The sequence below is a fragment of the Culex quinquefasciatus genome, chromosome 1 (assembly GCF_015732765.1).
Source record: "Culex quinquefasciatus strain JHB chromosome 1, VPISU_Cqui_1.0_pri_paternal, whole genome shotgun sequence".
Classification (NCBI taxonomy): Eukaryota; Metazoa; Arthropoda; class Insecta; order Diptera; family Culicidae; genus Culex; species Culex quinquefasciatus.
In genome coordinates, this window is record NC_051861.1 from 15126612 (window position 1) to 15414969 (window position 288358).

Sequence of the window (288358 nt, forward strand, 5' to 3'; positions counted from 1 at the left end):
CAACGAGAACATTGAAGCGAAATGCTTCAATTGCGGCGGCGACCATTCTACCAAGAATCGAAGCTGCCCAAAACGAGCTGAGTTTGTGAAAATTCGGCAGCAAGCGACGACGAGGCACCAACCAAATCGTCGCAGAGCACCACCAACTTTCACGGACGTGGATTTTCCTGCTTTGGCGTCACCTGGAGCGGGATCTGTTCGAGTGGTTCCAAATCTGCAGCCATTGCCGTTGAATCAGCGGCAAAAAGTTGCAGAGAATACAACACCTCCAGGCTTCAGTCAGCACCCGAGGGAAAACCAACCAGCATCAACGGATGAAGGCAGTAGTGAGCTGTTTTCACCACAAGAACTTTTGAACATTTTCATCGAGATGACAACAACACTGCGTGGTTGCAAAACTCGTGCGGAACAAGTAAGAACGCTTGGAGGATTTATCTTGAAATACAGTTCGTAGTTTACTCGTTCTATTGATTTTGAATATTTCAATGAATTTGCTTTTTAGTTTTAAGTTAGGATTAGTTGTTAAAGTGATTTTTTTTTCTTTTTTACCCAAATGTATTCGATTCAATGCAAAAATGTAAAACAATTTGAAGTAAATAAATGAATGTGAACAGTTAATAATAAAACAAAAAATATAACAAAGATGAAGAGCATTTGGCCATACCACTTAGAATGTAAATGAAATGTAATTATTATAAGAAAGTTCAATAAAGACATATTTAATTTCAAATTTAGATAGGCCAATAAAATAACTTGTTCACTTTTCTCCGGCTAAATCCGATCCTGTTGCAAAACTGGACCCAGAAGAAACACCACCGTTAGAAATGAAAACAGAAATTTTTTGACAAGGACTTTTCCGGGTTTCCCCCAGCAACCCCTAGTTTGCTGTGATTTGTTTGGGGGGTTTTAAAAATAATGTATGTCAAACGGCGGGGTTTAAAAGTCATTGTTTATGTTTTTAACATTAGTTTACATGAAGAATTTTGAAAAAAAAAATAGCTCGCGGTCCTTCTTGACAGAAAAGTTCCTACTTAACAGTTCTTTTCAAGGGGACCATAGTTGATCCATCGAAAAAATGTTGTCTTGTCAATATTTTTTTTTGCATTAAAATGAAAAAAAGTGATCAGAAATGGCTTTTAATCGTGTTTTTAACCGTTGTATTTAAAAATTGACATATGTCTTTTAGTACCCGATTCAACTGCCGCTCGAAGCTAGTCCGTCCCATATGTAATTTCGTCAATTTTGAGGTAATAATGCAGTTTGGTTCAAAATCATGTAAACTATCAGAAAAACCAATAAAATGTAGTAGTTCTAGAAATCCGGAGAAAATCTACTTTTTCGTGAAATTCTAACACGTAGCCTTATGGGCGGGACAACTTTGACACGCGTTTTTCTCGACTTGCTGTTTTTACATATGGGACGGACACGATTAGAGCGGCAGTCAATTCAATTATTGAGGTTGACCGGACTTTCCCAGATTCCAATGAAATTTTGTAGACATGTTATCCTAAGCTTATGTAAGCCATTTTTGAGTATATGGATCCAGAGGAAATTTGATGAACTTTCCGGTAAAAATATTTACGAGAATGAAAAATCAAGTCTGTCACATAGAAATTGTCAAAAGCCATAAAAAAACATTTTTTCTAACATTTTTATTTTTTCAAGGTCGTTGTAACTTCACAAGGATTAAATTTGGGAGACTTTTATGTAAAATTTTCTGGAAATGTTTGGAAGTATTCGGTTTTTGGAAATTTTGAGGTTTAGAGAACTTAAAAAAACAGTTTCGGTAAATGATTTTTGTATTACTTTTGGTAAATTGTCACATCCTGCATTTTTCGTGAGGCCATTTTCACAAAAAAATTGAACGAAAAAAATCGTGGGCTCACCTTCAAATTTGACTTAAAAACTTAAAAATAAAAAATATCATAAAAGTGGCGTGTATTTTTCGTTTAGCGTATTTTTTTCGGAAAGCCTGTCAAATTTCTTAAATGCTTTTCTTTGACAACTTTTTTGTACAGTGCTTTGAGATACAGCGATATTTAAATTGCGAATTACAAAAATATTGAAAACACTTGAAAGTTAAAAAATCTTCGATTTTAACTTAATTTTCAATAAATGTTTATTGAAAATTAAGTTCGTTTCCAAGGATACTTGATGACACCAAAAAAAGCAGCTATTTTTTTAACTTTCATTTTTAAAGGGTCAAAATGGATGAAAATAAACATATTGTGAAATTGTCTCAGAAACAAGAATATGATAAAATTAACCAAAATTTTACAAAAAATTACAACCATAAAATTCACCAAAAGTAAAAGTGTCTATTTAATATGTTCAATTTCCTTACCCAAAGCGTTCTCAGTTTCAAATGGTAGTCCCAGATATCCCCTACAAGCTGCAGGTCGAACCGATTTGATTTCTAGATGGAACACTTTTTTATTTGAGTTTGAAAATTATGCTATTTTTTTACTAAAATGCCTATAACTCCCTTTAGATTAGATATTTCTCCTTGCATTTTGTTGCATTTTTCAAGCCATCTCAAATGCATTTTGAATTTTGAAATTAAATTGAATTTGTCGAAGTTATAGCCTTTTTAAGATTTTTGACGTTTTTGAACCTTCAAACATTGTGTCCCGATTTGCCTCACTTCCCGTTGACCTAGAGTGCACATATTTTGGCCAGATGCTAGTTTTATATGTACAAACAACCCCTGAAAATGTCAGGCAGATTGGTGAGGTCCGAACGACGTCCCATACAAAGGGGTATGCCCTATTCGTGGACTCGTTCTTAAGTGATGACCCTCCCTAACTCTCCATTCTATAGAATAATCATCCGGTATTCGGGATTTTGTTTTCTAGGGTTGATAATTTTAATATTTTTTTCAGCACTGTTACTTTGGATGATGGAGCTAATTTCATGCATAGTTACGAAAGTAGGATTTTTTTTCAGCTTTGGGCGTAAATTTATTTCACCAGGTTTATCAAGTGCTGATAAGTTACAATTTTGGGTTAAATAATATAATCGTTAGAATAAGTAATTTGCCATGACCTTATCCCACCACGATTTAGATCATCTAATCAATTCCATCCTGCTATCTCGCTAGCTCACACCCAAATGATATCAGCGTGCATTTCGCGACATTTAACACGCCTCGAAACCAATTAATCTCTCCCCCGGGGAAAGGTTATAAAACTGGCGACACAGCAAATATAGACACTTTTACGGCGATGTGATGACTGGTGTAGCATCGCGATTTGTGACACGGTTCCGTGATTACACCTATAATGATGATGTCACACACTTTGCAAACATACACACACACACCCATTCGCGCTCCGGAATCGGCGTGTCCATCGAAGGATATCGACAAGGACGAGTGTTGGATCTATAGGATGCCGTTAGTTTGCTCGGTCACATTCCCTGCAGGCTCGACTGAACAAGGAGAGTTAAATTAGATTGTTTCAGTTTTTATATGGGTCTCTTTAATTTTACAAAACCAAATAATTCGTTCATGCTTCTTCGTTGTTTATAACTTCAATGTAAGCTTCTATGTTTTGATAACTTGTTGATGATTATTTCAGTCAAATTATTCTGTCTTTACTCTAGAAAAGCTCGAGCCTGTGCTTAGAAAGACCATGTAGCTTACGTCTATCCTTTTTTATTGGCAAAACGAGCAGAAAAAGGCAAAAAAGCCATCCTTTGGCAAAAACAGCAGCTAGAGAAAAAACACAGCCCCTATACTACAGATTCACACTTTAGCCACCGCGCGATGACTTCATTGCCGATGCGACGATGACATTTGAATCTGGGTGATGTCGGATGTCTTCTTCGGAACAGCCACGCGGCGACCAGTCTAGTGGCGGACGACCAACGGTCCGGATCTGGAACAGTGTCGCGTGAAGTGGCCACAAGGCAAAAATCAATCGCAGACAAATCGAGTCGGAACTCGGAACTTTTACGAAAAAAAAAAACCGCCCAGAGTCGTTAGTGCTTCGTGGTAGACGGGAAAAGCAAGTGGCGGTAAATTAATTTCTTCCACGTGTTTGCCCCAGTGTGCTCATTTTTCAAGTTCTGGGTCTGGTTCTGGAGTGGTAGTGCAGTGGTCAGACTTTACGCGGTGGATGCGTTTGAGATATCGACTCTTCTGGTTTGTGGAATGTTGCGAAAGATGCCCCCGGCCAAAGGGGAAAGTGATTCATGCGCGTGTTTTTTTTTTTCTCTCTCTAATTGGACATCGGTGCAGTTATGCTCACTTCAATAGACCACTTGTGCTTTTTTTGAAGGGATGTTTTGATGAAACAAGGAGGCGTATTTTTGGATAAATTCTGTTAACTTGTTTTACAATTTTCCCTTTCAATGTTAGTTGCTAGTGTAGAGTTGGCGTCAGTTCTTAAGTTGCCTTTTAGAAAAATAATGATAAAGTTGTACAACAAATATCAAGAGTGATCTTCATTGAGAACTCAAGAATTATTGGTATTTTTTCGTTTAGCTCATTTCCATCAGTTTCGGTACGGTTAACTGAGCTAATCTAAACTGAGGCATAAAAAAGTTCCTGTTTTTACAGAGATTTTTGTAACGCTTTTCCACTAATTTGCAGAAATTATACATTGGGATATTTAACAAAAGTGTAAATAAATTTAAACAAAATGTTACTTAAACGTGAGTAATTCTCCACCAACTCACGCAGGAGTTGCCCCGACCCCTCTTCGATTTGCGTGAAACTTTGCCCTAAATCCGAGGTCCATTTTTTGATATCTCGTGACGGAGGGGCAGTACAACCCCTTTCATTTTTGAACATGCGAAAAAAGAGGTGTTTTCAATAATTTGCAGCCTGAAACGGTGATGAGATAGAATTTCGGTGTTAAATGTACTTTTATGTAAAATTAGACGCTCAATTTAATAGCGTACTCAGAATTCTGAAAAAACGTATTTTTCATCGAAAAAAACACCAAAAAAGTTTTAAAAATTCTCCCATTTTTCGTTACTTGACTGTAAAATTTTTGGAACATGTCATTTTGAGGGAAATTTAATGTACTTTTCAAATCCACATTGACCCAGAAGGGTCATTTTTTAATTTAGAACAAAATTTTTCATTTTAAAATTTTGTGTTTTTCTAACTTTGCAGGGTTATTTTTAAGAGTGTAACAATGTTCTACGAAGTTGTAGAGCAGACAATTACAAAAATTTTGATATATAATCATAGGAGGTTTACTGATAAACATCACGAGTTATCTCGATTTTTCAAAACAAAAGTTTTGAAAAAATACTTTTTGCAATTCTGTCGTGAAACTACTCACTTTTCCTGTCATTCTTGAACGACGAAATAGCCTACTTTTCTGTACCAAAAATAACAGAATCGAATAGCAACACTTTTCAAAATAAATGCTGAAAAGTTCTAATTTTCAGCACTCAAATGGGTGCTGAAAAGTTGAACTTTTCAGCACTTGTTTCGAAAAGTAACACTTTTCAACATTTTTTTGATTTAAATGATTTATTGACAAAATACATGAAAATTTGACTTAAAATGTGATTTAAAACTTTTAAATCCAAGATGGCGGCCAATATGACGGAACTAAAATATTGAAAAAAATGCATTTTTTTGTTTAATAGGAATTCAACTATTCAAATTTGACTAAAATGAGGTTGCAGAACTCAAATTTAATGTTTAAAACAAGAAAAAGAAAAGAAAAAAATTGTTCGTGATTCGATTATCCGAAGTCCCATACAAACCTTCGGATAATCAAACTTCGGATAATCGAGGCTTCAGATAATCGAGTCTGGACTGTAATATAGTTGTCTAAAATCTTCAAAAATTAATTGAAATTAAAAATAAATTCGAAAAGAAATCAAAGTAATGTACTTTACCACGTTGTATTTTTCCGAGAACATTAAGATAAAAAATTCGGCAAGTCTGATATTTGGCACCATGATAGAAGGGCTCTTTTCCGTCATTTTGCGGGGTCCGACGAAATATTTCGTCGGGGGGTCTGGAGCAACTTTTTTTTGAAGATTTTTTCGATTTTATAGGATTTTTCTTCAGGCAGAACACTGCCTTCTATGATATTTTTATGGATTAAAACATTGTGCTGAAACATTAAACTATTTTAAATTTTTGATGAAATTTATTGAAATTAATTTATTAGAATCATAAAAAACTCAGTAGGCGGTGGTCATCGTTTGAATGGGAATTAAATCCTAATTTTTGGAGAAAGTCACTTTTTATTTTACGAAATTGGGTATATCTCTGCTTATATTGAGCCAAAATTGATACTTTTTTATGAAAATTGTTCAGAAAACTGTTCTCTACAATGTGATTGATTTGAAAATGATTTAAAATATTTAAGTGTTGTATGGCAGAGGATTGAAAAAATAATGTTGGGAACCTCAAGGCTTGTTTTTTTTTGGTATCTCAGCAATAGAAAACAAACAATCGAATATTTCAGCAACAAAAATTAATCTTCATCAACAAACTACTGTGTTTCGAGATCTGTATAAAATGCAATAAATGAAGCCTCAAATTTGATAACGTTCTCAAAATTCAGAAAATAAATATTTTCCATCGAAAACAGTTAAGAATATGTCATTTCCTGTACCTTAGATATCGGAAAAGAGACGCCATGTTCGTGATCAGGGACAAAAATTAGCCCTCGAACCAAAGTTTAACGAAAATCGAAGAGGGGTCGAGATAACTTAGAAAATGTATTTTTAAACCTATAAGAATTTTCAATGCCTCATAAAATCAAATATTTCAATCCTGGTAAGATCTTTCTGCCACCAGTCATCGCACTACTGCCCTAAATGCCTTTCCTTACAGCAGACCACCAGCCCTTTTCAAAGTGAAAAGTAGAACAGCCAGCCCAAATGGTCCCACATGTGCTGGGTTCAGTTCGGTTCGATTTTCTGCACAGCAAACTTCTTAATACATCTGGGCTGGCCACACCAGCCAGCTGCTGATTCTGCCGGCATCAACGCCAATTCTCAGCTGGAAGTCTCGCGCTCTCTGACAAATTCCTTCCACAATCCACATGGGTGCAGCAACACTTTCGCTTCTTCGCCCTTCGTTTCATGCTGGATGGATGGACGGACCGGACCGTATCCTCACTTGTTCTGGATTCTTCCCGGAGGCCCCTTCGATCGAAATCGCCGCCTCGACGTGGATATTATTTTTATCGATATTACTTTCGGCGGATTGTTTATAATAACACCCATCATCGGGAAGCAAAACTGAACCAGGTTTACGTTTTAGCTCGGTGAATTATGATCTGGCTCAGAAAGAGGATTTTTTTTCAGTTTAAGTTTATTTGTGGAAGAGAATTTGTTTGTGAGAGTTTTGGTCATAAAAAAAATCTTCATTGCACGATCGCCAGACAGGTTTTCAGGTTTAACTTTTCAACACTTGCAAGACTTTTTTTTCCTTCCACCACAATTAAAAATTAAGAAAACAGCAGCAAAAGCTTCTTACGCGGTTGATAAATTGCGGATGCCTCGGTGGAACATTAAACCTCTGCACAATAATCTACATAAAACCGCAACACCTTGTCAAAAAAAAAAATAAGCAGAAGAGCGAGCGAAGACATCAACCACAAAATCCTGCCGAAAGCAACTTGGTCTGGTCCGGTCAAACTCTGTAGCGCTCTGATTAAGAAGAGTGTGTCTTCTTCATGGAGGCACCTACCGAGCGGATTCCCTACAGGTACCACCGGGAGCAATTAGCATGTCTCCCTGGTTTGGCGAAGGGCCTTGCGAATTTGCGGTTTTGTACTAAGACACTTGCAAGGGAGTCTAATCCACTTGGCATGGTGGCGAGTAGCATTGACACGTTCAAATTATTAGTATTTTATTTGTAGAATGTAGCTCATCATCAAGGCAATAGTTGTCCAAACTGTTTTCCACCACCACTAATATCAATGAAACCCTATCGGTAAGAGAATGTTTTGATGGAAAGGATTGCAATTTGCAACGTTTAAACTAATTCATATCTGCGTGGTGTAGGGGAAATATAACCATTTTAAGCCTAATAAGCGGTCGTGTTTGAATGATGCTGGATAATCTAAAGTGTTCCTTGAAATTTACTAAAACCAAGTACACCAACAAGTAGAGCAACTTTTTGTAACTTTTTAATTGATTTTACAAACGTTTTAAAAAAAATATTTCCTAAATGTATTCTAATCAGACGAGAATGCACGCCCTTTTTTCTATTTTCAGCTTAGTTCTTTTTTCTTCCAGCGCTCTTTTGGGTCTGCTTAGTACTGCCAAAATTGATGAAATTTTCACGAAAAGTAGCATTTATAGAGAAAATTTCCTGGCATCACTGGCTAACTCTAACAGGCGCTGCTGGTGGCCACCCTTTGTTCTTTATTTGCCTTAGCTTCTCGCTCGGTTTTCTTCAGTCGTCGATTGGAATGGGTCGTCAAAAATCAAACGTCAAAAGACTTGGCGCATTTGTTTTTTTGATGGGCCTTTGCTAATTTTTTACATGTTTCTGGATTATTTTTCAAGTGAGTGACTAACTAATGTTCAAAAGAACATGTTGCCGGTAGTTGGAAACTATTTCATACTCTAAGCGCTTTGAAAACGTTAGCGCAAGTGAAAAGATGTTGATGGCGACTTTCGTTAAGCAGTTAAGCTCTCATCTTGTGTTTGGATGTGTGTGCCAACTAAATGATGAGAAATGGTCTCGCAAAATAGAGATTATGATCAAAACTGCATGTAATTTCGTCTTTTTGGCCAGTAAGTGACATACATTTGCGTGCTTACTGGAGGCGGTGCTATTGCTGATATGTTTAGAGCCTAAATAGTACTTTTGGAGCTTTAATCGAGCATCAAACTCTTCATATGACGAAGACCCCTACTTTTCGGATGCAATAAATAGCTCTTGATATTCAAAGGAATGCACAGCAAAAAAAAAACAATTAAGCTGTCTGTAAAAGAGGCGAGCTAAGACGCTGTCGTACCTGTGTGTGCCCAGTTTTTAATTCTCACAGGTTTAAAATAGTTGTTCTTATGCTGGGAAACTGTACATTCAGCGTGTAACATCAAATGCATTTTCTCACCAAGGTTATATGCTTGCGGTTTTTCCATCAGATTTTTTGCTGTGTGCTATCAAATTATTGCGTTTGACCTTAATTGGATTAAAATCTTTGATGGATTGTTTGTTATTGTGTATTGTCAAAATCAACATATCACTAAAATAAATCCTTCGAGAGTTGTTTAATATGTCAAAATTAAATGATGTGTAAACCTCGTTTCAAGTTGTCACCCTTTCACCCCAACGATTCAAACCAAGACGATACCTCACTTCTTCCTTGACCATGCCATACAACTCCCGCAGGACCTCCCCTTTTGTGCAAAGCCACCACGAATCTCTCTAGTCGTCTGGCACGGCCACGTCCAAACAAATTTCTTCCTGGTCCATTCGCGCGTCTGGCCGTTCGTTCATGCACACTAGGGTGCCCAGAATATGGGACTTTTTCTCAAAACTTTGCTCCACAAGCTGAATAAGGTTCCTTGAGATATTTTAGGACTCTGGGCCAAATACGAGCAACATCATTTACCCATTGATACTCGAAGTTGAAGTTTGTATGGGAAAAATCGAAAAAATGTATAGAAAACTCAATTTTCTTACGGTTTGGTCTGCACGGTGCACTAATTCCATCCAAATATTCCCAAAAGTTAGATTCTTAATGGAAATTCACTGCTTTCTCTCTCTCTTAACCAACTTCGCTCCAAATTTGCACAGATGCTTAAAATAATCATTTTTCATTTTTTTCGGGGCACCCTAATGCACACACATTCCCCCGCGGGGTTCGTGAAAGCCGGTTTAGCGCGACAAGACTTTGGCAACACGATTCGAGTTTGGCTTAGAACCTTTCTGGTCGGAGAGTGTTCGATCTGAGAAAATTACTCTTCCTGTTGAGAGCGTTACAAAGAGAGGCCTAAGCCGGGAACGCCTGGAGATCTTGGCCCACGGGAAACCTCCTGCGATTCTGGTCGATTCTCGTCGAGAATTTCTCGAAGCTGGTTAGAGAAAATCGAGCAGCGAAAAAAGAGGAATATATTTAGAGAGAGAGAGAGAGAGAGAGAGAGAGAGAGAGAGAGAGAGAGAGAGAGAGAGAGAGAGAGAGAGAGAGAAAAGTAGTCAAATTGAGTGGGTCAATTGTTTTGGAGAAAAGCCGCTGGCACAGGAAAAAAACGAGGAAAATCAAGCCGAACTCTCAGTTTGTGTGCGAGTTGATGAGCGAAGCTTAGCATAAAATTAGTGTGTGTGCGAGAGGCCGTTTGTCGGGTTGATCGGGTTTAGTCGCGGTTCCAACATATGGTTTGCAAGTCTGTAAGGAACAGAGACCGTGAAATAATTAAACACACTGGAAAAAAGATCATATTTAAGTTTGACACTAAATTTTAAATGTTATGCTCAATTCAATAAAAAATCAGCCAATTGTAGAGCAAACCTCTACATTTACGTAAATTTTTCTTTCTTTTTTTTGCTACTGGAAAAACGAAAATAAACGTGAACGTGTTTTCTAAGGCTTCATCAATGTTGGTTATAATCAAACAGTTTGCTGAGCTGCAGGGTTGTTAAAATATCAAAATATCAGCTCTCAGCAACTACAAGTATCCCGCCTGAATATTCATGCCTCAAATACAACTGCTCTTCTCTCCTTATTGAAACTCTCAGCGCCGAACATAGCCGAACACGTTTTTGTGTTGGTATTTATGCGTGAAAATGTAATTTTGAATATAAGTTATGGTTGTTTTTAGTGTTTTGCACAGTCTAGAACCATTCAATTGTTTAAAAATAGTCAAAATAGTGTTTAGAGAGGATTTTACGAGTCAGTCATACGACACGAATTGAGTGAGTGTAGCTCATTTGTTCACGTCTCTCATTCTCCAGCAGCCGACCGGCACGAGTCAGGCGGCAGTGGTTGAACGGACACAGTAGGCTTACAGTCAAATGCTAGCAGTGAACTGACATTTTGGTTTGCTTCATGTGTACGCTGGGTTGGAAACATTTTGCAGGCCTGCAAACTATAGTGACGGCCGCTATACTCTTGGATGTTTTTGGTGCAGAAATAATCAATTGATAGCTTTTCTATCACTCATTTGCAACACTGCTGAGCTGCTATCAAATTACCAATAACAATTAATTAAAAATCACCTACTGTACAGAAATCGTACAAACGCGAAACAAAAATATGTATACTCTTATTGCGTTCAATTACATCAACCAATAAAAGTACGGCTTGATTGATGTGCAGGCGATATATTATGTTCCAAACACTCAACAATGAACGTTTATGTTTTCCACTAACAGCCCACACACGCTTCTCGTTGAACTTATTTTTGGTTGGGATTTGCAGTCGTATCAATTTCATTATTTATTTTTTTGTTAAAATATTTACAAAGTTCTTCGTATCATAGGAAAATGGAACTTTATTCTCAGGGTAATTCAGTTTTTTTTTATAAACACTAAACCCTTGTAAAAGTGTGTTAAAACATTGAATTTATTTTGGAAACATTTTCGAGCTTCTTTGAAATTGAAATTATTTTTACATTTTACTTTTCTTTTAAAATTATGACAATCTAGAGTTTTAAAAAAATGCCTTTGAAATATTTTCAGCACGTTTTCCCCTTTTATATGCAACTTCGTGCATTTAAATTTGCCTACGCTTTTTCAAAATGCTAGAGAAAACTGCTTTATATTTTCACCAATAAGAGCAACATTATTTTTTCAAGAAAATAATGTTTTTCAGAGCACACAAAGTGATCTGAACATCACTTTTTCAGGTTTAGCTTAACCGATGTTTTTTACTTCTTTAATCGTCTAAAAAGCTATGGTAATGAGAAACTATTCAAACTTTTTTTCAGTTCATAACAAAAAAAAATATTTTTTCAAGGTTTGAAAACATTGATATAGCTTTGCTCAAAAAATAATTTTCTGAAACATAAAATTTAATATCACGAATTAAAAACATATTTAAAATATAAAGTTATGATAAATATTCTCAAGCATCGAATGAAAAAAAAATATAAAAATTACTTAACTTGATATTTTTTCCCAGATATTCAAAGAAGTTTCATCATGAATTGCGCTGGATTTTGAAAGATCTTGATTCTGACGAAATTTGGTTCTGCCGCTGCATGTTGAAAAATTATACTTCGATGCCGGTTTGCTCTTTTGTACTAAGCTGGCTAGGATTCCTATCTAGATAAAACAAAAGAGGACACGGGCATCGACTATTTTTTTATTTTAAGGTTTTTTTTGCTTTTTTCCAATTGCACCAAAATGAATCCAAAGCCAAATCAACTAATTATTTTACGAATCCGGTAAAGTTCTTTGCTTAAACAATAAAATTAATAATAAATTTATACAGGCTTAGACAAAAATATCAAATTTGCCAACAAATTAGAGGAACATTTATCGTTCAGTTCGGTACATTTATCTGAAAAATAAATTAATAAAAAACAAAACCCTGTTTTTATTATCGTGTTATGAAATCTGAGAAAGATTTAGTCAACGCAATTCCTACAAGAAATTATCAATTCAACCTATTTAATATTATTTAAAAATTAAACATAAAAATTTAAAAAAATAACTGTGTTTCTGAATCTACCATATTAAGGTCTCCAATTGCAATTATAAAATCAAAACTCATTGAAGCAATCATTGAAAATTAACATCAATTTCAAATTTCTTTGAAATTTGGGAGGGGCGCCAAATTGATGCTTCGCCAAGGGCGCAATGGAGCCAAGGTACGGCTCTGGTTAAAACATTGAGTTTTGTTTCCATCATTGCCACATAATTTTCAAGAGCATTGTCATTTTGAAGAGATACTGTTATTGTAAATTGTCATCCCTGATCCTTAATCTCTTGCTACAAGTGAATCACTCAGAAAAGAGTATGTGCTAATCCTTTCTGTAATCACTCTGATACAACCCATCGTCCCAACTCAACCGACGGTCTCTGTTGGTGCTGATAAAATTTTCTAACCAGAGATTCTTTCAATTTTCCCTTTCGCTTCACTCTTTCTCTTTTTCTCTCGCTCGGTTGCTCAGCATATCGCGTTCTTTGAGGTTTCCTCGAAGACTACCGATTTGGTCAAAAATCTCTGCCAACCAGAGACCTTCTTGGTTGACTTCGTCGCCGTCGTCGTCGCTGGCCTGGCGCACTTGGCTTTGGGTCGCTTCTTCTCTTCCCCCGGGGTGAGACTGTCGGTGCGAGGCGGCGGTTTGGCCAGGGCAGCCACAGCCACAGCATAGAGCAGCATCACTCCAAGTCTCGCCGCGCAGACCGTTCAAGTCGTTTGAGCAGCTCGCACTCGCCGATCGCATCTTCACTCGCCGGGCTGAACCCTGGCCTGGAGCACATGTGCGTGTGAGTCCCGGGTATTAATAACATAATATACACACATTCATTATTTAGCTGGACCATTTAGTTAATGGTCAGTCAGTCGTTGGTCGTCTGCCGAAAGGATCGCAACCCCCTTGGGATCTGCCTCTGGGAAACCTTTTTTCCGGAAACTTCTGGAGCGGGTATTCGCACGCGCAAGTGTTGGAAAATATTTGGGGAAATTTTGGTGTGAAGAAAAGTTGGTGAAAGATTTTCGGTAAAATCAACCAAGTGCCATCCAAGGATTAAGGATCTTCAAGTGCCTGAAAAAAAAAACGAAACAAATTGTAAAAAAAAAACACAAGAAGTTCTTTGAGAAGGAAAGAATCTTATTGTAACGACAAAGGATAACGACAAGAATTCGATTAAAGTGCCTAAACGAAGTTTCATCAAAGTGAATAAAAATATAATCAAAGTAGTGATCAACTCAAGAAGAGCAGGAAAAACATAATCGATGTTGGGATTCGTCGTAAATTGAAAATTACTATCATCTCGGGAGGCAACTGATTTCCCGCCGCAGGAAGGAAGAATTATTGCCGACACACAGTGTGTGTTCGTGTGTGATCGAGTGAATCAAACGAAGAATAAAATAAGCAAACACAAGAAAAAACCGATGATTTGGGTGTAATTTGCAAAGAATAACGTGTATTTGTGAGATTTGGCGAGGAAGGATATTTTACTCCGCGTGGATTAATTCTAATCCTGACTGGAACTTGCTTGCTGGAAGCGTTTTGCAGCGAATTTGGCTCTGGAGATCGAGAACGGTGGATGATTTATCAGGCAGATTAATTAGGTAAGAGAGAACAATTATTCTTCTCGGTTATTTATTTTCTTTAATAGAACTCTGAATACTCTAGCAATCAAACTTATTTTTTAATTTCATTTGTAATGATGTGGCAGTGCGTGGCCGAATGGTTACGCTGTCCGCTGTGTAAGCGGATGTTTCTGGGTTCGATTCCCATCTGCTGCAACCTTCCATCGGATGAGGAAGTAAAATGTCGGTCCCGGCCTTGGTTGTTAGGCCGTTAAGTCAATCCACGTGTAGGAGTCGTATCCATGCCAGAAGTACAAACAACACACCAAACCAAGCCTACTCCGGTGGAATCGCTGGCGGCGGTTGGACTCGCAATCAAAGGTCGTCAGTTCAAACACTGGGGTGGAAGGTTCCTTGGAGTAAAAGAGGTTTGGGTGCTCTCCCCATTCAAGCCTTCGGACTCCTAGGTTCGAGCAGAAACTTGCAATAGAGACCACAAAGACCCGGGGTCGTTAATGTGGATGGTTTGTTTGTTGTTTGTAATGATCTTGAGTTCTGTTTTCATTTAAATACAAATCATGAAATTTATTTTTTATATGCCTTGGAAGTTATTCTTAAGGAATCCGCATCTTGATTTGCCTTTTTAGCACGATTTTTAATTGTGGTTTTTAAGATAAAACATTTTCAATAAATATATTTTCAATTATAAGAATAGCCATTTATCTTCATAATTTATTTTTCATGCAAAGATCCGTATAATATACAGAACGCCCTTGTTAAACCGGCTCGTTGTTATGTGAAAATTTTTAAAAATGATCAAATGAAACCAGAACAAAGTTTTTTGGTGCCTTTTGAGCCTGAAAACAACCCCCTAAAATTTGATATCAAGATATTTTTTTTCTCAAGAGATAATTTCTTTCCGTTGAAAACCCCAGTTTTAATTTTCAAAAAATCGTACTCGGTACACTGAAAACATAACTTCTCAATTTTTAGATATTTTATGTAAAATTTTCTGAGGAATTAAATCATAATATTCACACAGGCAATGTCTGTTTGCATTTTTATGTCCTAAACTCCGCACGTTTTGGGCAGCTCCGATTTTTGGTCTAATGCTCGCCACCGCAATTGAAGCATTTAGCTTCGATGTTCTCGTTGACTGTTTCGCTAGCTTGAGTTTTATGCTCACCTCCGCAGGTTGCACAACGACTCTTCATGAAACAGCCCCTTTTACTATGCTCAAGCTGCAAGCAGTTCGAACATTGCGTCACGTTCACGTTCAACTTAAGAGTTTTAAGCTCTTCTTCCAGCACACTCACATCCATGTTGTACAAGCTACGGAGGACTTGCTTCATGTGTCGTTTACCTGGATCGTCATGGCTGTAGTACAGTCATCCCACATATTCGGAACACCCACAAATTCGGAACACTTTTGTGGTAATTTGTCAATAACATGCCAAATGCAGCTTTTCTGTCGACCCTACTATTTTTAGGACCTTCATTTGGACATTCTCTTGCAATTTCACGGGTAAAAGTAGTACTTTTGAATAAAAACCTCTTTTCAAGACTATTTTATCCAGAGCAGCAAAACACTGCCTCCAAATTGCCTGTTTCATAATTGTGGAATGTTATTGTGCCTCCCACAATTGTGGAACACCTGATTTTCACTGATATTTTTACAAAAAAAGTTATCAGACCATTCATAAAACATAACTAAGCATGAGTTTCGTTGGTGTTAGTGCCTGAAGTCATTATTTTGTAAAAAATATGTACTCAAGGAGAGAAAAAAAAGTTTGTTTACATCCGTAAGAAAAAAGTGTTCCGAATTTGTGGATTTCAAGGGTCAAAGTTTTTCTTCAAAAACTTGATATAAAAGTTAAGGACTATAAATCGGAGCGTTTGGTACGGTATGTCCACGCATCCTTCCACCCCTGTAGATTCTGTGAGATGTGATCCGTTCTCAGAATCCTCTCTGCGGTAAACACAACGCAGTAGGGCTGGCCGCTTTAATTTTTGTAATACATTTTCGGGTGTTCTCGAATGTACTGCAATTATTAATAATGACAAGAAAAGTGCTTGGGGCGTTATCTAATCACAAGACTTTCCAGCATGCTTTCATCGGACTGGCTGCGTTTGTGTTAGATTAGATTAGATTAGAAAAACTGGATATAAAAGTTAAAATTTGCAGTTGTTCGATACAGCATTTGAAAGATCGCAAGAAAAGCTTTCAAATGAAGGTAAAAGCGAATCATTAAGTTCAATCATTGATTTACTATGATTTTTAGAACATTGGCCGATCTGTAAACTGTTCCGAATATGAGGGATGGCTGTATTCAATCTTTTTGTTGTTCAATAAATCCCGAACGTGTTTGTAATACTTTCTGCTAGAATTTTGAGTCCATCAGCACACCTTTTTCCGTCATTCCACTTCGTCTTTCTCGCTCACCTCCACAGGGAGGGTAGGGAACTGGTTTCTAGGCGAATTTTGAGCGTCCTCAAACCCAAACTGCCTGACTTTGCAGGTAGCGCATCGGCATTCTCTAACTTCTTGAAATCTACTGATCCTGCTTGCGAGGAACGCCTCTTTTTCTTGCCGTTTGGCATTTTTGCACTTTTCAGCTCCTATTTGGTGTTTGAGGGACTGGGTTCGATTCCCATCTGCTGCAACCTTCCATTGGATGAGGAAGTAAAATGTCGGTCCCGGCCTTGGTTGTTAGGCCGTTAAGTCATTCCAGGTGTAGGAGTCGTATCCATGCCATAACTACAAACAACACACACAGAAAAAAAAAAATCATGGTAATATTACATCTGGGAAGGGGTACATCTTTTATGGCCGAAAAAAGGTGTAATTTTACCTCTGGAAATGTGTAATTTTACCACTTTTCTGGTGTAATGTTACTTTTTCAGTCTAAATTGAGGTAAAATTACATCATAAGAGAGGTAATATTCAACCTTCCAAAATTAAAGCTTCCAAATTTACATTATTTTTTTCTGTGCACCAAACCAAGCCTACTCCGGTGGAATCGCTGGCGGCGGTTGGACTCGCAATCCAAAGGTCGTCAGTTCAAACACTGGGGTGGAAGGTTCCTTGGAGTAAAAGAGGTTTGGGTGCTCTCCCCATTCAAGCCTTCGGACTCCTAGGTTCGAGCAGAAACTTGCAATAGAGACCACAAAAGACCCGGGGGTCGTTAATGTGGATGGTTTGTTTGTTGTTTGTAATGATCTTGAGTTCTGTTTTCATTTAAATACAAATCATGAAATTTATTTTTTATATGCCTTGGAAGTTATTCTTAAGGAATCCGCATCTTGATTTGCCTTTTTAGCACGATTTTTAATTGTGGTTTTTAAGATAAAACATTTTCAATAAATATATTTTCAATTATAAGAATAGCCATTTATCTTCATAATTTATTTTTCATGCAAAGATCCGTATAATATACAGAACGCCCTTGTTAAACCGGCTCGTTGTTATGTGAAAATTTTTAAAAATGATCAAATGAAACCAGAACAAAGTTTTTTGGTGCCTTTTGAGCCTGAAAACAACCCCCTAAAATTTGATATCAAGATATTTTTTTTCTCAAGAGATAATTTCTTTCCGTTGAAAACCCCAGTTTTAATTTTCAAAAAATCGTACTCGGTACACTGAAAACATAACTTCTCAATTTTTAGATATTTTATGTAAAATTTTCTGAGGAATTAAATCATAATATTCACACAGGCAATGTCTGTTTGCATTTTTATGTCCTAAACTCCGCACGTTTTGGGCAGCTCCGATTTTTGGTCTAATGCTCGCCACCGCAATTGAAGCATTTAGCTTCGATGTTCTCGTTGACTGTTTCGCTAGCTTGAGTTTTATGCTCACCTCCGCAGGTTGCACAACGACTCTTCATGAAACAGCCCCTTTTACTATGCTCAAGCTGCAAGCAGTTCGAACATTGCGTCACGTTCACGTTCAACTTAAGAGTTTTAAGCTCTTCTTCCAGCACACTCACATCCATGTTGTACAAGCTACGGAGGACTTGCTTCATGTGTCGTTTACCTGGATCGTCATGGCTGTAGTACAGTCATCCCACATATTCGGAACACCCACAAATTCGGAACACTTTTGTGGTAATTTGTCAATAACATGCCAAATGCAGCTTTTCTGTCGACCCTACTATTTTTAGGACCTTCATTTGGACATTCTCTTGCAATTTCACGGGTAAAAGTAGTACTTTTTGAATAAAAAACCTCTTTTCAAGACTATTTTATCCAGAGCAGCAAAACACTGCCTCCAAATTGCCTGTTTCATAATTGTGGAATGTTATTGTGCCTCCCACAATTGTGGAACACCTGATTTTCACTGATATTTTTACAAAAAAAGTTATCAGACCATTCATAAAACATAACTAAGCATGAGTTTCGTTGGTGTTAGTGCCTGAAGTCATTATTTTGTAAAAAATATGTACTCAAGGAGAGAAAAAAAAGTTTGTTTACATCCGTAAGAAAAAAGTGTTCCGAATTTGTGGATTTCAAGGGTCAAAGTTTTTCTTCAAAAAACTTGATATAAAAGTTAAGGACTATAAATCGGAGCGTTTGGTACGGTATGTCCACGCATCCTTCCACCCCTGTAGATTCTGTGAGATGTGATCCGTTCTCAGAATCCTCTCTGCGGTAAACACAACGCAGTAGGGCTGGCCGCTTTAATTTTTGTAATACATTTTCGGGTGTTCTCGAATGTACTGCAATTATTAATAATGACAAGAAAAGTGCTTGGGGCGTTATCTAATCACAAGACTTTCCAGCATGCTTTCATCGGACTGGCTGCGTTTGTGTTAGATTAGATTAGATTAGAAAAACTGGATATAAAAGTTAAAATTTGCAGTTGTTCGATACAGCATTTGAAAGATCGCAAGAAAAGCTTTCAAATGAAGGTAAAAGCGAATCATTAAGTTCAATCATTGATTTACTATGATTTTTAGAACATTGGCCGATCTGTAAACTGTTCCGAATATGAGGGATGGCTGTATTCAATCTTTTTGTTGTTCAATAAATCCCGAACGTGTTTGTAATACTTTCTGCTAGAATTTTGAGTCCATCAGCACACCTTTTTCCGTCATTCCACTTCGTCTTTCTCGCTCACCTCCACAGGGAGGGTAGGGAACTGGTTTCTAGGCGAATTTTGAGCGTCCTCAAACCCAAACTGCCTGACTTTGCAGGTAGCGCATCGGCATTCTCTAACTTCTTGAAATCTACTGATCCTGCTTGCGAGGAACGCCTCTTTTTCTTGCCGTTTGGCATTTTTTTGCACTTTTCAGCTCCTATTTGGTGTTTGAGGGACTGGGTTCGATTCCCATCTGCTGCAACCTTCCATTGGATGAGGAAGTAAAATGTCGGTCCCGGCCTTGGTTGTTAGGCCGTTAAGTCATTCCAGGTGTAGGAGTCGTATCCATGCCATAACTACAAACAACACACACAGAAAAAAAAAAATCATGGTAATATTACATCTGGGAAGGGGTACATCTTTTATGGCCGAAAAAAGGTGTAATTTTACCTCTGGAAATGTGTAATTTTACCACTTTTCTGGTGTAATGTTACTTTTTCAGTCTAAATTGAGGTAAAATTACATCATAAGAGAGGTAATATTCAACCTTCCAAAATTAAAGCTTCCAAATTTACATTATTTTTTTCTGTGCACCAAACCAAGCCTACTCCGGTGGAATCGCTGGCGGCGATTGGACTCGCAATCCAAAGGTCGTCAGTTCAAACACTGGGGTGGAAGGTTCCTTGGAGTAGAAAGAGGTTTGGGTGCTCTCCCCATTCAAGCCTTCGGACTCCTAGGTTCGAGCAGAAACTTGCAATACAGACCACAAAAGACCCGGGGGTCGTTAATGTGGACGGTTTGATTTTTTTGGACGCACGTTTGACTCGCTGCTCTGCACAGAAAAAAATAATGTAAATTTGGAAGCTGTAATTTTGGAAGGTTGAATATTACTTCTTTTATGATGTAATTTTACCTCAATTTAGACTGAAAAAGTGACATTACACCAGAAAAGTGGTAAAATTACACATTTCCAGAGGTAAAATTACACCTTTTTTCTGACATAAAAGATGTACCCCTTCCCAGATGTAATATTACCATGATTTTTTTTCTGTGTGCAAAATACAGGCTCGTCACTTTTAGAATTTTTTGAATATTCTGATGATTTTGGACTAACAAACAACCATGTTTCAGAAGTTATGCCTAAAATTACAAAATTTGATGAAATCTTTTTAAACTGAGATTTGAAAAATTGACAAGTGCAAATTGAAATGAAATGGATATTTTGTTTAGTTTGGTTGGATTGGTTGGACTTGCATTTTTATACAGACCGATCTCCTTATTTTTGGTAAAATTACCCATTCAATTTTCTTCTCAGTAAGGACACAACCTCGTCAATCAGTCATTTAAAAACCCTCAATAAATTATGTTCCATTCTAATGCCCACCGCGATTAATCAAACCACAGTCGCAACAATCGCAGAGACCAGTCGTCAAAGCAATTAAACAACTTAGCCACTTTTTAACGACCATTTAAGACACTTTGCCGTTATTACGCGCCGCGCCCTGTTCTTTGCGCGCGGTTCGACATTCAGAACATAAAACTGATTGATGAACAACACTTTGGTTGGGTGGAGACTTTCTTCGATAAGGATCATCATCTCCGACGGACAGCCAGCGTGGTTGCGTGAGCCTAACTGTTTTTAATGGGAAGAAAATGAGTTTCTAAAGAATTTTGGCCTGGCCCCGACTGTTGTCAAATTAAATTTTATGGTGGTTCTTTTGATGGGTGGCGATTCGATCGATTCCTGAATGGGGCTGGAGAAAGATGCAAATGAAGCTGAGAACATTTGGGAATACTGCATTGGAAAAGCAATTAAAGCTGAAATTTTCAGCAATTTCCAGCCGAATCACACGTGCCAAATTATCGCTTTAATCGGCTGTAAGAACATTGACTTAGCTCATTATCATACTCTTTTTTGGAGTCCTCTTGTGCGACGTACAGGCAAAAATCCTGGAATTATATCTTCATTCTTGTCAGCTGAATTTGGAGCCTAAAGAGCTAAACATTGTCTTGATGATATACTGCATGTTGCTTGAAGTTGAGATAATTTCAAGTTTTTGTACAAAATGATAAATTACTAAAAAAAATAACCTCTGAAGTTTTGAACATTTAGAAAACTGCTGTTTTTGCCAAGTACTGGCTTTTTCACAAATTTGTACAAACACTGACGAATTACCCTCCCAGCTTTAAGAATGCAAACCAGTTCATTCGACTGCAAAGTGGTTGCAGACAGCAAAGGACTGGCAAATCGGGAACGACCAAGATACGACTTTCGATACGAAATTAGCCTGTGCCAGCATGGTCCAATGGGTTTAGAACGAAACATATAACCCAAACCAAGCCAACACAGGATGGAAATCGAAACGGCTCTCTCGATGGTGAGGAGAAAATAACGCATAAAAAATGTGGCGCGACGTAATGCTTTAATAAACAGTGCCGTTCCAACTGGCCAACTCGCTAGTGGCTGCGTTTAGCGCGAATTTTCGCGAATGCACGCGGAATAATTCGCGGCCACATTTCTACAGAACGCACGAAATGCTTATGCACGCGAAAACCTAATGGGCCGGAAAGTGAAACCACTTTTGCCGACTTGGCCCGACCTATCCCTCTACGGCTAAAGAACTTCAGAACATATGGCTGGTTGGGGAAACCTCGTAGAAACTAATTTGGCCCGCGGAATTTGAGGAATGGCAAGTTTTGGGGTTTGCGTTAATGGCAGTGAATTTGAAATGATCTCATCGTGCATTTAAATTCCGCCAAGATTTATGCTTTTTGTGGTCTTTTTGGTGTCAAAACGCCACCACATTCCGCGTTCAAGTTCTACTGCGAAACATATTCAGAAGGCAGGGAGCAGCATTGGCATTGAACGAGACATTCCCAGGGGGAAACCTTCCACCGTACAATAGAGTCATTCAGATATAGCTGTGAATTATTAAAAATAAAGCTAAGGTTATGATATCTTCTATACTTATTCATCAAATGTACAAAGACCCTTCATAGATAATTTATTTATCCATAAAAATGTTAGAAAAATACGAAGAGCGAAATGCAAAATAATATAAATAAGATTTTTTTTTAAATCCTATGAATGACAAAACACCCAGATTGACACAAAAGCCAACAAGCAAGTTTTAACATCACCCTCTGACATCAGTACACGAGAACCCCTCCGCTTTGCGGTTTAACTGACGATCGACCCCACCAACCAAACTATCTGGTGTTGCTCATCCCCACATCCAGGAAGCATCCCCGGGAGCATCTCGATTACTTGCCGATGGGGAAAAAAAACTCAAAACCGCCTTTCGACGAACCTTTCGGCTTCCTCGACGGACCGGGCTGTTTGCTGTTTATAAATGAAGTTATTCATGTTTCAGAGTTTACGACGCTCCCTGGTCAATGGTTCTTTGGCCCTTTTTGCGCAATGCCGCCTCTTCCGTGTGTACTTTCTTCTCGATTTCTCAAAGTGCTGCTGAAACATAAAAGTGCGCTCGGTAAACATTTCACAACAGCCAGTGCTACATACCGCACTTCGATACTACTTTCTTCAACTACGCGTAGGCAAATCGGGCTGGTCGACCTGAATTTCCCACATCGATCTATGCAGTCACGGTTGAACGATTTCCAAACTACCCACCGGTGTTTTCGAGAGTTCGAGAGAAATGGACCTTTCCCGAACTAGTTCACTGGAACTTGTCAATTAGCACCTACCTGCTGTTGCTAGCAGGTCCGTAACTCATCCGGACTTCAGCAGAGTGGTACTTGCGCCCCGGTAAACAAATTTTCAATTGAAGTCTCCAAATTCAAGGAAGCCAACCACGGTGATGGACAAGTGCTGCTAATCACCTTGTGATTGCCATTTTAGCGCATTTAAAACACGATCTCTCAACTATTTGGCAAATATTGTTCTTCTGCTAGAGCACGCTTTGAGCGATTTTCAATGATCTCGAACCCCACCCGGTGGACCATGACCACACACGTGCTCGCGATGATCTCTTCTAAAGTCAGGGGTAGATAAATAGTACCAAAATACATGCGAATCAATTAGTAGAAAAATAAGTGCTTTCAAATGATGTTTGGCGAGAATGTTTGCGGAAACTCTCTGCTTGAAGTTCAAGTTTGCCAAGTTCACGAGATTGCATAATAAATGTTTGCCTCTTCGGGGACATCTTAATTTCCTAGTTTTTATCTTCATCTACTTGATTTTGAGATGTGCAGGGTGTCTAATAACCTGTTAATGCCCAATTTTTTTTGGATTTTTATTATTAACTTAACTTCTTATGTTTTATGTTTTTCTTCTTTAATTTACAGTATTCCCCTTTCATTTTTGAACATGCGAAAAAAGGAGTGTTTTTCAATAATTTGCAGCCTGAAACGGTGATGAGATAAAAAATTGGTGTCAAAGGGACTTTTATGTAAAATTAGACGCCCGATTTAATGGCGTACTAAGAATTCCGAAAATACGGTTTTTTCATCGAAAAAAATATTTAATAAGTTTTAAAACTTCTCCCATTTTCCGTTACTCGACTGTAAAAAAATTTGGAACATGTCAAAAAAAAATCAAATTATTCGCTCTACAGCATTGCCTTGGCGTTCTCGATTGCGAGATTCCTACTCGAAACTAGGTGTCCGAAGGCTTGATTGTTGAGGAAATTGCAAACCTCTTTTTACACCTAAGCTTCCATCCACCGCGGGATTCGAACTGACGACCTTTGGATTGTGAGTCCAACTGCCTACCAGCGACTCCACCAAGGCAGGACCCAGGGAGACGACTCCTACACCTGGACTGAGCTAACGACCTAACCTCTTCGTCACCTGCTACAGACACGAACGACGAAACAAAGAGAAACGCAAAAAGTATTTATTTCAAAACTTTTTTTCGTAGAATCGCGATTACTCGTGATGTTTATATGCAAACCCCTTATATCAAATTGTATATCAAATTTTATGTAACTGTCTGCTTTACAACTTTGTAGAGCATTAAAAAACATGAAATTTTAAAATGAAAATTTTTGTTCTAAATAAAAAAATGACCCTTCTGGGCCAATGTAGATTCAAAAAGTACATAAAATTTCCCATAAAATTACATGTTCCAAATTTTTTTTACAGTTGAGCAATTCTCTGAGATTTCGGTCATTCGATTTTTTTTTGTATTTTTTAATCCAGCTGAAACATTGTTGGTGCCTTCGGTACAACCCACCATTTTCTAATGTCGATATCTCAGCAACTATAGGTCCGATTTACAATGTTAAAGCATGAAACATTCGTAAAATTTTCCGATCTTTTCGAAAAAAATATTTTCAATAATTTAAAATCAAGACTAACATTTCATTCAATCGTTCAATATTACGCCCATTTGAAATGTTAGTCTAGATTTAAATTTTTTGAAAATATTTTTTTCGAAAAGACCGGAAAATTTCCCGAATGTTTCATGTTTTAACATTGTAAATCGGACCTATAGTTGCTGAGATATCGACATTAGAAAATGGTGGGTTGTTTGGGTGAGACTAAGAAACATCAATTTTTCTGTTTTTTAACCTTTGCATGGCTATATCTCAGCAACTAAGGGTCGAATCAACAAAGTCCAAAAATGTAAAATATAGAGAATTTTCTCAGCTGTTCAAAAATGTTTTTTTTTTTCAAAAGTGGGCAAACATGTGCACTAATTTAAAAAAATGAAAAACTGCGACTAATTTCAAAAAAGTCACGTAAAAATGGATTTGACTTGAAAACGGTGCACTTTATCAAAATTTCACTCAAGTACTTTTTGATTGAAAATTCGATTTTACATCTAAAAATGAAGTTGAAAAATTTTTGCGACCAATATTTCGATTTTTTGAAAAAAATCTGGTTGGCCTTTGATGGCCTCTAAAACATATAAAAAAAATAGTGTTTTTTTGCAAATCAAGTTTTAGTGACAAAAAGTTAAATTAAAAATCACCAATTTTTTTTTGCCGTGTATCATTTTTTTTCTGTGTAGTCCATATCCATACCTACAACTTTGCCAAAGACACCAAATCGATCAAAAAATTCCTTCAAAAGATACAGATTTTTGAATTTTCACATATCATTTTTGTATGGACAGCTGCCAAATTTGTATGGAAAATTATATGGACAAACTAATGATGCAAAATGGCTTCTTTAGGTATACCGAAGGCACCAAAAAAGTTTCAGCCGGATTAAAAAATACAAAAATTAAAATTAAAGAAAAAAGACCGATTCCGTAGAGAACTGCTCTATTTTCAAAATAAATGTCATTGATTTATTATCATTTTAATAAATTATTTCAATCATCAATTATGATATTGTCGAACTTAAAACACTAATTTTGGCGAAAATAACAACCGAATGTCACACAAAAATGTTTTTAATGATGTTGAACATGCCAAATAAAAATTTGTTGGCATAACCTTGCCTGAAATTGTGTAATTAGTGAATTTTTCATCAAAAAACCCTCAGAGGGTCCACTATAGGAAAGACGTTCACTAATGAATAACGTACGTAGAATTGTCAAAAACTATTTTAGAACAGATAGATTGCAAATTAGATTAGAAGACACTTGAAAAAAAAAAGAACATTTTCCCTGTCACAAATTTGCAGGGATTTCATTCCAAAAATAATATATTTTTTAAAAAATTTAAAAACAGATTGTTTTCAATTGTTTACCTTTTTTTTTGATTTATTACAAGGTAATAAATACTAATATACAAAATTTACTCTTATTTCAATCCATTACTAAAAACAGCAACTAGGTACCGATTATCCAACGTCGATTTTAAACCAAAATAAACATCTTTCAAAGCAAAACGCGCCATCAAAAATTTGCTAATTTGAACAACTCATCGTCTTTCTTTGTTGACTACCTTCGACATTTCCTCATAATTTATGAATGAACAAAATCGCCTTTTTTGGAAAGGTAAATAAAAACACTTGAATTCAAACACACGAGCTGTGAGTTGAGACCGCTAGCAGTTGACGAATCGATTGAAGTTGATAGCGTTGGCTAGCTCTCTTGTACCAGTTTTGAAGACATTTTTCAGAAGGCGTGCGACGCACGGACTCATGTGTCTGCAAACAAACAAACAAACAAACTTCAAACTCCACTGCACCTCGGTGTGTGCCTTATCGTGCGAGAGGATAAACAAAGCACCAGAATAAGGTGTATAAATGCCAAAGTGAGTGAGTGAGAACCACCTAAAGCAAAACAAAGCAACAACGAAAAAAAAAAACGCGTCGTTATCCAATATGAAACGGAACGAACGGGTTGGAAATTTAGAGGAAAACAATCGAACGGCAGAAAACACAACACAAAGCCCAGCAAGCTATGAAGAAATCAATGCCGAATGACACACGTATAAGCTCGACTGTTTGACAAATAGGAATCGACTCGGGAAACAGGGTCCTTAACCCTTTGCTTGCCAGCGTAAATTTACATGGTTTTATGTGTAATATTACTTACTCAACATAAATTAAGCAAAGAATATTTGATTGATTTGATTCTCAAGTTTTGAACTAGACGTTCAATGCAGTTGCATCAAAATTGATGGGTTTCCTCTAAGATGAATAAAAATGTGAACGCTGGGTTATTATGTCATTTAGCTTCATCATTCATACAAATTACCATTAAATTACTAAATGTTATTAATTGCATATTTTGAGGTTTTCCTGTGTTTCTGTTCTAGTTTGGAATATCCTGCAGCCAAATGCATATTTTTGTTCAATGACTGTTCCGGATCGAGCCCTTCAAAAATAGTGGACTGTATTGGGGGTTGAGGGAATCTTCAGCTCGACCAGAGCACACACACTTTCGGGAGGTCAACGGCCTCTTCCTCAAAACACGACCGAAAAAGAACACGGTTTGTTGTGCGCGCTAAACTTTATTTCGCGACGATCGGGCGGTACAAAATACGCGGGGGGGTTCTGCGAACCAAGCCAGTTGGGTGTTGGCTGAATACTTAAAGTTTATTTACATTTTATCATACTCCAGACCTATCTTCCACCGTCGGGCTCTCCCGTACGGATCTCTTCTCTTTACTTTCCTCTCACGGTTCATCTTGCTATAAAATATCTTATTAGGGTAAAGGGCGCAATTCAAAACTTAACTCCATTTCCAAACATGCCGCCCGCCTTGAAACCAGTGGTTTCAACCATTTGAAAAACTTAACTTCCTAATCCTTATCACTAACACTAATTTCAAATCGAATTATCTTAGGGCTAACTTCGCTCCACATCATTTCAATAGCATCAATCATTCTACTTCTACTGGTGTAAACAAACTGCTGTTGCTGCCATCGTGGGGTGCATCGTGGACGACGACGACGACGGTGCATTTTCTGCTTGCTGAACTGCATTCTGCTCCCTGGAACGGTCATCTGCTGCTTCGTTGCTGCCTTGTGCAGCCTGCTCGTGGGTGTCGCCGCCAAGTAGCGGTCGTGGTGGTGTGTTTGCTGCTGTTGCAGCCTCGACTTCGATCGTCGTCAGCGTTCGTCAGACCGGTGGCCGTGTGCCACGATCGCGAACCGTGCTTCTGGTGCAGCCTCGCGCTGCGCTTCTTCGGTGTGGGTGGGGGGTGATGCTCCAGCGGAACATGCTCTGCTTCGGGTGGGACACACGTCGACCACAGAGTGCACACGGTTGAGTGCAGTTGCATCGGTTGATGCCTTCCTTCTTCTTCTTCGGGTGTGCCATCTTGTTGATGTTATTTTTGTTGCAGGTTTCCTCGGGAGAGATGCGTTGTAGTATACAGTGGAGAATTTTGAAAAACCGGAACAACTTACCCAGCCAGGTAACTTTGATGCTGGGCCCGCAGGCCATAAAGGTGTTACGCTGGGGGTGTGTCTTTCGCCGGTGTGCTGCTCGTCGGTGTGCTAATCGCCGATGCGCTGTTCGCCGGTGTTGATGCGGTTCGTGAGGGTGGGTTTTCGGACGTCGGTGTAGGTGGTTGAGTTGGTGGTGTGCCTCGAACAAAACTTGGATGTAGTGGGTGTATGTAGCGTGCGTAAACTGGAACAACTTACCCCACCAGGTGAATTCTGGCGCTCGATCCGCAGATCATGGGTGAATTCCTGGGGGCGTTGTTCTTCTTCGCTGGTTAGGGATGGACTTCGACTTCGTACTGCGTGGTGACTTCAAACTTCGTGGTCGGGATGTCGATCGGCGCGTGAGCTGGCCAAGCCCACTGTCGAACGAGCAGCCGAGACTGACTGGCAGGAACCTAGGCTTCCTCCAGTGAGATGTGGTAGCGTGGGTGGGTGTGCTACCGATGATAGGAGTGTGATTAGCGACATAACTGACATGCAATCCCATAACCAGGTGCGCGCCTTGTGCGCTGAGCTCGGACAGACAGGTGTCAACCGAAACGCGAAACTGGACAGCGTCCAGCGAGCTTTCTTCTACAACAAACATGCACACATACAGACTACAAACACCAAATTCAACTTCATGAATGGGGTACGCATAAGCGTCGAGGCGCACTCAGCGAGTGCTTAAATCGAGGTTTTAACAAATTCTTGACTATTCCGGATGGAAAGCGAACAGATCTTCGAGCTCACACGATCGAAGCGTCCGTTTGCAGTGCGAGGTGTTCGACAGACGAACACAGACTCGCATGACGCCGTCCACCAGTTGTGTGTTGGGGCGCGTAACCTTCTCCGACGCCTTGACCATCTGCCAGGTGACATCTCCAACCGTGGAATGTTGACCTTCTTCTTCTTGCGCTTTAGGTTCTCGAGCGGAGCCACCTTGGCCTCGACCATGAGCTGTCGAAACGTGACGGAACCGTCAAGCGCAGTGCAGCGGAGGTAGAAACTCGCACCGTACGCTCGCTCTGACCCGTAGATCTTGTTCTCGACGCAATCGTTGCTGAACCAAATCCAGCGCGGCACATTTCTCGTTGCGACCGCCGTCAAACTCATCCTAACTCTCCACAGCTGCTGCAACGATTCGTCCGACGGTTGATCCCAGTCGCTCTTTACTCTCCACAGTCTCCACAGCTGTTGACAAAAGACACAGGCGTGCACGGCACTGTGCAGCGTGTTGAGCGTGTTGCGCTCGTCCTTCAGGTGCTTCGGGAGCTGCTTGAGCAGCTCTGGGCAGTGGGAGATCCACTTCTTCGCCGTGACATCAGCTGAATCGGTGAACTCCCGGACTTTCCTCGCGTGCCGGACGTTCAGCGTGTCTGCTTCTTTAATTCTGTCTGATCTTCCTTCCGTCTTCTTGAGCAGCTCTTCGCGGGTGGACTTCGCCACAGCGTGGGTACTGTTGGCGTCACTCGACTCCAGTTCGCAGATTTGCTTCAGGTCAACAGCTGAGCTGAAGTAAGTTGCCGTGCATGGGACGCTGGATGACGAAACTGGAACTTTCCCCGAGACTATCCATCCAAGCACAGTCTCCTGCAGCGTCGGACCGTCCTCGACGATCTTACGCCGACCAGTCGCCAGCAAATCGAAGAAAAACTCAGCGCCGATGATCATGTCAATGGGACCAGGTTTCCCAAAGTGCGGATCAGCGAGAGTGATGTCACAGGGGAGCATCATCTGGCTGACGTCAACCGGTGTGACGGGCAGATCGTTGGCGATCTTTTCCAGCACGTGGAACTGCATTTCCTTCGAAAACCTTGAGATCGTAGCCAGCCGTGGCTGGATCCTTGCGCGTACGGCCTCGAGCGACAACGCTGAACCGTTTCCGATGCCCTGTACTCTCAGTACGTCGGCTGTTGTCCGGAACTTCAGCTTCTTCGCAAAAGTGCAAGACATGTAGCAGAACTCGGAACACGAATCCAATAGTGTCCGAGCGAACGAGAAGTTCCCGAACTGATCTTCGACGCGAACTACAGCCGTGGACATGAGGACTCGGCGGACAAGTGTGGGTGCATTTTGTGCGGGGAGGGATGCCGCATTGAGGGTGGTGGTATTACGAAAGTCTGTGGGTGGTGGTGGGTGAGTGTTTCGAGAAGTGGATTGGATCACGGAGTAGAAACTTGTGGTTGGTTGGGTGGACATGTTCTGTGTCTGGTCTTGCTGTCTCGTGGGTTGTTGTTGTTGTCCAGCTTCGTGGGATTGACCTTGCGTATTAGGAACGGAGGATCTTTCTTGTCGAGCGCCAGCAGCCGGCGTGTCGTAGTGCAGGAGCGTGTGATGTCTTCCGCCGCAGCGGGAACAGGAACCACGAGAACATCCGTCAGCGTAATGACCAGCATGCAAACAATTTCGGCACAGTCGCCGTCGATTCACTTCCTCCACTCGTTGGGACACAGACATGTTCCTCAGCTTGCTGCAACTGAACGGCATGTGAAATGCCTCTTCACAAAACAGGCAGCGTCGTTGTGACTGCGAGGACGTGTGAGTGGTCGAGACTCTCGAGCGGTTTTGTCGTCCGTCTCCTTCGCTGGGCCGGTTGGCCTTGATCGATTGCAGTACCGTACACTGGCTACGCAGAAACTCGATCAACACGTTGTACTTCGGTACAGCTTTCGAGTTGTGGTGTGACTCCCACAGTCGCAGCGTGGTATGGTCCAAACGCGTACATAGCATGTGGACCAGGATCGTCGACCAGGCTTCCGTTCCTTCACCGAGCTTCTTTAACATCTGCAGGTTCGTCTCGAACTCACTGATCAGGTGAGACAGACCGTCACAGCTCTCCTTCCGCAGCGGCTCGATGTCGAAGAGCGCGTCCAGGTACGCCTTCACGATGAGCTTGTGGTTGTCATACTTCTTCTCCAGTGCCTTCCAAGCAACGTCGTAGCCTTCTGCAGAGAAATCTACCGACAGAATCTCCAGCTGTGCTTCTCCTTGCAGAGCGGACCTCAAGTAGGTGAACTTGTCGATGTCCGGCAGTTGCAAGTTGGAGTGGATGAGGCTCCTGTACGTGTCACGAAACGGGATCCAATCCTTCAGCTCGCCGCTGAAGTTAGGCAGCTTGATGTCCGGCAACTTAATGCGCGAAATCGACCGATCGAAGCAGGTTTCGTTCAGGTCAGCACCAGGAGTGGGCTCAACCTTGATCGGACGCAGCGCAACCAGCTTCGCCTTCACCACGAAGTACCTCTCCTCGACGTCACGAAGAGCCTTGTTGTACTCCTTCTCACGCTGAACCACCAGATCAGCCAACCGCTTCTTCCGAGCCTCCTTCGATTCTCCAACAACTTGATCCTCATCCTCGTCGTCGATCATGGCTTCGATCTTGCGGCGCACCTTGAAGAACTTCCTCATTGCCTCCTCCAGGGTGTCCAGCCGAATCGAGATCTGGTTCTCATGCTCGGCCTTCTTGTACGCCTCCACGAAATCACCTACACCATTGATGGTCAGAATCAGCTGCCGCTCCTGCTTCAGCAAATCCTTCAAGTCATCCATGCTTCACCACCTTCACTCCCGTTGACCGCTAAAACCCGGAACACTGCAACCGCGAACACCGAAACGATCGACTCAACGTTCTACGCGACCCGATTGACAGTGGGGAGAGACAGCCAAGGTGGAGAACCAGCAGTGGACCGACCGACAGAGACCAGAACAATCCAAAAATCAGGGCTTGCGCAGGAATACCCAGACCACAACTCCGGAAAGAAACGCAAACGCGTAAAAAATCCAAATAAATCTTTATTAAAATTCTCTCGAACAATACTCATTCACTCAAAACCCAAAATGGCACACACCTCACCACAGACACGCACACACACACCTCATGCACCACATGCAAACCCAATACTTCCTCTGGAACGCTGCTTGGCCCTCCTGGAACCTCCGGTAGATGGGCAACGTCCAGCACACACACAAACACTCTCGAACACACAGCTTCCAACAGCAGCCCAGCTTCCGTCCGCCGCAGAACAGCTCCCAGCAGACCACGATCGCTTCAGCTGCTTCTTCCAGTCAGCACCACGCGCAGAACAGCATAAAAAACTGCAGCACAAAGCCGCAAATCACTGCGCGATGGCGCCAACTGCCGCAGACTCGCACAGTCCGATCGCGATGGCCACTGTTCCGCGAACAGGCCACTTCACACGCGCGCGCACACAAAGTCCTTCCACTTCGGGCCGGGTCACTTCTATCCGGTTCGAAGGACCAATGTTCCGGATCGAGCCCTTCAAAAATAGTGGACTGTATTGGGGGTTGAGGGAATCTTCAGCTCGACCAGAGCACACACACTTTCGGGAGGTCAACGGCCTCTTCCTCAAAACACGACCGAAAAAGAACACGGTTTGTTGTGCGCGCTAAACTTTATTTCGCGACGATCGGGCGGTACAAAATACGCGGGGGGGTTCTGCGAACCAAGCCAGTTGGGTGTTGGCTGAATACTTAAAGTTTATTTACATTTTATCATACTCCAGACCTATCTTCCACCGTCGGGCTCTCCCGTACGGATCTCTTCTCTTTACTTTCCTCTCACGGTTCATCTTGCTATAAAATATCTTATTAGGGTAAAGGGCGCAATTCAAAACTTAACTCCATTTCCAAACAATGACATTTTTCTACCAACATTAGTTACGTTAGACTATCACGGAGAGACCGGCCAGGGCAAATCTTAGAAAATCTTGATTAATTTAACTAAAAGTACCTATGGGTCATTTTTTTTACACAGCTTTTTTTCAACATCGATTGTTATTTTTTTAAAAAATAATTGGAATTGCCATTTCTGTTGGTTAAACGGTCGAAAAAATTTTTAGCAGTCGACTGCTAGAATGTTTTTTTCAGAAAAATAACTATTTTTTTTTGTTTTCAGATGAAATATTGTGGAATATTCAAGAAAACCGGGTGGACTATATTTTTCAACTATTTTTTTTACAATTCTTTTCAGTTGTATCAACCGAAATATTTTTGCATGCAGCAAGTTATTAGTGGTTTTTAACAAAACATTTCTTAGTTAAACATAGCTTATGTAAGTGTCTATATAAAATTTCTTTAATTATTCAACGATACAGGCTGGGCCGAATTTATAGCTATATTTCTAACTAATGTCTTACTTGAATACAGAAAAATATTCGTACATGTAGTCAATAATTAGCTGTTGTTAGCAATATTTTTATTAAATTTGCAGTTAATTTTATAATGCCTCACAAATTAATGCTGAGTGTTTTTATATTCACATTTATTCTTCCTAAAATTTTAATTTTTTGTACTTACTTGTTTTTTTTTTTTTTTTTTGCATGAAGTTATCAAATTACTGTAAAGCATAAAAACAAAACCTTTTTTAACTGTAATTATAAAATATGTAATGTTTGATTAATGTTTTAAAAAACATATTACAAATTTTGTTAAACATATCTGGAGTTTTTTTTTAAAAAAAAAAAAGGTCCAATAAACCAAATTTCAAGTTTTTGCTTTTTGGGTGTTTTTGAAACCGCCTTGAGTCATGGGTATTAAAAACACTCATAAAGCAAAGAGTTATAATTTGGTTTGTTAGACCTTTTCAAAAAAAAACTCCAGATATTAAAAAATGTATAATTTCTCGTGAATTCCTTAAAAATAGAAACCGAGCAAAAATTTCACCAAGTTTTCAGCTTATATTTTCATTATATTTTGTAAAATTAATTATAAATGTTGTATTTACTTACCATCACTGCGAAATCATCCGATAAATCATCATCATCTACAACGGTCTCAGATTTAGCTATTTTTCTTGTGGTTGGACAAAAAAAATGGAATACTACTGCGGAATTATTAACTGCTAAGAATACGAGCAAAACTATACGGAGAGACTGTGCCCAGAAACTTTAACAATTAAAATGGTAGATTTTACTTTCGTAAACTTCATACTTGTTACGGTCAATATTCTGTTAAATTAACCAAAATTCAGTATTAAACAACCCACTGCCAAACATTACTACGAACACAACTGTGACCAATTGAATGCTTACGCACAGTCTTTAGTGAATTGCAGAAATGGAAGTTTTTATAAACAAAGTACAGAACAAATGCACTTTAACAATTCTGTACCATTAATCTAATTGCTCGATAGCAAGTTGCAGGAAAAACAAATCCAACCAAGACAATTGATAATATTTACAGAAATTGGGCGTCATTCATAAAGTAAGTCATTTTGGCCGATTTTCGCGTGTCATACTTTATGGATGACATCTTGGCTTCATTGTAACTGCATCGATATCCGTAATTGTTATGATTAGTGAGAGCTTCTTCGGTTGGATCTGAAACTCAAGCTTAAAGAACGCGGTTGAAAGTAAAACTCTGGCACACAGAAAAAATATTATTGTAAACTTACATTATTTATCATGTACCAAAAGGTATAAGTGTTAAAGATGTATATTTACATTTAATTAATTTGAAATTCGCATGATTTATGACGGAAATATCACATAAACTTGCCTGGTCTGCTAAGGGTTAAGTTTTGCGCGCTTTTCCCCCGGGTCTCTCTTTCTCTCTCAAGAGATGTACCACGCCGCGAAGAAGTCACGACATGTTTGCGCATAAACAATCACGCTTCTCGTGCAGGTTTTCCAATTTTTGGTGGGTACAAATCTTGGCGCGACCAGCTTAGATAAACATCCAAATCAAATCGGCCCTTTTCAGAGTGCCTTTTGCGCCGGTTGTTACTCAATCTCTGTGGCTTCACTAAGTGTTGAGCAACTGTTTACGAACAAATTGATGATTAGTTGTCAACCAACTGACCGGTATGGTGCGTGATCAAACAGTTGTTGTTTTAAAAGCCAGAATGGCGAGGAACCTGTCCGGTTTGGGTTTTATGGTAGTTGACTCTAGCAATTATGAGCAAATGGACTGCAAATAGTGAGTTCCAAGGTTCTGAAAGGTTTCCAGTTTTAAGATGATAAAATTTCGATTTATATTCACCATTTTATTGCATAAATATTACCAAAAAAAAAAACACTCGACGAATGAGCACTTCTCATCGGCTTCATTTCCATATTGAACGACCTGAAGAAATTCGAAGAATAATGTTCCTAACGTTTTCAATTGAAACAAGATGGGGCGGTTCTTGTTTATGAGCTTACTTGCTGGCTTGTTAAAGTTCAAAGTTATGGCGTCCCCCGATTGAATGGGAAGAAAATTGGATCCGTTTTGCTCGAACAAAACAAATCTTCACAAAGGGTAAGTCACATGCTGCGCTAACCGCGAATATAGAGTGTATTCGTCGCCGTCGTGCTAACTTGTCGTACGTGCATTTTGGGCCAAATTGAGTTAAGGACGCCATTTTGTGCAGCTCACAATGCCACATCTTTTGACCTTCATAGATCCCCGAAATTCGATTTCAATCCTAAGATATTCAATGAAAACCAAAAAAGCTCCGAAAATTTTTGTCACTTTTCATATGAAAGTAGTTTTAATCTTGTCGTGCTATCTTGTCACTCCCTGAAAATTGATGTAAGTGCGACAAATGACCAAAGGGATTTCAGGTCAGGATGCGTTTGAAGCACGTAATGCTAGACTACCGTAAATATTTGCAATTATAACTCAGGACTCCAGCAACCAACTTCAACCAAACTTCGGGACAATGCACAGAATGGTCAACCAAACAAAACGTGTTATTGTTTACATTGCGTGCTTTCGTTTACGCGTTTTTCTCGGAACGTCAAAATGGCGGGTGCGACATGATAGCACGACGACGTCGGTATGCTAATGGCAAAGACAGAGGAGTACTTTTAAGGAGAGAATATCCCAAGAAGAAACCCAATATAATCAAATAGGATTTCATCCAGATTGGTTTAGAATGTTTCCTGTCATTTAGAATTGCGCTGTCAGTTTTGGTCAGTGAAAAGCAATCAAATTCTGCCTTTTTACCAATCCCTAGTTGGTAAATTTAGCCAACTAATTTGAAATGATAAATTTTAGATGAAACTCATTCTGCAAATGTATTTATATTGTATTCATTTAAAACCTCTTAACAGTCTTGACTCAAGACTAAGTTAAATCTTATTTCTTTTGTATTTTTGTTTGCATTTCTCTTACAATTACCTCCTAATTGTTTCTGATAAAGGCTTCATCTGCAATCACTAATCGGCTAATCGGTTTTTCCCGGTACAGTACATAAATACAATGCTTCTTCGCTTTTGAATCCGTCAGATAATCAAGTTCACGAGCTTACGTATCCGTCGGTTGAACCAGGGACCACGTCAAGCTCTGCAGGTCAAGTCACGGGTCTGTGCGAGTTCTTCGCGAGAATCAACCCTGGATCAAGCATTGTCTGGCTGTCCAGCCTGCAGTCAAAGGGGGTGGTTCATGCGTCCGACAAGCAGAACCACCCACGAACATATAGTACAACGCTGCTAATTCGAGGCTTGTCTAGTTAGACGCACACTTCTTCATGAAAGCTATAACCAACGTTTAGTGGTGTCAAACTAGAGAGGTTTTACTGTAAACAGCGCCAGAGCACCCGTCAAAGAGTGATTTTACCGAGGGGCTCACCATTTGAGCGCTGATTTTGCGAGGTATAATCGCTCGATCCTTACGTGTATGTTCCGCGAATTTTCTCGACGGCAGAACCGTAGTCTGTACTGGCATCAACAGAATCGATGGCTGCAATGAGCAATCCTGGCAAGCTAGACGTGGTACTAAGAGGATGATGATAAATAAATAATAAGAATTATCCAAAGCTTGCAGGTAATTGGCGTTGCACAGTTTAGTGTGAGGTGGGAGTTCACCAATGTATTTCTGTACTCCTTCAGAATCTCCGTTGATCCCTGAGCCAAAGTTGAGGTACAAGGTACTACGTGTTGTACAATTAGCGAAACATTCACTCCAGATAAGATTTTTATCCCCCACCACATCGAAACGGTTTCAACTTTATTGACTTCACCGCAAGCACCCATCGAGGAGGTTTTATCTCCCTGGAAGACGACATCTCGCCAGGTAAAGCCCCGCAGCCAAGCTCCGCTGAATGGTCCTGGTAAAGCTGATAACACGTTAATCGTCCATAAAACGCCCACCCAAGGCTTCGCCCAGCCAGTCCTAGAAGTATCTCAATTGGCTTTTTATGATATCTTCAGCGACCCCGCCCCTTACTACGTGTTTGGAAGTAAAAAGTGGGTGGCAGGACCACGTTTGATAACACTCTACAAAACAGGCGATTTCGCGTTGCAATCAATTAGGATGGATGTTAAGCTGAATTAATGGTGTCGTCGCGACAGGGTCATGAAAAAAGAGGATAATCTCCGTTGTATGGGAAGAGGTGTACGAAATTGTAAAATTTACAGTTTTTTTGCAATTGAAGTGATGTTAGGGTAGAAAAGCACACCGCGCATCTACTTCGTACAGCACTGTTCCAAAATTGGTTGAGAATTATTGAAGAAAATCCTATTACTGTGACCGTTTAGCCTCGTGTACATTCTCATCGGAGTCCACTGGAACCGGTGAAAATTGGAAGCAACATCGTGCAAAGTGTAATTACAGGGACAGTAGAATTTTACAACGTGTTGCCTTTTAGGCCACATTTTTATACGTTAGAAATCGATTAGAAATCTGCATAAAAAATCGGTTTGAAGGTATGATGCTTCGATATTTTTTATCATGAGCTCATTGATATTTAGAAAATTAGTTACAGTGTCATAACTTGAAATGATTTGTTTACTTTTGTTTGATAACTTACTTTTTGTGAATTCGTTTTTTACGTGTTCTAAGTAATGTTTATTTACATCATTATTTCTTCTTTTTTGCAGGTGAGGCAAGATTTATATTTTTCTTTCATTGGCTGGACAAAAATGGTAAGATATTTTTACATTTAATATAATCTTATCTGAGGAGAAACAATAACAATATTTTCCAATGTAAGTTGTTCATGACAACCCAAATCGAGAAACAATATTTCCAACAGTAGAAATGATGTCAAGGAAAAATGTCAAACTCTGATGTTTGGGCCGAGTTCAAAACTTGAACATTACCTGTATCCATTGTCCACCGTGATCCAAAAGGGCTCATTCCCGGTAGACCGAAAACCCACCCGAAATGCCACTTGACGGTCCAGAAAGCCGAACTCTCCTCTTTCGATGTTTCCTTCTAAAAATGGCCGAGCCCATTTTTGCTAAAAGCGGATTTTGTTCAAAGTGCATTTAAAGTTTCCACAAAGCGAAAAAAAATCAGAACAAAAAATAACCACCGGAACCGCCCAGTTACGAGTCATTGCGGAAATTGATGGAGTGCGACCACTTTGGTCCTCCGGACACAATCCTTTTTTTTACTTTCCCCTTTTTCCCCGTCGTCGACATTCTGGCAGTCTGGACGAGCGCAAAAAAATATCGCAGCGTTCCAAGAGGATGAGCTGCAAAGTGCTCGCTCCCTCGCAATAAAGTGCAAATTATAGATTGTACAAGTTGTATCTGAAAGGGCGAGAAAAAGCGGGAACCTCTACAGCCAGAAGCAGTGTGTGCAGCACTATCAAATGCATAATTAACCACTTCCCAGTGTGCACCGCACAGAAAAGAAGCTTTTTTGCGGCTCCCCACTAGATTTTTTGTCAGGCCCTGTGCGGAACGGTTGAACAACTCCGCAAAATGAAACCAGGCCAGGGTGGCCAGCTTTGCCCGGGGAGACAGTAACTCCAGCAGCTCACAGTCTGGCAGCCCTGACGCTGAAAAACTATCCCATCATCCGGAATAGAGGATGTAATTATATCAATACTCGTGCTTTATGCCCTGGAAGCTACCCTCACTTTGTTCGCTCGTTGACTGGGGCGTTATTATCTGCAATCAATTTCGCGCCACTTTTGTGCTTCATAGATTCTGAAAAAGCATCGTTCTCCTCATCGAGCGAGAAGCAAGTCAAAAGGTGTATGAGCTCCCTCGCCCCATTATCACTTGCCTAAGCGCGTGTCGAAGCTAATTGAATTCTCATACCCAGAGTTCTGTGATTTTCCCTTCGTACACGAGACCAGGACCACACACACAGAGCGAGAGGGCTGCTTCCTATAATAGGGTGGAAAATTGTTCCAGATTTCAGATATCTTGAAAGTGAGTGGGTTTTATTGTGCTGACAGGTACAAATTATGGATGGGCTGATAAAACGCGTCGGAGGGTACGCTGAGGATGACTACCCTCATTTAGAGTTTTCAACACAATGTCGAATGGAGAAAGTGTTGATAGATTTCTAACTATTGATTAGAGCGTTTAATTTAATCATACTGTGACATCTCATATATGATAATAACACAAAATAAGTTTATTTGATACTGAATCGCCTGAAAAACTCCTAAAAAGATTATTATAATAGTTTTGATAATAGCCTGAAAACCTAAATAAAATAAAATTGGTGTAGATTTGAATTGAATATTGATTCCACAGTTAGAAAATGTACTTTTTTATTTTTAAAACATGTACTGAGGTAGGTTCACACAAAGCCCATGTACTATTTTGGAAAAAAAAGTTTTTTTCAATAGAGTTTAGAAAAAAATGTTACGTTTAAATTCTTAGTTTGAATGCCGGGGTGACTTTGATAGTCATAGTTTTTCTTTTTAAAATCATATTTAAGACGTTCAAACTTTATTTGTACGTTAAATGTACCATCACTCAAGTAGCCGATAGAGTTTTTAAGAAAAAAAAACAATGTTTATAATTAATTAACTAAGTTTATAAGATTCGGAATTTTGCCTGAAACTTGTTAAAACTAGATTTATTTATAAAATTATGAATGTATATTGCAATTTATACAGTATTCGAAGCACGAATCACAAGTGTCACTTTTGACATGAAAGGCGTTCCGTTTTCCGATTTAAAATCATGTTCATTAAGAAAATCATGACACTTTGAGAAGCTTAAAATGATGACTTTCATCAACATTTTCTTAACTATAGTTAACTAACTTTTTAAACTTTTCAAAATGTTATAAAAAGTTCTTTTTGAGGTACTTTGAACACTTCTCTACCACGGTCTTCATTTTGCGGAAAAATCGCAAACCTATCAAAGTCAACCCGTTTTACGGTATCAAAGAAGTTAATTTTTGGAAAAGTGATCATATTTTGCAAATTTAAAAAACAAGATAATCAATTTTTTATCAATTCAATTTTTCATCGAAAAAGTCTTTAAATGAGTTTTTCTCAGTGTCACCTGTTAAGACCCCATTTTTTAAATGACGATGCTTCGAAAACTATTGGTTGAATTTCAATTTAAGTCATGAAACTTTGGTGAATTTTTCTTTTCGTTGAAAATAACATTAAACAGCAAGGCTCATTTTCAGAGATTTATAATTATTTTCAATTCAAATTCACATTGAAAATCTATTCTCAATCAATTTTAAATCTTTTTTTCCTTATTTGAGCAATCAGAAAATTCCATCTTGAAATACAGATTACACAAAGCACTTTGCAATGTTCAAATTTATTTTAAAATATAAAAAAAAAAACAGAAAATTTCAAACTTTTTTATTTTTTTGTTCAATGACCAACTGTCCGATTGTTAACACATTTTGAAAATAAAAGTTTCATGGTGCCTAAAAACTACAGCCATTTACGATTACAAACTTGATTTTGATCCTTGAAAACAAGTTTTTGAAAATAGTTTTGAGCATTTCTTCATTATTTTGCCAAAATATTTTTGTTCCAATCATGACTTCAATGCCAAATTTATATCTTCCTACATTCTGGGGAAAAAATTGCTTTCTTCATTCTCTTAAACATATTTAACCTTGAGAAATAAAATAGAATTAGAAAAAGCTGATCTGATCTGACTATTTTTTTTCTCCGAGCATCCCCAATCGGTACTTACAGCTTGATAAAAGACATTAAACCGAGCAGAAAATACTATCTCAAGATGTACATTTTTTAATCATTTACAGTTTCTAGAAGGTTTTTTTTTAATTTTTCCTTCTCTTGCCAAATCCATTGTTAGAATATCCAATTACATCAAAATGAATTACAGTATGTAAAAAAAGTATTTACACCCCTTGGGCACTATGCACATTTTGTGATGAAACATGTAAAAAATTTGAAGTTTGACAGGAACCTAGTACTACGTTTTATTCAGAAACTCATGCCAAACATTTTGCTACAAAAAGCTCATGAAAAGATGATTTCTATAAAAAGTTATATAACAAATACTATTACGAAAATAAAAAAGGTGCAAAAAGTTTGTACACCTTTCGAAAAATTAACATAAATAATGTTATTTGTTGACAAATCACCATAAATCCAGTCTCCCAACTTCAAATAGGCATCCTTGACTGATTAAAAAAATAATTTGGATTGAATATAAAGTTTAATAACTACTTAGTATAAAAGTTTATATAACTCTGGAAATTCTATATAAAACTTATCTAAACTTAATTTTGCAAACTTTTAATTCAAATAAATGTCAATATATTACCATAGAATTGCTAAATAAACATTTTGGAGTAGGTATAACACCGTTTTGAGGGTATTTGTATCGATAGAATAGATTTTTCGTTGGAATTTCGTACCAACCCGGAATTACGTCGTCGGAAAATCCGCCGGCATCCGAAACGGTCCACGATTCACAAGTCAACCTATGAGGAATCGGAAAGGGCATAAAATTTCCGATCTTTTGATACCCACACATCTAGGTTTTCTTTAAAACCTACGTTTTTAAATACCTGGGCAAAAAGTAAGTTTGATCCACGAGAACAAAAATTACGAAATTCCATACATTTTTGGCAGGTTGCTCAAACGAAACCATAACAACGTTTTTGCTTAGGTATTTAAAAACGTAGGTTTTATAGAAAACCTGGATGTATGGGTATCAAAAGATCGGAAATTTTATGCCCTTTCTGATGCCACATAGGTTGACTTGTGAATTGTGGACCGGTTCAGATGCCGGCGGATTTTCCGACGACGTAATTCCGGGTTGGTACGAAATTCCAACGAAAAATCTATTCTATCGATACAAATACCCCCAAAACGGTGTTATACCCACTCCAAAATGTTTATTTAGCAATTCTATGGTAATATATTGACATTTAGTTGAATTAAAAGTTTGCAAAATTAAGTTTAGATAAGTTTTTTTATAGAATTTCCAGAGTTATATAAACTTTTATACTAAGTAGTTAGTAAACTTTATATTCAATCCAAATTATTTTTTTAATCAGACAAGAATGCCTATTTGGAGTTGGGAGACTGGATTTATGGTGATTTTTCAATAAATAACATTATTTATGTTAATTTTTCGAAAGGTGTACAAACTTTTTTTGCACCTTTTTTATTTTCGTAATAGTATTTGTTATATAACTTTTCATAGAAATCATCTTTTCATGAGCTTTTTGTAGCAAAATGTTTGGCATGAGTTTCTGAACAAAACGTAGTACTAGGTTCCTGTAAAACTTTACATTTTTTACATGTTTCATCACAAAATGTGCATAGTGCCCAAGGGGTGTAAATACTTTTTTTACATACTGTATAGTGTAAACCATAGTTGAAAGGAACTCCAAAACTCTATTAGGTTATAAGAAAAACGGAATTGTAAATTGATTATTTACTGACAAAATAAATTGAAAAAAAAATTATCATTTACAGTTCTTTACTTTTTTTTATTTTAGCTCCTCTCTGTACACAATCAGTCCACAAAGTGAGTGCATGGACAAAATTTCATTCAGATAAAAAATCCAAAATCTCGGTTAAAAATCACTCATTATAAAAAGATCAAGAATTTTTGTTTTGGGCTAAATCATTGAACGCGAAATGAAAAAAAAGCATTGTTTTGAATCCTGCGATTTGATTGTGAAACAACTGAAAAGCTTTAATAAAGTTAACACAATACAACAACAAATAGTCTGAGATTTTGATTTTCAGTATATCAAAACTAGAGGTGGGCAAAAAAAGAGCAAGCCGCTCAATGAGCCGGTTCACTAAAAAGAGCGAACGAACCATGGCTCACAAAAAAAGAACCACGGTTCTTTTGTAAACTCCGGTCTTTTGAATGAACCGTTCCAAGATGATTTTTAAACTTGTTATAAATATAATTTATCGAATTTCAAACAAATTGCATCACAAAATTTGTTTTTAGAATTGAAAATGCAATTCTCAATTGAAAAATAACTGCTTATAAAAATTAATCCCAAAATAGCATTGCTACCAAACACCACTTTAAAGTTTTCAAACTTATTTTCAGTTTCCTACTTTTCTTTGAAAATCCAAAAGTAAATGATTTTCTTAACAAAATGAAGAAAAAAAATCTTTGTCGTTTATTAAACAGGGCTGCGGAGTCGGGTCATATTTCAAACGACTCCGACTCCGACTCCGACTCCGGCTTTCTCAGACTAGCCGACTCCGACTCCGACTCCGGCTCCGGCTTTCAACGAATGGTTGGCTCCGACTCCGACTCCGACTCCGGCCTACCAACTCAGCTTTCAACAAATGGTTGGCTCCGACTCCGACTCCACATATTTTTAAATGTTTCAAAAGTTAGTCAACTATTATTAGTTAATTATTTTTAAAACATTGATAAATACAATTATTTAAATACTCTCTAAGCGTCATGTTTTTTTTCAAGAAAAATAAGTTCGAATCACAAAACGAAAAAAAAGTTTCTAGGTTACATGTTTTATACGTCATTTTTTTTTTTGTTTTTTTTTACATGGACATAACGCCATGGCGGAAGGAGATTATTATTGCAAATCAATGTTGAAGAGTGAAATAACACAATTAGAGCTTTCGAATAACAATAAAAAGCTTCAAAAACATAATGGCATCTAATAAATCTCTTTAAAAAAATGAAAAAATGGCGACGCATTGCATGCGACGTAAAAAACAATTAAAAACATAAGAAGTTTTGTAAATCAAGCTGTTGTATAGTAAATACTGAACAATAAAAAAAACATATTTTTTGTTGAATTAAAGATAACTCCGACTCCGACTCCGGGTTATCAGAAATCATCGGCTCCGACTCCGACTCCGACTCCAGCTCTTAAAATTTAGCCGACTCCGGCTCCGACTCCGACTCCAGCTGTTCCAGTTTTGACGACTCCGACTCCAGGTCCCCAAAAAGACCCGACTCCACCGACTCCGGCTCCGACTCCGACTCCACAGCCCTGATTAAAGTATTATCCGATTACAATTTTCAGCATTTAAAATTGCATAGCTTGTAAAATATTACCAAAAATCTACTGAAAAAAAAATAATTCTCTTGCCTGATTTAACTTCAGTGTTCATAGACTTCATCGATTAAATCAGAATTTAGAAAAGAGTTCGAAAATCACACAATTCTTAAAAATAACCTTTTTATCAAAATTTTGAAAAAGAGCGATAGAGAATGAGCGGCTCCTAAAAAAGAGCGGTTTTGCCCACCTCTAATCAAAACCTTGATTGGCAGTTGGGTAACAAAGAGTCCGTTTTGACTTATTTTTTCTTCATAATTTAAAACATCCGGAATTCTTTGATAAGCATTCAAGTAAACATGACTGAAATCAAAAATCAGGTGTTTTATAAAAAAAAAACACATCCCAAAGCCCCTTGTTGGTAATCTGCCCAGATCAAACACCTTCATCTGTTGCGCTCGTTCACACCGTCATCATCATTCCCGACGACGATGCATCCCGTTCTCCCGATAATGCTCAGCCAAGCACCTCCGAATTGATGCTGGAGAATAATTTATCTTAATCTCACCTCATTCTGCACCGCGTGTGATGGCGCTGGCTGATACTGGTTACGTTGGTCGACTTCCACTGGAGTATCTGGGATTTTCCATCGACTCACAGTTCGTTTTTACACCCAGCGAGAGATATTGTCTTTTTGTAGCTACAAACGTGTCGCTCTAGAAAAACCAGCTTTCCCCTCGGAAGGACCCCCCACCGCGGGCGGGAACATTTAAATGTGATAAAATATGAGTTTAGTTTTTCGGGCAGTTCGGAATCGGTTTCGTATGCAAACATCAACCGACTGGTCGTTAGGGGGCTAGATAACCCAGCCGCCGCGGGAAGTCCCGAACAACGCCACGGGAACCAACACCCCGTTAAATGCCCCTTCCCAAAAAGCACAAACTCCGGTGGCAGAGAAGAGACAATGACGACGTCGAAAGGATATCGAAAATGGTTTCATCACTTTGGCTGGTGGCGTCGCCAGCGAATGGCTTTCTCAACGGGTGGTCCCCGTATAGCGGGTTACCCAAAATGAAGAAAATTGGACCGTTTTAAGAACCATGAGACGATCTTTGTCGAACAAGATGATTAGATTAAAATTTTCCACCTCGGTGGAACTCTGCACTTATTAAAGAGGACTGAGTGTATTTCCCAAGAAATGAAAATGTTGTTTTTCAAGTGGTTTGTGGATCCTGAAGAAACACAGATGCACGCGTAACCAGAAGTGGATTTGTGGGAACATTCCAGCTCAACTCTAGTTTTGTGAGAAAAGAAGCTCAATTTGTGCTTGTTCTTAAGATTTCAAGAACGACTCAACCGTCGCTCTTAAAACCTTCTTGAAACGACCAATAAATCTTGCAGCTTTCATCGGAGTTTCAATCAGCATGCACCCATCATAACATGATGTGTCCGTCAACTTTTATGAGTGCAGTGACTGTTTGCAGACAGCTTCCTGAAGCCGTCCGCAGAACTACAGCAGAACACCTGAAGACACACTGCCGAGAAATGACGGACGGTGCGGTGGCGCCTTTCGTAATAAATAGAACAATTGTAATAAAATAGAAACGGTTTACATTGACTTGGTAAACATCGTCGGTAACGATGGCCGATTGGTCTTGATGTTTGTCTTGGGGGCAGTCGATTTCGTCCCGCAGTGGAGGTAGCACCGTGGAATGTGGAACTTCTTCGGGACGGGAGTTATTGCCGCAATCTGAGGAGCCTGTATCGGTTAAAGGAACGGCAAAGTTTGAAATCATCACATCCAAAGCAACCGAACCCTCGACTTTGAAAACTGGCATTTTCACAGAGCCGCTGATTCCTGAAAATGCCAAATTTTCTAAATAAACTGGAAGAAACTCTTCTAACATTGCGTACAGTCTTCTCAACAGTACCTCCCCGCGGTGAGCAATGGTTGTACACACAAATGTACAACGGGCATGACCACCACGGGGTCGTAAATTGTGATGAGGATGTTATAATAGGCCCAGTGCAGCCCTTCTAACAGAGACATAAATTTAAAGCTTCAATTAGTTAGTGCAAACTTAAGATTTTTTGTGGTGGGTTTATTTCTATTGATAAAAAGAAAAAAAAAGAAAAACTGTAAAGAGCAATTCTCTACAAAATCGGAAAAGGATTTTATTTGTATTTTTTTATTTGGCTCAAACATTGTGGGGGTGGTCCCTATGACCAAAGAACTTTTTTTGTGTCATTGGTTCACCCACACAAGTCTCCATACAATTTTGGCTGCTGTCCATACAAAAATGGAACGTAAACATTCAAACAGCTGTAACTTTTGAGTGGATTTTCCGATCTTTTCGAAAAAAAGAAGTTTTGTAATCAAGACTAAGATTTTAAAAGGGCCAAACATTGAATATTACGCCCATTAAAAATGAAGGTTCATGGTCACTATTTTTATTTAATCTAAAAACTGCAAATGTTTTGCTAAAATCAAACTTTCGGTGGCTATATTTTGAAAACAGAGCCCTTTATCAAAAAAATCTGTAAAGTATTTTTCGATTGGAAATTCAATTTTACATAAAAAAAAATACTTCAAATTTGTTTTTGCATAAAATTTGCAATTTTTCCAAAAAATTTAAAAAAAATCATAACTTGGCGGCAGATTTTTTGACCATATTTCTCTATGGCTCAAAAATTGCGGGTTTTGTCCCCTGAAACATATAAAAAAATCTCGAAAATCAAAAAAAAGTATTTTGAGAAATTGAGTTTTTGTGAATAAAAGTTTATCAAAAAATCTGCAATTTTTTTTCTCAATGGTCCTCAACAATACCTACAACTTTGCCCAAGACACCCATTAGGGTGACCTACGCCGTGTTAGGGTGGTCCGAAAAATGACAAACCACTTTTTCAAAAAATTATATCCCCGCGACATTTCATCCGATTTTATCTGTCCTAGACGCAAAAGAAAGGTGATTAGTTTGGCTATTAGGTAAAAAATAGTAAGAAGTTTCAAAAATCTAGCATAACATTTGAAAAGGTCGTATGAAAACATAAAATGCTGTTTTGAAGGTCTGGGTGCCAAAGAGCCTTTGTCTGAAAATATGTTTATCTGATTTCTCGGAAAATTTCACATTATATATCAAAAAATGGTGAAGTTATGTTTCCAATACTCTGAGATACGATTTTTTTTTTTTAAAATAAAAACTGGGTTTTTCGACGCGCCACGCGAAGAAACGGGAAAATGACGGAAACGAACTGCGATAACTTGAAAATTTCAGCGAAGACCGACATGTTAGGATACCAAAATTTTCGTAATTGAAATACGCAACTATATGCTAATTAGATAATACACTTAAGACTCACATTTACACGTACAAACTTCCAAATCATTTAATACAGCGATTCTCAACCTACTTCTTCTAGGCTGGTACCCCCTACCGTGTAAATCAAGTAGGCCCGGTACCCCCGTTGAGAATCGCTGATTTAATACATTACGCAATAAACTATTTTCATCGGCCCGATGAAATTCCCCTTACCCCCCTTCCAAACCTCCCAAAAATATTCCGTTCACTTTTAAAAGTCGCATGGGTTCCCTGCACTTTTGCCACTAGTGAACAACAAAAACATCCCCTCCCAAATCCCCACGGGACTGTATGGGCGTAGCCTTGGAGCACAGTGTGGAAATTTACGTTCTTAGATATTTTTGGATGTACCGGGCAGCAATCAAATTGTGCAGACCCGTTATGCTATGCTATGCTGCTATGCTATGCTATGCTTTGGAAAAAAATCGTATCTCAGAGTATTGGAAACATAACTTCACCATTTTTTGATATATAATGTGAAATTTTCTGAGAAATCAGATAAACATATTTTCAGACAAAGGCTCTTTGGCCCCCAGACCTTCAAATCAGCATTTTATGTTTTCATACGACCTTTTCAAATGTTATGCTAGATTTTTGAAACTTTTCACTATTTTTTCCAAATAGCCAAACTAATCACCTTTCTTTTGCGTCTAGCACAGATAAAATCGGATGTAATGGCGCGGAGGTATGATTTTTTGAAAAAAAGTGGTTTTTGCGCAAATCGACGAAAATTGCAGTTTTTCAGACCACCCTAACACGGCATAGGTCACCCTAATGGCCAAATAAAAAAAAACATTGGACATTAGGGTGACCTATGCCGTGGACATTTTTTTGTATTGCAGAAAAAAAATCTTAGCAGAACGAGGATTGAACCATCAACTTCTTGGTTGACAGTCCGACACGCAGCCACCGCGCCAAGGACGCTCATTTTTAGATTGAATTATATTTTTTTCACTGGGCCTAAAAACTCTTACACAAGCTTGCTGCAAAATCTTATATAAAAGGTACCATTTTTTTAAGCAAATCCTCTATGACAGATGATATATATTTTTCCTTTAAGTGTTCTTTAGAAATAGGATGTTTTCAAACAAAATTAAACCAAAACAATCTCAAGCACTTCGATGGACCCCTCGACAGCGCCACTCATAACACAGTTATACGCGTTCCATGTAAAGAACAAATAACCGTTAATGAACCCATCGAACCAAACTGATGATGATGATTTGTTTTCCCAGTAACTCCTCCTATCTATCTGCATCTCTGTCCCGTCCCTATCTTCTTTCACCCACAAGAATCCAAAACCTTGTCTAATTTTAGTCTCAGAATTCTCCCTCGCGTCAACGAAGCCGCTGACGACAAAGTCTCTTCTGAACGGGCCAGGGATTAAGAATTATGGGCATGTTTGGCCTTTCGATGCTTATCTCTCGCTGGGATTATGGATGCCTCGCTGGAAAAACGAACCGTAAAGAGACTGGCACATCAAAGGGTCAATTGAGCTATCATCGCAGCTGTTGAGCAGCGGTGACTTGGGCAGAGAGGAGTTTGAGGAGGCGTGAAAGGATTTAATGGTTCGGCATAATCCGATAAGCGCCTTCCAAGCGGCATACCCGAGAAAGCTGCGATAATTCCTGGTCCATGGAGTGGTCATCATCATCAACACCGTTTAGCAAAATCTCTCCAGCACATAATTGAAATTGATTTAAGATCTGATCTTCTACCTCATGAAGCAACAACATAAGAAAAAACTGTAGCCGTTTATCATGGCGCCGGTAATTACTGTTGACACCTCATAAAACGGCCTGGTTTCAACTAGCTGTGAAGGGGCTCGAGGCAATTTGGTGTTCTATCCTCGTCTTGCGACTCTCACCTCCTTGGACTTAATCTCTCGGTGGAAGGTGCCCTGTTGCGTTTTCGAGCACTATTCAGTAATTCAACCAAGTTCTTTCTCCGGCGTCCGTTGAAGGAAAGTTCACTAGGACACAGTTAAAAAAATGTATAATGCCATACAAAAAATAGGCTTTGCAGCCAAAAATTCGGATTGAGTGATATCTTATTTTTTTTCAAATTACAATTTCAATTTTTTACCTCTGTGTCCCCTGAAAACAATGCAGCACATTCTGGAACGAAACTTGAGCGAAAAAGAGCAGCAACATCAACAGTGTTGACGGTATAGGAAAGAAAAAAGGGCATGGCACAGTGAAGTACCCGCTCTTCACGGTTCATTGAGGATGCACTTTCAAGGAGCGTGTTGTGAGCCATGGAACGCGAGGAGCTGTGCCAACAATAGAGGTTGGTTTCTCCCAGGAGGATGAGCAGTGAAGTGGCGGCTTGGCGTCTTTTGGTGGAGAAAAGTTGGTAGTCACGGTTGTCTTCACGCTACTGGTTTTGGGGTTCACGAATGTTGGCACGTGTTATGACATTTAAAAAAAAATGCATGGCCTTTTGCACGATTTTCTCAAAATTTGAGAATAGTTTTGTGATCTAAATATTTAATCCTAAATGTAAAAAAATCAAGATGCATTAAGTCCAGATCTATATTAAGACTTTCTATAAGTTTTTTGAAAACGTTTTCTTGCTCTTGCCTTCTAGTCAAACTAAACAGTGACGAACTGTCACTTTTTACACGGCGCTCACGCAAACTATCAAAACAAACGTTTGGAAGCGTGTGTGATAATAACTTATAAATATGAAATTTCATATTTATAAGTAATAATGCTTTCGATTGAATTACGATTGAAAATCACACATCTGAAAGGAGCTATATATATAATATAAATTTCATATTTAAAAGTAATAATGCTTTCGATTGAATTACGATTGAAAATCACACATCTGAAAGGAGCTCCAAAACCCTGGTATGTACTACACTAAACCCCTGTTGTCAAACGAACGGGGTCACTTTTTAGTTTGACACCCCTTCCACACGGATTTCACACACACGCTTCCAAACGTTTGTTTTGATAGTTTGCGTGAGCGCCGTGTAAAAAGTGACAGTTCGTCACTGTTTAGTTTGACTTTGACCAACCAACGGGGTACAAACTAAAAAAGTATCACACGAAAAAGTGACCAACCACCGGAGGCTGTGTGTACTTCAATGACAATATTTCATTTCTTTACACATTTTACAAATTAAAAATGAATTAAAAAGAGAATTATTTGATGAGCTTGAGTATATCTTTCTTTATCAGTATTCTGTGCAACTTCTCATGTTGAGAATAGAAAAAAAGAAAACGTTTTATTAAAAACGTTACTTAACCCACTTTTAGGTGGTTGGTGCCTTCCTCACATTCATAAAGTCAATACATTCAGTAAAAATAGCAACATTCCCTCTTTACATGTTTAACAATTCAACTTTATTACTCATTTCTTTTGATAGGGTTCGCCGACCTTCAATATTTCTGGCTCATCGCCAATGTCTGATAAAAAACCTATTCAACGATAGTTCGCATGGAAGATTCAGACAATATTACTATTACAATATCTGAAATCCGATCTCCAAAAAGTGTATAAATAACACTTAAGTGCTGATAACTTTTGATAGGGTTGTCAGATCTTTGATGTTTTAGGCTCATTTAAAAGGTCTTTCGATTATATAACTAACGATGGGTCGCATGATGGACCCGGACATCATTTTCATTGAAATATCTGAGATCCGGCCTCCAAAAAGTATATAAATAACACTTAAGTGCTAATAACTTTTGATATTTTTTTTTTTGAATTAAATATACTTTATTGAATCTTTCTTATAATAATTACATTTGGTTTACATAATAAGTGGTCAGCTGTGGCTCTTCAGCTTTAGTTTGCTTTTCGTGATTTAAACACTGTTCATTTTTATAACTTTAAAAGTATATGATTTATCATTTTTGTAACACTAGGTACAATGAGGAAAAAAAATGTTAAGAAAACATAACCTAACCTAAAACTAACTTAATCTTACCATAAACTAAACCAATCCTTGAATCAAGGGGTATTCAGATATAGCACATTTTTCCCTGAATTTCAAACATTTTTCTTGAATCTTCTGATCCAACATTTTAACTTCTGCTAATTCATGAACCTCACTTGATCTTGTCCAGCCAGGAACATTCAAAACCATTTTGAGTACCTTGTTTTGGACACGCTGGAGCTTCAATTTATGAGTTCTAGCGCAACACTCCCAAACAGGTACTGCATACTCAATAACGGGGTAAATTATTTGTTTGTAAACTGCTAACTTATTTTTCAAAGATAGCTTTGATTTTCTGTTAATTAAAGGATACAAACACCTGATGAGAATGCTGCACTTGTTCAATATTTTATCTACATGCTGCCGAAACAAAAGTTTCGAGTCAAGTATGAGACCTAAATAGACAACTTCCTTTGACCAGGGTATCGAAACATCATTCATTTTAATCAAAACATCATCCTTTGGGACAAATCTGGCCGATTTGGAAAGTGGAAAAATGATGGTTTGAGTTTTGGCTGCATTTATGCGAATTTTCCAGTCGCCAAAGTATTCGGAAAGAACGTCAAGACCCTTCTGAAGACGGCCAACTAAATATCTGGTTATTTTACCCTTATAAATAACGGCAGTGTCATCAGCAAAAAGTGACAACACACCATTACCAGGAAGAGTAGGCAAATCAGATGTAAAAATATTGTACAGAAGTGGGCCAAGAATACTTCCTTGGGGAACCCCAGCATCAATGTTGAATAATCCAGAAGCAATCCCATTCAGAAAAACCTTGAACGATCTCTCCGAAAGATAGTGCTGGATAATTTTGATAAGATACATTGGAAAACCGTATAAATACAGTTTATGTATCAAACCATCATGCCAAACATTGTCAAAAGCCTTCTCAACATCCAACAAAGCCATAGCAGTTGATTTAGACTCAAGCTTGTTCTGCTTGATGATTTTAGTTACTCTCGTAAGCTGATGAGCAGTATTATGTCCCTTTCGGAAGCCAAACTGCTCGTTCAAAATTATATTATTATCGTTGGTAAAATCCAAAAGCCTTGAATAGATGACCTTCTCAAAGAGTTTGGACAGACTACTCAAAAGACTAATGGGACGATAACTTGTTGGCGATGTTGGATCTTTTGAGGCTTCAAAATTGGTATGACTTTGCCCAGCTTCCAATTGGTGGGGAAGTAACCAAGTTGCAAACATTTATTGAAAATATTGGCTAGATGTTGAAAGAACTGATCACTCTGTTTTTTCAACACCAGATTAAAATGTTATCAAAGCCTGGAGCTTTCATATTTTTCATTTGTTTAACTGCAACTTTGACTTCCTCACCAGAAACATGGGAATCTGCAGGAAATTCAAAGGTAGAGTCATTGATTGTTGAAATACTATTGGCAACTGATGTTTCTTTACGGCTGGTCATGGAAGCGCCAAGATTATGTGAACTAACAAAATGAAGCCCAAGTGCATTTGCCTTTTCCTCGGATGTAATCAAAGGAGAATCCTCAACAATAAGAGGAGGAATAGGCTTTGGTTTGTTTTTAAGAACTTTTGAAAGTTTCCAAAATGGTTTTGAATAATTCCCAAGCTGGCTTACATGTTTTGAAAATTCTTGATTTCTGATATTGTCAAGTCGGTCTTGTATGATTTTGTTCAAATTGTTCACTGAAATCTTTTGTCATAGTCCCCAGTCCGTTGATATTGTCTCCTATAAACATTCCTAAGTCTAATCAAGTGTTTAGTATCTACGTCAATATCAGTTACCTTAAAATTAACAGGAACCTCCCGAACGTTGGCAGCCTCTGCTTGGTTGATAGCCTGCTGGATCACCTCCAGCGAACGATCAATATCGGCAGAAGTTTCCGGGTGTTGATCATAGTCGATGTTGCTGTCGACCACTTGCTGAAACTGCTGCCAGTCAACGTTGTGGTAATCTTTCCGGGTTGGTTGCCGCTGCGGAGTAACGGAAGCTCCAACCTCCACAACCACCGGATAGTGATCAGAACTCAACTCTTCAAACACCTCAGGATGAGCCACGTTCTCAGCCATATTGGTAATGAAGAAGTCGATGATTGAGTGATTCCCAGACCGAGCCACCCTCGTTGGACGATCCGGACTCACAACGTTGTAGTATCCGTTTTGCAGATCGTTGTGCAGAATCACTCCGTTCCGATTCCTCCTGCTGTTGCCCCAAACTTCATGCTTCGCGTTGAGGTCACCAGCGATGATGTACTTTGCGCTCCGCCGTGTCAGCTTCTGGATATCGCTCTTCAGTTTTGCTGCTGAACCATCTCTGGCATTCACCTGACGTGGGCAGTATGCAGCAATGAAGAGTACTGGGCCAACCGAAGTGGGAATTTCCACCCAACGGCCTCGATGATGTCCAGCTTAAAGTGTGGCAGCCGGCGTGGCTTGAGATCACGATGAACAGCGACAAGCACACCTCCTCCTCCAGAGGTGGTCCTATCGAGCTGCGTCGCGATCTTGTAGTTTTGCAGATAAACTTTTTCACCGGGCTTCAGATGAGTTTCCGTGATGGCAGCTACGTCGATCTCCTTCTCGCGAAGAAAATCCACCAGCTCTAAATTCTTCCTCCTAATGGAGCAAGCGTTCCAATTCAGCAGCTTGAGGGACCTACGATCCATACTGGATGACGAACGAGGTCAGCACTTCAATCTGCTGGGTCTTGGTTTTGCATCCACGCAGTGCAGCGGACATCTGTTTGAAAATATTGAGGAGTTCGGTTGAGGTGTAAAGATCATTACCATTTTCCTCAACTGCTGGTTCTTGGGTTGGTCTTGGCTCCTGGCTGAAGCCCGGTGGTGGCGGTCTCGGCTCCTGGCTGGAACCCGGCCGTGGATGATTCATCTCAGCTCTCTTCCTGGGATCCAACGGCAACGGTGCCAAGTTTGGGACCTGGCGTCGCGGTTGAAGAGGTGGAAAATTTTCCTCCACCAGGGCTGGAGGAGTTCTACGACGCTGAGGCTGATTCTTCGTCGATGCTTGCTGCCGAATTTTCACGAACTCAGCTCTCTTGGGGCACTTTCGGTCGGTTGACGAGTGCTCACCGTTGCAGTTGAGGCACTTCACCAGCGAATCTTGGATGCACTGGGATGTGATGTGCGCATCGGTACCACATTTGGCGCAACGACGCTTCAGGTGGCAGTTCTTACCTCCGTGCCCGAAACCCAGGCAGTTGAAGCATTGTGTGACGTCACGATGCACTGGTCGGTATCGCTCCCACGACACGATAATGTTGAAAACCGCTCGAATTGCCTTCAGCTCAGGAAGCGTCGTCGATCCCTTAGCCAAATGCAGCAGGTAGAGCTGGTCACGGTACTTGATGTCTTTGTTGCGTCGGCTCATTTTGTGCACGGCCAACACATCCAGTTTCAAAACTTTTAGCTCGGCAGCTAATTCCTCCACTGGCATGTCGTACAGACCTCTGACGACGATTTTGTACGGCTTATCCATGACGACATCATGGGTAAAGTACTCCGCCTCGTTTTCGGTCAAGTAATCCTTGACCAGTTGATAGTGCTGCCTGGATTGCACCAGCACCTTAAATCCGTCCTGACACAGACGAATGTTGCCTAGGACTTTCCCAGACTTGATGAGTTCAACCAGCCCCGCTCGAAAGTCGATCGTTGCTGCTGATTGCCGCACATAAAAAGGAGGCAGTTTCTCCTTTCGCTGTTTCACTTCATTCTCCTTTGCTTCCGCTACCTGGTCCTCGTCAGGCAGTCCAGCGAACTTGTTGTTCTTCAATAGCTGCTCCTCGTGGACGAAGAGTTCTCCTCCTCCTCATCCATCGGTACAGTACCGTCGCTCTTTTTCGTCTTTTTGCTGTTCGATGTCACTTCCAAAAGCACCTTCCTTTTGGAAATCCCCGGTTTTTGGCCATCAGTTGAGGCCTCAACCTTCCTTTTGGAAATTCCCACTTTTTTGCCTGCTTGAGCCGCAGGTAGGGCAATATTGCCGGCGTTTTGCGCCGGGACGCGACGAGTCATGTTGATTCAGACAACCTTCACCAACGAATGCTCGGATAACAATATAACTTTTGATAGGATTGTTAGATCTTCAATGTTTTGAGCTCATTGGAAAGGTCTTTTTTATACCTTTCTGAAAATGTATAACATGATATGTTTTATTGCAAAACCACCCTTTTAACAATCTTCCGGACAAATGCCAAAATCGTTTTAAGCATAACTTTTGAAGTACTTAATTAAACTTGCTGATTTTAAATAGAGATAATATCCGTTCATCCAGTCTGGAGATATTCGAGTGACCATTTTTTTGTCCAACCACCTACACACATCCACACAGACATTTGCTCAGAACATGATTCTGAGTCGATATGTATACGTGAAGATGGGTCTACGAGGTCAAATTATTAAGTTCATTTTTTGAGTGATTTTGTAGCCTTTCCTCAGTAGGGTGAGGAAGGCACAAACAAATGTTTCGCTTAAACTTATTACAGCATTTATTACAGCATTCATCATTTTGTTTTCATTTCTGCCTTAGGTCAAAAGTTAGAAATGTTCATGTACAAAAAATGTTTTTTGGCCAATGGAAGTCGACATTTGTTGACTCAGGAACATAGCATGTTTTGGTCTCAATTTCGTCACATTCAGAATGAACGGGAAATTTCACTCAATTTTGAAGTACTGAACTGATTAAGAATAATACAGATATTGGGATCAATTAACTGATGTTACGTTTGACGTATTTATTTAAAAAAAAATCAACCAGATTTACAACTACAACATCATTTTTGTTAAATTTCCCATGGATTCTGTTAAAGCTGTACAACTTCTCCTCAATCCGTTGCTAATTTAGATCAAAACTGTTTGAAATGTAAAATCACATAACTTTTCTGAAAACCCAATACGGAAAACCCCGAAATTCGGTGCCCATGCCACAAGCACGTGCTCGCGCCGAGAACAAAAGCCAGGCTTTCCTCATGAGTTTCATGTTGCCTCATGCTTCATCGCACTCAGCGAATGACGTCGTCGGTCGCCAACCAAGTTCAACACGTAAAACTCTTTATCTCAAGAGGGTTTTTGTTGCAAATTTCGCGAAATTACTTCCCCCCCCCCCCCTCCCGCGTCAGAACACGGAGCTTTTCTTTTTTTCTCCGGAGCCATAGTTTTGCCCCCACCTTCCCGGGGGAAAGGTAAATTTTGCCGGATCATCATCATCATTTTCATAATCTCGAGAGCCGAGCTACAGAGCCCGAGCGCGATGGCATTGTGCTGAAGATGTGCGGTGCGAGGTTCATTGGAGTTGCACTTCTTTTGGCCCGGAATGCAGCAGGGCCGCGCCCGGAGTTGCAACCTCATGGTTCACGTCACGAAATGGGGGTCACTGGACGCCGTTGGAGGGTAAACGAACTGAGCTGAATTGCCGAAAAAAGTTGGGAAATTGGCCTCCATTAAAATCCTATTAGAATATCGGTGAACATCAAACGGCAAAAAACACGCGAAAAATCAATTAATTGATGAAAAGACTGACGACTTGTGTTTGAGATTGAAGAAGTGCCGAATTCATATAAAACTTGGATTATAAAAACTTCTTTCAAGCCAAACAGATTTTTTTCGATTTCGTCTTCTCTGTTTTAGGTGAATGAGGAAAAAACCTTTATTTTGAGTTTTTTCAGGGCCCTTTACCTTTGAAAAATTCTGATAGATGGAAGTTCATTAAATTTTAACATAAGAATTATTTCTCAAAGACATTTGAAGAAAAAAACTATGAGATGTTCATAAAAAAAATTATGACAATTCAAAAATATGGTTAAAAGCACTCGATCCTACCTCCCAGCTGATTTTTTGTTTAAACTAGTGATATGACTTTTTGCAAACAAAATTATCGAAATTCGGTATATTCATTGAACATAAAGCACCATGCATCTCCAAAAAAATGTACTGGTAACTTATTTCGATGGAGATTAACGTGGTTCACGGTTTTATGAAAAAGACAAAAGTGTTAAATTTCGAGCGCATCAACCAAAATTTCAAGCAGCCTCAGGCCTCAGAATCTAGCCTGTAAATTTGAACTCATTTGGTTAAGGTTTAGTGTGTCCAGTTTAGTCCTGAAGTTAAAATGGAAATTTAATCAATTTTATTTATTTATTTTTCACTTTTTAACTTTTCATCGTGAACATTTTTCCTATACCCTACTAAATTTTCCTTTGCTTATGTTTTAAAAGGTTTTGATCTGGGGAACAACTTTAAATTTAGCCATAAAATATAAACTCCAAAAAACATCCCGTATCTTTTCTGGGTGATGTTCTACAAAGTTGTTCCCTGATGCAAAGCATATAATAAACCAAAGGAGTTAGTCGGGTTCGCTGAACAATTGTTTTAATCCGTGTTTGAACATTTGTCTTAAACAATATATTTTATAAAAAAAATCCATGTCATTTTTTAGGCAAAAAATTGATTATAGCCGAGTGCTTAAAAATTCTGGTTGATGCGCTTGAAATTGAACACTTTTGTCTTTTTCATAAAATCGTGAACCACGCTTATGGAGATGCATGGTACTCTTGCTAATAATTCAAAAGTTGCTAGAACCGTAATATTATAAAAACGTTACTTAATCCACCTTAAGGTGGTTGGTGCCTTCCTCGCATTCATGTTGTATTTTAGGTGGTTTTTACAAATTAATTTAAGAGTTTTTTTATTTTTTTTTAAATTTATTTTTTATTTGTTTTTTTTTTAATTATTAATTTTACTTGAACAGCAATTTTCAATTCTTTTTTTTACCAACTCTTCACAATAAAGGTGAAAAGTCTCATGAGTTATATATTTCAGTAAAAAGTTCGTGTAAATATTTGTCGAGACAAAATGATGCAGCAACATAATTAATACAGATTTTTTCCAGAAGAGACGCAGACACTGCTTAAGCGATGTGGCAACCGGGCGATACGCATTCAAGGGGGTGTGGCTGCCAATCCCCCGCGTGGTCAAAAAGTCAAAAAAGCAAAAAGACCCGGCCTTTGAGGTTATGCAAAAATCACCCTTTTTTGTAGCTACAAAAAAACTTTTTCTTGGCATAACTTTAAAAGTACTTCACTAAACAAATTAAATTTATTAGGGTCTTAGGGGACCCCAAAACGAACAGAATAAGGCGGATCCGGCCAAAATCGGTACAGCCAGTTCTGAGATAATCGTGTGGAAAAAAATCATGTCTACACACATCCCCACAGACATTTGTTCAGAATTTGATTCTGAGTCGATAGGTATACGTGAAGGTATATCTAGGAGTCGTATTTAAGAAGTTCTTTTTTCGAGTGATTTTATAGCCTTGCCTCAGTGAGGTGAGGAAGGCAAAACTTAAAATCAAAAGGCCTGATGGTTTAAAAGATCATTAAACTACAGAACTAACTAACTAAGATTGACTAAAACTGAAACTAAAACTAAAAGAAAATTTACGAAATGTGAAGTTTTTCGTAAAACAAACAAAATGCAACTAATAACACCATAGTTATACAATTCAGGGTTAGGACTGAAAAACTGATTGAAAATTTTCACAAGGTTCTAGCACAGAGAAGATCAAATATAATAATCAAAAATTCTACTTCTACCAAACCAACAAACAAACCAATTCAATTTCCTCCCAGAGCCACCCAGAGCACGCGTCACACAAGCTGATTGAAATTTGCCACCAAACATTCGTTTGATGAAAACCAATTCGTCGGCAAACAAGTGAAATGTAACGTTCAATGTAATAATTGAAATTCTGCCGCTGATTTTGAGAAAATATCGCACCGCCAAACATTCGCTGGCGGAAAAATTTCGCTCTTTGCACAAAAAGGAAACACCGCAGGATTTGAGGTTTTCCTTCTGACTGCTGCCATGTGGAAAATTCCACGTCGTCACATTTGTCACGTGCTTACGAGTGGGGTTTTGACTGCGAGCCCCGTCACCTGACGACGATTGACGAAAGTATAATTTATTCATATCGTGTATCAAGTGTCGGAGAATTTTCCTGTTCTTTGATTTTCCAAGAAAGTCGAGAGAAGTGGTGTGAGAGGGAGAGTTAGCTGATTTGTCATCTTTTCACCTCTCACTCCAAAGAGGCAAACTGCGTCGCGACGCCGGAAGGAAACTGGGAAATTTGTGAGTGTGTATGTGTCAATGTGAGGGATGTCAAATCTACCCTCACCCGAAAGTCCCCAATCCTCTGACGGGGTGGCCACGTGGAGTGAGCCTGTACTCCTTAACCGGAATGGTACTTTGCCGCGGAAAGTTGTGCTGTGACAGCTGGTGGAAAATTGGAAAACTCATATATCTTTGCGTTTGATCGACATTCTCGCAAACTGAGGTGAACGGCACAACAGCCGAGAAAAATCGTAGGTTAAGGGATGATATTTAGTAACACAAAGTGACGAAGCACAAACATGATTTTAGGACAATTTTTACTTGAGATAGTGTTGTTTGATACGAGAAATATGCCAAAACATGATATAAAATTTAAAACAGAAATATAAACTAACTGTTTAGTGTACTTTTATAATAAAAAAGTTTAAAAGTCCTTTTTCGGTTAGGGAGCACCGGGAAACGGGAAATTTTCAACCAATTTCCTGGGAAATCCAGGAAAATTTTAAATTTATTAATTGTTCTGAACTTGGCTCTGATTAACATTATTCATCAAAATTGTAAAGGACAGCAAGTTCAATGATTAAAATAACTGTAATGATCAATTAGTAGCTAAACCACATGTAAAAATTCATACAACAACAAAAAAAACATAATTTTTCGAATTTTATAACCTCAAATCGTAAAATGAATTAATAAATGCTCTTTGGTATTTTTTGTTGAGAGGTATTTTTTCATCAAAGTATATGGACAGTGAACGAAAAAAATCCATACTCCACAATAGGAAAATTTCTTTTTAAATTCGCCTTTATGACCAGTTTTACAGAGTATGGTTTGACAAATTATGTTGAAATGAAACAAAAAATCATGCAGAAATTATAATTTTAAAAACAAATAAATTTTCTAACTCATACTGGTTTCAGTTCTTGAACAAATTGGTAATCTTTTTAGTTAAAATATAACTTTGCGTGTTTGTTTTACTTCAAACAACTCGATGTTTTCAAATATTTGGAGCAAGTTTTTAAAATATGTTTTTTTGGACACCCCTCAAGTCCAAAAAAACATATTTTAAAAACTTTAAAAACAAAACAAAGTATTTTTATAATGGTTTTTTAAATGGTATTATCCACATGGTTTTCTGGTTTATAATCACTCTTCCATATTTTTTTTATATTATATTCTCTAACACCCATTGTTGCACTAATGCTTCATAATTCATTAACTTTAAATTGTAATTTCTTGAATGGATGTAATTATTCGTACAAAAACCTATTTGAAATATGAATGGCACCAATTCAATTTTTATCTTATTTTATCATGGTAAACAAAAACGTGAACAATCTGCTCTGGCGGTGAAGAGTTTCAATATTCTTTATTCTATATCCAATTATTTTCCAAAAAGTTCACCTGAATTGTAAGAGTTTATTAAATTGAGTTTCTTTATTTTTAAATTTTTAACAGCATTTAAAAAATGATTTCAAAAAATTAAGAAAATGTATACTTCCGCTTGATATTCGGGAATTTCCGGGAAATTTTCAAATTTCCCGGGAAATATTTTTTTAAGGGAAATCTTGAGAATTCCCTGGATTTTTTTCCCCCGGGACGGGAAATTGGACGCTCTTATCCGAATTGGTTTATTTGGGATACAAATTTCGTTCGAAAAACGAAAAATTGGTGGATTAAATTGAGGTTAAGCGGTTGCATACATGTAGATTATTACAAAATTTCATATTACAGAAAATTTATTGAACCACTAAAAAGATAATATTAAATCACTCCTGAAAGTTTCATGAAGATATAACATGAATAAACTGAGTCAAAGATGATTTTAAGCTCAACATTTTGCGATGCGCAATGCGGACTGTCAAACTTTCTGAGCGTTTTTCTCGAAACACAGAGTTGATTTACGAGTGCCACGATATCTCGAGATGGGATGGACCAAATTGGCTAAAATTTGGGGTGAAGACTCTCAAGACATATCCCGTGTCATGACGAAGCCCGATTTTGAAATTTTCAAAAAATACAAAAATCAAAAGCTGGTAACTTTTTATATGAAAAAACAGAAAAATATTTTTATCTTTTTTTAAAACAAACTTTTTGAAAATCGGCCTTCGTCATGCACACAGAACCGGTTTGAGGAGTCTTCATCAACATTTTGAGCCGAATTGGTCAAGGCAGTGTTAAGATATCGTGGCACCCATTTTTTGAAACTGCTTACTTCACTAGCTATATCTTGGCAATGATACAAACAAATGTCTTCAAATTTGTTTTGATAATAGATTAAAATGTTTATTTTAATGCCCTGATAACAAATTTTAAATAAAATTAAGTGTGTGCTCACACCAACCTCTGACCTTTTTGTCGATTTACATATATGTATCCCCTTAAAAAGACACAATTTAATACATCTTCTTATCTTGGAATAATTCCTTCAAAACATCAGAGTTTAAAAACCACGACTCGTTTTTGTGAACCATGGTTCCTTCTTTTTAGTGCACCGGGTCCGTTGAACGGCTTATTCTTTTTTTGTCTAAGCGAGCTATCACAATTTAACGATTTAAAAAGGTATACATGAAATGAACTCATGCCAAATATGAGCCCTCTACGACAAAGGGAAGTGGGGTAAAACGGGCTTCGAAGTTTGAGGTCCAAAATACCTAAAAAATCTTAAAATTGCTCGCATTTCCGTAAAACTTCATCAATTCCAACTCTCGTAGATGCATTTGAAAGGTCTTTCGAAGCACTTCAAAATGGGCCATAGACATCCAGGATCGTTTTGACTTTTTCTCATAGCTTTTGCAAATTACTGTTAAAAATTGATTTTTTTAAAACCTCAATATCTTTTTGCAACAGCCTCCAACACCCATTTTCCTGTAGGTCAAAAGATAGGTAATTATATGGACTATAAGCCTACGGTATTAACTTTTTGGCCAATCGCAGTTTTTCTCATAGTTTTTCGATTTTTCTACAACAAACATTTTACAACGTTAGTTTTTGCCCTGTAGGCATCCATAGCTGCACTTTTTGGTCTCAATTTTGTCATATTTGGAATCCTTGTACAACTTCACATAAGTTAGAAGTGTTGGAGTTGTAATTTTGATTGGAAAAATTGCCATTTAGATTGAATTAACATATTTTTTAACAATTTGTTGGATAAGGGGATAAACAGGTTTTCGCCTACTTAAAACAGCATTTGACGTGTTGACCACAGAGTTAATAAGATCTATTTCTTTTTTCAATTTTCAATTCAATTCGGTTTTATTGGTGAATAATCAAGATACAATGAGTTACAGTATGTAAAAAAAGTATTTACACCCCTTGGGCACTATGCACATTTTGTGACGAAACATGTAAAAAAATTAAAGTTTGACAGGAACCTAGTACTACGTTTTGTTCAGAAACTCATGCCAGACATTTTGCTACAAAAAGCTCATGAAAAGATGATTTCTATAAAAAGTTATATAACAAATATTATTACAAAAATAAAAAAGGTGCAAAAAAAGTTTGTACACCTTTCGAAAAATTAACATAAATAATGTTATTTGTTGACAAACCACCATAAATCCAGTCTCCCAACTCCAAATAGGCATCCTTGACTGATTAAAAAAATAATATTGATTGAATATAAAGTTTACTAACTACTTAGTATAAAAGTTTATATAACTCTGGAAATTCTATATAAAACTTATCTAAACTTTATTTTGCAAACTTTCAATTTAACTAAATGTCAATACATTACCATAGAATTGCTAAATAAACATTTTGGAGTGGGAATATCACCGTTTTGGGGGTCTTTGTATCGATAGAATAGATTTTTAGTTGGAATTTCGTACCAACCCGGAATTACGCCGTCGGAAAATCCGCCGGCATCCGAACCGGTCCACGATTCACAAGTCAACCTATGTGGCATCGGAAAGGGCATAAAATTTCCGATCTTTTGATACCCATACATCTAAGTTTTCTATAAAACCCACGTTTTTAAATACCTAAGCAAAAACGTTGTTATGGTTTCGTTTGAGCAACCTGCCAAAAATGTATGGAATTTCGTAATTTTTGTTCTCGTAGATCAAACTTACTTTTTGCCCAGGTATTTAAAAACGTAGGTTTTAAAGTAAACCTAGATGTATGGGTATCAAAAGATCGGAAATTTTATGCCCTTTCCGATTCCACATAGGTTGACTTGTGAATCGTGGACCGGTTCGGATGCCGGCGGATTTTCCTACGACGTAATTCCGGGTTGGTACGAAATTCCAACGAAAAATCTATTCTATCGATACAAATACCCCCAAAACGGTGTTATACCCACTCCAAAATGTTTATTTAGCAATTCTATGGTAATATATTGACATTTAGTTGAATCAAAAGTTTGCAAAATAAAGTTTAGATAAGTTTTATATAGAATTTCCAGAGTTATATAAACTTTTATACTAAGTAGTTAGTAAACTTTATATTCAATCAAAATTATTTTTTAAATCAGTCAAGGATGCCTATTTGGAGTTGGGAGACTGGATTTATGGTGATTTGTCAACAAATAACATTCTTTATGTTAATTTTTCAAAAGGTGTACAAACTTTTTTTGCACCTTTTTTATTTTCGTAATAGTATTTGTTATATAACTTTTTATAGAAATAATTTTTTCATGAGCTTTTTGTAGCAAAATGTTTGGCATGAGTTTCTGAACAAAACGTAGTACTAGGTTCCTGTCAAACTTTAAATTTTTTACATGTTTCATCACAAAATGTGCATAGTGCCCAAGGGGTGTAAATACTTTTTTTACATACTGTATTTTGAAGTGCATAACAGAGTTTTGGAGTTCCTTACAGCTGTGTGTTGCATCATAATCCATTTAGGAACAATTATTTCTTTAACTAAGGCACTAGCAAGAGTAAGAAAAAACTATAAAAAAAACTTACAGAAATTGCAAAGGAAAGGGGATAGAGGAAGAGAAAGCTTATATCTAGATCACAGGTCATTTATCCTTTGTAGATGTGTTTGATCATCAGTTCCCCAAGGGCCAGGAATTGTTCTGCCTTGTTGCGGCAGCTCCGAAACCGCGTCATCATCTCCCCCGCGAGAGCAAAGAACTCCGGCAGGGTGAAGAGATCTTCCCGGTGACTTCTTGCTGGGCCGTACTGCCGCTACCGGCAGCGACCACGCTGGCGAACGAACGCCCCCAACCAGGAGGGAACGCTGAGTTTTCCGCAGGAACCGTACGCTGTCCAGCTGCAGGAACGGCTGCGCTCGTACTTCGCTGAGGAGGGTGGGACGCTTTCTTCTTCCTCTTTTCCTGCTCCTCGAGGTAGGCCTTGCGCGCGACGCATCCACGGTAATTGCCGGTATGGTTGCCGTCACAGTTCGCGCACTTTACGCGCGGCTTGGTTTGTTCTGCCTTGTCCCCAAGTCCGCCTTTCGTGGCAGTGCGCACGCCTCCGAGAGGTGTGACTCACCGCACTTCACGCAGCGGGGCCGGAGGTTGCAGTTCCGCGAGCCGTGGCCGAATTTCTGGCAACGGTGGCATTGCGCTACGTCCGTCGGGTTTTGGTGTAAAACCGCCAGTTTACCCAAAAACCGTCCAACGTTTTAGTCCGCCGCAGGTCTTGGATCTTGACGGTGCCGCGGTCGAAGTACAACAGGTACAGTGTGTGTGTACCTGTTACTGTTGTCTTGCGCGAGAGCACTTTAATCTCCCGCGGTTTTATTCCGGCGTCCGAAAGGTGACCCTTCAGGTCGGAGATCGGACGGTCTTGATAACCCTGCAAAACAACCTTAACAGGGGGCTTCTCGGGGTTGAATGTGTAGAAGTTGAAGTTGCTACGCTTCAATTCTTCAAACACCAGGTCGAAATTCTTTTTGGTCAGTGTGATCACTTGCACTGCCGACTTACCGATTTTCAGACAATATCCGAGGCCTTCCAACAACTCGTCAACATCGTCCGCTAACGTGTCCAAAACAAAAATTGGAGGTGGTCTACGTTCCGTTGAAGAATTGTTCTTTTTTGACGTCGGCACTTTTTTCCGTGCACGACCATCATCGTCGTCGTCGTCGTCGGTAGTGCTGCTACCGTCAGAGTTGTTATTTTCTTCGTCGTCGCTCAGCATCTGGAACTCGTTCCTGATGGGGATGTTGGCGGATGTTGATGTGCCATTGGTCGTGGCACCGGAAGTACCGGAACGGGTTCGCACTGGTGATCTTGGGACATATCCGGGATGTAGTAACTTTTTGTCGATGCCTTCAGCGCTGACGCTCCCCTGCGCGATGGCGGCCGACACGGCGTTGGTTTGTTTACCTTTTTGCACACGGCCGGTAGACGAACTTCGCGGGTTTTTCGAGGCCGCACTCGAACTGCCACGGCCACGGCCGGCCTTTGGCATGCTGGAGAAGCAAACTCGCGGGTAACCACAATCAATTACGGCGAAAAAACTCGAAAAAACGATGGAGCACTGAGCACTAGCTGCATGCTCTCGTGCGTGCACGGAGGGAGCTGTATTTCTTTTTTCAAAAATGTTTTATTTAATTATTTTTCAAATCAAATTTATAACTCCAATACTTCTAACTAACGTGAAATTTTCCGAGGATTCCGAATATAACAAAATTGAGACCAAAAAGTGCCGCTATGGAGGCCTACAGGACAAAAACTAACGTTGTAAAATGTTTGTTCTAGAAAAATCGAAAAACTATGAGAAAAACTGCGATTGGCCAAAAAGTTAATACCGTAGGCTTATAGTCCATATAATTACCTATCTTTTGACCTATAGGAGTATGGGTGTTTGAGGCTGTTGCAAAAAGATATTGAGGTTTTAAAAAAATCAATTTTTATCAGTAATTTGCAAAAGCTATGAGAAAAAGCCAAACGATCCTGGATGTCTATGGCCCATTTTGAAGTGCTTCAAAAGACCTTTCAAATGCATCTACGAGAGTTGGAATTGATGAAGTTTTACGGAAATGCGAGCAATTTTAAGATTTTTTAGGTTTTTTGGACCACAAACTTCGAAGCCCGTTTTACCCCACTTCCCTTTGTCGTAGAGGGCTCATATTTGGCATGAGTTCATTTCATGTATAGACAAACAAACGCTGAAAGTTTCATCCAAATCGGAGCACCTCGATACGACCTGTTACACATTGGTGAAAAACTCGCTCTTAAGATGTTTTGTTCGATTTCAACTTTTTTAGGATTTTGAGGCTTTAAAAAATGATTATTAAATTTTACAGAAAAAGACATCTTGCATTTTGTTTGCTTTAGTAACTGTCACAAGGTTTGAATTACTTACCTTCGGTTATGAGTTTGGACAACAGCTTGACAATGTTTGATTTATTTGATGTAAAAACTTACTTAAATACTTATTAATTATTTTATTTAAAAACTTCCTAGATTTTATGGAGTCAATCGTTTTTTCATTTATTTCCCCTAACAAACTTCCTCAATAAACCCCACTCCAAGATTCCATCAGATGAAAACGTCCTGCTTTGGACGGATTTATGCTGGTTTTATAACACCTTTTCTGTAAAAAAAAACTAAGGGGAAAAGCCGTCACCTGCAGCATCGACGACTCTAGTTGCGTCGCGACGGCTTCGTCGTCTGAGGACCCAGTTGTGAAGCCAAAAGGAAGGAAATTTGCTGTGTGGCAAATTGAATCGAAAAGCAAATCTCCACCACAATCCGGACTGCCGGAAAAGGGTCTCGTTGTGGGGGTGGATGGAGATTGAAAAGAACCACGCGAGAAAGGATTGTGTGCTGCCAACAGCTTGATTTGTTGCCGATAGGCTTTTCACCCTTCTACCGGGGTGACTGAAAATGTAGCATAATGTATATGTTTGGCGGTGGAAATTGGAAAATATCCTGCATAACTCCTTTGACATCGGAGGGGGTGGGGTTGGTAATAGCATAACAGATTAGGGAGAAGTGCGCGAAATTGACGATCAATTGAAGGTTGAGGAGCGATGTGGAAATTGAAAAACGACTCTGAACTTGAAGGGGAACGACATTTTTGGTCGTTTGTGGTTCTTGAAAGTGGCATTGATGATGAAGTTGAAGTGCAAATGTGTTTCATTTGGCGAGTTCCTTTCAACTGAGTTATTTTTCTTTCTCGCTAAAACACAGATTTTGAAACTATTTCTTACATATCCATATAATTCTTTAAAGTTCCTTTAAATAGATGGAACACCTTTTTTAAAAAAAACTCTACGTATATTATATCTTTCTTTCGCAGGTAGAGCATCATTTATTTCGCTAAAAAAATCCTGAATTAACATAGAAAGGTAAAAAAAATCTTCAAAGCTAAAACGTCTGCCGCAGCAAAAAAAAAATCATTCTCGCTTTACTTTCAAACTATTATAAAGTTAATCATTTCCACCTCATGAAAAGCACATTTCAGAGAATTTTTTTATTATCTTTACATTTCTCTTCTGTTAATCGAGTTCATTTCCAGGGTGAGCACTCGTTTTATAACAATTAATGTTGAGGTTTATTATGCATTTATGCTCAATTCTCTTTTGAATTAGTTAGTTTGAATGTTTAACTTTTTGTATATTCTTGTATTATTATCAGAGCACAACATAGCACATTCAATTTCGGTATTAAAAGAACCTTTCTGGTAAGAAGAAAAAGTTTATTTGAAGATATTTTTTCAATATTTTCGAAAAGTTTTGCTTTATTTGTCAGGGATAAAAAGGCTTGATTCTTAATTTAAAAAAAAACAACTTTAAATGACTGCCAGCCCTTCTTCTGACCTGCCAAGAGCTCTTATTATAACTTGAGCTGTCTGTTTGCTCTCCCTTTTTCCGAAGGAGAAACGTCCGCCAACTGAAACTGTTGATTCAGCACCACCTGAACGGGCCTTTTGTGCTTATTTGATTTTTTTGCTGAAAGGAGCAAAAGATAATTCATAGAATGAATGGTTTTTCTACTCAAATACCTCACTTTGCTCTTTATTAGCGCAATTAGATTACGGCTTTACTCGGCTAGCTCTTTAAGCATAGTTCGTCAGCTTTATCCACACTGGAAAAATTGACCACAACCTCAAACCCTCACATTGGCGGTTCCAATTTGTACCACAACACAAGCAAGAAATTGTTTTCTTCCGCTCACTTGAAGCTTGAAATTCGATTAAATTAAACTTTAAACATCAAACCAATTTGCTGCTGAGAAGTGACTAACGTCAACAACACTCACCCTCTGTATGCCGGTTGCAGACCTTCAGGGGTATCACACACAGGTGGCCCCAACTTGTCTCTCTGTGTGTGATTGTGCGAATTGGTGCTCCAGGAGAGGTCAAAGCTTTTTTCCATCTCCCCTTTTTCCGGGCATCAGTTTGGGTGGGGGGAAAACTCTTAAGAGCAAGAGACACCAAATTAAGTTATGGTTCGTCGTCGAGGTTGCAGCTGGCTGGAAGGAAAGTCAAGTCAAGTTTAGTCGCAAGTTCTTTTCCCTCCTGAGGTGAAGGTGCACTTTTGTGCAAGATGCAATCGCTTGCTCTTGCCGGCAGTTGCTATTTATTGTTATTGTTAATGAAATTGAAAATCTAATTTGTACCTGCTGTTGCAGCTACTGCGAGGGGTGTCGTCCCGTGAAGCTGGAAAATTGCTTCCGGGGGTCGGATTCTGAGCAAGGAAACAGCTGCTGGTTTGTCTTGAAAAAGATGTGAGCAGTTCGTCGCCGTCGTGCTAACTTGTCGTACGTGCACAGATACCCAACATTCGATTTCAATCCTGAGATATTCAACGAAATCCGAAAAAAAACTCCGTGCATTTTTGTCACTTTACATATGAAAGTTTCAATCTTGTCGTGCTATTTTGTCACTCCCTGAAAATTGATGTAAGTGCGACAACTGGCCAAAGGGATTTCAAGTAAGAACGCGTTTGACGCACGTACAAGTAAGACTACCATAATCATTTGTAATTATAACTCGGGACTCCAGCAACCAACTTTAACCAAACTTCAGGACAATGCATAGAATGGTCAGCCAAACAAAACGTGTTTGTTATTGTTTACATTTCGTGCTTTCGTTTTTGTTTATTCAAGGTCAAACATTAAAACGTGTTCTTCTCGGAACGGTTGCGACAAGATAGCACGACGACGTCGAGTTGTCGATCGGTAGTAATTTCAGATTTGCTGAGGGTGAACTTTTTGAAAGATGAACCTTTGAGTTAAGTACTTTCGATCGTTTCGGGATTTATCTGTCGTTCGCAGTACCTTTTTGCCTTCCTCACCTTACTGAGGAAAGGCTATAAAATCACTCGAAAAATGAACTTCTTAATTCGACCTCGTAGACCCACCTTCACGTATACCTATCGACTCAGAATCATGTTCTGAGCAAATGTCTGTGTGGATGTGTGTAGGTGGGTGGACAAAAAAAATGTCACTCGATTATCTCCGGACTGGATGAACGGATTTTGACTGTATTAGTCTCATTCGATCCGTCTTGGGGTCCCATAGGTCTCTATTTAAAATCAGCAAGTTTAGTTAAGTACTTCAAAAGTTATGCTAAAAAAACGATTTTGGCGTAAGTCCGGAAGATTGTAAAAAGGGTGGTTTTTGCAAGAAACCCTATCATGTTATACATTTTCAGAAAGGTATTAAAAAGACCTTTCCAATCAGCCCACAAACATTGAAGATCTGACAACCCTATCAAAAGTTATTAGCACTTAAGTGTTATTTATACACTTTTTGGAGGCCGGATCTCAGATATTTCAGTAAAAATTATGTCCGGGTCCATCATGCAACCCATCGTTAGTTAGATAATTGAAAGACCTTTCAAATGAGCCTAAAACATCAAGGATCTGACAACCCTATCAAAAATTATTAGCACTTAAGTGTTATTTATACACTTTTTGGAGGCCGGATCTCAGATATTTCAGTAAAAATTGTGTCCGGGTCCATCATGCGACCCATTGTTAGTTAGATAATCAAAATACCTTTCAAATGAGCCTAAAACATCAAGAATCTGACAACCCTATCAAAAGTTATTGGCACTTAAGTGTTATTTATATACTTTCTGGAGGCCGGATCTGAGATATTGTGATAAAAATATTGTCTGAATCTTCCATGTGAACTTTCGTTGGATAGGTTTTTTATCAGACCTTGCCGATGAGCCAGAAAAATTGAAGGTCTGCGAACCCTATCAAAAGAAATCAGTAATAAAATTGATTTGTTAAACATGTTAAGCGAATGTTGCTATTTTTACTGAATGTATTGACTTTATGAATGTGAGGAAGGCACCAACCACCTAAACTGCCGTTTTACGGCGATATGATGTATACGCCATTTTGGACATTTTCAATTTTATTGTACAGTCTGATAAAGAATCTTATAAGCTACCTCCTGACGAAAGAATTTTTCAAAAAACTGCTCTGGGGCCCATTTTATTAAGCAAACAAACAATGATGTATACGCCAATTTTACTCATCATGATGTATGTATACAATTGATAGAAGTCAAATTCAATACTGTTTGAATGTTGATTTGAAGTTTTTGGGACCAAATCAAGACTGGGAAATATTTTAATACATTATTTCAATTTAATTCTTCAGGGGACGTCCATTAGGCGTCATCCATAAAGTACGTCACGTTCTGAGGGAAGAGGGGGGTTTTGAGCAAGCGCGACATTGCGTGTTAAAAGCATAGGAAATCGTGACAAAGGGGGGTGCAGTAAATTTTGGCTGATATTAATGTGACGTACTCAATGGATGACACCTTATCCACATCCACGTAGACACTTTTTTGAAAATTCTAGACTCACCCACCTCCCTTGCTGACAATTGTTCATGCAAAAAATGTGTTTATGGAGCATAGACAATCGCTAAGGGAGCGTTATTTTAATACGTAACGCAAAAAATCGGATTTTTAGACCCCCCCCCCCCTCGTAACAATACACGGTGGGTAAGAAGGGGATTATTATGCAACTTGCATGCACCTCGGAAATTCCTCCTGGAGGTTGTTGGGGAGACTATTCTGAGTCAGAAAAATCGATTTCAAAATATTCTGTCGGTGAAAACTGATTTTATCTTGATTTGATGTTAAAAACCTAATATTTCACCTAAAACCTCAAAAATACGTCTAAAATCTCGGTCTAACTCTGGACAAAGATGTCAATTTTCATCCAAATATCAATTCTTAGTTCCCAAAATATATTCTTGACATAGTACACCATAAATCGGTCCATTACTTGAGTCCCAGCGTCATGAGAATGTGTAAAATAGTGTTTTTTCTTTAAAATATTTTCAAATTGGTCTGGTAAATAAACTGTCATGTCTGAATTCCAAAACTAACGTTGTAGCATTGTTGCAAACAAAATGAAGAACAATTTTGCAGAAAAAAGAATGAAATTTTATCCATTTTCAGTAACGTTATGACCATTTTAGTGGGAAAATTGTTGCCAATTTTCGAAATTCTTCGATATTTAACTTATTCCTGTTATTAATAGCTACTACGATCATACTCAGTAGGATGTAACAAAAATTACTTTTAGCGGGCATTCAGGGCTGGTTCCGGTGGGCATACTGAGCTCAAATCTCAAATATGAGCTTGATTGAACTTAATTGGAGCTGTCGCTTTGCATTTCAATTTTAAATGAGATTTAACCAGTAAAAACATGGTTTTTCAAAATGTAGATTTTAGGCACTTTAGCCACTAAAGCGTTTATCTTCAACATCATTGGCATGTAGGACATTTCCTTGTGCATGTTTTGGTATATATAACATTGAATTGAAGCACTCTGGAGCTTAGGCCTTCAATGTCTTGATTTTTTTTTCAAAAAACAGCTCAGCAGAAAAGATAGGCGACGCGCCATTTAATTTTGCTCAAAACTTCAATGTTATTATACCAAAACATGCGCAAGGATCTATCCTACATGCCAATGATGTTGAAGATAAACGCTTTAGTGGCCAATGTGCCTAAAAATCTACATTTTTGAAAAACCTTGTTTTTTACTGGTAAAATCTCATTTAAAATTAAAATGCAAAGCAACAGCTCCAATTAAGTTCAATCAAGGTCATATTTGAGATTTGAGCTCAGTATGCCCACCGGAACCAGCCCCTGAATGCCCGCCAAAAAGTAATTTTTGTTACATCCTACTGAGTATGATCGTAGTAGCTGTTAATAACAGGAATGAGTTAAATATCGAAGAATTTCGAAAATTGGCAACAATTTTCCCATTAAAATGGTCATAACGTTACTGAAAATGGATAAAATTTCATTCTTTTTTCTGCAAAATTGTTCTTCATTTTGTTTGCAACAATGCTACAACGTTAGTTTTGGAATTCAGACATGACAGTTTATTTACCAGACCAATTTGAAAATATTTTTAAAGAAAAAACACTATTTTACACATTCTCATGACGCTGGGACTCAAGTAATGGACCGATTTATGGTGTACTATGTCAAGAATATATTTTGAGAACTAAGAATTGATATTTGGATAAAAATTGACATCTTTGTCCAGAGTTAGACCGAGATTTTAGACGTATTTTTGAGGTTTTAGGTGAAATATTAGGTTTTTTAACTTCAAATCGAGATAAAATCAGTTTTCACCGACAGAATATTTTGGAAATCGATTTTTCTGACTCAGAATAGTCTCCCCAACAACCTCCAGGAGGAATTTCCGAGGTGCATGCAAGTTGCATAATAATCCCCTTCTTACCCACCGTGATTAACAAAATTTCCATACAAATTTTAAAAATTTTGTATGGAGCGTAACACGGCATCCGACCCTCCCCCAACTGCGTTACGTAATAAAAGAACGCTCCTAATACCTCCCCTTAAAGTATCCACGTGGACAATGCATTACGGGATCCACTCAGCTATCAAAATAGCTGGCACAAAAATAAAGCCAGCTTTGATCGAGCAATGTATACATACATCATTGGGCAGGAAAAGTAGTGATTTTTTAATGCTATTTTTACGGCCAAATGATGTTTGTGGTTTAAAATCGTAAAGAATAGGAAAAAACAAAAAAATTTGTAGGGGCCACATTTTTATTGTACTTTTTAACAGTTTCTACAGAGCAGACCTCAAATTAGTCATTTTAAATTGAAAAAATGAACAAAAACAGAAAATCGTGTCTACAGCAAAATCACCTCAATGGCGTATACATCATATCGCCGTAAAACGGCAGTAAAGGTGGATTAAGTATCGTTTTACTACCAAACTCTGCTCTTTATCTTCTCGTATCCCGAGGCTTAATTTTGGGTGTAAATTTTGTAAAATGTTGGAAAGTTTTTTTAAATGAAGGTTACCTTAAAATAACATCGCTTTGTAGCAATCTTTGCGTGCCATATTTTTTTATTAACCTCTAAAAACAACTTCAATATTCTTGTGCAATCGCATGTTTTGGCGTTTCTTACAAGTGTTCCTTTCAAAGTGTTTGTAGAGTACACGTACGCCGAAGGGTTACAATATTAAAAGATTATTAAACATCATCGCTTCAAAACTGCCTCCACGTCTTGCTTGAAAACTAACTTGGTTCGTAAAATCTGCATTTCCACGTACCAAACGACGTCATAATTAAACAAGATCTCATCGTCCAAATTTCGAGCCACATTAGCCCAACGAGTCATCATGTGTGTGGGGCAATAAAAAATATCTGCTCTCATCCATCTACTCACTTTTTTGTTTTGTTTTTATTTCAGCTAACAACATTCATTTCACTCGCATCATGCCAATCTTGTGCACTTCACTTCTCTTCTGATTTGATTCTGAAGACGAATGGAAACGGGGCGAAATGCAATTTCATGATGCATTTGGAGTTGCACTTTCAGTCGCGTTACTTTGGTTTGTGCAGCTTGTTGTGCTTGTTTAGCTTTAATCTGTTTGAGTTATGAAACATTCTACTAGGGGGATTGATCTCACTTTTTACGACCGGCTTGTACCAGCATGTCGCAGTTTGTATAACGTATCACGCCGCGTAAATTGCACGCTACAAACAGACTCGTTATGTTTTCTACCTCGTGTTCTTGTTTTCTTTTGATGAGCAGTGATGTTTGTGTTCTGGACGTTGGGTCCATTGAAGGTCTGTTGCTTTGACATTTAATTTGACGAACCAAATCTACTGAACTCTGCGATTCTCTATTTTTTACTACAATTGTATCTTCCCTTCACACTTAATAATATCCTCTCTTTTTTATATTATTTTTCTTTAGGTACACATTTCTTCATTAATTTATTAACACTTAACTACTGAACAAACAAAGTACAACCAACAATTTTATTTCATTTCTTCATAATTGATATTAAAAATTTCTGAATTTCAAAATGTGCCTGATGGTCTTTAAAGAAATAGTGAGAGCATATCAAATGACTTTCAACATTGCGATGTCCCTACGCTTTCTTGTACTAGGTCTTCTATCTAGTTAGCATAAGAGAGCACAGAGGCATCGATTTACTATAATATCTTGTTATCTTGTTTGTAATGTAGTCTGAAGCCGCTGCAGGCTCAGAACTCAACAATTAATCATAATCGCATCACTTCCGGAATGTGCACCACCTCTCAAAAAGCTCCCCGTGCCATTTCCTCAAACCTATCAATCAAACGACACGATCTGTGCCTATGCTGTGGGCACAAGATCATTGACATCTCATTGTGAAATCGTTTTGAAACCAATAAAACAAACGTCGCAAAAAAAACTTATTTCTTCAGATTTATGCTACCACTATCATAGAGGGGGTTATGCATGACTAGGGTGGATATTTGTCCAACATGCAAACAAACTAAACAGTTTTTGCTATTTAAAAAAATAATCTTGCTTGTTGCTAAAACTCATTTTTAAATACCGAAAAAAAACCACCCCAACACAAAACGACCCTGACATTGCCCTCCCAGGTGGTGCCACGCGTCAAGTGTGTTCGTGGTCTTTCAAAAAAGGTTTATTTTAGCATTGAATGGCTGTTGCCAAGTTGCTGTGACAAAATTTGCCCACGGTCAACCAGAGTTAGTAGTTCGTTAGTTTAAAGCTAGAGTGCCTAAAGTTGTCGGCACGACCGCACGAATGTTTTGCCAACGAGACCGAACATGAGTGCTTAGTAAAAATGTGTTGATTTTAAATTGTACTCAATCATGGTGTCGATTTCTGGAAAAGTCAGGGAAAACCTGGAATTGTCAGGGAATTTTATTTGACCTGGAAAAGTCAGGGAAAGTCAGGGAATTTTAAGCTGGGTCAGGGAATTTTGATGATCCTAAAAATATTACTACAAAATTTCATTTCTTCTTGAAAATTTGCCCTTGATGATGTATTTGAATGTCTTCCAGGCCAAACTTTGCAACATTAATAATATTTAATTTTTGATATTGGTCAGTCCGGAAGGAACGCAAAACTCTATATAAAAAATGCTTAAGAAAAGGGTCACGAAGAAAAGGCATTTCTTCGCGCGTTGCTTGTTTGCAATATGTTTAGGTTTAAAATTCAAATAATTTGGATTTGTTTTGTTGAAAATTACAAATTACTGGCGCACACAGGGTGGGACAATACGAGGCAGTTGCCCCACCATCCTCAGAGATTTTTCTAAAATTGGTAGTAGGGACCAATGAGAAAATCATACATTTTGTCAGAAAGATTAAATGATTTAAAATTTCTAAAGATAAACAATTCGAACTTTTGAAAGTTAAAAAAAATCTGAAATTCTAAAGCTCAAAGATTCTAAATTTTAAAAAATTCTGAAATTCTGATATTTTGGAATTGTTGATTTCTTAATTTTTTAAATTCTTATTCTATAATTCTGAAAAAAATGTAAGGTCAGAATTTTTTCCAAAATTTCACGTTTGTATTCGTTATCTTGCAGCGACCTCAAACTTAAATCATTAAATTTGTCCATTTTTCGAACCTCACCACAGTTCTGACCATGCGCGCTTACGCAAGCATAAATAATTTTACCCGTCGACTCGCGTTGCGCGACAAATAATTAAGCTTATGTACAGGTGTGGATCATCCTCACCTGAAAAGCCCTTTATTAGTTTTCGCCAATTGTTAGGCAATCAAAAAAATGGTTAAGCTTTCAATTATGAATGTGCGATGTTATTCCACAGGGGAAATTGAAGGTGTGGCTTAACCAAATTCATTGGCATGTTTGTTCAATGGAGAATTCGACCTTCTCATTATTGACTTACATTTTTGAGAATATTTGAGGAACATTATTTTGATATTCCTATAACATAATTTAAAGTTTCACGACAATGGTTCGAACCCATGACTTCCGATTTTGAGGTGTACTCACTACACCATACGGAAAGTCATGAAGAATTGCAGAGGTCTGCACAATTTAATTCATGAGGTTCATCGATGCTTCTCATCGAAACGGACCACTTTTAGTAGAACAAAATTTAGTAGAGTTTTCGGGGACTGACTATAAAAACCCCAAAATTCTTGAGGAGGGAAGTTAGTTCCAGAATTAGTTCCAGTCAGTTCCAGCCAGCTCCACTCCAGTCCAGTTCCAGACTCGCTGCCGGACCCGCCAGCAGTCCGCCGGGACTTAGCCGCTGTGAAGAGTCCACCCGGGACTTAGGAGTTCGGGGTCTGGCATGGCTCGGCGCAGAGGTCTGGAGGACAAGTCTTGCTTCAACATAGAGAACTGGCTCGACGAAGAGCTTAATGCAAAGTGATGTGATCGTGCGCGTAAAAGTCAAGAGTGTTACCGAAAAAAAATGTAATCTTTAAAAAGTGTAATATACAAATAAGTGAAGTTTACTGATCTGTTTTGACTCTGCAAGTAAATATCACAAAAATCCTGAAAGCCTAAACCGCTCGGGCCGTTCAATCTGAATTTATATTTTTCTCAAAATTAAACTGAACAATGATTTAAAAATGATCCAAAGTAATCTAAAAATAGTGATGGTGAAATGGAATTAAAAATTCAAAAATAAATTCAAGAATTAAAGAAATAAAACAAAAATTTATGGAATAAACAGAGTTGTTACGGACGGCGCGAAGTTGGCGCGGATTTCGCGCGGTAGCAATTTTGATAAAAAAATATTGGGAGAAATAAAATTACTTTCAACTTTAAAAGAAAAATATTATTAACAATCAGGATAATTTTCTGTTTTTTTTTTCGTTAAGTGCAAAAACTTCGATTTCTTTTAATTGAATTTTCTTCCTTGTTTTTATTTTCTCAATAAGAAACGTCGAAAGATGAAGATGAAAATTATGAAGAGATTTTTTTTTCAAATGTGTTGTTGAGGATTTCTTAAATAAATGTTTCACTACACTCAACTTATTTTTAAACATACTGACTCTGAATATTGAATATCTTTTAAATTTTGAGCATTTTTTTTACCCTTATTTAGTGTTCTTTTATACTGGATACATTCAATTTGCATCTTGTGAATCTTAATCATGTTTTAAACTTTTCTCGAAGATACAGACATTAGGATGTGGGTGTACTGTGCTTATATCCAAAATATGAGCTTGATTGGACGTAACAGAAGCTGGCCTTTGAATTTTAGATAGGATTCAACCAGTAGAAATATTTTTTTAAAAATTTAAACATTCTCGAAGAAAAAATGTCTGCCGGTGTGGATCAATCGGACTGCGCACTGGACTCACAATCCAGACGTCGCCGGTTCGAATCCCGAGGCGGACGCAAAAAATTCTCAGTGTAAAATAGCTAGTCGGTGCCCTCTCCCCGTGCCATACATTCACACTTAGGAGACCCGGGAGGCGGAGTCTTGTCGCAAAAAGAACGATACACGCCTGTGGATCCGTTGACGAAACCGAATGTTTTAAGAGGGCCACATTAAAAGGTGTTACGTCGATTCCGTTGAAGAAAAATAAAAAAATCAAAACATTAAAAAAAATTCAGCTCCAACATTCAAAATTGAACTATTCAGAAATTTGGAAATAAAATTAGAAAAATAGTATTAAAAAACCCAAAAAATATATTTAAAAACTTAAAAGATCCAAAGTTTTTAAATTTAAATTTAAAAAATCTGAACAAAAAAAAAACAATGAAAAGAACAAAAAAATATTGTTATTATTATTATTATTAATCTTTATTAATGAGCTAACAGCCGGAGGTTCAAGGAACAAAAGAAAAAAATCTTATTTTCTTAAATTTTTAAATTCTTAAATTCTTAAATTCTTAAATTCTTAAATTCTTGAATTTTTAAATTCTTGATTTTTGTTACCATCTCAGATTACAGAAAACCTGATAAAATTTGAAGTATTTTTGGAGTTATTTTTTTCGGTTAGAGACATTTTGAGAAGAAGATGTAGGAAAATTTTCTTCGATTTTTCTAAGTGACGCTTTGGCAAGATTATCAAGTTTGAACTGTATCTTAAATTCTCAAGATCGAGGATTTATTATAATTTTTAATTTTTATTATTTTTCTTTATTTAGATTTTTAGATCTGAACTTCTTAATGTTGATTTTTTTTTTTTGCCAAAATGTTTGTTTTGGCTTTTCCTTCTAGTTTACCTTATCCTAGCAAAAATACATTTTCATGATACTCTTTTGTATGTTTGTCGCAAAATTATGTTTCTTAAAATGACGCGGATTTTGCGCGGATTGGGGTGGCGCGGATTTTTTTTTTTGCTTTCGTAACAACCCTGAATAAAGAAATTTGAGAGTTCAAGAATTTATAAAATATGGTCTCTTCGGAAAAGTAGTTTCAACTGTAATTAAGATCCAGCATCCGAGATTTCATAGGGATTGTACAACTACATTTTACATATTTTTCCCAAACAACATTCAAGGGTTTACAAGGAGGAGTTCCGTGGTCAGATTGAGCTTAAATTTAAAATCTATTCCAATACACCCAAATATCTAAGTTTGATAAATAATGACTTTTGAAAAGCTCGAGCAGGTTGTATTTTAGGCTCTAGTCAAGGTAGACATTTTTTTTAATTTCATAGCAAAAATATTTAAAAAAATATTTAAGAAGATGTTTTCTTCAAATATCCAGAAAACCGTTAACTTTAAATACAAACATTGTTGAAAAAGACCTAGATCTTTTGAAAACCGTAAACATGTACTTGAAAAATTCACATTTAATTGTAGATTTTTTTAGTTTTTAAAATCTTAAGGTTCGGCAAAATTACATATTTTTCAAGTGGAGACCAAAACTTTGAGTTTATTTTTTATAAAAATACAATCAAAAATGGCATCGACCTAATTCGTTTGAAAATTCGGCAAAAGGCATCAATTTTGAAATTAAACATGACTTCTTAGCTTACATTAATTCAATTTTTTGAAAACTCCTATAAGCAAATAAGTGTTTCATATCTCGACTTTTTTTTATTAGGTCCTATAAACATATGAAAGACAATAGCTTTAGGACCTTTTCAAAAAAAAAACTCGGGATATTTTAATAAAAATAGGAACATTATTATGGTTGCTCATTTTGGATGTTCAATAAAAAAAATGATTGAAAAAATAAAAAAAACGTTTTTAAATTTTTGCAGAATCCATCTTTAAAAAAATAAAATAAAAGAGTCATTGAAGTTTTTCAATATCTTATACTTCCAATATTCAAAAAGGAAAATGCATGAAACCATAAAAACGCTCCAAACAATATGTTCGTAAAAAATAAAAAAAAATGATGGTCTGGAGAGGTCAGGGAAAAGTCAGGGAATTTTATTTTGGGATTTGGATCGACACCATGTCAATGCCCGCATTTATTCAAATTGATCATACAGAAACCTTTCTTGATTGCATCGAGCTTTCATGAAGATCCACTCAAGCTTCTCATCGTCACAGTTTAACTTATTTCTCGTCGAAATCCAACCAAATGCCCACTCTGTGCTCAAGCACTGGTTGTGTTTGGTGTCAACTATCGAAACGATTTGCCCGCGCTTGTGTCGTACTTCCCAGAAGGCACTCGGCAAAACTTGCTGCGGAATCCACGTGTACACCTTGTGATTTCCGTTCATGAACGTGTCCTCCGCGACAATCAAATATTCCTCATGACTCTCGTGCATAATTGTGAATCTTTGTCCCAAACGCTTCACGATCCAGGTTTCCGGGTGGTTGCTGTGTGTCACGTGACGACGTTTGGAGTCCAACAGCTTCGACGATGTTAGATATTTGCTCTGATGGACGCTCCAGATTTTGACGCAACCCGTAGGAATTTTAAAACAATCGGCAGGCAGTCCCACTAGACACAGTAATAGTACGATCTTCATGGTTTCAGTACACTTTGTTTATGGACGTTACAGGTTTGTCCATTTGTTATATATTCTAGTTGAGAACACTCAATAGAAAAAAACATGTCATTTGAATTTGTGCATTCATTATTCAAGCATTTCGTAAGAATGTTTCATAAAAAATAAAAATTAAATATACAGCAATTCCATTTGAAAAGAGCCTAAACCGAAAAAAAAGTTCTCCGATTGGGCTCAAAAATTTTCTGGGGGTTCCTTGGCCAAAATATTTAGACCCGTATTTTTTTGTTTGGCCATTTGGGTGACCTAAGTTGCGTATTTTAATTACAAAAATTTTGGTACCCTAACATGTATAGGTCATCGCTGAAATTTTTAAGCTATCGCAGTTTTAGTGAAAAAAGTTGATTTTTGCCGATTTCGTCTTTTTACTGTTTTTGCGCGTGGCGCGTCGAAAATCTATGTTTTTATTTTCAAAAATTATATCTCGGAAACGTACGGTTCGACATCGCCAATTTTTTAATATGGAATGGGAAATTTTCCGAGGAATCCGATAAAAATATTTTCAGACATAGGCTCTTTGGTCCAGACACGGCCAAAACGCCATTTGCATACGACTTTTTCAAATGTTAAGCTAGATTTTTGAAACTTCTTACTATTTTTCTCCAATAGCCAAACTAATCACCATTCTTTTGCTAAAATCAGATGAAATGACGCGGTGATATGATTTTTTGAAAAAAGTGGATTTTGCGAAAAATGACGAAAATTGCCATTTTTCGAACCACCCTAGCACGATGTAGGTCACCCTAATGGCCAAACAAAAAAATATGGGTCTAATTATTTTGGCCAAGGAACCCCCAGAAAAATTTTGAGCCCGATCGGAGAACTTTTTTTCGGTTTAGGCTCTTTTCAAATGGAATTGCTGTATTATACATGTTATTTGAAAAAAAAAACACAAAATAGTTTGTATTTTTTCAATATTTTTGCAGACCAAACTGTAATAAGCTGTAAATATTTCTACGAGACATGTGCAAGCCGGCAAATATTGCAAATTTTTTAAATGGAACTATCATTTCTACACCCAGAACTGGACATCGGCATACGAGAGGATAAAGAGCACGATTCGGTAGTAAAATGGTACTGTGTACGTACTGAGAGGATAAATCCCGAAATTGCCTAGAGTACTTTACTCATGGGTTCATCTTCAAAAAAAGTTCATCTATAAAAAAATTACCGGTACCGAGACTCGAACTCAAGACCTTCGGCATATTGAACCGTGCATTTGCCGTATGGGCCACCATGGTTAGGTAATTGAGTGGCGGTAATTTGTCCATATAAGCCACTCAATAGGGACCATCCATAAACCACGTGGACACTTTTTTGGGATTCTGTTACCCCCTCGTGGACAATTGTCCATACAAAAATAAACTTTTTGTATGGATCGTGGACAATCGCCATACCCCCCCCCCCCCTAAAGTGTCCACGTGGTTTATGGATGGTCCCATAGGATGAACTGTTCCAATAAACGAATGAACACGCGAGAGGACTATCTTCTCGCAAAATAGCACTTTCCTCACGTTTCTTTTCGTGAGGACTATCCCCTCGGTCTTAAACATTGGGTGTACCACTCTTGTGTGATACTCCTTTGAGGAAAATTATTTTCTCTGCATGTATTGTGCATCTGTAGGAAAAAAAACCTTTTTCACTCAAAACCTAATCCACAAATGTGGATGGCACCTTCCCCTCCTGAAAGATCAAAAAATGTAATCACTTGAAAAACTCTTCGAGTTTGAGGTGCACAGAAAACTCAAAACAAAAACCTATGCCTAAGTAAGCGTAACATGATAAAGGGATGCCAGATCATCAAAACATTAAACTCGTAGGAAGGTTTTTTCAATTTAAAAAAAACCAAACATGAGTCGGATCATGGATTCGGAAATTGTTTTCATACAAGTAAGTGAAATCCTGCCTCAAAAAAGTACGTAATAATTACAATTAGAAGTCATAACTTTGGGCATGGTTGCCAGATCTCCAACTTTTAGACTCGTAGAAAGGTTCTTTTGATTACCTAACCAATAACGACACAGTATATGTACGGATAAGTGAGATCCGGCTTCAAAAAAGTGATAATAACTTTTTTATGATACACCCAACCGGCGGTCGCATGATTTTGATGCATGGCAGCATGAAAGTATATCAGAATCTGCATGAAAACTGTCCTCATGCATTTTTTGCGATATAGGGGTGTGACATTTTTGCCCGTTATCGACAATTATCGACATTACCGACGGCTTTTTGGTTGTATTTCACAAAAAAAAAACCTTAACAGAACGAGGATTGAACCACCAACTTCTTGGTTATTGGTCCGACACGCTACCAACGCGCCATGGACGCTTGATGAAATGTGAGTGAAAGAGCACCAACATATTCTTCTCTTTGGTGTGTTGATCTTGGACGGGCCAGCTTTATATGTGTTGGTGAGAACCGCAGATCGCTGAAATGTTTACACGCGGGCAAAAATGGTCTACGGGCTTGCTGCAAAAAATGTTATAAAATGTGACATTTTCTGCAGCAAATCCACTGTTGCAGATTTTGAGATATATATTTCCTTTGGATGTAGGGTTGCCAGATTTTCATTTTTAAACTCTCAGGAAGATCTCCCAATTAGAATTTCGGTCACATTCACACACACACACACACACACACACACACACATCTGTTCAGTTTTCAACTCTGAGTCGATAGATATACATTAGGATGTAACAAAATAGGTAATTTCTGCGGTTATTTCAGGGCATGATCTCCAAGATGTACTGAGCCCGAATCCCAAATTTGAGCTTGATTGGTTGCGACAGGACCTGGCGCTTTGACTATACAGTTTAAATGGGATTTAACACGTAAAATCGGTACGTTTTACTATCCCTTACTGAAGCGTAGACTTGGTTTTTGACAGCGCATGAAAAGAGGCGCGTGTTTTATGTTTACGCTGTTGACAGTGGAGAGTGAACGATTGGCGCGGAAGGATGAGTGTGATTGAATTGTGCTGGAACCGGTTGGCGGAATCCGGAGCAGGACACGACGGAAACGGACATGAGGTCAGTGGGTGGTTGGGAGGTTAATGATCGGCAGCGATGGTGCTGCGTCCGGAACGTCGTGTCTCAAGGAGTCCCGGTTGCGACTCTACAGGAAAAACTTCGTCAAAGAGTACGAAAAGATTCGTCCACTATTTCACCGCCGCTGAAAACTTCAACTTTTTTATTAAACTCTTCTTCTACCCTGAACTGCCCGCAAAAATTACCCATCTCGTTACAGCCTGGTATACATGAAGATGGGTCTCCGAACTTTTTGTAAAAATTTCATTTTCAGAGCAGGTTTATTGCCTTTTTTAACCAAGGCAAAAAAACAAGTTAGTTTAAGTATTTTATACCAGAAAATCTGTTCAAACCATATAATTTTCCTAAAAAAAATCTCAGATATTAAGATCATGAATATGGAAAACCACTTGTAGATTTGGTCATTTTCTTATAAATTAAAAATTATTCAACTTTTTTTAAATTTAAGATTAAAATATTTTTCATTAAAATATTTTAGAATTTTTCATTTTATGAAATAAAATTGTAACACTTTCTAACAAAGTACAAATAGTGTATCCACCTGAACAAGCAAACATCAGATAAATATAAATGTCGTATCTATATTTTTTATCGTAGCCACTTGTATAAAAACCATAAAGCAATTAACGAAGCCTCAGTAACGGAACAATTTCGAAATGAAAACCATACTTGTCCTTTGTCTGATGGCAGTTCCCGCTGCTTTCCAAGAAGTTCCGACCGGATGTATCACACTAAAGAGTGCTCACAGTCACAAATATCTAGTCACTGCCTCGCCATATGACAAGGATCGCCGCAATGTTGCATTTTTCGGAGAAAAGCAAAACTGGATTGTAAATCAATTTGGCTCGATGAACGATGAGTATACCATAATGCATGAATCGTCGAAAGAATATCTGTACACTGCCAAGTACACCGCCAGTGGGGGACAAAAAGTGTTCACTTGGACACCAAAAGAACTCGTTAGGAACGGTATCTGGCAAATCAAGAGGAGTGGAAATGGATTTTCTATCTACAACAGCCAGTACAAGCAGTGCCTGAAGGCCGTGAGCGATTTAGGATCGGTTCATACCGAGGCGCAGAAAAGCTGCGATGGTGATCTATTCAAATGGAAGATGTTCAAATGTTAGAAGAAGTGCTTAGTTTGATTAAGTATTGATCTAAACTTTTTGTAAAGTGAACGTAACAATCAAGTACCTGACTGCTTCGAAACAAATCCATCACTGATTTTCAAAGTCACCGAAAAAAATTGAAAGCATGTCACGTAATCATTCAAATGATTTATTCCTGAAATGCAGAAAAAATCAACTCAATAGAAAATGAGGAATCAAGTTTTCATCAATAATGCTGTTAAATAATTAAATAGGCACAAGTTTAAATCTGCCAAAATTCCCGAATTCCCATTTTTGTCGTTTGCATGATCAATCTGAATTTTGCTAGAACTTGACATTCATACCTGCGTTGCAAAGCTGATGTGCTCATCAGTTGACATGCGGACAAAAGCATTTTGGCGTTGCGCCATCACCATTTAAAACAAATTCAGAGTAAAGGGTTGCACCTTCGTATGAGTTCAAACTGAAGTCTTTCCAACAGAGAGATACCAACCAACTCCGGCGGCGATCGTGATCAATCTCCGGGGAGTTAATGAGTTTGGCTGGCGTGCGACCTTGTCAACGCGTCTCCTCTAGCACGGTGGCTAATTTGTTTCTCAAATGTGGACAGACAGGGTCAGGAAAGGCAAACGATTTGACTCCGTATTGACAATACTCGTGTATTTTGAACAAAAAAAAATTAATTGTATAAATAGTTGCAAATGTTTTTTACAAGTCGACGAGGACGGGGCTGAACTCGTCTGAGGTTCAAAATGGTTGAGAGATTCTCGAAATAGGGATTATTAGGGGGTAGGGATTTGGTATTTTTGGGTAGGAAATTGGGTCCATTCGTTGCTGCATGGGGTTGTACTTTGACAGTCCTTTGATCGGTTTGTTTAGTGATGGTACGCGTAAGCTGGGGCAGCGGACACAATGGTCTTGGTCACGGCCGGGGCAGCGGCGTAGTGAACGGCTGGCTGGGACACGATGGTCTTGGTCACGGCCGGGGCAGCGGCGTAGTAAGCTGGCTGCTGGACAATGGTCTTGGCAACAGGGGCAGCAACAACGGTCTTGGTGGCCAGAGGTTCACGGTGGACGACGGCGTTGAATCCGTTATGAGGATCGGAGGTGTACTCAACGGTACGCTTGACACCATCGGGGTCAACGACGGAGTACGATCCCTGGACGACATCTCCGTTGCGGGACTCCTGCTGGGACTTCTGGTCTCCGGTCAGCGCGTCGGAGATTCCGTAAGAGAAAGAGTACTGAGGGTTCGGGTCGTACTCGTCAGCGACAATGGTCTTGGCAACGGGAGCAGCCACAATGGTCTTCGTCACCGGAGCGGCGTAGGCAACGTGAGCTGGGGCAGCGGCGTATCCCAACGGAGCGGAGATGACTCCGGCACGGGCAACGGCCACCAGGGCGCAGAAGGTCAGGAACTGCAATGCAAAGCAAAATCCAGATTAATTGATCCACCCCTAAAAATAGGCCAACCCTTGCACACCCCCTACCTTGAAAGCCATGGTTTGTTGATGGGATGAGATGGAGTTGTTGTTCACAGCACTAAACAATCGATTGAACTGTGCCGCAATCAACCCGTTCCGACCAATTTATACCGGCGCACAGGCGCAGGTTGATCCGTTCGCAGAGACCCCTGGAGCGCGCAAAAAATCCACATTCTGTGCAGAGCAATGCAGCCAAGCGAGCCTGAGAGAACTCGACGACGACGAACGCACCACAGTGCAGCCTCCCCAGCCTGCCCAGGGGTTAGGTCGTCGCGACCATAGCTGAGACATGTAGACGAGGAGACACGCCGCCAGCCAAAATCTACCAACCGCCATCGTCTTCTTCTTTTTCTGCCGCGAGTTCTCTCCAAGTTCACAAGGTCTTCTCTGCATACTTTAAACTTGACAGACTTCTTGTGGTGAACGCATTTTCGCTCTCCGAGCTTCCTCTCTGGGTCTCGGGCCTAGGTCACGTGCCGAAGCAAGGTGTGGCCCGTGTTGCAGCGAAAGTTTAGGGATAATCGTGGGTGATGTAATCGCATTACTAAATAAACTAGACGATCAAGGAGCTTCTTCAAATCCACTAAAAAAGCTTCAGACGCTGTTAGAATTGAGCGATACAATGACTTGCAGTAACTTACCGCTAAGCAAGTTAAACTCTCCTACCTTAAAGACACCAGCTGAGCTATATTTGCAAGTTCATTGCTCTCCATACCGGAATAATAGAAAAAAAAACTGCCCAAGATTGTTTTACGACGAATAGAAATCCAATCTCGGAACAGCGATCTACTTCCTCAAACCGCTTCACGGTGGGCTTATTGTCTCTCTCGCAAAAATCAGTAGTCCGTCAATAGACCAGTCCAGCAGCCCAAATCAATACTGTCCGGTCGGCTGTGACCCCACCTACCTTCCCCAAAGAACTCCCGCATGGTTAGCGATGAATGAAACCACCAAGAAGAAACATAGTAAACACACAAAAAGCTCGTACTCTCGCATCAACGTAATGATCGGGCGATACTTCAGGAAGGTCGTTCACTTTTCGCCGCTGCGCGCCGGTTGTAAGAAGGAGCCGGTTTTTATTTTCGGAGTCTGTCCGTCAACGTGTTCGACCTGCGAGAAGGGACACGGCAACGGTGTGCAGGCTGAAATGGGTGAACCCCTCTGTGTGGCCCAGTTACACTTTTGGCGCGCTCGTTTGAAGGCCGGTTCCGCACCGCTGACCAAATTCTGACACAGTGTCGGTTTGTAGTAAAGTAATTTGCTATGAAACTGGGAAAGACTGTTCGCTTGAGCTTAAACTGAACCGGAACGGGCTGTTCAAACGAATGCGCCATTTGGGTCGAGTCTGGTGGTGGCATGGTGACGCGACCTTCAGCTTGTTACTCCTTTTTGCAGCTTCTCACGCGAAGAAGCGGTGAAGCAGAAGAGAGGTCGTGCAGGTTGAGGGCTAAGTTCCGCAAAAATATTAGGTTCCGAGCGGTCGCAAACTGCGACGATACAAAGTCGGCAGTGATGCCAACAGTTTGGAAGTTTTCATGGCTGACTAGCTGACAGATTAGTGAATACACGAAACAGTAATTTCAGTTAGTCGCACTAATTTTCACTTTTTTCTACTTTGTTAAAATCAAGTATGGAGGAGTTGAATATTCTACGACTCTGAATCTGATAATTAAAAATCTGCCTATACCAGGCATGAGGAATTTGGAGCTCAGATTCAGTCAACGACACACTTCTTTCAAGGTCAGTTCTACCACGACCCGATCTACCCCACTCCATAAATGTCACCATGTGAACCGGGCCAGGACCGCGATTGCATCAGCTGCGACCAAAGTTTGGGTGACATTCGGTGTGACACCCTGTGTGTATGTGAGCGAAGGCGTGCGACATGTAGGTCTTTCCATTATTATATTTTAAAGTCACTTTCAACTCTACAACCCGTAACCTGGGCGAAAGACCGTGAAGTTAAGCCGCGATTTGCCACCCAGGGTTCAAATATCGTTCAGATTATTTATCTTAATTTTATATGACGCAAAAGAGTTGAGTAACTCGAGGTAGCACGTGTGATATTGTGACGCCCCCGCAAGCTTCATGGGTGGGATTGTTACTGTTCTAACAGCACTGTAAGACGATCTGAGCTCGCAAAGCGTACACGGACTAAACCAATTGGCGCAGTGGCACGTGCGAATCGAAGATTCTCAGCTTTCAACGTCAGAAAGAGAAAGTGATACAAAAATAAATTGTTATTTATAGCTACTAAACCCCCTAGTTTGGTTCGTTACTGAAAAAGAATTCCATTCAAGTACTTCCCCCCATCCCAAAGTTCATGTTACTCATCATTCCAGTGGATCGTTCGAGCACCCCCCACTGGATCAATTATACTAATCCACTGCCTCACGAGACTCTCGCCCAACTGTCGCTGAGCATCACCAACCTATCGTATCCTGAAGCAAGTTCCTCACAGCAAGTAGAAGAAAAGGTTCGTCGCCTCTGATCAAGTCCAGCACAGTCCAAACTGGTGCACACTCCCGAATGTCAAGGTCGTCGGCTCTTCAGTGAATCTGTGCTGTGTCGCTGCGTACTCTACACAAGTACGGCTCACGCGCGTCAAGTGCGTGATCCAAATCCAAAGGTCAAGAGCTCTCTACACACTCGTTGTCTGTCCAGAGCTTCATACCAACTAGACTGAGCGCATTACTTCTGCGTGAACCCTTGGCGGCTGCGTACGCGTAGGCTGGTCTTAGTTAATGCGTAAATTGACAGTTTGATGGTTTGACACTTTTGACAGATTGACAGACTGCTTCAACACACATAGATTAATAATTCACTATACACGAGCATTCCTTTATCTTGATACTCATGGTTTGGCACTAATTGTTTTCAAACGAACGGGGTCACTTTTAAGTTTGACACCCTGTTTACACAGAGCTCACACTTCCTACCAAACGTTTGGGTTGTGTACACTGAAAAAAAAAGTTGAATTTTGGAATGTTGAAAATTTGGTAGGTTGAATATTACCTCTTTATTTGTGTAATATTACATAAAAAACGTATAAAAATGTGAACCTGATGAATATTCATCAAAAACTGATGAAAATTCATCATTTTCTGGGGTAAAATTTATCATTTATTTTGCCACAAAATCTGTCACCATTTCCTGATGAATATTACCATCATTTTTTTTTCTGTGTAGTGACAGTTCGTCACTTTTTAGTTTGACGTTGACCAACGGGGTACAAACTAAAAAAGGGTTAAACGAAAAAGTCACCAACCACCGGGGGTTGACTGCACAGTAAAAAATTGTGTAAATTTGGAAGCTGTAAGTTTGGAAGGTTGAATATTACCTCTTTAATGATGTAATTTTACATCAATTAATACTGAAAAGGTGACATACACCAGAAAAGTGGTAAATTTACACATTTTCTGATGTGAAATTACAACTTTTTTCTGACCCCTTCCCAGATGTAATATTACTATGATTTTTTTATGTGTGTAATTGAATTTTTTCCTCCATTTTGATGACAAAATAATCGCATTGGGAAAAGTATCTCAAAACGTGCATCAAGGGTTAACCATTACACAATACGAAGCACCTCAGCAAGGAATGCTGATCCGATTTCGCAGGTCAATGTTTTGCTGTTTAAACTCTTCGCAGACTGCTCGAAATATATTTCAGGACCGATCGAAATGAGGGTAATCTCGGGCGTTAAAGCAATGATTTATCGGGTAGACAACCCCGACCGGGTAAACTCCGGTCCGGTGTGCGGTGACCCTGGATGTCAAAGTGTGTTGCGAAATTGGCTCGCCTGCCTGTTGGGTTATTAATTTTTAATGTTATCGAACGGTGCCAATCTGACGGGGAGCCGCGTACTTTAGCTATTTTATGGGGTCGAACCATATGGAACGGTAACGGCTAATTCAGTTTTTTTTTGTATGTCTCATTTCAGGTGAGTGCACCCACAATTAACTACCATCGATGAAGCCAATTGCAGTATCAGAGGTAATGAACCGTTACTTTGCTACCACGAAAACGAGTGCGAAAATGTCGTTTATCGCACGTTCGTCCAGATCCTTTTTGATCCGGTGTAAACCGCTTCGATGCAATCGGGGGGGAATTAAAACGTGTTTTATACGTTTTATACAGCAAAAAAACAGACATTTAAAAATTAACTGGATCTTACTGGTCACCTCATTGACGTATTATGATCGAAAAATGCAAAAAAAAAAACTCTTATTGTCCATGTTTCTGCTCATTGAACAAAAACTAGTTTTGCCGTTGGCAACAAGAGTTCTTGGAAGTATTCTAGTTCGTTTATATACCATCGTTTCCAAAATCAGCTCTTCAATTATGGTATTTTAACCATTAGTGGACCCCCTTGTAGCACATTTTTCACAAATTTTCATTTTTTTTTGCACTTTTTCATAACCTTTTTTACAAAACATTGTGAAGTATTTTGACCAATTTTGGCTATTTATTTCATCAGTTATTTGATTTTGAGCAGAAAAATAGCCATTTAAAAAAAGTTTTTTTTTTCATGCTATGGACCCTCTTTTCTTATGGTGGACCCGGGGTCCACTATGGGCAAACTGTTATTTTTATAACAAATTTAACCGATATTTGATGTTTTGATGCATGGTGTAAGTCTAATGATAAATATAATGAATAAAAGATGGATTTGGCTCACTTTTCATCATAAACAAATATGTTTGGTTAACAAATTTGGCTTTAAACAGCAACAAAACTTTAAAGATATATAAACACATTTATTTCCGAAAAAGATCAGAGACAAAGTTTCAAAAACCACTGTAAACATAAAAATAATTAAAAAAAGTAATTTTGATGCAATTTTTTTCATATTAATTACATAAATGGTTGACCGAAATTTAACAATAGATTTGTTTACAGTTGCTGATAAAACCACGCATGTTTATTTAAAAAAATGTTTTGTTATTGATTTATCATTATAAAATATTTTTTGCAACTCCGTCAAGAACTCCGTCGTGAAACTACTCACTTTTCCTGTCATTCTTGAACGACGAAATAGCCTACTTTTCTGTACCAAAAATAACAGAATCGAATAGCAACACTTTTCAAAATAAATGCTGAAAAGTTCTACTTTTCAGCACTCAAATGGGTGCTGAAAAGTTGAACTTTTCACTTTTCAACATTTTTTTGATTTAAACGATTTATTGACAAAATACATGAAAATTTGACTTAAAATTTCATTCAGTGTGTGTTTTTTGGAATTGCAAAAAATGTTGTATGGAACTAGTTGCAAAACTTGATTTTTTCAGCACTTTTCGTATTCATCCAACTCGGTGAACCTCGTTGGATAAATGTACGACTCGTGCTGAAAAATCCTCTTTTTGCAACTTGTTGCATAAACTACTAATTTCAAACTGCAATTATGATGCTTCAGTTAAGTACAATTAACTATAGTTTTGATGTTTTATAAATTCTTACGGCATCAGCATTTTTGGTACTTAACATGAAAACAGCTATATTTATACTCATAATTGACAAAAATATGCGTTTACTGCCGCTCGAAGCTAGTCTGTCCCATATGTAATTTCGTCAATTTTGAGTTAATGATACAGTTTGGTTCAAAATCATGTGAACTATCAAAAAATCAATAAAATTTGGTAGTTTTTTCAAGAAAATCATTGCAAATTTAACTTTTTTCTAACACGTAGCCTTATGGGCGGGACAAATTTGTTTTGCGTTTTTCTCGGCTTGCTGTTTTTACATATAGGACGGACAAGATTAGAGCGGCAGTTTAGGTTGATAACAACAAGCATTTATTGTATGTTTAAGAGAAACTTTTGCTTAAATGCACAGTTTTCTTCATTTTTGAAGGTTAAATTAACAGGGGTCCACTTCTGGAAAAGTTTGGATTTTCGTTGTCCTATGTTGGACCTCCCCTAATTTTTACTCGAAAATTGGCAGTTCTTTGCTTTATATTAGTAAAGTTCCTTAAAATTATAACATTATTTCGACCTGCTGAAGTTAAATAACCAGTCAAAAAATGATTGGATAGTTAACTCAAGGCGGTTTCAAAAACACCCAAAAACCAAACACTGGAAATTTGGTTTATTGGACCTTTTCAAAAAAATATATAAATGCAGTTTTGTTGTGAAAATGCTAGTGGCCATGGCTGAATTCAGATGTCGCACTCAAAACACTTATTTTGGTGAAAACGACAATTCAATGTCTGTCAACATTGTTTTAAATGATGCTGAACATGCCAAATAAAAGGTTTGTAGACAACAACACGTTTGAAATAGTGATTTTATTGAATTTTTCATCAAAAACCCTTCAGAGGGTCCACTATAGGAAAGGGGTCCACAAATGGATAACGTACCCTACAAAAAGCAACAAAAATTCGATTGGAAATTTCAGTGTAGACTTCGCCTATCCAAAAATAGCCTCACTTAATAAAAGTTTCGAAATCAAGTTGAATTCAATGAAACTGAAAGTACACATTTTGCACAAAAACCCCGATGGTTAAACATGGATTGTTAACAAACCATCATAGTTCATCTTAAGTTTGACAGTATGTCAGTTCGTCACTTTTTAGTTTAACTTTGTCAAACCATCGGGATACATATTAATAAGAGTCAAACGAGAGTAGAACCTTAAAAGTTTGTAAACATTTTAAAACATATGTAACCAAAACCATGCCGTGGCAAAATAAAAACAAGTTGTTCGAGTTGAGAGTTTAGTATTTTTTAATCTATTTTATATTCTCTTCCGAAAATAATTCAATAGTTAACAGCTTGTAACTTGTTGGTTATGTACACAGGAAACAATAAAATGGGACTTTTGAGGGATGACAGTTCTAATCGCTTGACTTAATGGTGGTAGTAGGCTGGCTGCGACACGATGGTCTTGGTCAGGGCAGGGGCAGCAGCGTAGTAGGCAGGCTGCTGGACGTAGGTCGGCTGCTGGACAATGGTCTTGACAACGGGGGCGGCGGCAACGACCTTGGTGACGGCCTTGACAGCCAGCGGCTCACGGTGGACGACGGCGTTGAATCCGTGGATGGGGTCGGCGGTGTACTCAACGGTACGCTTGACACCATCGGGGTCAACGACGGAGTACGATCCCTGGACGACATCTCCGTTGCGGGACTCCTGCTGGGACTTCTGGTCTCCGGTCAGCGCGTCGGAGATTCCGTACGAGAACGAGTACTGAGGGTTCGGGTCGTACTCATCGGCAACGACGTGCTTGGCCACAATGGTCTTGGCCACCGGGGCGGCGTAGGCCAGCTGGGCAGGGGCGGCGTAAGCCACATGAGCCGGAGCTGCGGCGTAACCCAACGGAGCGGAGATGACTCCGGCACGGGCAACGGCCACCAGGGCGCAGAAGGTCAGGAACTGCAAAAGAGAAACACAACCGTTTAGAACACTTTCCATCTATCACTGACAAGGTTCAAGTCTTTCAAAAGTTCTTGATGGTCACAATAGCTCACTAAAAGATCACTCAAACACACCTTGAATGCCATTTTCGGGATTTTTGCTAGGGGAGTTGGTGTTCACAGCACTAAACAAACGATTGAACTGTGCCTTAATCGAAATGTTTCGGTCAATTTATAGCAAAGTTGATTGGTTCAAATCGCGCGAGTCTAGTTTTCCGGTTTCAACGACCAGCAGCGCGCGTTCTTGAACTGCACGTGACCGATGTCTCGGTGGACCACAGCATTAGAGGAGGGCGTCAAAGTTGTGTCCAAAATCTTGTCTAAAGTGTGCTTAGCCTGCGCTTAACGCTTAGTCGTTACCTGTATTTGCCCACTGCCTAATGCTGGTGTCAGTTTTATTTTACACTAATCACTCACTCACTTCAAATTTGGCCAGGTGCGTTTCGGGGTCTTAAGACCGTCGATGGTTCAATCTAGTTCAAAGGCGGTCACCGTCAGCTCAACTCATGGCGGAATGCGTGAAGTTCACATTTTGGGGGAAGGGGACCATACCTACCATAAAATGACCCGGGCTGCTGACCGCGGCCTGACACTGATGGATTATGACGAAACGACTATGACAAGTCAAACGCAAGCCGTGCTGATGATCTGTTGGACAAGGGTGGAAGGTTTTTTCTTGAGGCTGTTCTTGCGTGCTGGAATTGATTTGTTTTTAATCAGAGTGCTAAATACGGCGGACGTGCGCCACGCGGAGTTGCACCGACGTGACCCCTTCGAAGGTGTCTTCGCGTGATGGATCATGGATGATAAATTCACGACACGTGGGAATTGTATCTGCATGATGCATTGTATCTGCATGATGCATTCATCTTGGAGAAAGGATTTTTGATGGGGCAACTGGATATCATACCTTAAGTTTGCTAGATGAATGACTGAACATATCAAAAGTTTTCCGTCTGTATTATCCGACATGAAATAATGATTGAACAAAAAATCCTTATTATTCTTAGTAATCTCCATTTAAATTGAAATTGTTTAACTCTCTGAAGTCTTAAATAAAATACTTAACACATTCTGTAGTGACGTTACAACGGTTTGACGTTTCCTTTTTCAGTTTTTTCGGCCATAACTCGGAAATTCAAGAGAAAACACTTATTATTACAAATTCTGAAAATACGTTAAATGTGCCATATAAATCAACTTTGGGATTAGGATTTTACGTTTTGGTTTATGCTCTACGAGCAAATAGGGGAAATATACCCTTTCTAATCAAACACCTATCTTCGTCGTATGGAGAGTTTGATGCTCGATTTAAGCTCCAAAAATACTATTTGGGCTTTAAGAGCGAGTTTTTCACCAATGTGTAACAGGTCGTATCGAGGTGCTCCGATTTGAATGAAACTTTCAGCGTTTGTTTGTCTATACATGAGATGAACTCATGCCAAATATGTGCCCTCTGCGACAAAGGGAAGTGGGGTAAAACGGGCTTCAAAGTTTGAGGTCCAAAAAACCTAAAAAATATTAAAATTGCTCGCATTTCCGTAAAACTTCATCAATTCCAACTCTCGTAGATGCATTTGAAAGGTCTTTTGAAGCACTTTAAAATGGGCCATAGATATCCAGGATCGGCTTGACTTTTTCTCATAGCTTTTGCAAATTTCTGTTAAAAATTGATTTTTTTAAAACCTTAATATCTTTTTGCAACAGCTTACAACATCCATACTCCCATAGGTCAAAAGATAGGTAATTTCATGGACTATAAGCTTACGGTATTAACTTTTTGGCCAATCGCAGTTTTTTCTGATAGTTTTTCGATTTTTCTACAACAAACATTTTACAACGTTAGTTTTTGCCCTGTAGGCCTCCATAGCGGCACTTTTTGGTCTTAATTTTGTCATATTCGGAATCCTCGGAAAATTTCACGTTAGGTAGAAGTGTTGGAGTGGTAAATTTGATTGGAAAAATGGCCATTTAGAATGAATCAAAATATTTTTTAACAATTTGTTAGATTTGGGGTGAAACAGGTTTTCGCCTACTTGATACAGCATTTGACGTATTGATCACAGAGTAAAAAAGATCTTTTTCTTTTTACAAAAATGTTTTATTTAATTATTTTTTACATCAAATTTACCACTCCAACACTTCTACCTAACGTGAAATTTTCCGAGGATTTTGAATATGACAAAATTGAGACCAAAAAGTGCCGCTTTGGAGGCCTACAGGGCAAAAAGCAACGTTGTAAAATGTTTGTTGTAGAAAAATCGAAAAACTATGAGAAAAACTGCGATTGGCCAAAAAGTTAATACCGTAAGCTTATAGTCCATGAAATTACCTATCTTTTGACCTATGAGAGTATGGGTGTTGGAAGCTGTTGCAAAAAGATATTAAGGTTTTAAAAAAATCAATTTTTAACAGTAATTTGCAAAAGCTATGAGAAAAAGTCAAGCCGATCCTGGATGTCTATGGCCCATTTTAAAGTGCTTCAAAAGACCTTTCAAATGCATCTACGAGAGTTGGAATTGATGAAGTTTTACGGAAATGCGAGCAATTTTAAGATTTTTTAGGTTTTTTGGACCTCAAACTTCGAAGCCCGTTTTACCCCACTTCCCGTTGTCGTAGAGGGCTCATATTTGGCATGAGTTCATCTCATGTATAGACAAACAAACGCTGAAAGTTTCATCCAAATCGGAGCACCTCGATACGACCTCTAGAACAAACCGAGCAGAATTTACAAATACTGCCTCTTAAACTTACCAGAAACAGCACCGCCTCGAGTAAGCACGCAAATTTATGCGATTTACTGGCCAAAAAGATCAAATTTAATGCACTTTTGATCATAATTTCTATTTTGCGAGACCATTTCTCATCATTTTGGTGGCACACACATGCACACGCAAGATCAGAGGTTAACTGCTTAACGAAAGTCGCCATCAATATCTTTTCACTTGCGCTAACGTCTTCAAAGCGCTTAAGATATAAAATTGCTTCCAACTACCGGCAACATGTTCTTTTGACCATTACTTAGTCACTCACTTGAAAAATAATTCCGAAAAATGTAGATAATTAGCAAGCACCATCAAAAAAACAAACGCGCTAAGTCTTTTGACGTTTCAATTTTGAATATCCATTCTAATCGAAGGCTGAAGAAAATCGAGCTCCTCGCAAAGGCAAATAAAGAACAAAGGTGGCCACCAACACCACCAACATGCTGGTGCAGCGCCTTTTGGAGTGAGCAAGTGCTGCCAGGAAACTTTGGCTATAAATGCTAATTTTCGTGAGTGTTCGCTTAAAATTTCATCAATTTTGGCAGCACTAAGCAGACCCAAAAGAGCGCTGGAAGAAAAAAAGAACTAAGCTGAAAATAGAAAAATGGGTGTGGCCCAATGCGCTCGACTGATTAGAATACATTTTTGAAATATTTTTTTTAAATGCTTGTAAAAGGAATAGCATAACTTTTAATAAAAAAGAAAATAAACAGAAATGTTCACAAAAAGTTGCTCTATTCGTTGGTGTACTTGGTTTTAGTGAATTTCAAGGTACAATCCAGATTATCCAGCATCATTCAAACACGACCGCTTATTAGGCTTAAAATGGGCATATTTCCCCTATGTAGCGTGACGTTACAATGGTGGAGACTTTGGTTTTTTTATATATTTTTTTTTCGAAAAGGCTATGATTCTGCTCTGGTTATTAACATAAACTAGACTTGTTCATGTTTTGCCTTCCTCACTGAGGTAAGGCTATAATCCTGCTCTGAAAATGAACTTTTGATAAAAAAGCTCCTAGACCCACCTTCATGTATACATATCGACTCAGAATCGAAAACTGAACAAATGTCTGTGTGTGTGTATGTGTGTGTGTATGTGTGTGTGTATGTGTGTGTGTATGTATGTATGTGACCAAAATTCTCACTGAGTTTTCTCAGCACTGGCTGAACCGATTTTGACCAAACCAGTTGCATTCGACTTGGTTTAGGTCCCATACATCGCTATTGAATTGTTTGAAGTTTCGATAAGTAGTTCAAAAGTTATGTATAAAATGTGTTTTCATAAATATCCGGATCTCAATTATATGCATGTAAACGATGTCCGGATCCATCATCCGACCCATCGTTGGTTAGGTAATTGAAAGGGCTTTCCAATGAGTCCAAAACATTGAAGATCTGGCAACCCTGTCTCGAGTTATTACCACATAAGTGATATTTATGTACTTTTTTGAAGCCGGATCTCACTTAAATGTGTGAATTGTTAGGAGCGGGCGGTGATAAAAGAAATCTAACCAGTTCGACTTCCAGTTTTAGAATGCCTCTTTATTTTTGTCATGGACTTAAACTACCCTGCTTAAGTCTAGTTACATAATCATAATGTACTCACGTTACATCTACATAACGTACAGAAAGAGATGGCGAGAGTCAGTCATACAAGTTATTTACCTCGAAGCACTCTTCGGGTGGTAACTTGTAAACAGCCGAATGCTCGGTGCCTGTTTGTTCAACATCTGGTACCCATAAAGAGGGTCAGTGTTAAATATCAACAAGGAAACGAGTATTCTGCTGATGATCGTGTTACTGAATTTGGGTGACAAGTAGGTCGCCCAAGAAGTAGAACATAAATAATTGTTCTGCCTCAACTTTGTAATATGAGTCAGTAAAAACTGGCACAAAACATGTGTTGACCCACTACACGCCTCTTCTGGGAAAAATTAAAAATTATTCTATAGTGATAATTTTTAATACTATTTGAAAATTAATCTAAGTACTATATGTAAGTATGTGTTGATGTTATAATATATGTAAGTGTAGTGTATTATGTTATAATGGTGTATTGTGGTTTTATATATTTACTTTGTTCTGCTTGTTCCTTCAAAATTTTTTTAGATGAATTTTCGTATTCGATTCTTATGAATAATATCTATTTTATCTTTAATTTTTATTCTTAGATTACTTCCTAAATCTTCTAGAACTTCATATGGTCCTTCAAATTTCTGTTCCAACTTGGAACCAGTTTCATTTTTAATGAGTACTAGATCTTTAGATTTATATAGATTTTTATCGTCATGTCCGGTATTTTTAGCAATTCTCATTTCTTTAAATTTTAACAGACTTTCTCTAGCTTGCTTTTGAGCTGTCTGTAATTTAAATTTAAGAATAGCGGAATAGTCGTCTATGTTGTAGACTGGACTGATTTCCGTTTCATCTTGTATGCTTGAGGGTAAATTGCATAATTTCCCGTATATTAATTCGAATGGAGTTTTTCCAGTTGCGCTGTACCGTAGTATTATAAGCGAACTTATAATACGGCACCCAAGCAGACCAATATCCATAAGAATTATTTGTTTGGATTCGTAGAAAATTCCCAAGCACTTTATGCGAATTTTCTAACGCTCCAATTGTTTCATGGTGATATGCTGTTGAATTGAGTTTCTCAATTTTCAGCATATCACAAATTTTTGTGAAAACAGAGGACATGAATTCTGTACCTCTGTCCGTCAATATTTGGTCGGGAACGCCATAATTTAAAATTATTGCTTCAACAAATGCTTTGGCCACTGCATTTGTTGACTTGTCAATAATTGGCGTTGCAGTTATGAATTTTGACAGATCGCACTGGGTAGTCAGTATGTACTGATTCCCGTAGGCGTCTGGTAATAATGGACCAACAATGTCCAAAAATATTTTTTCAAAAGCAGTTTTTGCTGTGCTTGTCATTGTCATAGGTACTTTTGTGCGGAAAGACTTATTTTGTTGGCATTTCACACACTTTTTAATAAAATTTGAGATATCCTGGTCCATGGATTTCCAGTAATATCTTTGTTTGATGGTATTTTGTGTTCGTTTTATACCAGCATGCCCTGCAGTTGGCAATATGTGGTAATTATTAATGATGAGTTGTTGCTCATCTTTATTTTCAACATGTTTTATTTCATTTCCTATTACAATGATAGGTGGCATGCCATTTATTTTTAGAGCTTCTATTTGCTCTTTTATTTTTTTATATGTCTGCGTATTTTGCATGACTAGGCCTTTTATCGGATTCTTTTCTGTAAACACCACTAGTCGTTTCAATACTCCCCGTAGGTGAGATATTGACGTTTTAGGGTTAATAATCAGAGTTCCATCCTCAATCTTAAATTCATTTTCATTATTTCCAATTTGGATTTGTATGTAATCTGTTGCAACCTCACTTTTATCTTCATTTTTCTCAGCTGATTTAATTTTATTTTTATTTTGTGCTCTTGTACACACAAAATTTATTTGAGGCGTAAGTGCCTGGAGATCTTCAATAGAAATACGTGACAACGCGTCCGCTATTACGTTTTCTGATCCCTTTTTGTATATGACATCAAATTTATATTCTTCGAGTGCTAACCGAAATTTGGTTAATCTACTCGAAGGGTCAGTTAATGTGAATAAATAAACTAAAGGACGGTGGTCTGAATAAACATCAAATCTTCTCCCATACAAATATGGTCTGAAATGTCTGATTGCCCAAACCACTCCAAGTAGTTCTTTTTCAATTGTGCTGTAGTTTATCTCAGCTTTATTCAATGCTTTACTCGCAAATGCAATAGGTCTACCATTTTGGTTGCTTAAAACAGCACCAATAGCTTTTCCTGATGCATCTGTGTGTAAAGTAAATGTGTTTTTATCCGAAAAATCTGGATAATCTAATATTGGTGGAGTAATAAAACAATTTTTCAAATGCTGGAAACTGTTTTCACATTCTTCCGACCACTCAAAATCTACACCTTTTCTTGTTAGTCTATTTAAAGGACTGCAAAGATTGGCAAAATTTTTGATGTGCTTTCTATAGTAATTAGAAAAAGCTACAAATCTCTTTACTTCATCAGCCGTTTTAGGGCTGCTCCATTTTTTTATTATTTCAATTTTCGAAGGATCTGGTTTGATACCTTCTTCAGAAACAGTATGACCCAAATAGATCAACTCCTTCTTCAAAAAGTTACATTTCAACGGGTTTAATTTCAAATTAGTTTGTCGTAATCGTTCGAAAACATCAAAAAGATTTCGATTGTGATCTTCAAGTGTTTTGCCAAAGACGATTATATCATCAAGATAAACTAAACACCTTTCCATATTGAGACCAGCCATTGCAACGGTCATCAATCTTGAGAAAATTGAAGGACTATTTTTAAACCCATAGGTAGACGAGTCATTTGGTACTGTCCCCTATTAGTACAAAATGAAGTACAGGATCTGTCCTCCGGTCTTATCTCACATTGATAATAACCTTGAGTTAGATCCAAATGCGAAAAATATTTTGCTCCTGCTAAAGATTCTATTACTTCCTCAATATTTGGAAGTGGAAATTTATCATCCTGTAAAACGTTGTTTAACTTACGATAATCTATGACTAACCGCCATTTTTTACTATCGTCAGTTGATTTCTTAGGAACTAATAACAAAGGACTATTCCATTCTGATACAGTCTCTTCGATTATATTGTCGTTTAGCATCTTATCAACTTGTCTCTGTACCTCATCACGCTGAGATTGAGGTAACTTATATGGACGGGTATACACTGGTTGTGTATCCGGTTTTACTTTCAAAGATGGCTGATAAATTTTTGTAACAGTTATTTTGTCATCTGTTAAACAAAATATATCACTAAATTTCAAACAAAGTATAGTAATTTCAACTTTATCTTTTTCATTAATTCCATCAAAATTTAATTCTGATAAAAGTTTGTTTGCTCTGTCCACATTATGAGGATAAGCACTACCTATTTTTATCAAATCATAATTTTTAAAAGGTTTGGCCAAAAGTTTCAAGTCATTTACCTTTACGGCTTTATTTTTCAAATTCATCAGTCTAACCGGAATCTTTCCGTTGACTGGAGAAACTAACGCATTAGCTATAAAAACTAAAGGTTCTATTTCTTGATTTAAAATAACTAAATCCTCCTTAAAACTTGTTTCAATAAATGTTACTACTTCCGTTCTTGCGGGTATAACGAAGTTTTCATGGAACAATGGTTCCCGTAAAATCATAGTAGAATTTTCAAAATCTATTACTGCTCCGAACTTTCTTAAAAAATTCATTCCAACCAATCCTACTATAGAAGGTGATAGGTTTTCAACAATATGAAATGTTATGGGGTATTCATAACCATTATATTCTATAAACAATGATACAGTGCCAAGAGTGTGCGTGACTCCGTTTAAACCACGAACCTCTATGGACTGCGTAGCATTGATTTTTTCACGAAATTTTTGGGGTAAATAATTTATGTCTAGTAGACAACAAGATGCTCCACTGTCTACTATTAACGAAATTTCCGAGTTATTAATTTTAAATTTTAGGCGTAGGGCTCTTTCGGCATTTGAACTATGCACGAAAAAACTCGCCTACATTAACCTCTTCACGTGGTTGCTGAGGTTGTTGTTGTTGCTGTTGTTGAGGGCGAAGTTCTCCCTGCGCCACATTCGCGACTCCTCGATTTCCACCTCCGCGGTTATGTTGGTAACTTCGATTTCCTCTGTGGCCTCGATTCGAATTATAACCCTGCTGCTGCTGGTTATAACCTTGCTGGTTGTAACCTTGCTGGTTATAATCGTTTTGATTTTCAAAATTTCTATTATTTTGGAAACCACGGTTCCCTCTAAATTTGCCTTTCTTTCCACGACCACGGCCTCTGAAGCCTGGGTTACTATAACTGGCATAGGTCCACATGACTTCCTCGGGCATGGGCTGCGCATGTATCTCCAGAGCATCCGACAATGCTTTGGTTAAGGTTTCCGGATTTCTTGACCGCATTTGCAATACTCTCGATTGATCCTTAAGACCATTTATAAAAGCTTCTACAGCAATTGGTTCGACTATGGGCCGCGTGGCTGCCTCAGTTGGGAAAAGTTGTGGTTGTTTCGATACCCACGCTGCGGCTAACCTAGCTGCCACTTTTTCGATTTCATTTCCGAAATCGACTAAAGATTTGCCTTTTTGTTTCAACCCCCGTAACTCGGCTGTCACGGCAACTGGGGTTAATTTAATCCCAAATCGGGATCTTAGAGTATTCCGTGCCTCTATAATGGTAGCTATTCCCGTTAACTCACCGCGGGCGGCACCAGTTAAACGGTTGTTCATAAATTGAACAAACACCGCTTCATCGACCGTTGGTTGCCCCGCTCGGAGAACCGTCACGTCGTTGAGCCAGTTTTCCAACTCGGCTGCGTCGCCATCGTATTTACCCACGACGCGAATAGCTAATGACAAATCTAAAGCAGTCGCCATTTTCACTTTTTTATATAAATCATTCAAGGCTATAATAACTTTTACCAAATTCTTAAAAGAAAGTGGTTCAATATTTTTATCGAGCCTCGCTGTTAATTTTGTATATACTTCTCCATATATGTATCGTAAATTTTTAATAATTTCTCTTGGTCTGACTCTTTACAGAGTTCGATCTCAGTTAATGCTAAATCATATATTTGCTTCGCTTTTTCCAATTTTTCAATTAGCGTTTTATTTTTATATCTCCTTGTCGGAGCCTTTGACAAATTTTTTATAATTTTGGTCAGACTTTCAAAGTACTGATCCATATGATGTGCTTACGTGCTTAGTCGATCCGGGGTATTTTCATTTAGGGCCTGCTTCTCGGGTTGTGATGGAACCGACCGTTCCCACAACCGACGCTTCCCGACGCTTCGATGATTTCTCCTTAGGGTCTGCTTCCGGGCTGTGTCGGTACCGTCCATACCCACAACCAACGCTCCCCTTGCTGATGTGATATTTCGCGGATGATTTCTCCTTAGGGTCTGCTTCCGGGCTGTGACGGTACTGTCCGTACCCACAACCAACGCTCCCCTTCTAGATGATCTGCATCTGGGTGCTGCTGATACTGCTGCTGCTGTCGGAGCTGTTGCTGGTGCTGGTTCTGCTGCTGAATCTTTGATCCTGGACGATCGGCCTCGCGCACGATGAGGGTCAGTTCACTGATCAATTTTCCGTCAAGATGTTTGATAACGATACAACCTTTTTTATTCTGTTTTCGGTTTTCAATCGTTCATAGCGAATGACTAACTTGCATAAAATATACAGTAGTCCTAACACGATGATCGTTATACCAGCGTAGGCTAGTATTGAAGTTGCGTTCGCGGTTTTTTCTAGGTGCGCCGTTTGCGCCACGTTCGCATTTACGATGCGAATTATGTCTTCGTGCACCGGGGGTTTTGGAGTTGTGTTCTCATTACCCATTATGCAGAGGAAAAAAATTAAAAAAAAAAAACTCGTTTCACTTGCGGTGTTTTAACTGTGTACTACTACGCGGCGCGAAAACTTCCAGGCACGCATCGATTCACTACGGCGTGGCGTGCAAAATTCTAAATCGGGCTCCTGGCATCTTCTGATCCGCGGCTCCTGGCAGGATCGCCATGAATTGTTAGGAGCGGGCGGTGATAAAAGAAATCTAACCAGTTCGACTTCCAGTTTTAGAATGCCTCTTTATTTTTGTCATGGACTTAAACTACCCTGCTTAAGTCTAGTTACATAATCATAATGTACTCACGTTACATCTACATAACGTACAGAAAGAGATGGCGAGAGTCAGTCATACAAGTTATTTACCTCGAAGCACTCTTCGGGTGGTAACTTGTAAACAGCCGAATGCTCGGTGCCTGTTTGTTCAACATCTGGTACCCATAAAGAGGGTCAGTGTTAAATATCAACAAGGAAACGAGTATTCTGCTGATGATCGTGTTACTGAATTTGGGTGACAAGTAGGTCGCCCAAGAAGTAGAACATAAATAATTGTTCTGCCTCAACTTTGTAATATGAGTCAGTAAAAACTGGCACAAAACATGTGTTGACCCACTACATGTGTGTAAACGATGTCCTGATCCATCATCCGACCCATCGTTGGTTAGGTAATTGAAAGAGCTTTCCAATGAGTCCAAAACATTGATGATCTGGCAACCCTGTCTCGAGTTATTACCACATAAGTGATATTTATGTACTTTTTTGAAGCCGGATCTCACTTAAATGTATGTAAACTATGTCCGGATCCATCATCCGACCCATCGTTGGTTAGGTAATTGAAAGGGCTTTCCAATGAGTCAAAAACATTGAAGATCTGGCAACCCTGTCTCGTGTTATTACCACTTCAGTGAAATTTATGTACTTTTGAAGCCGGATCTCACTTAAATGTATGTAAACTATGTCCGGATCCATCATCCGACCCATCGTTGGTTAGGCAATTGAAAGGGCTTTTCAATGAGTACAAAACATTGAAGATCTGGCAACCCTGCCTCGAGTTATTACCACATAAGTGATATTTATGTACTTTTTTGAAGCCGGATCTCACTTAAATGTATGTAAACGATGTCCTGATCCATCATCCAACCCATCGTTGGTTAGGTAATTGAAAGAGCTTTCCAATGAGTCCAAAACATTGATGATCTGGCAACCCTGTCTCGTGTTATTACCACTTCAGTGAAATTTATGTACTTTTTGAAGCCGGATCTCACTTAAATGTATGTAAACGATGTCCGGATCCATCATCCAACCCATCGTTGGTTAGATAATTGAAAGGCCTTTCCAATGAGTACAAAACATTGAAGATCTGGCAACCCTGCCTCGAGTTATTACCACTTCAGTGAAATTTATGTACTTTTTGAAGCCGGATCTCACTTAAATGTATGTAAACTATGTCCGGATCCATCATCCGACCCATCGTTGGTTAGGCAATTGAAAGGGCTTTTCAATGAGTACAAAACATTGAAGATCTGGCAACCCTGCCTCGAGTTATTACCACATAAGTGATATTTATGTACTTTTTTGAAGCCGGATCTCACTTAAATGTATGTAAACGATGTCCTGATCCATCATCCAACCCATCGTTGGTTAGATAATTGAAAGGCCTTTCCAATGAGTACAAAACATTGAAGATCTGGCAACCCTGCCTCGAGTTATTACCACATAAGTGATATTTATGTACTTTTTTGAAGCCGGATCTCACTTAAATGTATGTAAACGATGTCCTGATCCATCATCCAACCCATCGTTGGTTAGGCAATTGAAAGGGCTTTTCAATGAGTACAAAACATTGAAGATCTGGCAACCCTGTCTCGTGTTATTACCACTTCAGTGAAATTTATGTACTTTTTGAAGCCGGATCTCACTTAAATGTATGTAAACGATGTCCGGATCCATCATCCAACCCATCGTTGGTTAGATAATTGAAAGGCCTTTCCAATGAGTACAAAACATTGAAGATCTGGCAACCCTGCCTCGAGTTATTACCACTTCAGTGAAATTTATGTACTTTTTGAAGCCGGATCTCACTTAACTGTATGTAAACTATGTCCGGATCCATCATCCGACCCATCGTTGGTTAGGCAATTGAAAGGGCTTTCCAATGAGTCAAAAACATTGAAGATCTGGCAACCCTGTCTCGTGTTATTACCACTTCAGTGAAATTTATGTACTTTTTGAAGCCGGATCTCACTTAAATGTATGTAAACTATGTCCGGATCCATCATCCGACCCATCGTTGGTTAGGCAATTGAAAGGGCTTTTCAATGAGTACAAAACATTGAAGATCTGGCAACCCTGCCTCGAGTTATTACCACATAAGTGATATTTATGTACTTTTTTGAAGCCGGATCTCACTTAAATGTATGTAAACGATGTCCTGATCCATCATCCAACCCATCGTTGGTTAGGCAATTGAAAGAGCTTTCCAATGAGTCCAAAACATTGATGATCTGGCAACCCTGTCTCGTGTTATTACCACTTCAGTGAAATTTATGTACTTTTTGAAGCCGGATCTCACTTAAATGTATGTAAACGATGTCCGGATCCATCATCCAACCCATCGTTGGTTAGATAATTGAAAGGCCTTTCCAATGAGTACAAAACATTGATGATCTGGCAACCCTGCCTCGAGTTATTACCACATAAGTGATATTTATGTACTTTTTTGAAGCCGGATCTCACTTAAATGTATGTAAACTATGTCCGGATCCATCATCCGACCCATCGTTGGTTAGGTAATTGAAAGGGCTTTCCAATGAGTACAAAACATTGAAAATCTGGCAACCCTGTCTCGTGTTATTACCACTTCAGTGAAATTTATGTACTTTTTGAAGCCGGATCTCACTTAAATGTATGTAAACTATGTCCGGATCCATCATCCGACCCATCGTTGGTTAGGCAATTGAAAGGGCTTTTCAATGAGTCCAAAACATTGAAGATCTGGCAACCCTGCCTCGAGTTATTACCACATAAGTGATATTTATGTACTTTTTTGAAGCCGGATCTCACTTAAATGTATGTAAACGATGTCCTGATCCATCATCCAACCCATCGTTGGTTAGGCAATTGAAAGGGCTTTTCAATGAGTACAAAACATTGAAGATCTGGCAACCCTGTCTCGAGTTATTACCACATAAGTGATATTTATGTACTTTTTTGAAGCCGGATCTCACTTAAATGTATGTAAACGATGTCCTGATCTATCATCCAACCCATCGTTGGTTAGGCAATTGAAAGGGCTTTTCAATGAGTACAAAACATTGAAGATCTGGCAACCCTGTCTCGAGTTATTACCACATAAGTGATATTTATGTACTTTTTTGAAGCCGGATCTCACTTAAATGTATGTAAACTATGTCCGGATCCATCAGCCGACCCATCGTTGGTTAGGTAATTGAAAGGGCTTTCCAATGAGTCAAAAACATTGAAGATCTGGCAACCCTGTCTCGTGTTATTACCACTTCAGTGAAATTTATGTACTTTTTGAAGCCGGATCTCACTTAAATGTATGTAAACGATGTCCGGATCCATCATCCGACCCATCGTTGGTTAGGCAATTGAAAGGGCTTTTCAAAGAGTCCAAAACATTGAAGATCTGGCAACCCTATCTCGAGTTATTACCACATAAGTTATATCTGTGTTCTTTTTTTCTGGATCTAAAAAAATGCTGAAATGTGTGTCCAAACCACTCATATTACCCATTTTTGGGGAATGAGGAAGGCATCAACCACATAGGTGGATTAAGTTAGTTTTTTTAATTTAAAATTGGCTGCTGAATCGAATGCCATCATTGTAACGTCACGAAAATCCTCAATGCTGTATCAGTTCAGGTAGAGAAACTATTGAAAAACGAGTTGTATAGCAGTAACTCATTTCGACCATAACGTTCACAAGATAGCACACAATCGACGACAATTTTCCCCTTTTACTACCCAAACCGTTAGACATCAAGGTTTTGGCACCTCTGAGGAAGTAACATAAACACTTGAATTTTATTACCCTTAACTAACGTTTGCCTAAGCTGGGGTCAAAAGAGAAAAAAAAATCGTAGCTTCAAATAACGGACACCAAAAAAAACCCCAACAGAGTCATTTGTAGGACCCTTCACCTTGTCATCGCACCTAATCACATTTGGACCTCCGCCACAATATAAAGCACATGCTTCATTAACTGGTCCAACTTGCTGCGGGTCCGAACAGCATCAGCCGGTGAGAGATCGAAGGAAAGCTTGTTTTGGCGCGTGAGCTCACGTGAGGGTCAATGGCGCGCACTCCAAGCAACCAACAAGATCGTAAATTTCGGAGCCCGGTTTCGGAGATGCGAACCGTTTGGAGAGCACTTTACTCGCGTGTGACCTTGACAGGTCAAGTCAGGTGAGAAGAAAGGGGATTGGCAAACGAAATGGACTTCTGGGCTCGGTGCCAATGACCGATCGTGGCTGAGTTTTGTTTTCTTTAAAGGCTAGAAGTTACACGAATGGTACCGAAATTACATCATGCAGCTAGAACTGGGCCGTTGGCGACTAGCGATATGTAGGTGAACCAGTTGCAGACTTGGGAGATTGACCATGGTCAGCAGAGGATGATGCAACTTTTATAACGGATTAATGATATTGAAAGTGCACTTGCGATCGATTTTTGATTGCTTTTGATCTATTTACATTCTTTTCATAATTAATTACGGTTCAACAGGTACTTGGGAACACTTAATGATGGTACAGAGCTGGGGCAGCGTACGAAGCGTAAGCTGGCTGGGACACGATGGTCTTGGTGGCCAGAGGGGCGGCGTACGAGGTGTAAGCTGGCTGAGCATAGACGGCCTTGGCCACTGGGGCGGCATAGGTGGCATAAGCTGGCTGCTGGACGATGGTCTTGGTCACAGCTGGGGCGGCGTAGGAAGTGTAGGCGGGCTGGGTATAGACGGCCTTGGCAATGGCGGGCTGAGCAATCACGGTCTTGGCGGCGATGACTGGGGCAGCCAGAGCTTCCTTGCGGACGACGGCGTTGAATCCGTTATGTGGGTCAGCGGTGTAATCAACGATGCGGCGGGTTCCGTCAGCTTCAACCAGCGAGTAAGATCCCTGGACAACATCCCCTTTGCGGGTCTCGTGCTGTTCCTTCTGATCTCCGGTCAGTTTGTCGGAGATTCCGTACGAGAAAGAGTACTGAGGGTTCGGGTCGTACTCATCGGCGACAACGGTCTTGGTCAGGGCCGGGGCAGCAACAATGGTCTTGGCCACTGGGGCAGCATAGGCGTACTGGGCGGGGGCAGCATAGGACACGGTCTTGGCCACTGGAGCGGCGTAGGTCAGAGCTGGGGCAGCGGCGTACGCATAAGATGGAGCAGCGGCGTACGACAGAGCCGGGCTGGAGATAACTCCGGCTTGGGCAACGGCCACCAGGGCGAGGAAGGTCACAAACTGAAACGAAAAGGATAAAACTTAACATAGTCAAAGGTCTTCGTATGTGCCTTAACCTGTTTCTACCTTGAATGCCATTTTGTTCCAGTTGTTGTCTGCTCGATTGAATCAATTGAAGTGTGTTCTCGCCAAACCATCCGGCTTGTTTTATAGTAAATTATTGTTCACAGTGCGGCCAGGAACCACGAAACACGCGGCCACCGCGAAATAACTTGTTTGCGGCCTTCAAAGGCTCGAACCAGTTGCACTTTTTCCGCGTTTATCCTTTCGGCGGCGTTGACGATTCGCTAAACTATGTGAACCGAAAGAATTTGGCGTAATAATATCCAGAAACTGACCTGTTTCAACATTTTGCCTTTGGTTTGGTTCAACTTTTCAGGAACCTTGGCGAGTTTTGGAAGAATCAGACCGTGGAGAAGTTCTGAGCTCAGTTGACGACGGTTACAATTTTTGGCGAAACTGCAGCTGCTATAAATTGGGAGGGGCATTTTGGTATCGCCACAGTTCGATCGGTTTCATTGTTTAGTGAACAACTGCCTATTTCCTTTGACAATGGCTTTCAAGGTAGGAGTTCAAGAAATTCGGTGCAATGAGTAAACTTAATCAACCTTTTTATTACAGTTTGTGACTTTCCTCGCCCTGGTGGCCGTTGCCCAAGCCGGAGTCATCTCCAGCCCGGCTCTGTCCTACGCCGCTGCCCCAGCCCTGTCCTACGCCGCTCCAGTGGCCAAGACCGTGTCCTATGCTGCTCCCGCCCAGTACGCCTATGCTGCCCCAGTGGCCAAGACCATTGTTGCTGCCCCGGCTCTGGCCAAGACCGTTGTCGCCGATGAGTACGACCCGAACCCTCAGTACTCTTTCTCGTACGGAATCTCCGACAAACTGACCGGAGATCAGAAGGAACAGCACGAGACCCGCAACGGAGATGTTGTCCAGGGATCTTACTCGCTGGTTGAAGCTGACGGAACCCGCCGTATCGTTGATTACACCGCTGACCCACACAACGGATTCAACGCCGTCGTCCGCAAGGAAGCTCTGGCTGCCCCAGTCATCGCCGCCAAGACCGTGATTGCTCAGCCCGCCATTGCCAAGGCCGTCTATGCCCAGCCCGCCTACACTTCCTACGCCGCCCCAGCTGTGACCAAGACCATCGTCCAGCAGCCAGCTTATGCCACCTATGCCGCCCCAGTGGCCAAGGCCGTCTATGCTCAGCCAGCTTACACCTCGTACGCCGCCCCTCTGGCCACCAAGACCATCGTGTCCCAGCCGGCTTATGCTTCGTACGCCGCTCCAGCTCTGTACCACTAAGCAATAGACTGATCAACTGTTATCATTTTTTTTTATAATTTTGTTTCTTATTTATGTTTTGATTTTTTGAACGGAAATATGATTTTGGAACAGGTGACAAAAACAAATGTGTTTTAATAATCTTATAGAGGTTGACCATAAGTTATGGTAAGTCAATGATAAAAGAAATCTTTAAATAATCTGGTATCGAAAATTTCAAGGGTGCGTATTTTATTCGACGCACGTGAATCATACACCTTAAATATTGTAAAAAACAACTCAACATTTTTTTCTCAGTAAATGCATTCATTTCGTCAAGGTATGATATAACGCTCCAATCGACAGATTTATGTTTTGATAAACTCCCTGTCGATAAATAAAGTTGTAAATTTCGAGTATAAATTAACGGAATCATCATAAACAGGTATTAGACTATAGAGCTTTATGACGTTTCGCGTACGCACACTAGCGCACCATCTGATTTTGCTGGCCGGACAAAATTTAACCTCAATCTTTTTTGTGTACGTACACGCAATACATGCGCACGTAGAAACCTCTATGGCGAAAAGTTTGCAAACTCGCAAACATGTTTGCAACAAACTCACAAACAAATAACTCACAAAGGCAGGTCATAGGGTAAGGTAGTCATCAATGAGACACTTTTAATTTTTAACTTTCAACGATTTTTGTATTTTTTTTTTCATCATCATGTTTTAATGAACTTTTTGTAGCATTTTCTTTCTATTAATGTGTTCTAACATTGACCAAAATATGAGATCGATTGGACGTCTACAGCCAGAGTTATTCTACTGTCTCATTGTAGACGCACTTGGCAGGAACAATGAGACACCTGGGGAACAATGAGACACTGTACAAAAATCAATACTTTTCTAGTAAAACATCATGTTTTTATACTGCTCCATTGCAGGTGACTTACTTTGAACATTTTCAAGCAATTTTGTCAACATGAAACTTAAAATTAACAAAAGTTATACTAAAAAGTATTTAAATTTCATAAATGCCGTATATTTTACCAAATAACTTTATATTTTGATAAAATGAAGTTCAAACTCAATAAATATGCCAAAAATCACTTCCAATTAATGTTTTAAAAGATTTCCCTAGATTTTGAAAAGTTTAATGAAGAAAAATCAAAGTGTCTCATTGTTACCCATGGGCCGAAAAGAGTGGGGAACAATGAGACAGCCCTGGATTCTAGGTATATTCTAAATTTTGGTCAATCCTAATAAAAGAACATTGTAGCCCAGCTCATGCCCTGTGAAATGACGAAAGAAATTTGGAGAAACAGCCTTTGAGCGAAAATGTAATTTTTAGTCATAATTGACTTTTACACCCCAGAATAAACATGTATGAATAACTTTGCAAGGGAGCCATGCGAATACTTAATATTTATAGACAACCATGTGCGGACACCCTTTTCCCCAACCTAATAAACGTGGGTGGGCATGGTTGCTTAATATGATATTTACCATTTATACCCCAAATTTAATATTTAATTTATTGGCAGGACATTCACTAACATTAAATTCTGTCGATTGGAACATGTTTAGGAAGCCCTGATCTATGACGATTTTTGAAAATATTTACAAAATTTTAGCATGTAGCAAAATTCTATTTAAGCCAAATTGAAGAACAATGCTACAAAATGTAATACTTTTAACAGTAAAGCTAGTAAAATCATTGCTGTAAAGTAGTGTTGTTGTTATGATGAAATTATGAACACATTGTTTTGTACTTCTAAAATATTCATTAGAAATTACACCGACTTCATACTTGCACTAAACAAGATAAACATTCAACAAATCGAGACATCGATCTATCGAAATACTATCGAGAAATTAAAAGTGCAACATGGAGTTAAAATTTCTGTCAAGTTGCCATGACAGCTGCGAGAGTTTAACTCCATGTTACCGGCTCACATCTCCCTTTTTTAATTTCTCGACAGCACAGAGAAATTAAAAATAGAGATGTGAGCCGGCAATATGGAGTTAGACAGAAGCTTGACAGAAAGTTTAACTCCATGTTGCACTTTTAATTTCTCGATAGTATTTCGATAGATCGGCAACCGGACTGGCTATCGTTAAACAGCTTTTTAGTGTAAATTGGCGTGAGAAACGAATATCTCGCTCCACAAGTTCAAAACGAGTGTTTTTTGTGAAGCTAATATTTTTTTTAGACGATATTTTTTAATTCATAGCAATGGTAAACAATCAAAAAATTAATTTGTTTTTTTTTATTATCCTCAATGTCAGTTCTTTGCAAAATCCTAATCAACACAATCAACAATCAGTCAGTGGAGCAGAGAGCTTATGCTTCATTGTTTAATGATGGTACAGGGCTGGAGCGGCGTACGAGGCAATGGCCGGCTGGGACACGATGGTCTTAGTGGCCAGAGGAGCCGAGTACGTGGCGATGGCAGGCTGGGCAATGACCGTCTTGGCCAGAGCTGGCTGAGCGATCACTGTCTTGGCTACTGGAGCAGCGACGACAGTCTTGGCGGCAACGACTGGGGCAGCGAGTCCTTCCTTGCGGACGACGGCGTTGAATCCGTGAACGGGATCGGCAGTGTAATCAACGATGCGGCGAGTTCCGTCAGCTTCAACCAGCGAGTAAGATCCCTCGACGACATCTCCATGGCGAGATTCATGCTGTTCCTTCTGGTCGCCGGTCAGATGGTCGGAGATTCCGTACGAGTACGAATACTCTGGGTTCGGGTCGTACTCATCGGCGACAACGGTCTTAGCCAGAGCCGGAGCGGCAACGATAGTCTTGGCCACTGGGGCAGCCACAATGGTCTTGGCCAAAGGAGCGGTATAGGACAGAGGAGCCGGAGCAGCGGCGTAGGTGGTCAAAGCTGGGCTAGAAATAACTCCGGCTTGGGCAATGGCCACCAGGGCGAGGAAGGTCACAAACTGCAGCGAAGGGAAAAGGAAAAGAGAAATTAAAATGTTGGATTGACTAAAGTCTCAGGTGCAATTACCCACCTTGAAAGCCATGATGATTGAACTGGTGTTGTTGCAGTTGAGAAGGAAGAGAAGAAGGACGCCAGTTGAGCTGTGCAATGTTCACCAAGCGATGGAACCGATCAAACTGTGCCTGTACCGAGCGTGTCCCGTCCAATTTATAGCAGGAATAGGTAAAGGTCCTAAAGTGTATGTCCTCAGCCCAACCCTGTAAAATCGGGGCCATTTTCAGCATTGATCTTCTTTTCCCGCACAAAACTTGCCTGGCCGGTAGTCAGTTTTAATGTCACTCGCATTGATCGCTTGCTTTTTAACAGTTGCCGTTGAAAGTGAACTTGAACGGTGAACTTGAGAAACTGCATGCTCTGGCTGGATGGTTACAGTGCAGAGAAGTTGCAGTACGACCAGATGCCGTGGTGATTGAGCTGCTGGTGCGATGCTAGGTGGATGCTGCCGGTTTATGATGCAATTTTTGAATCCAGTTCACTTACTTCATTTGTTACATAATATTGCATCAGTTATGACGCAACTAGTGCACACAATTGAATATGTTAGATATTTTACGAATGCGGCACAATTGGAGCTTGCCAATGTTGTAAACCTTAGGTTAATTCAATATTATAACAAAATGATTTACTATATCGATAATATGAAAGGTTTTCATGTGATCCCCAAATTGTTCATCAACTAAATCATTTCATTTTTTCAATAAATCAAACGATTGATTTCTTGACCGAACAGAGGATCATTTTCTTTTATTTTGCATTGTTCAGCTTGGAAAAATAATGTTTAGCTTTTGAGCATTTTTTATGTGCTAAAATATCTGTACGTTGTGGCTGGACTGGACTAAATGCAAATTTGCAAAGCTTTCATCCATAACGTACGACAAGCTAAAATCAGCCAAAACCCCCCCCCCCCCCCCCCTCCTTCTCAAACTTTTCCTATACATATAACATACAAACCACGCTTGCTCAGAACCTCTCCCCCTCCACTACATAAAGCGTTACCTACTTTATGGATGACGCCAAATTCGAAACTCTTGTCTCAAAAATGGGTAGACAGATCCTTAAAAGAACCGTCAACTGGGGTGAATTGGTGTTACAGTCTATATAGGGACAGCATTTTTAGAGCACTTAATAAGCTTCAAATTTGTAAATCGATGTATTAACTTTGTTGTGCAGTGTCAGTTTAGACTAAAATTAAATTGTGCCTAAAAATGGCTAAAACATCATCTTACACGGATCGTCCGTGTAACCAGCTTCGCTAAATTGATTGTTTCTCTTCAAAACTCGTTACGGATGGACCCTACTTTAATCAATACTTCAATACTAGGTAAAATATTTTTATAATAAAAAAAATTAAATCTGCTCTGTGCTGAAGTCTAACTAAGAACATGAAAAGAGCCGAAAGTGATAGATTTAATTAAATCATGAGAAAAAAAACCTTAAAGAATTTCCTAAATTACCCCTTTAAACATAAACATTCCTGTAAAACTTGAACCACAAGTTATCTGCTTAAAATTTGTCTGAATTTTGCGATGGATCGTCTTCCCGCATATCAAAACTTAATTGTATTTTTCTTTCAAATTACCCGTTGCGTTCAAACATGGTAAGGTTAGATTTTTGGATGATTTTTCATCTATTCAGTACTTTTTTGTAGTTTATAAATAAGTTAACACAGTTAACAAACAGCCTTGGAAAATAGCATCAGTCGGATATTCTTAGTGGTACAGAGCTGGGGCGGCGTACGAAGCATAAGCTGGCTGGGACACGATGGTCTTGGTGGCCAGAGGGGCGGCGTACGAGGTGTAAGCTGGCTGAGCATAGACGGCCTTGGCCACTGGGGCGGCATAGGTGGCATAAGCTGGCTGCTGGACGATGGTCTTGGTCACAGCTGGGGCGGCGTAGGAAGTGTAGGCGGGCTGGGCATAGACGGCCTTGGCAATGGCGGGCTGAGCGATCACGGTCTTGGCGGCGATGACTGGGGCGGCGAGTCCTTCCTTGCGGACGACGGCGTTGAATCCGTTGTGTGGGTCAGCGGTGTAATCAACGATGCGGCGGGTTCCGTCAGCTTCAACCAGCGAGTAAGATCCCTGGACAACATCTCCGTTGCGGGTCTCGTGCTGTTCCTTCTGGTCTCCGGTCAGTTTGTCGGAGATTCCGTACGAGAAAGAGTACTGAGGGTTCGGGTCGTACTCATCGGCGACAACGGTCTTGGTCAGAGCCGGGGCAGCAACAATGGTCTTGGCAACTGGGGCAGCATAGGCGTACTGGGCGGGGGCAGCATAGGACACGGTCTTGGCCACTGGAGCGGCGTAGGACAGGGCTGGGGCAGCGGCGTACGACAGAGCCGGAGCAGCAGCGTAGGACAGAGCCGGGCCGGAGATGACTCCGGCGCGGGCAACGGCCACCAGGGCGAGGAAGGTCACGAACTGAAAAAAATCAAAATGACAATTAATAACAAGATCGATTGCTTACTTCCGCCCATGCGTTGATTGGATATTTGGCGCGTTCACCAATTCTCTTGTTTTATACATACCTTGAATGCCATTTTCAGATAGGAGGTGCTGTTTGCTTACTGAAACAAGCGATCGAACTGTGCCTGAATGAAACTATCTCGACCAATTTATACGCGAGTCGCGACAGTTTTGGGTTCACTTCGCACGATCGGCAAGAATCTACCGAAGGAGCTTAGACCTCTTCGCGCTGAATTCGCAGTGGTGAGAGCAATTCCGGCCACTCACACTAAGTTGAAAGTTTGTACGCATGACTTGAGCACGTGCCGTGCAAAGGAGTAAAAAACTAGCCGGCATTATCCTGGCCAGTGAACTATTTTGGGCAGAACGCATGAAGCAATGATTTGTCATATTGCAAAATGTCACTGACCGATTGCATCATGACTTAGAGCAGAGATCATAGTGCTAGTTGCTTACTTAAGATTTTATTTATGGGTACAAACCAACTAGGGAATTCTCACTAAATTGCTACATTCTCGAATCAAATCCTGAAGCAATTGCAAGGATTGTAAAAAATAGTCTTATTTTTTATAAATTCTATTGATGTCAACAATTCAGAGTTTCTAGATTCTCGGTAACTTCGATAGTTCCCGTGAATTCAACAATACCGTCAGTAATGGTGGCATTGGGGTTGGGCGAAAATTGTGTCAAAGTATTATTTTACGAGTTTCTCGAACGAATCTTTTCATTTTTGTAACTGTTTGAAGTAGAGGTTGACCAAAAATTAATTTTGAAAAATCCTCTTTAAAATTATGTTTTGTTATTGCTCGAAACGTATCTTAATGCTTGAAACACTTCACATGCAACATTATAGCATGCCAGTACGATTTCCTTTTACAATTTACAGTATTAGATGACTTGTTTTGACCCATTCTTTATTTTCATTTGATGTAACGTCACCTGATCTGAAAGGTAAGATTAAATAAAATTCAAAAGATTTGCTTTATGGGCAAGTTTCATCAAAATTCGCCATATTTTGGAAAAAGATAAACTAAAACACATTTCCTCGTTTGGGACCATCCATAAACTACCTGGAAGTTCTTTGAAAATTGTAGACCGCCCTATCAAATTTGGGCTAAGTTCACCACGCCCTTCCAAAAAAGAAAAAAAAAGACAAGTGGAAGAGAGGATAATGGGTTGATGAGACAGTTTGTTCATGATTTCTTTCGATTTCTAGAATTGGTGCTGAGACCTTTGACCCAACATTTTATTGCCTTCATCTACCATTACTCAATGATGTAGTGCAGTTCATTAACTAATATATGCCACTCAGTGGAGAAAAACCGTTCTACACTGACAGTTTTACGTAACTAATAGAATAACAAATTACAATGAACATATAGGAAATCTTTCTCGGCCTTGGCTGTGAGTATATCCTGTACGTAAACAGCAGGGATGGAATAACGTTATGATTCGAATTCCCGTACGCTTCGAAACCCGGAAATAAAAATTTAAGTTTACCAAAACTGTGAAATGTTTCGCTGAAATATTTCATAAGCATCCGAAGCACCGGGTTCTGATTTCCTCAAATTCTAGCAATTTTTAATACAAAATATCTATTGTGTTGATGTTAATAGCTTAGGTCTCAAACCTAAAGAATGCCATTCACTAAAATTTCAGTCCAAATTTGTGCGATTCATAAGCAAAATCGAGTGTCCGTAATTCGAATCAAAAGTGTCCAGATTTCGAATCGGCTCTTAAAATTGACTGTTTATACTACACGCTGATAATATTTCTACATTTACGACTTATAACATGATTTTTTGCCAGCTATAATAAAAATGATATGCTACTAAATGTCCGGATTTCGAATCCTGACGATAAAAAAATCGTTTGTGAACTTTCTTCACTCACGAAAAAGATAAAAGTCTAAACACTCTAAGGAAAATCACCTGAACTTCTCGATGAAAATCAGTAGAAGATCACAAAAAAATCAAATTATTCGCTCTACAGCATTGCCTTGGCGTTCTCGATTGCGAGATTTCTACTCGAAACTAGGTGTCCGAAGGCTTGATTGATTTTTGAGGCAATTGCAAACCTCTTTTTACACCAAGCTTCCATCCACCCCGGGATTCGAACTGACGACCTTTGGATTGTTAGTCAAACTGCCTACCAGCGACTTCACCGAGGCAGGACCTAGGGAGACGACTTCTACTCCTAGATTGAACTAACGACCTAACCCTCTAGGTTAGACTGGGGCTAACATTTACTTCCCTGTCCGACGGAAGGCGTGGTCAGACAAATTTCGTCTCGAAAAAATGCCACCGGGACCGTCTGGGATCGAACCCTAGCCGACTGGGTGAGATGCAACCACGCTTACCCCTACACCACGGTCCCTGAAGGGTCATATATGACCCAAAAATAGCAAAACTAGCATATAATTTTCGTCACAAGAATAATTTTCCCATCATTAAGTCAAAACATATTTTTTTCAAGATTGAGGCCTGAAAGGGTTAAGTTAAGTTAAGATTATTTCGTTATGATTACACACAATGCCACTATACAAAAAGTGACAAGCCGAAATTTCGATGTGTAGCGTTACACGTGCAAGTGTAGTGGTGTTCCGCCCAATAATCCTTGATTATTTTTTGAGGTTCCTTTTACCGATCTCTAAAGCTCGAGAGAAGAGAGCCTCTTGATGAGCATATATTTTTTTTTCATCGATGATGAATTTTCCATTGCTGGTAAACAGTAAAAAATGTGTAAATTTAGAAGGTCAGATGATGTAATAATTTAAATAACAGTGGAAAAAATAAAATTACTCAATATAAGATGTATAATGTGTTATTTATTTTTTCCACTATAATAAAGTTATATTACACCATTAAAAAGATAATATTAAACCTCCAAATTTTACACCTTCCAAATTCACAAAAATTTGTTACTATGTATCGTACAAACCAAGGGAACGATTCTACCTCTCGTTGTTTTTAAGTACTCCACTGACTTTTTTGGCATAGGAATAATAAAAATAAAAACAAACACAAGCGAAAGGTTTGATTTTTGGATGATTTTTCATCTATTCAGTACTTTTTTGTCGTTTATAAATAAGTTAACACAGTTAACAAACAGTCTTCTTAGTGGTACAGAGCTGGGGCAGCGTACGAAGCATAAGCTGGCTGGGACACGATGGTCTTGGTGGCCAGAGGGGCGGCGTACGAGGTGTAAGCTGGCTGAGCATAGACGGCCTTGGCCACTGGGGCGGCATAGGTGGCATAAGCTGGCTGCTGGACGATGGTCTTGGTCACAGCTGGGGCGGCGTAGGAAGTGTAGGCGGGCTGGGCATAGACGGCCTTGGCAATGGCGGGCTGAGCGATCACGGTCTTGGCGGCGATGACTGGGGCGGCGAGTCCTTCCTTGCGGACGACGGCGTTGAATCCGTTGTGTGGGTCAGCGGTGTAATCAACGATGCGGCGGGTTCCGTCAGCTTCAACCAGCGAGTAAGATCCCTGGACAACATCTCCGTTGCGGGTCTCGTGCTGTTCCTTCTGGTCTCCGGTCAGTTTGTCGGAGATTCCGTACGAGAAAGAGTACTGAGGGTTCGGGTCGTACTCATCGGCGACAACGGTCTTGGTCAGGGCCGGGGCAGCAACAATGGTCTTGGCCACTGGGGCAGCATAGGCGTACTGGGCGGGGGCAGCATAGGACACGGTCTTGGCCACTGGAGCGGCGTAGGACAGGGCTGGGGCAGCGGCGTACGACAGAGCCGGAGCAGCAGCGTAGGACAGAGCCGGGCTGGAGATGACTCCGGCGCGGGCAACGGCCACCAGGGCGAGGAAGGTCACGAACTGAAAATTCCAAAAAAATAACAATCAATTAATAATAAGATCGATTGCTGACTTCCGCCCATGCGTTGATTGGATATTTGGCGCGTTCACCAATTCTTCTCTTTCGTACATACCTTGAATGCCATTTTCAGATAGGAGGTGCTGTTTGCTTACTGAAACAAGCGATCGAACTGTGCCTGAATGAAACTATCTCGACCAATTTATACGCGAGTCGCGACAGTTTTGGGTTCACTTCGCACGATCGGCAAGAATCTACCGAAGGAGCTTAGACCTCTTCGCGCTGAATTCGCAGTGGTGAGAGCAATTCCGGCCACTCACACTAAGTTGAAAGTTTGTACGCATGACTTGGGCACGTGCCGTGCAAAGTAGTAAAAAACTAGCCGGCATTATCCTGGCCAGTGAACTATTTTGGACAGAATGAAGCAGACATGAAGCAATGATTTTGTCATATTGCAAAATGTCACTGACCGATTGCATCATGACTTAGAGCAGTGAACGTAGTATCAGTCAATTCATTAATGCTAGTTGCTTACTTAAGATTTTGTTTAAGGGTACACATCTGCCTGGGAATTTGTATTCATCATCTTCCTATTGCTGCATTCTCGGATCAAATCCTGAAATAATTGCATAGATTCATAATTGCATGGACACTTCAGGGAATAATTGAAAAATTAACTTCGTTATTTCTTGTACATTGGGTCTTATCGTTGCAATTGAACTCTAACCCTTCGAAGATTGGGATGGGGACAATTTAAAGAAACTTTGCTAAAAAAGCACATCTTCTATCTATCTATCTATCTATATATATATATATATATATATATATATAAAATTTCGACGGTTCTGTTTGAACGCGAATCAGTTCAATACGGAGCGTCAGAAAGTGGTGATCTTTGTTGCGTTGGGTTCGTATAAGCCCAAGGAAGGTTTATAAGCTAAAAAAAACCACTTTGGCCACTCTGGGACCGATTCCGGAGCATCTGCAGATTCTATGGGAATATTTAAGTAAATCAAATTTTGATCGCAGGAGGCGGAATAAGCTAACAAACTGAAAACTTCAAAAAACAAAAAAGTCAAGACGAAGTTTGTCGGGTAAGGCTTGTTACATTTACAAATCCTGTCAATTTAGCTACTGTTTGAAGTCTGCCCAAAAATTATCCATAAAATTCCACCTTTTCAAATATGTTTAATAATTTCTCGAAACATACCTTAGTGCTTGAAAAACTTCACTTTCAACATTGTAGCATAACTATCAATACGATTCATACATGCATGCATACTTATTTAATAATAGTTTCATTTGGTCTAATGTCACTCCGTCTAAAGGGTGAAATTTGGCATTTCAGGCAGGTTTCATCAAACTTCGCCAAACAATCTCGCCACAATTGACCCAAGCTTTTGCCGGTTATTTTGCAAGGTTTCGTCTGGACCATCCCGAGCAGAGGTAAATAACACAGGAATACCAAATTTTGGTATTACTTGGGCAAATAACAGAGGCCAAAATGTGACCTTGGTTGCCCAGTAATAGATCTCAAAACTTTGGGGCGGTGCCTAAAAAGAAAGGGTGGTCCAATTTGGATCTAAAACGGGTTTCTTGCATGATTTGATGGTATCAACAGCTCTAGGAAATTTGAGCTTGAACAGAACAAGTCGATTTTGAATTTGTACTTTTTTGTGGACAGTTGAGGCGAAATGACCCCTCGAAAATCAATCAACACGCCGATCAAGTAATCGTGGTCTAGCAAATCGGCAAAGATATATGCCGTCATCTATAGAAATTGGGTGTCATCAATAAAGTACGTCAAGCTACAGGGGGTAAGGGGGTAGTGTTTGAGCAGAGCGTTCTCTTATAAAGTAAGGCAGTTGAAGGTAAGGTAGTCAAAGGCTGTGTTGGGCTTCAAATTTTTGAACCTTTTCTATATTTATGTGATGATCGGGGGAGGGGGTCAAAACGGAGGTCAAATTCAAGCTAAGAACAAAACGCCCTTTGCAGGCGTGACAAATCGATGCATCTGTGCTCTCTTATGCTTACCAGATAGGAAAACCAACAAGCTTAGAACAAACGAGTACAGAGGCATCGAAATTGTAACACGTTGATGGGGAAATAAAGGTTTGGTGCGACAGCTTGTTCATGATTTTCATGAGAACAAAATGCATTTGTTTAAACCAGTTCCTCTCGATAGGCAAAAAGTTTCGATTTCGAGAATTGATCCCGAGGCCTTTGACCCAACATTTATTGCCTTCATCTACCACTACTCGATGATGATGTAGCGCAGGTCAAAATCCGATATATGACACTTAGTGGAGATTCTTGTTTCATGTTCTATACCAACGAAGGGATCGATTCTACCTCTTATTTTTCAAGTGCTCTACTGACTTTCAATGACAACATGATCAATGTTTCACGTCACATTGAAAAAAATAATAATAATAAAAAACAAACACAAGCAAAAGGTTTGATTTTTGGATGATTTTTCATCTATTCAAAACTTTTTTTTTCGTTTATAAATTAGCAAACACAGTTAACAAACAGCCTTGGAAAATAGCATCAGTCGGATCTCCTTAATGGTACAGAGCTGGGGCGGCGTACGAAGCGTAAGCTGGCTGGGACACGATGGTCTTGGTGGCTAGAGGGGCGGCGTACGAGGTGTAAGCTGGCTGAGCATAGACGGCCTTGGCCACTGGGGCGGCATAGGTGGCATAAGCTGGCTGCTGGACGATGGTCTTGGTCACAGCTGGGGCGGCGTAGGAAGTGTAGGCGGGCTGGGCATAGACGGCCTTGGCAATGGCGGGCTGAGCGATCACGGTCTTGGCGGCGATGACTGGGGCGGCGAGTCCTTCCTTGCGGACGACGGCGTTGAATCCGTGGATGGGATCAGCGGTGTAGTCAACAATGCGACGAGTTCCGTCAGCTTCAACCAGCGAGTAAGATCCCTCGACGACATCTCCATTGCGGGTCTCGTGCTGCTCTTTCTGGTCTCCGGTCAGTTTGTCGGAGATTCCGTACGAGAAAGAGTACTGAGGGTTCGGGTCGTACTCATCAGCGACAACGGTCTTGGTCAGGGCCGGGGCAGCAACAATGGTCTTGGCCACTGGGGCAGCATAGGCGTACTGGGCGGGGGCAGCATAGGACACGGTCTTGGCCACTGGAGCGGCGTAGGACAGGGCTGGGGCAGCGGCGTACGACAGAGCCGGAGCAGCAGCGTAGGACAGAGCCGGGCCGGAGATGACTCCGGCGCGGGCAACGGCCACCAGGGCGAGGAAGGTCACGAACTGAAAATTCAAAAAAAAAATAACAATCAATTAATAATAAGATCGATTGCTGACTTCCGCCCATGCGTTGATTGGATATTTGGCGCGTTCACCAATTCTTCTCTTTCGTACATACCTTGAATGCCATTTTCAGATAGGAGGTGCTGTTTGCTTACTGAAACAAGCGATCGAACTGTGCCTCAATGAAACTATCTCGACCAATTTATACGTCAGCAGCAACAGTTTCAGGTTCACTTGGCTCGATCGGCAAGAATCTACCGCAAGAGTTTAGCCCACCTCGCGCGTGTGTGAGCAATTCCGGACACTTATACTAAGTCAAAATTTCTTACGCACGACTCCGACACGTGCCGTAAATGTCGTTTCTGGTCGTGGCTTTCGGACACACTTTTTTAGAACGAATAATCAAATAACTGTTGTTGCAAAATTGAACCGGCCGATTGCATCACGATTTTTTAGCAACTTGTTTCACGAAGGATTATGTTCTCGATGCAGGTTGAATCAGCAACACTGAAGCATGATGCAATATCTTTGCATGATGGATGAAGCATAATAATAACAAAAACAATAAATGTTCTGGATCAATTTTAAGAGTAGGACTTGGAAAAAAGCTGCTGATATTATCCTGATATGCTATGATTGCATGATAAATATTACATCAGTTTGTATTTTTTTAAGAAACAGAATATAAATCGCAGTCTTGTCCTTGTAATCAAAATGTTAGAGTAAAACGAGATTTTAATAAAAGCCAATTTTATCTACGTACGCATGTATTGCGTGCACGTACACGACAATTTTAAAGGTTAAATTTTGTTCATCCAGGAATTTCGCATTCAACGTATTTTATTTTAGATTTAAATATCAATTAAAGAAGCAATAATTTGATCTCATTTGATCAATTCAAGCGAAACAATATACATGACAAATTGTCTCATTTACATTGTTTTGCTTTATATTTATATTGCAAACTATGAACATATCATACTAGAATAAAAAAAAAAACAAATATATAATAAAATTTAAAAAAAACACCTTTGTGTTGCTGTTCAAAATTTACCAGATCAAAATTAATTCGGTGTGCAAAGGTCAACACAATATCACGCACATTATTCCAGAAACGATTGCAGGAAAGAGAAAAAAGCTCTTCCTACCGTGACCTTTTCCAGTCCCGGTAGAATGCTTCCATTTACCAAGGCCAACCAGCACCTTTAACCCTTTCAATCCGTACGGAGCATACATCCAGAAATCATTATTCCTGAATCGATCCTTTTATTATCATGTGTTTCAGTTTTAATGTAAATTAACTTGAAAAAAAAAAAAAAAAATCAGGACTGAAATTAGTAACGGGTTGAAATATTTAATGCAAAAGCTCCTACTTCTTCCTTCTCCTTAAAGTAGAACTGTTTTTAACTCATGACGACTAAGTGATAAAATTGTACAAACGAACTTTTGGTTGGCATTTGAGGACTGGAAAGGATAATACCAAGTAGCAGCAAAAAACCGGAACAAGTCGGTGAAACAGTTAAAGCGAAACTCGTGCGAGTAACGAGATTCTGATTGCCAACGCTGCTGCTGTTGCCCGACTTTTGGCACTGCCGGAGAGTGTCAAACCAGTTGCTATAAATTGGAGGAATCGATTTGGCTTAAGCACAGTTTGATCAGCATCATTGTTTAGTGAACAACTGCCTTGGAACGGAAAAAATGGCATTCAAGGTAAGAAGTCGAGGAGGCATTCGTGATTGGGGCGTTTGTTGACACTTGTAACATGAATGATTCATTCCAACAGTTTGTGACCTTCCTCGCCCTGGTGGCCGTTGCCCGCGCCGGAGTCATCTCCAGCCCGGCTCTGTCCTACGCTGCTGCTCCGGCTCTGTCGTACGCCGCTGCCCCAGCCCTGTCCTACGCCGCTCCAGTGGCCAAGACCGTGTCCTATGCTGCCCCCGCCCAGTACGCCTATGCTGCCCCAGTGGCCAAGACCATTGTTGCTGCCCCGGCTCTGACCAAGACCGTTGTCGCCGATGAGTACGACCCGAACCCTCAGTACTCTTTCTCGTACGGAATCTCCGACAAACTGACCGGCGACCAGAAGGAACAGCACGAGACCCGCAACGGAGATGTTGTCCAGGGATCTTACTCGCTGGTTGAAGCTGACGGAACCCGCCGCATCGTTGATTACACCGCTGACCCACACAACGGATTCAACGCCGTCGTCCGCAAGGAAGGACTCGCTGCCCCAGTCATTGCCGCCAAGACCGTGATTGCTCAGCCAGCCATTGCCAAGGCCGTCTATGCCCAGCCCGCCTACACTTCCTACGCCGCCCCAGCTGTGACCAAGACCATCGTCCAGCAGCCAGCTTATGCCACCTATGCCGCCCCAGTGGCCAAGGCCGTCTATGCTCAGCCAGCTTACACCTCGTACGCCGCCCCTCTGGCCACCAAGACCATCGTGTCCCAGCCAGCTTATGCTTCGTACGCTGCCCCTCTGGCCACCAAGACCATCGTGTCCCAGCCGGCTTATGCCTCGTACGCCGCCCCTGCTCTGTACCATTAAGAAATAGACTGATCAACTGTTATCGACTGTTTGTTGACTGTGTTCCATAAACTGATAAGAATTTGATGCCACGAAAAAAATAAAACATTAATTTTCAAAGCAATCAACAAATTGAATTGCGTGTATTTATTTCAAAACAGAGGTGCTCAAATCATGCTTGCTTTTATTTAATTATTTAGTATCATATAAAAGTTAATGAAGCTCATTTCAATTACAGCAGCAAAATGATAACACAAGTGAAACCATGATTACACCTTATAACAAAATAAGAATAAATCCGTACACAGCAAAAATTCCGATGGTAAAATCGCATGCAAAAGCATGCACATCACCTTCGTCAAAATAAACACTAAATATAACACACTGCATGTACAATTTTTGCAAACACAAAAAAAGTTGCAACCGACGGGATTCAAACCCAGCACCAACAGTAAGGACTGGCGCCTTAGCCCACTCGGCCATCAGACCGATGAAAAGTTGTAAGAATAAACGCATATATGAGCTTGACATTTCGGTCAAGTAGGTTTCCCATACTGATGGGCTACATATTTCAGGGTGTAAAATCACATAAAATTGCATAAAATAATGCAATATTTATTTTACACCAGGCCTTTTACACGCAGCTGGATTACTATTTTTTAGCTAGCTACATGGTACTGAATGCCGAATTTTAGATTACCTACAGTTTAGGAGGAAAACATGAATTACCATGATGTACCCAATGTTGACTGATGCACCCTGTGACGTGCGATAGCAGCTTTTCAAGAACGTTTTCAGTTGAAAATGTTTACTCCAGCCTTTTACAGAAAATAAAATATAATTTGAAATCACACAATGATGATAAATAATCACACAACTCTAAAATAAACTTAATTTTCTTTTCAGGTAACGATTGCACAGTTTGGAAATAATTCTTAATCGATTTCGACCACTTTCTGGTAAGACTTCATATTTTGAGTAAAATATTGATGTAAAGCTTCTGAGCCCTATGCGAATATTTTTCAAGGTTTTTGTCCCTCGGCTCTGACCGTGGTCGGGGCGGGAGGAGGAGAGGTTTGGAAAAAATATAAAAAATGAAATGACATGCCAGTAATTCAACATTTCAATGCAAAAAGCATGGAAAATGCTTAATACAGTAAGTTCAGTCGGTTTGCAATCATAAGTTTTCAAAAATTCTATGTTTTAAAGATTTTTTTTGCGGAATTTAAACTTTTTGCACAACGGAATTTCACAAAAATATTTTTTTTTAAATTAACTCAAACTTGTCAAAAATGATAATTAATGCAAGGAGAATGCACTTTAAATTGATTTCAGTTAATTGCATGTACAATTAAATTAAAATTTTAAAGTTTTCTGAAAAACAAATTTTGCTCCTGATTTTTCGAAACGCCTGACAGCCTGAACCGTTGGAGGTGAACAAATTTAAATAATAAAATAAACATATTTGCATTAATTTTTAGCTGTTTCTATTTTCATTCAGTCGTAACAGTTTGTAACAATAATGGAAAACAGTTTGTATAACAGTTCCATAACTTGTTCAGAAGGGAAAGTAGCCTAGTGGTGATACAGGGCTGGGGCGGCGTACGAGGCATAAGCTGGCTGGGACACGATGGTCTTGGTGGCCAGAGGGGCGGCGTACGTGGTGTAAGCTGGCTGAGCATAGACGGCCTTGGCCACTGGGGCGGCATAGGTGGCATAAGCTGGCTGCTGGACGATGGTCTTGGTCACAGCTGGGGCGGCGTAGGAAGTGTAGGCAGGCTGGGCATAGACGGCCTTGGCGGCAACAACTGGGGCAGCGGCGACAGCCTTGACGGCCAGGGCTTCCTTGCGGACGACGGCGTTGAATCCGTTGTGTGGGTCAGCGGTGTAATCAACGATGCGGCGGGTTCCGTCAGCTTCAACCAGCGAGTAAGATCCCTCGACGACATCTCCGTTGCGGGTTTCGTGCTGTTCCTTCTGATCTCCGGTCAGTTTGTCGGAGATTCCGTACGAGAAAGAGTACTGAGGGTTCGGGTCGTACTCATCGGCGACAACGGTCTTGGTCAGGGCCGGGGCAGCAACAATGGTCTTGGCCACTGGGGCAGCATAGGCGTACTGGGCGGGGGCAGCATAGGACACGGTCTTGGCCACTGGAGCGGCGTAGGACAGGGCTGGGGCAGCGGCGTACGACAGAGCCGGACTGGAGATAACTCCGGCGCGGGCAACGGCCACCAGGGCGAGGAAGGTCACAAACTGCAAAAATATGATCCAATTTAGTCACCTTCGTTTCCCGCGCCATAATCTGCACGTTTCGCACTTACCTTGAATGCCATTTTGCTTGAAATTCGAGACAGAGCTGGTTGTTCACAGTACTAAACAAGCGATCGAACTGTGCCTTAACCGAAACTGTCGCGCCCAATTTATACTCCCTTTGCAAACTGACCGACCAAGTTCCCACAGCAAGTAATTGCACCAGATTCTGGACCCGCTGCATCCAGAAAGACCTTGACCAATTCGGAAAAGTGTTGCCCTGCCCAAACCTGTTCTGTTACCAAGCTGATCGGTCCAAACGTTACGCAACATCGCCATGAATTGAAACTCGTATCAAGTTCATCTGGTGGTCGGATCCGGTGGAACCTGAATCCAGACTGGTGGCGTTGGCGTTGCCAGCTTCCTTCTTCAGAAATGTTGGTCAGGATGTCATCAGAAAAGTGAAAGTACACCGACGAACCTACCCCAACATTGCGCCGGGTTCTGAGTCGAGGTCAGTTGGATGGTGGAACAGCGTGATGACAAAATGGGGCCTCTTGGCGAGTGGAGCATTTTATCAAGTGGACGTTGGGTTCTTATTATTAATAAACATATATAATTTAACAACTCGAAAACTAATTCAAATTATGTACATTTTTCATAGATTTTATTTTGGTTTGCATTGATTAATTAATTGAAAATTAACTATTTAAAAGATTTTTCATATGTGTACATGATTTTGTATATTTAATCATTTTGGGACAATTATGATTTTGTAAATTTTAATTACAATTATAATCTTTAGTGAATTAGATCACAATTTTAAAACAGATTAAACCACAAAAAGAATGGTGCTGTTCGGTAATCCTGACCTACAAGAATGTTCATTTTATGCCCCCACAGCACTCGACTGAGAATAATGATCCATCCCAAAATGTCATGGCACATTGGTCGTTCAAAAAACGCGAAATCCAACCATGCGTTGCTATAGAAAGGTCTTCCACGTTTACTCGAAAAGTGGCACCGTTCAATTTCACTACATTTTTGCCTTTTCTCCTACCTTGCTACAAATTTTAACGCTCTGGCTCCTGCACAATGTTCTGATTTTGTTTCTTTTGAAGACGGTTTCCAGTTTCAATTCCCAAAACGGCTACGAAAGTGACACTTTTTTCAAGGCCTTTTTCTCTATGGGTTTCCCGTTGACCCTGAAGTCAAGTCCATTGGACGAGATGACGCGCAAAAAACCGGCACGTTCTGAATATTTGACCGGTATAAATTGTTCCCGCGGGTTTGCTGAAGGTACAGTTCGATCGTTTGTTTTGTACCGTGAACAACAGCTTCGCTGTCCTGTCCCAACCCGTCCAAATCACAATGGCTTTCAAGGTAGGTTTCCCGGGGAAGTTTTATTTATTTCTTTGAAGCTAATATTATTCTCTTCCTGAAGTTTGTGGTCTTCCTTGCCCTGGTGGCCATTGCCCATGCCGGAGTCATCTCCAGCCCGGCTTTGGCGACCTACGCCGCCGCTCCGGCTCTGTCATATTCGGCGCCAATCGCCCGAACGCTGTCCTACGCTGCCCCAGTGGCCAAGACCATTGTTGCCGCTCCGGCTCTGGCCAAGACCGTTGTCGCCGATGAGTACGACCCGAACCCGGAGTACTCTTTCTCGTACGGAATCTCCGACCAACTGACCGGAGACCAGAAAGAACAGCACGAGACCCGCAACGGTGATGTCGTCCAGGGATCTTACTCGCTGGTTGAAGCTGATGGTACCCGTCGCATTGTTGATTACACCGCCGATCCCATCCACGGATTCAACGCCGTCGTCCGCAAGGAAGGACTCGCTGCCCCAGTCATCGCCGCCAAGACCGTTGTTGCCCAACCTGCCATCGCCGCCTACGCCGCCCCAGCTGTGACCAAGACCATCGTCCAGCAGCCAGCCATTGCCACCAAGACCGTCATTGCTCAGCCAGCTATTGCCTCGTACTCGGCTCCTCTGGCCACCAAGACCATCGTTGCTCACCACTAAATGGTGTATTATATCCCTTCGAAGAAAGACTGTTACAGCACGTACCTCCTCGTAAAATCCCTTCTCCTTAATTTATTGATTGTGTTTTCTTTTTTAAGATGAAATAAAGCAAACCCATGAAAAAGACATATTTTGGGGTATTAAATGGTGTTGAGTTAATTGCAGCAAGCGTTGACTACATGCAGTGGGTCAGGGAATGCCATGAACACGTTCAACCAACGTTGAGCGTGGAAGGGCACAAGTTTCACATCGCTGCCTTATCACGAAACAAATGGTAAATGATTGCATTTTAGTTAAACATTGCTGAAAATGCACAAACTTTGAAAACATTGAAATTTAAAATTCGCCGAAGTCCTTAGGAAAATTTCCTTTTGGATAGTAATAGAATATATTTTTGTTGTACAGTCATCCCACATATTCGGAACACCCACAAATTCGGAACGCTTTTATGATAATTTGTCAGTAGGATGCCAAAAGTAGCTTTTCTGTCGACCTTACTATTTTTAGAACCTTTATTTGGACATTATCTGGCTATTTCACTAGTAAAAGTAGTACTTTTTGAACAAAAACTTCATTTCAAGACTATTTTGTCCAGAGCAGCAAAACACTGCCTCCAAATGGCCTGTTTCATAATTGTGGGATGTTATTGTGCCTCCCACAATTGTGGAACACCTGAATTTTACTGATATTTACACGAAAAAAGTTATCAAACCATGTATAAAACATCACTAAGCTTGAGTTTCATTGGTTTCAGTGTGTGAAGTCATTATTTGGTAATAAATATGTACTCCTGGAGAGATCCAAAGTTTGTTTACATTCGTAAGAAAAAAGTGTTCCGAATTTGTGGATTTCAAGGGTCAAAGTAATTCTTCAAAAACTTCATATAAAAGTCAAAATTTGCAGATGTTCGATACAGCATTCGAAAGATCGCAAGAAAAGTTTTCAAATGAAGGTAAAAACGAATCATTATGTTCAATTATCGATTTGCTATGATTTTTTGAACATTGGACAATCTGGAAACCGTTCCGAATATGTGGGATAACTGTAGTCTCATTTTGAGTTGTTGAGCTCAAGTGTGATTGAGGGCCTCGTGGCGCGGTGGTTAGCGGCTTCGGCTGCCGATCCCTAAGATGCTATGGGGCGCGGGTTCGATTCCCGCCTTATCCTCCTGGCCTTCTATCGGATGGGGAAGTAAAACGTCGGTCTTTTTGCGTAAAAGAGGTTTTGGGTGACTCACCACACATAACCTTCGGATGCCTAGAAATGAGCAGAAACTTGCAACAGAGCCCACAAAAGACCCGGGGGTCATTAAAGTGGATTGCTTTGCTTTGCTCAAAAGTGATCCCAAACATACAACAAAGTGATCTGGGAATATGATATCCAAAATGACGGCTGATTGCCATAGCTATGGCAGAGAGAAGGGACTATGGACTGTTTTTTAATTATCCATATTGTAATACAATATGTAGGGTAGAGTAGTCATCAATGAGACACGGGGAACAATGATAAAATGGCTCTCACAAGTCGTAGTTTCAACCAATCAGGCTCATATTTGGGGGAAAGGTGTGTCTACGGGATACACGTCTGCCATATTAGTGGCTTTGGCTATGGACGCTCCCTTGAAAAGTTATTCATAAATGTTTGATTCTGGGGTGTAAACGTAAAAATACTTTTTTAGTCGTAGGTTGCCATTTAAACCAAAACTAATATTTCTTCAAATTTCTTTCGACGTTCTATAGGGATTAAGTTGGGCTACAATGTCCTTTCATTAGATTTGACCAAAATTTAGAATATACCCAGAATCCAGGGCTGTCTCATTGTTCCCCACTCATGTTAGCCAATGGGTAACAATGAGACACTTTGATTTTTTTTCATTAAACATTTCAAAATCCATGTAAATATTTCAAAACATGAATTGAAATTGATTTTTGGCATATTTATAGAATTTTAACTTCTTTTAACCAGACATACAAAGTTATTTGGTGTAAATATATGGATTTTACAAAATTTAAATACTTTTTAGTATAACTTTTGTAAATTAAAGTTTCATGTTGGCTAAATTACTCTAAAATGTTCAAAGCAAGTCACCTGTAATGGAACAATACAAAAACATGATGTTTTACTAGAAAAGTATTGATTTTCGTAGAGTGTCTCATTGTTCCCCAGTTGTCTCATTGTTCCTGCCAAGTGCGTCTACAATGAGACAGTTGAAAAACTCTGGCTGTACATGTCGGATCGATCTCATATATTGGTCAATGTTTGAAAACACTAAAAGAAACAAAATGCAACAAAAAGTTCATAAAAACATGCTGATGAAAAAAATAGAAAAATCGTTGAAAGTTGAAAACCAAAAGTGTCTCATTGATGACTACCCTACCCTACCTCTTTATTATGAGGATCATGGGATCCCTGAATTTGTTTTGTTTTTGGTTTTTAATCGTGTTTTTCCGTTGTACATATAAATTTACAAAGGGCTTTAGCACCCTATTTGCCACGTTATCTGCTCATGAAGTCGAGGGGCTCGTCACTGTTTACCTTCTCAATTATTCCACTTGCGGAAGAGGGCATATTTTCATATGTTTACCCGCATCAACTGTGCGCGTAAATTCATAAGAGCAACACATAATAAAACTATATAAACACTAAACAGTCTATTTGCCTTTATCAGGTGTATTCCCTCGGAAAGGGAAGCTCATTTCTTATCCCATGCAGAACATTCAGAAAGGGTGAAATGGCTTACTGAAAAGCTGTTTACCTTTTTGCCTTCCTCACTGAGGTAAGGCTATAATCCTGCTCGAAAAATGAACTTTTGAAAAACAGCTCGTAGACCTATATTCATGTATACCTATCGACTCAGAATCGAAAACTGAACAAATGTCTGTGTGTGTGTGTGTATGTGTGTGCGTATTCCCCTTGGTGCTCAAAATTCTTGCCAAGTTTTCTCGGCACTGGCTGATCCAATTTGAGGCAAATAAGTTGCATTCGATCCGGTTTGGTGCCCCATACTGCACTATTGAATTGTTTGAAGATCCGATAAGTAGTTCAAAAGTTACGTATAAAAAAGTGACAGAGTTGCGAATCGGATCTCCCTTAAATGCATGTAAACTATGTCCAGACCCATCACCCGACCCATCGTTGAATAGGTCATCAAAAGACCTTTCTAATGAGTCTAATACATTGAAGATCTGGCAACCCTGTCTCAAGTTATGACCACTTAAGTGATATTTATGTACTTTTTTGATGCCGGATCTCACTTAAATGTATGTAAACTATGTCCGGATCCATCATCCAACCCATCGTTGGATAGGTCATCAAAAGACCTTTCTAATGAGTCCAATACATTGAAGATCTGGCAACCCTGTCTCAAGTTATGACCACTTAAGTGATATTTATGTACTTTTTTGATGCCGGATCTCACTTAAATGTATGTAAACTATGTTCGGATCCATTATTCAACCCATCGTTGAATAGGTTATCGAAAGACCTTTCCAATGAGTCCAAAACATTGAAGATCTGGCAACCCTGTCTCGAGTTATGAGCACATAAGTGATATTTATGTACTTTTTTGAAGCCGGATCTCACTTAAATGTATGTAAACTATGTCCGGATCCATTATTCAACCCATCGTTGAATAGGTTATCGAAAGACCTTTCCAATGAGTCCAAAACATTGGAGATCTGGCAACCCTGTCTCGAGTTATGACCACTTAAGTGATATTTATGTACTTTTGTGATGCTGGATCTCACTTAATTGTATGTAAACTATGTCCGGATCCATTATTCAACCCATCGTTGGTTAGGTAATCAAAAGACCTTTCCAATGAGTCCAAAACATTGAAGATCTGGCAACCCTGTCTCAAGTTATGACCACTTAAGTGATATTTATGTACTTTTTTGATGCCGGATCTCACTTAAATGTATGTAAACTATGTTCGGATCCATTATTCAACCCATCGTTGAATAGGTTATCGAAAGACCTTTCCAATGAGTCCAAAACATTGGAGATCTGGCAACCCTGTCTCGAGTTATGACCACTTAAGTGATATTTATGTACTTTTGTGATGCTGGATCTCACTTAATTGTATGTAAACTATGTCCGGATCCATTATTCAACCCATCGTTGGTTAGGTAATCAAAAGACCTTTCCAATGAGTCCAAAACATTGAAGATCTGGCAACCCTGTCTCGAGTTATGAGCACATAAGTGATATTTATGTACTTTTTTGAAGCCGGATCTCACTTAAATGTATGTAAACTATGTCCGGATCCATTATCCAACCAATCGTTGGATAGGTCATCAAAAGACCTTTCCAATGAGTCTAAAACATTGAAGATCTGACAACGCTCAGTCTCAAGTTATGACCGCTTAAGTGACATTTGTGTATTTCTTTATTGAGATACAAGCCTTATGGCCTATCTACAATCACTTAGCTTAGAAAATTTCACTTAGCTTAGGAATTTGAATCTATGGAAATGAATCTGAGTTTCTACAATGGAAAAGTAATCAAATTAGAAACTGACGTTTGGTTTGGAAAATTTCAAAATCTACGGTAAGTTGACGTTTCCATATCAAAGGTAAACAAACAACTGCATAGCAACGTATATCAGCCCAGCAAGTTTTCTAAGTTGATTGTGGATGACGAACGTAAGCTGCAGACTTTCCTAAGTAACTACTTTACTTAGATGTTACTTAGATGTTCTAAGCTAAGTGATTGTAGATAGGCCATTACCTGACAAACTTCGTTCTGCCTTTTTTCGTTTGTTGACGTTTTTGACTTTTTTGCTTATTCAGCCTCCTGTGATCAAAACTTGATTTTCCTTTCCCATACAATCTGCAAATTTTCCGGAATTGGTTCCAGAGTGGCCAAATTTGTAACTTTTTGGCGTAAGAACCTTCCTTGGACTCACGAACTTACCATACGAACTCAACGCAACAAAGATCGCGTTCGAACAAAACCGTCGAAATTTTGTATATATAATATGTATAGAAGATAGATAGAATTTGTATCCAAACCCATCATATCACTCTTTGATATCACCAAATGTTGGTAAAAAGTGAGGAAGGCAACAACCACATAGGTGGATTAAGTTAGTTTTTTAAAAATATCGTGCCGCTTTGGCAATAAAATAAGATGAGAAATAAATAATTTAAACATTTCTAAACGTTACGCCAGTCCTCCACAGATCCGAATAGAAGTCGCAAAAGCCCCGCTAAATTATATGTTTGAAGATGAATTAAAGTTTATCCTACTAAAGCCGAAGCCCTTCAAAACATATCAGGTGCAACTTTCACGTGGAATGTGTTTGCGTGCAAGTGCATATGTTGCCATTTGTCACACCCGGCTAGAGCCCGGAAAGATGACACGGCCGAGGTTGGTAACAGGTATCTTTATGCAGTTGCTGTCATATCCCACCATGTGAGAAAATTAATTTTTTTTTTTTAATTAAATATACTTTATTGAATCTTTCTTATAATAATTACATTTGGTTTACATAATAAGTGGTCAGCTATGGCTCTTCAGCTTTAGTTTGCTTTTCGTGATTTAAACACTGTTCATATTCATAACTTTAAAAGTATATGATTTATCATTTTTGTAACACTAGGTACAATGAAGAAAAAAAAATTAAGAAAACATAACCTAACCTAAAACTAACTTAATCTTACCATAAACTAAACCAATCCTTGAATCAAGGGGTATTCAGATATAGCACATTTTTCCCTGAATTTCAAACATTTTTCTTGAATCTTCTGATCCAACATTTTTACTTCTGCTAATTCATGAACCTCACTTGATCTTGTCCAGCCAGGAACATTCAAAACCATTTTGAGTACCTTGTTTTGGACACGCTGGAGCTTCAATTTATGAGTTCTAGCGCAACACTCCCAAACAGGTACTGCATACTCAATAACGGGGTAAATTATTTGTTTGTAAACTGCTAGCTTATTTTTCAAAGATAACTTTGATTTTCTGTTAATTAAAGGATACAAACACCTGATGAGAATGCTGCACTTGTTCAATATTTTATCTACATGCTGTCGAAACAATAGTTTCGAGTCAAGTATGAGACCTAAATAGACAACTTCCTTTGACCAGGGTATTGAAACATCATTCATTTTAATCAAAACATCATCCTTTGGGACAAATCGGGCCGATTTGGAAAGTGGAAAAATGATGGTTTGAGTTTTGGCTGCATTTATGCGAATTTTCCAGTCGCCAAAGTATTCGGAAAGAACGTCAAGACCCTTCTGAAGACGGCCAACTAAATATCTGGTTATTTTACCCTTATAAATAACGGCAGTGTCATCAGCAAAAAGTGACAACACACCATTACCAGGAAGAGTAGGCAAATCAGATGTAAAAATATTGTACAGAAGTGGGCCAAGAATACTTCCTTGGGGAACCCCAGCATCAATGTTGAATAATCCAGAAGCAATCCCATTCAGAAAAACCTTGAACGATCTCTCCGAAAGATAGTGCTGGATAATTTTGATAAGATACATTGGAAAACCGTATAAATACAGTTTATGTATCAAACCATCATGCCAAACATTGTCAAAAGCCTTCTCAACATCCAACAAAGCCATAGCAGTTGATTTAGACTCAAGCTTGTTCTGCTTGATGATTTTAGTTACTCTCGTAAGCTGATGAGCAGTATTATGTCCCTTTCGGAAGCCAAACTGCTCGTTCAAAATTATATTATTATCGTTGGTAAAATCCAAAAGCCTTGAATAGATGACCTTCTCAAAGAGTTTGGACAGACTACTCAAAAGACTAATGGGACGATAACTTGTTGGCGATGTTGGATCTTTTGAGGCTTCAAAATTGGTATGACTTTGCCCAGCTTCCAATTGGTGGGGAAGTAACCAAGTTGCAAACATTTATTGAAAATATTGGCTAGATGTTGAAAGAACTGATCACTCTGTTTTTTCAACACTAGATTAAAATGTTATCAAAGCCTGGAGCTTTCATATTTTTCATTTGTTTAACTGCAACTTTGACTTCCTCACCAGAAACATGGGAATCTGCAGGAAATTCAAAGGTAGAGTCATTGATTGTTGAAATACTATTGGCAACTGATGTTTCTTTACGGCTGGTCATGGAAGCGCCAAGATTATGTGAACTAACAAAATGAAGCCCAAGTGCATTTGCCTTTTCCTCGGATGTAATCAAAGGAGAATCCTCAACAATAAGAGGAGGAATAGGCTTTGGTTTGTTTTTAAGAACTTTTGAAAGTTTCCAAAATGGTTTTGAATAATTCCCAAGCTGGCTTACATGTTTTGAAAATTCTTGATTTCTGATATTGTCAAGTCGGTCTTGTATGATTTTGTTCAAATTGTTCACTGAAATCTTTTGTCATAGTCCCCAGTCCGTTGATATTGTCTCCTATAAACATTCCTAAGTCTAATCAAGTGTTTAGTATCTACGTCAATATCAGTTACCTTAAAATTAACAGGAACCTCCCGAACGTTGGCAGCCTCTGCTTGGTTGATAGCCTGCTGGATCACCTCCAGCGAACGATCAATATCAGCAGAAGTTTCCGGGTGTTGATCATAGTCGATGTTGCTGTCTACCACTTGCTGAAACTGCTGCCAGTCAACGTTGTGGTAATCTTTCCGGGTTGGTTGCCGCTGCGGAGTAACGGAAGCTCCAACCTCCACAACCACCGGATAGTGATCAGAACTCAACTCTTCAAACACCTCAGGATGAGCCACGTTCTCAGCCATATTGGTAATGAAGAAATCGATGATTGAGTGATTCCCAGACCGAGCCACCCTCGTTGGACGATCCGGACTCACAACGTTGTAGTATCCGTTTTGCAGATCGTTGTGCAGAATCACTCCGTTCCGATTCCTCCTGCTGTTGCCCCAAACTTCATGCTTCGCGTTGAGGTCACCAGCGATGATGTACTTTGCGCTCCGCCGTGTCAGCTTCTGGATATCGCTCTTCAGTTTTGCTGCTGAACCATCTCTGGCATTCACCTGACGTGGGCAGTATGCAGCAATGAAGAGTACTGGGCCAACCGAAGTGGGAATTTCCACTCCAACGGCCTCGATGATGTCCAGCTTAAAGTGTGGCAGCCGGCGTGGCTTGAGATCACGATGAACAGCGACAAGCACACCTCCTCCTCCAGAGGTGGTCCTGTCGAGCTGCGTCGCGATCTTGTAGTTTTGCAGATAAACTTTTTCACCGGGCTTCAGATGAGTTTCCGTGATGGCAGCTACGTCGATCTCCTTCTCGCGAAGAAAATCCACCAGCTCTAAGTTCTTCCTCCTAATGGAGCAAGCGTTCCAATTCAGCAGCTTGAGGGACCTACGATCCATACTGGATGACGAACGAGGTCAGCACTTCAATCTGCTGGGTCTTGGTTTTGCATCCACGCAGTGCAGCGGACATCTGTTTGAAAATATTGAGGAGTTCGGTTGAGGTGTAAAGATCATTACCATTTTCCTCAACTGCTGGTTCTTGGGTTGGTCTTGGCTCCTGGCTGAAGCCCGGTGGTGGCGGTCTCGGCTCCTGGCTGGAACCCGGCCGTGGATGATTCATCTCAGCTCTCTTCCTGGGATCCAACGGCAACGGTGCCAAGTTCGGGACCTGGCGTCGCGGTTGAAGAGGTGGAAAATTTTGCTCCACCAGGGCTGGAGGAGTTCTACGACGCTGAGGCTGATTCTTCGTCGATGCTTGCTGCCGAATTTTCACGAACTCAGCTCTCTTGGGGCACTTTCGGTCGGTTGACGAATGCTCACCGTTGCAGTTGAGGCACTTCACCAGCGAATCTTGGATGCACTGGGATGTGATGTGCGCATCAGTACCACATTTGGCGCAACGACGCTTCAGGTGGCAGTTCTTACCTCCGTGCCCGAAGCCCAGGCAGTTGAAGCATTGTGTGACGTCACGATGCACTGGTCGGTATCGCTCCCACGACACGATAATGTTGAAAACCGCTCGGATTGCCTTCAGCTCAGGAAGCGTCGTCGATCCCTTAGCCAAATGCAGCAGGTAGAGCTGGTCACGGTACTTGATGTCTTTGTTGCGTCGGCTCATTTTGTGCACGGCCAACACATCCAGTTTCAAAACTTTTAGCTCGGCAGCTAATTCCTCCACTGGCATGTCGTACAGACCTCTGACGACGATTTTGTACGGCTTATCCATGACGACATCATGGGTAAAGTACTCCGCCTCGTTTTCGGTCAAGTAATCCTTGACCAGTTGATAGTGCTGCCTGGATTGCACCAGCACCTTAAATCCGTCCTGACACAGACGAATGTTGCCTTGGACTTTCCCAGACTTGATGAGTTCAACCAGCCCCGCACGAAAGTCGATCGTTGCTGCTGATTGCCTCACATAAAAGGAGGCAGTTTCTCCTTTCGCTGTTTCACTTCATTCTCCTTTGCTTCCGCTACCTGGTCCTCGTCAGGCAGTCCAGCGAACTTGTTGTTCTTCAATAGCTGCTCCTCGTGCGATGAAGAGTTCTCCTCCTCCTCATCCATCGGTACAGTACCGTCGCTCTTTTTCGTCTTTTTGCTGTTCGATGTCACTTCCAAAAGCACCTTCCTCTTGGAAATCCCCGGTTTTTGGCCATCAGTCGAGGCCTCAACCTTCCATTTGGAAATTCCCACTTTTTTGCCTGCTTGAGCCGCAGGTAGGGCAATATTGCCGGCGTTTTGCGCCGGGACGCGACGAGTCATGTTGATTCAGACAACCTTCACCAACGAATGCTCGGATAACAATCCCACCATGTGAGAGAAGATGGTGATGCTGTGAGTTCCGTCGTGAAGAAGGTGCACGCACTTACGAACCGAGAAGGGACAAACATAACACACACACACACAGACTCACATCAAATTGTAACGTCAACAAACAGGGGAATGCGCTGGGATCGTGGACAGATGATGAAGAAACAGGGATGAAGCCGGAAGATTTAAATGTGTTTTTTGCGGACATGCTCAACTTTTCATGCTGGATTAAACTAAAGGAATAGGACATGAATAATGCGAATACACAGAAAAAAAATAATGTAAATTTGGAATCTGTAATTTTGGAAGGTTGAATATTACCTCTTTTATGATGTAATTTTACCTCAATTTAGACTGAAAAAGTGACATTACACCAGAAAAGTGGTAAAATTACACATTTCCAGAGGTAAAATTACACCTTTTTTCTGACATAAAAGATGTACCCCTTCCCAGATGTAATATTCCCATGAATTTTTTTTTCTGTGTAAGCTAGAATTAAGTTGGAAAGAAATTCTTCCAACTACATCCATGAAGACTGCGAATCAGCGGAAAACTATATCAACTCGTAGAAGTTTCGCCACCGTTCAAGTCAGCCCATTACAGAGCCGTGTGCGCATCGCTAGATATGATAATGACGGAGGAAATTAGTCCCATATGTCAATTCTCACACGTTGACCCGGGCTGCCGTTTCGTCGAAACGTGCCAGATTGAAGATGCCTTCTCCATCCAATTTGCGATCCCAGACAAGACGCACAACGCCGCTTCCAACTGTCAATGTTATGAATAATAATTATCCAGCATCGTCATCGAGTTTAGTCCAGCACGGGTCCATGCCCATGCGTTGAAACTCTGCAGCACCCACAAGATCATTTGCGCCGATGAAGCTGAAGTCGCGTTGTAGTCGATGACTGTTTGAACGGTTCCCCCGACGAGAGGGTCCGAGATGTTGGTGAAATGTTGACATGGAACAGCTCAAGTGAAAAGTGCAAACAAGGCCCTTTGCACGAAGGTGTAGCTTTCGATGGGCCAACTAACTATCGGTGTCATCTTGAGATATGGGATGCTTTCGTTAGTTTAGTTGCATATCCCAAGTCATGATTTGAAGGCGTTCTGGAGTAGCAAAGAGACGTAAGCTTTGATTGATTCCTCAAGATTGACGTTTTAGTTAACTAACATGACAAACAGTGTTACGAAATGCTGGATCAATCACATATAAACTGAGAAGTTCAAAATGCTCGCAATACAAAGTTATACGAATTCATCACTAAGTGCATCGTACAATTTAGTATGTTTTTACTGTTTAAGGTTGAACTTATTTGATTCAACGTTCAATTACTGAACATAATTACGAACAGTTTTAAAAATATTCAATGCAATCATTATCACTGAAAGTTGAAATCCCAATTCCTGTTTTGCATTCCTCAATGTCTCTTTGTGTGGTGGGATGTTAATCAAACAATTGTAACTCGATTAACTCGCCACTGGCAGACCAGATTTGTCCGTTTTGGTCTTATTCGATCCAACTTGGGGTCCAATAAGTTCCTATTGAAAATTATGCAGTTCAAATAAGTACTTCGAGTGACCTATTGTCGACTCCGAGAACAGAAGACTGATGCAGTATATGCAAGTAATATTAAAAGGAAAAACTCTGGAGTTTTTTTAAAGTTCCAACAAACAAAATTTTCATTTTCACATCTTTTTTGTCAAAAAAAAGTGCAATTTTACCACTGAAAATGTGTAATTTAACCACATTTCTGTTGTAATGTCGCATTTTCAGTCTAAATTGAGGTAAAATTACATCAGAAAATATGGAATATTCAACCTTCCCAATTTACATAATTTTTTACTGTGTAGAACTCGTCTCTTTGTATTCACATAAATGATTTCTGCTGAAACGCTGAAACAAATTTCAAAGAAAATTGTTTTTTTTTAAATATATGCACAGAAAAAATCATGGTAAAATTACATCTGGAAGGGGCACATCTTTTATGTCAGAAAAACTGTGTAATTTTACCACTTTTCTGTTGTAATGTCGCTTTTGGTAAAATTACATCATAAAAGAGGTAATACTCAACCTTCCAAAATTACACGTTCCAAATTTACACAATTTTGTTCTGTGTGGTTTTAATAAAACATTAAATGTTGTATTGAGCAATTCTCTACCAAAACCGGAAATGGATTTTATTTGTATTTTTTTATTTGACTTAAACTTTGTGGGGGCCTTCCCTATGACCAAATATGCTATTTTGCGTCATTTGCGTCATTTCTACATACAATTTTGGCTGCTGTCCATACAAAAATGGTATGTAAATATTCAAACAGCTGTAACTTTTGAGTGAATTTTCTGATGATTTTTTTTGGAAAAAAATCGAAGTTGTATGCAAAAACAAGTTTAACATTATTTTTTAATACAAAATTGAATTTGCAATCGAAAAGTACTCTACAGATTTTTTGGTAAAGGGCTTCGTTTTCAAGATATAGCCACCGAAAGTTTGATTTTAGCGAAATATTTGCAGTTTTTCAATTTTTAAAAATAGCCAAAATAACCATGAGTGACCATTTCTAAAAATATTTTTTATTTTAAAAAGTTCAGAAAATTTTCTATAAAATTGTCTTAGAGACATTGAAGATTAGACCTCGGGTTGCTGAGATAGAGCCGCTTTAAGAAAAAGAAACACGAAAATTGAAGTTTTCTTAATATCACCAAAACAACCCACCATTTTCTAATGACGATATCTCAGCAGCTAATGGTTCGATTTTCAATGTTAATACATGAAACATTCGTGGAATTTTCCGATCTTTTCGAAAAAAATATTTTGAAAATTTTTGAATCAAGACTAGCATTTTAAATGGGCGTAATATTCAATGTTTGGCCCTTTTAAAATGTTAGTCTTGATTTTGAAAATTTCAAAGTATTTTTTTCGAAAAGATCGGAAAATTTCATGAATGTTTCTTTATTAACATTGATAATCGGACCATTAGTTGCTGAGATATCGTCATTAGAAAATGGTGGGTTATTTTGGCGAGATTAAGAAAACTTCAATTTTCGCGTTTCTTTTTTTAAAGCGGCTCTATCTCAGAAACCCAAGGTCCAATCTTCAATGTCTCTTAGACAATTTTATAGCAAATTTTCTGAACTTTAAAAAAAAAAATTTTTAAAAATGGTCACTATTTTTAAAAATTGAAAAACTGCAAATATTTCGCTAAAATCAAACTTTCGGTGGCTATATCTTGAAAATGGAGCCCTTTATCAAAAAATCTGTAGAGTACTTTTCGATTGCAAATTCAATTTTGCATTAAAATATTATGTCAAACTTGTTTTTGCATAAAACTTCGATTTTTTCCAAAAATCACTATTTTTTCAAAAATTCATAACTCGGCGACAGTTTTTTGACCATGTTTCTCTATGGCTCAAAAGTTGCGGATTTTTGTCCCCTAAAACATATCAAAAAATCTCGAAAATCAAAAAATACGTATTTTGGGAAATTGTGTTTTAGTGAAAAAAAAGTTGACAAAAAACTCTGCAATTTTTATTTCCGTGTACCTATTTTTTTCTCAAAAGTCCTCAACAATACCTACAACTTTGCCGAAGACACCAAATTGATCAGAAAATTCACTCAAAAGTTACAGCTGTTTGAATATTTACATACCATTTTTGTATGGACAGCAGCCAAAATTGTATGGAGACTTGTATGGGTGAACCAATGACACAAAATAGCTTCTTTGATCATAGGGAAGGCCCCCACAAAGTTTAAGTCAAATCAAAAAATACAAAAAATAAAAATGGTCGAAATCGGCCGATTTCGTAGAGAGTTGCTCTATTGCAAATTAAAATTTAGCAAGAATTATCAACTTTTTGTCGAATCAGACTTTAGATTTGCTATTCTACAAGTTAACAAAAATTCTTGGTGATATTACATCTGGGAATGAGCATATTTTTTATTTCTGAAAAAATGTGTTATTTTACCGCTAAAATTTTGTAAACCCTTACATTTACCCTGAATAGTACTAAATTTGAATAAATTACAGATTTGAAGCTGATTGAAATAAGCTGCTCTCAAAACGGTGTTTGGATTCTTCAACTATTCGCAATAATGCCCATATCTATTCATCAACCATTCATTTTCCAAACAGTCTAATTTTAAATTCAATCACGAGTTCTTTGCTGCTCAACCCTTAAAAATCACTTCCAAGTCTTCTCATCTCTTTGGCCAAATTCATCTCCCTTGCTGGGACACCATTTTCGGTTCGGCACTTGTGCTGTCTCAAAGACCCAGCAACCGTCCGTACCATGACAGTCATCGTTTGACATGTCTTGTGACAAATTTACGATGCAAAGAACGAAACATTCCACCATATGGTTGCTCATGTTTCACTTTCAAGCGTTTTTGTGCACCCTGGCTTTGGCGCAGTGATCGTTTTGAAACGCTTGATGCGTTTTTGAGTTAGGTCAGGGTTGTCCTTGGTGGGTTGTGAGTTTCCCATTTGTTCGAGCTACGGAAGTTGACTTGAAATTGTTTGAAACCAGTTGTATTGTTTTGGATTTAACATCACCTTCATTTATCTCACTAATGATTTCTCCATTATTGAGACTAATTTAAAGACGATCAACGACAATTAGTAAAATCCCTCTAAAACCCCAAAATCAGCCACAAAAAAGCCAAGAAGCTCCAGCATCAATCACCGTTTAATAAGCAAGCTAAATAATGTATGCAAACGCACAAACCCCTAGCCAGTCAGTTCCATTCATAAAACGTGAAATACTGATCGCGATTTAAATAAAGTAAAAAAAAAGCATCAAAAACTCAACAACGGAAGAAAACAAGCAGCGTCAAAGATCACCGGCCATCTCCAACGAAGACGACTCGTTTCTTCGCGCCTCATCTTGAGCCATGACTAATTGGCGTGATGCCTGCCGGTGGAATAAACGAGCTGCCGAAGTGCAACTAACCCTTGCTTTACTGATGCGATACAATTAAAATACAAATCACACATAGTTAACACACAGTTGGAATTGAAAATTTACAAAGTATTTTGATAATAAAAAAAATAATACACTAAACGTAGTATTCTTTTCAGCACTGTTTTCCACAAATCTTTAATAGAAAAAAAAAGATGAACAAAAAACAAAGAAGAACCGTTCAACAAAGGGTTAACCGGCAAAAACAGGGTGGAACCAAAACAAAAATTGAAATCGCCGACACAAAGTTTAAAGAAGATGCTAACAAACGAACAGCAAACATTAATAATGTGAGCAGAAGGGAAAGAAAACCCAACGATGAATGGATGCGTTGATTCGCGGCTGCATAATAATAACAACTGAAAGAGTCGCTCTCGGGCCGTACTTTTGGGTCAATAAATCATTTGCGCGTTTTTTTCTTCATTCTTACAACTACAGTTTGCATTAAAGAGATGCAAAAGATCCGCGCCGGCAATTGATTGGAAGCTGTTACTTCTGCGGGTGCACTGTGAAAGTTATTTTGCATCTCTTGTTATGCTTTCGGCACTTGAAGGTGCGTTTTTTTTCTGAATTATGAACTTTTGAGGCGTTTTGTGTCGATTTGTGATTGTCATTATTTATGATTGTTTTGACATCGGAAACGTTGTGAAGATTGGCTTAAAAAATGGTGCATAATGATAGGTTGCTAAAATTTTGATTCGAGAAATGGAATTCGGAGAGAGTATTTCCGCAATCTCACTGTGAAACTGTCAACTTTTCCTGTCCTTCTGGAGAAACGAAACGGCCTACTTTTCCCTACCAAAAATATTAGAATTTAGAATTATTACCTTTCAATAACAGTGCTGAAAAGTTCTACTTTTCAGCACTGAAATGGGTGCTGAAAAGTTGAACTTTTCAACACTAGTATCGAAAAGTAACATTGTTAATTTTTTTTTACGATGAAATTACTAACCACATTAATGTTTGACATAAAATTCCATTAGAGAAGCGTTTTTCGAAATTGCAAAAAATGTTGTAAGCAACTCGTTGCAAAAAATGATTTTTTCAGCACTCGTCGTATTTATCCAACTCGGTAAGCCTCGTTGGATAAATGTACAACTCGTGCTGAAAAAATCTTCTTTTTGCAACTTGTTGCATAAACTACTATTATTATCTTGTAACATTTTAGAAACACAAATAAAATAAACCTATATAGCATTCACACAAAAAAAGGTCGCAAAAACGTGAACCACATTCATAAAAAATGGGACCGCAAAGAAATTGATTCAATTCTAAAACAAATCAAATTTGAAGATATTGGGTTGTCTTATTGCTGAGATATAGCTTTTTATTTATCTCAGCAGTGCTTTGACCAAATGGGCTCAAAATTTTAGTAAATACTCCTTTTAAAAGTCTCGTTTTATGACGAAGGCCGAATTTTCAAACAAATGTTTGAAAAACGATAAAAATATATTCAGTTTTTGATTCTTGTATTTAAAAAGACAACAAAATTTCAAAATCAGGTTTCGTAGAGCACACGGTGTCTTGAGAATTTTCACCACAAATTTCATCTTATTTGGTCCATCCAATTTCGAGATATCGTGGCACCCGTAAATCATCGCGGTGTTACGAGAAAAACGTTTAACAAGCCGCTTTGTGCTTGGCAACATTTTAAGTTTAAGTCGTCTGCTTCTAACATAAATCATTATTGAATTGAATAGAAATCTTCGTACACAGATAAAAACAATTCCTATAATTGTGAATTGTGTTCATGAATATCAGAAATACGAAGGACTTTAATCATGAGTATGGTGCATTTGCACCACCTCGTGGTTCTCAAATTCATGAACACAATTCACCCATTTCGAGAATTCACTTTTTCCGTAAAGTAGATTTAATAAATTTTCTGTAATATGAAATTTAGAGATTTTCTTCATGTTTCAGAACGGATCCTTAGATATGAACAGATTCATCAGGCAGCATGCTTGGCCGAATGGTTACGCTGTCCGCTTTGTAAGCGGAAAATCTTGGAAGGCACCAACCATCTAAAGGTGGATTAAGTAACGTTTTTAAAAAGTATTTTTCTCCATTGTCCGACGTCTCGATTGTGCGTTGTTTCGATTATCCAAAGTTTCATTGAATATCCAGAGTTCATCAAAGAACATCAGCTTCTTCTAACAAGGAAATAATTTTAAAAATATTATTATTCGATTATCGATCCAATTATTGAGTGACAATTCTTTTGTAACATTTTGAAATATCGTGAAACGGAGCTTTAATCGAGCAACAAACTTTACATATGGCGAAGATAGGCGTTTGATTAAAATAGGTTTATTTCCCCTATCGATCCAAAAAAAATGTCCATAAAAAACAACAAAACACCAGAGCTTTTCTTAAGATCCACCTCTTAACAGGTAGAGATATCGTCACATCTATAAGCTCCTTCTAGCTCTTCTTTTCGAAAAGGTGTGCACGAGTGTCAATTGGTAATGGTTGCTCACATGTTCTTCCAATCCGTTGCAAAATAGTGCCATGCTTCATGCACTTTCGCCCCACAAATCCGAACTAGATTCACTTATCGTGTGAAAAACAATCTTCCATCGATAGCAGGTGCCCCGTTGCTGGCAACACTTCTTGGTGGTGTACAATTTTTTTTTCTTTGGCATAGATGAACAACTTTGTTGTTCGCTGATCGTTCTCCTTTTGGCAACAACCCTATTATTTTACCTGGATGTAAATCTAAGCGATTTTTTTCGTGCAACTTGCCTTCACGATTGATTCCACCTACATTTAAAACACATTAGGGAAATTGATAAACAAAATAATATTTCCTCCGCGGCGAAACTACAGCATGCCTGAATGCCAAAATAACTAAACCGGGTAGCATGGAACAAGAGGATTAGTTGTCGTTTGGGAGTACACTTGACTAGGAGCTCTTTAGTTGCAGCATGACGAGAAAATTGAATCTAAAGCCCCTCTTATCGATGGCAACAGATTTGGCACCCGTTCCAAAGAGGATTACATCGAGAATGGGATAACTTTGAGAGCTTGTTTTGCTGAAGATTATGTTTTTCCCAGGGAGAAAAAATAGTGCCGGAGATTGTTTTGAAGCAGAAAAGTTTTTCCCAGTAAGGCACCTAATACCTAGTTATTACTATTTCTTAATATCTTTTGGATATTGATGGAGTTCAAGAAAAAAAATATGCTCACCGACTCCCGCCAAGATCGATTTCAGGCCAAACTTGACTTGAAAAGATAAATAGTTTCAACTAACCCAAGAACAAACTTCCAGGAATTCCATCTCCAAGGGGAACCAACCATCCATAAATAGATCTTTCATCTCCCTGACGCTCGAAAACTCCATCAATGAATGAGTCTCGTTAAGGTCCATGCCGCGCCATCCCAAAACACGTGTTCCCTCCCTGGTGGTGGCGGCGGTGTGGTGATGCATTTTATAAAGCTTCACAGCTGCAACCAACCAGAAACGAAAAAAAAGCGAAAATAAAAACGTTAGTTCCTACACTGAAATAAAAATCAGACCCATAATCTGTTGCCGCCACATGACAAGGATTACCCACGTGGACACATGCACTTGCAAAAAATAAAAGTGACCGGGGCGGCTCAGTACAGAGAGTGTAAACTTCACACAAACCCACAACGGGCACCGTGTAGGTTTGGTGAGTTGGTCACGGCTGGGAATATGACTCCCTGGGACATGCATTTGAACATGCTTGCATATCATTATTACGGACGCACACTCGCGCACATACACACGCACTATACGGCCTGGTGTGACACGGAAAAAACTGATTGAAAAGGTTTGAAAACAGTTTCTAAGCTTTTTTAGGCAAAATTTTATTTCCCGAGGTTCTCAACTACAGACTTCAATGAACTACCTTTCTAAATGCAATAACATTATTGAACATTTTCTACTTCAAAAGCTTTCCTAGTTGATCGAGTTGATGATGAAATGTAGAGTTTAATGTGAAAAATTGAAGTGAATTCATTAAAGGTAGTTATCAGTGTTGTAAAATGTCAAACTTTCAACTATCACTTCGTCACGAGATTCTCAGTACTAAGAATTGCCATTCCCCGTCAACAAAGCATACACACAAAAAAATATTTCTGAATGTTACATCATTTATGATGTAACACTTTTGCACGTTATTAAACATTTAAATTTAAATGTAATTTGATGTAAATTTGCAACAAATTATACGTAAAAACATGATTTTACGTGTGATTCAACCGTTTACGTCGAATCTCAAGTTTACATCAACTGAGTTTACATGTGATTCATTTTTTCCGTGTCGAGTAAATTCACATATTTTTTTCTGTGTAGTCACAAACGCCGCCATAAACAAAATTTGTTAACGCAGTTTAACGGTACGTAAAACATGATCGGTTCCCAATTTCCTCTCACGTTCTTTTATTGCAATTTTCTGAGAAAACAAAAGAATCTTCGACGAGTGTGCGTGAACGCGGAAAAGAGGAGGATTGATAGAAAGAAAATGCTCTTGGAAGCATGAGATAAATGAAGAGAACTCACAAGTTATAGTCTGATATTTCGTTGCAGGAATCAGAAAATGATATTTTTTTCTATCACTCTACCAGTGTTGTAAGAAGTTATTATCAATTGTAAGAAAACAAAGTGAATTAAAATAATTGTCAACTATGTCAACTGTCAATCTTGTCATCCGAAAAATCTGTCAACCATGGAATGCACAAAACTTCAAACTTTCCGTTCCAAAACTGCTGGAACAACTGAGAAAAGGACAGTTGGAAAAGCGATAATCACTAGCTGTCGTCGACACATTTTCCCTTTCTTTCCCACCGATCCTCTCTCCTCCTTTCCGCACATGCAAACAGACGCACTTTCCGACACCGACGACAAGCCCCCAGGAGAAAGAGAGAAAGACTGTGTATATGTGTTTTATAGAGCGTAAAAAGTAATTAAATTTCAAGTGCATCACTCACACTTGACTTTCTGGGGACTCTCCATGGAACGCACTATATGGACGACATGTTTGTGGTGGAAATCAGGCCGACCGGCCACCCCGGAGAGACACTTGAGGACGTTGGTGACAGCCGACGTGGGAAAAATCTGGAAAATTGAAATCGGTGATTTATGGACGGACGGTAAACGCGTCTCGCAGTTTTCCCGGAAATTGGAAACAATTACGAGGGGCGGCGTCGTCGCCGACGACGGTGCGGGAGGCATCTTTGGCAGGTCGTTGACGTGACAAGCACTTTCGGGGAAGATTCATGACGCTTTCTGACAAGTGATGAGAGGCCACGTTCTTGGGTAGTGGAAGCTTACGAGAGGGTTGTCGCCGAAGAGTTTGGAAAATTCGTACAAGCGTATCTCAATCTGTTGAAAATGTTTCCAAGTTCATGTAAAATCAAATTCAATTAGGGGGAGAGGGGGTAATATGCACCCCCTAAGGGAAAACTGTGATTTCTCAACCATTACAGCATTACTGTGGAAGAATTTTGTTCGATGTTCTAAAACAACTATTATTCTTCGTCATCCATGTGAAACAAGTCTTAAGATACCTCAAAATAGCTTGAAAATATCAAATTTCTAAAAACATTTTTGATTCATTTCAAACAACCATGCGGGGCAATATGCACCGCAACATTGGGGCAAAATGCACTACAACAACGGGGCAAAATGCACCACAACATGGGGCAAAATGCACCGGGTAAAAGCAGTTTTCACTAGTCACCACTAGATGACACCGCTGTTTTTACAAAGGAGCTTCCCAGCGGTGCATTTTGCCCCGACCACGCTTTTTGCAGAAAATTCAATTAAAAATGCATTTTTTATGTTTTTGGACTCATCTATCTACAGAATAATGAAAATTATGGCAAAAACTATACACCTCAACACTTACAATACCAATAAATGCTTTTTATATTGTCCAAAAATCATATTGAAAGTTCAATAAAAATTAGATCAAAACACAACATTCTAAAGTTTTGCAAATAACTTTGGCTGTTTTTATCCTACCATGCTCAAACTTTTCCAGCATAGTTTTACAATGTTAAGCTTCCAATTTCTATGATTTTTTCCCGGAAAATTCTTCCAATTACCGAGAAAAGCAGGGGGTGCATTTTGCCCCGGGGGTGCATATTACCCCCTCTCCCCTTAAGTAATTTGAGCTGATTTCAAACAATTGACTTGACTGTTTGATCAATTAATTCGGAAATCACTTCCAGGGATCAATTTCACTTTGCTCGTTAATCGTTCATCAGCACTGAATAAATATTATCCCCCGCCACTTGAAATCAATCCCACTTCAATCGGAATAAAAATCGGATTAAACCGACAGCGCTCGCTCGCACCGACAGCTTCGCGTTACTGATCGCTAATTAGGCGCGAACATAATTGATTGCCCCTTGCACACCTGAAATGTTTGCTCATCAGCCGTCATCTCCTGTTCCACGTGACGTGCAGAGCATCCTCAATCACACGAAAATCATATGTATTTAGAAGGAATCTTTCAAGGTAGCGACACCTTTAATAGGCTTTGTTTTCTCTTGATATAGTACATCCTCTACTAGATTACGACAAAATGACATACGTACAAAAACAAGGATTTTGGGGGAAAATGTCAGATTTATTTCACTAAGTCCAGGATTTACCTCAAAACCGATCTTAGTAAAGTTGGTTGTAAAAAATCTGAGTGATTTAAAGTTGAGTTGTAGAATTGACAATTCACCTTCACGAGCGCAAACCAGGTGTCACAATTCCTGCTCAATTTTCATCTTTTCACGCTGGTTTGAAACCGTTTGCCAATCAGCTCAATAGACTGGAATTATTACCGCTGCTAGTAGTGGGAAAACATGTCACGGAACACAGAATCGCGGTTTGCAGAAGCCCTAGCGAATGCTTCTTGTTAATATTTCATCGTCTGAACCCATGAATTCATTACGCTTGGTGTCCTGGGCAATATCGTTGGATATGCTCAAATCTATTATTGAACACTAGGGCAAGCTTCTATTTTTTTATTACGGACTTCAAGATACTAAAGATACTTTTATAAAATCACCTTAAATGACCAAATTTAAATTTATTATAGAGCAATTCCAGCCCAAAACAGGAAATTTTTAGGTACTTTTTTCTCGACCCTCTCCGATTTCAATGAAACTTTGTAGACATGTTATCCTACGCTTATGTAAGCCATTTTTGTGTATGTGGAGCTAATTCCACTCGATAATGACATTTGAGAAGAGCGTAAGTGTTTTAAATATTTTTTGTAATTTGTAACTCGAAGCCGTTGCATCATATCAAAAAGTGGATAAAGACAAACTTGTAAGAAATTTTACGGACTTTCCGAAAAAATCCACCGAAAGAAAAAAAACACGCCACTTTTATGAGATGTTCTGATATTTATTTTAAAAAGTCAAATTTTAAGGTGAGCCCACGATTTAGCCAAAAAAGGTAAAAATAGACTCACGAAAAATGCAGGATGGTGCAACTCACCTAAAAATATACAAAAATCATTTACTGTAACTGTTTTTTTTTTAAAGTGCGTTGAGAACGTCAAAATTTTCAAAAACCGAATACGGAAAATCGATTTTGCAGACAATTTTACATAAAAGTCCTTAAATTGAACACTGTCTTTAGTCTAATCTTTGCGAAGTTACAGCGGTTTTAAAAATAAAAATGCCGAAAAAACTGGGTTTTCAATGCTTTTTGGCAATTTCTGTATGACAGACTTGATTTTTTAGTCTCGTGAATAACATTACCGGGTGGTATTTTATCAGGTGAGTTGCTCCATCCTAAATTTTTTGTGAGTCTTTTTGTATCATTTTAGACTATTTTCACAAAAATTTTGAGCGAAAAAAATCGTGGGCTCATCTCAAAATTTGACTTTTTAACATAAAAATCAAAAAATCTCATAAAAGTGGCGTGTTTTTTTTTTTCTTTCAGTGTACTTTTTTCGGAAAGCCCGTCAAATTTCCAACAAGTTTGTCTTTGACCACTTTTTGATACAATGCAACGGCTGAGATACAGAAATATTTTAAATTGTGAATTACAAAAATATTTAAAATACTTACGCCCTTCTTAAATGTCATCATAGAATGAAACTGGCTCCATATACACAAAAATGGCTAACAGAAGCGTAGGACAACATGTCTACAAAGTTTCATTGAAATCGGAGAGGGTCCGGTACAAACGATTCCCTATTTGACATGGAATTGTTCATAGGTAATTGAAGGTAAGTAATCCACGAGTGAGATATTCAGAGTGAAATTAGTGGCTTCAAAAATAATTGAGCGGTAGGATGACAAGAAAAACTAACTTTATCCACCTACGTGGTTGATGCCTTCCTCACTTTTTACCAACAATGGGTAATATGAGTGGTTTGGACACATATTTCAGCTATTTTTTTTTTTTATCTAGAAAAATACGTACACACATATAACTTCAGTAATCATAGCTCGTGACAAGGTTGCCAGATCAACAATGTTGTGAGCTCGTTAGAAAGGTTTTTCGATTACCTAACCAACGATGGGTCAGATGATGGATCCGGACATCGTTTACATACATTTAATTGGGATCCGGCTTCAAAAAAGTGCATTAATATCACTTAATTAATCACTTAGACAGGGTTGCCAGATCTTCAATGTTTTGAACTCGTTGGAAAAGTTTTTTGATAACCTAACCAACGATGGGTCGGATAGTGGATCCGGACATAGTTTACATACATTTAAGTGGGATCCGGCTTCAAAAAAGTGCATCAATATCACTTATGTGGCCATATCTCGAGGCAGGGTTGCCAGATCTTCAATGTTTTGGACTCGTTGGAAAGGTTTTTTGATAACCTAACCAACGATGGGTTGGATGGTGGATCCGGACATAGTTTACATACATTTAAGTGAGATCCGGCTTCCAAAAAGTACATAAATATTACTTAAGTGGCCATATCTCGAGACAGGGTTGCCAGATCTACAATGTTTTGGACTCGTTGGAAAGTTTTTTTGATTACTTAACCAACGATGGGTCGGATAGTGGATCCGGACATAGTTTACATATATTTAAGTGGGATCCGGCTTCAAAAAACTACATAAATATTACTTAAGTGGCTATATGTCGAGACAGGGTTGCCAGATCTTCAATGTTTTGAACTCGTTGGAAAGGTCTTTTGATTACCTAACCAACGATGGGTTGGATAATGGATCCGGACATAGTTTTCATGCATATAAGTGAGATCCGGATAAATGTGAAAACACATTTTTATATATAACTTTTGAACTACTTATCAAAACTTCAAACAATTCAATAACGATGTATGGGACCCTAAACCAAGTCGAATGCAACCGGTTTGATCAAAATCGGTCCAGCCAGTGCTGAGAAAACTTGGCAAGAATTTTGAACACATACATACATACACACACACACACATACACACACACAGACATTTGTTCAGTTTTCGATTCTGAGTCGATAGGTATACATGAATATAGGTCTACGAGCTGTTTTTCAAAAGTTCAATTTTCGAGCAGGATTATAGCCTTACCTCAGTGAGGAAGGCAAAACTGATTGAAGAAATACCCCCTGTTTTGATTCTCTAGGCAATAATAAGTAACTGTGCCAATTTTGAGCCTAATCGGTTAAGGTTAAGGGGTCGCTTTTTATCGATGAAGTTTGTATGCAAAAATCGAAAAAAATGTATGAGAAAAAGCAAAAAAAATCAAAATTCACGACGGTTCCGTGAAATATGTCGGATCATTGTCCACTGTGAGATTCTTATGTAAAATTTTATGACAAACAGCTTTGTCGCAGACCACAAAACGATCCGAGTGAACCCTGACGCCGTTAACTACGTTTTATGTATGAAATAGTAGTTTATGCAACAAGTTGCAAAAAGAGGATTTTTTCAGCACGAGTCGTACATTTATAAATACGAGTTTCATACAACATTTTTTGCAATTCCAAAAAACACACACTGAGTGAAATTTTTAGTCAATTTTTCATGTATTTTGTCAATAAATCGTTTAAATCATTTTTTTGAAAAGTGTTACTTTTCGAAACAAGTGCTGAAAAGTTCAACTTTTCAGCACCCATTTGAGTGCTGAAAAGTAGAACTTTTCAACATTTATTTTGAAAAGTGTTGCTATTCGATTCTGTTATTTTTGTTACAGAAAAGTAGGCTATTTCGTCGTTCAAGAATGACAGGGAAAGTGAGTAGTTTCACGACGGAATTGCATAATAGTAGTTTTTAGCACCAACTTCAACGATAAAAAGTGACCCTTAACCCTTAACCGATTTTGCTCAAAATTTTCAAATGTTTTTATTTTTGACTTATGAATCGAATCAGGGGGTATCTCTGATGTCATTTTTTTACTGTCACCCTAATGGAGAATTAGTGCTGTTCTCTACTCCCACTTATGCAATTTTTAATTGTATGCAAGTGCGACGAACCGCCCTAATTCTCCATACCGTAAACTGGGGTCAATCGGGACACATGGGGCGAATTGGGACAGCAGTTTTAACCATGTTGGAGCACAATATTGTGATTTTTCTGGTTGGTTTCGGTTAGAACAAACTCAGACCAACAAAATGTGTACATCCATTTCCATATATAAAAGCTTTAAGTGCTTTAAAAACTGCTGTCCCTATTCAGACTGTAGTCCCGATTCACCCCAGGTTGCGGTACTTACTTTGGGAAAGACATTCGGCCCTGTCTAAATATTTTTAAATTTTTTTAAATGTACGTGTTTTTGGGGACCCTAAACTACTTGCTTCCCTTCGAGTTGAGCCTGCGCATTCTTTTTTGTCATTTTTTTTTTGCCAGTGTAATGAATCGAGCATCCCCAGGGTTAACTCCTCCTCCATATACTGTCGTTATAATTCAACTTGCTCTGAGCTCCCAAGACCAAACATCAGACGAACTCATCGTTCCGTGCCAATCCGAGCGACATCGCGGTCGGTTCGCGAACGGCTCTTTAATGTTTGCCCAAACGTCATGTGTTTATCTCGGTGACGAGAGGCGTCGCCGCTAAATTCAACATACTATCTCTGCAGATTGTTTATTTATTAATTCAAGATGTAAACTTAATAACCGATTTGTGCTTATGTTTCTCCCCCTTTGCAGATAATGCTGGCTGCCGAAACTGGACCCGCCGCTCCAAATGAGCGTTTATGAGCTAAACTTAGCAGCGTAGAGGTCCAATCCCAAACCCCCATCTCCTTCTTCGAAACCAGTTTTATGGACGACTTTCGACGATAGCATCGCTTCTTTTTAACTAGCAGCAATATGAGGTACGTTTCAGTAGATTTAAATCATGTCCTAGGTTCCCTTGTCCGTTCACAATGGACGCTTTTTTTTATCGTTTATCGGGGTCGGAGGGCAACTTTCAATTATTCCATTATCTGAAAAGCATGGGCGGATAACGGATAAGAGAGGGGAAACAGCATTAAATCACTCCATTTTGCAGCTGGCCCATAGTGGTGCGATGAAGCAAATAATCGGGAATTGTTACGACACACCCCGGAATTGAAGCTGGCAGCAGATGCCATCGAAGTGGCATGATGGACCGGAGGGTTTGGGGAAATCATAATTGCTTTCGGTTCATATCTTTATGAGCCATGTTTTTCCGGGATCAATTTGGGGCAGCACAACACTTTTTTTCGGAGAGGGGCTGGGAGAACCATAAATTCTGGATGGGCTGCTGCTACTCGACACACCGACCCAAATTTGGGGCACGTCTCACACGAGCAGTTGAAATTACTAAAGTGATTATGGCTTCGGTTGCAAAATCTCAACTCAAGAGCGTATGTACTCGAAGAACGATTGCCGTTTCTTTTGGCGGGTTTTGAACTGGTACCAAATGTTGCCCTCCAAACCCTGTTATTAACCTTTTCACTCATCTCTGCACCGAAACGTGCAATTTTTCTGTTCCAAACACACGCCAAAAACATTATAATTCACTTTTGATGCATCTGCGCTGGGTGAGGTTTCTGTTGCAGTGGATTGTTTGTTTACATCTTTGCAACATTGAACGTGTAAACAAATCGCGGAAGCGATCGGAAACTTGAGAGAACTCTTCTTGGAATGGCAATTATAAGCGAATGCCACCTCAAATGGAAACGTCAATGCTCAGTTCCTGGAGTTACAGGCAAAAATAACTGATGATTTCAATTGCATATTAACTGCGATTCGAAAGTGGGAATGTCAATCTGTCAACAATAATTAATACTCCTGTCAGATCATGAAGCTTTTTTTTTCAATCCGCACATGCCACAAGTTCTAAATTGCTTGCATTGCTTGCATTGAAATAAATAATTTGTTTCAATGCAAATGATGCCAGCAATTTTGAACAGAACTATTCAAATGTCATATATGTTAGTGAAATTGTTTATTTCGTGGCTTTCTGGGGCCATTCATAAACAACGTGGATACTTACGAAGGGAGTTTTGGCGGTTATCTACTACACGGAGAAAAATGATTTCTCAAAATCGTGAACAAGCGTTCATGAAATTCGGAACCACGAACAAAGTGTTCAAATTTCATGGTACGTTTTTCAAAATCTTTTGCTCCTCGAATTGAACGAATTGATCGAAATTTTAGTTTTTGTCAACCATTTGGTCAATATTTGAAGCGTTTGAGATAAGAAACCGCATTTTAAAGCTGATTGACGAATATTTTTTTATTGCACTCCGATGCGATGGCGAAAGATTGGCTGCGCTAAGTTTTGATTAGATTAGATTAGGATGAATCAAAAATTATAATCAGCGTTTCCATACTTTTGAAGATACTAAAATGTGTGTAACAACAATCTTGGTGCAAAAGCTCTGGTTGATGTGCACCGTTCATTTAAATTTTAAAGCCATACACAATTTCCAAAAGGTGTTTTTTACTCTTGAAACATCCATCACGGCGCTTCTGATAGCGATGAAAATAAATCAATATTTCAAGATATTCTTTTGATGAAATTTTGATATTTGTTTTGAATTTACCTGTCCTTTTAGGAGGATAGCCTAAAAGAATCACTTCAACTGCCTTCAATACCTTTTTGAATTTTATTAATCCATTTGCTTAGGGAAAAACTATCATATTTTAAACAGATCAGAGTATCGGAAGATCGCGGAGTAGTTGTTCTCTCAAACCTTGGGTGGTCGCCAAAAACTAGTTCAAGTACAAAATTTATTGTGAAAAATTCTATGAGGTTGTGTCAGTTTACTTGCCCTGAAAAAAAAACAACGGAAAAAAATGAATATTCCAAAAGCAATTAAGCTCAAATGTGAAATAAATTGAAAAAAAAATGTTGTACGATCGATCCAACCAATTTGGAGTTTAATTTCCCCTTCATATTGGCAGCACGCACATAACACAGCATCTCTTTAGCGCTTTTCATCACTGCCAAATCGGCGGATGTGATACCATTCACTGCCACGGAAATTTGTATGCGTGCGTGTGTGTGAGGTTTGGTGGTTGGGTGATGCTAAAATGTAAACAATTATCTGGGAGTGTTTAGAATGGCACCGATTAGAATGCAGAGATGAAAGTCAAATTATTTTGGGGCATCAAATTAACAAGACGGTGGTGACATTGGGAGGGATTTTGAGTAAATAAATGATGAAACCGTCAAAGGTTACACGAACAGGGTAAGATTCCAATAAACAAATTAAATTGAGTTTTCATCCTTGAATTCTATTTGAATTGGAGAGATTTTATCAAAGTTGCATTCGAACAAAAAATAAATAAGTTTTTTTTTTCAAAGTTTCCTTTTCATTGCAATTTCTTATTAACCGAGTTTCAATAAACTTTTTTTGTTTGAGGAGCGAGTGATACATAACAGTTTGAGAACTTTCGATTTCCAAATAACCTTGAATATCTAATTTCTCACAAGTTTTCCAAATCTTTCTCGCACTTAATCTTGTAGACTAAATATCGCATATTTTATTTACACTCGCCAATTTTCCGCTCCAAATTTAAACACCGAAATTACGCACAAATTTGCGTGCGCATGTATGCGTGTGTGTTTGCTGACACCCGATTAAACACGCACTGCCGCCGGTTTGTGCAAACAAATTTTTAAATGTTGTTTTTAAAGCACTGCAGAACCCTGCAAGACGCGTAATTCAACCTAATTAACGACCGGCTGTTTGGTTGATTTTTGCCATAATTGCGTCATGAAAACACAGCGGGCGGGATGATGTCAAAAGATACTTTGGAAACTTTGGTATTTCGTCTCGAAGACTTGTTCGGATTAAAAATATGAATTCTAGATTAAATTTTCAAAAGGTCCTATCTGCATAGGATTCCATGAGGGATAACACGTGGTTTATGGATGATCCAAACAGAAAATCGATAATCTTTGCATTTAACAACTCCAGTACCGAGAATGCCTTGACAAGATTACAAGAAAGATTTGGATTGATTTAACTTTATCAAAATTAAATAAGGTAAAAGACCTACTCAAACTTCAGTCAAGCTTTAAATTATTTTATAAAGTCACTGCAACCTAGGGGAAATATACCCTTTCTAATCAAACACCTATCTTCGTCATAAGGAGTGTTTGATGCTCGATTAAAGTTCCAAAAATACTATTTAGGCTATAAACTTATATGGAATTGCTTCCAACTACCGGCAACATGTTCTTTTCAACATTAGTAAGTCACTCACTTGAAAAATAATCCCGAAACATGTAAATAATTAGCAAGCGCCATAAAAAAAACAAACGCGCCAAGTCATTTGACGTTTGACTTTTGACGACCCATTCCAATCGAAGGCTGAAGAAAACCGATCGAGAAGCGAAGACAAGTAAAGAACAAAGGGTGGCCACCAACACCACAAGCAGCGCTTGTTGGAGTGAGCCAGTGATGCCGTCTTTCTCTATAAATGCTACTTTTCGTGAGTGTTCGCTTAAAATTTCATCACAATTGGCAGCACTAAGCCGACTCAAAAGAGCGCTGGAAGAAAAAAACCAAGCTGAAAATAGAAGAATGGGCGTGGCTTATTGCATCCTCGTCTGATTAGAATACATTTGGGAAATATTGTTTTCAAGTACTTATAAAAGGAATAGAATAACTTATAATAAAAGTGAAAATGAGCAGAAAAGTTCACAAAAAGTTGCTCTACTCGTTGGCTTACTTGGTTTTAGTAAATTTCAAGGAACACTCCAGATTATCCTGCATCATTCAAACACGACCGCTTATTTGGCTTGAAATAGGTATATTTCCCCTACGCGTTGACATGAAAAAAGAGCTTTCCCTGAATCAAATTAACCCGCCAATCCGCGGTAGCATATTTTCCACACTTGCGCCCAGCTCGATCCGACCTCTTGTGTATTAAATTAAGCGAGATAAAATGTGCCACGCAGGCAAAAAAAGATCCCCGCGCCCGTGACCTACACCCTCAACCCGGAAAATTACACGCGCTTTCAAGGACCCAATTTTCCGCGGCTCAAACTCGACGAGGATGGCTGATTTAATCATCACATCGTCGCTGTAGTGCTTACTTGTCGTACGTGCATTTTGGGCCAAATTGAGTTAAGAACGCAATTTTGTGCAGCTCACAATGCCTCACCTTTTGACCTTCACATCCCCAAAATTCGATTTCACTTTTCATATGAAAGAAGTTTCAATCTTGTCGTGCTATCTTGACACAGCCTGAACGTTGATGTAAGTGCGACAATTGGCCCAAGGGATTTCAGGTCAGAACGCGCTTGACACCTGAACGAGCTCAACTACCATTAATATTTTCAATTATAACTCGGGACTCCAGCAACCAAATTTAACCAAACTTCACGACGACGCACAGAATGATCAACTATACAAAACGTGATTGTTATTGTTTACATTTCGTGCTCTTGTTTTTGCTCATTCAAGGCCAAACATTCAAACGCGTTTTTCTCGGAACGTCAAAAAGCGACGTACGACAAGTTAGCACGACAGCGTCGACATCATGTCCCTTGCATCGGTGCATAGGTGGCTGGCAGTGCGTTTGGCCGGATTGTGGTGAATTCGGAATATTCGGATGTAAAAAAAGAGGTACACAAATTTTACCACATTTTTTTCGGAACTGGGGCGCCCACGTGATCGAGCTTATTTGATGGAATCATTTTTTTCCACCGAATGTCAAATTGCATTATAACGAGGTGCAACGATTATTGTATTAATTAATGGCGGGATTAATGCAGCACCGCGGACTCGCGGAAAAGGCAGGTTTAAAATTTCCATTACACTAATTGGCTGCTCATGGAACAGAATAACTCGGTTTGGTGGAGTCCTCGGTAGATTTTTAAAAATTCGAAATATTTTGGGTTGTCGGGTTTCCGCGACCTTTTGTGGCCTTTTCTACTGTTGGGCTTATTATTTGGTATAATAATTATCTATGCAGAATAACTTCTGAGAATAACAAAACAATTGTGTTGTATTGTGTGTTTTTCATCTGAAAGTTTTTTCAGGGGTACTTTTTTGTTCTTTGTCCTCGAAAAACCTAACAGGCTCAATCGGCCTTGACATCACGGAGCCGTACCTTTATTTATAGATTCGTAATCTATTGCTCTTCGTCTTGATGGTTCGAATATCGCTTGGTTTTCTTCAGCCTTCGATTGGAATGGGTCGTCAAAATTGAAACGTCAAAAGACTTGGCGCGTTTGTTTTATTGATGGCGCTTGCTAAATAATTACATGTTTCGGGATTATTTTTCAAGTGAGTGACCAACCATCGAAAGCGCCGTGAATAGTGCGTCCATCCCGGGAATTCCCGGGACAAAAATCCCGGGATTTTTCCGAAACCGGGAATTCCCGAATCCCGGGATTTTTCATATTTTGTCCCGGGAATTCCCGAAATTGAAAACATATCAAATTTTGGTCTAGAAATTCAGATTTGGTTGTGGAAATTAGTAATCGATAAGCATTTTAAAGCATTAAAATTTTTATTCGGCATATAACAGCATTAATTTGGCAGGGGAAATTGTTCGAATTTTTGTTTACAGAGCCGCAAAATGCTTTGCGCCTTAGATATTTTCTGCTAAATTTTATTCATCTAAAAAGAGACTTTTTATTATATTCACGTTTATTTATGTCTTTAAACTTGAAAAAGCATAATATTTTAAAAAAATATTAAACTTTTCATCCTAAAACGGCATCTGGAGCAAATCAGGACAAAAGTAACGAATTAAGACAGCTGTTTAAGCTAGTTTGTTTTTTGAATAATGTTCTGATGGAACAGGAACAGATCAAAACAATTAATACACCGATTTCCAAAATTATTGCTCTAAAATCTCCTGTACCTATTCAGACCCCAGTTGGTAGTTGGTTGGTAGTGACTTAAAGATATTTTTTAAAATATGTTTTTAAATATAAAACATAAAATTCTAAACTTATCCAAAGTGTTACATTGTCTGGTATAATTTTATTTCTTGTTGTTTTAGACACTTTCAATGAAAAAGCTTATAGTATTATATAAATGTTATATTATATAAATAAAAAAAAATAGAAGAAATATATTCAAAATTCTGGTTCAATTAAATTCCAAAGCACATCAAAGCACACTTTTTTTTAATGTGTTTTAAACTATCTAAAGACTGCTGTCCTTGTTCAGATTGAAGTGTATCTTATCACCATTAATTGTTTTGAGCTAATTCTATGATTTAAACTAGAAAAACGTAACAAATATAATGAAAACATAGATCTTATGACTGCTGCAAAAATTTCCCGGGATCCCGGGAATTCCCGGGATTAAAAAAATATTTTTCTTGTTTCCCGGGAAATTCAAAACCCGGGAAAATTAGACAATTTTACATAAGTGTCTTCATATTGACGATCCTTGTGAAGTTTCCCAATCCTTGTGAAGTTTCAGCGGTTTTAAAAATAAAAATGTCGAAAAAATATTTTTTGCAATTCCGTCATGAAACTACTTACTTTTCCTGTCATTCTTGAACGACGAAATAGCCTACTTTTCTGTACCAAAAATAACAGAATCGAATAGCAACACTTTTCAAAATATATGCTGAAAAGTTCTACTTTTCAGCACTGAAATGGGTGCTGAAAAGTTGAACTTTTCAGCACTTGTTTCGAAAAGTAACACTTTTCAACATTTTTTTTATTTAAACGATTTATTGACAAAATACATGAAAATTTGACATAAAATTTCACTCAGTGTGTGTTTTTTGGAACTGCAAAAAATGCAATGCAATACTTGATTTTTTCAGCACTCTTCGTATTTATCCAACTCGGTGAACCTCGTTGGATAAATGTACGGCTTGTGCTGAAAAAATCCTATTTTTGCAACTTGTTGCATAATAGTAGTTTATGCAACAAGTTGCAAAAAGAGGATTCTTTCAGCACGAGTCGTACATTTATCCAACGAGGTTCACCGAGTTGGATAAATACGAAGAGTGCTGAAAAAATCAAGTTTTGCAACGAGTTCCATACAACATTTTTTGCAATTCCAAAAAACACACACTGAGTGAAATTTTATGTCAAATTTTCATGTATTTTGTCAATAAATCGTTTGAATCAAAAAAATTCTGAAAAGTGTTACTTTTCGAAACAAGTGCTGAAAGTTTAACTTTTCAGCACCCATTTGAGTGCTGAAAGTAGAACTTTCAGCATTTATTTTGAAAGTGTTGCTATTCGATTCTGTTGGTACAGAAAACTATTTCGTCGTTCAAGAATGACAGGAAAAGTAAGTAGTTTCACGACGGAATTGCAAAAACTACTATTTTGCAATTCCGTCGTGAAACTACTTACTTTTCCTGTCATTTTTGAACGACGAAATAGCCTACTTTTCTGTACCAAAAATAACAGAATCGAATAGCAACACTTTTCAAAATAAATGCTGAAAAGTTCTACTTTTCAGCACTCAAATGGGTGCTGAAAAGTTGAACTTTTCAGCACTTGTTTTAAAAAGTAAAACTTTTCAACATTTTTTTGATTTAAACGATTTATTGACAAAATACATGAAAATTTGACATAAAATTTCACCCAGTGTGTGTTTTTTGGAACTGCAAAAAATGTTGTATGGGACTCGTTGCAAAACTTGCTTTTTTCAGCACTCTTCGTATTTATCCAACTCGGTGAACCTCGTTGGATAAATGTACGACTCGTGCTGAAAAAATCCTCTTTTTGCAACTTGTTGCATAAACTACTATTTTTATGGTTTTTTGGCAATTTCTATATGACAGACTTGATTTTTCAGTCTCGAAAATATTTTTCGGGAAAGCTTGTCCAATTTCCCATAAGATTGTCTTTGACCACATTTCAGTTGGATTTATGGGCTTATTGATATAAGCTAATTTCATTGCTCATAATTGAAAACATAACAATTTTTTTCAGTGTAGTATAGTAACCTGGATAGTAAATTAGCTCTAATCATTAAAAACGAGTTATTTTGAAAACTGGTCTCAAGACAATCTCATGGGAAATTGGACAAGCTTTCCCGTAAAAATATTTTCGAGACTGAAAAACCAAGTCTGTCATATAGAAATTGTTAAAAACCACAAAAAAAAAATTTTTCAACATCTTTTCTTTTGTTGTTGCTCCCAGTGGGAGCAGGGGGTTATGGTTGCCACCCAAAAATCAGTGGTGAGGTGGTTTAAAAGGCAAATCGCTTAACCATTCGGCTAAGTAGCGGGACTGTTTTCAGGGGTACTGTGAAACTTTTTTTTTTCTTATATTCAAAATATTAATATTCAAAACTAGCCCGAACCTGCTCAAAATTATTGTCAGGAAAATTAATTCTGAACAATTTTCGTGTGATTTGTTGTTTTATTTCCATTGCAAGTCTTTATTTAAAAATTGTCACCTAATTTTTTGAAGGGTGACAAGCGCCATAAACTTTGAAAAATGCTGCAAAGTTAATTAGGTTCACTACACTCGCTGCACCCACTCGCTGCGTTTTCCGCACAGCTGAACCTAAATTGAAACTCCAAACCCACATCTAACAACAAAACTGCAACAAAAGTTTCTCAATCAGTACCTAACCTGATATCCTCCAAACCACCGCAGTTGTCCCTCTTTGTGCCATTGATTGTTAATTCACGATGGCACAATTAGGGTAAAAACCACACACGCGTGCGTGATTCGTTTGAATTCAGTCTGCCAATAAAACTAACAAACCGTAAAATGACGTTTGTTTTACTATCCAGCCCAGCCCAACCACCACTCGTCAAGCTGGTGGACAGAGGGTGTAATTTATAATTGGGAGGGAAAATCGCAAATTTCGTGATTAGACTAACAAATCTGTGCGCGATGATTGTGGGTTTGCGAGGTTCATGTTCAATAATTAGCCAAGCCAGATTAGTAGGTTTGATGAACTGGAAAATTGCGCGCTTTTCAATTAAAATTTCAGCGATTTCCGCAAGTTTTTAACTTCTGAAGAAGACTAACCCCAAAAGCCTGTCGACTTTCTCTGTTTGGTCAAGCGTTTTGGAAAATCTCATCCCGGTTTCAGGTGTACAGTCCCCTTCACCCGAGGACCCTTGATGTAATTTGATTTGAATTTGTTTTCCCAGGTGCTCATTCAGAAGTTTTCTGTGGATGGTTTTCCACCTGTAATTTTCACACTGACCAAAAGCAGACGTTGACTCTCGGAACTTTGCGGGAAATAAGCTGAACCAGAAGGACCACGTTTTGCTGTACATGGATGGCAGTAGGCTTTGAATGGACTAGAACTTTAGACAACGTCGGGTAAAGCGATCAAAATTATTCTAGTTCTTGAAAATGAATTAGCCCTATTCGGACCAAATATTTGTTGGAAATTATTCCCAGTTATTCAAATAATAACCTTTTAAAAAAAAGTAAAAATCAGCTGTGGAAAAGAATGAAGAAAGTAGCAAAATTGCTCTTAACCAGGTTTTCGTCATCAAGCTTGATTGATTGAGCTTGATGAAACGAAACTACTCTTAGAAATCAAAACCATATTTGGCATAATTACTTCACTGTTAAAACAGTTTGACCCCAACGCACCCTCCACAGGTGGATGTATCTATTTTACACTCTTCTCAACAATCACTACAAAAAAGGGACAAATAAACAAAGCCAAACAATGGCCACCTTGCTCTCTATCTCTCTCCGGTCACATTTTCCACCCTTTCAGCAACTTTTCCCACGTAACCGGAAGCGGAGAGTTCCAGCTTTTTGTGTCAGGTCCTGGCAGTACAAGCGTACATGGTCCTCTACCTGGTTGGTACTCCCGACGCCAAAAACTTGAACCGAAAGCAATTTATTTAGGGCAAAGTAGCGTAAATAAAAGCACTTGACATAATTGAAAAACTCCACCTTCTGTCCCAGGACCCGTGGTGACTGGCAACTCCTGGTCCTGTTCTGTCCCGTGTGTTGTTTCTGCATTTTCGACAACCAAATCCCACGTGCCAGCAAGACAAAGCACATGCACCCACGTTTCTTGTTTCTGGAGCAGGACTGATGGTTTTATATTTCTTTTTAATTCCATGTGGACCACCTATCCCATTTCAGTCAGGGGAAGTTGGGCAATTTATTGAATGATCGATGAAAAAGGGTCAAAATCTTAAAATAATTGAATTTCAGATGCTTGATAACCTCACACTGTATTTTACCATCATATTTATGAGTAAAACTTCCAAGTTTAAATGTACTTCCAAGTGAATCTCTCAGGGATTTCCAACCTAAGCACTTCTTAAGAGAGGATCGCCTCACATCCTCGATGGGAAGCGTATGGCCAAATGGACCACAAAACTAACCGTTTCCTCCTCCCCCACACACGCACAACCTTCTCAAAGGTGTCGGAGGACTCCCTCTTGTGTAAACTTTCCCCCCTTTTGGAAAAGAATGCAAAATTTTCGACATCCCAGCGCAAAGAAAGTTTAACCTACTGCCTGGTGGAGTGGTTCCGGAGAAGAATCTTCTTCTCCGGGTGTTGAGCAAAACTTGTCAAGAATGTGAAAATTTTAATTAGTTTTTAAGTGAGCGAGATTTTAGCACCTGAACTTGTTTTCATCACATTTTTTTTCCTTTTTTCTTTCTTTTCAGATATTTACAAATTATAGTATTTATAGTAGCGCACCAAATTAGTTTATCCTATTCAAGACGGGTAAGTTGCTAGCGTCAAACACAGAGTTGTGTAGAAAACTGGGAAGCAAACAATTTCAAGCCGCAAAAATTATTACATATCTCCAACCAACAAAAGTCAAAATTTGTATTTTAGCCTGCCTTACGGACGGATTTTCAAATTGATTTGATATCTTCGTGATAGTTTAGACGATCAGAAAATTAGTAAAACTCTTCAAAACCCATTTTTAATTCCATTTTTAACAAAAAAATAAAATTGCTCAATATTTTTTATGAGATTTTCTAAACTCAAATTTGATGTATCACATTTTCGAGCATTGACACTAAACGGTCAAAACCAATTTCATTTCAAGAAATATTTAAAGATTTGACATTATGTTTGAATGTATGAATCTCCCATTCTTAGAATAAATTCATGGAGACGTTTTGTTTTGGCTTCATCTCCGAGGAAAGCTGAGCAATTCTCTACGAAATCGGTCTTTTTTCTTAAATTTTTATTTTTATTTTTTTTAAATCCGACTGAAACTTTTTTAGCGCCTTCGGTATGCCCAAAGAAGCCATTTTGCATCATTAGTTTGTCCATGTAACTTTCCATACAAATTTGGCAGCTGGCCATACAAAAATGATGTATGAAAATTCAAAAATCTGTATCTTTTGAAGGAATTTTTTGATCGATTTGGTGTCTTCGGGAAAATTGTATGTATGGATACGGACTACACTGGAAAAAATGATACACGGTAAAAAAATTGGTGATTTTTTATTTAACTTTTTATCACTAAAACTTGATTTGAGCGGGCGTAATATTGAATTTTTGGCCCTTTTGAAACGTTAGTCTTGGTTTAAAAATTTTCAAAATATTTTTTTCGAAAAGAACGGAAAATTTCACGAATGTTTCATATTTTAACATTGAAAATCGGACCATTAGTTGCTGAGATATTGACATTAGAAAATGGTGTGTTGTTTGGGTGAGACTTAGAAAACATCAATTTTCCTGTTTTTAAACCTTTGCATGGCAATATCTCAGCAACTATGGGTCATATCAACAAAGTCCAAAAATGCAAAATATAGAGAATTTTCTCAGCTTTTCAAAAATATTTTTATCAAAGGTGGGCAAACTTGTGCACTTATTTTAAAAAATGAAAAACTGCGACTATTTTCTATAAAAGTCACCTAAAAATGGATTTAACTTGAAAACGGTGCACTTTATCCAAATTTCATAAAAGTACTTGTTGATTGCAAATTTGATTTTACATCAAAAAATGAAGTTGAAAATTGATTGCGACCAATTTTTCGATTTAAAAAAAAAAATCAGTATTGATTCAAAAATTCATGACTCGCTCAAATATTTTTTGAACAACCTGGAAATTTCTGAAAAGTTGGCATTTTATGTCCTCTAAAACATATCAAAAAATAAAAAAAATAAAAATAGTTTTTTTTGCAAATCAAGTTTTGGTGACAAAAAGTTAAATAAAAAATCAACATTTTTTTTATTTACATTGTATAATTTTTTCCAGTGTAGTTCGTATCCATACCTACAACTTTGCCGAAGACACCAAATCGATCAAAAAATTCCTTCAAAAGATACAGATTTCTGAATTTTCATACATCATTTTTGTATGGCCAGCTGCCAAATTTGTATGGAAAATTATATGGACAAACTAATGATTCAAAATGGCTTCTTTAAGCATACCGAAGGCACCAAAAAAATTTCAGTCGGATTAAAAAATACAAAAAAAAATCGAATGACCGAAATCCTAGAGAACTGCTCATTTATGTTTGAATGCATGAATCTCCCTTTCTTAGAATAAATTCATGGAGACGTTTGGTTTTTACTTCCTTTCCGAGGAATGCTATTAAAATCACTTGAAAATTGTCCAAAATAATATCACTTTGTTTTTTTAGAATGAAACCATAGCATTTATACCTGAAACATATGGAAAATGAGGGTGTTCATAAAGACCTATTTTTACTGATTGAGATGAGAAATCAACAAAGCAAACATTTTATAAAATAAGGTTGTTTTATCCATCCATGATTTATTTTTGCCGTCAAAATCCGAAATCAATTCCATTAGTGAAATCATTGTGTGGATGCTTTTCAATGTGCCCTTCTTTTGAATGTGCGTTTATTAGCAATGTATCACTCATTTTACTTCAGTTAAATGAACCATTATCCTGCCATAACTAATTCAGCAGTGTTTAAAAACAAAGCAAGCGCCCGCATCCGTTGTTCCACCGCGACGCACCACGTGTGAAACACTAAACGTGTTGACTGTAAACAATTCCACGTGTGCATAATGCATCTCGGATGGCCATGGATGGTTTGGGAGCATTTTTTTATTACGTAACGTAGTAGGGTAGGAGGGGGGGTCGGAGGCCGTGTTACGCTCCATACAAAATTTTTAAAATTTGTATGGAAATTTTGTTACGAGGGGGGGGAGGGGGTCTAAAAGTCCGATTTTTCGCGTTACGTAATAAAAGAACGCTCCCTTTGGTTTTCAAAAAGGGGTGGGCGAGATTTCATTGTTGTTCTGCCGTTGGCCATGTGACCTAGGGGAACAGCATCTAATTCCAGCGTGCCTCTAATGTTGGCAGGTCAGAACTTTGACATTCAATTAAAGCTTATTAAAAGCGTTTTCAACTGAAATCGAGTGATAAATAGCTTAATAAAAAGTGAGCAAGCAAGTTTCTATCAAAAGTTTTGCAAAATTAGTTGTTTAAATAGTGAAAATCAGCTAATTGGATGGAATTAGGAGCGAGTGCTTGACCTGCCAAACATACGAGAATTTCCCCTATTATGCCTCGCTAGCGATGCGAAAAAATTACCTCCCTCACTGTACTCGAAAACTGAGGAAAATGGTTTTGTTTTTTAGGTTATGTCCTAATTGAAATAGTTGTTTGACACCCTTTGTTACCAATAATCACACATTTTCAACCTGTAATGGATTGCTTCTCGATGCATAACGTTCCATTATGTTCCCCGCTGATGAAACATTTGTAACGTTTCCTTTTGTTTATGAATTTCACCCCGACAGTTTTACGTCCGCCACAAACGGCAATATGGCAGTAATCTGTACCTCCCGGAGAGTTACATAATTCCAGGCGATGGCACTGGCGGCGGTGGAGGAGGTGGCGGCGGCGGCGGTGAGGACGACGACCAGTGGGGACCCTGGAGTGCCCCGTCCGAGTGCTCGCGGACCTGCGGTGGCGGAGTGGCCCACCAGACGCGCGAGTGCTACAATCTAGGGTAGGCAACCTGGCGGAACACGCCGTTTCATTTTGTTTGTTTGTGGTTTGGTTTGATTTGTTTACGGACCGAAACCTAGACCTAGACCGTCGGCGACTTTGGCGGACAGACAAATAGAGTTGGAAATTGAGATTTTCAAATTAGAACCAGCATTGAGGCACTTGTGCAGTACAAAATGTTTTGCTCTGCCTTCAGCAGTTGGCCGATCTCAAGTTTCAGCTGCTAAAATTATGTTTTCTGTTTACATTTTCATCGATTTTGCAACACAACTCGGCGTGGCGTGGATTCAACGGAACGACCTACCACAGTCCAGATGGTCAGTCCCGGTGTCGAGGGGGAAGTCGAAAGTATTTCTCCTGCAACATTCAGGTAAGCTAACAATCGTGCCGTAACTACTTCTCGACATGAATGGTCATCTCAAAAATTTCCCCAAATTAATCTTTATTTAGGAAATTTTCCAATCCTCTGTATAATATCTGTTAGATTGTTGAGTCATCTCGTTTAAATTAACCCAGCAATGGTGGAATAATGATGTTTATTCCGAGCCGCGCGTTTAGCACTTTCGCGGCACTAGTGTTGGATTAATGTTTATGTTCACGCTAATCGAGCAGCACCAACCGCCTCCAAACAGGGAAGGGGGTTGAAGAAAGATTTAGTGGAGCAATTTAGCGCGTGAACCATGTGTTTTATGGACCCCATCGACCAGCCCGTTTTCCTTCGGGGTTGCCTGTGAAACCATGTGGAGACGCACGATGGATAATTAATTCGCCGTGAATCACACCGCGTCCGGAGCACGTGGAAGGGATGTTGGTGGAATGTAATTCCCGTGCAGGTGGAAATAGCTGGAATAGTTCAAGTTTTTGTCAATGGTCAGGAATTTTTATTGGAGCACCCACAATAATAACAGGCTCTATAGAGACAAATGTTAGCCTGTGTTTAGGGATGTTATCATTTTTTATACCATTCGTCATGATTTTCCAAAAGCTAAACCAATTATTTGAACAGAATTGTAATTAACAGATCTTTGTTTTGTTACATCCATCAGGAAGGAATTTCAAAAAGAATTAGAACCAACTTTTTACAATTTTATGTGAGTTCGATTACATTACCTAAAAGCGTTTTCAACTGATATCAAGTAATATATAGCCTAACAAGAAATGAGCGTGCAGTTTTCTTACAACAAAAAAAACATTATAAACTATGCTTCAGGTTAGCTAAGCTGCTTCAGTTTACCTTCAGAGCAGCACGAGATGAATTTTACCGACGATATCTCTCGTCGCGTAACCTGTCGTTGTCACACCTGGGTTTTTCTGTCAACAAGCGGATCTACCTGAACGAGAATCTGACAGAACTCGCTAGATCGATCAAAGGGAGTGCTCTCAAAATGAAAAAGGACGGCAAACTGCACAGTGTCTTCACCAAGGACGGATTCGTGCAAGTGAAGGACCGCGCGGAGGATGAAGCTCGGCCAGTACATTCTGTGGAGCAGCTGGCCAACAAACCCTTTCCTTGAAAACGCCCTCTTTTCCTTCCCACAACATCCATGATTCCTTTCCTTAATCCCGGTGTTTCAGTCCTTCCTGAAAGTTAGACCCTTCCTGAACAAGTTATTCATCTTCCTTCTAAGTTAATCCTTGACTCCTATCCTTAGTTAGTCCGTGACTCCTTCCTTCCTAAAAGTCTTCTGGTGAACGTGGTGTACTGACTGCTGGAGTGCTGGGAATGCTGCTGGAGTGGGAATGCTGCTGGACTGCTGGGAATACTGCTGGAGGGATGCGAATGCTGTTGCTGTTTCGGATGCTGTAGTTGTTGTTGCTGTTGCGGTATGGTTGCTGTTGGACTCTGCTGCCGCTTGCGATGGTCTTTGCAACTCTGACCTGCTGAGGACTGCTCTTAAGTAATATTTCTGTCTATCCTTTCTACCTACTCTACTCTATTCTACCCTATTCTTTTTGATGCTATTCTTCGTGAAACACACAATTCGATAAAAGTTTTAATAATTGGCTTGAAAATCTAAGAAGTATGATAAACGATCACTCTTTATTGTTTTGCTCTGTTAATTTCGTAATGCCAAACTTTTATATGCATTCTTCACCTTTCCCGTCATTTGTTCGCGATGTTCGCTAGTAATGGCTTAGCCCCGAAAGCAAATCAAAACGCGTCCATTCCACGTATTGTGATGAACTGTGCAATGGAATCTGATAAGCTCAACATATGCCATTTGAATATCCAAAGTTTATGTGCGAGAAATTTGAGCAAGTTTGAAGAATTTAAGCTATGCTTTACCAATAGTAAAGCAAACATTATTTGTGTAACTGAAACTTGGCTTACAGATAAAATTGAAGACGAATTGATATCCATTGATGGTTACGAATTGATTAGGCATGATAGGAACCAGCAAACTCGTGGAGGTGGTATTTGTGTGTATTTTAAAACAAACATACACTGTAAAATTTTGTCATGTTCTAAAAATGATGCAAATAATATAACTGAATTCATAATTCTTGAAATTGAAATCGCAGGAGAAAAAGTTTTACTTGGTGTTTTTTATAATCCTCCAAGAGTTGATTGTTCAACTGTTCTCTCTCAAAAATTAGCTGATCATTCTTTAAATTACAATAAAATTATACTTATAGGTGATTTCAATACAGACATCAGAAAATCATGTGCTCATACAGACAATTTTCTAAATGTTACTGACACATATGGATTAAATTGCATAAATACACTATCTACACATTTTCATTATGGAGGAAGTTCAATGATTGATCTTCTTTTAACAAATGATCCAAATTTTGTTCTTAAATTTAACCAAGTTTCTGCTTCTTGTTTCTCAAGACATGACATAATCTTCTCAACTTTAAATCTAAATATATCAAAAACAAAAACCTACAATTTATTTAGGAATTATAACAAAATAAATTTGCCAGCTTTAGATCATGCTGTGGCTTCTATAAATTGGGATCTCTTGTTTTCAATTACAGATCCTGAAATTGCTCTTGATGTTTTTAATGTTAATATTAAAAAACTTTTCGAAAAATTTGTTCCTTTGTGTAAATATATGCCAAAACAAAATCCATGGTTTAACAACGAAATTAATAAAGCTATGATTGAAAGGGATTTGGCTTATGGTTTATGGAAAGCGGATAGAAGTACCTTAAGGTTTGATGAATTTAAGATGCTTCGGAATAGGGTAACTAATTTAATTAATATTGCCAAGTCAAAATATTTTCTAACCAGTTAAACACTACAGAAACAAGCAAAACTTTATGGAAAAAACTCAAAGTAATAAATGTCAAAAGTAAACAACCGCGAACAGAGAAATTTTTTAATTCTAATGATGAAATAAATGATTATTTTAGTTCTAATTTTACACAAGATAATTCCTCTCCTCGTACCTTGCTGCCTAATCATAATGGATTCAAATTTTCAACAGTAGAAACAGTTGATGTTATTCTAGCACTTAGTGCTGTTAAGTCTGACGCAATCGGTCTTGATCAAATACCTCTTAAATTTATTAAGCTGATATTACCTTTAGTTGTAGATAAAATAACGTATATTTTCAATTTAGCCATCTCAACATCAAAATTCCCAAGAGCTTGGAAGTCAGCGAAAATTATTCCGGTTAAAAAGAAACCGAGAAGTCTTGCTTTAGATAATTTACGCCCAATTAGTATTTTGCCTGCTCTCTCTAAAGTTTTTGAGAAAATTTTGAAAATTCAAATACAAACTTATCTGAATAATTTTGATTATTTACATGAATTTCAATCAGGATTCAGATCTAAACATAGTACAACTACAGCCTTACTTAAAGTACATGATGATTTATTAAAAATAATAGATCGCAAAGGAGTTGCGTTTTTATTGTTCATAGATTTTTCCAAAGCTTTTGATCGTGTTTCTCACTCTAAATTAATCAATAAATTATCTTTAAAATATGACTTTTCTATAGAAGCAGCAAAATTAATTCAGTCTTATTTAACCGAAAGAACCCAGTCTGTTTTTTCTAATTGTACATTGTCTAGCCCTGTTGTTATCATTTCTGGTGTACCGCAAGGTTCAATTCTTGGTCCAATTTTATTTTCCCTTTTTATAAACGATTTACCATCCGTTCTTAAGAATTGTATGGTTCATATTTTTGCAGATGATGTTCAATTGTATTTAGCCTCAAATTCTCTTACCGTTACTGAAATGGCACGGCTTTTAAATGAAGATTTGTGTGAAATTCTCCGCTGGTCTACCCGTAACTTTTTGCCGATCAATTCTTCTAAGACCAAAGTAATGTTCATCTCTCGGAACAAACGAGTTTCTTCTTTACCTGTAATTTTCCTTGGACAAAATATCATTGAATATGTTACTAATGCATTAAATCTTGGAATAATAACGCAAAATAACCTAGAATGGGATTGCCATATAAACAGCCAATGTAGAAAAATTTACAACGGCCTTAGGCATTTGAAAATCACGGCAAGCATGTTGCCGATACAGACAAAGCTTAGACTGTTTAAATCTCTTTTACTTCCTCATTTTATGTATGGTGATGCACTTTTTCTTAATGCTGCAGCTAACTCTATAAATAAATTACGGGTCGCCTTAAACGCGTGCGTACGTTACATCTATAACCTATCAAGGTATGCTAGGGTTTCACATCTTCAGCATAATCTACTTGGTTGTTCATTTAATAACTTTTATAAGCTTAGGTCCTGTCTTACTTTATTTAAAATTATAAATACCTCTACCCCTAGATATTTAGCAGAAAAACTCCAAATTTCTCGCAGTATACGTACTAGAAATTACATAATACCACAGCACAGATCATCACATTACAATGAAAGCTTTTTTGTTAGGGGCGTTGCTAATTGGAATCAACTTCCTGTCGTTATTAAAAATATTCGTTCTCCAATCGAGTTTCGAAAAGAATGCATAAATTGGTTGGGCATGAGAAATTAACAAGCGCTGATAGTGATTAAGTTTGGCAAAGCCATATAATAATAAGAAGTACTACACACTCTTGAATTCTGATTGTAGTAATTGAAAAGGAGCAGTCCTTACTCTACATGTATTAATAAAGAATTGAATTGAATTAATGGTTTTAATTAGCAAATTAGATGAAAATAGAAAAAAATATTAAAAGGCCAATGCACAGTTGTCCATATCGCAAAATTAAGTGGAAAATGGATTTTCCGTAAAATGATGAAGTTTTGGAGCTTTGGTGTCTTCAGAAGAGTTGAACTTTTGGTTTGGTTGAAAATTAGGGTGGTTCACTATTAGGGTGATTTTGAAAATCTAACTTTTCAGGAATATTTTTGGGATTTTTTTTGTCTGCAAAAAAGTTGTTGGACTTGCCAATCCAAGCAACTTTGTCGAAGACACCAAAATTTTTTCTCGTAATCTACGCCTTCTACGACCAAATTTATAGAAATCATTTGAGCAAACCTTCAAACATCAATTTTTTTAACGTGGCAATTCAAGGTTAAGTTTTAGAGATAAGTGGTATTCGGGGCTCTTTTAAAGCTCTAAAAAACAAACCTTTTTTTGACAAGTCAATTTGGACTTAAGGGTCAAAAGTTACAGCGACTTTAAGGTAAAAAGATGCAAATTTAAAACTTAAATATCTCGAAAAGGCGCAAGCCAAACTTTAAACGGCAGGTTGCATTTGAAAGAGGAGATCCAGATCCAAACAATAATTTTACATGGAAACCCAAAATATGATCAAAAATCGATTTTTCGACACTTCCGGTCAATTCTGAGGGTATATTCGGATTTAACGGGCAAAATTACATGGAAAACATGTATTTGGACAATTTTCGAAATTCGTTAGGGTGGTCCCATAAGGTTTTCCTTTGAAAATTAGACTTTTCTAATTGAAGATATCTCGTGTTTTAAGAAAAACATCCCTGAGATTTTTCAGCGTTTATATTGCTGGATCTCCTCTTTCAAATGCAACCTGGTGCTTAAAATTTGGCTTGCACCTTTTGGAAATATTTAAGTTTTCAATTTGCATCTTTTTAACCTTAAAATCGCTGTAACTTTTGAGCCAAATTGTCAAAAATAAAAATGTTTGTTTTTTAGAGCTCTAAAAGTGCCCCGAATACCACTTTTCTGTAAAATTTAACGCAGAATTGCCACGTTCAAAACATTGATTTTTGAAGGTTTGCTCTCTAGGTCGTAGAAGGCGTAGACTACGAGATTGAATTTTGGTGTTTTCGACAAAGTTGATTGGATTGGCAAGTCCAACAACTTTTTAGAAGACAAAAAAATTTCCAAAAATATTCCTAAAAAGTTATATTTTCAAAATCACCCTAATAGTGAACCGCCCTAATTTCCAAACAAACCAAAAGTTGCCCCTTTCCATATGCAACAACTCTTCTGAAGACACAATTTTTCACTTAATTTTGCGATCTGAACCACTGTGCAATGATATGAGACTAACCCCTTATTTGGTTTTGAAGGGAGTTGCATTAAGGGGTTACATACATGTAGAAAATCACAAAATTTCATGTTTCAGAAAATTTATTCAATCCACTTAAAATATGATTTTCAATCACTCCTGAAAGTTTCATGAAGATATTCCATGATTAAGTGTAAGAGATGATTTACGCTCAAAATTTTGCCACGCGCAAAGCAAACTGTCAAACTTTGTGAGCGTTTTTCTCTAAACGCCGAGTTGATTTACGGGTTCCATGATATCTCGAGATGGGATGGACCAAATTGGCTGAAATTTGGGGTGAAGACTTGCAAGACATATTTCGTGTGCATGACGAAGCCCGATTTTGAAATTTTGCATTTTAAAAAAAATACAAAAATCAAAAACTGACGATTTTTTAAATGAAAAACACAGAAATATTTTTATCTTTTTCTCAAATATTTTTTTTTTTAAATCGGGCTTCGTCATGCACACAGGACCGGTTTAACGAGGCTTCACCAAAATTTTGAGCCGATTTGGTCAAAGCAGTGTTGAGATATCGTGGCACCCGTTTTTTGAAACTGCTAACTTCAAATATCTATATCTCGGCAATTATACAACCAAATGTCTTCAAATTTATTTGGATAATAGTTGAAAATATTTATTTTAATGCAATTAAAACAGATTTGAAAAAAGTTTAAGTGCGTGCTCAAACCAACCTTTGAAATTTTTGCCAATTTACGTGTATGTAACCCCTTAAAATAATAAAAGTAAATTACAAATTTCAACCATGATTGTCAAAATTTCGAAACAAAAATGTAGCAAGTATACAGCATTTGAGCTAGCTACTTATCAAAAACTTGCAGAATATTATTGATTTAAAAAAAATCCTCGACTTTTTCGTCTTTTTTCGATCTGTAGTTCCAAAATCCTTTTTGCAAAGGTTTGTATAAATGCTATATAAACGATGTACAATGTATTCTAAATAGTTTTTCAATCTATTTTACTTTTTTTCTCAATGATTTTAACAGAGTGGCACACTTTTTGAATTCCTGACTTTTCCAGAACTTTAAATAATAAGCATTTCATATTCAAAGAAATACTGACAAAAAAAACTGTTTTAAAAAGGTAAATAAGCTTGACTTGAAATTAGCAAGAAGTATCACAAAGAACTCATTACATTATTACAGTAATGCTATAAGGCCACAAATTCAAAAATGTCAATGAAATTTGAAAAAAAAAAAAAACAAATTTTTCGTATCTATTTCCGATAGGTGCCCCCTAAATATAAAAGTACAAAATAAACGTTATTCATTGTATTTCAAATACTAAACAATAATAGTAGTCAGCTGAAATTATATGTTAGCCCAATGATTTGTTTTTTTTTTGCGGATTTTGTTTTCTCCCCAAAGTTGTAATGAAATTTGCAATGCCCTGCATACAAATTTTACAAGCAAAACCCGAAAACCACGTGTTCAGTAGCTCACTCCACTCTGCTGAATTCGAACGCGCCTGAATGCCGGCGACGCGCACTCACCTTAATTCCATCTCACTGGACAAACAAAAAACCGCGCGCGCGCTAACACACTAAATTGCTTCCACCACGATACCCGCTGACGACGAGCCAACCCCTGTTGAAAGTTTGGCAATATTTTTCAACGCAGGCCAACAAAAAAGAGCTAAATCTGCTTCCACCAAATCTGCACCCGGCGGCCACAATGCAATGGACCGCCCTCTCGCGAAACATCTAAATTTGAAGGTTTTTTTTTCGCGGACCGCGAGCAACTATATTCTAAAAAGCAAAACCTTCACACAAAAAAGCTGAAACAGTTTGCTGACTAATGTTTGCCCTGCAAGAGTCACCAAAATAAAGCTATCGTTCAGCACTGGCGCGCGCTCGTTGGAACAAAACAAAAGGAAGACAACCAGTGTTGCCAGCCAGCTTCGAGCTGGAAAAAGTATCCTCCTTTCATATCAGAATCACCGCATCGTCTGTTTCCGGGGTGGAAACAAATAATCGCATATCAGTTACCGGTTTCCCCGGTATTTCCTTGTCCACCCGGTGTGTCTACGTGGACAGGTGGGACTTGGGCGAAGACGAGCGGAAAGCCAATAATTGTGTCGATAAATTTTATTATGTCAAAGACACATATTCAATGGCTTTCGATCCGGACTGCTCTGCTTCCTTTCCACGTGACAGGGCCAGTGTTGCCAGAGCAGTTGTACCGGGAACCACTCTGGCCGGTGAACGAGCTCTTGCAAAACTACGAACGTTTGCAACAATGCAGACGCCCGGGTAGAGTGAAAATATACCGACGCGATACACTGAAGATTGTGCCCCATGGGAGTGGGGTGCAGTCTTGCAGTTTTCTGTTTTTTTTTGTTCTGGAGTTGGGAATGCTGGCACTCAAGGGTAAAGCGCCACGTGAGGTGCCCGAGAAGTTAGGTTACCTTGATGTTTATAGTCCTTGGATGTACAGTTCAATGTCTATCAACATTGAGGTTACGCATCACGCTGTCAATACAAGATGACTGCCAATGGTGTCAATTTGTAAACTGTCAGCAATCCACTTTTGGGTGCCCGTTGCTGAACTAGCTTTTCCGTGGCGCCCGGAATCGATTCCGTCAGCAGAGGAAAAAAAAACGAGCAAAATGATTCCATTACCCGAGGACGCTCGTTTCCATCATCCGACCATCTTTGTGGCCGACCGTTTGAAGCGTTACATTACATCACCAGACACTGCGCGGAAAGGGGTTGGAAACAATTTCAAGAATTGGTTTATTAGAAGAAAGTGCAGCTTGTGCCCCTCCCATCTATTGTGTCTAGATTCGTTCCAAAGAGATGACTAATGATGACGATTTTTCACGCCTGAACACACTCAATGAAATTGAATTCCATTTCTTCCCTGTTCTTGAAACCACCATCAGGACTGTCCGGAAGGTGAGCGAGACTTCCGCAAGCAGCAATGCTCGGAGTACAACGACGTGCCATTCGAGGGCCACCGTTACCAGTGGGTACCGTACACAAAGGCCCCCAACCCGTGCGAGCTGAACTGCATGCCCATTGGGGAGCGATTCTACTACCGCCACAAGGCCAAGGTCACGGATGGAACGCGCTGCAACGACGAGTCGTTCGATGTCTGCGTGGACGGAACGTGTCAGGCGGTCGGATGCGACATGATGCTCGGATCGAACGCAAAGGAGGACAAATGTCGAACCTGCCAAGGTGATGGCAGTGGTTGCAAGACCGTTACCGGACTGCTTGACATGAACAACCTGCAGGTCGGGTACAACGATCTGCTGTTGATCCCAACCGGAGCCACCAACGTTGTCATCAACGAGCGAGGCCCCTCAAACAACTACCTAGCGATCCGAAACCTCACCGGATTCTACCACCTGAACGGCAACTACCGAATCGACTTCCCGAGAGCCATCCACTTTGCCGGCTGTGACTGGCACTACGAACGACGACCGCAAGGATTCGCCGCTCCAGACAGGCTAACATGTCTGGGACCAACCACCGAGTCCGTCTACCTTGTACTGCTGTCACAAGACCGCAACGTTGGCGTCAACTACGAATACAGCGTGGCGTCCAAAACTGCTCCCGTTGACGAACCGGACACGTACTCGTGGACGTACACCGCGTACGAGCCATGCTCGGCAAGCTGCGGCGGAGGAACTCAGTCCCGCAACGTAACCTGCAACAGTCGATCAACGCTGAAGCAGGTCGAGCCCGGCCTGTGCGACGCAGCTGCCAAACCTGCCGAGACACAACGGTGCGGTCAGGAAGCTTGCCCACCGCGATGGGTCGAAGGCGAATGGGGCAACTGCTCGCTACCGTGCGGTGAAGAAGGCAAACAAACCCGGGACGTGCACTGCGAACGAGTGGGCGCCGATGGTGCGGCGGAGACCGTTGAAGACGATGTTTGCCTGGAGCAGGTCGGCAACAAGCCAGCTACGGAGCGTGAGTGCAACCGAGGCACCATCTGTCCCGAGTGGTTCATCAGCAAGTGGTCTCCGGTAAGTCTCCTGAACATCCCTCCCATTTCAGAACCTTAACTCTAACCATACCTCTTCAATCAGTGCAACAAACTGTGCGGCGAAGGCGAACAGACGCGTAAGGTGACCTGTTTCCGCAAGGAGAACGGTCGCATCACCGTACTGGACGACAGCGAGTGCGTCACCGAGAAGCCCGAAGTCAAGCAGACCTGTATGCTGCGACCGTGCGAAGGAGTCGACTACATCACCTCCTCGTGGAGTGGGGTAAGTAACTGGACCCACACCCAAAATCACTAATCCCAAAACAATCCATCCCTCCACAGTGCGAAGAGTGCGGAACGGCCATCGAGACGCGGACGGTGTACTGTGCCTCCAAGTCGGGAACGGTGTACGACAACAAGTTCTGCGAGAACCGCGAGCTGCCCGAGTTGAAGCGCGAGTGCAAGTCGACACCGTGCGAGTACCAGTGGTTCACGTCGCAGTGGAGCAAGTGTGCGGCCGTCTGTGGCAAAGGCGTCCAGACACGGACCGTTGTGTGCGGAGTGTTTGACGGACAGTCGCTGAAGCGGGCCGATGACGACTACAAGTGTGACGCGGCACTGAGGCCGGAAGCGGAGCGGGAATGCGAAGGACCCGCGGAATGTCCTGGGCAGTGGTTCACGGGACCGTGGACGGAATGTTCGAAGGAATGCGGTGGAGGTCTCCAATCCAGAAAGGTGCTATGCATCGCCAACGGCACAGTGGTAGCTGAAACAAACTGCAAGGTGGATACCATCGAACTAAGTACGGAATCCTGCAACAAACACGATTGTACCGAGGATGAGATCATTCCGGTGGATGTCACAAGCAAACCGCTGGAGGAGGACGATTACGACGATGAAGAGTGGTGCGAAGATGAAGACGAGGAAGCTACCGAGTCTCCGGATGGAGTGCTGATGGTAACAGACGATTCAACTCTTGTCGAAGGCATTGACATGGAATCATCTCAAGGTACAACCGAGTCGTCGCTGGAAACAGATGAAATGATGCTAAGCGATGCAACTGGTTTCGAGACGGGAGCCACCGATGTCGATACGTCAACTGATGTTTCTACTGTTGAAGGATCTGGCATGGATATCGACATTCGAGTTGATGATTTGGAAGGATCTGGCGACGATGCATCGACCATTGCCGATTCGTCTTCATCGTCTGTGGAGGTATTTTCGACTGATGCTGATTCCACTGGATCTACTCCAGATGCTTTGTCGTCTATTAAAGAAACAGAATCTTCAGCTTCGTCTAGCGACAGTACAGATGCGTCCAGCGCTGAAGGGTCGTCTACCCAATCAGCTACGGAATCATCCGCTTTATCTTCGGAATCTTCGATATCAGCTGAAGCTACAACAGAAGCCAGTAGTTCCGTTGAATCCAGTTCCAGCCCGTTGGATGCTAGCTCAGATAGTTCTTCTACAGATGCTACCTCCGAGAGCTCATCTTCAGACGTAACATCGGAGAGTTCAACGTCAGACGCCACTACAGAAAGCTCCACTTCCGAATCTACCGATGCCAGCTCAACGACGGATGCTTCTTCGCTATCTGATACATCTGAAAGCTCTTCAACCTCGGCCAGCTCGGAGGCATCCACTGATGGAAGCTCTACCGATGCTTCCTCAGCAGATGAGATAACGGAATCATCGACAGATGTTTCGGACTCGTCGTCAGACTCCAGTTCTCTCGACGTGTCCACCGAGTCTGCAAGTGAAAGCTCGACTGTTGACGCTGAATCGAGTTCCGATGCTTCGACTGATGCTACAGACACTTCGGATGTTACCGAAAGCTCTGATGCTACTTCCGAGTCTTCTGGTACCGATGCCACGGAAGAGACGCAGTCCACTGGACCAACGGAATCGACGGTTGCCGAGGAAACCGTTTCTACGGTTGAGTCTTCGAGCACTGAAGCCGTTTCAACTGAGTCCTCCGTCAGCGATGCTTCCGAATCGTCAACGGAAAGTGTCACTGGAGCTAGTGACATGTCAACCGAATCATCGACCGACGTGGAAAGCAGTACGTTCGATATTTGGCAGCGAGGAGGAGACGACGACGAAAGCTCCAGCACTCCATACACTCTTACGTCGATCATTGCGAAGGAACAGAAACCAAGCAAGTGCAAACCAAGGCCGAAGGCACCTCCAAAGTGTGCTTCTTCCAAGTTCGGATGCTGTCCGGACGGAAAGACCAAGGCGAGTGGACCGTTCGACGAGGGTTGCCCAGTGCCGGAGACGTGCAAGGAAACCAAACATGGCTGCTGTCCAGATGGAGTTTCTCCAGCGAAGGGCCCCAAGAACCGAGGATGTCCCAAATCGGACTGCGCGGAATCGTTGTTCGGATGCTGCCCGGATAAGTTTACACCATCGGAAGGCAACGACTTCGAGGGATGCCCAGTGGAGACCACTACGATTGGTGGATGCGTTATTAGCAAACACGGATGCTGTCCGGATGGGGTTACCGAAGCGAAGGGAGCCAACAATAAGGGTTGTCCAGGAGTTGAGGAATCGACAGAGGTTAAACCAGAGGAAACGGTCACTGAACCGGGCAAGAAAGCGGAAGAAGCGGGATGCGACACATCGGCACATGGTTGCTGTCCAGATGGTGTTACGGCAGCTAGCGGACCAAATGGAGAAGGTTGTGCGGTGTGTTCAAGAGAACCGTTTGGATGCTGTCCCGATGGACAGACACCGGCGCATGGACCTAACCGCGAGGGATGTTGCCTGGAGACTCCGTACGGATGCTGTCCGGATAATATCAACCCTGCTCGTGGTCCGGATTTGGAAGGTTGCGAGTGTGAGTATTCACCGTACGGATGCTGTCCGGATAATACGACCGCCGCTCGTGGTCACAACAACCAGGGCTGTGGGTGTCAGTATTCGGAGCATGGTTGTTGCCCAGACAAGGAGACTGACGCTCCAGGGCCCAACTTTGAGGGATGTCCGTGCCATGCGTTCCAGTTTGGATGCTGTCCGGATGGTGTCACACCGGCCAAGGGACCGCACAACCATGGTTGCCATTGCTCGTACAGTGAGTTCAAGTGTTGCTCGGATGGACAGACGCCAGCGACGGGTCCGAATTTTGAGGGTTGCACTTGTGCTTCCAGCAAGTATGGATGCTGCCCAGATGGAGTCAACGAAGCGCAGGGAAGCAAATTCGAAGGCTGCGAAGTGGTACCCGAGTCTCCCCAGAAGGCTTGCGTGCTCAAGAAGGACATGGGCACGTGTCACAACTACACCGTCAAGTACTTCTTCGACGTCGAGTACGGAGGCTGTGGACGATTCTGGTACGGTGGATGCGGTGGAAACAAGAACCGATTCGACTCGGCCGATGAGTGCAAGGATGTGTGCGAAGCACCGGAAGGAAAGGACAAGTGTCAACTGCCCAAGATCACCGGACCATGTACCGGGTACTACCCGATGTGGTACTACGACACCGATCGGAACACGTGCTCACAGTTCACGTACGGTGGCTGCCTGGGTAACGCGAACCGGTTCGAAACGCTCGACGAGTGCAAGAGCTCGTGCGTGGTGGATGATTCTATTCGTAAGTAGATGGATTGATTGGTTGGGCTTTAGGGAAAACTGTACGGTTGTTGTCTTTGCAGCACCATGTGATCAACCGAAGGAGAGCGGACCCTGCAACGGAACCTTTGAACGGTGGTACTTTGACAAGGAGCGAGATACGTGCGAACCGTTCCACTACGGAGGCTGCAAGGGCAACAAGAACAACTATCCGACGGAGAGTTCCTGCAACTACCACTGCAAGAAACCCGGAGTACACAAGCGTAAGTACCATCTAGACGTTCGACAGTCGCTTCGGGATTGGTTTGGCCCCTTGGTGTTGGCACTAACGACACGCTATATCTTTCTATGTGTTTCAACCATAACCTTGCACGACTTGCAAAACACTCTTCTCCCTAACCATAAAACGCATGCACACTCCAGCGAGCTGTACACTGCCGGTGGATGAGGGCAGATGTGACGCGAAGCTGGCCCGTTGGCACTTTGCCCGGGACGGTAACAAGTGCGTACCCTTCTACTACACCGGTTGCGCTGGCAACGATAACGCGTTTGTCTCGCTGGACGAGTGCGAAGAGCAGTGTCCACCGAAGGTCGGTAAGTAGCTGCACAGAACGAAGCACCACACGCAAGCGCACCGCCTGCTTTTGGGATGGAATGTGCTTTTGCAAAAAGAAAAGAGAAACTATTTGGCCTGCGGTGACAAAATTTTCAGCGAATCTGTACCAGCGCATTCCAACTGAGAAAGAGGATATCAAAATTAGTCTACTGAACAATACTAATTGGTTTTGGCATTTTTGAACTAACTTAACAAAAAAAAAACCTTGTGGGAGGATCAGACGAGTAACCGCTGTGAATTGTTTACAGAAAAGGACGTCTGCTTCCAACCGGCGGAGATTGGCGAGTGCCAGAACTACACGGCTCATTGGTACTTTGACACGAAGGAGTCTCGCTGTCGGCAGTTCTACTACGGAGGATGCGGCGGAAACGGTAACAACTTTGTCGATGAAGAGGCCTGTAACCAGCGTTGCGTTCACGGAGGAGAGCCGAAACCCGAGCCACAGGTTCCGGAGCCACAGCCTCAACCAGAGCAGCCGGGTCGCTTCGACATCCGGTACTGCTTCCTGGAGCCGGACGCTGGTGATCGGGAGTGCAAGCAGTACGAACGCCGGTACCACTACGACCGAAACTCGGGCACCTGCATGGACTTTACATACACTGGATGCGCAGGAAACGAGAACAACTTCCGCAGCTTCGAAGAGTGTGACCATGCGTGCGGTCGGGCGGAGGATGCCTGCAGCTTGCGTCCGGCCTACGGACGTTGCGCGGAGAATGAAACTCGGTGGTACTACGACGGCCGTAGCCAGCGATGCCACGAGTTCACCTTCAGCGGATGCCACGGCAACGCCAACAACTTCAACACCGAGCAGGAGTGCTCCCAGCAGTGTCAAAGCGGAGAACCCGAACCGGCACCAGCTCCGGCTCCAGTGGCTCCTTCGGACGGTGGCGTTTGCGACGAGCCTTACGACTACGGAACGGGCGACTCGCCGGTCATCGTGTACGTGTTCAACAAGGAACGCGCCTCGTGCGAACAGAACTACTACAGCGGAGAGGGCGGCAACGGGAACCGGTTTGGCTCGCAGGAGGAGTGCGAGCGCCTGTGCGGCGAGTATCGAGGAGTTGGTGAGTTTTGGGTCACCGATCATGGAAGGAGTTGGGTTGACGTAATGGTTGTGTCTTTCAGATGTTTGCGTCGACGCGAGGGATGCCGGACCATGTGACGAGACGATTCCACGCTTCTTCTACGACTCGCGGACGGTTAGCTGTCATCCGTTCAACTACAGCGGCTGCGAAGGCAACGGAAACCGATTCGCGACCATCGAAGAGTGCCAGACCACGTGCGTCAAGCAAGGTAAGAGCTTTGAGTTTCTTGTCTTTGTAAACAATGATACAGCCAACAGTTTTTGACCCCCGTGTTTGTTGCTGGTTCAGATGTGTGCATGCTTTCGCCGCAAGTCGGCAACTGTGTCGACGGAGAGCGGCCGCACTACCGGAAGCGCTGGTACTACGACCCCGAGCGGGAGACTTGTTTTGCGTTTTTGTACAGCGGCTGCACGGCCGGTTCCAACCGGAACAACTTTGTCTCGTACGACGAGTGTCGCGATTTCTGTGAAGACATCGAGTGTAAGTCGGCTCGTCGGCTGTTTGGAGAAGGATGCTGGGTTTTCTGTTTCGTCATCGTCATTTCGTTCCACGTTTCGCCATCGACATTCGCTCTCTTTTTCTCACTCATCACATCTTCGACACATTCCATGCGTGATGGTGTTTCTGTCCTTTGAAGCTTGATCGTCACTTTGTTTTGTTGGTTAAGAGGTCGCTGGTACTAACCCTGCTGCTGCAACGGATTCTTCAAAACTAACTCGTTGAATACTTGTGTTTATACGAACCTGCTAACGCTCGCCTTCTGTCCGTCCACAGTCGACAACGAGGTGGATCCCTGCGAACGCTACAATGACGAGTGCCGCCGGCTGCACTGCCCGTACGGGATGGCCCGATCGTACAACGCCGACAACTGCGAGCAGTGTTCGTGCGAGGAGCCATGCGCTCAGCAGCGCTGTCCGTCGGGCACGGAGTGTGCCGTCGATCTGCAGAGTGATCCCACCGACGGAGGTACCGTGTTTGTGGCCATCTGCCGACCAACCTCGAAGCCGGGTGAGTGCCCACGGCTGGTCAACGCTACCGTGTGTCAGGACGCTTGCCGTACCGATGCCGACTGTCGCAACGATAACAAGTGCTGCCAGGCTGGCTGTGCTACGGTTTGCGTTCCTCCAGCGGAGCCGCTGACGGAGCGTCCGCCATACGGAGTGGGTGAACCGGCGCCACCGGTGCTGGAACCAGTGCCCGAAGAGGAACTGGACATCAAGTCCGAGGAGGGTGGTATCGCCACGCTGCGGTGCTACGCCACAGGATTCCCACCGCCATCGATCCGGTGGAAGAAGGGTGAAGTTGTGGTAAGGATACAGGTGGCGTTAGCGCAAGTTGATCGGTAATCATTGTTTTTTGAAACAGCTCAACACCAACCAGGGTCGCTTCGTGCTGACCTCCAGCGGAGATCTCCAAATCGTGCAGCTACATCGAACTGACAGCGGAACGTACGTGTGCATCGCCGACAACGGAGTCGGTGAGCCGGTGCTACGCGAAGTGAAACTTCAGGTCAACGGTAAGTATCCCACACTGGTGAAGGATGCTCTGTTTTGTTCTAATTGCTATCTCTTTCTTTTCAAAACGCTCTTGAATTTTGTTTGGTTTTTGTGAACCTTCCTCTTGATTAACACTTACACACGAATTCCTGGTTTGTGGTGCACACCTCTAACGCTATGCCTCTAACGCTCACTGCCTTTTCGCTCGGAAAAGACCCCGTTCCGCGGGATGCTTACATTGTGGGTGAGATCAACGCCACCCAGGTGGTGGAACTGAATCAACCAACGCAGATCCGGTGCCCAGCCGGAGGATATCCCAAACCGATCGTAACCTGGTGGAGGGAAACGTTTATGATGCCGATCAAACTAATCAACCGCGACTACTCGCTTACGTTTACGCGCGTCCGGCTCAGTGATCTGGGACCGTACGTCTGCCAGGCGTACTCCGGCGCTGGCAAGGGTATCTCCCGGACGGTGACGCTCAAGGCGTACGGACCGGTGCAGCTGGACGACCAAGTGGACGAAAAGTACCTCCGTTACATCGTCCACGGTCGCCCGGCTCCACCGCCCACGTACCGACCAAGACCACCGCCGGGCGGTTACCCACGGCCGACGCCCCCGGTGTACCATACTCCGCCTCCACCACCACCGGTACACAGGCCCGACCCAGGTAAGTGACGACGCGCACGAGCTGTCTCGCTTCGCTCGGATTCCGCTAACCGTAACCGTAACCCTAACATCATTCTGCCCTACCCAAACGCTTACCTTCAAAACCGTTCTCGCTCTCTCCAGTGCCTGTTTCCGTTGAGCTGGAACTTCCGTACGGAGCCCAGTTCGCACCGAACAGCAACATTACGCTGCGCTGCCACGCCGACGGGTACCCGAGACCCACGGTCAACTGGTACAAGGACGGCCGCATCGTGGAACCGTCCAACCGGATCTACATCGAGGATGACAACACGCTGCACGTGTTTGGAGCGCTGCCAACGGATGCCGGCGCGTACCGGTGCCTCGCCCGAAACGAACACTCGGACGCGTTCCAGGAGAACACGGTCCGCGTCGAAGGTGAGTTTCCGCTCTCTTCTACCGAACTGTCAAACTTATTCACCAAGATTGTTCAACATGAGGTAGTGTGATGCACTCTAAACTGTGTCTAGTGAAAACAGGTGAAAACGTTACCACAAGCATGATTCACCCAAACCTTCCCACCTCTCTCTCTCCCTCTCTTTCGCAGGTGTCTACATCCCGCCCGGCTGCACGGACAATCCGTTCCTGGCCAAGTGCGCGCTGATTGTGCAGGCCCGGTTCTGCAACCACAAGTACTACGCGCGGTTCTGCTGCAAGTCGTGCACGCTGGCCGGCCAGTTGCGTCATTGATGAACGACCTCCTCCTCCCCACATTGCAGATGAATGGACAAAATGGTGAACGAATGTGAGACGGTGTGAGCGTGAGAGTGTGTGTGTGTGTGTTCAGATTGCAAGTGTGTGAAATGTCGTCACCTTCTAGAGTAACCTTACAAGAGAAAATGGCAAAATTACAAAATTTCTAGATAACAGAAAAAAATCAAAAAAGATATTGGACTCAACTTTCCAAAGTTTATCGCTTTTAGTCAAATTTCCAAAACCAGATCGTTTAAGTCTTAGAAAAAAACGTTGTTTGCCGTTCATGATGAAGCAAGCTATTCGCGATTAGGTCCCGAAAAAGAAAAAAAAAACTAAAACAAACTCATCGTTTTAATTGTATTAACGCTGAAAACCAAATCCCCATCATCTATCGCGTCACCAACGTTCTTGCGATTTAGGCTCTACTAGAATAGTATAGAACAGCAGCACAAACAGTCAAACTTGAAGCTTTCCAAAAGGTTGCATTTAGTATTTTGTGAAATTGAATGAAACAAAACCAACTTTCCATGTCAAACCCGTTAAATTAAGTGTAGAACGTCGAGGTTTCTTTTCACTTTGTAACTAAAGCACTAAACAGTTAACAATTTGTTGGACGGGAGAATTCCCTTTCTCGAATTTTGAATGTGTAAATATTTGAAACACCTGAGCAAAAAAACCGAATGGCTCGGCGTTTGCTCCCTGTGGTTAACCTTACTTTATACACGACTAGCACACGCTGTTCACTGCTAAATTAACGACAAACTAATGAAACAATAAAATGTAGGTACTATACATGAAGCAATAGTGTAATTATTTAACAATATCACATAATTTGATTCGCAAATCGTCGAAAAACGTCAAATGTTGTGTAAAACGGGTTCAACCTCAAAGTAATGCTTGTGAAAATCAATTATGATCAGTATTGGTATTCTCGCGAGAAACTTCTCACCACGAGTCCCGAGCTGCCGAGACCCAGCAGGATTCTAGTAGAGTTCTTACAGAGCTGGATATTCTTAAAAAAAAACCAGGAATTTTTATATTCAGAATTTCAAAAATACAAATCTTGAAAATTTGTATTTTTGAAATTCTGAATTTTAAAATTCCAAGTATTTCAAACTTTCGGTATTTTTCAATTATAAAAGTTTTGTGTTTCAAATTCTTGATTTGTTGAATTTCTTAATTTTAAAATTCCTTGATTTTTTTTATAATTATTTAATATTTTTAAATGTTTTTTTAAAGTTCTTACAAGAAAAAGTATTTCCTATCTTTAAATGACCTTTTCAAATACTGTCCAGACTCGATTATCCAAAACCTTATTGAGCAGTTCTCTACGGAATCGGTATTTTTTCTTTAATTTTATTTTTTGTTGTGGTTTGGTTGAGCGTTTTAGCAGAATGCATTACTGTGAATACAAAGAGACGAGTTGTTCCTTTTAATTCCGCTATATATAGCTATATATATAGCGGAATTAAAAGGAACAACTCGTCTCTTTGTATTATTTTTTGTATTTTTCAATCCGGCTGAAACTTTTGTGGTGCCTTCGGTATGCCCAAAGAAGCCATTTTGCATCATTAGTTCGTTCATATAATTTTCCATACAAATTTGGCAGCTGTCCATACAAAAATGATGTATGAAAATTAAAAAATCTGTATCTTTTTGAAGGAATTTTTTGATCGATTTGGTGTCTTCGGCAAAGTTGTAGGTATGGATATGGACTACACTGAAAAAATAAAATGATACACAATACACATCATATAGTAAGTGTTGAGGTATATAGTTTTTGCCATAATCTGCATTATTGTGTAGATAGATGAGTCCAAAAACATCAAAAAATACATTTTTAATTAAATTTTCTGCAAAAAGCGAGGTCGGGGCAAAATGCACCGCTGTGAAGCTCCTTTGTAAAAACAGCGGTGTCATCTAGTGGTGACTAGTGAAAACTGCTTTTAGCCGGTGCATTTTGCCCCATGTTGTGGTGCATTTTGCCCCGTTGTTGTAGTGCATTTTGTCCCGATGTTGCGGTGCATATTGCTCCGCATTGTTGTTTGAAATGAATCAAAAATATTTTTAGAAATCTGTTATTTTTAAAAAATTTTGAGGTTTTAAAAGACTTTTTTCACTTGGATGACGTTGAATAATAATTATTTATGAACATCTAACGAAATTCTTTCAAAGAAACGCTGTTATGGTTGAGAAATCACAGTTTTCCCTTAGGGGGTGCATATTACCCCCTGTCCCCCTACTATAATTTTTTGATATGTGTCCTCTAATTGCCAACATTCCAGAAATTTTCAGAATGGGCAAAAAATCTTTGACTGAGTTATGATTTTTTGAATCAATACAGATTTTTTCAAAAAATCGAAATATTGGTCGCAAAATTTTTTCAACTTAAGTTTTCGATGTAAAATCAACAAATTTGCAATCAAAAAGTACTTTAGTGAAATTTTGATTAATTGCACCGTTTTCAAGTTATAGCCATTTATAGGTAATTTTTTTAAAAATAGTCGCAGTTTTTCATTTTTTTAAATACTTTTGAAAAGCTGAGAAAATTCTCTATATCTTGCTTTATTGAACTTTGTTGATACGACCCTTAGTTGATATTGCCATGCAAAGGTTAAAAAACAGGAAAATTGATGTTTTCTATGTCTCACCCAAACAAACCACCATTTTCTAATGTCGATATCTAAGAAACTAATGGTCCGATTTACAATGTTAAAATATGAAACATTCAATATTACGCCCTTTTGAAATGTTAGTCTTGATTTTAAATTTTTGTTTTTTTTTTTCCTTTGCATGGCAAGATCTCAGAACTAAGGTTCGTATCAACAAAGTTCAATAAAGCAAAATATAGAGAATTTTCTCAGCTTTTCAAAAGTATTTTTTTTCAAAAGTTGGCAAACATGGGCACTTATTTAAAAAAATGAAAAACTGCAACTGTTTTCAAAAAAGTTACCTAAAATTGCAAATTCAATTTTACATCGAAAAATGAATTTCGTTTCGTTTTCGTTTTACGGAGCAAGGTGGGGGGCGCGGCCTCAAGTCAGTCCAAGTCCGGTTTCTTGTGGAAAAAAGGGTAGTGGCCGAACTAGTATTGCATACCAAATGAACACCACCGGAAGATATAGGGGATCGGGAGGGGGAAGGTGAAAGAAAATTAGTGTAGGTGTGAGTAGTAAGAATTTGGATGACTTGAGCAGTTTCGTTAATCTAACTTTAAAACTGAATATAGGAAATCTGAAATTATTATTCAATCAAAAACTCAATTGAGATTTATACAAAGGGAACCTATGATGTATTTCAAATCTAAAGGTAATCAAATAAATTAACTGGAAAATGAAAGATGAAAACTAACTTGTCAGGGGCATTTTTTCTGGACCCCGTCCTGTCGCGTCCGTCAGTAGTCTTGTCGTACACTGCAACTAACTTTAATTTAACTAATCATTTATGTCCAATTATTCATTTCAGAAAAACTAACTAACTTGAAACAACAACCTCAACTAAACTGTCTGAAAGTAACTTGAATCTCAAATCCCCGAAATTTTAATTACAAACTTTTCATTGCCTATTTTTGAAACCTGTCTTGCTGCTTCCAAAAACAATAAACATTAATGAAACGTTCATATTTTACAAGTTGAACACTCGTTGTTAAGACGAATATTTCGTGCCTTCCATTTCATTAGGGCACACAAGCTCTGCAAACAAGAGTGTATCCCTATCATACCTTATGTAAACTATCATTTGAGTGAAAGAGACACAATCCTGTTCACACTTGTGTGTCCTTTTGAAATGTTAGGCTCTATTTGATCGTCAAAACTCCAGTAGATCCTCGATTCGCAACAATGATCGATACAACCATAATCCGAAAACCGTTAGTTCAACAGATTAACGAATTTTGTCCGATATCATTTCATTATTGATTGATCGAGACTCTATGGATTTTTGACAATTCAGAATGGTTAGTATACCACTTCAATTGAAATCAGAAATTCTGATAGCATTACTAAACTGGCTTACACATAACTGAAGTCTGGAATTATTAAACAACCTAGAAAAAGTTACAAAAAACTAACTATTCCTCCCCATTATCAAACAGTTTTAAACCTGTTTCTAACAGATTTTACGAACAAGAATATTGAGACTCGAATAAAAAATTTCAATATCTTGTAATTTTACATATTATAAAAGCTGTGATTTCTATCAACACAAGTATATAAATATAAAATAAATGTGTGATATATATCAACATCGGAAACCATCTTGGCAAATAGCCCTGAAACGACGGCAACGTGTGGTTCCATCTCCAGGGAATTTTACATCGAAAAATGAATTTGAAAGATTTTTGCCACCCATTTCGATTTTTTGAAAAAATCTGTATTGATTCAAAAAATCATAACTCGGTCAAAGATTTTTTGCCCATTCTGGGAATTTCTGAAAAGTTGGCATTTGATGTCCTCTAAAACATATCAAAAAGTAAAAAAAATAGAAATAGTGTTTTTTGCAAATCAATTTTTAGTGACAAAAAGTGAAATTAAAAATCACCACATTTTTTTACTGTGTACCATTTTTTTTCAGTGTGGTCCATATCCATAGCTACAACTTTGCCGAAGACACCAAATCGATCAAAACATTCCTTCAAAAGATACAGATTTTTGAATTTTCACATATCATTTTTGTATGGACAGCTGCCAAATTTGTATGGAAAATTATATGAACGAACTAATGATGAAAAATGGCTTCTTTGGGCATACCAAAGGCACCAAAAAAGTTTCAGCCGGATTAAAAAATACGAAAAAATCGAATGACCGAAATCTCAGAGAATTGCTCTATTTATACGAAGTTTCAATTATCCGAAGTTTGATTATCTAAAGGTTTGTGATGGTTGTATGAAACTTTATTTTCGGCTTTTTTTTAATTTCATTTCATTTGGCTTTGAACATCAAATTCGAGTTCTGGGACCTCATATATTAATTAAATTTGAGTGTCTGATTGCCAAATCAAATGCAATTTTCAAGATTCTGAATCTGAATCCGATCATCCGAATATTTGATTACCCGAAGTGATTTTTTCCGAGGCCTCCAAATAATCGAGTTTTGTATTTATTTATTTTTCTTCTAAATATCTTAACCCTCTACTGCCCAAATTTTTTTTTCGAAATTTTTATTTTTCTCGTGTTCAGGAGGTCATTTTGAGCAACTTTTGTTCTACGAAAAACTTGACTTCTCTTGTTTTATGTTTTTCTTGTTTCATTTTTAGTATTTTAATTTGCATTTATCATGTTTAGTTTATGTTTGTTTTTGGTAGTATTTGGCCTTCTCTACCACCTCCTATCATTACATTTTGCCTATCTATTTTTTTCATGTTTTTACAGTAACTTTTTCAATTTTTTGCATGTTTTTCACATTTTCTGCTATAAAATGGAACCATTATAATTTAAATTGTAAATACCTAAATGCGCAGAGGCATAGTCTGGGGCACTAGAAAAATTACTGCATACTTCTTTTTACTTAAAATATTGGAAATGTTAGTAAAAAACACAGACAAAGTTGACCCCTAAATAATTTTTTTTTAAACATTGGCAAAGTCACATAAAACAAGTCAAACTTCCAACCCTAAAGTTTTCCAAAATTTTAAAAGTTAGATCAAAAATCAAAAAATTTAAAAGAAGATCAAAAATTTGTTGAAAAATGGATTTTTGGCGATTTTTTAAATCGAAGCCCGTCTAGAGGCGGGGTTGCAACCGGTTGGGTTGTAGAGGGTTAACTTTCAAATGCCCAACAAGCATTAACTTCTATAAGAGAAAAAAAAATCCGAAAAATATTCCTGGAAAGTTAGATTTTATAAAACACCCTAATCGTGAACCAAGCCAAAAGTTGCCCCTTTCCATTTTACAACAACTTTTCTGAAGAGACCAAAGCTCCAAAACTTATTTTTTTGTCTTAACATAATTATGCGATCTGGACTGTGCAGCGTAATGAATCGGAATAGATTGGAAAGGAAATGATTTCACAGGAACTTAAATTGTGATTTGTACGTTGCCTACATTTTGGCGCATATAAAAAATTGCCCAAAACTGGTAAAATTAGCTACTTTTTCACGCAGGGAAGATCGTTAATTTTCTTTTGTGATGTTTAGATGTTCCACGCATCTTTCGAAGCTCCAACAAAGAAATGAAAAAAAAAAAATCATTGATGTATGCCTCACTTACCTCAAAAAACAACTTTGATTGTTGTTAATATCGGGAAATTCAAGTTATTTTATTGTTACGATACCTTCGACAAGGTACACATTCATCCTGCTTCAATCCAACGGGATCTTCACCATCTGGCGCCAAATGTCCAAAACCTTGAGAAGGCGATTGCGAATCTGTTGCTTCTCCAGTGTACACTTTTGCCCTGGCCAGGACCGGAGTTCCGTCCATCCGCGCCAGTTCCAGTTGAGCAACCCCGCCGGGACACTTCCCGCAATCAGTGCCTCCAGCAGGGCAGGCTGCGGCTGTCCATCACGCGCCACTTGCTCCAAAATGTCGGCCTTTTTGTCCGATTCGAGAAAGCGCTGCTTCTTTCTCAGTTCCTTCAACTGGTACGGCCTGAAGGCTTTGTTGGGTCTCTGTTTTCGTATGGCCAAGATCGCGTGTTCTGCATCGTTCGGGTCTCCGTACTCATAAAAGGCCACGCCATCCTCAAACCGATTGCAACTGGTCACCCGGTCCGGTCGCATAGCGTTCCGCATGAGGGAATCCAGCGGAATTGGGCGTTCCTGTTTTATCGGCACCACGATCGTTCTGCCTCCGGTCACATCAAAGAAAACTGGCTCCCGGCCCGGGAACACGTTCAACCGGTGGCCGTAGTAGCTATCGCGGTGGCACAGTTCGATCGCTGTCGCGGCATCCTCCCGCGAGGTAAAGTAAACCAGCATGTCAATCAGCTGATTGCTAATGGCTTCGCAATCGTACGGGATGAAAATGCACGTGGCCAGCAGGCCTTTCGCGGCGAAATACTCCCGTATCTGGTCGTTACGGCGGTCGCCGCGCAGCACATTCACCCGGAAGTTGAACACGTACACCGGCCACAGGTGCGCCAGGGGCCAGTCCGGGTCACAGCTGGGGTCGACGGTGGTCGGGTTGAGGTCGGCGGCGCAGTACGGACGAACCGTTGGGATGAACGGTGGCGGCTGGTTGAGGGATGGGTTTGCGGGCGGCACTTCGTCCACGTACTTTTCGGGATCCACGGCGAATGTTGGCGGTTCAGGAAACGGGAGCAGTTCACCCTGCAAAGATAGGGATATATTAGTAGAACGTACTTATTGAAATTGCTTTGTTACTCACCGCCACCAGACAAGCCTTGGCCAGCCCGAGCTCCAACGGTGGACAGTACAGGGCACCACTGCTCTGCGGAATCATCTCCATCATTTGATACTCGATCGCGAGCATTTGGTAGAATAGCTCTTCTTGCTGGCGCCTCTGCGGATCAGAAAATTTCTTGAGGGCCAGCAAATTCAGCAGGTCATTTCTCGCGTCCAGATATTTATCTTTCAGCTTGGCCAACCGGCAGTCCATCGTGTTCGCCCGGGTCCATTTGTTTTTGTTGAGGATTCGATTCGCTTGGTTGCGAACAACTCCTTTCAACTGTTTCAATGTCATCGCCTTTGGTGCCGGTTCTCCCTCAAGCAGGACATTTCCAGTAGTTTCCACGGGGCGCTTTTTGCCCTGGCCTCGTTTTTCTTCCATAAACTGCTTTCTTTCCGTTCGTTTTGCCTTAATTAGCTTCACCACTGCTTCCGGTGGCGGTCTCGGCTTGTTCATGTTCTCCCAGGAGCGATCCACACTGGGTGGGATTCCGGCCAGCAAAGCTTCCAGCACTTCCTGAGGCGGAGTCATTGCCATGAATGTAAGCTTTTCGCGCATCACCTGCATCAAATCGATTCGAACATCCCGTTCGAGGAATCGCTGCTTCATGGTCGGTTCCTGCAACTCAAACGGAATCCAATACTCCGTACCGCGCACGGCATTTCTCATCGATTCCTCGTTCCCAAATTCGACGATCACATCGACAATCGACATTCTGGCCACCGTATCGATGGCATGACCCTTGTTCCGCAGGATCAGCTCCACGACCGATTCCGACATGGCGGCGCATTTAGTTTTTGGCAGCTGGAAGCGAATCGACCGCGTGTTGTCAAAGTACTCCGGTGTTCGACCGGGCCAAACGTTCAGCCGATGGCCGTAGTAGGTCTGCCGGTGGCAGGTTCGAACCGCCCACTGGGCGTCCTCCTTCGAGGTAAAGTAAACCAGCATGTCCAGCAGCAGCGACGATCGCTGAAACTTTTTAAAGTACAGGCAACCTTCCGGTTCTCGCATGAAGATCATCCTGACCAGCAGGCCTTTCGCAGCGAAAAAGTTCGCAATCTGCTCGTTTCGGGCTTCCTCCGCAAAATTGTCGAGCCGAAAGTTGGACACGTAAACGGGCCAGTAGCACGCCAGTGGCCACTCCGGAAGGCATTCTGGATCCGGGATCGTCGGGTAGAGATCGGCTTCGGTGTAGGTTGGGGTCGGGCCAGAATCACGTATCACCAGCTCCTCCTTCGATGGATCGCTTCCGGCGGGATTCCAGCCTCCCAGCGGCTGCTCCTCGTCGTCACTTTCGTCCGGGCAGGCCGGATCGTAGTAGCTGTCCCCCGCGGGAACGAAACGCTCCATTTTTCGATCCGAAGCAAAGCTTTCCGAAAAACGCGCGAGAATCCAACCAAAACAAAACGCGGTTTGACAGTTACATAATAAAAGACTCTCTCGAATGCGCCCGAAAGATATGCAAAATGCTAAACATTTAGCAAAATCACTTATCTGAGACGCACTTTTGCTCTCAACACGAGCTTTTTATAGCAAAGTGGTACTAAAAATTCCAGGATTCCAGTGCTCGCCACGAGAAGTCTCTTTACTAGAGAAAAATTCCATTGGTGTTTTGATTTGACTGCCTTTGTTTTTGGATTAAATTTACGAAAATTACACGTTTCGTTCCAAAATCCTAAAAAAATGGAACGCTTCATTCCAGCGCCGGACAGCCGTTACGATCCGGAGTTTCCGGTTGACAGTGATGACGAGGAGGAACCGCTCGGCGGCTGGAATCCATCAGGAACCATACCACCACAGCTGGAGGAACCACGAGAACCGATCGCACCTCCAACCTACACCGAGGCCGACATCTACCCGACGATCCCGGATCCGAGCTGCGAGCCCGGGTGGCCCCTGGCATGCTATTGGCCCGTTTTCGTCGCCAATTTCCGGCTGGACGATTTAGCGGAACAGCCTCGGAACGCCCAAATAGCGAGTTACTTCGCCGCGAAGGGCTTGCTGACCCGGATGATCTACATACGGGGATCGATCACCAGATATCAACAGCAGTCGATGCTGCTGGACATGCTGGTTTACTTTACCTGCGAGGAGGATGCGGCCCGGGCGATCCGGTTGTGCCACCGGGAGAGTTACTACGGCCACCTGCTGAACGTGTGGCCCGGTCGGACGCCGGTCTATTTCGACGTGTCACGATCGGTTGGATTTGGGCTAATGAAAAATTACGTTGCGGAAAAATCGGACACGATCGTCGAACTGATTTTACGCAAGCATCACGGACCATGCGTCGAAACTGTGGCCAGGTTCAGCGAGTGCGATGTGGTCGTGGAGTTTGCCAACGCCAAGTCGATGTGGGCGGCGATTCGTTACACCCAGTTTTGGATGCCGAAGGTGCTGACGCAGGCGACCCAGAAGCAACGTTTTCTGGAACGGGACGTTGGGCCGGAATTGCTGCAGATGATAGCGGATAACCCAGGCTTCCTGGACATGGTTCCTCCAAAGGAGGTGCTTCAGGAGCTGTTGACCGGCAGGATCCCCGCCGTGGACAAATCTTGGGAGCATGCGGCCAAACCGAGAGCTATTCCGGATGATATCAAGACTAGGTACAAATTGTCGAGACAAAGAAAAAAGGACCAATTGAAACGGAACTACCAAAGAAAGCGCCAAGGTGGCGAACGTGGCAACGTACTGCTGGAAGGCGCTCCACCGGAAAAGAAAGCGGCAAACTTCAAGGAAAAACGAGCCAAAGTTAGACAGGAAGTCGATCGAATCCTGGGCAATGGTCCATCCGCAGCGGACAGGTTCAAGTTTTCCATGCTGAACAAGAGGAACAAATACATCATGCTAAGGCAAGCGATGCTGGCTGCGGTGGGGCAAATGGTGCCCAAAAGCACTTCGAACGAGGAAATGGATCTGTTCTACAAGATGTTGGCCTTGGAAGAGGAGTTGATGGATTTGTTACCGCAGTGCGAGGAACACTTTGGTTGTCTTCAATTGGAGAAAGGTCTCTCGAGTGCGGTTCTATTTGCGGTAAGCTAGACTAATTGTAACTTTAACCGAGCGCTCTTGTCAACCCTTCCGCTCTTACAGGGCTACCACCTTCCCTTCCCGGAGTGTCCTACGCCGGAAAGTGTGGAACAATTCCACGAAGACATCCAACCCCCTAACGGCCCAATCACGTATCCACCCTCCACGGTCATCCCAACGGTTCGTCGCTACTCGGCGGCAGATCTGCTACCGACCGCCCTCGACTCGAGCTGTGAGCCCAGCTGGCCGTTAGCGAACCTTTGGCCGGTTTACGTGGAGAACTTTCGGCTCAACACGCTGAACGTGGCGCTTCGCAACGAACAGATTCACAACTATTTTGCCGCCAAAGGGCTGCTGGCCACGCGAATCTTCATCCACGACCTTCCGAAACAGCCCTTCTTTGTTTGGTATCAGAAGAAGGCCATGGTGCTGGACATGTTGGTTTATTTTACCTCCCAGGACGATGCCGATAAAGCAATCCAGTTGTGCCACCGCGATAGCTACTACGGTCACTACTTGAACGTATTCCCAGGGCGCCGGCCCGTTTTCCACGACGCCGAACGCTCCGGTCAAACAGAGATCACATTTCAGCCGCAGATGAAAATTGCCGAACACCCGCGGCTGATCTCGTCAACCTACTTCGAAGAAAACATCCTGGAAGCGCTCCCGCAGGACATTTCCTGCATTACCAGACCCGAGAAACGGTTTGTAATCTTCGAATACGTCCAGCGTGACCGACTGGAAGCCACCCTGCCACGACTAGCCGAAGATGTCCACCGTAAAGCTCGCTTCCTAACCAAGCCAAGGCGAAAGCAACGCTACCTAGAGTCAGACATGCGAGATCACATCTTGGAACAGCTTCTCGGCGATCCGCTCTTTATCACTGCGCAACCCAAGCCCGAGTTGCTGGAAGCGTTGCTTGCCGGAGGCGTACCGGCGGCGCTGCTCAACTGGAACTGGTTCGGTTGGCCCGGTCCGCGAAAGCTGGGAATGCACTTGAAGCTCTGTGCCAAGATCGGCGAGGTTAAAAAAAGCATTGCGGAAGTGCTGCTGGTTTGGAAGGATATGCAGAGTGAAATTTTCAGAACTGGCCAATAACATATTAAGAAAATATTTAACGATGAATTTCATAAATACATTTGGATTAGTTATTTTACGTTAAATAAAGCATTCATTTCGCCACATTGACAATAAGGTAGTTTGCTCATTTCAATTATCTAAATATTATTAACATCATTACTTATTTTTCTTTCCATTAATTTCGCTGACTAATTTTTTTTAAACTGTTGCAAGTATTTTTAATTTGTTTGTCAGGTTTGAACTTCAATAATAAGGAAAAATATTTACATCGGCCTTATTTGTAAATTTAAAAACCTCAAAATACGTTATTTTTGTATTTTTTTTTTAATTTATAAATTTTCGACTATTTTTTTATTTTTGAATTGGGATTCGGTTTGAGCTATTTTTAATTTCAGTATTTATTTAATAACCTTTTTAATTTAAAATATCTAAATTATTTTTTTTTTGAATTTTGGAGTTATTGATCTTGGAGCTGAATTTTAGAATTTCAGAATTCCAAAATTTTTGAATTGTAGAATTTATTATATTTGGGACTTGAGAAATAGAATTACTTATTATTTTTGAATCTGAGGATTTTGGAATTTTTAAAATTTGAATTCAAACCTAAATTTCTAAACAAATAGTAGCACAAAATGCGAGTAGCATCATTACAGTTATGGCACTATTGACATTAGGCTAAATATCAATGAATTTATAAAAAAACCTAAACTTTTACGTTTTGTATCGAATGTTGGTCCTAAAATTAAATATTTGTAAAAAAGATTAAAAAGACAAAAACCTGAAATAACATTTGCAATTGCCTAAACTGACGTGCTACGCATAATTTTCCCATATAATTTTTGATGTAATGTAAGATTTTCATATTTAAAATTTGAGTAGTAGTACTAGTACTTTGATAGGAAACTCTTTGAAAACAACACCAAGTCTGCTTGTCCCATCGTTACACTTCTACGCATAATTGGGCCCTAAAATTAAGCCTAAATTTGTGATATTATCGTTCACAACGATAAAGCTAAACCCTCTAACGCCCAGAGCTGTTTGCTTATCGTAAAAATAGTAAATGGCTTAATTTTGGTACAATAATGCAGGAAATACTTTACTTTGAACCACAAACATCGAATTGGCACAAAAAAGTAGAATTTGAAATGGTGCACCAGAGCACCATCAGGAAGATGAGCAACTTTTTTTAAAACCACAAAATCTCGTTTTCTTCAAATCTATTGGTTCATTTGTTTGAAAACGCTTCGAAATGTGTTAAAAACTACTTATTCTTTGCTGTAAGACCATATTTCTGAAGTATGAATTAAAAATTCTAAAATCTTTGAATTTTCAGGTTTCTTTGATTGGCTCATTCAAAATTCACAAACAACCATTTTCATGAAAAATGAGGAAAATAATAAAACTATCGGTCTAATAACAATGTTTTGTCTTGTTCATGAATAGTCAAAACGTTTATAAACTTTTGTTTTGATAAAAATAAGCTTTTTCTGTAATTTAGAAAAAAGTGCTCCTGAATATTTAGTTGCTCATATGCCTAGGTGGTGCTTTGGTGCACCAAATGAAAAAAGGTTGAAAAACACTTAAAACCGGTCAAAACTCACAATGTTATTCACAGGGGCTCTTGTCCAAGGTTCAAATGATAGCAAAACATTTTTTGTTTCATAAAATTTTGTGTTTGGTAATTTTTACGGGCTTTCGAAAACAGGTATTATTTATTTCCCTAAAATTGGCCCATTTTTGTTTACATTTCACACTGTAACTTTGCCTGTGCTTAACCAAATTTGATGAAATTTGGGGAGATGTTAGTATACATTCTACATGAACACCTGCAACTTAAAGCACCATGAAAAGTTGTGTCAGTTCCGAGATATTTTTTTTTTTTTTTATTTAAAAATATTTTTCTGAGTACAGTGACCCTTTGTACGACCGCAAAGAATTTAAAATGGATTTTTAAATCATTTAAAAAGACATAACTTCGCGGCCAAATTCGCGGCCCTTCCTGACAGAAAAGGCCCTATTTGACAGCTTGTTCCAAGGGGAACATAGTTGATCCATCGAAAAATGTTGTCTTGTCCATTTTTTGCATTAAAATCAACAAAAGAGATCAGAAATGGGTTTTAACGGTGCATTAAAATCAACAAAAGTGATCAGAAATGGGTTTTAACGGTGCACAACAACCAGCTTTTGCACCCAGATTTTTGTTACAGACATTTTAGTATCTTCAAAACTACGGGAACTATCGATATAATTTGTTATTCATCCCCTAGAATACTGTCTACACAATAATTTACAACAAAGTTTTACTAATTATAAAATCATATTTTTGCAGGATTGTGTCCGTAAGTTTGAAGCCATAAAAATAGTTCACAATAACAATGATGTGATATTTGTTGTAAAACAAAAGTTACATTTGAACGACACAGTATATTTATTTGATATATATTCAATAAGTTATTTCTTAATAAGCATTCAACACCCCTCACCCAAACCACTACTGTTGCAGTCCCTAGCCGTTAGCGTTACCGCCCGCCACCAGCTTGTACTCGTAATTTCAGGACAAAAAATCCTGCCTTCGGAAGCAACAGAACGCGCGCTGGGCAAACTCCTTCAGGTTGTACCCACTCTTTGGTGGCAACAGTTCCAAATTCTGCGAGTCATCATCGTCGTCCTCAAAGTCCCCCGTATCGTTGTCCAGATAATCCCCACCGTCCGCACTCAACCCCCGGTTCAGAATCTTCTTGTAACCCTTGCTGTTCGACAGCTTCCGGCATCGCTCGTATTCCGCCGCCTCTTCCTCCTGGTCCGACTCGATCGTCATCTCCTGTATGCTGAACGTGTCCGATAGCTCCTGCCGGCCGGCGGCGGATTTTTTCATCGGCCGCGGGAAGAATGAAACCTGCTCAAGATCGTCCTCGTCGTCGCTGTTGGGCCCGGGCCCGGCTACGTCAACCAGCGGTTGCTGGACATCCCGTGGCAAAACTCCGCCCGGAATGGAGAGCCGCGAGATTGGGATCAGTGGGGCGGATTTTGGGGCTGGGTCCTGGGAAAAGTCCTGGAATCGGAGAAAAAGCATTGTAATTTGAAATTACGGTGTAATCACAACATTGGCGCACCCCTTGGTTTGTTTACGCTTTTCAATTGCTTCACTGTCATTCAAAATTACCCTGATGAGCTCAAATCACTTACTGTCACATTACACTTTAAATTGAAAAGAGTCATTCATTTTTTTTAATTAACAAAACAATCATAAAATTATCACAAAACACGTGACAAACAATATGGCAAAAGCTCTCCAAACCCTCCAAACACGCACAGAAGAAAACAAATAACACCCACCTGTTCCTCGTACATCTGTCTGTAGTTGCGCTTGGCCCGTTCCACCTTGAGCTCGAGCTTTCGCTGCAGAATTTTGCACGTGTTAATCTGGGTCAGCTTTTTGTTCGGTCCTGCGGTCGCCGTTTCATCTTCCGGCGCGGACCCGCCGCTGGTCGTCACGATGGAAGACGTGCACGAATCGGTGCTGTTGTCACTGGTTAGCACCCGGCGGACATCGCGGGGCTTTGTCGACGCTGGTGGTGGCGGAGCTCCCTCGTCCACCAGCAGTTCGGCCCGTGAAATCTGCTGCTGGGGTTTGGTCGGGTCGTGAAACACCACATCAAACTCGTTGACCTTTGAGTAGATGTCGCTCTCGGCGTCGGAATCCGAGGGATTGTGCTGAAATAGGTTCAATCAATTTTAAAATAATGTTGATTTTTAAATTTAAATTGCAAAATTACCTCAGCGAGTAGCCCATTTTTGTCCAGATGGTCGAAAAACAGCGACTCCAGACGTTCCTCACTTTCGTTTCCGCTATCGTTGGTTAGCATGGTATTGTGCGTTGAACAAATTTGTAATACTAGAAAACTTGCACCACTTCAATATGGAATTCGATCTGTGAGAAGCAGCTCTGTTTACAATTTTAGAGCTCTCTGTTTGTAACCTCGATTGACAAAACGGTATCGATTTTCTACAGCTCCAAGTGGGGCCAAACATATGATTTGGACACGGGAGCTGGCAGCAAGTTTGGTGGCCATACTGCGCAAACTCCCGCCGAAAGCCTCACGGAGGAGCTTGAAAAGCTCTCACTGTTTGGACTTTTTTTTTTCAAAAATAGTAGTTTGTTTATTTTCATGGTTTGTCATTTTTTTACTAAAAAAATAAAAGGATTTTTTTAAATTTTATGTGGGTTAATCTGATTTATGATTTTGTGCTTGCCATTTCATTAGGGCACATAACTTTATTAACCAAGAGTGTGTCCCTTTCACACCTTATGTAAACTGTCATGTGAGTGAGAGGGATACACTATTGTTTACAAAAGTTATGTGCCCTTTTGAAATACACTGAGCGTGTATTTTGACAATTACACTGCGTATGTAAGTTTTATGTTTTGCTATTTAGAGACAATTTATTTGATCTACCTAAATAACTTTTAGTGTGTACGTACATGTCTTTTACAGTTACACGTTGCACTGTAGGTGATTAAATTGGCTTTCGAAAATACCTGAGATCTATTTAGCGTGCATTTTGACAGTTTCACCTAATTCAAATACATACTCTGTTATTTGAATTACATCATTTTGATGCAATTTTTTTAAAGTTAGATTTTAAAAGGATAAAAACATTAAACAATTATCATTTATTCTCAAGCGTAACATTTAAAAATTATCAACATCAGTGCCGATCCTTTTACCGGCCCATCAATCCGTGTTCATAATCAAGCAGACACCCTGCAGGACCCAGTGGCTGGCATGTTCCTCGGTGTACAGATCGGCCTCAAACACAAGCCCAACTCCCATCGCGTTCCGCCGCTGGGACGTCGTGTAGACCGGCGTACGGAATGTGTTCTGTAAAAAAAGTTTGAGACAAAAGAACAAAAGGAGACTTTCAGATTGATCCAATCGTGGAACTTTTGGACATGCGGTTTGAACAATCGCACATTGCAATCTAGAACAAATTACAAGGTTGGCGCATATTTTATGGAACTTTCCGAGAAACCGAGATGTTTATCAACAGGTACGTGAGACTCCTCCAGGGACCACTGGCGTGCCAATGCGGTGGGATTGTTTTGAAAAGCTTGCTTCTCACCATTGTGGCGTATGCTATAAAATTTAGCTCATATGTCATTTTGCCATAATGGCGGCCAGTTACCACGAAGGAATTCCCTGTACTCAAGAACCGATCCTAATCAAATAATACTCGAGTGGTTCCAAGGACACGTAGCGGTTCCTCCGGAAGGTACAACAAATTCTAAATAAATACTCCATCAAGGGACGAGCAACAACAGCAACAACGCTGGAATCAACTTACTTGTAGCTTGAGCCGGTGCACCTCGACGGGGACGACGGACAGCACTGGCAGCGGTTCCACCAGCACCTTTGGAGTGGAACGTGCCAGACGACGATTGGCCGGATCCCAGCGGGCACCCTCCAGATACAGCCCGGTCACGTAGCATCCCTGGAGGACACGCCATACATGCATTTATCAGGTTTCCCAGGATCCCGGCCGACGCCGTGCACATGGTGATGTGAGAGGGAGGAAAACATGCAAGACAAATATAAGACAAATTGTGTGTACGTTACGTTTTACAGCTTTGGGGGGAAAAAGAAAAGAAGCGGAGCGAAATTCGCGTCCTCTCACGTATGCATTTTCTGCGGAATTTTGGCACAAAGTTTGTATGCCATTTACTCTGTTTGCCGAACACTTTGCGTGCTCGTCGTCGACGCTTCTTGTGCTGGTTCCTTCGAGACGTCATGCACCCAAAGTTAAAGTCCATGCGGATAGTCCTTTTGGAAAGAAACGAGAGAAAAGTACTATTTGGCGAGAGTAAAGACCTCTCGCGCTACAACAACAACAAATCGTGTTCATTCGTTCATTGAAACAGTTCATTCCATTGAGTGGCTTATATGAACAAATGACTACCGCTTTTTCACCGAACTGTGCACAGAGAAAAAAGTGTTCCCAAAATCTTGAACAACCGTTTATGAAATTGGGAACCACGAACAAAGTGTGTTTGCAAAAACGTACCATGGATTTTGAACACTTTGTTCGTGGTTCCCAATTTCATGAACGCGTGTTCATGATTTTGGGAACTCTTTTTTCTCCGTGTGATGGCCGATACGGCTAAGCCGCAGTTCAATAGGCCGAAGGTCTCGGATTCGAGTCTCGGAATCGATACTTTTTTTTTTAAGGGTGTTTTTTTTTGAAAATGAACCCACGAGTAAAGTACTCTCGATAATTTCGGGATTTATCCTCTCCGTCCGTTCACAGTGCCATTTTACTACCGAACCATGCTCTTTATCCTCTCGTATACCGATGCCCAGTTCTGGGTGTGCCATCATGGGTGGAAGATGTTTGATTCAATTTTGGGGAAATAATACAGATAATATTTTGCAAGAGATTTATCATTAAACACATCATAGGAGAAAAATACTTTGCCGAGTTAATTAGTCTGAAAATATTATAAACTCAGCTTTAACCGCATGTAATTCCATCGGGCCACTAATGTTGGCATATTAGCACTTTGACATTCACCTACAGCAAATAAAAGGCTTATTTAAGGCTCTAGAAGGCATCATTCTCAATCGGTCATTTGGCGGCCATGTTTGTTTTAGAAAAATATTCAAATCTTGATTCAGAATGTTTCAGTCAAAAAATGGGTTTCTTTGTGTTGTTTGTAGAAGCATTTTACATATAGTGATTATTTCTTCATTTCAATTAACTATTTTTTTGCCCTGAATTCAGAATCATCATTGACAGTCATTGTCCCAAAAGTGAAGGACACCTTCTACCACCATTACTAAAAATGGGTGGAGTAAGTTAGTTTCCATAAAAAGTATTGTAAAATATTGTGCTTAAATAGTGAGAAATAGGAAATTGGAATTTCCCCCTAATATTTCAAATTCAAGGATTATATATGAGTAATTTCTCTGCAAAACGGTAGAGCAGCGACTGCACTGAAATTTTATTGACTCCCTAAAGCGATAAGAAACCGAAATTGGAAAAGCCAATTACGTTTCTTTCGCGTTCCCTTGTGACCAAACCAACCCGTTCCGTTCCGAACTATCCGGGTAATCAACGGTCCAACTTCGACATCGATGGTGACATACACGACTGTCAATATGCTGGGGCACTATAAATTCCACCGGTCCCACCAGGGATCGAACTTGCATAGCGGCAGACGCTTACGCGGCTGCTGGCGCCAACAAGAATGCAATTGCTTGTACGAAGTAGAAGACGGTGCTGCGCTCTGGTGAGAAAAATTACTTGGCCACACCAGCTCGGATCCGGATCACCGCAGGCTGACTCTTTCCCTTGCTCAATTCGTCTCATTCCCACGAGTGATTTGATTCAATTCGTCGTTGAAGCGTGCCATCCTCCCTCTTTCTTGATGAAGTCGGTATTGCAGCTGAGCTGAGTAATGACTACCCGGCGAGCAGCTGGGCTCTCTTCCCCTACCCTACCCTAACCTCCTTCGCCCTGGAGAGCCAAGCGCGCGCGTTGATTGTAACGGAGATGTCTCCGTTTATCATGGCTGCAGGGTGTCAAGACGACCACGTTGAGCACTCGGATTCGGATACGAGCCAATTGAGAGACGCACTGACAAAAAGAAAGGAAAAAAAACTATATCCCGAACCAGCACAAGACTATACGACGACACCGGCTGCCGTCTCCCTAATCAAATTGCAATCCGGAGTAAGAAATGGCCTCAAGCTGGAGGTGGTGGCCAGGTATTCGTAGCAGTGTGGACCGAGTACAAATTAAACGAAATTGATTTACCGCCTCGGGTCGCTCCTCGATTTCGTCCTCCTTCAGGAATCGGGTCACGGCGGTGAACAGCGTTGAGCGATCCAACGGCCAGTTGTTCTTCCGGCAGGCGACCTGGCAAGGATGCGGGAAAGAAGGTTATTAGTACGAGAGGATAAAATAAAAAAATATATATATATATTGGGGAACAGCATCTAATTCCAGCGTGCCTCTAATGTTGGCAGCTCAGAAATTTGACATTCAATTAAAGCTAATTAAAAACTAACTTAATCCACCTATGTGGTTGATGCCTTCCTCACTTTTTACCAACAATGGGTTGGACACATATTTCAGCTATTTTTTTTAGGTCCAGAAAAATAAGTACACAGATATAACTTAAGTTGTCATAACTCGAGACAGGGTTGCTAGATTTTCAATAGGCAAGAAAACCGTGACGTAGCAAATGAACTCAAAGAACTCAGTATTCATTTTGTGAGTGCCATTCGAGTGGTTTGACAGGTGCCAAATCGGGACTTAGCTTTTTTTTGAATTTGAATTTGCTTCCGATTACGCGAAACGTCATAATCCGAGTTTTTTCCGTATTAGTGCCCGTGTGCTTGTCCGTGCTTCTGGCCGTGTTCGTATCGAGAAATTAAAAAGAGAGATGTGAGCCGGTAACATGGAGTGAAATTTTCGCAGCTATCATGGAAAACTTCACAGCAGCTTGACAGAATGTTTAACTCCATGTTGCACTTTTAATTTCTCGATACGTGCACCTGACCACGTAGTTGCCTGTTCCTGATCGTTCCCGTGGCCGTGCTCTAGGCCGTGTCCTTGTCCGGACTCCTGCCCGTTTTTCTGGCCGTTTTCGTGTCCCTGGCCGTGTAGGTGTCTGTTCCTGGCCATTCCCGTGGCCGTGTCCTTGCCCCATGACCAGGAGTGTTTGTGTCCATGCGAAACGGAACAACCGGAACAAAATTATAATTTTAATTGCTAAGTGCCGGAACTGACACCTGTCAAAAAAGTTCATTCCGTTGTTTACCTTTGAGGTTAAGTTCCGAGCTTTTCTCCTTTATTATGTGGACTCGTTGGAAAGGTCTCTTGATTACCTAACCAACGATGGGTCGGATGATGGATCCGGACATCGTTTACATGCATTTAAGTGAGATCCGGCTTCAAAAAAGTACATAAATATCACTTAAGTGGTCATAACTCGAGACAGGGTTGCCAGATTTTCAATTATGTGGACTCGTTGGAAAGGTCTCTCGATTACCTAACCAACGATGGGTCGGATGATGGTTCCGGACATCGTTTACATACATACATACATAACTCGAGACAGGGTTGCCAGATCTTCGATGTTGTGGACTCGTTGGAAAGGTCTCTCGATTACCTAACAATGATGGGTCGGATGATGGTTCCGGACATCGTTTACATGCATTTAAGTGAGATCCGGCTTCAAAAAAGTACATAAATATCACTTAAGTGGTCATAACTCGAGACAGGGTTGCCAGATTTTCAATTATGTGGACTCGTTGGAAAGGTCTCTCGATTACCTAACCAAAGATGGGTCGGATGATGGTTCCGGACATCGTTTACATACATTTAAGCGAGATCCGGCTTCAAAAAAGTACATAAATATCACTTAAGTGGTCATAACTCGAGACAGGGTTGCCAAATCTTCAATTATGTGGACTCGTTGGAAAGGTCTCTCGATTACCTAACCAATGATGGGTCGGATGATGGATCCGGACATCGTTTACATGCATTTAAGTGATATCCGGCTTCAAAAAAGTACATAAATATCACTTAAGTGGTCATAACTCGAGACAGGGTTGCCAGATCTTCGATGTTGCAGACTCGTTGGAAAGATCTCTTGATTACCTAACCAACGATGGGTCGGATTATGGATCCGGACATCGTTTACATACATTTAAGCGAGATCCGGCTTCAAAAAAGTACATAAATATCACTTAAGTGGTCATAACTCGAGACAGGGTTGCCAGATCTTCAATTATGTGGACTCGTTGGAAAGGTCTCTAGATTACCTAACCAACGATGGGTCGGATGATGGATCCGGACATCGTTTACATGCATTTAAGTGAGATCCGGCTTCAAAAAAGTACATAAATATCACTTAAGTGGTCATAACTCGAGACAGGGTTGCCAGATCTTCAATGTTGTGGACTCGTTGGAAGGGTCTTTTGATTACCTAACCAACGATGGGTTGGATGATGAATCCGGACATTGTTTACATGCATATAATTGAGATCCGAATATATATATTTTTATACATAACTTTTGAACTACTTATCGAAACTTCAAACAATTCAATAGCGATGTATGGGACCCTAAACCAAGTCGAATGCAACTGGTTCGATCAAAATCGGTTCAGCCAGTGCTGAGAAAACTTGGCAAGATTTTTGAACACATACATACATACACACACACACGTACACACAAACACACAGATATTTGTTCAGTTTTCGATTCTGAGTCGATATGTATATATGAAGGTGGGTCTTCGAGCTTTTAATAAAAAAATCATTTTTAGAGCAGGATTATAGCCTTTCCTCAGTGAGGAAGGCAAAACGTTTTCAACTGAAATCGAGTGATAAATAGCTCAATGAGAAGTGAGCAAGCAAGTTTCTATCAAAAGTTTTGCAAAATTAGTTGTTTAAATAGTGAAAATAAGCAAATTGGATGGAGTTAGGAGCGAGTGCTGAACCTGCCAAACATACGAGAATTTCGCCTGTATACCTATATATTAGTGAATTCACAAAACACAAACTGAGTAGAAAAGTATGATTTTTTCAGCACGAGTCCTACATTTATCTCTGTCGAGATACGAAACATTTTGGTCATGATTTTTTCAAAAAATGTAATAGGCTTTGCGGGCTTTGGCATCAACTCACCCAGAATGGCCCGCCTAAGTAAAATGCGTCAAAAGATAGAAAAACATAGAAAATATAGAAATACATACAAATTTATGATAGATAAACATACAAATTTATGAATTCAGTGTAGCAGGATTATGCTTTGGGATGTTCCTTTCAATGTTGTATACTTGGTTGATGAAATTTTTTAAGCTTAAAACTATTTTTGAACTACTACTACATTTCCAGGGTGCGGGGCAGAATGGGCCACCTTAGAAAACAAGATATTTTGACTAATACAACGTTGAAGGGAGATAAGAAACTGCTTTAGGGACCTTTCTTACATAGTTTCCATGAAGTTAGACCACTTTTATAAAAAAGTCACTTACCAAAACAAATATTTTTGAAAATAGTGTAAATATGTTGTATTAAGACACTATTTTTACAAATAAGCATCAAAACAACTAAAAAATCAACTAATGTTGCATTAAACGGGATTGGTGAAGCTATTTATCAAGAGTGAAATAATCAATTTAGCTCAATTTCGTAACTTTTGATTGTTTTTATAAGGTAGGAAAAGGGTGGTCCATTCTGCCCCCAAGTGGATTTTAATTTAACACTTCCACCACCAAGCTTCTAAATGATTTGAAGGTTCCGTTGTTGTTTGTTTACCTTCGTAATAGCTCCTGGTAAAATTCTAAACATTGAACACACTTTTTCAAACAATCTAACTTGTCAGAAAGCTTTTTTAAGAACCTCGAAATAAACAACATTTTCGTGGTTTTGTCAATCAATTTAAATTTTTGCTCATAATTCGAAAAATACAATGTGTTCAAACGTTGTTTTCGGTGTGGTGATGTTATTTGACGTCCTTTATAAGACCCTTGTCTTACAGTTGATCTAAATCCATTCTAAAGCCCAAAACCAAGGGTGGCCCATTCTGCCCCCCTGGTCCATTCTGCCCCCAGCTCCTAGATTCACAACAAAGGCTTTCAGGCTTAAGGCATTTTTTGTCAAATTAATATTTTTTTTAGTTTTTCGTTCTCCCTTTTTTAAATTATCTTTAAAAAAGGCATCTGGGGCGAAACGGGACTCATGGGGCGAATTGGAACAGCTGTTTCAGCCTTATTACTGTACAATATTTGGATATATTTTATTAGTTTCGGATAGAACAGACACATAACATATCAAATAGTGCATCATTTTCCAAATTTCAAGCTTTTAACATGGTGAGACATGAATTGGTTGAAGAATGAGAAAAAAATCACGCGTTGCAACGTCACGCTACATATCCCCCTATCAAAAATAGAATATTCGCTTAAAATAATGTTTCACCATTGTTTCTTATAGGAAATTGATGTACTTTCCGATTTTAAATATCATATCTACCATTTCAGTATATTTCTTTAGTTACAGCCGAAATATTGAAAAAAGAAATGTAATCTGACGTTGCATCGTCACGGCGGAATGTGTCAATTAATCCTTTTTTTTTCGAACCACATATCATTCAATCAACGTTTATTTAGTTCTCTTCCGTACAAATTGATAACATTCGATAAATGTATTAATTTTCCGCCCTCCCACGCGCTGGCGGGGACATTCTGAATCGGCACAAACATTTCCAAAGGGAAATCGATTCCCTCGTGCTCCCGCGGCGTCCTGGTCCTTTCAAATGAAGAAGAATGGCCAGCAATTTGCACCCATTAGTGTGTTTGAGTTGGAGAGAAAGGAAAATCAACAAATACAGGATACAACATCATGAGCCTGCAGACCATTTCAGCTGAGTGCTGGGCGGACTCTGGCTGTGATGAGCGTGGCTGTCTGGTCCACGTGTACCATCCTGACGTGACTCGCGCGAGGCTAGTCCCCCAGGTTGGGTATAAAAATGCCAATCTGATTTGATCCTTACCCCGGCGGACCCCAATCCCATTCCGTGGGGATCCGGGGTTCAATTTCTGTGTTGTACACAACAAACGTCCGGGAGTTCTCGGGGAGCGCTCACAGGACAAACAAATTGGACACTGTGTAAACAATTAACCACACACCACCGCTTGTTGTTGGCCGGCTGGACCATGCACAGTATGAGAACCATGAGAACAGGTCATCCCGTCCACGGGGGTGCTGAATGTATCTCATCACTTTCACGGTGGGAGGCAAATTTGCCTGAAGCATCTAGATAAAGAGCCAGAGAGCGAGCGAGTACCAGAGCACAAACAACGTGGTGTAAACACACGTTGTTTCGTCCCTGGTGGTGGCGACTAAAATGTAAAAAAATGTACTCGATCATCTTTTGAAGATCTCAAAACAAGTTCGTGTTCCTGTTAGAATGTAAAGCTTAATCACACTTAGAACCTCTTCTGTACTTGAAACAGTGGAAATTAAAGGAGTTCATGAAAGTCGTGTTTAGTCACCATGCATCGTATCCAGCTATACAAAATCTTTGGGAGTGCTAGTACACAATCAACGGTCATACAACGACTCGGGCTCTTCCTTCAGGACAATGGGATGTCCGTCCGGCTCCCTCCCACTCGAAACACCCCCCTCAAATCACTCTGCACGTATAATTTATATGCTGTTTGTTTAATTTACCTGAACTAATGCGGTTAAATAACTTTCCGGTATGTGGAGTCCCGACAACCACATCACCAGCGGTTCACCAGACACTGACCAATATTTATACTGCTGGTTCCTCCGCTGTGTGGGGGTGTGTGTGTGTGTTCGCGCACCCGAGAGGTCACATCCGGTTGGCCAATGTGGGGAGGTGGTGGTGGTGTTGGGCCATCAGGCACAGATATGGAAGAAACAAGTAACAGTATGTGTTAGTACGGGGGAAGGGATTGAAAGGGTTGGTTACTTTCGGTGCAAATTGAATTCGTTGTTGACGAGCGAGCGAAGATGATTATGCGATTTTCCACCCGGAAGGATTTGGTCCGGGTAATGATGCAGTTGAGGAGCGGAAAATTGTTCGGGGACAGTGAAATTTGTAAACAACAATAATAATAATCAAAGGAAAACATGAAAAAATAAAATTAAACAAATTAAAGATTCAGTTAAAACATTTCATTCAAAAACGCTAAATAAAGGTGAAACACAAATAATGATTAAGGGTAAAAATCACGCACAAAAATTAAGTAAGTTTGAATTAGCAAAACAGTTTATTAAAATCAATTATCACTTTTTGTAGGCGTCACTACAACATTTTATCATTTCAATAATCACCGTTTTTTGGTTCGACTAACATTTTGCCATTTTGACAAACACGTTTGTTGTTTGAACCTTAACTCAATTTAACGTGTTAGGAAAATAAACAGTGTATGTTTTCAATCCAACTTCAACAACAATATGGCCTTGTGGAATTCTGGAGATGTTTATGAAATAGGTACCGTAAACTGGGGTCAATCGGGACACATGGGGCGAATTGGGACAGCCGTTTTAACCATGTTGTAGCACAATATTTTGATTTTTCTGATTGATTTCGGTTAGAACAGACTCAGACCAACAAAATGTGTACATCCATTTCCAAATTTAAAAGCTTTAAGTGCTCTAAAAACTGCTGTCCCTATTCAGACTGTAGTCCCGATTCGCCCCAGATTACGGTAAATATGTATTTTATGAGGTATTTAATGTACAAATAAACCAAATATTTTGTTGTTCCAGTCCTTGTTTCTGTTATACAACATGGCTTTTGGAAACTGTATCCGGGTATAATGTGGTAAAAACTAAGTAATTTTATTTTCCCGATGAGTTCGATGTTTCGAAAATTTCTTTTTCAGGTAGCTTGCACCATGTCAGCTGATATTTTTTTTCGGCGTCCAGTAAAAATGATTGTAAAATAAACGTTTATTATATTTGCTCAGTATTGGGACTGATTGTTTATTTACCCAAATTGTATTGGAATTACGTGCTCTTATCGGTATTTTTCGGTGAAATTAAACTCTCAAAATTAGAAGAAAGAAATGAAACTGATAGGTGGATAGGTGACTATTGTCTTAGAAGAAGATTGAAAAGGGCGGAAACTAAGTCAGCGAAAGGGCCATATTGAGAAAGCGTACGTGTGTGATCAAGTCTTTTAACTTTCGAAGGTCTAATTTGGCTGTGTAGAAGCACTGAGTCGCAACCTCAGTAAGTGTACACAGACAAATCATCCCTGTGTGTCATCCAAATGACTCCAGGACGGTCACCTATCCACCTATCAGTTTCATTTCTTTTTTCTAATTTTGAGAGTTTAATTTTACCGAAAAATACCGATAAGAGCCCGCTAGCATTTACCTTGTTTAATAAACTTAGTTCAACAAACATTTCATCATGCATTTTGCCTTCCTCACTGAGGTAAGGCTATAATCCTGCTCTAAAAATGAACTTTGTATAAAAACGTCGTAGACCCACCTTCATGTATACATATCGACTCAGAATCAAAAACTGAACAAATGTCTGTGTGTATGTGTGTGTGTATGTGTGTGTGTATGTGTGTGTGTATGTGTGTATGTATGTATGTGACCAACAAACTAGCTCATGTTTCTCAGCACTGGCTGAACCGATTTGACCCGAACCTGTTGCATTCGACTTGGTTTAGGGTCCCATAGATCGAGTTTTATACAGATTGAAGTTTCGATAAGTAGTTCAAAAGTTATGTATAAAAATGTGTTTTCACATATATCCGGATCTCACTTAAATGTATGTAAACTATGTCCAGGTCCACCATCCGACCCATCGTTGGATAGGTTATCAAAAGACCTTTCCAACGAGTCCAAAACATTGGAGATCTGGCAACCCTGTCTCGAGATATGGCCATTTAAGTGATATTTATGTACTTTTTGGAAGCCGGATCTCACTTAAATGCATGTAAACTATGTCCGGATCCATCATCCGACCCATCGTTGGATAGGTTATCAAAAGACCTTTCCAAAAAGTCCAAAACATTGAAGATCTGGCAACCCTGTCTCGAGATATGGCCATTTAAGTGATATTTATGTACTTTTTTGTAGCCGGATCTCACTTAAATGTAAGTAAACTATGTCCGGATCCACCATCCGACCCATCGTTGGTTAGGTTATCAAAAGACCTTTCCAACGAGTCCAAAACATTGAAGATCTGGCAACCCTGTCTTGAGATATGGCCATTTAAGTGATATTTATGTACTTTTTGGAAGCCGGATCTCACTTAAATGCATGTAAACTATGTCCGGATCCATCATCCGACCCATCGTTGGATAGGTTATCAAAAGACCTTTCCAAAAAGTCCAAAACATTGAAGATCTGGCAACCCTGTCTCGAGATATGGCCATTTAAGTGATATTTATGTACTTTTTTGTAGCCGGATCTCACTTAAATGTATGTAAACTATGTCCGGATCTATCATCCGACCCATCGTTGGTTAGGTAGTTGAAAGACCTTTCCAACGAGTCCAAAACATTGAAGATCTGGCAATCCTGTCTCGAGATATGGTCACTTAAGTGATATTTATGTATTTTTTTGTAGCCGGATCTCACTTAAATGTATGTAAACTATGTCCGGCTCCACCATCCGACCCATTGTTGATTAGGTTATCAAAAGACCTTTCCAACGAGTTCAAAACATTGAAGATCTGGCAACCCTGTCTCGAGATATGGTCACTTAAGTGATATTTATGTACTTTTTTATTCCGGATCTAAAAAATAGATGAAATTTGTGTACAACCCCATCAAATCAGCCATTGTTGGTAATGAGTGAGGAAGGCTCCAACCACATAGGTGGATTAAGTTAGTTTTTGAAAGAAACATTTCAAAACCAATAATCAATTTGACCTACGTCATTTTGCCTTCCTCACTGAGGTAAGGCTATAATCCTGCTCTAAAAATGAACTTTGTATAAAAACGTCGTAGACCCACCTTCATGTATACATATCGACTCAGAATCAAAAACTGAACAAATGTCTGTGTGTATGTGTGTGTGTATGTGTGTGTGTATGTGTGTGTGTATGTGTGTGTGTATGTATGTATGTGACCAACAAACTAGCTCATGTTTCTCAGCACTGGCTGAACCGATTTGACCCGAACCTGTTGCATTCGACTTGGTTTAGGGTCCCATAGATCGAGTTTTATACAGATTGAAGTTTCGATAAGTAGTTCAAAAGTTATGTATAAAAATGTGTTTTCACATATATCCGGATCTCACTTAAATGTATGTAAACTATGTCCAGGTCCACCATCCGACCCATCGTTGGATAGGTTATCAAAAGACCTTTCCAACGAGTCCAAAACATTGGAGATCTGGCAACCCTGTCTCGAGATATGGCCATTTAAGTGATATTTATGTACTTTTTGGATCGGATCATGCGGATCTCACTTAAATGCATGTAAACTATGTCCGGATCCATCATCCGACCCATCGTTGGATAGGTTATCAAAAGACCTTTCCAAAAAGTCCAAAACATTGAAGATCTGGCAACCCTGTCTCGAGATATGGCCATTTAAGTGATATTTATGTACTTTTTTGTAGCCGGATCTCACTTAAATGTAAGTAAACTATGTCCGGATCCACCATCCGACCCATCGTTGGTTAGGTTATCAAAAGACCTTTCCAACGAGTCCAAAACATTGAAGATCTGGCAACCCTGTCTTGAGATATGGCCATTTAAGTGATATTTATGTACTTTTTGGAAGCCGGATCTCACTTAAATGCATGTAAACTATGTCCGGATCCATCATCCGACCCATCGTTGGATAGGTTATCAAAAGACCTTTCCAAAAAGTCCAAAACATTGAAGATCTGGCAACCCTGTCTCGAGATATGGCCATTTAAGTGATATTTATGTACTTTTTTGTAGCCGGATCTCACTTAAATGTATGTAAACTATGTCCGGATCTATCATCCGACCCATCGTTGGTTAGGTAGTTGAAAGACCTTTCCAACGAGTCCAAAACATTGAAGATCTGGCAATCCTGTCTCGAGATATGGTCACTTAAGTGATATTTATGTATTTTTTTGTAGCCGGATCTCACTTAAATGTATGTAAACTATGTCCGGCTCCACCATCCGACCCATTGTTGATTAGGTTATCAAAAGACCTTTCCAACGAGTTCAAAACATTGAAGATCTGGCAACCCTGTCTCGAGATATGGTCACTTAAGTGATATTTATGTACTTTTTTATTCCGGATCTAAAAAATAGATGAAATTTGTGTACAACCCCATCAAATCAGCCATTGTTGGTAATGAGTGAGGAAGGCTCCAACCACATAGGTGGATTAAGTTAGTTTTTTCATTAGCGTCATCCTTGGGCATCAATAGGTTGCTCAAAATAACAGAAAAAAATGAAGGAAAGTGAAAAAACAGTGCCTTTTTCAGCCCTATCACGATCCCATCAAAGTGAGCAAACACCGCGGTGTAAACTCAGTTGTAAAGCCCAGGCATTATTAGAAACCTCCATGTCTGCGATGCCCGGATGTGGACAATAAAGCTCGCTATCCTTCCTGTTCAAATATCCTGCCACGTTGTTTACTCTGCACGTGAGTGGGAGTGTGTTTACTAACATAGACAGTGGGTGTGTGTTGTCCGCGACAATATCTGTGTCACACTGTCTCTCGTGCCCACATCCGCTGGCTAGCTGGCAATTTGCCGACCACCTTGCCATAGCCGTATTCATATCCTGAGTATCCACCAGGCCAGACATCCCGAACCGTCAACTCTGCATTGTGGGGTTGATTTATGGTTTCCGGTAGGAAATTTAAGATAAACTTCACATTGAAATCCTTTTCAAAGTTTGAAAGTCTATTTAAAACACTTTTTTTTTCTGACGGCAATTGCCAACATTACCCTGGAAGCATGATTAGTTTTAAAAGGCAATTAATCAGCAGACTTCCCGTTCATCGCTCGCCGCTCGTCATAAATGATGTGGAAGAGCCGACACACACACACGTGTTAACAGCATTATTCTAACCTCTCAACTTACCAGCAGGTGTTCGATCCAGTCGCCGAGCTGTTTACAGGTGGCCGGCGCCAGATTCCGCCAGTCGTCCGGCAGCAGCCCGTTGAACAACGCCCCGCCGATCCCGTCTAGCACCGCGTCCATGCCGATCTCACCGGCCAACGCACGCCGCAAATTCTGCAGCGTGCGTTCCATCCGGACGAGCAGCCGGTTGAACCGCTCCAGTTCCTGCAGCAGCACCACGCACACCGGGGTGATGTTGATCTGGTACTGCTTCTTGACGCGCCAAATTTCGAACGGTTTGGGTAGCTTTTTCAGGATATCCACCGCTACCTTGTCGATGAACTCGTCACGGCTGACGCCACCCGTTTCGGCACCTGCGTCAGAGGGAGGTGGGCAAGGATGAGGACAAGGAAAGTACGTGAATTATTTGTTGTTGAAAGTGTGACCACTCCGGCAGACCAGGGAGTCATCATCGGGTGGCCACTGTAGCAGAGCGATTCTCTGTGATTAGGTGCAATTCACTCTTACATTTTAATGAAACTTTTTGAACTCTTGGTGTAACATTTTTTATAAAAATCTTTACATATATCTAGAAAAGGTGTACCATAAAGTCTCTATAAATAAAGTGTAATTTGATGATTTTTTGCCTTCCTCACTGAGGTAAGGCTATAATCCTGCTGTAAAAATGAACTTTGTATAAAAACGTCGTAGACCCACCTTCATGTATACATATAGACTCAGAATCGAAAACTGAACAAATGTCTGTGTGTATGTGTGTGTGTGTGTGTGTGTGTGTGTGTATGTGTGTGTGTATGTATGTATGTGACCAACAAACTAGCTCATGTTTCTCGGCACTGGCTCAACCGATTTGATCCGAACCGGTTGCATTCGACTTGGTTTAGGGTCCCATAGATCGAGTTTTATACAGATTGAAATTTCGATAAGTAGTTCAAAAGTTATGTATAAAAATGTGTTTTCACAAATATCCGGATCTCACTTAAATGTATGTAAACTATGTTCGGGTCCATCATCCGACCCATCGTTGGTTAGGTTATCAAAAGACCTTTCTAATGAGTCCAAAACATTGAAGATCTGGCAACCCTGTCTCGAGATATGCCCACTTAAGTGATATTGATGCACTTTTTTGAAGCCGAATCTCACTTAAATGTATGTAAAATAGGTCCGGATCAACCATCTGACCCATCGTTGGTTAGGTTATAAAAAGATCTTTCCAACGACTCCAAAACATTGAAAATCTGGCAACCCTGTCTCGAGATATGTACACTTAAGTGATATTGATGTACTTTTTGGAAGCCGGATCTCACTTAAATGTATGTAAACTATGGCCGGATCCACCATCCAACCCATCGTTGGTTAAGTTATTAAAAGGCCTTTCCAACGAGTCCAAAACATTGAAGATCTGGCAACCCTGTCTCGTGATATGTACACTTAAGTGATATTGATGTACTTTTTGGAAGCCGGATCTCACTTAAATGTATGTAAATTATGTCCGGATCCACCATCCAACCCATCGTTGCTTAGATTATCAAAAAACCTTCCCAACGAGTTCAAAACATTGAAGATCTGGCAACCCTGTCTCGAGCTATGGTCACTTAGGTGAAGCTGGATCTAATTTAAATGTATGTAAACTATGTCCGGTTCCACAATCCGACCCATCGTTGGTTAGGTTATCAAAAAACCTTTTCAACAAGTCCAAAACATTGATGATCTGGCAACCCTGTCTCGAGGTATGGCCACTTAAGTGATATTTATGTACTTTTTTATTCCGGATCTAAAAAATAGATGAAATGTTTGTACAATTCCATCACATCAGCCATTGTTGGAAATAAGTGAGGAAGGCTCCAACCCACGAGGTGGTCACTCCAAATATATTGCATTTATTTCATAAGTTGATCCGTATGTGCATCCATATTCACGTGTATACACGACTCTTCTATGAATTTTATTTCAGTGTTTTTACAGCTGTCATCGCAAACGCGCGCACTGCTGATTGTTTACAAACAAAAAAAAAATCCCTTCAATTTTGCTGTTCTCCGGCCACATTGTTTGGATTGCAAGGCACGCTATGTTGAATTCCGAGGAGTAATCGGGACGGGATACCAAGTTCAATAGGAACCGATCGAGCTGCTGGACGTGAACCCGCAGGAGACGGAAGACGACCGTGCGGTGGTGGTGTTGGACTACCAGCGGAAGGGCAAGCGCCCCGTCATCAAGACGACACGACAGACGTACTTTTTGCTCGTGATTGGCCTGGTTGTTCCGGAGAAGCTCAAGCCGGGCGATGAGAGTGAACAAGGACTCGTACGTCGTACCTCATCCTGGAGACACTTCCGGCCGAGTATGACGCGCGTCAAGGCGATGCAGGTGGACGAACGGCCCAGCGAGCACTACTCGGACATTGGCGGGTTGGACAAGCAAATCCAGGAACTAATTGAGGCCGTTGTGCTGCCGATGACGCACAAGGACATGTTCAAGAACCTGGAAATTCATCCGCCGAAGTGTGAAACAAATAAAGTCGACCTTCCTGAAGCTGGCCGGCCCGCAGCTGGTGCAGATGTTCATCGGAGATATTGCCAAGCTCCTCCGGGACGCGTTTGCACTAGCCAAGGAAAAGTCGCCAGCGATAACTTCCTGCCCGCGATTACGCTGCAGACGCATCTAACTGTTTCATATGCATGTTTTAAATTTATTTGACCTAATTTGGTCACCTGGAGTTCAATGAGAGACGAACATTGAAGTTACTTGGATTTTCTTTTTATTTGTGGTTTCAGCTGTATTTTTATGTATTGTTAAATATGATGAAAAAAAGACAATAATCATGGCGTACGGTTTTTATTTGCCGAATTTGTCATTTGTCTGACCATGTGCAGAAGCACCTTAAAGATGCGCGCGGGATCCTTCTGCTGGAGGATTTTGTAAATCCACATTATTGGCCATCACCTTCGCGTGAACTCCATCCTCCGCTTCGTTCAAACATTTAGACAACATTTAGTTCTCGACGTAACTGTCGTATGCAGGTATCGCGTCCGGAAGGCGTGCTGTGCGTTGACGCGTTCGGCACAGCCGGCGCAAATCCGCACCGTCGGATCGACCTCCGGTGAAATCTAAGAAGGCAGAACGATCAGAAATGAAGCAAAAGATCGGAGGATTACTCACCCCAAGTCCGAGGCAGTCGGTGGTCTTGTCGGCAATTTCTGGGTCGGAGTGCAGATCCGCACTGGGCTTCTTGCACAGATTGCTGGTGGATTGCGGGGAAGGTTGTTGCGAGGATCGGTTCCGCAAGTGAAAAAAAACCTCAAGCTCGAAAAATATTAGAGCGGTGACAGTTTGTAAACGAAGGAAACAAACAAGTGACAGTTCTTAACTGTCATTATCCACACTGAACAAAATGTTGTGCCGAATATCGTGCAGGTGAATAATATTTACCTATATTTACGATATTTACGGAATATTTACGGAAGTAAATCCAATGCACTACGGATCAACCTTGTGCCCAACCCCGTGCTCCAACCACGTAGGTGGATTAAGTAAGTTTTTTTTATAGTTTTTGAATATCGTGACAACAAAAAATATAAATTTAATGAATTGGGTCCTAAAATTAAGCTTAAATTTGTGATATTATTGTTCACTACGAAAAACTTTATTTTTCTAAGTACAATGACTCTTTGAACGATCGCAAAGGATTAAAAATAGATTTTTAATTCAATTTTCAAAAATTAACTTCACGGCCCTTCTTGACAGAAAAGGTCCTACTTGACTGCTCGTTCCAAGGGAAGACATAGTTTATCCATCGAAAAAATAGTCATCGCTGCTTTCGAATGTGTCTTTCACGGAAAACTTTTTGTTGCCTGCTAGGCAATACTCACGCCTTTCACCAGTAATTTAGTTTCAAGAAATGATTTTGAGTGTCCGAAAAACGCATTCGCGGTCAATTTCAACGATGCACCTTTTGTTCATTTTGTGCACACGTATTTTTGCAATACATATTTATGCATAAGTAGGCTTAGTGATTTTCACGCTCAAAAATTGTTGATTTCTCGGGGACCATAATTTCAAAACATCAAATTTCACGGAAATTTCGCGGAATGTGAATCGCGCAGTAGCACCAACATTAGAAAAAAGTGGCTGTCATGCCATGGCACACTTTTTCCGTAATGTTGGTACCACTGCGTGATTTTGACATTTCGGGCGTTCACCATTCGAACGCCATCTTCGCTTAAAAACCTCGATATATACCGTCATCAGGGCTGACATTGGGTCTGGGGGGTGATATTGGGTCATACAAATTTCAGCATTTTTGTATAACCCAAACTCACCACCAAGACCCAATGTCACCCCTGATGACGGTATATATATATTTTGAAACCAACATGTAGTAGGGCATGCGTATTGTCATTCATTGAGCTGTTTTTTAAATGTTGGACTAATATAGCTAATCAGTTTTCGCTGATTTGCTATTTTTTTATTTTTCTACATTTTATTGAATATCATATCAATGCCAAACTTAACAAACAATCTAACAATTAAAATAACTTTTTTGCGATATTTTGCTAAGTAATAATAGTTTTAAGGTTTTCATCCCACTTTTCAAATACTAAATTAAAAATTAATATGCTTTTTGCCTTTTTTAATCTGTAAACGAAATCTTCAAAATTTTATTCAAAATCAGAACAGAAAAAAATGTTTTTTTAACTTCAACGGGAAACATCCACCAAATCAATTAAATATCGTGAAATTAAACAGCATTCACAAAAAATCTGAAATGTTCTTATAGGTGACTTTAAAAGAAAAAAAGCTATTTATTTAATCTTGAATAAACTAAGCTTGAATCATTCAATGATATCTTTCAAATTTAATATTAAATAATAGATAAATTGTTATTAGGGCAAATTCCTAAGAAAAATTGATAAACTGTTATTTAGAGTATCAAGATAATAGTAATCTATTTCCTAAATATGTTTCTTTATTTTTGCTCCTCCGGTTATAACATTGACCGGCGGGATAGGGAAATACTAATATTTTCACTGAATGTTACTTTTAAATGAATGTTTGCTTTTAATTTATTTCTAAAAATAAATCAATTCAATTTAAACAAATATTACAAAATACTTTTTCAGTCAATTTTAACACATTTTCAAAAAAAATTTCTTTCTTTTTTGACTGATCTTTGTTTACATCATTTAAGTATTCGCAGTATTCACTTCTCAGTAAATGTTGTACCAATTTCATGTTAATGTATGTTTTGCTAACAATTCTTCACGGGTTTTGATTGAAAACTCATAAAATTTACATTAAAAGTCTTTATGAATGAAATATTTATTATGTTGTTATTTTAAGGAATTGATTTGAGAAAATTGAAAAATTTCACGGGATTTCACGGAAATCTTCAAATTTCACAAGTTTCACGCTGTCCGCGAAATCGTGAAAATTCACTAACCCTATGCATAAGTATCTGTGAAATGAATTGAAGTTAGGTTGTCAAAATGTCGTTTTTAAAAACTATTTTACATTAGTTAATTCCGTTTTTTAAATGAACCTGCAACTTATATGAAATGTAAAAAAATCACAAAACTTGTCACTTTCACAACTTTTTCAAAAACTTAAAAATTCATTTTTGGAACAGCAAGCATATTTCTATATCGCGAAAAAGATATTTTGATCACGGGGACAAAATGTTGCATTCAAACCAATTGAAAAAAATATCGATTTCGTTCAGAATTTCTCAGGAGCAAAAATGGTCCAAAACATGCACCTCAAACCGGGACCGCGGTTTGAAGGGCCAAACGGTGGACGCCCTGTGAACTGTCACACCTTCTCTGCTGCTCTGCGGGGAGAGTGATGATTGCACGTGCGGTCAAGATAAATGTATTAGGTGTCGAGCATTTTCGTGTCGCACTGAGGTTGTTGATGTGCGGTGATAAGGTGTCGAACAAACAAACGGTTGGTGTGCAAAATTTAGTTGTTATCGTGTATTCTCACGCAAGCTTGATAAGATTATTTCCATGGAGATGCACGGTACTTCAAAAGGTGTTTGTGTACTGCAATAGTTAAAAAATGAATAATTTCCGAAAGTGCAAATTGGAAAGCTACTGTGAAGAAATCAAACACCACCCACAAACCGGTACCTACCCCGATGATCTGTACTACTCTGTTGGGTCCTGGCGCAAACTACAAGAACACCATAATAAGTACAATATTCACATTAGTGGGTAGTTGTTTTGTTTGTTGTATGGTAGAGGGCAATGCATTGAAAGAAGCAGAAGCAAATTCTCTCGTGTGTTGTAGGAGAGGAAAAACAGAGACATTAACCAACATGCGGCTACAAGTGGAAACCCACCACCACCACCAAGTTACTCGGATCTGGATACTGTTGGTATGTACAAAAGGGGATCACCCTACTATTGAACCATTGTCTGGAACATGATGTTTGAATCATCTTTAGTATCTACTCTTTCAGCATGAATCATAACGATACAATACGTCAACAATAGGTTCACCGTCCCCTAGCGTTATTTGCCTGGTAGAAATGGCGGTTCAAGTGGCTAAAGGATATTTATGTATGTACACATCCGTATGTTAAGTGTACTTTCGCCTTTCCTCCAAACGCTGCAGCTGCTTATGTTGTGATCGACTTCCTTGGCAAATAACACTACACGTGGGTATGAATGTGTGTATGTGTGTATCTACGAGTAAACTATAGGTTCCTGATATCTCTCGAAGCCACCCCTGTGTGTACCGGTTACCTTCGAGGGAGTGGTTCGAAACGTGTTCTCTGCGCAAATATCATAACAGAAACGATAATAGCAACTTCAATTATACCACACACTACATAAAGAGGCGAATCGTCGCCGACGCAGCATCAGAATCGGAGAATCGCATTCATATCCAGGAACGAAGATGCAAACTTGTGTGCATGAATGATATCCTGATGAGCATGAAACACGGTTGCGGGAGTAATGAATAGGGACTGGAGAAGTCCTCTGGGGTAAGTGGAAAACTTTACCCGATGAATTGTGCAGCTTAATTGGTGCGACACAGACAAGAAGATTTACGCTTTTTCAAACTCTTTAGATCTGTTCAGTGTGAATCAATCAAGCTAGACGAAAACCTTAAGAAGACAAATTCCGCAATTGAACAAGTATGTCCACCAGTCTATGGCATTCCAACATTCTACAGACCAACAATACCGACGTAGAATTGAAGGACGAACTGTACAGAGGAGGCAAAGGCACTTTAAATAGTTTTGTAATTATTATTGCCCAACTGATACGCTGAGCTGCTCGACGCTGTGAAATTGTTCTCATAAAATTAATTATCCCTGTAGTAATTGAACTAGCCGGCGATATGGTGGCGGCCACATTCCTGCTGCTCTATTGAGAGGGCAAACAAGAACCATTCCGTGTCCATTCAGGTGTTTATCTTCGACAAACTATCGCAATTTAGCGGAGCAATAGCGATGATTCGCTTCGTGGGATGTTCATGGATTGCGTAGGTTCTCCAACGAGTTGAGGTTAGGCAACCCAGCAAGTCCGGAACATCCCACGCTTGCAGCATGTACTTACTCGTCTGAGGCTGCAGGTCAATCAGGTAGGTCCACATCTCGCGAACCGCAATCGTGTAGTAGCCAATCTCGGCGTTCGAGTGCAGACCAAACACTTCCGGTGTGTTGGTCAGCGGGAGCGTTTCGATGCAAGCTGCAAACCGGATGCGTGATTGATTGGCTGCTTCTCAATTGAGGGTTTCGCTTCCCAAACTCACCCACAAACTCGTCCCGCGTGGCCACCTCGAAGATCCGATAATCTACCGAGTCATCCTGGTAAAAGTGGAACGGCTGGAACGTGTCAAACAGGAAGTCGCCCATGTACTCGTTCATGTACGTCTTGACGACGCGTCGGTCGAAATCGTCGATGACACGGCCTCCGTACATAACCTGAAACAACACCCAAGGAGACCGGTCAACGAGATTTGCTTCGATGGTCATTAAAATCGACGGTTACCTCGCCAATCAGGTACTGCAGGCTATTCCACGGCAGCCGGGTCTCGTTCAGGGCGAGGGCCTTCGTTAGGTATGTGTCCAGAATCTGCAGGCAGACGCTGAAGTCGGACTCATTAAAATCGTAGCTGATGTTCCAGCCCAGCTTGCCGTACTTGCGGCGCTCCTAAAATGAAAGACAGACAAGATGCTTAATAGTATACAGTCTCTAGTGGCTGGATAGGCCTATTCTCGAAGATCCGTGAGGAAGTGGGGGTCATCGTCAACCTCGACCAGTGAAAGCAGAAACCGTTTTGTGATTATCACATGCAGCTTGGTTTTTTGCTTTCGTTTTTTTGGCCTTCTTTTTTCGCTACACCAAGAATCTCCGGAAACTTTTTGATCCTATTTCAGTTCAAACTAGGCTGCTTCAAATTTAATTTTGTTTGGAAAAGTATAATTAAGTACTTAACCGGACTGCTCAAAACTTGAAGGATAACCTTCGTCCTTTGTTCGTTATTATACTATTTTCAAAATATGAACCAGTCTGGAAAAGCTCATTTAAAACCTCACTCATCTTGATCCAACCAACGATGGCCTCTCCTGTTGGTAAGCTGACAGTCTAGAGAGCGAAAAAGCCATCCCTCTTCCTGATGTTTGTTTTTCCTACACTCCTCAAACCTTGCCTAGTTCCACTCAGTATCCTGATTTGGTTTGAAAAATCATTATCGTTATTATTCATGAGTACCAAGTCTTCCCCCTGCGAAGTGTTGAGTTTCGAGTCCTCGCTTTCCACTCGAGAGAAAGTAGAAGTCCCAGTCTAAAGGAGACGACGATGAGATGATAAATTTACATCCCAATTCGCAGTGTCAACGACGACCCCTTTCCGCTACTTTTTTTTCACTCAAAGCTCCGCTTTAATGATGATGACGTCGATTTCACCGTCATCATCCGAGTGGAGGCGTGATGTATTATGCATGCGCCCGAATCAGGAGGGAAACTTTGTGCGCCTGCAAGATAGCTTACCTGCAGCACGGCGTGGAAGAACGCCAGAACGTATGCAAGCGGTTTGAAGGCTGGGTGGTTGCATGCGTCCAGCGTCTGTTGGCGCAGCTTGAAAAACGTTGCTCGCAGGTTCATCTTGAGTCCGTTCGGTGGTTCCGTAACTACTTTGAGTGATTTCTGCAGGATTCCGATGGGGAAGGACGATGTTGCTTCGGTTGTGATCCACAGCCGGAAATCCGGATGGGGTTTGGCGACTGAATCGAGAAGTTTTTCCAAGATTTTGATAAAGCTGAGCAGTAGGTGACCGTTTTGAAGCATCAACCACAGGCCTTGCTCGATTGCTTGATGTAGCAGTGCAAGTGCTTTCTGTTCTTGGCCCTGACCAAGCGAAATGTGCCGAAAACGTGTTCCACCAAAGCCACAGCGGTCGGCTAGCTTCATCAGGTCATTTGTAGGGTCGGAACCGGGGCTTAGGATGAAGACCACTGGAGTGGTAGCGGAAGATTGCTCGTAGATCGAATCGAAGCTCAAGATTGGCGGCGTAATAAATTCTTCTCCCATAATGGTGGCAACGTAGTTATTCACCAGCCGGTAGACGCGATCCACGCGGAAGCATCGCATCACCATGAGGTGCTGTGAAGGAAAAGGTTCATTAGCTAGTAATTGTAACAATTCCCAACTAGGGAACACCAACCTCGTAAGCGTTCATGTTCTCCGCAAAGTTTCCAGGGTAGTCAGTTCCTTCCGTATCGTCCACATCGTACCACTGAAACACCAAACAATCAACCAAACGAACCACTCAAACCCAATCCTACTTACACTGGTCCACTCGGCGATATTCCGCTCCACGTGCGACGGCAGCAGGCCAAACTTGTCCGGAAACAGATTCGCCAGTAGCAGCAGATCCTGCCATCCTTTATCGCTTATCCACTTGGCCGGACACTGCCGTTCCGACTTTTCCAGCGCAATGTTACCTTTCACGAAAAAGTCCACCTCCATCTGGGTCAGCTTGCCGCGACTCTGCTCCAGCTTGACCGTCATCTGGAACGAAAACAGCAGCTTGTGCTTCTCGAAGAAGCCGATGCAGCCGTACTCGTACACATTGCGGGTTAGCGTCACGATGATGTTGTTGAGCCGCTTCACCAGGATGTTGTCGGGAACGGCCTTGCGAAGCGAGTACACAAACACCTCCAGGTATGAGCTCAGTGAGTATTGGTACATTGGATTCACGACGGACATTTCCGACAACACAAAGTACAAGATGGCGCCACGTTGTGCGGCCAAGCGATACCCGTTACGCAAAACTTCAATGTCCACCGAGGTTTCCTCGGCAAGCTTAATCTTTTGCGACACTTCTGCCGCTTTCTCCTTAGTATTCTCCAATGTGTCCACCAGCTCCACATTGTCCAGCATGTTTCCGGTGGAGGTCGCCAGCTCCCTCAGCAGTGAATCTTCCAAGTTCTTCAGCAACACCTTGTTGGCACTCGTTTCCGCGATCAGACTTTCACGACGTTCCTCCAGATCGGGTCGCTCGGCTCGTACAACAACGCTGAGCAGCTGATCCTCCAATCCACTCATCGTTACGGTGTAGTTGATGATCAGCGCTTTGGCGTACACGGCCGGATCAAAGTTGGGATTCGACAGTTTCGTCGTCAGGTACATGCGGAAGTTGGTGTCCACGTCCACTTCCTTGTCACCGAGCATCACAAACTGGCGACCGGCTTGAGCTGATAAGTTTTTTTTAAGTTGAAAATACAGGAAGGTCTATAAAATTTGAATCAACGTTACTTACTCTTAATATTCTTCTCCAAAATGTTGTCAATAACAGGGTCGATGTAGTCATCAACGTCTTTAAACAAGACCGGATTACCGTACTTGATCGCCATCTCCAGTTGTTTCAGAAAATCCTTGTCGTTGAACGTGAGAACCTTCAAGTTGTTCGCGGATTCCCGCTTCAAAATCCACAGCAACGCTTGCTGCTGAGGATCAATACAGAGGGGAAATCGTGACGCTCTCGTGGTCAGGATGCCGTTCTGTACGGAAAGCTCATCCGGTGGTAGCCCTTCGGAGGCCCACGTGGTTGTTTCGAGGTCACTGCTCAAGCTAGTGTGAATACGGAATGGTTCGCCGTAGGGGACCTGGCGCTCTCGAACGTCAACCAACCAGTCGTCGAAAACGATCGAGTTACGAAACTCCCAAGAGAATGGACCAGTGTAGGCTAGAAAGGATGCGGATAGAAGACATGTGCCAACAACTTTTGTCTTGTCATCCTGAAGATTGCTCAGTTCGATCTTCCAACGATCACGCTCGGAGCTCAGCCCGGAGATCAACTTGTCGGCTGCGAGCAGTCTCCGTTCGGCTTGCTCCATCATCTCCTGAAGCATCTGTTTCTCTTTGATGGCCGTCGCATACTGATTGTTAAGTTCGTTCAGCTCGGATTCTAGCTTGTTGATTTCTTTGGTCAGTTTATTGAGGAGCTTCATTTGGCTATCGAGTTCGGCTTCCAAGTAAGCTACCCGATCCTTCTTAGGCTTAACCTCGCGATAAACGTCGCAGTATCCAAGCACTGCTCGGACAAACTTTAGCAGACCAAAGCCAGCTTTTGAAATCGATTGCATGTCGTCGAGTTTTTGCGATTTCTTCATGTGAGCCCTTACGCTTGCCACCTGTTTTTGGGAGATCTGGTCGCAGTCCAGTTCTTGAAGGCTGCGCAGAAAGTTTCCTTCGGACATCATGCCTTTGGCCGTCTTCCAGGAGATTTCCTTGAAGCCCTTTACGATGGCCACGCACTCGCACACGACCTGCACCGCTTCCGGAGGTGTCGCAAAACTTCGAATTTCAGTAATATCTGACTTGTCTAGATCGGACAGTGCAAGGCGGGCCACTTCGAGAGCTGGCATAGCTGCCGCCAGTGCTTCCTCCGCTTCGGCCTTTTCCACCGTAATAACCTTCTTCTGTTGTTCCACTTCGGTTGACTTTTCAGACGCTTCAGCTTTCTTCGAGTTGGCCTTCTCGGTAGCTGAAATGACACAATCAATTTGTAGCAGGGTTCATCAATTCGACAGCTTGGGAATGAGAAAAGAAACACACACGTGGTGCTGCGTCCCATTGGTCAACCTACACGATTCGATTCCGACCAGCATTTGCTCGCATCGCTGGGCCGCCTCGACCACGTTCTTCCGCTGCTCCTCGACGAGAATGCTCAACTGATCAATCTGAAGTGAGGCTTCATTAATTTTCTCGATTCCGTCCGATAATCGGGAGCACTGTTGCATGATGAAATTATCTTTCTCCTCTGTTGAAGCGTGACAAATTGAAAATGAAAGATGGTGGTGGTGATGGTGAGTAGTAGTACTTTGTGGGCCAAATTCTGGGCCCGACTTGGGATTGTTCCGCCGCGTTTGGCAGCCAAGTCCGTAGCGCCGTGTGTGTAGCATTTTGGCAGTGAGTGTGACGCTTGGGAAACTTGTCGTGGCGGCAAGCAAGCGGAAAAAAGTGGGAAGTAAACCTACGAAGCAGGCACCGGTAGGAAAAATCAGGCGGAAAATTAGGATGTGGGATAATAACACATCACTTCTAATCTGTTATGGCCGTTCCGATGAACTGGATGTCGTGCATGTCGAGCAATTAATGCGGTGCTCACAGAAAAAAAAAAACAAATCCTGAAATCGTGAATTGTGTTCATGAATTTCATTTCATTTCATTTATTTATTATCCTTTTAAATTACTACACTTTGTTGAGAACCAGAAAAGCATTTAAGAAACTTGAAGGAATTTATTAATGAACGGAATCGACGTAACACCTTATAATGTGGCCCTCTTAAACCTTGCGGTTTCGTCAACGGATCCACAGGCGTGTATCGTTCTTTTTGCGACAAGACTCCGCCTCCCGGGTCTCCTAAGTGTGAAGGTATGGGCACGGGGAGAGGGCACCGAATACCTATATTTACACTTAGAATTTTTTGCGTCCGCCCCGGGATTCGAACCGGCGACCTCTGGATTGAGAGTCCAGTGCGCGGTCCGATTGATCCACACAGGCAGACATAATTTATTAATGAGTATGGCGAATTTGCACTATAAACGTGAATATATTACTTCGTGGTTCTCAAATTCATGATTTTTTTTGGGAATTTACTTTTTTCCGTGCTTAGTTGAGATTTAGTTGATAAGGATAGTTTTTCGTTCCTAGTTAATTGAACTCATGGTTTGATAAATATCTGCCAAAATGCTACCTTTTAGAATTATATCGGTACAGAAGATTTGAAGCTTAGTTCTACTGTACCGTTGTTAAAAAATAAAAAATAAAACAACGAACCAATCAACTTCAGGTAGGTATTGATAAAGTCCAGATAGTGCTTCGGCGTGACAAAGTTCTTCCGGCGTAGCTTGAGCAAAAATTGTTGCGTGTAGTGCTTGAGCGATTGATGGACGTGCACAATGTGTGAGATGATTGGCTCCCTGTGAATATCTGGAATCTAAAGCAAACCTCCCCTCAAACGTTATGAAAAATTATACAAAAGTAATCTGATTATACCTTGGCATGATCCGCGAGAAACACCTTGGCCACGGCGTACAGGGCTTGCTCCGGCCACGGAAACACCCAATCGATGGTGGTGCTACCGACCAGTCCCGGAAAGTTTCGGCAGCGGTTCCGCAGGGCATCGCCCTCGGGGGACATGCACAGTACAACGTGCAGATTCTTGACCGCCCGATCCAGGAAGAACGCCCAGACGCCGTCCCTGGTGGGGTGGAGATGGTAGTGTGATTAATTATAGCGTCGCGATTCAGCACCAGAGAAGATGGACACACCGAGTCTTTAAGCTAATTATTATTAAGGGAGTCCATCTGGGCTCGGACTCGGAGAGTTGATGAAAAGATCTTTGTGAAAATTTAATTTCCCTATTTCTCGCTGCTGCCGCGAGATAATCTTATAAGCGCATCTGCTGTAGGACTGCCATTAGCCCCGAGAAAATCTCCGAGTCTACACCGGAAGCTGCTGCTATCCGCCAAGTTGCAACTTTTCATAATAATAATGCGCTTCTGCACTGCAAGCAAACTTACTTGGAGACGGCGTAGCCCTGCTCCTTGGCCGCTCCCCGGCACTGGCCAATTATCGTATCCTTCTCGTCGTCGGTAAACAGCGCTGGCACCATTCCAGTGGTTAAAATATTATTTATGAACTCCAGGAATCCTTCTTCCGCTATCTATTATCGGCAACGGGTTGGTGTGTTTGCGCGAATGCAACCAAAAATATAGAGAAGAGAAAACGTGAGCAAAGCACTTTTGGCCGGAAGTTCGGTTGGAAAACTATTGCGCAGTTTGGAAAGCCCCAAAGAGAGCATCCAATTAGTGCGCAACATAAACAACACTGTTAAACTCTCCTCGGCGAAAACTTTACCAAATACCGTTGTTAACCCTTTCCCACCCCAAAAGCAAACTAACTTGAGCAGCCTTGAATATGAAGCATGTTTTCTGGTTCTTCACGCCCACATTTACAAACAGCTGCTTCAGGTCCTCACGAAACGAGTTCTCGTTGTAACCTCTGCTCAGCACGATTTGGAAGACTTCACAGTCCGCCGTGAACGCTGCCAACTGAGCGATGCTCTGCTTGCCGGAACCTCCAACTCCTACTAGCATGACGTGACCTCTGTAAAAAATAATCTTCGTTTTAATTACCAATTCCAACACGAACCATCAAATCGACCCCACCGATCCATTCGAAGTGCCCGGTGAACTCTGGTCAAGTGCTCCAAGCAGTCCTCAAACAGTACCAAGTTCATGCGGGACTTTTGTTCGTTGTACTCGAGCAGAATCTCCTGAAACAGGAAGTAGATTGCATCGTAGTCCAGCAAATCCTCGTAGAAGCGCGTTTCTGCCAGGTTGACCGCATTTCGGTAGTCGCCAAACAGAAGCGGATCTCGTAAAGCATACTCCGGTGTCGGTAAATCGTTAACTTGGGTTTTTGAATCACCGCGTGGTACATCCGGAATCGATTCCACCATGATGGTTCTCCGACTAATTACCGGTTTGGGAGGGGGGAACTGAGCCTGAATTTCTTCGGCAATATGTAGCGCCATCAGTTCCTGGTCCTGGACGTTGATCAACCGATCACAGATTACGCGGTTAAACTCGTTTCGCCACACTCTGACCAAGTGACGCACCTCCTTGAAGTAGGTCGGATGAATTTGCAACAACCCAGCATAGATCCGCGACAGATCCTTCAAGTTGAAAATATAGTGAAACTTGGACGGCGTAGGCGGTAGCTTTACGACCAAGACTTTGAATAAGTTCAACGTCATCTCGACGACTATGTCGGCGGCACTTCGCAACTCCTCGTTGAACGTCTCGAGGTGTCCACGTAGAATCGACCGGTAGATGTGCGCCAGCGTTGTGTCCCCAGGGAAAACAATGTTACACACAGAGAACATTGATATAAAGCGAGGATCTACGTCGTTACGACCACCACCGGCGCGTCCCATCGCAGCTATAAACGACATATCCTTGAACTTTTTCCAGCTGAGATCCTTCGTCCGGTCGTACATTCCCTCCCGCTCAAACAGCAGCTTGAGAAGCGCGATCGGCTGTTGAGTTCCGTAATCGTCTACCTGTGGCATGTTCATGTCATCGATGAAGGCCACAACCTTCTTGCCAACCGGCGGTCCGTAGATGTCTTTGGTACGCTTGTCCACCGATGCTTCGATAGTTTTCTGCACGTCCATCGAAGAGGTTCGCGAGGAGAAGTTGATGTTCAGGATGATCTGCGATATGGAAAAGGCCCTGTTGCAATCAGTTCACTATAGTTCTATAGAACTTATCAAAGTACTTACGAAGGTGTCGCGATTGAGTTCCCGCAAAAAGTTAGAAATGACAGCCGTTTTCGACGTTCCAGTATCGCCAACCAGCAATATCGGGTGGCGGATGTCATTCATAGATTTGAGAGTCCACTTGGTTTGCAGCGTGTCAACTGTGGGAACCAAAATTTCACCAAAGGTCATATCCCGGTTGTGAACGTACTGTGGAACAACCCACTCCCAAGCAAGCCAAACTTTCTTCTCCATGTCGAAGAAGTAGTCATAAAGTGTTGGTTTAAGCGTCGGAAGTTGTCCAGCTTTAGCCGGAGCCGTTGCACTGTCCTCGTAGTTTATCATCTCTAGATTCCGCTTGATAAAGTCGTCGAACCGAGGTCGAGATTCCTCCAGCAGTGCCGCACCCAGCGAGGCGTACAAACACTGGATGAATCCACATTCGATATCGTCCTCTTCATAAGGACAGGTTATGCTTGACTTTGGAAACATGGCTTCGTAAAAGTAGCACAACTGGGTAACCATGTTGAGATTCGTCTGTGGTATCACCAGCTTCAATGGATCTTCCTGGTTGTTTCCGTCAACTCCCTCGAGGATATAGTCAATTGCCAGCGGTACAATCTTGTCGAACATTCGGGTCAGCATTTCCTTCTCTTCTTCGTATCGTCCCCGGTGCCAGCGTTCCCAGTAGCACGCGTAACCAAGGTTCTTTGGATCCAGGTAGACCATGCCGGCGCGGGAAACCGTGGCTGGCGAAGCGTACGCTAGATCACCGACCTCGAACAGTAGGGCGCAGTAGCTGTTGAGCCGGATGCGTTCGCCGTTGGCCAAAGTTAGCAGTTTGTTGTCGTCCATCACCGAGTTCATGTTCTCGATCCAGAGGGCGTCCACATCGCCGTCAAAGCACACGTAGCGGCGCTCCTGGGGTGGGGAGTTGGTGTTTCAGTATTAGCAATAATTTGCTTTCTCTAACGGACGTTACATTTTAGACACTTAAGCGGTACTACATGACCTGCTACGGAATTAAGTCTTACAAATAGGTAAGAACAAGTATGTTTAAGTTTTACAATTGTGATCAATATTATCTGTCAAGTTTCGTTTGTATTTCAATGGATGCATGTAATAACTACGGTTTATGTTGAACAGATATACAGGTGTAAAAAAAACAAAATCAACAAAAAGGTTCAAACAACTCCAAATTCAAAGGATTTGAAAATTACATCGCAAAAATTCGGTCCATTGGCTCAATTCTGGCCAAAACTAGTCAATAATAGAAGCAAGCTAACGTAGGTACTTCAAAGGAGTCCCGAAAAAAACCCAAACCCTCGAATACTTACATCTCGTTCCGTCGGTCGGTTCATCTCGCGAAATATGTTCGAGAAGAGTCCATCAATCCAGTCGCGAGTGTTCGGATCCAGAAAGCCGTACAGCTCGACCACCGAGCAGGCCTGTTGGGGCGGGAAGGGGGATGTTTGGGTAATGAAAGCGGATCCAGTTTCAAAAGGTTTGTTGATGAACAAAAAAAAAGAAAAAAGGGTGGTGGAAGGGGGGAGAGTCCATTCACGGAAAAGGTACACCACAGAAGGCATCAGGGGGCCAATTTTTGGTTCGTCTGGAATCAATGGTATCCGTTCTCGCTGATATTAATATCGCAATGGAGCAGCCGCGGTGAAGTCCTCTTTCTGGCATATAGAATCCGCGGAAAAGAGGGAAAAAAGTGCCTCGTTATTGGATTCCGATTTTAATTACAAGCTTGCACAAGAGTTTGGTTACGGTTTCTCCCAAAGAGTTTCATTCCGGGTCCCCACTTATCAGCACGAGTGGATGCGCCCAGCTCAATTGAAAATTCGTTCAATAAGTTTGCAGGTCGGTCGGGTTGGTACTTCAACAGGTTGCAATTCAAAATCATCATGCTGGTGCACAATTCTGCGTGCTATTGAAATAATACCTCAAGCTCTACGTGCACACACGCTTGTGCCTCTTCTAGTTACAAGTACCGTTTATTCAACAAAATCTACTTGTCATCGTTCACCTGGTTCGTAGTGCAGCCGTTCAAATGTTCGCCTGCAAATGCGTACGCGAGTGTGAAATTATGTCCAGCAAGTCCGTACAGCTCTTTCCAAAATACGACACAAAACTGCAGGGGTTGTTCATCATCACGACACTCAACAATGGAACCGTGAGCGCTCGTTTTCATCACCTTCTCCAACGTCGGACATAATTTATTCGAAACTCTTTTCATTCTAGCTTTTATCGCAAGTTGCATACGTACTACTCCGCAGAGGTAGGTTCTTTGCATGGACTGCTGGCGTACGAACGGAAACCGAACTTTCATAAACTGCACACTAAAAAATAATTAATATTACACTTAATTGAATTTCTAATCCGGTGTAAAAATCATAGATGTACCCGAGAACTTAACGTAAAATTATGTTTGAATTGATAGAGAGCTCCAAATCGTCGTTTGAATCATTAAACAAAACATTATGTCAAATATCGTGTAATATTAATTTATGTTTGACTTTCTTTTGCGTCTTATTTGATGCACATGATTGGAGCGTGTTTTTAGATGTGATTTTATGTCTCAGCAGACTGAATTTTAAGCTTATTTGAGTGCTCTCTCTTGACAGTGCAAGCGAAACGTCAGTCATTTTCGTGTTGTGCAAATCGGTGGAGGTCGAGTTTTTCACTACTATTCTAAAATCGCACAAATGTACCGATAATCTATGGGTTTCCTCTCAAAATGATTAAGGTAAGTTTAATTAACCATCAGCTGCAACCGGAGGTAATTTGCTTGCAAATAGATAACGAAAGTTTGTTTTTATTTTCTCAGCTGTTCGTGATGGAACCACCGGAGGTGAAACAACAATCGGCATCGGCCACTGGTGTGAAATATTAATTCCTAAAATCCACTTCACCTTGGAGCAAACAAATTGGCCGCCCCCGGCAATGGAATGCCCTGACCGGGGCAAGACCGTGACCCGCCTGAACCGGAAAAATGAGCCGACCTCGACGTCTCCGGATCTCACTGGACCCGATATTCGGAAATCTCGGATTATGCTGCAGCTGAAGGAATTCTTCGGTGGAAACAACCGCAAGTGACTACTGGAGTTCAGATGATGTCAGTGATTGGCTCGTCTCGGGCGACGAACAGAAAAACGTGTAAAAATCAAACCCGACAAGTGCAAAAGTGCAGGCTGCTAGATTTTTCGTTGTGTTTCCAGATTCGTTGTGTTTCCAGGTCATTATGGGTCATTACGAAACAAATGGAAACCGAAAGTGCAAATGTTATTATACTGAAAATGTGTGGTTTATTTTTTAAAATAAAATAAATGTTTAATCATGATTTGCAATTGATTTATTATTTCTAACCTAAAAATCACATTTTTCTACCAGCAGCAGGTTTCCCTAATTACATCAATTTGAAAATTACATCAATGTAATTTTCAATGCTTCGTCAAATCGTTCAAATGTTTCATGTAATTTTCAAAACTGATGTAATTTTGCATCAGTTATGACGCTCCAGTTATGTGCATCGAAATGACAGAATATTACACGAAAAATTTTTGGTGTGTGTACCAGATAAACACAATTGTTGGGAGTGAGCGCACCGTGCCAGACGTGTGGACATGGCCACGGACAATTCGCGGAATGCCCTCTGGAGCGGATATGACGGCAGTGTTTGGTGTTTTGGAGAAAAATTTGAAAATTTGTATGCAAAAGAATCGCCAGGGTTGCAAAACTGTTAGTTTTTAAGGTCATTTCTAAACATCAGTCAAAGGTAAGTGAGATAACAATTTAGTTTAGAGTATGTTGTTAGCAACTGACTGCTGAAATGAATTTTATGTGTTTCTATTTTCAGGCATGTCAAAGTCAACATAAGATCATAAGATGACTTTAACTGAACCACACAATTGGCAACACTTTCTACTAAAATCAGTCCCGGGCAAATTTATTTTCATCGAATTTCAACCACTTTCCCCACGTGTGTCAGAAATGCGCAATCGTCAGATGACGTTGCGATTCTCCACCGATTGCAATAGATTTCGAAACATACCAAACTCTGAAACCGTCGCGCACTTGCGTCATCGAATGATACTGCTCAGTTTTGACGATGCGATTTTATGGTTGGGAAGCAGTGCTGTGCAGAGCAGAACCAAGTATCTATGGCTACACAAGGAGTATCCTCGCACCTCTGGCTACCCCCAAACTGAACGAGAATGGATGGCATAAATATTGCACCAGCATGGTGCGAACGTACGATATTGACATTTTCCCGAAACTGGCCCCTCATCCCATCCTTTTGTGAGTGTCCAACGTTACCTTCGGATTCAGCACGGTGCACTTGGTCGGCAGGCCCATATTGGTTTGCGCCTTGATCAGTGTATTTATTACAACCGTTTTTCCGCCACTTGTTGGACCGACAATCATGGTTGAGTGACGTGTCATCATTGTTTCGTATAATTGTATAACCTTCTCCACCTGTGTGTGTGCATGTGGTAGGAAGAGAGAGAGAAAGGCATCGTTAGTGTGTATGTGTGCGCTGTGTGTGCCACCCCCGAAAAGAACCGAGATGGGAGTTTAGTTGAAATTTGATTATCTGTGCTTGCAGTCGGCGAACGGCCGTCGGCAGAATCAGCCCGACAGAATCAGGCAGATTTATTTAACGAACCAAACGGGACCGTTTGGGGACGTGATTTGTGATTAGCTCGTAGGGACCACGAGCGTACCTGGTTCTGCAGCACGATGTAGCCGTCGGTTTCCAGCACGTTGCGCACCTCGGCGGTAAACTCCGGATAGCCGACGCGTGGATAGTCTACCCCCGGGAATAGATCCTGCAATTGACGGATTGGATTAAAGGGCTCTCTCTCTCTCTCTCTCTCTTGATGGAAATCAATTTCCACGTCATACAAACCTTCATCAGTCCCATGAACAGCGGCACGTCATCGAACACAAACTTGGGAAAGTTCATATCGAACAGGGTCCTCATTAGGGTTGCGGTTTCCGAGATTTCCGGCGACTTTCGTTTGTTGACACCGGCCATCCGCAGCACGGCATTCAACGAGCGAAGTCCCCAATCGTAGTGGTACTGCTTGGAGAGTTGCTCCCGAGCCAACTTGTACAATACGGTCATCTTCTTAGCCAGCGTCTTGGCCCGCATGAACCCATCCGAGAACAGCGAGATCAAACAGATCAGTTCCAGGTCAGGCATAATACAGGTCACCGGTCGGAACAGTGCCTTCACCGACTCTGGCAACTCCGTACGACCCGCGTAGCCCGGGTTCATCGTGATAAATATGCCAACCTTGGGGTCCAGCTTGATCTCGTAGCCCTCAAACTGAAAAAACCACAACAGACAAAGATTACATTACGGCCCTCACCAACCCCTATTGGATATCTCACCATGAACGTCCGCTGGTTCGCCACCAGGGCCGTCCGGATGGTTTGCAGCTGGGTCGAGATTACGCTCAGCACCGAGATGTCAATCCGATTAAACTCGTCGAAGCATCCCCAGGCGCCGCACTGGGACAGCCCTGCAAGCCAGGGCAGACATACATTTTATTTATAGCGCTGAAACTCTAGCGGAGGGGTGGGGACATTTTATCTCTGGTGAATGGTTTGGCAAAGTTGGAGATGTCAATTTTTTTCCCAGTTGAAATTGAGTGCAAAACAATGCTGCATGCCAAAAATACTGGATGATAGTATTTTTTAGGGAGGAAAACATATTGGCATTAGATTTGGGGCGGTGCACAATCAGGCAAAGTGTGCATTGTTTACTACAAAAGTTGATTGTTTTGGAATGTACAGCGGTGCCAAAATGGTGGCCATTCTCCGCCAACTCATACAGCAGTTGCCCCGAAACCTCTTTGATTTCTTGGTTTGAAACTTTGATCTAAGGGGTAATTTTGGTCACGAATCAGAGGTCAATTTTTCGATATTTCGTGACGACCCCTTTAATTTCATTCACCAAATCTATCAATCTATCAATAAAAAATAAGTGTTGTCAATCCGCTGTACGGTTGGGTGACTATCCAGGTTTTTAAGCGAAGATGGCGCTCGAATGGTGAACGCCCGAAATGTCAAAATCGCGCAGTAGCACCAACATTAGAAAAAAAATATGGCTGTCATGCCATGGCACACTTGTTCCGTAATGTTGGTACCACTGCGTGATTTTGACGTTTCGGGCGTTCACCATTCGAACGCCATCTTCGCTTAAAAACCTCGATAAGGCGATTACTGTACGATCCCTTAAACAACATGCATTTTGATTTGGAAATGCAACGAATATCGAGCTTCGCGTTTGCCCAAAGTTCAAACCACACGTTCAAACATGCACGGACACCCTCAGGGATTAATCGAACCCGCTTGAATGCTATATTTCACGCCAGATTTTAATAGAATTTATATTTGATTTAATCAATACAACAAAATACGAAAACCGGCGAAATATCCTTCCAGCAGAGAGCCACGTTTTCTATAGCTGTTTGTCTGCCGGATTGCCGTATTTGTCCGTGCACACCGTGGTGTGCGGATGTCCAGGATAAATCGGAACATTGCCGTTGGGGTGCACTGGATGCATCGGGGATTCCTCTCCAAGTGGAGGTGGTTAGTTCGCTCTGTTCTAAAATTGAAACTAAATGTGCGTGTGGGTGGGGCCGCGAAGAGCAATTTCAGTATAACTTTGCAACTTAATTTCAGCAAACACAGCCATTCCGGCTACCTATCGCTATAGATGGAATGCTCAAATGTGGAATTGGGCTTTGGAGCCGTTTGGGCCATGTATAATGTTATAATGAGTAAACTGGAGATGGCCTCTGTGCTCTGTTTTTGGATGTGTAATTTCTTTGACCCTTTCAGTGGCATTGCCACCAAAATTGATTGTTGAAAACCGGATGTTACTTTTAAGTTAGTATTTATTTTTATTAAACTGTATCATTCAAAAAGCATCCATCAAATTTCGCTTCGACAGTCCCCGAAAGGGCTAAATGGCCCGGGTAAATTAAATCAACATGGCAGAGCGTGTTATTTGCAGTGCAATTTGTATTTTCTATAAATACGGAACACAAATCCGATTACTGATTGAAGTATTTCAAGTGGCCCAGCAGGGACGGGGCTGGGAACGAACAATTTTAACTGTTTGAAATGGAGGGATTTACCACCAGCAGCGCTTCCGCCGTCACGCCGCAATCGGTCGGCGGAGTTATGTTCAGCCTCCAATAACGGGAGGATAATGAAATTAATTTTGCCGAAAAAAAAAAACATTCCAATTCCATTAACCGGTACATTCACTCATAAGATTACACCGGATTGGGGCATAATTTCAGGAATGACTGGAGTAAACCGAGCAATGTGTTATGAAAACAATTGGCATGCAGTGAACTGCCCATGCTCTCATGAATGTCCCATATTTTCAGTAAGTTGAAAAAACGGGCTCGAATGTTTCAAAAACTTTTTCATATGAATTTCAATGATATCATCATTTTTCATAATGTCAATTAAATAGAGATCACACACATGATCTGATTTATGCTTTTGCTAAGTTTATATTGAAATTTATCTTGATTTTTCTTTTTAGATTTGAAAAAGTACGTAGGATGGGACTATGTGAACATTTTTTTTCATAGTAGGTACTTAATTTTTTTTCAGATTGGGCAAACAAACTTGCTGTAAATTATTAAATTTATAGAACAAAGTGGTGAGTTTTATGATGATCAGTGTAGCATAAAGTAAAGTGAAAATGGAGGCTAGTTCAGTATTTAATTGAAATTCGACCAAAATGGAAATGCGACAAAAAGACCACGTTTTAAATAGAAGTTCAAGCAAACTTATTTTTTGCTGCAATATAAATTTTTAAAAAAAATGTAATCTAATCAGTAATATTCCGATAATAAAATTTAAACCAGTTAAAATAAAATTGTAAAAATATGTACAATCTAGACTCGATTACCCGAAGGCCTAAAAAAAATCATTTCTAAGAGTCAAATCACAAAAAAATCCCTGTCTTGTTTTTGATTGTTACTTTGAAATTAAAAAAAAAATGCGAAAAACACTTTTTTTATCAGCCTCAAACAAACCTTCGGATAATAGAACTTCGGATAATCGAAGCTTCGGATAATCGAGGCTTTGGAGTCTGGGCTGTACAAATATTGTTTAAGTGATGGCAGCGCCATATTGGCATCACGACTCGAGTTTTAAGAAGAAAAAAATGCCTTAATTCAAACAAGTTCTGTCTGTTGCAGACAATAAATATAAAGATAGCAAGTAATCTGAAGAGATCAGAAATCGATTTGGTTTAAACCCCATTAAACAATTGAAGGCCGAAAACCTTTCCAAGACCAGGTTCACTGCCAATGTACACAATTTCAAACTATTATTGTGTTGTACTGAATTTTTGAAATATTTTTTTTGCAAATTGCTGTGCCAATATCGTTATAAGTGCAGTTTTTAAAAAGTGACACAAAATAATAAAAATAGTTTAAAGAGGAAAATAAAAATAAAATAGAGAATTCTAAACTTCCGAATTAAAAGATTTTGCAAATTATCATTAATTTGAGATTTTTTAAAGGGGAAAGTTAAATAAGAGGAACAATTGCTTGTGTGACCGTCAAGGGTCCAGCATTAATTCCATCCTATTTGTTGTTTTTCTCTTTCTCTATTCTGACAACTTCTGTTTTTAAAAACTTTTGATGGATACCTACTATATTTATAATTGAACGTCAAAGTGCTGATATGATAATCTTAGGTGCTTGATAGAATTTCAATTAATCATCAATCAAGTCATTACCTGTTTTTTTTCATAATCAACTTCAAGGGAAAATTCAGCAAAAGAGTTAATCCTGAATAGAAAAGCTAGTTACATTCAGAGCCGACTGACTCACCACCTCACGGCTCAAATTACCCGGCCAAACCCAACCTTTATGCTCACTAACTTCAAACATACCTGACAACACGGTGCCGACGGCGCGAAAGTCCATGCCCTCGCCGCAGTTGGTCACGACGCAGAGCAGGGCCATCGCTTTGGCCAGATCCTTGGTGGTTTCCGTTTTGCCCGTACCGGCCGGACCTGGGCGGTTTCCCGGGGATGTGCGCGGTGTCGGTCGTCCCACGACGACGATTTTGGGGTTTTCATCCAGGTGCAGTGTTGCCAGTTGATGGAGGAGAGAGAGAGAGAGGATGTCGAAAAACGAGCGAGTTAGTAACGGGTTGGTGTCGTTCCTGGAATTGCTGGCTGTGGCCACCGGACATTGCCCCGGGTGTGTTGTGTTCGTCAGAGGTCTGAACCTGAAATTTCAGGTATCAACACACGTATGATTATCGGAAGGAACGCGGCCAACGATTTGCGAAACAGATAATGGTTTGCCGGGACAAATAATAGAGTGTTCCAGCAGATGTTACCAGTGGTTTGGACCGACCAGCCCCACCCCTTGGATTAGAACGATAGATACAGGGGTGGGAACGCGAACTAGAGTGTCATCAAATTTAAGGTTTGTGTTGAAGACTCCCCCAGAGTATTCCTGATAAATTATCTTATAAAAAAGAGCAAACGGAAACTCTTACCGGCGGGTGCGGCGCCCAGCTTCATAGTAAGGGCTTGCGTGATGGTCAGATAGATTCGATCCGTGAGTGGCGTGATGACCAGCCGCCCGTTCAGGCCCATGTACTCGTATCCGTAATCGAATTTCCCTACAGTTTCCGGGTGGTGATAGAGATGGTTGTTCCGGTGTTTCGTTTCACCCAGCAGGGTCACCACGGGACGTCCCAACGGGAGCAGAAAAAAAGAAAGCAAAAGAAGAAGAAGAAAATGTAATTAGTACAGATTTGCACGGGCGGATGGATGGTTGAGGGTGGAAAAACTTTGCTTAAAACTCCCACAGTCAACCGGAGTTATCCGGTGAAATGAGGTTTTAGCAATTATCGCCAGAACCTAGGTAGCTCACCTGTGCACTGGACCACAAACAGGTTGTCCATTTCTCGCAGCCAGTAGAATCTGTAATGCAAATGGGGCAACAATTGGTTTAGAAGCAATTGCTAGCACACACACACATGGATATTCACACTCATTCGGTATTCAGGATAACGAAAGAGAAACTTTTCGTTGGTTCCAGGAAACAGGACCTACATTGGACTGAAGTTGTCCGACACCTAACTCAAAATAGGAAGTTGACAAAAAAAATATTTTGGGGGTGAAGATAGGGATCTGGTATCACTGGTTCTTGCATGTACGGAATGTACGATACAACAAGCCTATCGTCTTACTGTGTATATGCGTCACTTGACTATTTTAGATCAAGAATCGTTTCCTGTAATTTGGAGTCAGTGTGCATTTTTTGTGAGCATTACATATAAAACTGACAAACTTTTATGCTTGTTTTCTTAACATGCTTTGAAATCATATGGGCAGTACATACCAATGTTTTGTAATCTCATATCAAGAAAGATGTAACGTGAAATTTTAAATGATCAATACTATTCTGAAATTACTCTTCTCAACAGTACGATGCTGTAAAAAGATGCCATTCCAGTCAGTGTGCTGTTACCAAGGATCACGAATCATCCCTTTTTTGCTTCGGAAATTGCTCCAAACGAAATACGCTCACGTTTCCAAGAAGCGAAAACCCCTAGATTGCCAATAGATTTCAAACTACATGTTCTAGCTTTAATCTTGTCCAATCGGCTTTGCCACAGAGTACCTAGTACTGGGCACTTTTTGTCGGCAAATATATCGTCATGTTGCACTTGAAGCCTCGAATATCTCTCCCAACTCCTCATTAGGATGTGTTCGTTCCTCGGAGTCACAGACATCGCTTCTATTTAGGCAGCTGATTTTGATTTTGCAAATTGAATCTCGGACTTCAGAGCATGGCGTTCGAGCACGATGAATTCGTACCGGACTTTGGGTGGAGGAAGGTAGGTTTCTCCGCAGGGGATACATGCGTTGTGACGGCCTGATTTTCCAGCTCTCAGAATGTCGAGTCAACAGTGCGCCAGGAAATGATGTGAGGTTGTGTGTGTGTGTGTGAGTGTTAGTTGGGGATGAGCACTAATGAAAACTGTTGAATAATGAAACGAGACCAATCATCTGAAGCCTGCTGTAAGAGGCGATGCAGTTCTGCTCTGGTTGTTTTTTGTGCTTTTATATTTTGGATAGAACACCTGGTACAAGGGATGGATGGATTTACCGGATGATTCAAGTCAATATTGAACTGATCAATATGCTCAAGGGGATTTGAACTTTAGTTGGAATCAATTATTAGAGGTTTCCTGGCAGATGCATGGACGAGTTAGAAGTATTTATTTGCAAGTTTGTTAGAATCTTTACGGATGGTGGAGCCCGATTGAATATTCAGGTTAGGATTATTGGAGCAATTTATATTCATCAAGCCTGGTCAACCTGAATAGATAACAGGATTGGAAGACTTACCTCAGCTGGCTTTCCCAGCCGAACTCTTGCGCATCCAGGATGCTGTCCCGGACGAACCCTTCGATGATGTCTCGGGCGTGGACGTCAATGGTGGCAATTGTCTTGAACTTAAGTCGATCGTTTGGAGACAGGTCGGCGCGTACTGCAAATTTAACAATTTTTCAATAAAATTATTTATAAAAATTATCAGTTTTACCACCTTTAACAACCAGGTCGTCTAGCTGGCGATTTTGGGCCTCCAGGTATTCCTTCATGGCACGCTTGTTGCCCTTCTTGACCCGAGCGAACACCTCCTCAACCTCGGCAGTCCACCAAACTTGGTTGGCCGCCAGACAGACCATACCCTGATACTGTATGATCCAGTCGGGCCTGTAGAAGATGCAAAAGAACGATAACTAATCATTTGTCTTATTGTCATTTTGCTTAGAAAATAGTCTCTATCGTTGTGATGAGCTACATATATCAGCATTACAGTTCAATTCATTCAACCCGCGACATCGGCTTAGTTCTTGCATACTGTTTCAAAATGTTATATCAACATAGGAAACCCATCGCTCGTAGGTCCTTTCGAAAAAGTACGCTAGATTTGTTGTTTCGAACCGGACGCAAAACACGTCCCAACAGCAAGTTTTCGAACGATCCAAGTTTGCACCAATTCAACCAACATCCGCGGTGCCCGCTCAAACCATTCAAAAGAATCCAATTTATGACGACAAACTTCTGGCTGGCTGCGTCCAGAAACTTTGCGCGCGGAATCGTTAATACTTTTCCCGATATAAACAAGTGCCCATTGCCCATTCACCTACCGTGGCCGTTCCCGGTCCTTGCCGTAGTCGTAGATGGCCTTCTTCGTGATGTAGCGATTGGTGGACCTCATCTCGGTCAGGACATCGGTCATCCAGCGTTCGACGCGCTCCTCCACGGTAACTTGTCGGGGTGGAAAAAATAAGGGGGAAACAGAAATTATGGAAAGACATTAAAACTTTTTCCTTCCCTTTTCACGAGCAGGCAGGTCATCCCATAAACAACCGGCCAAAAGTCTTGACATTCGGCGTTCGCTTGAACGATCGTTATCGAAGCAATTGAAACATAAAGTTGGCGGTATTCAGCCTGTTTTCACTCTATTTCCGAACATTGTTGTACGGAATGCCGATGCGAGGGAGTGGAGGCTGGAGTTGTCGAAACGTGACGTCGTAAAAAAAAAAGATGCGAACTTTTGGTTCGCGCATGTGTCTGTCTCAGATGGTCCCAAAGATGTTGAGGAATTGAGGAGTGGTCGTGGCCATTTCGCGGCGATGTTTTGTTTTATGAGAATTTGGCTGCGAGCCGCCGGTGGCCAGCGTTGGTGGCATGACCTCGGTTGAGGGATGCTTGTCCGCTGAATTTCCCGTTTCTGAACAAGTTCAGGGTGACCGGGATTAGGCAAAAGTGTTGTAGTTAATTTGTAAGCGGTATGCTTGGCATCTTTCAATGTTACACCAAAACGATGAAAGTCGAATCTGGAGGTATTGAATGATATAAGAAACAAATAGATTTCGTAATTTTTTAATGTTGTCCCCAAGTAGGGGGCTCTCTTGCTTACTGTCTTACCTCATGAATATAGGGGAAATATACCCATTTTAATCACACTAAGCCGTTTGACCAATTCTCATCACTTTTACCGTTTTCCGCTAATAAATCCAAGGGGTTTCCAGCATCGTGTCAGACTGGTCACTAATCCGGAATTACTTGGAATTTGAGCAAGTAATTCTGTAATTTCGGATTTACTGAGTAATTCCAGAGTAATCCTGGTAATTCCTAATAATCCCAGTAATCCTGGTAATTCCATGATTCTTGTTTGTGAAAACATACTTCAGAAAATAATAAAATAATACAAAATAACTGTTAAAAAGATAATTTCGTTAAACCTTTTATAATCCTATTTATTGCCTATTAAGGCAATAGCTGGTACGGGATCATTCGGATTTTGAGTAAGTAATTCAGTAATTCCAGAATTACTCCGCAATTCTGCAGTAATTCCTGTAATTCTGGAATTACCTAGTAATTCCGTAGTAATTCGAGTAATTCCATAGTTACTCAGTAATTCGTGTATTTCCCATTAATTCAAGTAACTACTAGTAATTCTTAAAAGGTAAATCGGCATAATGCATTTTGCTTTTCCTTGATGCTTTGTATGGTTGTAAGAAGTACAGAGTGGATTCGAAATGTCCGCCAATTTGGATGCTCTCTAATTCAAATGTATTCAGATGAAAAACACTCAAACGTCAAAATCAGTTATCAAACTGACGTTGATGTTTACCACATTATTCGATGATTTCCAAGTAAGGCGTCCAATTTTCCCGGGTTTTGAGTTTACCGGAAAACGGGAAAACTATTTATTTATTCCCGGGAAGTTTTTAGTTTTTGAAAAAGTCATAAAATCTATGTTTTCTTTATATTTGTTATGTTTTTCAAGCTTTAAATTTATAGAATTAGCTCAATACTATTAATATCAATCTAAACAAGGATAGCAGTTTTTAGATAGCTTAACATTCCAACGCCCAAGGCTCCAAAAAAGTTGGAATGGTAACTTCAACTCGCTGGTTCTCGGGCATAACTCAACCAATCTAGATGATTCTTCTTTTCAGTGATTTGTTAGATGTTTAGATGATCATAGAACTTTGCAGAACTTAATTCGATCAAATCTGTAATTTTTGCGATGAAAAACATTGTTCCAACTTTTTTTTTCGCGTGTAAAAAAAATCGCCAAAAATTCCGCGGCGGTAGTCGTTTTAAAAAAGGTGGAACGATGTTTTTGATCGGTATGAACAGCTGTCAAACAATGTTATGTTTATGCAGTCGCATTGCTTGTCACACAGCAAAAAAGGTAGTAATTAGAGAGTGACGATTCTCGAGATTTTCAATTTCCCGGGAATCGAGAGTTGAATTTTGCAATTTCCCGGGAATTGAGTTTTTTTTACTATGCCAATAGTGCCAATCATTTATAAAGAAAAGTAATTAATGTGTTTCTTTTTAATGAATTTAGATACATTTAATTTATACTTTTTCAATAAAACGTTAATTACTAGCCTCGTTATTTTCGGGAACTGTCTACCTTTAATTTTTTTCTGAATCTGCAAATACAAGATCGCTTCTTGATTTTTTTGGACTCATAATTGTAGTTTAAAATGTTTACGAACCTTAATTCGTACTAAGTGATTTTTCAAAAGTTGCACAAACTTGTTTATAGATTTTTGTGATGTAAAAAAAAGCTAATATATAATTTCCCAGTATCGGGATTTTTGCAATATGATAAATAACGACTCAAAACAACAATTTAAAATTGTTTTTTTTTCCTTTTTAATGCCAACTGTAAATATTAATTGACGAAATAGTTTTTAAGAAAATCCGAATGTTCAAATGTGGCGGATCTTAACTTTATAAAGATTGCCAGAGTTTTTTAAATCAAAAATGAGGTTGATGCGAGACACAAAACAACTTATTGACATCGAAAAAGAAAAAAAAACCTTAGCATTACCAAAAAAACTAGATTAGGAGGATTGCTATGCTCGAGAGAGGATATGTAAATTATACTTATCTTGAAAAGGCTTTTCCTTTTTTAATAATTAGAATTAATAATTAGAAACAATAAGTGTTAAAATTTAAACTTTCTGAATAAGAAGATTAGAGATGAATTGGTTTATTAAAACTTGAACACCGAATATTAAATTTAACATCCAATGACAAAAACAATTTTGAATTAGTTGATTAGCTGATTAGTTTATATAATTTTGCTTCGACATTCATAAGCTTAAAATTTCCCGGGAGTCTCGACCAAATTTCCCGGGAATCGAGAGGTCCAAAAATGGTCGATTTCCCGGGAATTCCCGCTCGTCACCCTCTAGTAGTAATCCAGCTGCGTGTAAAACGCCTGGCTGTAAAATAAATTTTGCATTATTTTATGAAATTTTATGTAATATTACACCCTGAAATATGTAGCCTATCAGTATCAGTATCAAGCTCATATATTCGTTTATACTTTCCATTCTTCATCGGTCTGATGACCGAGCGGGCTAAGGCGACAGTCCTTACTGTTGGTGCTGGGTTTGAATCCCGTCGGTTGACATTTTTTTTTGTGTTTACAAAAGTTGTACATGTCGTGTGTAATATTAAGTGTCTTTTTTTACGATGGTGATGTGCACACAACTAAAAAAGTAGTAATCCAGCTGCGTGTAAAAGGCCTGGGTGTAAAATAAATATTGCATTATTTTATGCAATTTTATGTGATTTTACACTCTGAAATATTTGGCCCTCAGTATGGGAAAACCTACTTGACCGATATGTCAAGCTCATATATGCGTTTATCCATACAACTTTACATCGGTCTGATGGCCGAGTGGGCTAAGGCGCCAGTCCTTACTGTTGGTGCTGGGTTTGAATCCCGTCGGTTGCAACTTTTTTTTGCGTGTTGCAAAAATTGTACATGCAGTGTGTAATATTAAGTGTTTATTTTGACGAAGGTGATGTGCATGCTTTTGCATGCGATTTTACCATCGGATTTTTTGCTGTGCATGCTTTTGCGTGCGATTTTACCATCAGATTTTTTGCTGTGCAGATATCTTTCGGCTGCACCCAACCGGCGGTCGCATGATTGTGATGCATGGCGGCATGAAAGTATATCAGAATCTGCATGAAATTTGTCATCATGTATTTTTTGCGATATAGGGGTATGACATTTTTGCCCGTTACCGACAATTATCGACAATACCGACGGCTGATTGATTGTATTACAGAAAAAAATCTTAAAAGAACGAGGATTGAACCATCAACATCTAGGTTGCTGATCCGACACGCTACCACCGCGCCATGGACGCTTGATGAATTGTGAAGGACAGAGCGCGAACATATTGATCTCTCTGGAGTGTTGCGCGGGGACGCACCAGCATTCTATGTGTTGGTGAGAACTGCAGATCGCTGACATGTTAACACGCGGGCAAAATTGAGCTATGAGCTTGCTGCAAAAACTGTTATAAAATGAAACATTTTCTGTAGCAAATCCACTGCTGCAGATTGTGAGCTATATATTTCCTTTGGGTGTGGGTGTAATTCTTTGTTAGTTCTGAATGATTTTGCTCAATTATACAACTCAGTCACTCTATCACAATTCCTACGCATAAAGTTATCTTTAGCCGAACAAAATCGCAAGATCTATAAAAAAACTTACCATGCTGCTGAAATTCCATAACTTCGCCTTCGGCTGATATCATCGCGGTGACAATCGGCGTATCGGAACGATCTTTAGCGAATCGTAAAGATTTTATGTTATCGAACATCTGTAAAACGGGAAGACAGCAGGGAATAGATAGTCGAGAAGGGGACAAACATATATATAGAACAGACAGTCGACCGCCGCCGCTGCCAAAGAGAACAATATCTTGCAAGTCAATAAAAAACATGATTTTGCTTGAGTTGGTTGATGAGAGGGTGTGAGTGACATCTGGCGCAGCGTGGTGTGCGTGCGTGTAAGGAAGTTGTGAAACAATATTAAGAAGAAGATGAGACAACAAGATGGGTGGCGTAAAGTGTGTATGGGTTTCCTTTTTTGTTGTAAGGATATCAATTACTTTTCTGCCGGGGCTTTAGTTCAGGTGAGTGAATGTGTCAATTCCGTGTGATTGAATTTGCAGCACACAAGTAAAGTTTAAGCAAAAGAAGAACAGTGTCCAAAATTACACTGATTAAACTTATATTTTTGGATGAAACAGACTTTTAAGTGTGCGTAAAAGTGTTACGGGATTAAAAGTTACGCAGATATCGTACCTTAATGATGTGCTCCTGTACGCTGGTGTGTTCACTGCTGCCAAGAATGGATAATAGCTCTTCCGTCGAGATGAAGTAGAACCTAAGTGAGTTATCAGAAATTAATTAGAGTTTGTACGTGTGCGATGTGTACTCTCAGTGCATGTCACAGTAAACTGTTAGCTGTGTACGATGTTGAGTGATGGGCCTGAGGCCAAACATTGGCAAACGAGCGCTGCAGATTAGCAGCTGATATTAGTTACACGTACGGTATGGTATACACTTTCTAGTGAACCAGCGTGTAAGTGAGTAAACATTATCCAATTCCCGGAGCCTAAACTCACTGGAATTCGTTAACGGTTGTTAATTAAACCAGTTTCGAGGGCTTATCGGCTTACGCACAGCAGCCTTCTGGTATTAATCAACTAACTTGAGGATTGAGTAACTTGAAATCTGTTTTAACAACCGTGAACAAAGAATATTGAGGTAAATTGAATTTCAGGGTAACTAATTTGGCCATACTCAAATTTTATTATATGATATGATCATGGTGAAACAAAGCCCAACATGGTAAAAAATAGCATTTTATGAATTTGTGATCTCGTGGCGCAGGGGTAGCGGCTTCGGCTGCCGATCCCGATGATGCTATGAGACGCGGGTTCGATTCCCGCCTTATCCACTGAGCTTCTATCGGATGGTGAAGTAAAACGTCGGTCCCGGTTTCTCCTGTCTCGTCAGAGGCGCTGGAGCAGAAATCCCACGTTAGAGGAAGGCCATGCCCCGGGGGGCGTAGTGCCAATAGTTTCGTTTCGAATTTGTGAACTTGTTTATTTGTCAATTGTCCAATTTGTAAATTTGCCATTTTTTTAATTTATCACATTTCCAATTTGTTAATTTGTAGGTTTTTCAATCTCATTTTTTTAATCTAAATTAGTTTGTAAATAATACTATTCGTTAATTATATAATTACACAATGTTGATTTTTAATCTTCAATGCAGTCTAATTGCAAAACCTTACATATTGCCATTCCTCACATTAGGGGAACGGCATCTTATTCCAGCGTGCCTCTAATGTTGCCATATTAGCACTTTGACATTCAATTACAGCTCAGTAAAAGCGTTTTCAACTGAAATCGAGTGATTAATAGCTCAATAAATAGTGAGCAAGTTTCTTTCAAAAGTTTTACAAAATAAGTTGTTTAAATTGTGAAAATCAGCCAATTGGATGCAGTTAGGAGTGAGTGCTTAACCTGCCAAACATTGGTGAATTTCCCCTAGTATAGTGAATACATTTAGTCAAAATAGCACCATTCCCCTTATCATGTGGGTTTTCAGATTATCAATCTTTTTATATTTTTAATATCAGAGATCCGGCTTCAAACAAGTGCATAGATAATATTTTGGGCTTGTCGGAAAGGTTTTTTAAATCTTTTTCTCCAAGTGGTTAACCAAACTTCATAATTGGCAATAGCGATTTATGGGACCTCAAGACGGATCGCATATTGGTTCAGCTGGTGCAGATATAATTAAGTAACAAACTGCTCAGAACTTGATCCTGAGTTAATTTTTCGAGTGATGTTATAGCCCTTCCTCAGTAAGGTGAGAAAGGCAAAACAACCGATGGGCTGTTAAGCAAGCCTGCCTCAAATCATCACTCAACTACGATTAATCCACACAATCTCTCACCTGGGGAACAGCATCCGCTTGTGCTCGAGGTAGTCGTTCAGCGACTTTTGACACCCGTCCAGGTCCGCCCCCAGCCGCAGAAAGTCCTCGAGCCGTCCGGGCACCAGACAGACGTCCACCGCAAGCGGATTTGCGGCACTGGCGGCCATAATCTGCGAAAAGAGTCCACCCCCACAGCAGCAGACGATACAGACAACCAATACTCACAAAAAGTCAACAGATAGAAAGAACGTCCTTGTCCCGGTATTTACCTCTTGAAACTCCTGGTCGATCTTGTTAAATTTTTCCGCCTCTTCCGGTAATTGGGCACTTATATCGCCACCGATAAATATTCCCTCCAGGTAGAGCCACTTCCGCTGGACGGCCAGCCACTCGTCGATGATTTCGGAGATCAGTGTCAAGTGCTTCTCCCACCGCTGGACCGTCGGCAGAAAGGGACCAATAAATCTAGGAAGGAGCAGAAATGAAACGTGTAGAGTACGTTAGTGGACAGGTCCTTGCCTTGCCTTGCTGGCGAGAAGGTTGAGAAATGGTCGAGTGGTCCAGTCCGGTCTGGTCCGGGTCGTGAAGAAGTGCGCGGGTGAAGGGATTGAGGTTAGGTGATTGATGGGACGTTACTCGGTTAGTGGTCGATTTGGGAACGAGTTCGTATATTTTTTTGTCCCCGCTGTACTTGATTTTAGTTACTCTCTCTCTCTCTCGCATGGGAATCAGTTACCAACTCGCCGGTTTGATGATAAATTAAATTCGATTGAGTTGTTCGCGGCGATATGGGATTGGCAGCGAATCAAATTGATGGAGTTCGGTTTGGTTTGTTCTGTAGAGGTTTTTTTTTGTCGTTGCTTGTGTGAGTTATCGATACCCCGATCCGGCTACGTGGACAAACGAGCGAAACCTCGGAAAGCCAACGTCGTCGTCGTTGACGACGGTAGCTGAATATTTGATGGCAAACGCAAATTGAAAATTTCAATATTAAACAGCACGTGTCCTCGGTCTTTCCGGTGGCCGAAGCGGGTGCGGATTCGACGTTAGCTCTCGTTTGTCCACCGGTCGAGTCGGCTCGTGCCGCGGATGTCACAGGGCAATCAATTGTAATTACTGTGATGCCGCCATCGATTGCAGATTCATCGAGTTCTCCTCCAGCGTCAACATGATCTCGTCCACGGGGCCCTGGACGAACCTGCAAAGTGGAAAGCGGTATAAATATCAATGAAGAGTTGCACGTGACGGCATATGTTGGCAACACTGGCTGCAAATTGCTGTGCATCCGCCGTTGACAGTACAAACAAAAAAGAAAGGGTTTCATGTTAATAAAAATATATTGCAACCCACAATAATCATCTCTTCCTGCCCGCAAACCTAACCTAGCAGTACCTATTTTTTAAAATAAATTATCAATTTGTTGACAGTGCTTTTTAGTTGACTCTTTGTGTCTTTATAAGGGTTTGAGTCCTAGCTAAAAGTGCGAGAGCCAAATAAAAAAGCACTTCAAATGAAATTAAAGTTGGGAGCATCCTTTGATGGTACAACCTCCCTCCCCAGTCCGCCAACTCCCTGCTGGTTGGCAACACTGCACTGGAACAAGATGCTTTAGCTCTCTTCCTACCACCGTCAACGTGAGGAGATAATTTATTCAACGGTTGTCGGTGGGCCGCCGCCGCCGGTGGTGCATTGTTGCTCGCGCGATGCAATAAATTAATGTTTTCGTAATCAATTTTGTTCGAAATAATCAATTTGGATTTTATTTATTCTCCCTCTCGAAAATTAATTACTCGACGCGCTGGCGGTGGCGGGAGTTTGCAGACCAAATTGACAAGCGGACAAAAACTTTGCAATGTTAGTTTAGTTTTGGAATTTGCCTCAGGGAGGCGCTAGCAGCGCTTGATGGGGATTTTAAATGATTGCACGTCGTTTGCGTTCAAAAATCGATAAATCATGTCTAATAATCTGTGACGAAATGTGGAAAATGCACACACCGAATGTATTGAGATTTTTGTTCCGACAATATTATTTAATTTGGGAGGACTTCTGCAATAAAATAACAATGCATGGTGCATCTCTTTTGCAAATTGGTGTTTCAATTTGTTGTTGAAAGAATGGTTTGTTTGCCTGTTGTCCGTTGGCTCGAGATGAGATTGATTGACATTGAACATTCAATAAATAATCAAGGATTTTAGGGTTAAATTAAAAAAAAAAAAACAAAATAAAGACAGTTCCGACTATCCGATAGTCACATCTGAAATAATCGAATCATGTTGAATGTTTATTTGTATTATTTGGTGTCAAAACCAAATCATTTTTCTAACCGCTCAGTTTATGTAAACAAGACAAATACACTTTCCGTTCCGTTCCGGAATAGGGGTAGTAAATATTGGTTGATGGGCTGCATCGTCCCGAAATTTCCAAAAAAGTTTCCAGGTGATTTATGGATGGCCCCTTTAACAGGATTCCGAGTTATGATTTTTTGAAAATAATTCACCGGCTTTCGGTACATTGATCGAACTTAAGTCACCATGCGTCTCCATGTAAATGTACTGGGAACTAATTTCTTCGGAGAAGCATGGTGCTTTAAATTCATTGAATGTCATTGTATCAATTGCCGATGAAAAAACGAAACTATTGGCACTACGCCCCCCGGGGCATGGCCTTCCTCTAACGTGGGATTTCTGCTCCAGCGCCTCTGACGAGACAGGAGAAACCGGGACCGACGTTTTACTTCACCATCCGATAGAAGCTCAGTGGATAAGGCGGGAATCGAACCCGCGTCTCATAGCATCATCGGGATCGGCAGCCGAAGCCGCTACCCCTGCGCCACGAGACCCACAATTGCCGATGAATTATTTTCAAAAAGTCAGCCCTCGGAATCCCGTCTATTCAGTATTTTTGGAAATGATTCACAAAGAAAGAGCTGGCAATCTTACAACACTGGGCTTTCACTCAATCAAATCAGAAGGTGCAAAAACTCCATTACGTAGAATGGATTTCCCCACCCTCTACGCAAATGATTTCCAATAAAAATTCAAACAGCCAATCAAACAACAAATATGCCCAACCATTCTCGACTTACCGTCCACTCCCTTCGGCATCTTCTGCCCCGGTGCCGCGTCCCTCGTACGGGATAATGTTGAACGCCATTTGGGCCCAGATATCCGCCACTTCCTGGACGCCCCGTTCGATTGACAGCTCCTTGATGGCGTTATTTATGATTTCTTCGGCAATGTCCTGCAAGAGTTCGTGGCCAAAGTCATAAAAAGCCGGAGGGAGGTAAAAGGAGAGAAGACATGAAAACTGAATAAATCACGGCCACGGTTTCATGCGACCCATAGTTATTAACCGTTTTGGCTCCCGAAAATCGATTCCGAAGACGAATATTAAAAGGCAGCGGTAAAAAATGAAGAAGTGTTTTGAGAACAAAATCGATTCTAACCTTTCAAAGGTGCAGAGATATTCGAGCTGAGATGAGTACCGCCATTAAAATACGGGACACATTTAATCCATTTAATAGATTTTCGGTGAATACACTCTGAAATAATAACCACCATAAAATTTAACGAACACGATTATGACATTTGCTTAGAGCACCGTTAAGAAATGAAATATGAGTGCGGTTATGGACAACAGACGTGATTTTTGGAAAAAATGTTATTCAGTTTAAAAAGGATGACGCATTCAACATCTCTAGCATTTGATCCATTTGACATTTTGGATACTCTGAGAGCATGATACGTCAGTTTGTCTATGGCTAAGGACTTCGCCAAACACTTCATCATTAATCACACATTAAACCCCGTGTCACTTGTCGGTAGTAACGTCCCCTAATCCACCCCCACCTGATATTTGTGCAGCTCCATCGCGAACATGTTGTCCAGCGTGAACAGGTCGGGTGCCATGTCAAAGTGCTGACCGGTTTTGTCCATTAGCAGCTGCCAGTGGCGTTCCCGCAGGGCTTCGTCCTTCAGGCTCAGCATCAGCGGGATAGACGACTTGAACTGCTTCATTTTGGTGTCCAGCGCTTGACCCACGGGCGTTTGGCGGATCTACCCATGATGAAAGTGTTAATCGTCGAGGTATCTCCCAGGTATGCAGATCTTACCGGGCGAGGTAGCTTGCGGTATTCCTTCATGAAGACATCGATACCGTCCAGGAGGGCCTGCGGATTCAGGTTGGCCCACAGCGTTTGTCCCCACTTGGCGCGGGCGACCTTCTGCTGGAGGTACATTCTGTAAACCTGCAAGAATTGCAGTGTCAAAGGCTATAGAATGTTCATCTTTTCTACTGGACAACAATAGAACACGCGAGCTTGCTAATGGTCCGAAGCAAACACGGCCCCTAAAGTGACCACGTTAAGCAGAGCAAGTCACGTGGACTCTACATCGTCAACTTTGTTTAAGGCCTTTTCACCACATCTAGTCCACGTTGCCGTTTTTTTGGCCTTCATTCAGCGTTGTCGGCGAAAAAGGCTTTTTAACTTTGTTGCATTCTCACCTCTTCAGTTTGTACAGTCATTTCGTCGCGGGCTTGCTCTCCCGTCACAAACAACATTTGGTCGAGCACTGTTAGCTGTCACATCCAGTTCAAATCACCGCGTCCTCGTATTTTGCGCCAGGAGAGCATGCCACGGACGACGATTCGTGTGATGTTGGACCAAGGACCTCAACGAACAAGGACCACGGTCCTCGGTCGTCAGAGTACAAATTCATCATACTCACGAGACGGATGGCGAGGGAACCATTACGAACCGCGCGTTTTTTGGGCACTGCCTGTTTCTCCGCCTCACCATTTAATAAAAGGGACGAAGTTCTTTTTTCCTGATTGCAGAGCAAAACAATCCGCAACAAAAAAAAAAAAAAAAAAGGAAAAAAAAACTTTTTCTGAAAACTGAAAAGCTCCAACCGTACTCACCACTTGCATTTCTTCGTACTCGTGTTTGCACTGCAAAAACTCATTGTAATCCGTTAATGGGATGTCGAAGAGTTTTTCCGCGTTTTCTGGTGGTGGATGGGGAAAAAGGAGGAAAATGAGTGCCGAAAGGAAATTGATGCATTTAGTGGGTATTTCATCGTTTTTTTGTTGGGTCCTTTGCAATACGGAAAGCTAATTGTTTTGAAAGTGCTCAAAGTTGATGTTTGGAGTTTTTATGCTTTGATTTTTTTGTACGTATAATGCAGCAATGGAGCACCGGATTCGAGTGGTAAAAATTGCAGTTCTCCCATAAGAAATACATTGTAGAAAAAAGCAAAAACTGCTCGAATGAAAGTGCTCAATTCCCCACGAAATCGGGGGGATCGGGCTCAAATTTGTTTTGGGGTTCCTTGGCCGAAATAATAAGACAAGTTTTTTTGTTTGTCCATTAGGGTGACCTACACCGTGTTAAGGTGGTTCAAAAAATGACCAAAGCGTCATTCAATTATGGTACCCAAACATGTATACACTCAACCCCCGGTGGTTGGTCACTTTTTCGTTTGACACTTTTTTAGTTTGTACCCCGTTGGTTGGTCAAAGTCAAACTAAAAAGTGACGAACTGTCACTTTTTACACGGCGCTCGCGCACACTATCAAAACAAACGTTTGGTAGTGTGTGTGAACTCCGCGTAAAAGGGTGTCAAACTAAAAAATGAATCCGTTCGTTTGACAACAGTTGGTGTCAAACCATCGGGGTTTTAGTGTAGGCACAGAGTAACTCTGTGGTGTAGGTGCCCTGACAGACGGACCGGGCCGACAACGGCCCGAAAACCGCCGGACGGCTCGACAAAACGGCCCGAATTCCGTCGGTTTGTCCGACGGAATTCGGGCCCTTTTCGTGCGTATATGCAACAATTTGTCCGACGATCGTCGAAATCGACGTTTGAGAAAATCGATGTTGACGGGCCGTTGTCGGGCCGTTTTCGGGCGACTTTGTTATTTAGGTTGTCCTGCCATTGTCGGGTGCTCACGTTTCGAATTTAGGGCTTAATCAATCAAAAGTATTATTTTTTTTGCAAAAAAGTAATTTTTATTTGTCTTTATTGATGATTGATGTATTTTTGTCTTCAGTGTGTGCCGATTTTGATCCAAAGAAGCAGCTCTTGCATGTTTTGTTTGTGTCCTTGTCTAAGAGAAAAGGTAATATAAGAAAATATAAAAACAAAAAAAACAAGTGAATTAAGAATTTACCTCTTCCTCCACCGCACCGCCCAAAGGACCGACAACTGCTTATCCCTGATGGTCTTCACCGGAACATTGTCATGTTGCTCGGAGGACCGAATCCTCACCGATCAAAATGATGGTTTCTCCGGAGAGGGCAATTTATCCACCGCTGCTGGATTCCGTCCAGGGAATTTTTTTTATTTGGTTTGTTCGCACTAATATCATTTTACAACAAAATTATAAGGATTTGGCAATTAAGAATTTATTTTGAAGACTTTGCTTTGTGAAAAGTAATGATCTGTCATAAATTTTATCACCGCCTGCTTATTTTCTATACGCCGATTAAACGCAGGACAAACGCTCGAAAATGGCAGGACAAGATCGATTTCGAGTAGATAACGCACGACCGCGGGACTTCAGTCTAACAGGGTGTATATGCTGTTTTCGTGTGGAAATGCTATATGATTACAACACGGACGAACGGACATGACACGGGGTTTCAAAAAGTGAAGCAAGTTTTCTTTTACTTCTTCTTGGCTTAAACCTGCGCAAGCGAGATCGCTTTTGTCAAAATCTGCGCGCCACGTGGTTCAAAACGTAAACAAAGCCAGCTGATGATGCAAATTCATGGGCATTTTTTCAAATGGTCGTATGAATTTATATTAAAATTACCATTTCTATAAATGGTTACTAAATTACCATTTTTTTTAAATTATAAAATCGTCGCCATCGTGCTAACTTGTCGTACGTGCATTTTGGGCCAAATTGAGTTAAGAATGCCATTTTGTGCAGCTCGCAATGCCTCACCTTTTGACCTTCACAGATCCCCAAAATTCGATTTCAATCCTGAGATATTCAACAAAAACCGAAAAAACTCCGTGCATTTTTGTCACTTTACATATGAAAGTAGTTTCAATCTTGTCGTGCTATCTTGTCACTCCATGAAAATTTATGTAAGTGCGACAAAAGGCCAAAGGGATTTCAGGCCAGGAAAGTCAGGATGCGTTTGTCGCACGTACAAGCTAGACTACCGTAAACATTTGTAATTATAACTCGGGACTCCAGCAACCAACTTCAACCAAACTTTGGGACAATGCACAGAATGGTGAGCCAAGCAAAACGTGTTTGTTATTGTTTACATTGCGTGCTCTCGTTTTTGAATATTCAAGGTCAAACATTAAAACGCGTTTTTCTCGGAACGTCAAAATGGCGGGTGCGACAAGATAGCACGACAGCGTCGAAATGTTGTTTATTGAAAACGATAAAAATTTAACCATGATAAATTACGTAGAATCATAATTAATAAATTAATTATTGCTTAAGAGGCAGTATTTGTAGATTCTGCTCGGTTTGTTCTAGAGGTCGTATCGAGGTGCTCCGATTTGGATGAAACTTTCAGCGTTTGTTTGTCTATGCATGAGATGAACTCATGTCAAATATGAGCCCTCTACGACAAAGGGAAGTGGGGTAAAACGGGCATTGAAGTTTGAGGTCGAAAACACATGAAAAATCTTAAAATTGCTCGCATTTTCGTAAAACTTCATCAATTCCATTTCTCTTAGATGCATTCGAATGGTCTTTCGAAGCCCTTCAAAATGTGCTATCGACATCCAGGATTGGTTTAACTTTTTCTCATAGCTTTTGCAAATTACTGTTAAAAATGGATTTTTTTAAAACCTTAATATCTTTTTGCAACAGCCTCCAACACCCATACTCTTATAGGTCAAAAGATAGGTAATTTGATGGACTATAAGCTTACGGTATTAACTTTTTGGCCAATCGCAGTTTTTCTCATAGTTCTACGATTTTTCTAGAACAAACATTTTACGACGTTAGTTTTTGCCCTGTAGCCCAAGAAGACTGCACTTTTTGGTCTCAATTTTGTCATATTCGGAATCCTCGGTCAATTTCACGTAAGTTAGAAGTATTGGAGTTGTAATTTTGATTTAAAAAATAATTAAATAAAACATTTTTGAAAAAAGAAATAGATCTTATTTACCCTATGATCAGCACGTCAAATGCTGTATCAAGTAGGCGAAAACTGGTTTTACCCCTAATCCGACAACATTCTAAATAATATTTTAATTAATTCTAAATGGCATTTTTTCCAATCAAATTAAAATTTCCAACAACTCAATCTAATGTAAAATTTTCTGAGGATTCAGAATATGAAAAAAATTGAGACCAAAAAGTGCCGTCTTCTTGGCCTACAGGGCAAAAACTAACGTCGTAAAATGTTTGTTCTAGAAAAATCGTAAAACTATGAGAAAAACTGCAATTGGCCAAAAAGTTAATACCGTAGGCTTATAGTCCATGAAATTCCCTAACTTTTGACCTATGGGAGTATGGGTGTTGGAGGCTGTTGCCAAAAGTTATTAAGGTTTTAAAAAAATCCATTTTTAACAGTAATTTGCAAAAACTATGAGAAAAAGTCAAACGAATTCTGGATGTCTATAGCACATTTTGAAGGGCTTCAAAAGACCTTTCGAATGCATCTAAGAGAAATGGAATTGATGAAGTTTTACGGAAATGCGAGCAATTTTAAGATTTTTCATGTGTTTTGGACCTCAAACTTCAATACCCGTTTTACCCCACTTCCCTTTGTCGTAGAGGGCTCATATTTGGCATGAGTTCATCTCATGTATAGACAAACAAACCCTGAAAGTTTCATCCAAATCGGAGCACCTCGATACGACCTGTTTCACATCGGTGAAAAACTCGCTCTTAAGACGTATTGAGAAACCATGCGTAATCGCGCGATGCTACTTCGACAACTCGAACGTAGATGGCGCACGTGATGTTTGGTTCAGAAATTTGAAGAAAATTTGATCCTGGTGTCATGTCCGGTCGTCCGTGATTACACGTTTTAAAATCTTGCTTACTTTTTCAAACGGTCAGGTGTGAATATGAAACCCATGGCACATTAGTTTAAAAAAGTGCCTGATATGTAATTACATGGCAGTTAACAAAAAAAAAAAAAAACGAAAATGTAGAGCAATTCTCCACCAAACCCGGAAATGAATTTTACTTATATTTTTTTGCTTGCCTCAAACTTTGTGGGGGCCTTCCCTTAATTTTGTATCATTGGTTCGCCCATTAAAGTCTTCATACATTTTTGGCACCTGCTCATACAAAAATGTTGTGTTAATTTTCGAAAATCTGTAACTTTTCAAGGATTTTTTGGATTGATTTGGTGTTTGGATGTAGACTATTCAGATAAAACAGATAATCGGAAAAACTGGTGATTTTTTGACTGTCTTATTTACACCAGTCATGCTTTTGAACGGGTTCTCCATTCGTTCAAGTTCACACAGCAACACGAAAAATAACAGCTCTGAGAACGAACGCTCGTCTCTAAGAAACGTTCGTTCAGTAGGCTTTTTTGTAACGAACGGAGAACCCAGTTCAGAACTTCAACATTTTCCTTTGATAAAATCTCAGTAGACTAGCTAAACTTCATTGACTGTTAATCATCCGTTTACATATCAGTACTGCTAGCTTAGTGGTAACAATTAGGTTTAGTAATCAGAGGTAGTGAGTTCGAATCTCTTTTTTCCTGAACTAGAAAAGCATTGATTTTTTTTAAAATCACGGTGGCAATAAATTTTTGTTTCCTTTTTAGTTGGGGTGCTTTTTGCTTGTTATCCATTTCATTTAGTCTCCCTATCCTCCCAGCTGGAGTATCCCTTGATTTGTATAAAACGTAATTTCAGTCGTCGTCAAAAAGTTGGTACCCAACCACAAAAAAAAACAATATTTCAAAAAATTTAGATTCGAACTCACTTCCTTTGAATACTGTTCTTGCATGTTACCACCGAGCTAACTAAGCTCTGAACAAATTAGTCTACTGAATGTTTATTTAAGTTTAACAGTTGCCATAGAGAGCGTCTGGCTACAGGCGGGTTCACAGAACGCGTTCCAAACTTTGAAGAGAACGGCACGAAAAAGTGACGTTCTGTTTTTGGAACGAAAACCAATGGCTCCTCCGCGGTGGGTTCAGTTCGTTTTGAAGAAAGAGAACGAACGCAGAACGGGTTCCGTTCAAATAGCATGACTGATTTACACAAAAATTAAATTTTCCAAACTCCTTACTTTTATTTTTTTTTTATATGTTTAAGGGAACTAAACCCCGCATCTTTTAAGCCTTTTCTGATCAGATGTATGTACCACATTTTTGCCGACAATTAAGAGTAATTAAGAGTCAGCCACAGTGTAATTAAGAGATGCCAAGAATTGAAAACAAAAAACCTGAACATACTGAAAAATATACAGAATGAATTTGCAGCTAATTCCACGTAATATTTATTAACCATCACCCACAAATCCGAGCCGTGAGAATAATGGTACCGTTTACGGATTCAGCGAACATATCTCGAAATGACCGATAGAATTATGCCCTCGAACTCATTAGAAAAAAAATAACCCGTCAAAAAACTCAACTACGAAAATCGAGCCAGGAACCTTTAACAGACCATCACAATGACTTAACTGCCTCGGCTACCACAGCTTGGTGATTGGATTGTGGTCAGAAGTCGATGCATCACACTTGATTTGTTTTGATGGTGTGATGGAAAATCAGTTTGATTATCGTAATAAGATTATCCGAAGTTTCGATTATCCGAAGTGAATTTTATCCGAGGTAATACATTTTTTTAAACACTGGCAAAGTCACTAAAAACATGTCACACTTCCAACCATCGACCTCCGTGTACGCACGAGAGCAAGCAGCATGAAGTGCTCAGTGCTCCATCGTTTTTTTTTCAGATTTTTTCGCCGTAATTGAAGTTGATTACCTGCGAGTTAGCACCTCCAGCATGCCAAAGGCCAGCAGTGGCCGTGGCAGTTCGAGTGCGCAAAGTTCGATCGAGGGCACAATGGTAAACAAACCAACGCCACCTCCAATTTTTGTTTTGGACACGTTGGCGGACGATGTTGACGAGTTGCTGGAAGGCCTTGGATATTGCCCAGACAGGTGGTAAACTTGTTAAAAAGTGGACCATGGTCCAATCAATGTGAGTATCACGGTCCATACATACATTTTAACAATCTTGCCATCAGGCTGGCCTCGTGGCGCGGTGGTTAGCGGCTTCGGTTGCTAATCCCTTAGTTGCTATGGGGCGTGGGTTCGATTCTCGCCTTATCTTCCTGGCCTTCTAAAACGTCGGTCCATTTGCGTAAAAGAAGATTTGGGTGACTCACCATACTAAACCTTCACACGCCAAGAAATGAGCAGAAACTCGTGACAGAGACCACAAAAGACCCGGGGGTCGTTAAATCTTAAGAGTTCTTCTTTCCAATGCTTTGTAAGATCAAAAAATTGTTGAAAAATAGTTTTTTGGCAATTTTTTGGATCGAAGCCGGCCTAGAGGCGGGTTGAGTTATAGAGGGATATTTTGAATCGTACAAATTCCTAATCAGAAAGGTAAACACAACTTTCTACGTATAAATCTCCCATGTGTGTTCTCGTTTTATAATATTTTGCTTCCTCCAATACGGTAAATCAGGGGCCAAGCGTGAACGGTCAACTTCGACCAACGGTACATATTTTTCGCGCTTTAAAAACCCTGAGTTGAAATCACGAAACAAAAGGATCAAAATTGTCAAATTTCTTTTTTTTTTCAAATATCAAGCCCAATTTCCTGAATGTTTCAGAAAAATCATAAAGTGCTGTATGAAATGTTTCGATAACTTCTTATTTCCAAGATCTAAATAATTACTCTCGATTGAGCAGCAGTTCTGCTTACCTAGTTCGATACGTTGCTTCTCCATCGTCTCAAATTCCTTGCCATAAAGTTCCATCAGTTCAGCACCGCGGTCCAAATCCAGCCCAACCGTCCCGGGACCCTCGCTTTTGTACCGCTGGACAAATTTGTTGAGCTGCACAAGACACACATCGAGCAAGAGCAGAAGGATTGATGTTTATTTACAATCCGCAAAGTGTGCAACATACACACACACACACACTGATACATTTCGCAAGGAACTGTTTATGGCGTAAATAGTTCAAACGAGACGACCACATCGAATCAAAGCGACCACCACATTAAACGCTCAATTTACGATGTCATCGTCTTACGTTCTTCCAGGAATGGGTTCTGCTAAGAGGGAATCTCGAGTGGAAAATGCCAACGGAAGCACCACACGATGGACCCTTGTGCAATGTGCACCGTCACTGGGTGCCATAATGGCGTCCGGTCCACCATTATGGCGACGCGTTCAAACGCCACTCCAGTCGACGGCACCATCACTGCCTAGCTTCAGGCGAAACGGTGATTTTGCATCAAGTTTGCCAGCAATTCCGCCCTTTGAAGAAGGCATTTCCGCCAAGATTTCCCCCCGTGTGTGTGTGTGTGTGCACGCTGTCATCAGTTTTCGTGTATGTGTGTGCAACTAAATTCCACCACGCTCGCTCACTTACTTCAAAGCAAAAGATACTGATCTCGTTCTGTGTCATCTCGGCAAACTTTGTCTTCGTTGATTGCAGCATGTTTGCCCGGTACAGCGCCGAGTTGAAGAGTTTGCGCCAGCGCTTCTCCAGCTGGTACGCCATCAGCATGTCGCCGAAAGGGAGCTGCGGGGGTTGGACGGTGAGAAAGAAAGAAAGAAAAAAAAAACGTTGCAAACACAGAATGAGTTGGAATAAAACAAGATAGGATTGCACCCCCTTCATACAAATTTAATTATTGAACAATTATATACTTGAACTCCTAAGTACCAAAAAAGGATTCATTACATTGCAACAGTTAACTGCAGTACATTCATAATTCATTTGTTTTGAATATGAAATTTAAAGTATATTACTTTGCTTCAAGCTCGCTTTTTTTAAAGGCTACCTCAGCCTGCACATAGAAGTTAACCTGAATATTGTCTGGAAAATGACACTCCAAATTAGAGGGAAACGAATCACCATCAAGTGGTAGCTGCGAAAGGTATCCAAATCCCTAGCAAAAGCTCGCATCGAAAAAAAACTTCAGCAAAGCGTTTTCACCAAGAATGCTAGAAAGGGAAATTGAGCGTTGCGAATGGGTAACATTTTGACCTGGCAAAAAAGTGGGTGTGAGCAAATTTCAAGTTTTTTGACTTTGGCTTTGCACACCACAGCGATCGAAATCGGCGGTGGCGAACTTCCTCAGATATTGATTGAATTTCATCTGTGTCGTCGCCGATGACAATTTTCCAACGGCAAACAGAGCATTTCGAGAGGAAATTGATCGGTTAAGAACAAACACCCTGCTGGTTGTTGGGTGGCTTCGGCAAAGGAAAGCTCGGAATTGGATTTCTATGTTTATGGTGACGAGCAGCGGCAAGTGGAAAACCATTATTTGCTCTGTTACTGTGCTCAGACTTGGGAGAAAATCGTTCTGACTCTTCTTTACAAGAAAACTCAAAGTGGAGACGCTGGGCGCTTTCTCTATTTCTTCCTCGAGACAAAAAGGCAGTTAAAACAAAGGAATCAATTTCCCGAATCGTGCTCAATCAAAGTTTGGATGAATCAAGAATTTCGCTCAGGCTTTTTCTTGGGAAGTTCGAATAATGGTTTGTGAGAAAGAAATCGGTGCCATTCCAGTACAGAAATAACTTTCAGTATTATGTAAAACATTGTTTGCGACTTTCTTCTATTTTAAGGGGTTACAGACATGTAAAACTCACAAAATGTCATATTATAGAAAGTTTATTGAATCCACTAAAAATATGATTTTCAATCAATTCTGATAGTTTCATGAAAATATTTCATGATTAAACTGAGTAAGAGACGATTTAAGCTAAAAAATTTGCCATGTGCAAAGAACTGTCAAACTTTCTGTTCGTTTTTTTTTTCAAACAACCCATGTTCGCATAAATGTCCCATGTCCAAAAACAGCAAGCTGAGAAAATGCATGGCAAATTTGTCTCACAGATAAGGCTACGTATTAAGTTTTTGCGAAAAAAATTCACAATGTACTGGCTTTTCTGAAAGAGCACACAATTTTGGACCAATCTGCATTCATAACTTAAATGTGACGAAAATGCATACGAGACATTTATGCGAACAAAGGCAGTATATCTGGGCAATGATACATCCAAATGGATTCTAATTTATTTAGTCGAAAAAAAAACGAAGTTGACTTTATAGCTGTCGGCCACCATTGCTAGTACCAACCACTAGTGTCTTCCTTTTATCTACAAGGACTTCGCCGCCCTGGACTCCTATGAAAGTATGGCACGGAGCGACGGCGCCGAATACCCATATTTACACAAAGAATTTTAGAGCGCCCGCCGCGGGATTCGAACCGGCGACCTCTGGATTGTTAGTCCAGTGCGCGGTCCGATTGATCCACACGGGCGGGACAAATTTATTTAGTCACTAGTTGAAAATGTATATTGTGTTGCTCTGAAAACAAATTAAAAAATGTTTTAGTGTATGCTTATACCAACCCTTGACATTTTTGCCGATTCACATGTATGTAACCTCTTAAGCGAGCGTTTTTTTTATAAACAGCAATAATCTTTAAAATTATAAAATAAGACATATTTCTCTTGAAGGTTGCCATTGCGCTGAAGAAACTCGGCATCAAGAATTGGAAAAAAAAAGTTTAACTTCTCTTTTATCTGTTGAAGTTGTTGTTTTCCAGTAGAGCAATTCTCTACGAAATCGGTCTTTTTTCTTCAATTTTAATTTTTGTATTTTTTAATCCGGCTGAAACTTTTTTGGTGCCTTCGGTATGCCCAAAGAAGCCATTTTGCATCATTTGTTTGTCCATATAATTTTCCATACAAATTCGGCAGCTGTCCATACAAAAATGATGTATGAAAATTCTAAAATCTGTATCTTTTGAAGGAATTTTTTGATCGATTTGGTGTCTTCGGCAAAGTTGTAGGTATGGATACGGACTACACTGGAAAAATAATACACGGTAAAAAAATTTGGTGATTTTTTATTTAACTTTTATCACTAAAACTTGATTTACAAAAACACTATTTTTAATTTTTTTATTTTTGATATGTTTTAGAAGACATAAAATGCCAACTTTTCAGAAATTTCCAGGTTGTGCAAAAATCACTGACCGAGTTATGAATTTTTAATCAATACTGATTTTTTCAAAAAATCGAAATTTTGGTCGTAAAAATTTTTCAACTTCATTTTTCGATGTAAAATCAAATTTGCAATCAAAAAGTACTTTACTAAAATTTTGATAAAGTGCACCGTTTTCAAGTTATAGCCATATTTAAGTGACTTTTTTGAAAATAGTCGCAGTTTTTCATTTTTTTAAATTAGTGCACATGTTTGCCCAGTTTTGAAAAAAATATTTTTGAAAAGCTGAGAAAATTCTCTATATTTTGCTTATTCGGACTATGTTGATACGACCTTTAGTTGCTGAGATATTGCAATGCAAAGGTTTAAAAACAGGAAAATTGATGTTTTCTAAGTTTCACCCAAACAACCCACCATTTTCTATCGTCAATATCTCAGCAACTAATGGTCCGATTTTCAATGTTAATATATGAAACAATTGTGAAATTTTCCGATCTTTTCGAAAAAAATATTTTTGGAATTTTCAAATCAAGAAAAACATTTTAAAAGGGCGTAATATTGAATGTTTGGCCTTTGTGAAATGTTAATAATATTGAATGTTTGGCCTTTGTGAAATGTTTCCTGTTTTTAAACCTTTGCATTGCAATATCTCAGCAACTAAAGGTCGTATCAACAAAGTCCAAATAAGCAAAATATAGAGAATTTTCTCAGCTTTTCAAAAATATTTTTTTCAAAACTGGGCAAACATGTGCACTAATTTAAAAAAATGAAAAACTGCGACTATTTTCAAAAAAGTCACTTAAATATGGCTATAACTTGAAAACGGTGCACTTTATCAAAATTTCAGTAAAGTACTTTTTGATTGCAAATTTGATTTTACATCGAAAATGAAGTTGAAAAATTTTACGACCAAAATTTCGATTTTTGAAAAATCAGTATTGATTAAAAATTCATAACTCGGTCAGTGATTTTTGCACAACCTGGAAATTTCTGAAAAGTTGGCATTTTATGCCTTCTAAAACATATCAAAAAATAAAAAAAATTAAAAATAGTGTTTTTTTGTAAATCAAGTTTTAGTGATAAAAAGTTAAATAAAAAAATCACCAAATTTTTTTTACCGTGTATTATTTTTTCCAGTGTAGTCCGTATCCATACCTACAACTTTGCCGAAGACACCAAATCGATCAAAAATTCCTTCAAAAGATACAGATTTTTGAATTTTCATACATCATTTTTGTATGGACAGCTGCCGAATTTGTATGGAAAATTATATGGACAAACTAATGATGCAAAATGGCTTCTTTGGGCATACCGAAGGCACCAAAAAAGTTTCAGTCGGATTAAAAAATACAAAAAAAATCGAATGACCGAAATCCTAGAGAACTGCTCAGTAGCCGTCGTTCAGAGCCGTCGCTTCAATCATCGCCGCTCATCGTCCTAGCCGTTCGCTTCTTCGCTCATCAATATGCAAATGAATACGATAAAGTTTTCATCAACTTTATCGATGATGATGACGACGACGACGAACGACGAGTATGGCTTTTATTTTCGCCCTGGAATCGGAAAAGTTTGCGCCGGAAAAAAAGAGCGTCCCGAGATCGGGAAATCGACGTGATCCAAGAAATTGGTGCGCGCCGTGACAACTGTAATGAAGCAATCAGTGGAGTGGAAAATCTTTGATTTTTCGGGGATGTTTATTGTAGTTTGTCTTTTTGAAATAAGTTTTCTTGTTGAATCGGGTTTGATCGGAAATTGGGTCATTTCGAAGAATCGATGGAAATCTCGATATTTTCCTTTATGATTCTAATAAAAAGATTCAAAATAAAAAGGTTCAATGAATCCTCCAAGCTTTAAAAACACAACATGGTTTGTCTGGCCAGCTGTCACGGTTCACGCTACAAGCGTTGCTTTCTTACCTTTATCCGATGCTCCTGCATGATGCTGTAGATTTCCTGCATCTCGTGAATGCGCAACTCCACGGTTAGCGTCGTCGTTTGGATTGTGTTGATGGTCTGCATGACGCTCTTGAAGTGGGCCAACTCCTTCACGTTCCGGTCCAGCTCAGTCCGGAGGTTCTGGGGAGCGGAAGAACGAAATTAAAAAAAAAAGTTAGGCAAAGGTTAATCGAGTTTTGTCAACTGTCAGTCCAGGACAGGAATCTCCCTGCCAGCACATAAGAGAACCCAAATTTCCCCCAAAGGTACATAGGCAAATTTTAGTCCCCACCAGAGTGCCGAGTCAAGTTCCGGTGGAAATGTTTCCAACATTAACTTACTTAACCCATCATCGTGATGACCGTTGCGACCATGGTCAGTGTGTTGTTGGAACCTGTCCTCGCGAAAAGCAAACCAAACTACACAAACTATGAATAATATATGAATCTGGAGGTTCGTTTAGCACTACCTGGGCACCCTTTGTGGGTGCTACCCACCATATCCATGCCAAGTGAGCTTCTGTCCGGCCAGAAAAAAAATAATAAAATGCAGACTTCTCATAAACATAACGTTTGCTCAGCATTCCCCCCCCCCCCAGTCCTTAAACAGACGAAGCAGGAAAAGCTTTCCCTCAGGATCTCATCATCGTGACATTTATACGAGCGGGTCATTTTGCCAGGGAGGGATAGGTGCTTCCGTCGCGAATTTATTTCCACCTGGGCAAGTGTGCCTCAACCCTCAGTCCAGTCTGAAGGGTCAACCCGTAGATGCTTGAATATTTCACAAAATATGCCAACCTCGAGATCCCCGGTTCAGAGTGCCTACCGACCGGTTCGGAATAGAAATTTATCTGCCTGAATTTTTAATCAACGTTCCAAGGATGACACATGGCCAGGATGAACAAGGCGTTTACCTGGAAGGGGATGGGGCTGACCGCGTCGTTGCCACGTGGGCTTATTTGTGGCAGGGTGTGTATGTGCGTGAAAAGCGGGTCAGAACTGGGCCCCTGATGTATGCAGACTAATCAAATTAAAGCTAACGACGTGCCACAAGTGACCCAATAAAGCTTAAAGATGAGGATTTGATCCAGGCAGGATATCGGATGCAAGATTTATGCGCCGGTAGTGCGAGCAGTAGCTGGAGCCTATAGGTGAATAAATGGGATTGTCCGGCAATCGTGAGAGTTCATAAACTTAATTTAAAGTAATAACTCAGAGGAGAAATTTAGACTTTGCATTAAAGTCCAGTCACTTCGATGGTTTAAATTTCTATATTCCGTATAGAATACGAATTCATTCATCATCATTTGAAACCGGCATTTTTCCTCGGGAATTTTAATTACAATACTCGAAATTGAGTGGAATTCATCACCATCACTCTAATTTTAGTACATATTTTCATTCCACAAAATTTGTCAAACATTAAAAAGCGTTTTCTGCGACGAGAAAACGCGATCATGTCGAAATGGCTTTTCCTTGTGCTTCCTAGTTGAACAAATTAAATTTTAGCAAACATCACGACAATCACGCAAGCATCAATACGATGCCGGAAGAATTCAGGTGGGAATTTTGGGCCAAACCTATTAGAGAATTTCAGGTACACCACGAACCGAACATTTTCCCCGAGATGTGCCTTCTTCCTGCTAGTCTAGGAAGCGCCTTTGGGGCTTGGATGAAATTCTAATTTCTTCGCCCGGATATTCCTACTGGACCGAGTACCTGACTGGACCACTAGGTACAGGTTCGGTAGGAGATAGTTGGACAACGCATCAGGGCATATCATTTGGTTCAACTGTGAAGCTTCATGGCTTTCTCTACAAAACTAGGGTGGTTCCTTGTTGGATGTTAAGATGCGTTATCATAGAATAGCTTGATGACCTTTAAAAACAAACTTGGATTACTCAAACATTTATTTTCCGTCATGAATTTCTTCGAGCAACCACGAGCCACCCTAGCTCGCCTCCGACAAACCAGAAAGTCCGAGAACAAACCGGAAGACAAATACCCCGGAGGCCCTGAGCGGCGTCCGGACGCAACTAGTCCTGTCCTGTGCACAGCCTTGAGTTGGTGGTGCAAATTTCAGACTCTCCCCCGGCGGCAGCGGCAACCGAACGAAGAACGTCTTAACTATATTGATGAAGTCTTCAATCGACTGGAGAATCTCGAGACCGGGAATTCCGTGGAGAATGCTGCCTCTTCCAGGCCGGTCCAGGTTTAACAAGTCAGGGAGAGATTTTTTTTCTTCCTTCTAATATGCCGAAACTGGCCACAAGTTAGGTAGCCACGGGCATTCAATCTATATTGGACGAGTGCAAGGCGGGAGGTGAAGTATTGGAAAATGCAATTTTGCCACCTTCTGAAAATTGGGTCGTCACTGGGGGGATTTGAATGAAATGAAGCTACGATGCCGTTCGGGGTTTGACGTGAAGCCATTATGGCCGTTGCTGTCAAAAACTCTAACTAGAAGATCCGATTGATAGCCAAGTAAAAACTCTATCTATGTTTGCTTGGAGTGATTCGCGTTGCAGCTGAGCAGTTCTCTAGGATTTCGGTCATTCGATTTTTTTTGTATTTTTTAATCCGACTGAAACTTTTTTGGTGCCTTCGGTATGCCCAAAGAAGCCATTTTGCATCATTAGTTTGTCCATATAATTTTCCATACAAATTCGGCAGCTGTCCATACAAAAATGATGTATGAAAATTCAAAATCTGTATCTTTTGAAGGAATTTTTGATCGATTTGGTGTCTTCGGCAAAGTTGTAGGTATGGATACGGACTACACTGGAAAAATAATACACGGTTTTGGTGATTTTTTATTTAACTTTTATCACTAAAACTTGATTTACAAAAACACTATTTTTAATTTTTTTATTTTTGATATGTTTTAGAAGGCATAAAATGCCAACTTTTCAGAAATTTCAGGTTGTGCAAAATCACTGACCGAGTTATGAATTTTAATCAATACTGATTTTTCAAAAATCGAAATTTTGGTCGTAAAAATTTTTCAACTTCATTTTTCGATGTAAAATCAAATTTGCAATCAAAAAGTACTTTACTGAAATTTTGATAAAGTGCACCGTTTTCAAGTTATAGCCATATTTAAGTGACTTTTTTGAAAATAGTCGCAGTTTTTCATTTTTTTAAATTAGTGCACATGTTTGCCCAGTTTTGAAAAAAATATTTTTGAAAAGCTGAGAAAATTCTCTATATTTTGCTTATTCGGACTATGTTGATACGACCTTTAGTTGCTGAGATATTGCAATGCAAAGGTTTAAAAACAGGAAAATTGATGTTTTCTAAGTTTCACCCAAACAACCCACCATTTTCTATCGTCAATATCTCAGCAACTAATGGTCCGATTTTCAATGTTAATGTATGAAACATTTGTGAAATTTTCCGATCTCTTCGAAAAAAATATTTTTGGAATTTTCAAATCAAGACTAACATTTCACAAAGGCCAAACATTCAATATTACGCCCTTTTAAAATGTTTGTCTTGATTTGAAAATTCCAAAATATTTTTTCGAAAAGATCGGAAAATTTCACAATTGTTTCATATATTAACATTGAAAATCGGACCATTAGTTGCTGAGATATTGACGATAGAAAATGGTGGGTTGTTTGGGTGAAACTTAGAAAACATCAATTTTCCTGTTTTTAAACCTTTGCATTGCAATATCTCAGCAACTAAAGGTCGTATCAACATAGTCCGAATAAGCAAAATATAGAGAATTTTCTCAGCTTTTCAAAAATATTTTTTCAAAACTGGGCAAACATGTGCACTAATTTAAAAATGAAAACTTCGACTATTTTCAAAAAAGTCACTCAAATATGGCTATAACTTGAAAACGGTGCACTTTATCAAAATTTTAGTAAAGTACTTTTTGATTGCAAATTTGATTTTACATCGAAAAATGAAATTGAAAAATTTTTACGACCAAAATTTCGATTTTTTGAAAAAATCAGTATTGATTAAAAAATTCATAACTCGGTCAGTGATTTTTTGCACAACCTGGAAATTTCTGAAAAGAAGGCATTTTATGTCTTCTAAAACATATCAAAAAATAAAAAAAATTAAAAATAATGTTTTTTTGTAAATCAAGTTTTAGTGATAAAAAGTTAAATAAAAAAATCACCAAATTTTTTTTTACCGTGTATTATTTTTCCAGTGTAGTCCGTATCCATACCTACAACTTTGCCGAAGACACCAAATCGATCAAAAATTCCTTCAAAAGATACAGATTTTTGAATTTTCATACATCATTTTTGTATGGACAGCTGCCGAATTTGTATGGAAAATTATATGGACAAACAAATGATGCAAAATGGCTTCTTTGGGCATACCGAAGGCACCAAAAAAGTTTCAGCCGGATTAAAAAATACAAAAATTAAAATTGAAGAAAAAAGACCGATTTCGTAGAGAATTGCTCAGCTGTAAAAATGTCACCTTTATGTCGACCTTCATGGAACTTACCTGCATGTGGTCGTTCAGCTCGATCATCTGGCGGCGTGTTCGATCGCCCAGGATGTGTCCGAGGGTGTTCCGCCACTCGACGGCATGATCCACGATGGCCCGTATCACCGGCTGCAGGTTGATCCGGATCGATTTGATATCGTGGTACGGGCGATGTCGCTCCAGGTCGTTCACGATCTGCGTGTAGAAGATGAACTTCTCGTCGAGCTGGGCCAGCGGTAGGTTCTGGGCCAGGAAGCGCTCGCATACGCTCATCTTCTCGTACATCCAGAGGCTCTTGTACTTTTGCCAGCTGTCGGAAGAAGAATGATTATATCGAATCGGATAGGGCCATAATTCAGGCCACCGAGTGTTTTGTGATGGTGCATAAATTCACCGGGATTGAACCGCTTCATCATGAGCGGGCCGTCGTTAGCTTTCGAGAAGTTTTTGGCTACCAAGCCAGATTGTAAAGACAGACGTAAAATGTGATTTCTTGGTAAAAAGATAACTTTCCGCAGAACATGGGCGTTCAAAAAAAAAAAAAAATTGAAAAATATGAAAATATTAGCTATTTTGTGAACGTCTATATGTCTCATATATTTAGCAAATTTTAAATAGTTCAAGACAACAAAAAAAAACCCCCGTAGAATTTAGGTGCACCTCCCTGCATCAAAATTCTTCCCCAAAAACCGCACGAACCTGACGACGGCCCGCAGCGCTCTACTCCCGGAAATCATCCCCCAAAAATCGAGCAAACGAAGTGAAATATTACCATTTTAAATACACCAGAACATCGGCCACTAAATTCTGGATAGTTTGTTGCAAGTTTATAACAAGTTCGCAAACTTTCGGAATCTGTAAGTGGGAAAAAGAAGAGAAAACGAAGGCAAAACGGGCACACGGGTAAACAAATTTATCAAAGTCAAATAAAATATCGATAAATTGTGCACAAAAGTGCACGTTTTCGGAAGGGGAACGGTGGTGATGGGTGGTTGTCGGTCGGTTTGCTCTGCAGCCCTGCAGTGGGTAGTCGCGCTGTACTACCAGCCCGTAGAGTGGTGTTCAACTATTGAGTTATAACTTCGTCGTTCGTCCCTCATCGGGATGGAATGGGTGCGATTTGATGGTAGGGAATGAGTTGGTGAAGATGTCCAAATCCATTTTGCTGGGAAGGAGAGCAAGGATGAACTCCGATTGGAGCGCAACATTACTGATTGAAGATACAGTTTCACGACAATCGAAACGTTGTTTGAGCCCTACAAAATAATGTTTATCTCGCACAGCATAAGATCCTTATGATATCTCTACCCACTCGGGTGCCATCCGGGGTTGGTGCCTTTGTCGGAGTCGGAGTTCACAAATCTTCAGAAGTTGGAGTCGGAGTTTGCTAATTTTCGACAACTCTGCTTGGAGTAGTTGGGGTCGGAGTCGGAGACGATATAGCCGGGTGATTAGTTGGTGTCGGAGTCAACATATTGTGAGAAGCCGTTTTCGGAGTCAACAGTCTCCAAAACCCTGATGGTCATGTTGCATGTTGTGTAGTCAGCGAGAAGAGTGATGGTTAGCCAAAGCTTTTTCCAGCGTGGAACGTCCCCGTCGTTTATGATGCACGGATCTCTCGTTTTGTGGAGATGTGCTGAGCAGCCTCGTAACTATTTTTTTTAGTTTGTTTGTTTTTGTTACACTCTCGCATGTGTGCTGAATGTAAACATTGGTGTGCAAAAATGTTGAACCTCACCACCCAACCGCCCTCAACGTGCACCCAAGAGAGTTACAAAAATACTTTGTTGTTGCAAGATAGTTTTGCATTTATCGTTGTTAGTAGCAGGAGAAGTTACGAGGAGGGGGTCATACCTGAACGACGTCTTCGAAAAAGGTAAACGTAAACGTTTCGTCCTCGCCGCCTTTGGTGTTCGGACACGGGAGGCAGGTCTCGGCCATCCAGCGGCGGAAGCTTTTCAACCTGGCAAAACAGAAATGCAGAAGACACGACGAGTCATCGGGGCAAAGTTTTAATTGAATTGACTGTAGTTTGGATTGAGGAGGACCACCTTAATGTGATTTTGCGAGTTGTGCAGTGCAAGTAATGCGATACACTTTGGATTGTTTTGTGGCGATTTGGATGTGAGTCGAGTTTTTAAAATTACTTAAGAGTAGTAATAGCTTAAAACCATCGTTGGGAATCACTTACCGCTGCAGAAAATCTGTCACCGAGTTGATCGCAATACCGTAAACCTCGGCCGCACTCGGCTTCATGAGTATCTCCGGAACGTCCAGCGTGGCGTCCACCTCGAACAGGGGTCGCTCCTGCAACAGGTCGTGGGCAAACCGTTCCAAGTTTCGGGTGGCGAACCGAGTAAAGCAGGAAAAGACATGCTTTTCCCAGTGATTGTAGTAGAACTTCATCTCGGGACACTCTCCGGTAAAAGTTCCAAGCACTAAACTTTCCAACTTGATCAGTATTGGTCCAATTGAGTCGTACAGCTTAATTAGTCGGGTAGTTTTGGCGTTGCGTTCCTGTTCCAGTGCTTTGAAAAAATCACGACAAGGTCGTACTCCATCATCTGGTGCACCCTCACGGATGGTAACCCGCTTGGGCTTTTTGACGATCTGCTGCTGCTGGCCATCCTCTTCAGCTTCCGCTTCCTTTGCAGACCCTTCCTGATGATGGTGACCGTGACCATGGTGATGATCCCGGGAGTGAGACGGAGTCTTCAGCACAATTTCCCCAACCGTTGAGCGTTTCTCCTTAGCTGCACTGGAGCTCGCGTCAAATTCAAACATGGCAAATGACTCCAACCGTTCGATGCGCGATTTGATATCGTTGCTGATGTGGCCAATCTGGCACACCATCGACGAGAGGCTCTTCATAAACTGCGATGAAGAAATCCGTGTACAAGTTATTGCTCCGCCAAACTGTCATCATTTATATCGCACGCGTGGCTTACCTGTTGGCACCGCTCGCAGTACGACTGGATGTTAAACGACTGCCAGGTGAATCTGCCTAAGCCGGCTTGAATAATTGTTTCGACTTCGTACAGGTGACCCCGCAGGAAATGGATCTGGAGGAGAAACCGAATTTATGTAGCGTTAAAGCTGAGATTATGCGGATTGCGGATTTTAGGATAAGATTTCTTCGGCAGGATTGGGGCATTTTATTGCGGTGACTTTTTTTTCCTTAATTTATCGGAAGAAGCCGTGTGGTTTCCAACTCGACAGAGATTGATAGTAAGCTAACAAGGACAGTTTTCTGCGAGGGGAGCCAACTATCAATCTCGGTTGCACTATGCCAACAGATGCTTCCAGCTTCAGCGACGGAATATGATAATCACGACTATCCGGGCTCATTTCGAGAAACGCCCAAGACATCCGTCGTCTCTTCAGCGCGTCAACTAGAAGTTACTTATCATTTTCCATGAATATTTATAGCGGCTTGGGCCCCAAGTTCTATGGATAAATTAATACCAGAGTGCGAACTGTCTACCAGGCTTTCGGTAGAAAAAGGGAACTCAGCAGCCGGTCTCACTTTTGCAGCGAGAAGGTCATAGTCAGTTACTGTCAATAAAATGGGAAATAAGTTTCCGGAATGAGGCCTTCCAGCAGTGGTCGGGTTGATTATTTATAAGGCCGGATTCATTACGCAATATGCTTAAGATGGCTTCAACTAGTTTAAATTAAATCCAAGCCTATAGTCTCTTTTTATTTTTTGAAAAGATCCTGAGCAATTTCCTATGTTTATAGGACCTTTTAAATTAAAACTCAAGAGTTTTTAAAAGTTTATTTTTGCAATTCCGTCGTGAAACTACTTACTTTTCCTGTCATTCTTGAACGACGAAATAGCCTACTTTTCTGTACTAAAAATAACAGAATCGAATAGCAACACTTTTCAAAATAAATGCTGAAAAGTTCTACTTTTCAGCACTCAAATGGGTGCTGAAAAGTTGAACTTTTTAACACTTGTTTCGAAAAGTAACACTTTCAAAAAAATTATTTAAACGATTTATTGACAAAATATGAAAATTTGACATAAAATTTCACTCAGTGTGTGTTTTTTGGAATTGCAAAAAATGTTGAATGGAACTCGTTGCAAAACTTGATTTTTTTCAGCACTCTTCGTATTTATCCAAAAAAATGTAAACTCGTGCTGAAAAAATCTTCTTTTTGCAACTTGTTGCAGTGGCAGTGCGTGGCCGAATGGTTACGCTGTCCGCTTTGTAAGCGGATGATTCTGGGTTCGATTCCCATCTGCTGCAACCTTCCATCGGATGAGGAAGTAAAATGTCGGTCCCGGCCTTGGTTGTTAGGCCGTTAAGTCATTCCAGGTGTAGGAGTCGTCTCCATGCCATAAGTACAAACAACACACCAAACCAAGCCTACTCCGGTGGAATCGCTGGCAGCGATTGGACTCGCAATCCAAAGGTCGTCAGTTCAAACACTGGGGTGGAAGGTTCCTTGGAGTAGAAAGAGGTTTGGGTGCTCTCCCCATTCAAGCCTTCGGACTCCTAGGTTCGAGCAGAAACTTGCAACAGAGACCACAAAAGACCCGGGGGTCGTTAATGTGGATGGTTTGATTTTGATTTTGATTGCATAATAGTAGTTTATGCAACAAGTTGCAAAAAGAGGATTTTTTCAGCACGAGTCGTACATTTATCCAACAGGGTTCACCGAGTTGGATAAATACGAAGAGTGCTGAAAAAATCAAGTTTTGCAACGAGTTCCATTCAACATTTTTTGCAATTCCAAAAAACACACACTGAGTAAATTTTATGTCAAATTTTCATGTATTTTGTCAATAAATCGCTTAAATCAAAAAAATGTTGAAAAGTGTTACTTTTCGAAACAAGTGCTGAAAAGTTCAACATTTCAGCACCCATTTGAGTGCTGAAAAGTAGAACTTTTCAGCATTTGTTTTGAAATGTGTTTCTATTCGATTTTGTTATTTTTAGTAGATAAAAGTAGGCTGTTTCGTCACGCGAGAATGACAGGAAAAATAGGAAGTTTCAAGACGGAATTGCAAAAAACATTTTTTGCAATTCCAAAAAACACACACTGAGTGATGTGTCAAATTTTCATGTATTTTGTCAATAAATCGTTTAAATTAAAAAATGTTGAAAAATGTTACTTTTCGAAAAAAGTGCTGAAAAGTTCATTTTTTCAGCACACATTTGAGTGCTGAAAAGTAGAACTTTTCAGCATTTATTTTGAAAAGTGTTGCTATTCGATTCTGTTATTTTTGGTACAGAAAAGTAGACTATTTCGTCGTTCAAGAATGACAGGAAAAGTAAATAGTCTCACGACGGAATTGTTGATGTATTTGGTTAAAAAATCGTTCAAAATTTAAACGATTTCATCAAAATAATTTTGAAAAGCATTACTTTTCGAAACAAGTGCTGAAAAGTTCAACTAGAAGACAGAGTAGAAGCATTTATTTTGAAAAGTTTTGCTATTTGATTCTGTTAGCTTTGGTATGGGACCATCCACAAACCACGTTGACACTTTTTAGGAAATCTTAACCCCCCCTCCTTCGTGGACAATTGTCCATACAAAAAAATAACGCTTAAAGCATGTCCGACTTACACGGACGCCCAAGCCTCCAAAAAAAGGTGGAACGGTAACTTCAACTAGCTGGTTCTCGGGCATAACTCAACCAATCGGAACGATTCTTGTTTCAAGTGATTTGTAAGAATGTCTAGATAATTCTAAAATTTTGCAGAACTTGATTTGAACAAATCTGTAATTTCTGCGACCGAAAACATCGTTCCACCTTTTTTAAAAAGACTGCCTCCGCGGAATTTTTGGAGAATTTTTTTTTACACGCGAAAAAAAAGTTGGAAAGATGTTTTTGATCGCAAAAATTAGAGATATGATCAAATTAAGTTCTGCAAAGTTCTAGAATCATCTAGACATCCTAACAAATCACTGGAAAGAAGAATCATCTTGATTGGTTGAGTTATGCCCGAGAACAAGCGAGTTGAAGTTACCGTTCCAACTTTTTTGAAGCCTTGGGCGTTGGAATGTTAAATGATATCGTAGAACTCGAATTGGATGTAAAAGTGAGAAAATGGAAAATAAAAACTTTTGGAAGTAAAAAGAAAAATAATAATTTGTCAAATTATTGAACGGAAAATTTAAGTTGTTCATAGTAATCTTTTGTAAGCTAACTCAACAATGTTCAAGCTACCCCTTCGGCGCTTCCCAAACCATCACCTGGTTTCCCAGACATGACCTATCTAAACAAAAATCAAGCTATAGTCCCTCGAATGGAAACGAATGGCACTAGCATTGTGTCGCACTAGGTGGGGTGACAGATTTTTCATGTGTCAGGCTCGCTGCGAAAGAACTGCCAGGACCCGGGTGGAACAAATCAAAGCTCGTCGTCCGACTACATGCAGTGGCACCGGCCATGGAGAGTAGAAAAGCAAACACCAAGCGAGCATTGTGCAAATGTTGGAAAAACGAAAAGTTTAATTAAATTCTTCGGTTTTTCTCCTCGGTGGGAGGTGGGTGGTTGGTTTTGGTTTGGACGAGATGACCTTACCTCTGGAGCGGCCAGCCGGAGCACCATATCGTTATAATCGTTCACCATTTTGGTAACGTGCTCGACATCCGTGAATAGTTGTTCCTGGTGAAGATAGAGCGCAAGAAGAATGGATGAGTTCGTCGGTTGAGCTTTTCAAGTGTGATGTGTGTGTGGGTGTGTTTGTGAGGATAGGCAAAAAAACAGGATGAAAGAACATGAACGAAATCAATTGGACCAACCACTTTTACGGTATGAAATGTAGATCAAAAGGATTCACATCACGTTTTGTTCGGTTTACTGGGAGCTGTGATCCTGCGAAGAGTCCGAATTTTGTTTTTTTTGCTTGCTTTCTGGTGGTTTCAAGTTGCCCATGTACAGAAATCATATAAAATCTTGCTCGAACGACAACAAAGAAACCCACAAATTAGCATAAAATTTTCAATTTTCCCCACAAATATTTGTTTGTCTGTCGTAGGAGGGACCTGCTACCATGCCAGCTAATCGAGAAGAAGTGCCCAAAATTTCCAAAGCTGGTCATGTCCTGTCAATGCACTTTTCTCTACTGCTGCCGTTGCCGTTGCCACCCAACGCACGTTTATGACGGGTACTTGGAGAAGATTTTGAGCAGCTTTTTCTCGCTAGTACGGAGTAAACTGCTGTCAGGGGAGATAATTCCCCGATGGTCGTCACCACCAGCAGCAGCACCACTAGTGAAGGAGGGCAATAAAACGATAAAAATGACAATAGTGTGCCATATCGGACGATATTGTTCCGATTGGTCGGGGGAGATTCAGGGCCTTCGCAGGTACGACGGTTCCGTTGCGAAGAAGGATGGCATTCTTCACACGAAAATGCCATTCATTTTGTACGGGAAATTTCGTCCGGTGGTGATCCCTAAGCGTTCAGCATTTGCAGCAAGGGAAGAGTTCAAGATTTGACCCAAGTTTTATTGGAAAATGAAGGGGGATTTTCGAGAAAGGTTTCCCTACTAAAATGTCGAGACATGATTTTATCATCATCTGTATTGCGGTTTACATTTTACACGTTTCAACCAACGGAAAGTTGAAATTAGTTGATCAACACTTTAAGTTCAGACTTTAGACTCTCCGATGGATCGTTCCGAAAGAGAAAATACTTGACATCGACAAAAAGCCCCGTTTCAAGATACATTAACGGAGCACATCAAACAAAACTTTTGCACCCAGATTGTTGTTACAAACATTTTAGTATCTTCAAAACTACGGGAAGTATCAATGTTATATTTAATTCATCCCTTAAAGTACTGCTTAAAAAATATTTTAAACAAAGTTTGATTATTTTTACAATCAGATTGTTGCAGGATTGGGTCCGTTAGATTGAACATTTTTGAATAAGAAGACAAAAACTTCCCTGATTGCTGTGTACTAGGGCGTCCCAAAAAAATCAAAAGTTGTCAAATCTTTGGTGCTCACCCCTAGGATAATAGAATAGGATGTCAGGAACAATGTTTTCATACAACAAAAAAATCCCAAAAATGGTTAACAACTCGCGCGCGGAGCTTGAATGAAAAAAGTGCATTTTTCGAGTATTTTTCAGAAATGCGCGTAACAATCATACTAAAGTAATTCAAATTTGGTCGCCTTATAGTTATAGTTTAATGTCCCCTGAACAAATTCCTGTACAGCCATGGTCCATAAAAGCTTGTGTTTGAGCATGACAGGGCTTTTAGGGAAAAAAAATTGTATTTTTTTAGCTAAAAAAATTCAAAAATCGCTCCCCAAAACCAGTCAAAAAAAATTGCAGTCAAAACTAATGCATTCATCTTATAGGTTTACGTCACATTGTGAGAAAATCTCATGTTTTATCATGAAATGTTATTAACAAATATCGTTTTTGAGCGACCAAAATAAAAATATTCAAAATATATGACTTCTCGTTTGTAATCATAGCAGACAAACGTCAAAAACAAAAACAAACCAAAATGATCAAGGGGTCAACGGATGCCAAAATCAAGTGTAATAAAAAAAACAATTTGAAGTTTTTGTGAAATTTCTAGTCACCATTTAAGGAAACTTGAAAGTTTAGCGTGTCCATAGCTAAGCTTTCAAGTTTCACACAATTTTAATAAATATTACACCGAACAACAAAATTTCTCGCGTGTATTTTGATTTTTTTTTTTCAAAAATAGTTTGTTTGGGTCGAATGGTTTTTCTCCAAAGTTTGTATGGAGAATTAATGCGGTTCGGTTCTCCTGCATGTTGCATGCAATTTTTGGGTTGTATGCAAGAGCGATGAACCACTCTATTTCCCCATACAAACTTTGGAGAAAAATCATTCGGCCCAGACAATTTATCTTTGAAAAATTCAAAATACACGTGATTCTGGGAACCCATAGTTCATGCTTCTCTCCTCGAATTGAGCCTGCGCAGTCATTTTTGTATTTTTTTGTAGGTCAGTGTTATTTTTACAATTTATTACAAAAATAAAATGCATTGGTGGTCCCCTTGGTAATTTTCGTTCAGCCCAGTTAGCGTGGGCATTTAAAAAACTCCACAAATTGATAATTTGACCAATTTGTTAGTATACAGTTTTTTATTTGTCTGAAAAGCGTATTGGATAACGGCAAAAAAAAAACTCGCACTTTTCTTGTTTGACAGTTCGTTTGCTTTGTTTGTGCGCTTGTAGAAACGTTAGCCTGCATATATTTTGCCTTGTTTGCGGGTTTGACAAACTGTCAAACACGAAAAGTGCGAGTTTGTTTTTTTGTTTGTCATAGTCTAATACGTCCTTGACGGTCGTTTTTTTGTATTGTATGTACGTTTTTGTCGTTTTGTGAATTTCTAATCAAGATTTAATTGATCATTTCATGTTCTCCGTGTTCTGAAAAAAAGGAATTCCATGTTAACATCAAACTGCTTTCCCTCCCTCAACCTCTCTCATGTCCAACCCAAACATTCAAGTTGAACGCCACCCTTCTTCTTCTCAGCCCCAAAACCAACACCCTATAGTGCAGATCTCTGTCTGGCCAGCTATAAAATGCTTACCTTTCGCATAATGGCGGTCCTAATGGCGGGGCAGAGCGTGAATCCCAGGTACTCAAACTGCTGACCTTCACTGATGACATCGAATATGTCTGCGGTGGGGCGGAGAAAAAAGAAGAAGAACAAGAGTTTGAAAAATCCCTTCCACAGACTCTTTCCCAAGTGGCCTGGAAGAAGTGTTATTGGAAATGATAATCAGTCTCTCAAGAATTCGTCGACGTCTTCGCCAAAGAAAAATCAGCTCAGTCAGTGTTTTTCAAACAGGTCGACACTCCCACCTCGTAGTCCATTGGTTAGGCCGGGGAAAAAAGGAGTCTTCTTCAACGAGGGGGATGAAACTTACCGTAGGAGAAATTTACGGCGAACTTTAGCTTGAATTCAATGAGCACCGAGTCACCAATCACCTCGCGCCACGTGGGAAGTCGCTTCTGGGTTACTGCCGACACCATCACTGCAAAGGAAGGAAACGGAAATTTTGGAGGGGGATGTGGGGGGGAAGTTGAAAATATTGCCCAAAGGGTTGAAAGTGAAACGGTTAACGGCTCGATGATTTTGCAGAGGGTAAAATGATTCGTCAGCACGTTTTTTTTTCTGCCGGGAAAACCAATTGTTCAGTTTTGCTGAATGCGGAAATTATGGAGTTGTTAGATTCAATGGGGTTTACAAACGGTATGAAAACAGATGTTTATGTCAGGGCTTTCAAGTACGGACTTCAGACCAAAAGTACCACCTACACATAATGACTGGAAAGAAGATTGATACTCATATGTATTACATCTTCAAAAACGGACCTAAATATTTTGCTACTTGATTCGTGTAAACAACGAATCTAAAGTATGTAAGTGACTTTTGGTAAATACACAAGTGATTTTTGCCTTCCTCACCTTACTGAGGAAAGGCTATAAAATCACTCGAAAAATGAACTTCTTAATTCGACCTCGTAGACCCACCATCACGTATACCTATCGACTCAGAATCATGTTCTGAGCAAATGTCTGTGTGGATGTGTGTAGGTGGGTGGACAAAAAAATTGTCACTCGATTATCTCCGGACTGGATGAACGGATTTTGACCGTATTAGTCTCATTCGATCCGTCTTGGGGTCCCATAGGTCTCTATTTTAAATCAGCAAGTTTAGTTAGGTACTTCAAAAGTTATGCTAAAAAAAACGATTTTGGCGTATGTCCGGAAGATTGTAAAAAGGGTGGTTTTTGCAAGAAACCTTATCATGTTATACATTTTCAGAAAGGTATTAAAAAGACCTTTCCAATGAGCCCAAAACATTGAAGATCTGACAACCCTATCAAAAGTTATTAGTACTTAAGTGTTATTTATACACTTTTTGGAGGCCGGATCTTAGCTATTTCAGTAAAAATTATGTCCGGGTTCATCATGCGACCCATCGTTAGTTAGATAATCAAAAGACCTTTCAAATGAGCCTAAAACATCAGGGATCTGACAATCCTATCAAAAGTTATTAGCACTTAAGTGTTATTTATACACTTTTTGGAGGCCGGATCTCATATATTTCAGTAAAAATTATGTCCGGGTCCATCATGCGACCCATCGTTAGTTAGATAATCAAAAGACCTTTCAAATGAGCCTAAAACATCAAGGATCTGACAATCCTATCAAAAGTTATTAACACTTAAGTGTTATTTATACACTTTTTGGAGGCCGGATCTCAGATATTTCAGTAAAAATTATGTCCAGGTCCATCATGCGACCCATTGTTAGTTAGATAATTGAAAGACCTTTCAAATGAGCCTAAAACATTAAGGATCTGACAATCCTATCAAAAGTTATTGGCAATTAAGTGTTATTTATATAGCCAGAAAAATTGAAGGTCTGCGAAATCAGTAATAAAATTGATTTGTTAAACATGTTAGGGGAATGTTGCTACTTTTACTGAATGTATTGACTTTATGAATGTGAGGAAGGCACCAACCACCTAAAGGTGGATTAAGTATCGTTTTTTTTAAATAAAATGTGATTCTGTAAATTCTGTCACCACTTACGTTGCGCCTGTCGCATCTTGAACTCGCCGGCACCACTGGTCGTCGCCGGCGTGCTGGTCCCCGTCGATCCGGGCGGGGGAGTGTTCCGGGAAGCCCGGACCAGCTTCTGGGCCAGCGTCAGTTCCGGGTTCTGCGATTCGGGCCGGTTCACGATCCACCGGACGGCCGTCGCAATGTTCGAGTACTTGGTCCGATCGGTGCCGGCCATCAGAGCCGACGGCTTCCGGGAACCCTTGGCCAGGGTGTCTGCTTTCTTGAGCCGTGCCGAGCGTTTCTCCTGTTCGAGTTCTGCGAAAAGTTTAAAATGTAGTCAACATCAAGTTAGTAGTTTGCTTTTTTTTAGAATGTACTCACCGTAGATCGGCTCGCAAAACTCCAGCTTTAGAATGTTCCGCTTGAGGACGCTGTTGACGGTGCGCGTTCCGTAGACCGTAAATTCTTGAAAGTTGTCCTTCTCGTACTCCCGGATGTTCTTCACCAGCTGAATGTACTGGCTGAAGGCGGACCGCTTCTGGGAACAATCCGGACCGCCCTCGTCTCCTCCTCCGCCCATCCGGACCAGGGCTTTCGAATCACCGGCTGCAGTCGGACTTGCCGTGATTCGTGGTGAACTTTCAAACTGTTTTGTCGAACAAAAAAAAAAAAAAAAAAAAAATGGGGGAAAACTAGACAGTTACCGAAAAGGATAACCGTGCCATAAATTGTCAACGAACCTCTCGGAAAGCTGTCATGGATTTGCGGATGAAGGCCAGCAGGGAGCGCTCCCAAAAGACCGCGCCCACGTGGCGGGGCTGGTTCCGTTGCAGCGGGGGGTTGCTTTTGTTTTTCTGAGGCGAAAAATACGAAAAAAACGTAGAGAGTGAGTGGCCAAAACAGGTAAGCAGATTACCGCAAAATTGCGCTCGCGCTTGGCAAAAGTTTTGCCGGGGTCCGGAAAAAATTAATAATACAAAATAGTTTGACTGCGGTTCAGCAAGGGAGGCTGGGAAAATTACGGTGAAGATGATGGTTCAGAGAGGGGAAATATATAATCGTCGTAGATTGTTTCGGATAGCAGCAGTACCTGCGGTGGAGGTGGCAGATTTTTTTTTATGACATCCGAGAAGGAAACGATTCCGGTTCGTTTCGGGAGTATTTTTTCCGGAAAATTTCGGTGAAGCGGACAAGTTTCCTGAAGCAGCTATAGAATGGATGTTACAACCCAGTGAGAATTTTAGCTCGAGAATCGGGTCGATTTGGCTCGGGATCTACAATTTTCACTTTTTTTATAATATTGGTACTGTACAAGGATGTTTTTAAAGTTCTGGAAATATATTTCAAATGTTTCGAAACATTAGTGTTTTAGTTAAAAAATGTGTCATAATTGAAGAAAGTAAGTTAGAAAAGCAAAAATTACACTTCAACAGAGTTGGAACAGTTTGTTCAGATATTTTTAATATATAAGTTATTTTTTGTATTACTGTCAACTGGGGTGAATCGGGACACATGGGGTAAATTAGGACAGCTGTTTCAGCCTAGCAGGTTTGATAGCATGCTTGAAATTTGAAAATTGGTGCACATTTTTTGTTAATCGGTGTCTGTTCTATCCGAAACCAATCAATAATATTCAAAGATTGTACAGTAATACAATCTTTGCAGGGCCTCGTGGCGCGGTGGTTGGCGGCTTCGGTTGCCGTTCCCTAAGTTGCTATGGTGCGCGGGTTCGATTCCCGCCTTATTCTCCGGGCCTTCTATCGGATGGGGAAGTAAAACGTCGGTCCATTTGCGTAAAAGAGGTTTTGGGTGACTCACCACACATAACCACCGGACGCCTAGAAATGAGCAGAAACTTGCAACAGAGCCCACAAAAGACCCGGGAGTCGTTAAAGTGGATTGCTTTGCTTTTTTTATCTACATCTTTTTAGTAATCTCATTTTAAAATAAGAAAATATAAGCAAGAAAAGCGTTTTCTTGTAATGATGCAATTATTCGAAAAAACGTTGAAGAACTCTCGATATTCAATCT

At 40.2% G+C, this 288358-nt stretch overlaps 12 protein-coding genes and 2 long non-coding RNA genes across 20 annotated transcripts in view; 4 read left to right on the forward strand and 10 right to left on the reverse strand.

Annotated features, from left to right (window-relative positions):
• The first annotated feature begins 13337 nt into the window (after nucleotides 1-13337).
• On the forward strand, nucleotides 13338-189364 carry LOC6032991 (papilin). Of its 4 annotated transcripts, XM_038248486.1 has the most exons (18): nucleotides 13338-14180; nucleotides 155882-156048; nucleotides 166749-166809; nucleotides 169822-170033; nucleotides 170342-170402; nucleotides 179368-180459; nucleotides 180523-180702; nucleotides 180762-184008; nucleotides 184070-184249; nucleotides 184410-184580; nucleotides 184851-185666; nucleotides 185728-185895; nucleotides 185976-186179; nucleotides 186462-186994; nucleotides 187053-187203; nucleotides 187398-187853; nucleotides 187976-188248; nucleotides 188418-189364. In XM_038248486.1, the coding sequence occupies exons 2-18, from the start codon at nucleotides 156044-156046 to the stop codon at nucleotides 188558-188560; spliced, it is 7953 nt and encodes a 2650-aa protein (XP_038104414.1). In that variant the 5' UTR covers nucleotides 13338-14180; nucleotides 155882-156043; the 3' UTR covers nucleotides 188561-189364. The 4 variants fall into 4 exon arrangements, with proteins under 4 accessions (XP_038104414.1, XP_038104398.1, XP_038104409.1 ...); XM_038248470.1 differs by lacking the exon at nucleotides 185976-186179; XM_038248481.1 differs by lacking the exons at nucleotides 185976-186179; nucleotides 187398-187853.
• LOC6033003 (larval cuticle protein A3A) lies at nucleotides 85506-86447 on the reverse strand. Its single transcript, XM_001843462.2, has 2 exons — nucleotides 86357-86447; nucleotides 85506-86284 (listed from the first exon to the last, which is right to left on the reverse strand). The coding sequence occupies exons 1-2, from the start codon at nucleotides 86366-86368 to the stop codon at nucleotides 85742-85744; spliced, it is 555 nt and encodes a 184-aa protein (XP_001843514.1). The 5' UTR covers nucleotides 86369-86447; the 3' UTR covers nucleotides 85506-85741.
• Nucleotides 93104-93777, reverse strand: LOC6033002 (larval cuticle protein A2B). Its single transcript, XM_001843461.2, has one exon. The coding sequence runs from the start codon at nucleotides 93760-93762 to the stop codon at nucleotides 93199-93201; it is 564 nt and encodes a 187-aa protein (XP_001843513.2). The 5' UTR covers nucleotides 93763-93777; the 3' UTR covers nucleotides 93104-93198.
• Nucleotides 108660-128235, reverse strand: LOC6033001 (cuticle protein). Of its 3 annotated transcripts, XM_038248498.1 has the most exons (3): nucleotides 128146-128235; nucleotides 127670-128077; nucleotides 108660-109018 (listed from the first exon to the last, which is right to left on the reverse strand). In XM_038248498.1, the coding sequence occupies exons 1-3, from the start codon at nucleotides 128155-128157 to the stop codon at nucleotides 108737-108739; spliced, it is 702 nt and encodes a 233-aa protein (XP_038104426.1). In that variant the 5' UTR covers nucleotides 128158-128235; the 3' UTR covers nucleotides 108660-108736. The 3 variants fall into 3 exon arrangements, with proteins under 3 accessions (XP_038104426.1, XP_001843512.2, XP_001843505.2); XM_001843460.2 differs by lacking the exons at nucleotides 127670-128077; nucleotides 128146-128235 and adding an exon at nucleotides 109517-109576 and having other exon boundaries at nucleotides 108660-109450; XM_001843453.2 differs by lacking the exon at nucleotides 108660-109018 and having other exon boundaries at nucleotides 127289-128077.
• LOC6032999 (larval cuticle protein A2B) lies at nucleotides 112977-113872 on the reverse strand. Its single transcript, XM_001843458.2, has 2 exons — nucleotides 113743-113872; nucleotides 112977-113670 (listed from the first exon to the last, which is right to left on the reverse strand). Exons 1-2 carry the CDS (start codon nucleotides 113752-113754, stop codon nucleotides 113080-113082), a joined length of 603 nt encoding a protein of 200 aa, XP_001843510.2. The 5' UTR covers nucleotides 113755-113872; the 3' UTR covers nucleotides 112977-113079.
• On the reverse strand, nucleotides 115336-120212 carry LOC6032998 (cuticle protein). 2 transcript variants are annotated; one of them, XM_038248520.1, is made up of 5 exons: nucleotides 120138-120212; nucleotides 119342-120024; nucleotides 118383-118387; nucleotides 115928-116025; nucleotides 115336-115672 (listed from the first exon to the last, which is right to left on the reverse strand). In XM_038248520.1, exons 1-5 carry the CDS (start codon nucleotides 120147-120149, stop codon nucleotides 115442-115444), a joined length of 1029 nt encoding a protein of 342 aa, XP_038104448.1. In that variant the 5' UTR covers nucleotides 120150-120212; the 3' UTR covers nucleotides 115336-115441. The 2 variants fall into 2 exon arrangements, with proteins under 2 accessions (XP_038104448.1, XP_001843509.1); XM_001843457.2 differs by lacking the exons at nucleotides 118383-118387; nucleotides 119342-120024; nucleotides 120138-120212 and adding an exon at nucleotides 116260-116338 and having other exon boundaries at nucleotides 115336-116152.
• Nucleotides 122480-123494, reverse strand: LOC6032996 (cuticle protein). Its single transcript, XM_001843455.2, has 2 exons — nucleotides 123413-123494; nucleotides 122480-123297 (listed from the first exon to the last, which is right to left on the reverse strand). Exons 1-2 carry the CDS (start codon nucleotides 123422-123424, stop codon nucleotides 122587-122589), a joined length of 723 nt encoding a protein of 240 aa, XP_001843507.1. The 5' UTR covers nucleotides 123425-123494; the 3' UTR covers nucleotides 122480-122586.
• LOC6032993 (larval cuticle protein A3A) lies at nucleotides 129361-130230 on the forward strand. The gene is made up of 2 exons (XM_001843452.2): nucleotides 129361-129457; nucleotides 129519-130230. Exons 1-2 carry the CDS (start codon nucleotides 129446-129448, stop codon nucleotides 130098-130100), a joined length of 594 nt encoding a protein of 197 aa, XP_001843504.2. The 5' UTR covers nucleotides 129361-129445; the 3' UTR covers nucleotides 130101-130230.
• A 5436-nt stretch (nucleotides 189365-194800) lies between the features above and the next one.
• Nucleotides 194801-197330, reverse strand: LOC6032990. Its single transcript, XM_001843449.2, has 2 exons — nucleotides 195891-197330; nucleotides 194801-195832 (listed from the first exon to the last, which is right to left on the reverse strand). Exons 1-2 carry the CDS (start codon nucleotides 197259-197261, stop codon nucleotides 194864-194866), a joined length of 2340 nt encoding a protein of 779 aa, XP_001843501.2. The 5' UTR covers nucleotides 197262-197330; the 3' UTR covers nucleotides 194801-194863.
• Nucleotides 197331-197732: 402 nt separating this feature from the next.
• Nucleotides 197733-200129, forward strand: LOC6032989. Its single transcript, XM_038249399.1, has 2 exons — nucleotides 197733-198941; nucleotides 199002-200129. Exons 1-2 carry the CDS (start codon nucleotides 197922-197924, stop codon nucleotides 200034-200036), a joined length of 2055 nt encoding a protein of 684 aa, XP_038105327.1. The 5' UTR covers nucleotides 197733-197921; the 3' UTR covers nucleotides 200037-200129.
• A 2293-nt stretch (nucleotides 200130-202422) lies between these two features.
• On the reverse strand, nucleotides 202423-204089 carry LOC6032988. Its single transcript, XM_001843447.2, has 3 exons — nucleotides 203795-204089; nucleotides 203355-203732; nucleotides 202423-203070 (listed from the first exon to the last, which is right to left on the reverse strand). The coding sequence occupies exons 1-3, from the start codon at nucleotides 203882-203884 to the stop codon at nucleotides 202570-202572; spliced, it is 969 nt and encodes a 322-aa protein (XP_001843499.2). The 5' UTR covers nucleotides 203885-204089; the 3' UTR covers nucleotides 202423-202569.
• Nucleotides 204090-204674: 585 nt separating this feature from the next.
• The window catches only part of LOC6032986 (dynein heavy chain 10, axonemal), a 99341-nt gene continuing 15657 nt past the window's right edge, over nucleotides 204675-288358 (reverse strand). Inside the window, exons 9-61 of the mRNA XM_038257099.1 lie at nucleotides 287068-287181; nucleotides 286709-286973; nucleotides 286355-286642; nucleotides 284681-284788; nucleotides 284341-284429; nucleotides 281336-281419; nucleotides 277746-277859; nucleotides 276989-277671; nucleotides 276652-276760; nucleotides 275570-275652; nucleotides 274816-275107; nucleotides 270326-270484; nucleotides 265815-265967; nucleotides 265141-265273; nucleotides 258173-258258; nucleotides 257364-257498; nucleotides 257101-257307; nucleotides 256338-256492; nucleotides 254370-254450; nucleotides 253522-253717; nucleotides 253271-253422; nucleotides 251606-251687; nucleotides 251010-251118; nucleotides 246613-246733; nucleotides 246006-246175; nucleotides 245807-245948; nucleotides 244323-244372; nucleotides 243943-244068; nucleotides 243326-243448; nucleotides 239788-239918; nucleotides 239300-239722; nucleotides 239115-239219; nucleotides 238708-238866; nucleotides 235722-235832; nucleotides 234409-235305; nucleotides 233291-234339; nucleotides 233024-233228; nucleotides 232643-232785; nucleotides 232116-232320; nucleotides 231897-232056; nucleotides 230703-230876; nucleotides 229374-230600; nucleotides 228401-229308; nucleotides 228276-228347; nucleotides 227603-228214; nucleotides 226602-226763; nucleotides 226363-226534; nucleotides 226167-226298; nucleotides 224734-224772; nucleotides 218605-218957; nucleotides 207834-207935; nucleotides 205365-205511; nucleotides 204675-204901 (exon numbers count right to left, since the gene is read on the reverse strand). Of these exons, the coding sequence (XP_038113027.1) occupies nucleotides 204755-204901; nucleotides 205365-205511; nucleotides 207834-207935; nucleotides 218605-218957; nucleotides 224734-224772; nucleotides 226167-226298; nucleotides 226363-226534; nucleotides 226602-226763; nucleotides 227603-228214; nucleotides 228276-228347; nucleotides 228401-229308; nucleotides 229374-230600; nucleotides 230703-230876; nucleotides 231897-232056; nucleotides 232116-232320; nucleotides 232643-232785; nucleotides 233024-233228; nucleotides 233291-234339; nucleotides 234409-235305; nucleotides 235722-235832; nucleotides 238708-238866; nucleotides 239115-239219; nucleotides 239300-239722; nucleotides 239788-239918; nucleotides 243326-243448; nucleotides 243943-244068; nucleotides 244323-244372; nucleotides 245807-245948; nucleotides 246006-246175; nucleotides 246613-246733; nucleotides 251010-251118; nucleotides 251606-251687; nucleotides 253271-253422; nucleotides 253522-253717; nucleotides 254370-254450; nucleotides 256338-256492; nucleotides 257101-257307; nucleotides 257364-257498; nucleotides 258173-258258; nucleotides 265141-265273; nucleotides 265815-265967; nucleotides 270326-270484; nucleotides 274816-275107; nucleotides 275570-275652; nucleotides 276652-276760; nucleotides 276989-277671; nucleotides 277746-277859; nucleotides 281336-281419; nucleotides 284341-284429; nucleotides 284681-284788; nucleotides 286355-286642; nucleotides 286709-286973; nucleotides 287068-287181 (12444 nt within the window). The 3' untranslated portion in view covers nucleotides 204675-204754. The remainder of the gene's footprint in view (nucleotides 204902-205364; nucleotides 205512-207833; nucleotides 207936-218604; nucleotides 218958-224733; nucleotides 224773-226166; nucleotides 226299-226362; nucleotides 226535-226601; nucleotides 226764-227602; nucleotides 228215-228275; nucleotides 228348-228400; nucleotides 229309-229373; nucleotides 230601-230702; nucleotides 230877-231896; nucleotides 232057-232115; nucleotides 232321-232642; nucleotides 232786-233023; nucleotides 233229-233290; nucleotides 234340-234408; nucleotides 235306-235721; nucleotides 235833-238707; nucleotides 238867-239114; nucleotides 239220-239299; nucleotides 239723-239787; nucleotides 239919-243325; nucleotides 243449-243942; nucleotides 244069-244322; nucleotides 244373-245806; nucleotides 245949-246005; nucleotides 246176-246612; nucleotides 246734-251009; nucleotides 251119-251605; nucleotides 251688-253270; nucleotides 253423-253521; nucleotides 253718-254369; nucleotides 254451-256337; nucleotides 256493-257100; nucleotides 257308-257363; nucleotides 257499-258172; nucleotides 258259-265140; nucleotides 265274-265814; nucleotides 265968-270325; nucleotides 270485-274815; nucleotides 275108-275569; nucleotides 275653-276651; nucleotides 276761-276988; nucleotides 277672-277745; nucleotides 277860-281335; nucleotides 281420-284340; nucleotides 284430-284680; nucleotides 284789-286354; nucleotides 286643-286708; nucleotides 286974-287067; nucleotides 287182-288358) is intronic.
• Nucleotides 237008-237737, forward strand: LOC119767742. The gene is made up of 2 exons (XR_005277687.1): nucleotides 237008-237136; nucleotides 237218-237737. It is a non-coding gene; the product is annotated as an uncharacterized LOC119767742 (long non-coding RNA).
• LOC119767746 lies at nucleotides 259276-259709 on the reverse strand. The gene is made up of 2 exons (XR_005277690.1): nucleotides 259424-259709; nucleotides 259276-259360 (listed from the first exon to the last, which is right to left on the reverse strand). It is a non-coding gene; the product is annotated as an uncharacterized LOC119767746 (long non-coding RNA).

Excerpts from the sequence above, each read along its gene's own strand:
- LOC6033002 (XM_001843461.2), bottom strand. The coding sequence starts at position 93,762 with ATGGAAAGTGTTCTAAACGGTTGTGTTTCTCTTTTGCAGTTCCTGACC.
- LOC6032998 (XM_038248520.1), bottom strand. Across the intron at positions 115,673-115,927 it reads CGGCTCTGACCAAGACCGTT|CCCGCCATTGCCAAGGCCGT; the intron begins GTCGCCGATGAG and ends GTGATCGCTCAG.
- LOC6032991 (XM_038248486.1), top strand. Across the intron at positions 185,667-185,727 it reads CGGCGAGTATCGAGGAGTTG|ATGTTTGCGTCGACGCGAGG; the intron begins GTGAGTTTTGGG and ends TGTGTCTTTCAG. Across the intron at positions 186,995-187,052 it reads GGAAGAAGGGTGAAGTTGTG|CTCAACACCAACCAGGGTCG; the intron begins GTAAGGATACAG and ends TTTTTGAAACAG.
- LOC6032990 (XM_001843449.2), bottom strand. The coding sequence starts at position 197,261 with ATGGAGCGTTTCGTTCCCGCGGGGGACAGCTACTACGATCCGGCCTGC. Across the intron at positions 195,833-195,890 it reads CCAAGGCTTGTCTGGTGGCG|GGTGAACTGCTCCCGTTTCC; the intron begins GTGAGTAACAAA and ends CTATCTTTGCAG.
- LOC6032989 (XM_038249399.1), top strand. The coding sequence starts at position 197,922 with ATGATCTACATACGGGGATCGATCACCAGATATCAACAGCAGTCGATG. Across the intron at positions 198,942-199,001 it reads CGAGTGCGGTTCTATTTGCG|GGCTACCACCTTCCCTTCCC; the intron begins GTAAGCTAGACT and ends CCGCTCTTACAG.
- LOC6032988 (XM_001843447.2), bottom strand. The coding sequence starts at position 203,884 with ATGCTAACCAACGATAGCGGAAACGAAAGTGAGGAACGTCTGGAGTCG. Across the intron at positions 203,733-203,794 it reads AAAATGGGCTACTCGCTGAG|CACAATCCCTCGGATTCCGA; the intron begins GTAATTTTGCAA and ends AACCTATTTCAG. Across the intron at positions 203,071-203,354 it reads GACAGATGTACGAGGAACAG|GACTTTTCCCAGGACCCAGC; the intron begins GTGGGTGTTATT and ends CTCCGATTCCAG.